A 243,793-nucleotide genomic window follows, 5' to 3' on the forward strand; every position below is an offset into this window, starting at 1 on the left:
AAACCAGAGAATTGGATTTTTATTTTAATATGATTTTTTGTAGAGACAGAGGCTCTGTTGCCCAGGCTGGTCTTGAACTCTTGGCCTGAAAGGGATTCTCCCACTTCAGCCTCCCAAATTGCTGGGATTACAGGCATGAGCCACTAAGCCCAGCCAGAATGGTATTTTTTAAAGGGTAAATGTCACGGTATTTTAAATTTCTTTTCTTTCTCTCTCTCTCTCTTTCTTTCTTTTTCTTCTTCCTTTCTTTCCTTTCTTTCATTCTTTTTTTGAGATGGAATCTCTCCGTCTCCCAAGCTGAAGTGCAGTAACATGATCTTGGCTCACTGCAACCTCTGCCTCCTGGATTCAAGTGATTCTCATGCCTCAGCCTCCTGAGCAGCTGGGATTATAAGCACCCACCACCACTCCCAGCTAGTTTTCGTATTTTTAATAGAGACGGGGTTCACCATGTTGGCCGGGCTGGTTTTGAACTCCTCATCTCATGATTTACCTACCTTGGCCTCCCAAAGTCCTGGGATTACAGGCTTGAGCCACTGCGCCTGGCTTACAAAATTATTATTATTATTATTATTATTATTATTATTATTATTTTTGAGACGGAGTTTCGCTCTTGTTACCCAGGCTGGAGTGCAATGGCGCAATCTCGGCTCACCGCAACCTCCGCCTCCTGGGTTCAGGCAATTCTCCTGCCTCAGCCTCCTGAGTAGCTGGGATTACAGGCATGTGCCACCATGCCCAGCTAATTTTTGTATTTTTAGTAGAGACGGGGTTTCACCATGTTGACCAGGATGGTCTCGATCTCTCGACCTCGTGATCCACCCGCCTCGGCCTCCCAAAGTCCTGGGATTACAGGCGTGAGCCACCGCGCCCGGCACAAAATTATTTTGATGCTGATTACTAACCACTATACAAACAGAAACTCAACCGGACCAAACGGATCTCTTCATCCCCTTTAGAACTTGTTCCCCTGTGTCCTCATCATGGAGAATGGCGCTGCCCCCACCCCATCACCCAGGCTCTGCACCTGGGCAGCATCTTCACAGCCACCCTCCCCATCATGTTCACATTCTTTGGGTCCCTCAGTCCTCCTGTCCTCCCTCGGCTTTCATCTAAGGGCCCAGAAGGGCTCGTGGTGGGAAGGCTGAGATGCTGGAGAAGCTAGAGCAGGTGCGGGGGCAGCTCTGGCGCGGGCTGGGGGGCCCGGCCGGGTGGCTGATGGGACACAGGGTATGACGATGGGCCATAGGCAGGAGTTGACCAGATAGGGCATGAGCTGTCAGACAGCAGTGGCCTCGGCGAGGAGCACGACCAGACGCCAGGCCTGGGAGGACTGCTCAGAACTGAGCCCACCCTGAGGCCCCAACACAACCTACAGACAAGTCCAGGAGCATCTGAGCATTTATTCTCTGACTACAGGATCTTTGTTCTGTTCGCGTCTGTATTTCTAGTGTCCAGAGCAATGCTTGGCACATAGTAGGGGCTCAATGAATACCTGTGTATTGCATGACTAAATGAATGTGGAATTGAATCACAGGCCAACGATTTGTGTTTTTAATTATTTTATTTTTATTTGTTAATTTTATTTTTATTCTTTTTATAAGACAGGGTTTCACCACGTTGGCCAGGCTGGTCTTGAACTCCTGCCCTCAGGTGATCCGCCCGCCTCGGCCTCCCAAAGTGCTGAGATTACAGGTGTGAGCCACCGCACCTGACCATTATTTATTAATTTTTGAGACAAGTGTCACTCCTTCCTCCAGGCTGGAGTGCACTGGTGCAGTCACGGCTCACTGCAGCCTCAACTTCCCGGGCTCAGGTGATCCTCCCACCTGAGCCTCCTGAGAAGCTGGGACTGCAGGCACACTCAGCTAATTTTGTTTTGTTGTATTATTTTGTAGATACAGGGCCTCCCTATGTTGGCCAGGCTGGTCCTGAACTCCTGAGCTCAAGTGATCTGCTCACCTTGGCCTCCCAAAGTGCTGGGATTACAGGCATGTGCCACCAAGCCCAGCTGCTTTTTGTATTTTTAGTAGAGACAGGGTTTCACCATGTTGGTCAGGCTGGTTTTGAACTCCTGACCTCAGGTGATCCACCCACCTTGGCCTCCCAAAGTGCTGGAATTATAGGCGTGAGCCACTGTGCCCAGCCTTATCTGAGACCATCTTAACTAGAAAGAGGGTCAGCTCAACTCAGCCCAGCCTTCTGGTATCGGGCCCACTCACGTCCTCTCTTGCCCAGGATTTCCTGGAAGAGCATGATTAGCAAAGACCACTGCCTCAGTTTCCCTCCTCGGAGTCTGTGTTCTCAGCATCTCAGCCTCTCTGCTGAGCCTCAGTAACTGTCCATCTCTGAGTCTCAGGACCTCCCTCCCTTCGTCTGAGTTGCGCTCCGGTGTTTGGCCCTCTGTCCAGGTCTGTCTCTGAGTCCACCCATCACCGACCCAGGCTGTGCCATCTCTGGGATGCAGGGGCCTGGCTCTTCTCTCAAGCTCCTTTCCATCCCCCGGCAATGCCCACAGGACCGGACATGAAAGCAAAGCCCTCCCCAGGAAACAGCCACATGCTGAGCTGAGTGCACTTTAGGGAGGTCCCCTGCAACCCCTGCCCCAGGGGCCGGTTAGGAAGCTGAGGTCTGAGATGCCAAGACCAAGTCCAGGCTGGGTCAGGGGCTGGGTTTGCAGCTGTGGGTTCCTGGCTGAGAGGTCAGTGCAGTACCAGGCAGTGGCCAGACGAGGGCGCAAGGGACAGCAGGAGCCACAGCCCATGCTTGAGCTGGAAGGCTGGTCTTGGAGCTCTGGGATCGGTGTTGAAGGACCCTGCCTTCCTTCCACCCTCTGCTGTGTGACTCGGGCAGGCCAGTGCCCTCTCTCTGAGGATGTTTCCTTTCCAGAATATAAAGGCTGACTTTGGAGCCCTGCAGGTGGGTGGGTTCAAATCCTGGTTAGCCTCTTACTCAGCTGTGAGATTCTGGCTAAGACCCCTGTGGCCCTGAGCCCCACAGACTCGGAGAAGGGCTACGGCCATCTGGAAGCTGATGAGACAGTCGGGAGGGAAGACGGGCAGGAGGGCGGTAGTGAGGTCCCCATCACTGGAGTTTTAGGTTCCTGGCTGGACGGCAGTTTGGGGCATAGGCTGTGGCTGTGGCTGAAGCTAGAGCAGGTAGGGGGGAGCATGGGGTGGGGGGATGTGGAGGAGTACGGGGTGGGGGTGTGGGGGGAGTACGGGGTGGGGGGCTCCCACGCTGACAGCCTGTAACCCTCACACAGGAGCCCCTCACACCTGCAGATCTGAGAGCAGAGCTAGGGAGCCGCAGATGCAGAGAGAGGACAATCTTCCAGCAAGGGTAGGCTGGGCCTCAGCAGGCAGCCTCTCTCTTCCAGGGAGGGTGAGGAGTGCCGCTAGGTGGACCTGAGGCCCGTGCTGAACCTGGCATCCCGTCATTAGTGCCCGCTAGAAAGGATCCCCAGTGTCTGTGATGTCGAGGAAGGAGCAGACCCTGCAGAGGCCGGGAGTCAGGGTGCGTACGGGGCTCAGCTCCAACCCCGGGTGTGCTGCTGACTCGCTGTGGACCTGGAAGGCCCACTGTGCCTCTCTGGGCCTCAGTTTCCCTCACAAGCTGAAATAGCATCGCAGATGTCAAATTGGTTTCTGAACGAGAGAGAGGAGAGAGGCCAAGGCTGGGGCCTGGCACTGGGTGCACCTGGCCAGCTCTGAGCTTCAGGGACTTGGCGGGGCGGAGGGACGGCTCTTTTGGACGCCATTCATTTCAGGGGGACTGGGACGCTGAGGTCCTTGTTTGGGCCCTGGGTCAGCCTGCCCTGGACTGCATTTAGCAGCTCTGGTTTGCAACCGTGGTAAACATGATGTGGAGACCAGAGTCTCAGAATCACACGGCAGAGTCCGGCAGGGGCTACTGGGCATCCCGAGGCCCCCAGGAGGGACTGAGCCCCCACCAGCGGCCCTGGGGCCTCCAGGAGCCCTCTGCAGAGTCACTGTGAGTGGACAAGATGAACCACACACAGGGGACACACACCAGCCACAGGGCAGACATGGGCACAGCCATATGCACACACAGGGGTCCCCACACGTGGGTAGCCAGCCCCGTGAGCACACATGGCACCGAGTCCATGCACACACCCACGTGTACCAGCCTCTGCCAGGCCAGGCCTGCCTCCCAGGAGCACCGGACTGCAGGAGCGTCCCCCGCTGCCTCTGACTCTGCACTCCCAACCCGGCGGGACAGGTCCAGAGATGCCCAGGAAGAAACTGTCATCCCAGGGAGCAGAACCTCCGATCTCCGGCCTCTGCCTGACATGCCAACGTGAAGGCACCAGGCCTTCAGGCGGCGGCGGCTTCTCTGCTCCAGGGGCCTCAAACCTCCCCGGATGCCCCTCACTTAGGCCGGGAAGGTGACAGCAGAGCCTGTCCCTCTCTGGCCTGTGCATCCGTGGCAGCGTGGTTTGGCAGGCAGTCAGAGGTCGAGGGCTCGGTGGCTGTGGTTGGTGGGCCCTGGCCCTGAACACCACCCCTCAAAGGAACCCCGACACTGAGCCGGTTCCTCAAAACCCTGCAACTCTGCCTCCCATTCACCGAAGGCCCCAGACAGGGCTTCCCCGGGAGGCGCCGGACTCACCCCACGACGTAGACCAGGACCAGCAGCTGGATCAGTCGGAAGACGACGCCCACCTTCTTGTTGCGCACCAGCACCATGCGGGGGGTGTCGTACTCGAAGAAGAAGGCGGCCAGTTCGGCCTGGAACCGCCGCGCCATGGCAGACCGGCGGGGGCTCAGAGCCCACCCCTGCCCGGCCTTCGCTCTCAGGGGGAGCCGGTGCCAACACCCGCGTGGATGGCTGGGCTTCTGGGGGCTGCACGGCCCCTTAGGAAGAGCGGGGCCTTGCAGGTGGGGACAGGGCCAGAGCCAGGGCTCCGCTGGAGGCGTGTGGGTTGGAGAGAGAAGCCTGGGGCGATCAGAGCAGCTCTTGGCCCCTGGAAGGCAGAGACTGCAGGCCTGCCTCGCCCATGGACAAATAAATTCCCAAAGATAGACGGGGCGGGGCCGGTGGGGCCACCCAGGCCCAGCCCCGCTGCCCCTCCTGGCTCTGCCTGGCCCTGCTGGGCCTCCGGAAGCAGGAGTTGTTGGCAGGAAACCACTGGCCACCCGTCACGGGGGCAAAGATAAAGCTCTCCACTGACTCCTCAAGTTACCCCTCCAAAACCTGGCAAGATGGAGCTCTGGCCAGGGCCCGGGGGAAGCTGGGGTGGCCTCGGGTTCAGAAGCCCCCGCCCCTGCACCCCCGTGCCCTCCCCTGCCTGCCAAAATCAGCCGTCCATCCCTGGCCCCAGCCCCATCCACCACCCTCCCCCTACCCCGCCAGGGCTGGCCACTCCGTCCCTGGGGGCCTGTAGCGAGGGGATCGGAGAGGAAAGAGGCTCTGAGTCCAAGCCTGGCCCGGCCCGGCTGACCGCAGCGCTGAGCTGGCATCTCTATACCCCACCCCTCCACTCCACCACCTGCCCTGCCCGGGCCACTGTCGGAGGGAGACAGGTAGCAGGTGCCGGGCGAGGCAGGCACCACGTCTGCCGCACAGGGCCGTCGGGGGCCCGAGGCCAGTGGAGAGCCTGCCCTTGGAGGTCCCTGGCTCTGCCGCTTCTTGGCTGTGGGCGCTGGGTGCCACCTCGCCCGTCTGAGCCGGCTCCCTCATCTCTAAAGTAGGGTGATCAGGGCTGCTCCTCCTGGGTCGAGGCTCCCGGGGGATGGGTCCTAGCAACACGGAACAGAACGGGAGGCCACTGTTGAGTTTGGGGCACAGCACCTCTGCAGCCCCCACCTTCGCTGCCCAACCCCAGCTAGGGCCCGAACACTGGGGTTTGGGGCGGGCATGGGTCCCATGTGAGCGCCTCAGAGCTGGAGGCCTCCCGGCAAGTCTCCCCATCCCTCGACTTGCAGACGAGGAAACGGAAGCTCAGAGAAGAGAAATGAGTTGGCCAAGCTCACCGAGTGCTACTGGAGGTCCCAGTTGGAGGCAGGGCCTCGGAGGCCCGGGAGTCCGAGCTGCCCCACCCCTGAGACTGATAAGGAGTCTTCTTCCTGGCAAGCCGTTAGCTGGAAGTGCTCCGGGCAGGGAGCCAGGCCTGGGGCTGGGAATCCCGGCAGCCTGTCTGAATGGGGGTCGCCCACAGAGGGCTGCCCGCGGCCCCTTCCAGCACCCCGGCCTGTCTCTCTTTGTCAAGTGGACCAGCCTCACCCCTCTCAGAGAGTTTCTGCGAATCCCGTGGGTGTCGTGGGCTTTTCTAAAGAAAATCCAGCGATGCTGGGAACCAGAGCTGTGGCGGCCGTCTCCTGATCTTGACCCCAGACAAAAGGGCCAGTTCCTTTCCCGGCTGCCCCTGTGGCCGCCGAATGGGAGGCGCCAGGACTCAGCTGCTTGTGATGGGGACGGGTGGATGCTGAGACCTCGTGGGCCTTTCTGGGTCCCCTTTCAGCCACTTCTCCCTGTCACGCACACCATGTTCTAGAGAGTGGCTGGCACTGTGGAATGGGAGGGAAAGGAGGGAGGGAGGGAGGGAGGGAGGAAGGAAGGAAGGAAAAGAGGAAGAGAGGGAGGGAGGAGGGAGGGAGGGAGGGAAGAAGGAAGGAGGGATGGGAAGGGAAGGGACGGGAGGGGAGGGAAGGGGAGGGGAGGAAAGGGGAGGGAGGGAAGAGGAGGGAAGGGAAGGGGTTCTTCAGTCTGCTCTATGTCTCCATGTTTTGCTCTAAACCACCATGTTTTCCTCCTCGTCCTCCAGGGAGCCAGGCTTGCTGGAGAGACTGAGGAGAGATTGACTGAGGGACAGATTTGCTTGGAGGACACACGTGTGCGTGTTACAGCCTGCGCCCTGGCGCTGGCCCTCAGAAGGCAGAGTGGCCTGGAGGGGTGTCTCAGGGGAGGGGGTTATCTTAGCCAAAGTGGGGATGTTATCTTATCCAAAGTGCACCCCAGGGACCTGGATTTATTTCCTGCTGCTGCTAACTCCACAAGAGCAAGTCAGCCAGCCGGTGGGGTCAGCACGCCTTTCGCCGGCTCTAAACTGCGTCTTTCTGATCCGAGGGCCGCGCTTCCTCTCCCTTGGGCCCTGCCGCCCGCGTCCTCTGGGACAGACACTTGCCTTTGTTCTGGGCATTTGGGGCTGGGGCGGGCAGGGCACAGGCCAGAGGGCCACACTCGGGGGTTGGGGCAGGGTTTTCCTTCCAGCAGCCCCATGGGGAGACCCCGGAGTCCGCATTTCACGGGTCGGGAAACTGAGGCCCACAGTCACACCAGGAGGAGTTCCCACGTGTGCCGGTGGCTGGAAGGAGGCTCCCCAAAGACTGAGGGCTTTGTCCCGAGCCACCCGAAGACTCCAGCGGGTGAGAGCTGCCAGTCCTGCCTTATAAGCCCAAAGCCCGGGTGGCCGGCTCGGGGACCGGGCCGGGCCTTGTAGGGAGACGGCCTGGCTGCCAAGCACTCACCCCGGACAGCCTCCCGGCGGGGCTAAATTTAGCGGTTCTGTGTAGCGTGGAGGCTGGAGGCCGGCTGGGGCCTCAAGGGAGGGGACACGGCTTCCAACAGGGGCTCCTTAGCCACTCGGGGTTCCGAGGATGTCCAGACGCTGCCTCAGTCCAACCCTGACACCGTCTGGGCTGAGATTCCTGTAATGCCATGCAGCCCCTGAGACGCTGGCTGCAGCAGGGCTCTGGGCCAGCCGGGCAGAGTCTGCCACGGGGATGGGGGAGGGCTGGCAGCTGGGGGGAGGCCTGGGGTACAGCGCTGGCCCCAGGTTTGGCTTCTCCCATTGCCTTGACCTGCACTGCTTCTCAGGCGTCTCCTACCCCACGCTCTGGGCTGAGACCCGGCTGAGGCCCTCCCCACTCCCCCCATGTGTTTAAAGTGTATCACCTCCTGGTCCTTCTCCGTCCGGCTTGTCCCTCTGCCCCACTTCCCTTCATCCCCAGCCTCCCTCCGCCCTGGATTAAGAGAACTCCCGGGAGGCCAGGGACGGCAGCTCACGCCTGTCATCCCAGCACTTTGGGAGGCTGAGGCAGGAGGATTGCTTCAGCCTAGAAGTTTGAGAACACCCTGGGCAACAGAGTGAAATCCTATTTCTACAAAAAAATACGGAAAAAAAAAAAATTGGCGGAGCATGGTGGTACATGCCTATAGTCCCAGCAACTTGGGAGGCTGAGGCGGGCGGACCACTTGAGGTCAGGAGTTTGAGACCAGCCTGGCCAACACGGTGAAACCCTGTCTCTACTACAGATACAAAAATTAGCTGGGCCTGGTGGCGGGCGCCTGTAATCCCAGCTACTCGAGAGGCTCAGGCAGGAGAATCGCTTGATCCTGTGACAGGGAGATTGCGCTGAGCCGAGATTGCGCCACTGCACTCCAGCCTGGTGGATAAAGTGAAACTCAGTCTCCAAAAACAAAACAAAACCAGAAAAAAATTCTCTCAGCATGGTGGTGCATGCCCATAGTCCCAGCTACTTGGGAGGCTGAGGTGGGAGGCTCTCCTGAGCCTGGGAGGCTGCAGCAAGCCGTGATCACGCCACCGCACTCCATCCTGGGTGACACAGCGACACCCTGTCTCAAAACAAACAATTAAATAAAAATAAAGAGGGCTCCTGGGGGCTGGGCTAGGCCCTGCCCCTCAAACACTGAGTGGGGAGCCCTCACGAGGGAGACCCCTCTCCCTGTCAGCTCCTGAGGCTGCTGCCACCTCCACACCAGCATGGCGGCCACATTCACCTCCTCTCTGGCACTTACATCTTTTCTCTTTTTCTTTTCTTTTCTTCTTTTTTTTCTTGTGAGATGGAGTGAGACTCTGTCCAGCCCAGGTTGGAGTGCAGTGGCGCGATCACGGCTCACTGCAACCTCCACCTCCCGATACAAGTGATTCTCCTGCCTCAGCCTCTGGAGTAGCTGGAATTGCAGGCGCCCGCCACCATGCCTGGCTAATTTTTGTATTTGTGGTAGAGATGGGGTTTCACCATGTTGGCCAGGCTGGTCTTGAACTCCTGACCTCGTAATCCACCTGCCTTGGCCTCCCAAAGCGCTGGGATTACAGGTGTGAGCCACCGCACCCGGACTTATTTTGTGTTTTTAGTAGAGATGGGGTTTCACGGTGCTGGCCAGGCTGGTCTTTCAACTCCTGACCTGAAGTGATCCACCTGCCTTGGCCTTTCAAAGTTCTGGGATTACAGGAGTGAGCCACTACAGCCAGCCTTTTTTTTATTCTTTAAATCCAACTGTCTGGAGTGTAATTCACATACAATAAAATGCACCCATTTTAGGCACACGATTTGATGAGTTTTGACAAATGCATATGCACACTCCAAATCCATCAGCCTAGAATGCCCCCGCCTGCCGGTTTGTGGTCCAATTTCTCCAGCCGGCCCCAGGCCTCCTCCGGAACGGCAGGCAGGTGCAGTGACGCAGGAGGAGCTCCGCTCGGGGTCTGGCCGCCTCTGCTCATTGCCGCTGAAGGTGCGGGCTCCGTGTTTTGGTTGTGTGCATTGATGGTTTGCTCCTTTCGGTCGCGTGGATGCACCACAGCTCGCTTATCCTTCACCTGTTCTGGCCATTTGGGGCCTGTGCGGGTAAACCACTGTGGACACTCGGGGGCAGGCCTCTGTGTGTGTGTCTGGCTTCCTTCTCCTCCTGCTCTGATTTTGTGCCTCTGTTTCTCCAAACGAAGCCCCGTTGTGGTCCCTGCCGCCACTGTGAGGCCTGGAGCATGGGGTGTGGGGCTCAAAGACTCCTGGTCTCCAGAGGGGCGGGGTCCCCGTGAGTGTGTGGCAGTTGCCAGTTAGAAGTGTGCCAGGGCTTGCCCTGGAATTCCCTCCTGGGCGAGCAGCTGTGAGGTAAGGAGACCTCTGTTTACCTTGGCCGCCCCGTCCTGGCCTGTTGACTCCATGCTGTGTGCTGCGCAGAGCTGGACTCGGGCCGGCTGGGACGGGGGTGGAGGCAGCAGGCTGGGAAGCCTGGAGCCAACTGCCTTGTACGCAGGACCCCCAGCCCATCTCAGACCCACACCTTGCCTGGGCACCATGGTACAACCTAGATGTTCAGATCGGCAGACGGCCTTGGGCAAGGCACGGCCCGCCCATCCTGCTCCTCATCCGTAAATGGAGTCCTAGCCCTTGCCTGGCCCATCTCCCAGGGCTGGCTGAAGACACAGGGAGATGAAGTGTGTGGAAGGTTCCGTGGTGTGAGGGGTCTTCCAGGCCGACCCCTGGCTCCTGCTATGAGCTAGCAGCCAACTCCCAGCCCCCCGAGGAGGAACCGGGGAGCTCCTGGGTGGCAGGGTGAAGGCGGGGACTGCCTCCTTGTCACGGAGACTCTAAAAGGCTCCATGCTTGGGCTATTTCCCCTCATCCCAGCCTCTCTCTGCCCTGGATCGAGGACTTCTGGGGCCTGGGCTCGGCCCTGCCCCTCAAGCACTGAGCACTCCTCCCCAGGTGCTGAGGATGCTGACACCCACAACACCCAAGTGCCAGCACGTGCCCACCCACCTCTTCTGCAGCTGCTACCTTTTTTTCCCTTCTAAGTCAAACTGTACTGCAGTGTAATTCACAAACAATAAAATGCACCCATTTTAGACACACAGTTTGGTGAATTTTAATGGCCTTTTTTTTTTTTTTTTTTGAAATGGAGTCTCCCTCTGTCGCCCAGACTGTGGCACGGTCTCAGCTCTCTGCAACCTCCGCCTTTCAGGTTCAAGTGATTCTCCTGCCTCAGCCTCCCAAGTAGCTGGGACTACAGGTGCGCATCGCTACCACGCCTGGCTAATTTTGGTATTTTTAGTATAGGTGGGGTTTCACCATGTTGGCCAGGCTAGTCTCAAACTCCTAACCACGAGTCATCTGCCCGCCTTGGCCTCCCAAAGTGCTGGGATTACAGGCGTGAGCCACCGTGCCCGGCCGTAATGTTGACTGTTCTGCTGTTTTTGTAATTCTTGTCATTTTTGATCAAAGGGCTCCAGGTTTTCATTTTGCAACGGGACCTGCAAATGATGTAGACGATCCTTCCTGTGGCCCCGGGGGCAGGGCCTGAGTCTCCTTCCCGGGACAGCTGAGTGGGGGATTAGATACCAAGGCTTCATGATGCATTTCGATGAAATTAGGGCCGTGGTGACTCCCTTCCCAGAGCCCGGCTTCCAGGAAGGCAGGGCCACCGGAGCAAGACGGCTCACCCCAAGCAGACTCGAAGATGCCCTGGGGGCACTGTGGGCTGAGGGAAGCCTGGGGAGGTGGCAGGTGCCAGGTGCATTTGAGCTGGGCTTGGAAGGGCCAGAAGTGGATGGGATCCTGGAGTTCGCGGAGGGAGGGAAATAGAGCAAGAGGGTTGTGGGACCGGCAGAAGAGATAGGGCTGAGGCTCCTCTGTGTGACGCAAGGGGCCCCCGAGGCTCAGGCTCCAGGCCCAGCCCTGCACCAGGCCCAACCAGGGAACACTCCCAGCCTCAGTTTCCTCCGTGGTGACATGTAGATCATAAAATGCATAAAAGGGGCTGGGCACGGTGGCTCACGCCTGTAATCCTGGCACTTTGGGATGTCACAGTGGGCGGATCCCTTGAGGTCAGGAGTTCCAGACCAGCCTGGCCACCGTGACGAAACCCCATCTCTACTAAAAATACAAAAAATGAGCCAGCTGTGGTGGCATGCGCCTTCCTGGCAACTCCAGAGGCGAGGCAGCTACTCGCGAGTCGGAGGTTGCAGTGAGCCGAGATTGCACCACAGCACTCCAGCCTGGGTGACAGAGCAAGACTCTGTCTCAAATACATAAATAACATAAAATAAAAGGCCTTTGAACTCGTGCACAAATTGCCAACTCCGTTCCCTGAGGATCAAGCATCCCGAAGCCGGGAGGGTCTACAGGCGCTGTGCCTGCCACTCGAGTGTGGCTCTCAGAGTCTTGTCTTGGAGGCCAGAGAACAATCCTGGTGACGTGTGAACCCCAGCCCTTCGCTCAGCGTTTGCTGGAGTGGGTGTGGGCAGGTGGTAGGGCATAGGTGGAGCAGGTGGGAATACTCCCCAGGAAACAGACGCTGAGGGTCCTCCATTGCCCCAGACACACAACCTTTATTTCTCTACCAAACAGCACATCAGCAGGTGGGTACAGGGCCCTCCTCTTGCTAGCACCTCCTCACCTCCCCCCAGGAGAAGAGCAGAGAATCTCTGCAGGCACCAGATGCCCTGCCTCCCCCACTGCGTTTCTCTCACTGGCCCCCCAGAACCTGCGAGAGAGAGGAGGGGGGAGGCGTGGGAAGGGGGAGCCACAGAACACGGAGCCCACTGGTCTGCAAGGCAGGCTGGGCAGCTTTGGGGGACTAGGAAAGGGATGTGAGTCTTGATTTACACACACTATCATCACTTTGCACCCTCTCTAGGACAGGCGAGGCTCGGGGCAGTGCCTGACACTGTTTCCTACCACACCTAGCGAGTTTTTGCCTAAGTAGCAAGAGCCGACTTAAGAGAAAAATTCTGTCCATCAAATGGCACCTTCCTGTCATCTGTCCTGACGCGCTACACCAGGAGGGAGGGAGGAAGAGCAAGTACCCGTGGGGAATTAGTCATCCTTAGTGGTATCCTTTCGGCTCAGGGCTGTCGTGGGCAGGGGGCAAGGACTGAGACCAAGCATCCAGGAGAGCCCACCAGGCTCGGAGGCGCCAGCTGTGCAGACGGTGGCCTGGGTGGAAGGGCACCTCTGTCAGGGACTCGAGGCTGTCTGGGGTCTCCGGTGCCAGGGACGTGGGTGGGGAGTTTGACCTCTGCGTGGCACAGCGGGCGACAGTGAGAATCCGAATGCCTTATGTGCTCAGAACAGGGAACCCTGAGTCCGGGAAGCGAGGGGGGCTGAGACAGTCCCTCCAGGCTGCCTCCCAGGAAAAGCATCTTTGCTCCGCCCCCTCCTGGGTCCTTGTGTCTCTGCTGACCCTTCACCCCCTGGGCCCTGCACATATAAACAGAAACAGCCCCAAGCTCTCAGGAGCCGACTTTGTGGAAGCAAAGCCAAGTGGTGGGGACTGCCCACCCTCGCTGTGCACAGCTGGGCCCAGATGGCCCCTCCTGATCCCCCGTGGCTGACCCGGCCCCAGACCAGGCGCAAGGGAGAGGTCAGAGCAGGAAGAAGGACCCCCAGGAGTCCTCGTCAGTGCAGAGGTACCAGTCACTAAGTGAACATCCAGCTTCTAAGTGAGGGGGAGCAAGCTCCAGACGGGCTCGTGATTTGGGGGTGGAGGGACCCCGGATCTCTGGGTCTGCTGCCAGCTCCGGCTTCCTGGCTGCCCCCGCCTCCAGCCTGCAGCTCCTGGGCTACAGCATCAGAGCAGGGAACTTCCCAGGAGAGTCCAAGGGACAGAAATTACAGAGCCTGCAGGGCAGAAGGAAGTGAGGACGGAGACCCCAGGACGGGGCCGGAGATGACCGTTCTGGCCTCAGGCCTGTGGTTTATCCGGTGGGGCCCAGTGGGCAAGTGGGCGAGCGTGGTGGCAGCGGCGGGGGCAGAGGCCAATGCTTGGGTACCATCAGTCTGAGGTGCACCCCGGAGACTCCACTCTGTTCCCAGCACTCACTTCTGGTTCTTTTCTTCTGGAAGAAAAACCCAAGAGCGTGTTAAAATGTATGCGTACCAGGCGCGGTGGCTCACACCTGTAATCCCAGCACTTTGGGAGGCCGAGGCTGGCGGATCACGAGGTCAGGATTTTGAGACCGGCCTGGCCAAGATGATGAAACCCCATCTCTACTAAAAATACAAAAGTTAGCCAGGCATGGTGGTGTGAGCCTGTAATCCCAGCTACTTGGAGGCTGAGGCAGGAGAATCGCTCGAACCCGGGAGGCGGAGATTGCAGTGAGCTGAGATCGCGCCACTGCACTGCAGCCTGGGCGACAGAGCGAGACTCCATCTCAAAAAAAAAAAAAAAAAAAAAGATGTATGTGTAAGGGCACACAGCCAGGCGGGTTCCTTCCGGCCGGCCCCACCCAGCCCCTTCCATCCTCCACCTCTCTAGAACAGCCCCAGGCTCCCATGGCCTCCATCACTCCAGACCCCCTGAGCTGCAGCCAGGATCCTGCTCTGCGGGACACATTCCCCCAACGTCCCCCATGCCTCCTTCACTCCACTGCTCCATGAACACCTCCAAACCCCCAGTAAGCACTCTCCTGGTTTTAAGTCTGGGGAACCGCCACCCGTCATCGCAAGATTCAGAACCAGGGTCGGCCCTGTTTCTCTTGGCCAGCTCTCACACCCAGGCCTGATTCACCCAAAATGCGCCAGCTGATCTCTTCCGCTCCCCACAAGGTCTCAAGGCCTCCCGCTCTGGCCCCAGCCCCAGTCTTTCCATCCCATCATTCCTCTGCACCTAACATCAAGCCAAAGCTGAAATCCAGTCCCAACACCCCATGTCATGGCTCCTCACTGTCCTCAGGGAAAAGTTTAAGCCAGCCTGTAACGGGGACCTCCCAGATCTCCAACCACCCACGCACAGCCCAGCCCCCAGGCCTCCCCTGACAGCTGCTCAGCCACACCTGGGCAGAGCCAGGAGGTGTGCCAGGAGAACCCTGCCCAGCCCCCAGGGCTGACCCAGGAGCCATGACTCTCCCCAGGACACATCCCTTGTAAAGGACATAAATCACGGGGCAGCCACAGCATCAGGCTTTAGAAAAACTTCCCTAAAAGGCCACCCAGCTGGCTTGGGAGCGTCAAGGGTCCCTCTCTCACCCCCGCCCTGTCTGGCTTTAGGAGGCCCCAGGGACCGCAGCCGTGCTGGGCAGGGCCGGCTGGGCTTCCAGCGAGCACATTCCTCGGGGTGCCTCCACTCCACCCCTCAGATGGAGCCGCAGGTACCCAGCCTGTGTCTGTCCTCCAGGATCCAGGCACCACCTTTCCAAGCCAAACTTCACAGGTACCACGGTCAGCCTCTCGGGGAGGCGGAGGTGGGGGTGCTGCCTGGGACAGCTCCCAGGGCCAGAGCTCTGCCTCCTCCCCAGATCCGATAATGCCGCTTGCCCACCTCCTGCTCTTAGTGTCACCCCCTCTTTTCTTTTTTCTTTTTTTTTTTTGAGATGGATTCTCGCACAGTCTGGAGTACACCGCAGCCTCCATCTCCCGGGTTCAAGGTATTCTCCTGCCTCAGCCTCCTCAGTAGCTGGGATTACAAGCATGTGCCACCACACTCGGCTAATTTTTGTATTTTTAGTAGAGAGGGGGTTTCCTCATGTTGGCCAGGCTGGTCTTGAACTCCTGACCTCAGGTGATCCGCCCGCCTTGGCCTCCCAAAGTGCTGGGATTACAGGGGTGAGCCACCGCGCCCGGCCCCGGTTAGTCTCACCCCTTCTTGCCTGCCCTCCATGGATGACACAGTCCCCCCCATGCTTACACCCCTTCCGTGCTCCCCCACTGCCCTGAGGAAAGTGTCCAGGATTTCTACCTTGGCACTGAAGGCCCTTGCCACCCCCAGGCCTCACCCATCTGCCCTGCACTCTGAGCGCATCTGTGCTCACCCAATCCTGTTCCACCAGGTTCAAACCCATTCTTTCCAAACGCTGCTTTAACCTCAAAGCCTGGAGAAACTCCCCCTACCTCCTGGCCCAGCAGGAATCTCTCCCTCCCAGCCCTCCTAGCCTGTCCCACCCAGCCAGGGCCCTCCCCGTCTTCAGGCCCAGGAATCCTCCACCATCCAGCAGCCAACGTGCAAAGAAAGACATCTGAGCCACCGGCTTTTCCCCACTGGCTGAGACCTTTTAGCTATGGGCAGCATTTTCTCACTTTTACATTTTCTCAGGAAAACCTGCCAAGCTCCTAGGTAGTTGTGGCCATCTGGGAAATCTCCCGAGGAAGACACAGGAGCCCCCGGAGCTGCCACGTCCTCAGGACACCTCGCTTTGCAGGTGAGTGCATGTGGCCAATAACGGCTGGAGGATTTCCTGGCAGGCCATCCGGGTGCTCTGGCCAGTGGCCAGCGCTGGGAAGCCTCGGGCCCCCCTGGATGGGCGTTTCCGGGGTCAGGTGTGCTCCCTTCCCCACATCTCCCAAGGGTGCCACAGAACACTGGCCAGAAAGTACCACGCAGGAGGCAGAATGGCCTGGCTCAGCCTCCCGCCACCCTCGAGCTCCAATAGCTGGGTGCCCACCTGCACCCTCGAGTGAGCCCCGCCAGGAGTCTGGCCACTCCCCGGACAGGCCAGCTCCCTTGCTCAGCCCCTAGGGAATGATGGTCAGACGTGTGATCTATTTATAGCCCCCCACTCCCTCCCCTGGGGCACATTTCTGCCAGAGGTGGTCCTCAACGACCCAGCTGCCCCCACGCAGGCCTCAGCCACTGCCCAGCCCAAGCTAGGCCCCTGCTCTGCAGTCCTGCCACATGGCCACTGGCTCTGTGCACGTGCCCAGGAACGGGAGCTCACCCTGGCTTCTGCCCTCCCTAAGCAGCCCTGATGGTGAGACGGAGCCGGGTCCCCGGCCCTTGGAGGTTCAGAATCACCCACTCTTAGAGCCCACCTGGCAGAGGCAGGTGGAGGGACCCCATGTCCCTGCCCACTTCTTCCCACCCCCACACCGGCTACCCTGTCCTCTCCACTCTGGGGTCAGGACAGACCCAGAGCTGTAAGCTCGGAAACAAAGAATGCTCCCCTCGCCCCACCCACAAGGTGACACCAAAGAGGCCAACCCAGTGTGGTCTGGGGTCCAAGAGGTGGTCATGGCTGCCTACTCCAGGCCTGCGAGACTGTCCCCAGAATGCCTGGATAAAGACAGGCCAGTGCAGAGGGGTCAGAGGCCGAGGCCCAGAAGAGGGGCCCTGGCCACGCAGCGGGTGGCAGGTGAAGACAGGTTGTGTGGCCGAGGGGTGCTCCCGTTGTTGGCCCAGTGAGCCCAGGACCCCTGTAGTGCCGGACCCTGCAGACACCTTGGGTCCCAGCCAGCAGAGCCCCTTCACACCCTCCGCTTGGGGATCCAGAAATGCCCTTCCTACCACGTGCAGATGGAGAGGCTCTGCCTGCTGCACCCACAGCGTCCATGGCAGCCCAGGAGTAGAGGCAGGTGCGGGGCAGGCTGGAGGGAAGCGGGCGGCAGGCGGGGCAGGGCCTCTACTCACCGTCCACGTGCTTCCGGGACAGGTACTTGAGCGCCTCGTCCAGCAGGATGACAGGCAACGAGATCTGCAGCACCACCACCCACTGGCGCCCACTCAGTGGTGTCACCTGGAAAACGAGCTGGCGGGGCGGGGAAGGGAGGTTTGGCTGAAGGAAGCACTGTCCCGTTCCCGGGCTGTCCCTTACCCTCTGGGACTCTGATGGACTCCTCGTGAGCATGCCTAAGAACTCCCTGGATGCAGCCCCTAAATCTTCGTCCACCGGGTTTCCTCTGCCTGAAGGCCCCCCGCCCTTGCCTGCTGGGCCAGCCCCCACCCACCCTGTGGGGAGGCGGAAGGATTCTACCCGGCAAAGGTATCATCCTTCCTCCCAGCCCAGCCTTGTATGGTCCCCTCAGCAAGAGGATTTCCCCTCTCTGTCCCCCAAGTCTGGGAGCTCCTGACAGTGAGGCCACATCTGGAGGCGGTGGCTGGCCAGACCCCTCACCACTCTCTCCTCCAGGTGGCTTCCATTGCAGAGGGGCCCGGAGAGGCCCAGCGACCAGCCCAGGTCCTGTGATGTCCGGGGAGCAGGGCAGTGGGGCGGGCGGGGTAACTCACGGGCAGTGGCGGCACGAGCAGGATGAGAAAGTGCAGGGCCATGGACATGGCCACAGCCGCCAGCAGCCAGGGGTTCATCCAGGGCGGCATCCGCAGCAGAGACTGGTTCTCCGAGACGCTGCCAAGGCATGGGGTGCTCTCCTTAGGCCCTGCCGTGGGCACCCACCCCGTGGGAGGAGCCTGGCCACTTCTCCAGCGGCCTGTCACTGCTGCCTGCTCGGCCCACCAGGGCCTGTCAGGAGCTTGGGACCCCTTTCTCCCTCCCTCAGACCTAATCCTGGCCTCTCTATTTCTTCAGACCCTAGTCTCAGCCCTCTTTGTCCTCTAGACCCCAGTCCTGGCCCCCAGGCACTCTCAGAATCCCCCTGGGCCCCTCTGACCCTTATAACCCAATCCCGGTCTCAGGACCTTTGGATCTTAGTCTTGGATGCCCCGACCCCCAGATCCTAATCCTGGACCCTACTTGGGCCCAGACCTCAGTCCTGGACCCCTCTGACTCCGACCTCAGTCATGGACTCCTTGACCCTGGAACCCCAGTCCTGGACCCTTAACCCTCTGATCACAATCCTGAACCCCCCAAACATCAGATCCCAACCAGAACCCCTTGACCCCAGACTCCAATCCTGGGCCTCCCTGAGCCCTAAACCTCAACCCTGGACCCTCTTGACCTCTGGACGCCAATCTTGAACCCCCTTGAACCTCTGACCGCAACCCTGACCACCCCCCAAACATCAGACCCCAACCCGAACCCCTTGACCCCAGACTCCAATCCTGGACCCTGCCCCTCAGACACCAATGCTGGAACCCCCAACCCTCAGCTCCCCACTCCTCAGCCCCAGCTCCAGGCCCTGCGCCCAGCCCACCTGTTGAGGGCATTGCACATTTCAATGGTCACAAGCACGGACAAGGCCATGGTGGTGGGGAAGCGGGACTCGAACACCTCACAGTCGATGCCGGCAAAGAGTGGATTGTCCTCGGAGCACTTCAGGAAGTTCCTCTGAGGGCACCGTGGCGGGTCAGAGAGAGTGGCAAGTCAGGCGTGGGGCTGCTGGGTGGGAGGAGGGAAGCCTCACCCTGCCCTTGGCCCACGCCTGGGCACAACCAGCCCACAAAACGTTGCCATGGAGTGGGCCAGGGATCCCGGAAGGGGCTCAGGGTTGGGGGCGCTGCACCGTGCTAGGGAGAAGGAAGGCACAGAGTGGGAAAGGCAGGCGGTTCTGGAGCAGTGGGGCAGTGATCGGAGGAACATGTGGTGTTAGCCTGGGGAGGCTGGCGGGACCCTGGAGACCATGGAATAAGGAAATGCGTGTGAAAATCAACCAACAAAACCATGCGTGAACGAATTTCACCTGTGTGGGACACAGGCCCTGATCACTGTTACTGAGATTCCATTTACAGCCAGGCTTGGGGGCTCACGCCTGTAATCCCAGCACTTGGGAGATCCAGGCAGGTGGATCACCTGAGGTCAGGAGTTGGAGACCAGCCTGGCCAACATGGTGAAACCCTGTCTCTACTAAATATATAAAAACTAGCCAGGAGTAGTGGCGCACGCCTGTAATCCCAGATACTTGGGAGGCTGAGGCAGGAGAATTCCTTGAACACCGGAAGTGGAGGTTGCCGTGAGCCAAGATCGCGCCATTGCACTCCAGCCTGGGCAACAAGAGCGAAACTCTGTCTCAAAAACAAACAAAAAAGATTCCATTTACACCTCATACCTCACTCCATTTCTGCCACTGAAGGAACTAATGAATGGCAAGGGGAGCCTTGACAGGTATCTTCTCTGTAATTAACAAGAAGCCATTAGGGTCAATAAAGGAAGTTGCTTTTGCCTCTGTAACCCCAGGGTTCGCAGAATCTGCTGAGATAAGAGGCTGAACTGAGGGCATCCGGGGAACGTGTCTGTTCTTTCATATCATGGGGATGAGGGTGAATGTTTCCAACCGTTAACCGGCTTATTCTCCAAAAATACAGACCTGCTCTTGGGAGTCTAATCTGAACACAGAGATCTTTTACATTAGAAACTGGGGCCATGTGCTATGAACATAATCCTCAAAGAAAAACCTGTAAAATGCCCGGCTGTCTGATCTACTCTCGGTCCCGTAAACACGTCTGTCTTCCCACACTGCACAAATGCAGATAAGGCTACTCCGGGTGTCTTTGCTTCTCTCTCGTGCAGGAAGGAAAAGAAGCGTGGCTAGATTTCTTATTTTAACAAAGAGATAAAGAATCTGATAATCTCTTAATAGTGGACATTTCTCCAAAACTCAAGCTCCAGCATTTGGAGCAAGCGCACGTTCTGTTGTTTTTGATTTTTGTTTCTGAGACAGGGTCTGACGTCCGTTGCCCAGGCTGCCGTGCAAGGGCACAATCTCAACTCAACGTAGCCTCGACTTCCTGGGCTCAGGTGATTCTCCCACCTCGGCCTCCCAAGTAGCTGAGACTACAGGCCTGAGCCACTGCACCTGGGTAATTTTTGTATTTTTAGTAGAGACAGGGTTTGGCCATGTTGCCCAGGCTGCTGTGCTCTCAAACTCTTGGGCTCAAGTGATCTACCCACCTCCGCCTCCCGAAGTGCCGGTATTACAGGCGTGAGCCGCCGCGCCCGGCCTCATGTTTATATTTGGTGGTGATCATAGAGAAGAGAAAATGACCTGAACTTTGAACCTGACCCTCCCTACCCAGTGACCAAGAGGACCAAATCCTCCTGCCAACTGTGCCACCGCTGTCGGGTCCCACCCCGCCAGATCACTGTGGCTTATGCATACGTGTGTGCACACACACAGGGACACACACCTCGCACCCGGGCATGCGAATGCTTATACGCTTCCACATCTACACACGGAAGACAATACCAATGGGATTATGTCAGGATGTTTTGGTCAGGCGTGGTGGCTCAAGCCTGTAATCCCAGCAGTTTGGGATTCCGAGGCAGGCGGATCACCTGAGGTCAGGAGTTCAAGACCAGTCCGGCCAACATGGTGAAACCCCATCTCTACTAAAAATCCAAAAGTTAGTTGGCCATGATGGCAGCTGCCTGTAATTCCAACTACTCAGGAGGCTGAGGTGGGAGCATCGCTTTAACCCGGGAGGCGGAGGTTGCGATGAGCCAAGATCGCACCATTGCACTCCAGCCTGGGCGACAAGAGTAAAACTCTGTCTCAAAAAAAAAAAAAAAAGTTTCAATGGGTCTGTTGCCCTTGCCATAAGCCAGCGGTGCAGACCTTCTGGATTTCGCCAGTGAGCACCTGCCATATACATCACAGGTCTCAGCTGCAGCCTCTGGAATTATTCATGAGAAGGTGTGCAGGGCTGGAACTTCGGTCTGGGCTCCAGTGATCCACCCGCCTCGGCACATCAGAAAACCCTGGGGGGCCCCATTTCTACAGGTGAGGCCACTGCTCGGCCCACTCCCCTTCGCCTGCCTAGTTCCTATTCCCTGTATCCTGCAAGGCCCCCCACCTTTTTAACTTTTGTTTTTGAGACTGAGTCTTGCTCTATCGCCTAGGCTGGAGTGCACTGGTTCGATCTCAGCTCACTGCAACCCCCGCCACCCAGGTTCAAGCGATTCTCCCACCTCAGCCTCCCAAGCAGCTGGGATTACAGGCGCCTGCCACCATGCCTGGCTAATTTTTGTATTTTTAGTAGAGACAGGGTTTCACCCTGTTGGCCAGGCTGGTCTCGAACTCCTGACCTCGAGTGATCTACCTGCCTCTGCCTCCCACAGCGCTGAGATTACAGGTGTGAGCCACCGCACCCCGCCTCCTTTGGGTTTTATTAACTTAATTGATATTTACATATGAAAGCTCTTTGCCAAGACTTGGCCTGCTCAGTCACTGCCACGTTCCTAGTAATTTGTGTCAAGCACACAGTCAGTTCTTTTATTATTATTATTACTACTGAGATGGAGTCTCACTCTGTCTCTCAGGCTGGAGTGCAGTGGCGCGATCTCGGCTTACTGCAACCTCCTCCCGGGTTCAAGCGATTCTCCTGCCTCAGCCTCTCGAGTGGCTGGGACTACAGGCACACACCACCATGCCCAGCTAATTTTTGTGTTTTTAGTAGAGACGGTGTTTCCACATGTTGGTCAGGCTGGTCTCAAACTCCTGGCCTCAGGTGATCCACCTGCCTCAGCCTCCCAATGTGCTGGGATTAATTACAGGCACAAGCCACAGTGCTGGCCCTGTGTTCTTTTATTTTTAGAGACAGGGTCTTGCTCTGTCACTGAGGCTGAAGTGCCGTGATGCGATCAAGGCTCAGTTCAGCTGTGAACTCCTGGGCTCAACTGATCCTCCTACCTCAGCCTCCTGGGAGGCTTCAGGCACACATCACCCCACCTGATTCTTACTTTTCTTTTTTTTTTGGTAGAGATGGGGTCTCATTATGTTGCCCAGGCTGGTCTCAAACTCCTGGGCTCAAGTGATCCGCCTACCTTGGCCTCCCAAAGCACTAGGATTACAAGCATGAGCTACAGTGCCCAGCCTCCTCCCCTTCATTCTTTTTTTTTTTCTTTTTTTCTTGAGACGGAGTCTCGCTCAGTCTCCCAGGCTGGAGTGCAGTGATGTGATCTTGGCTCACTTCAACTGCCGCCTCCCACGTGCCTCAGCCTCTTGAGTAGCTAGGACAGAGGCACCTGGACTACGCCCAGCTAATTTTTGTATTTTTAGTAGAGGCAGGGTTTCAGCATGTTGGTCAGGCTGGTCTTGAACTCCTGATCTCAGGTGATCCGCCCGCCTCGGCCTCCCAAAGTGCTGGGATGACAGGCGTGCGCCCCCTCGCCCGGCCCTCCCCTCCATTCTTGATCTCCTCAGTTTGACCCTTTGCCTAAAGTCCCACCATTTAGGGGCCCATTCCTCTGGAGCCTCAACATTTTAGGGTTTCCCTGATAAAGGTAAGACAGGTCTGGCAGTCAGGCCCCTCGCCCCTCCTAACTGACTGGGATGAGCAGCAGCCTGTTGGCTTGGGAGGCTGTGCTGGTGTTTCTGGGTTTCCAGTAGGCTGTGAACGTGACTCCCTGGGTGGGGATGTCCACACGTGCATAGTGAGTGGGGGAGGACGCTGCAGGCCACCCAGGCGCTCTGGAAGTTCAACGGGCTCCCTGGCCGTCCCTTGCTCACCAGCTGGTAGAAGTTGACGTGAGGTCCCTCCGCATCACACAGGAACCACCAGGTGGCGGCAGCCACTGTGGCCAGGCCTACGTACACTGTGGGGATGGGGAGGAGACGGGCTGTAGAGAACGGGGTGGTGTCTGGCATCCGTTTCCCTGACTCCTGATTCCCTGAATTCCCATTGGGAGCCACCCTTTTCCCCCCTCTAAGCCATGTGGTTTGCAGGCATCTACCCTCGAGGCTCGTGCTGGGCCCTCGCTGTTCAATCAGCATTGGCCATACCCTTGGCCACAGTGACTGGAGATTAGCAGGTGACACAAGGTGGCCAATAAGAACAGGCCTGAGGCTTTTTTTCTTTTGAGATGGAGTCTTGCTCTGTTGCCCAGGCTGGAGTGCAATGGCACCATCTCGGCTCACTGCAACTCCATCTCCAGGGTTCAAACAATTCTCCTGCCTCAGCCTCCCGAGCAGCTGGGACTACACGTGCCTGCCATCATGCCTGGCTAATTATTGTATTTTTAGTAGAGCCGGGGTTTCACCATGTTGGCCAGGCTGGTCTCGAACTCCTGACCCCAAGTGATCCACCCACCTCAGCCTCCCAAAGTGGTGTGGTGAGCCACCATACCCAGCCCAGGCCTGAGACTTTCATCACACTACCAGCGAGCAGTATGACAAAAGGCTCTGTTTTCTGCTGAATTTGGGGTTGTAACGGAGTGAGCACAAGGGCAGGAGCTGCAGCAGCCATTCTGCCACCATGAGGGTCACGGGCCTAAGAATGAAGCTGAGGCAGAGCCAGTGACACAGAGACCCAGATCCAGCCATGCCTGAGGTGTGTATGCTCTGGTCTTTTTGGTTGCATAAGCCCATGCAGTTTCTACCGGCCCAGCCAGGCTGAGGCACACTGTCGCAGCTTGCAAGCTTGATACTAGGCTCTCGGGAAGCTTAGGAATTCCACGGAGCGCTCGGCCCACTCACCTCCAATAGCCAGGTACCGGAAGAAGAGCCAGCCGCTGATGAGGGCCTCTCGGGGGTTCCGGGGCAGCTTCTCCATGATGTCCAGGTCTGGTGGGTTGAAGCCCAGTGCCGTGGCAGGCAGGCCGTCTGTCACCAGGTTCACCCAGAGCAGCTGCACAGGGATCAAGGCTTCGGGCAGGCCCAGAATTGCCGTGAGGAAGATGCTGGAACAGAGGCAGAGGCTCTAGCCCCCGGCAGGCCCGGTGCCCGCCAGATGGAGGCTCCAGCTCTTGCTCAGACCCCAGGCTGGGAGCTCACCCACTGCGGCCCCTGCTCCCTCCGCTAGCTCGGATGTGAAGGGCGGCGTGTGTACACGGCTCTGCCTCCGGCCTGGCCAGCCCTGCCTTCCCCAGTCCCAGCTCTGGATCCTGGACATATCTGCTCTTTTTCTTTCTTTCTTTCTTTTTTTTGAGACAGAGTCTTGCTCTGCTGCCCAGGCTGGAGTGCTGTGGTGCCATCTTGGCTCCCTGCAGCCTCTGCCTCCCAGGTTCAAGCGATTCTCCTGCCTCAGCCTCCTGAGTAGCTGGGATTACAGGTGCCTGCCACTGTGCTTGGCTAATTTTTGTATTTTTAGTAGAGACGGGTTTCACCATGTTGGCCAGGATAGTCTCATTCTCTTGACCTCGTGATCTGCCTGCCTCGGCCTCCCAAAGTGCTGGGATGACAGGCTGAGCCACCATGCCTGGCCCCATATCTGCTCTTTAGATCTAGCAGAAGCCAAGTACACACACACACACACACACACACACAGAGGTGCGGGAAAAGGGCACGCCAAAGCATCAAGACGTGCAAAAACCTAGCACATGCCACACAATCCTGCAAACACAAACACCTACACTTCTGCCCTGAGGTGAGTCTACACCTGTCCAGCAGCACACATACTCACCATTCCCCACACGCATCCTCACACGTGAGTACGAGTGTGCACACAGTCACACACAGGCATGAACTCTTCTGCTCGTACTCACGCTCAAAATGCACGAGAGCACACACGCATACATACACATGTCACACACACCTGACTCAGGCACTCACGCCTGTGCACACAAATATACATTCACACACGGACACACACATTGCTGCCTAAAGGGGGGTTTCTCTCATCTTGCTAATCTAAAAGTAGAAGTTCATGGCTGGAGGGCTGAGAGGCAGCTTTGCAGGCTCCTCCTGGGTGCTGGGGTGACCGTGATCCATAGGTCATCAGGGCCTCTGGGGAATGACCAGATGCCCTCTCCTCCCCTGTCCACTCCGAGGTGGGACCCTGGGAGGCCCCAGCCAGGGCAGCACACAGGCCCCTCCATCCCTGCAACCCCGTCCCAGGAATGGGCATTTTCCCGGTCTCGGGCACACCAGACGACCTCGCCAGACGGCCTCACCAGACGACCTCGCCAACGTTGGAGGAGATGAGGTAGCGGATGAACTGCTTCATGTTGCTATAGATGGCCCGGCCCTCCTCCACAGCAGCCACGATGGAGGCAAAGTTGTCATCAGACAGCACCATCTCTGCTGCCGACTTGGCCACGGCCGTGCCCGAGCCCATGGCGATGCCGATCTCTGCCTTCTTCAGGGCTGGAGCGTCGTTCACACCATCACCTGTCTGTGGGCCAGGTCAGGTGGGGCTGTGCCTGAGAAACCTCCCTCCCACCTCCTCCTCTCTTCTCAACTCAGCCCCTCCCCGCTCTCAGGAGATGTCCTGGAGGAAGCAGGCAGCTGGACAGGACACGTGGTGGGTTCTAGAATGAACTTAGAAATCGGGCTGAGGATGGGGCTAAGGGAAGACACGGGGAGCAGACAAGGACAAAGTTGGTGAGAATATCGAGCACGAGGTCAGGGAAGACGATGAGGTGGGGGCGGTTCACGCCTGTGATCCCAGCACTTACGGAGGCGGAGGCGGGCGGACCACGAGGTCAGGAGATTGAGACCAGCCTGGCCAACACGGTGAAATCCCATCTCTACTAAAAATACAAAAATTAGCTGGGTGTGGTGGTGTGAGCCTGTAAGCCCAGCTACTCAGGAGGCTAAGGCAGGAGAATCACTTGAAGTCGGGAGGTGGAGGCTGCAGTGAGCGGAGATGGTGCTACTGCACTCCAGCCTGGTGACAGAGTGAGACTCCATCTCAAAAAAAAAAAAAAGAAAAAAGTTGAAGGTCAGGTCAAAGTCAGAGGCCAAGTCCAGGTCCACATGAGGAGTGATGTCAAGTGCTATTAAGTCTGGAGTTGCATTCAAGGTCAAGACTGAAGGCCAGGTCAAAGTGGAGGTCAACATAAAGTATTACATTGGGGATGGGGTGGCGTCAAGGTCAGTGCTGAGAATTGGGTCTTGGTCCAGGTCAAGACTGAAATCTGTATCAGCGTTAAGGTCAAAGTAAACAGGTCAGGCTGGGTGTGGGGACCCATACTTGCAATCCTAGTACTTTGGGAGGCCAAGGCAGGAGGATTGCTTGAGTCCAGGAGTTCAAGACTAGCCTGAGTAACATAGGGAGACCACATTGCTACAAAAAATTAAAAAATTAGGCAGCGTGGTGGTGCATGTCTATAGCCTCAGCTGCTCAGGAGACTGAGGTAGGAGGATCCCTTGAGCCATGACTGCACCACTGCACTCCAGCCCGGGCAACAGAGTGAGACCTCATCACACATACACACAAATAATTAGACTAAGTTGAGTGTCAACAGCAAGGTCAGGGGCAAAGTCAGCAGAGCGGTCAGAGATAGGATCAAGAACCAGGTCACAGCTGCAGTCTAGGCGGGCGTGCAGATTAAGGCTGGGCCATGGGTCAGGGTTAAGGTCAAGGAAAAGGACTATGTGAGGCTGGAGGTCAGCGTTCCGGGCACCTGGCCCAGAGGAACATTATTTAAATCTCTCTTTGTATTTGATTTTTTTTTGTAATAAGATGTTAGAAGGCCGGGCGCGGTGGCTCATGCCTGTAATACCAGCACTTGGGAGGCTGAGGGGGGTGGATCACAAGGTCAAAAAATTGAGACCAGCCTGGCCAACATGGTGAAACCCCGTCTCTACTAAAAAAAAAAAATTACAAAATTAGCTGGGTGTGATGGCGGGTGCTTGAACCCGGAAGGCAGAGGCTGCAGTGAGCCAAGATCGTGCTACTGCACTCCAGCCTGGGCCACAGAGACTCTGTCTCAATAAATAAACAAATAAGATACTAACAAGGCATTAGGAAAGCGAAGCATGAGGCCGAGGGGAGCGCTGCCCAGCTTGCTCTTTCCGCGCCCCATGGCCCCACTCGTCGGCCTCTCCCCGGCTCCAGGCTGTGCCCTCACCATGGCGGTGATCTCATTAAAGGACTGCAGGTTCTCCACGATGCGGGACTTGTGTGTGGGCTCCACGCGGGCGAAGCAGCAGGCGGTGCGGCAGGCGTGGCGCTGCTGCTCGGGGCTGAGGTCATCAAACTCGCGACCCGTGTAGGCCTTGGCCGCCACATCCTCCGTGTCCCCAAAGATGCCGAGCCTGCGGCAGATGGCCACGGCAGTGCCTTTGTTATCCCCGGTGATCATGACCACGCGGATGCCTGCCCGGCGGCAGCGTGCAATGCAACCAGCCACCTCAGGCCTCGGCGGGTCCAGCATGCCCACGCAGCCCACGAAGGTCAGGTCTGTCTGTAGGGAGGAGACAGATTCACATGGGGCCAGAGCCCATCCCTGACCTGCCACCTGCCCAGCTGCTGCAGGGAGTAGTGGCCCCGCACCCACCTCGTACTGCACAAACTTGCTGCAATCATCCAGCTCCATGTCCTCCTTCCTCGGGGGCACGTCCCGGGTGGCCAGCGCCAGGCAGCGCAGCGTGTCTGAGCCAGAGCCCCAATCCCGGATCTTTGCCAGGATCTGCTCCCTGGAGGTGGCGGTCAGGGGTGCTGTGCGGCTGCCCACTCGGACTGAGCTACAGCGCTCGATCACGCTCTCAGGAGCCCCCTGCGAGGCGGGGAGCGGGAGAGGAGGCAGTACATCAGTCAAGGCCTCTCCCCTCCCTCCTGCCCAAACTCCAGAAACTAGACCGAGATAAGGGGAAAGGCCACCCAGCGCTACACACACAAGGCAGGGACCAGAATCTACTCTTTGAAGATTCAGAGGGCCGGGCGCGGTGGCTTACGCCTGTAATCCCAGCACTTTGGGAGGCCGAGGCGGGCGGATCACAAGGTCAAGAGATCGAGATCATCCTGGCCAACATGGTGAAACCCCGTCTCTACTAAAAATGCAAAAATTAGCTGGGTGTGGTGGTGCACGCCTGTAGTCCCAGATACTCGGGAGGCTGAGGCAGGAGAATTGCTTGAACCCAGGAGGTAGAGGTTGCAGTGAGCCAAGATCACAACACTGCACTCCAGCCTGGCAACAGAGCAAGTTTCAGTCTCAAAAAAGTAAGAAAATAAATAAAGTAAATTCAGCGCGAGAACCAAGAGGGCCCCCCTGTGAGACAATCTAAAGGGAACAGGGGTGGGAAGGATGCTGGGGCGGGTGCAGCCACCAACCAAGGGAAGCCCTCCCCCGCCAGCCCATAGGAGTAGGGGAGGGCTTGGCTTGCTTCGGCTTTGCAGGTGGGGTGGGAATGGCATCCCTGCCGGCCTGGCCTCCCTGGTCGCGCTACTCTGGTTCCAACTGGGTAGGAGCCTCAGCAGCAGGGAGGCGGGCTGAGCCCTGCTGGAGACCAGAAACAGAGCCGCACACAGGGTGTGGCCAGGGACAGTTCTGGGAAGGGGTCTGGGGGTGACAGGCCCCTCAGTGGCCTCAAGTCTCACCCCAGACCTCACCCCGGGCCTAGGAACAGCCTCTCAAGCTCCTTCAGTGGCTTCTTCTGTTCCTGAAAGGTCACCCAGACACCAACTTTTCAAAGTGGCGGAAGCTCCCAGCACAGAAGCCGTTTGATTTCAAAAGGGGCTAACAGCTCCCGGGCAGGGCGAAGCTCAAGCTGTGTGTCCCGCTTCAGGTCTGGGAGCAGCAAGGGGAGATGCCGTAGATGGTGATGTGCATGGGGGCTGATTCCTTTCCCTCCCTGGGACTCGGTTTCCAAAACACGGAACACCAAGGGTATCCCACTGGTTAGAGGCAAAAGGGGCTCCTGAGAGCTTCTAACCCAACCCTGCCATTCGCAGGGAGACGGGCCCACAGAGGAGCTTGGATGGCCAGGTTCCCCTGGGTGTGCAGGGGCGCAGGCCGGACGGGCAGCCCCACCTTCACAAACATCTTGCTGCCCTGGCCGGCAGCGTGGGGGCGGGTGGGCGTGCAGTACACCGACATGGACTTCCGGTCTCGGGAGAACTCCAGGGTGAACTCCTTCCGAACCAGCTGCTTGATGACCTGCGGGTCCAGGCAGGTCAGGGCAGGAAGGACAGAGCCAGCGACCCTCACCTGCTCTCCCACCAACTGCCTGGTCCCCAGAAGGCCTCTTGCCGTCTGTGGGGTAACATCTATACTCCTCTGACTCTGCCATTCAAGGCCCCCACTTTCCTCTCCAGCCCCAGAAATGGCAGTCGGTTGCCATTCCCCAACCACGCTGTGTGCAGCCCAACTCCAAACCCCTGTCCACACTCAGCCTTCTCCCTGCTTTGCTCCCTAGCCAAGTCTTACTAGGGTTTAGACATCCTTCCTCCTCCTAGAAGCCTCCCAAGACTTCACTGTCAGCTGGGCACAGTGGCTCATGCCTGTAATTCCAGCGCTCTGGGAGGCTGAGGTGGGTGGATCACCTGAGGTCAGGAGTTTGAGACCAGCCTAGCTAACAGAGCGAAACCCCATCTCTACTAAAAATACAAAAAATAGCCGGGTATGGTGGCACATGCCTGTAATCCCAGCTACTCGGGAGGCTGAGGCAGGAGAATTGCTTGAACCTGGGAGGCGGAGGCTGCGGTGAGCCGAGATCTCGCCATTGCACTCCAGCCTGGGCAGTAAGAGCAAAACTGCGTCTTTGTTAGTTTTTCCTGTGTAATATATTGTGCATCTATCTTTGCGGGCATAATAAATGCTTTCATTAAAAAAAAAAAAAAAAAAAAAGCCTTCGGTGTCCTCTCTGCCTTCTCCAGATGTCCCAGAAGCCCCACCCCCACTCACCGCATTGCAGGCACCAGCTCGCTCCACCCGGGACAGGGCCTGCAGGTCGGTGTCGAACACGTTCATCTTCTCCACCAGGCAAGTCAGAGCCGTCTCCGTGGCCTCTCCCACCTTCTCGTACACACCCTTGGCCTGGCAAGGATCGGGGGATAGGGAGCGAGGGGCAAGCCGCCTCCAGTCAGCGTCCCCAGCCTCACTCACGCCTTGCCCCGACGCTGCCTTTGCTGGAGTTCTGTGTAACCTCCTGTGCGCAGGCCTGTGAGTCCTTCCCAGCCCTGCCGCCCTGGGGCCGGGGTGGTGTCTGACACCAACATCCAGCCTCCCGCCCCAGCATCAACGGCCACACATCCTCCCTGCCCTCTGCCTGCATCTCTGTCCACTTTCTGCCAGCTTTCTTGAGGTGTCTGCTGTCTGGGCCTGCTCCCGCCCTCCCACCTGCTCTCCCTGCGACCACGTGCCTCCTGCCTCCAGCTCCACGTGCTCATGACTGCCTGCGCACGCCCCGCCAAGATCCCTTGCTGAGCCCCTCACCCACAAGTCCAACCCCTGCCTGCTGAACCTTGTTCTCTGGGGGCCTCTCAAGCCACCTCTCCCACTCCCTGTAGTTGCCACTCCAGTCACAGCCCCAGCCAGGACAGCAACCAGGAGCCACCCTGGCCTCCTCCCTCTCTCTTTCACCTAACCAGTCACCAAGCCCCAGGATTCTCGGCTCCTAAATGTCGCTGACCCATGCCTTCTCCCCTTTCCCTGAGGTTCCAGCCAGGGCTCAGCCGGCATCTCTCTGGCCTAAATGACCACACAGCCCTCCCTGGCTCCGGTCCGGTCTGTCTGTCTGTCCTCCACACAGAAGCCGCGGTGATCTGTAAAGGCACATCTGACCATGTGACTCTACTATTCAAGTGGTGCTCTACTGCCCCCAGCTTGGCCTTGGATCGGACTGGGCCTGGCCAAAGACCTCTCCTTGAGCAGATGCATCCTGCCGTATGCCCCTTTCCACTGCTGCAGCCACGTGAACGGTGGTCAATGCTGAAGTCGCAGAGGCTTTAACTGAATGTAGGCCTTCTGTGGGCTGTGTCTTCTGCTTTAAACACTTTTTTTTTTTTTTTTTTTTTTTTTTGAGACAGAGTCGCATTCTGTTGGCCTGGCTGGAGTGCAGTGGCATGATCTCTGCTCACTGCAACCTTAGCCCCCGGGTTCAAGTGATTCTCCTGCCTCAGAGTCTCTAGTAGCTGGGATTACAGGCGAGCGACAGCACGCCCGACTAACTTTTTTTATTTTTATTTTTAGTAGAGATGGTTTCACCATGTTGGTCAGGCTGGTTTCGAACCGCTGACCTCGTGATCCGACCGCCTCAGCTTCCTAAAGTGCTGGAATCATGGGCACGAGCCAACGCGCTTGGCTGCTTTAAACACTTTCTTGGTCCTGTTCCCCAAATCTCTTCCCCCCACCACGTATCCCCAGCCCTTCAGCTCCTTCCACGGCAGTCCCCAACAGCCCAGGAGCCCCAGAGGGAGGGTTCTGAAGCCCGTCTGAAGAAAGGGAGGGGCAGCAGAGAGGGGTGTGCCGGGGTTACCGGGCTCCCTGGGTGTGGCACTCCCAGGGGGCAAGGGCCGCCAACCCTGGGAGCTTTGAGGCTGGGAAGAGGGTCTGTCCGGGTCGCCGGGATACTAGGAAGGTCACGAAAGGGGGTGGGGCCCACCTCGTTGTAGTCCAGCGCCGAGTCATTGCACAGGGCGCAGATGGTCGCCAGCTCCACCAGCCCATCGAATTGGCTGCAGCGCACCGGTCGCTCCTCCTGCCGCCTGCAGAGCCGGAGGGGTCACCACGAGGACTTGGCCCCGCCACAGGGACGGGCTCTGCCTCTTGGCCCCGCCCCCGGAGCCTCCCACGGACACCTCGGCCCCGCCCCACGAGGCCCCGCCCCCAGGCCGCCCCGCCCACCCGTCCCCTGGCCCCGAACTCACACTTCGCCCTCGGGGGTATATGTGGTACCCGAGATGGTGAACTCGTGCAAAAGGCAGGAGCCCGCTTCGGCCTCGGCTACCACGAACATCTGGGGAGCGCAGGGGTGTGCTCAGGCTGGGGGGGGTCGGCCAGTGTGAATAAAGCCTGACCCCTGGGTGGGGTCCTCCAGGCTCCCTGCCCCACTAAGAGCCGAATTGGCCTGGGCGTCTGTCCCCACCGGGAAGGAAACAGGAGGCAGGGTCCAGGCTCTGGTGGGGATGTCTGCTCTGCCCCAGGTGTGTCCCACTCCAGTTTGTCCAAATGCGCTGGGCTTCTGAGGGATTTATGGCAGATTCTTCCATTCCCTGGGGGCAGCTGCCAGCTTGAGGGAGCCCTGAGCTAGGCAGAAAGCCTGCCCATCTCACTGTGTGACCCCTGGCCAAACAGCTGAGCCCCCGTTTCTCCCCTGGAAACATGGAAATCATCCCTCTTTTGCCTTCAAGGATATGAGTTCCTGGCCTTCGGGGGAGGAAACCCACAGGCTGATCTGAGGCACAGACCCCTCTAGCCCAGAGATGTCAGAGAGTGAGCCCCTGACACAGGCCTGCTGGTCACCCAGCCCCTACCTGTGCACCTCAGGGACAGAGGCTTACTGGGCCCAGGGCGCTATTTCTCTGTCTGTCTGGCCAGTTCTGCTGGGGAGATGGTTCTTGCTTCTGGACATGACCTTGCTGCACATTTTCAAGCAAATGGCCAGTCCAGCGCCCAGGAGATGCATAATCCATGTCCCTTCCTTCCCACTCTTCTCCCTGCTCCTGCGGCAGTCCCCCAGCAAGCACAGCCCAGCATCCAGCACATGAGGCCTCTACAACTTCCCTACACAGCACTTTAAAAATCTTTATTAGGGCTGGGTGCTGTGACTCAGGCCTGTAATGCCTGCACTTTGGGAGGCCAAGGAGTGCAGATCACGAAGTCAAGAGATCGAGACCATCCTCGCCAACATGGTGAAACCCGTCTCTACTAAAAATACGAAAATTAGCTGGGCGTGGTGGCGTGCACCTGTAATCCCAGTTACTCAGAAGGCTGAGGCAGGAGAATCACTTGAACTGGGGAGACAGCAGTTGCAGTGAACCGAGATCATGCCACTGAACTCCAGCCTGATAACAGAGTGAGACTGCCTCAAAAAAAAAAAAAGAAAAAAAATCTTAATTAGGGCTGGGCATGGTAGCTCAGGTCTGTAATCCCTGCACTTTGGGAGGCCATGGTGGGTGGATCACCTGAGGTCAGGAGTTACCGACCAGCCTGGCCAACATGGTGAAACCCTGTCTCTACTAAAACACAAAAATTATCGGGGTGTGGTGGTGCACGCCTGTGGTCCCAGCTACTTGGGAGGCTGAGGCAGGAGAATTGCTTGAACCCAGGAAGCAGAGGTTTACAAAGAGCTCAGATTGTGCCACTGCACTCCAGCCTGGACAACAAAATGAGACGCTGTCTCCAAAAAAAAAAAAAATTGTTACTAGTTAAGAAATACTCTGTTTAAATAAAATCCTACCAGGGCTTTTAGCAGGACGGTAAAGCTCGTTAGTACCCTCCCCTACAGCAGCCTCTGGTGGGCTCCTAGAGAGCCTTAGGGTCTCAGAATACAGAGCCTGAGTTTCCAAGCCCAGTGGGCAGATGTGGAAGCAGGGGTGACAGAGGGGCCATGGGGGACCTGGAAGGGTGGAGAACCCCTAGACTTTTACCATCTCCACACCCACCCACCTGCTGGGTTAGGAGGAGCCTTCTGCCCCATGGGCCTGCTGAAGTCTCAGCAAGAATCCCTTGGCCGTGTGGGCAGCGGGCCCAGGAAGTGGGATCAAGTGCCCAGGAATGAATAATTCCTGCCTGGCCCTTCCCGGGTTACCGGAGCTGGCTTATCTGGTGACAGGTGTAGACTGCACAGAGTCATGATGGGGCAGGATGGAACCCAGGTCTGGGCCAGCATGGCGCCTGCGCCGAGGCTGAGCTTGAGCCTCTTCTGCGTCCTTTATGGTTACCTAGCAGGGCTCACACAGCCAGGCTTCTGATGAGACTGAGGTTCACAGACTGTCAGCAACCTGGCCAGGGCCCCACAGTGACACACAGGCCTCAGTGACACCAGCCATTGTGGCCACCAGCCATTGTTCGTGATGGCCTCCCTGTCATCTCATGAAAACCTGGACCTGCTCTGTGCCAAGGAACAGCCCACAAGTTCTCTCCTCCATCCCTCACCAAAAAGGAGGTCGGGGAGAGACCCAGAGAGGGAGCCCAGCCTGTCAGTCGTGCACAGCAACACCAAGCTGGCCGTCACTCACCCGGCAGACGGACATCTGATTGGTGGTGAGCGTGCCCGTCTTGTCAGAGCAGATGACTGAGGTGCAGCCCAGGGTCTCCACGGATGGCAGGCTTCGCACAATGGCATTCTTTCGTGCCATGCGCCGGGTGCCCAGTGCCAGGCACGTAGTGATAACAGCCGGGAGGCCCTCGGGGATGGCGGCCACGGCCAGGGCCACGGCGATCTTGAAGTAATAGACAGCACCGCGCAGCCAGGAGCCACCGTGGGCAGGGTCAGCAAAGTGGCCGATATTGATGACCCACACGGCCACGCAGATCACGGAGATGGCATGGGACAGCTGCCGCCCAAACTCATCCAGCTTGCGCTGCAGTGGCGTCCGCTCGGGCTCCACCGCCGCCATTTGGCTCCGGATCTTGCCCAGCTCCGTGTGCAGGCCTATGGCCACTGCCACACCCACTGCTTTGCCCGATGCGATATTGGTGCCCTGGGCCACGGGAGAGGCGAGGAAAAAGCTGCTCAGAGGCCAACCATGGGCCCGGGACCCCTGACTCCTTCAGGCCAGAGTAAGCCACTTACCCTTCTGCCTGGCTTGCTTTTTCTGGGTGTCACTAGTGCTTCCAGACTTCCGTAGCTATGTTATGTATAGGGTCACTGCTGCCTTCCCATGATAGTGTCCACTCTAAGAAGGCAGGGATTGGCCGGGCATGGTGGCTCATGCCTGTAGTCCCAGCACTTTGGGAGGCCGAGGCGGGTGAATCACCTGAGGTCAGGAGTTCGAGACCAGCCTGACTAACATGGTGAAACCCCGCTCTACTAAAAATACAGCTACGCGGGAGGCTGAGGTGGGAGAATCACTTGAACCTCGGAGGCGGAGGTTGCAGTGAGCCACGACTGCTCCACTGCACTCCAGCCTGGGTGACAGAGTGAGACTCTGTTTCAAAAAAGAAGCGTTCTGGGTGAGTTTCACTTTCTTGATCCCTCTTCACTTCCAGGAGGTTTTCTATCCCCTTATAGCCTGGTGGCCTGGGCCGTTGTCTCAGTGGCCTGACCCTTCCTGTGGCCCCAAATGCTCCTTGCTGGTCTCAGGCTGTTGCTGGGCAGCCATGAGTATCACTTGCTAACTTTCCCTGAGGCCACAGAGGCAGGTCTCTCCCGCCAAAGCTCAGCCCATCGTGTTCCCTGAGAAGAGCCGGGTCACCTGGACACCATGCCTTGTGGGTCAGTTTTCCTATCTGAGAGGGGACTATTCCCGCCATCTTCCGCCACATTGGCAGACCACTTTCCTCTAGAGGATTTCTGCTGGATGATCTTAGGGAAGTTCTGCCCTTCCAGGAGAAAGCAGGGTCTCCCAGCAGATAAGCTGTAGAGCCAGGATGTTTGCGTTTGCCCCGGCTCTGCCGCTCACTGGCTGTGTGACCTTGGGCAACTTTGCTGGAAAATATAGGCAACAAGGATAACAAGAGTACTTGTTTCAAATATTTGGTGTAAGGATTAAATTAACTAATATGTGTAAAGGGCTTAGAATAGTGCCAGGCACGTAGCCCCCAGTAAACACAAGCTATGATTATTACTATAAACTTGCATGTAGTGTCAAGAATTGATGAGGTCTGTCCTGTAGGACTTTAGCTGATTAATCTTAATGTCGGACTGGGCGTGGTGGCTCACGCCTGTAATCCCAACACTTGGGGGAAGGTGAGGCAGGTGGATCACAAGTTCAGGAGTTTGAGACCAGCCTGACCAACATGGTGAAACCCTGTCTCTACTAAAACTACAAAAATTGGCTGCGCATGGTGGTGCATGCCTGTAATCCCAGCTATTCAGGAGGCTCAGGCAGGAGAATCACTTGAACCCAAGAGGCAGAGGTTGCAGTGAGCCTAGATTGCACCACTGTACTCCAGCCTGGGTGACAAAGCAAGACTCTGTCTTAAAAAAAAAAATTAGCTGTGCGTGATGGCATGCACCTATAGTCCTAGCTATTTGGGAGGCTGAGGTACAAGAGTAGCTTGAACCTGGGAAGCAGGGGTTGCAGTAAGCCAAGACTGTGCCATTGCACTCCAACCTGGGCAACACGGCCAGAAAAAAAAGTAATAATGTTATTTTTCCCATTGTCTGGGCAAAGGCCCCAGACGTTTCAGGAACTTACAGAAAACAGCATGTTCTTCTTGTCCTGGTTTACAGCTCGGGGGTCTGGGATGGCCTCTGTGTGCTTGGTCACCGACACAGATTCACCTGTGTAGAGATGAGAAGCCTCACATGAAGACACGCCCATCCCTTGGTCCAGACCCACGAGGTCCCGGCCTCCGGGGGGCCTCACCCGTCAGGATGGACTGGTCCACTCTCAGCGTGGTAGACTTGATCTCGATGAGGCGGAGGTCAGCGGGCACCTTGTCCCCCACTGTGCACGGAGAATGGCTTGGCTGAGGGTGGCTTTGGGCACCACTGGCTGGGAAAAGCCAGAAGTGTTCCCAGGACTGAAGGCCGGGCCTGGCCGCTGGGTGCCTGAGCTGTGCTGGCTCTGGTGGACCCCTGTCCCTCTGGCCCACAGCCTTATCTGTCCAACGGGGTTTTGGCCAAAGGGCTTTGGAGGGATCTGATGGCCACCCCCTCTGTATAAACAGCCAGAATGATGGAGGCACAGAGACGGATAGGGCTCTCAGGCCCACACAATAAAAGCCCCCCCTATGGGAGGCTGAGGCAGGAGGATTGCTTGAACCCGGGAGGCCGGAGGTTGCAGTCAGTCGAGATCCTGCCACTGCACTCTAGTCTGGGTGACAGATCGGGACTCCATCTCAAAAAAATTAAAAATAAAATAAAATAAAAGGAGAAAGCCCTTAGGGGAGGCTGAGGCAGGAAGATCGCTTGAACATGGGAGGCGGGAGGGTGCACTGAGCCAAGATCGTGCCACTGCACTGCAGTCTGGGCGACAGAGCGGGACTTCGTCTCAAAAATAAAAGAAAATAGAATAAAAGGAGGAGACCCCGGCATACCGGCCACTTCTACGATGTCCCCTGGGACGATGTCGCGGGCGCGGATCCTCTGCACGCCCCTGCGGTCTGAGCGGATCACCTTGCCCATGTCAGGCTCGTACTCCTTCAGGGCTTCGATGGCACTCTCGGCGTTGCGTTCCTGCAGGGCAGAAGGCAGGCGGGCGGTCTGTCCCTGCTGCCCACCCCCTTAGAGTGACTCCCCGGGGCCTGGGATGGAGCCAGAAGCAGAAGGGCCTGCAGTTCTCCGGCACCAGGTGAAGGGCACTCCTAGTGGCTGGGAGACCCCTGGCCCGGTCCCGCCCCCAGCACCTCCCACCTGCCACACGCCCACGATGGCATTGGCCACGAGGATCAGCATGATGACCAGGGGCTCCACGAAGGCGGTCGTGGTCTCCTCGCCCTCCTCGAACCAGGCCAGGACCTGCAGGGTCACAGCGGGTGAGCTCGGGCCCTGCTGTCTGCTCTCCTGCTTTGGGAAGATGCCACTGTGGAGCCTTGGGCTTGGAGAGGGCCACTTCTCTGAGAAGTCCTTGGCATAGGATGCCCACCCCACAGGAGTGACCACCCCACCCGGGTCAACCTTCAAGGGTGTGGGGCAGTTGTAGGGCTGCGCGCCGAGGCCTTACTGTCTGTCTGGAGCACAGGTGCTCAGTGGGGTCCCCAGACCAGCAGCAGCAGCGCCTGAGAACTTGTAAGAAATGTAGTTCTCGGCCGGGCAGGGTGGCTCACGCCTGCCGTCCCGGCACTTGAGAGGCCAAGGCAGGCGGATCACCTGAGGTTGGGAGTTCAAGACTAGCCTGACCAACATGGGGAAACACCGTCTCTACTAAAAATACAAAACTAGCCACGTGTGGTGGTGGGTGCTTGTAATCCCAGCTACTAAGAAGGCAGAGGCAGGAGAATGGCTTGAGCCAGGAGGTGGAGGTTGCAGTGAGCAAAGATTGAGCCACTGCTCTCCAGCCTGGGCAACAAGAGCAAAACTCCGTCTCAAAAAAAAAAAAAAAAAAAAAAGAAAAGAAAAGAAATGAGAAGGTTGGGGCTCATCCCAGATCTTAGTCAGAAATTCTGGGGTGGGGCCAGTCATCTGTGTGTCAACAAGCCTAAAGAGTCTTCTTTTTTTTTTTTTTTTTTTTTTTTTTTTTTTTTTTTTTTTTTTTGGTGGGGGAGACAGAGTCTTGCTCTGTTGCCCAGGCTGGAGTGCAGTGACTCGATCTCGGCTCCCTGCAACCTCCGCCTCCCAGGTTCAAGCAGTTCTCATGCCTCAGCCTCCCAGATAGCTGGGACTACAGGCACACGTCACCACGCCAGTCTAATTTTTTGTATTTTAGTAGAGACAGGGTTTCACCATGTTGCCCAGGCTGGTCTCGATCTCCTGAGCTCAGGCGATCCACTGGCCTCGGCCTTCCAAAGTGCTGGGATTACAGGCGTGAGCCACCGCGCCGGCCAAGCCCAGGTGATTCTGATGCATGTATTCAAAGCACACTGGCCGGGGGAGCATCAGCAGGAATGTGGGAAGAGCAAGAGGAGGCAGCAGCCGGGAGGAGGCAGCCAGAGGTTCAGTCCTCAAAGTCCACCTGGGGGGCACTGGGAGCCACACGAGGGGTTACGGCAGCAGCACTCAGGCAGGGCAATGTGCCCCCCCAGGGACATTTGGCAAATGTCCGAAGACATGTTTATTTTTTGAGACAGGGTCTTGCTTTGTTGCCTAGGCTGGAACGCAGTGGTGTGATCACGGCTCCCTGCAGCTCCGACTTCCCAGGCCCAAGCAGTTCTCCTGCCTCAGCCTCCAGAGGGGCTGCGACCACAGGCCTGCACCACCATGCCCAGTTAATATTTTGTATTTTTTGTGGAGACAGGGTCTCCCTACGTTGCCCAGGCTGGTCCCATACTCCTGGGCTCAAGTGATTTTACTGCCTCGGCATCCCACAGTGCCGAGATTTCAGACATGAGCCATCAGGCTTGGCTGTCTAAGTAGACATTTTTGAGGCTGGGCAGATTGCCTGAGCTCAGTAGTTCGAGACCAGCCTGGGCAACACAGTGAAACCCCGTCTCCACTGAAATACAAAAAAATTTAGCTGGGTGTCGTGGCGGGCACCTGTAATCCCAGTTACTTGGGAGGCTGAGGCAGGAGGATCGCATGAACCTGGGAGGTGGAGGTTGCAGTGGGCTGAGATTGTGCCACTGGACTCCAGCCTGGGCGACAGAACAAGACTCTATCTCCAAAAAACAAGACATTTTTGTGGTCACATTTGAGAGATGCTGCTGGCATCTGGTGGGTAGAGTCCAGGGATGCCACTAAACATCCCACAGTGGAAAGCCCCCTTACCCACCCCAGCAAGAATTATCTGGTCTAAAATATCAGTAGTGCTGAGGCCTAGTCCCCAGCAGGGCAGGGCAGGGGCAGATGTGAGTTGGGGAGCTGGCTGAGAGCCAGAGGGTAAGATGGATCAAGGGGTCAGGTGTGAGCCGGGAGGTTCAGGCAAGGGAGGCTGAAGTCGGAGCAGGGCAGGGCCAGGCAAGGCCGGGGAGCCAGGCAAGGACCCCTACGGTGTGGAGGGCAGGGCTAGGCTCCTGGGTCTCTGAGCACTGCCCAGTCTGGCTCTCCCTCCAGGCTACCCCCGACCATGGGATGGCAAGCAGGGCCGTACTTACAAAGGAGACCAGGGCGGCCAGTAGCAGGATGCGCACCAGGAGGTCCTGAAACTGTTCCAGCACCAGCTCCCACAGGGACTTCCCTGGGAACGGGGAGCACGCATGAGGCTGGGCCCCCACCACTGACCCTTCCCACTCAGAGCTGGGATGGCCTCGGAGACCTCCCGGCCCGTTCTCTCCTGCACTCGGAAGACAGAGAACCCAGGTCACTGAGAGGCACAGGTGGGTGATCCTGGGGCGCTCAGCAAGGCCTCCCTCGCTGGGAGAGGGAGTCACGATCTGACAGTGAACCACCCAGGGACGCTGTCTTGTGGCCTGGTGGCCCACCTTGGTGCCAGCCTCCCTGTGCCAGCCTCCCCGTGCCAGCCTCCCCATGCCAGCCTCACCTTCCTCGGTCGGGAGCTCTGCAGGATCCAGACAGCCACGGTGCCATGAGGAGACAAGAGAGGAGAGTCAGTGGGGACCTTGCGGGAGCCTGGTAGCATCCTCCTGCGGCGCCCACCCAGGTCCCCACAGCAGTCTGGATGTATCCTCAGGCCTCTCTGAGGTCACAGAATGGATAGTTTGATCCCAAATGCCTCCACCCCCCCACCCCCCACCCCACTCAGATTAAGGAAGACGAGCCAAGGGAGTCTTGGCTTGTCTTAAGGTGAGATCAGAGCCAAGAGGGTCCTTCCAGCCCCTCCAGTCCAGCCCCTCCCTGCCTCATTCATGGAGGGGAAACTGAGGTCTAGAAAAGAGGAACTCCCCACCCCTCCCCGCCGTCCTGGTCACACGGAGAGTGGGCTATTCTCATGGCTCACTGCATAGCCCTTCCTCGGAGGGCTGCATGGGTCTGTTCAACAACTCCCACCTCCACAGCAAGGCAGCCCCTCCCTCAAAGGAGAACAGCGGCCCAGGCTCCTTCCGCTCAGCTGGCCTCTGGCATCCCGGCTGCCCTAGGACCAGCTGCACCAGCCTGCTGAACCCCACCGCACAGGGGGCCTTCCCCTGGACAGGACCCCAGCAGCCAGCACCCTGCAGTGAGGATCCCTCCCATGGTGCGGTCCCCCACCCTGGTCCTGCACTCCAGGCAGCTCAGTGAAGACCCCCAGCGCCCCCATACCCAGTCCCAGTCCCACCCAGCACAGGGAAGAACGCTGTTTCCAAACTCCAACAGCACCAGCCCCACTGTAGCTGCTTTTTTGTTTTGAGACAGAGTCTCACTCTGTGCCCAGGCTGGAGTGTGGTGGTGCCATCTCAGCTCACTGCAACCTCCACCTCCTGGGTTCAAGCGATTCTCGTGCCTCAGCCTCCCTAGTAGCTGGGATTACAGGTGCGCACCACCACACCTGGCTATTTTTTTTTTATTTTTAGTAGAGATGGGGTTGCACTATATTGGCCAGGCTGATCTCGATCTCCTGACCTTGTGATCTGCCGGTATCGGCCTCCCGAAGTATTGGGATTACCAGCATGAGCCACCGAGCCCGGCCTAGGTGCTGGTTTTCGTCTCCAACATTTCCTGAAGCAGCTTTTGTATCGGGCAGAGCTGGCTGCCTCGGCCCCTGAAGTCTTGGAATCATTTTTCTTTTCTTTTTTTTTTTTTGAGACGGAGTTTCGCTCTTGTTACCCAGGCTGGAGTGCAATGGCGCGATCTCGGCTCACCGCAACCTCCGCCTCCTGGGTTCAGGCAATTCTCCTGCCTCAGCCTCCTGAGTAGCTGGGATTACAGGCACGCACCACCATGCCCAGCTAATTTTTTTGTATTTTTAGTAGAGATGGGGTTTCACCATGTTGACCAGGATGGTCTCGATCTCTTGACCTCGTGATCCACCCGCCTCGGCCTCCCAAAGTGCTGAGATTACAGGCTTGAGCCACCGCGCCCGGCCATCTTGGAATCATTTCTACAGCCTGCAGGGCAGGCGGTGGGGAGTTCGAGTCCTGCTTCACGGAGTGGAGACACAGCCTGGGCAAAGCTACACGGCTAGAGAGTGGGTCTGTGGGGGGCTGAGGGGGCGGGAGCAGGGCCCCGGAGGGTGGCTTGGAGAGGAGTCCCCTTTCCAGGCTGCTGTCTAACTGAGCCCTGCCTCCTCTTGTCCCTTGCCACTCTAGGGTCAGTCTCCAGACAGGCGGCATCTCCCCAAAGCTTTCTAGCCCTGCGGAGTGCAAGTCCCGCCCCCGGCTGGCCGTCTTCCACCTCGTCCTTCCTGCCCCTGGAAACGGGTCCTCGCCTCTGTCTACCTGTCTCTGCCTGCAGGCATTCTTTCCTAGGGAGCCCTCTCCCCGGACCACCTGTTTGAAGCTTTGGGATCTGCACCTGGCAGCAGAACCCTGGGGAGCATCAAGCAGCCCATCGGACTGCAGGAATCCAGGAGGGAAATACAGAACCTAAAAATACACTTTCTAGCATTTTCTCCAAAGTCCTATTTTAGGCAATGGCTGACATTTTCCGTGGAAAATGTAATCTCCAGTGTCCTGCGTCGAGATTAAAATCAAACAGACTTTTTTCCTTCTGATCTATTTAGCTGAGGCGAACAGGAAAGGCGGGGGGAGAGCCAGGCCTGGTTTTTGGGCCAATTCTCCAATGGAGCAGGGTGTGTTAGAAGCCGCCTCAGCCATGCCCCAGCCTCGAATCAGGATGGCGCTAACCTCCTGGCGCACATGCATGGGCCTGTGCCGTGCCCTACCCGGGAGACTCCTGGAACCCTGACCTTTACTTATTCCGGGAAAGGACGAGGCGTGGGGTGGGGAAGTGTGCCGTGGGGTCCCCGTGCCAGCTCTATTCCCTGTGCTTCGCCACAAAGGCCCCCACGATGCCGCCTGCCTGCCTCGGCTGATCTCTCAAGTTCTCCGTTCTCTTTTTTTATTTTATTTATTTATTTTTTTTTTGAGATGGAGTCTCACTCTGTTGTCCAGGCTGAAATGCAGTGGTGCAATCTTGGCTCACCACAACCTCCATCTCCCAGGTTCTAGCGATTTTCCTGCCTCAGTCTCCCGAGTAGCTGGGATTACAGGCACCCACCACCACGCACAGCTAATTTTTGTATTTTCAGTGGAGACAGGGTTTTGTCATGTTGGCCTGGCTGATCTCGAACTCCTGACTTCAGGTGATCCACCCACCTCGGCCTCCCAGAGTGCTGGGATTACAGGCACGAGCCGCTGCGCCCGGCCCAGTTCGCCTTTCCCTCCCTCTCCATGGGGATGATCTCCCCTCCTGCTCTCTGACCCACCCTAACCCAGGACCCACTCTTGGGTGCTCATTATGCTGTTCCCCAAATATGTCTGTTTCTCCCTACCTCGCACGCACATAGTAGGAAGGCACTTCGTGGCCCCCGGGTGGGTTTGAGAAGAGGGTGGGTACTCATGCCAGGATGGAACACTGACTTTTGGTGGGGACTTCTAGGAGGTCACTGTCCAGTAGAATGTTCTGTGACGGCAGACGTGTCCTCTCTCTGTGCTGGCCAGGACCACTAGCCACATGCAGCTGGTGAGCCCCTGCACTGTGACTAATTTCTAATTTGACTTTGATTTTCATGCATTTAAATGTGAAGAGCCAAGTGGCTGGAGCTCTTCTGACACTCTCTGACAGCAGCCAGCAGCCTGTGAGATGGTGAGGAAGGCACAGAGCCCCTGATGCCCAGCCTGCTGCCAGCACTCAGCAGGAGTGAGAAATGAGCCTCTGGTCGTTCAAGCCTCTGAGATTCGGAGGCGATTGCTGCAGTCACGTAGCTGACCCTGACTGATAGCCCCCTCCACCCAAACCTGGCTCCACCGCAAGGCTCTGCTCTCACCCCGCCCGCCGGGGAGCCCTGACCTGCCCCTGAGTCCTGCCCACACAGCCTGCTCCTGGTGAGGCCTTGAGCTTCGTTTGGGCGGTGGGGTACCCACAGCCACCTTGAAGGGCTGCTGTGGCGACCAGCACCATCATCACTACTAAGAGCCACATTTACTGAGCGCCTGCCAAGCAATGTACCAGGCACCTTCCCACATCATCTCCAGACAATGGGAAGACACCAGGGACCGAGCGCGTGAGGTGCTTAGCAGAGGTAACAGCAGCGGCTGGCAGCGTCCCAGACACCCTGCCAACTCCTTGCGTGCCTTATTCTCACGATCCTCAAACAAGCTGGGAAGGAGGATGCCATTGTCACGCCCATTTTACAGAGCACAGAACAGAGAGGTTGAGTGACTCGTTCAGGGTCACACAGCGGCGGGGAGGCAGGGAAGGGTTTTGGGTGCAGGCCTCCTGGTTCTTGACCCCCTGCTGTGGGCCTGCTGCGCTGACTCTCAGGCGGTCCGGCCTTCCCTCCTCCACTCTCTTTACCACCCACCCAAGGTCATGTGAACACCCGAGGTGTCCCATGTCCTGATTATCAGGCTGGATGCCCTCATCCCATCAATAGGCATGCCCCTCTGTATAGACCCCAGAGCCACAGCCCAAATCCTCCAGTCCGAAAGGCCCTGCTGGCCTCCCCGATGGTGTCTGAGGGGTTCACCAGGCACTGCCTGCCCAGGCCTGGTCTGCTTCAAATGCACCCCCAAAGGACCCAAGTCTCCCCTCACATGAATGAGTCCCAGGGTGACGGACGGAGCCCAGGGCTGGGAGAGCCCCGCCCCGGGAGTTCCTGGAAGACGCTGGCTCCTTCCTTGCTCTCCCCGCAGGCTGCATATTGGGGACTGAGACAGTTCCCCTTGAAATGGTGGCCTTGGGCCTCCAGCAGTGCCAGATGTCCCATCTGTTCCACGGGAGAGTTCCCTGGCTCTGCCCACTCAGTGCCACCCACTGGGCTGCAGGGAGCAGAGGCAGGGCCGGGAGGTGCCACTCCCTCTGAGAGCCACAGTGGGGCCGACCACCATTCTTATCTGAGCCTCTGCCACGGTGGCCCCTGCCCTGGCTCATGTGGCCGGACTGAGAGGGCCTGTGTCAAGGAGGCCCAGCGTGTAGGCCTGGCAGTCAGCCTGCGGTCCTGGGGACAAAAGGCAGGTGATCGGAGAAGCTTTGTGGCTTAAAGAAGGAATCTGGACCAGAGGGCTCAAGTTCGAATCCTGCTCTACCTCACGGTTCTTCCGTGGCCACAGGCAAGTTACCTAATCCTCTGCTTCTCCATCTGCAAAAAAAGAGTGATACTGGTGAGTGCCTCGCAAGGATGCCGGAGGATTCAATGGCACACATAGAGCAGGTGGAAGGCACAGCTCACAGCTCACAAGCTGCAGTCATCACCACTTGCTGAGATATAAGCTCTAGGGCAGCGGACTTGGCTAAGGGCAGTGTCCCCAGCACCCAGAGCGGCTCCTGGTACACGCAGCTGCTCAGTAAATGTATGTGATGAATGCCTGGCCCTGCCTCGGTCCTGCTCATAGAGCTTCTGGGCTGTCCTGGGTCTACAGAATAAACACCACCCTTAGCTCAGCGTTCAGGGCTTTCCTGGACCTCCCGCACCTGCCCTTCCAGGATCACACATGTACCCCAGCGTACATCTGTCCCTCTGGACGCCAAGCCTCAGGGTTGCCACCCTTCTTGCTTATTTATAATTGACAAATCATAATTGCATCTATTTATGGGGTCCAGCATGATGTGTTGATAACCCCGTTTTACAAACCTTCCCCTCCTTATACATATATGTGTGTATATGTATATTACATGTATAAGTATATAAATGTTATGTATGTACATAACATAATATATACATACACACACACACATATATATATATATATATGTATTTTTTTTATTTTTTAGACAGAGTCTCGCTCTGTTGCCCAGGCTGGAGTGCAGTGGTGCAATCTCCGTTCACTGCAACCTCAGCCTCTGGGTTCAAGCGATTCTCCTGCCTCAGCCTCCCAAGTACCTGGGATTACAGGCAGCTGCCACCTCGCCCGGCTAATTTTTTATCTTTATTTTTAGTAGAGACAGGGTTTTACCATGTTGGCCAGTCTGGTCTCAAACTCCTGACTTCAAGTGAGCCACCCGCCTCGGCCTCCCAAAGCTCTGGGATCCCAAAGTGCTAGGCACCGCGGCCAGCCTTCCTCCTCCGGTATTTGGCTTGTGCCATTCCTTTTGTCCACAGCACCGTCCCATCTCGTCATCTCAACCCCTTTCCAGGAAGGCTCCTTTGAAAAGCCCCTCCCCTGCTTGGTCGCTGTGCCCTTCTCTGACCAGCCGTCAGTGCTGGGATCTCCCTCCATGCTGGAGCCCGGCCAGGGCGGGGTGGGGCTGAGTTACCCCCACGTGGATGCTGAGTCCTCACAGTAATTGTTGATTCGGTTGCTTCATGGTGCAGGCCTGGGTCCTGAGCCCACAGTCCAGAGCCAGGGAGAAGCATGTAAGAGATGGCCCTGACCTGCCCCCAGGCTCCACACACCACCTGCTCCCTCATCGTCCCCACTCCTTCCTTCTCGAAACACGGAAAACTGGTATTTCAGCTTCTAAATGTCAGTTCCAGGCTAGCACTCAGCCAGGTCTTCCTCAAAAGTAAATTTGCAGAGCAATTAAATCGTCACTTGCAGAGTCAGGGACAGGCCCTGGCTGGGCACGGCACGCCCAGCCCACCTGGCCCTGCCTGTGTCTCCTGGGTCCACCTAGAGTGGACACCTGACCCAGCGGTGCGGGGGCTGCTGCGGGGCCTTGGGAAGTAGTGCTCCCTCTGCAGAGGGGCCTGCGGCGCACCTGGCTCATCCGGAGCTGCAGATGAAGGGTTTGCTCAGCAGCTAACGCCCCATTACACTGTGGGAAAAACGAGGCCCCGCCTTAGGGTGTCAGAGGGTGAGGGGGACCGGCCGGGCAGGCCTGATGCTGCTCCCGGGGGGCTTTGGCTGCCCAGCAGGGGCCAGTGGGAGTGAAAACTAGGGTGAAGCATGAAAGACCTGGAGCTTCCAAAGGGCTGCAGGCAAAACACACCCTCTCAGATCCTGCAGTGCCTTTAGGGGACCTCAGGGTCCTGTCCCTGCTATCCTGAGGAGCAGCAAGTCCAAGGAGGGGGCCCAAGGCCACCCGGCAAGCAGGGCCACTCACATCACCCCTCCTTCTGACACCCTCCGTTCCTCTTGGCCTGGTTTCCGTGGGCTGCGCATAGGGGCTGCCCGAGTTTCAGTGCCAACTAGGGCCTGGAACTTATTTGAGGGCAGCAAATAAGGCCACAGCCAAGAGGCTGCTGGAAGGAGTCTAAATCCGGACCACCTACCCCACCTGGCAGCCCTGGGGCCAAGACACGCACTGCAGATGGGCAGCATGTGGCCTGGGAAGGCAGGTTCCGTCCAGCCTGCCGGTCCCGGGAGACGTCCCGGGATCTGCCCGACTCCCACGTCGCCCGGCTCTCGGGGCCTTTAGGTACTGTGCAACCCGTCTGGTGGCTCCTTAGCATATGAAAAGATGTGACTTTAAACAGAAGGATGCAAAACAAACCTATGAGGGGACACTTCCGTAGGCACAGATCAAACCGCCTGATCCCACCCTGCAAGACGAGGCGGTGAAGAACGAGCCAGTCAGTCAGCACAACCGCAAAGAACAATTTAGTGACAGCCGACGACGATGCTGAAAACATACACCCACTTGCACCCCACAGCTCCACCCCCAGGAATGCAGCCTTTGGTGATATTGGCAAGTGTGTGACATAATGTGGCAACAATGTTGCGTGTCATAGCAGAGGCTGCGGACAACACAAGCTCCACCAGAAGTCAGGGAAAAGCCACATGCGAAGTCCCCACAGCCACGAGGAAGCCCGCCCAGGCTCCTCCTGGCACCCGCTCCAAGAATGACCGTCAAGGTCAAAGCAGGGGCAAAGGGCGCCCAGCCTCCTCCCGCTTCTGTGTGGGAACAGATCACAGATCTCGGCTCCAGATGTGTGTCTGCACGGACGGTCTCGGGAAGCACACACAAGAAACTGGGAGGATGGGAAACGGGTGGCTGGGGACAGGGTCGGAGGCTTTCTGTGGACCTTTTGTACCCCTTGAATGATGCACTGTGCACATTTTTATTCAAAAAAAATTAAAAAGGGCCAGGCACGGTGGCTCACGCCTGTAATCCCAGCACTTTGGGAGCCCGAGGCAGGTGGATCACGAGGTCAAGAGATCGAGACCATGCTGGCCAACATGGTGAAACCCCGTCTCTACTAAAAATACAAAAAATTAGCTGGGCATGGTGGCGCGTGCCTGTAATCCCAGCTACTCGGGAGGCTGAGGGAAGAGAATCGCTTGAACTTGGGAGGTGGAGGTTGTAGTGAGCCATGATCGCACCACTGCACTCCAGCCTGGGCAAGAGAGTAAGACTCTGTCTCAAAAATAAAAAAAAGAATAAAAATAAATAAATAAGATATAAAAGCCCCCCAAGGCAGCTGCACTCTGAGTACCTCTGTCACCTGCAAAGTGGGCTCACAGAAGGTGCTGGGGCCAGGAGCCTCCCCGCCCTCTCTTCGTTAGGGGTTGGGAGAGGTGGTGTTTTGTGTGTAAGTGGAGGGGGTCCAGGCTAGCATGCTCACCAACCGCTGAGGCTCCCCAGCTCTGAAGTGTCTGCAGTGAGGGAGGAGGGTGGGAGGGTGGGGGTGGGGGTGGGATCGCCAGTCCCTGCCGCCCTTCCTCCCTCCCCCGGCAGATTTGCAAGCTTCAGGACTTAGGCAAATGACTTCCTTGTGGTTTCCAGCACTACCGAGCTTGCAGATGCACAGACTCCCGGGGTGGGGAGAACACAGGTCTCTGGGGTGTCCCTTCTACCCACAGGCCCCGCCCACCCTTTCACCCAGCTTGTGGCCAAGAGCCCGCCCCAGCCTCTTCTGCGATGGGCAAGGATGACTTGATGTCTGTGACCTCACTAAAGACTCACAAACAACGCTGGGAGATGAGTTCTATGGTAGCCTCACTTACGCTGAGGAAACTGAGGCACAGAGCAGCAAAGAGGCCGGGCCAGCATCGCACATCTATGAAGGGGCAGGGCCAGGCTTCAGAGCCTCTTCAGCCCCACCCCAGCAGCTGTGCTAGGACACCTGCGTCTCCTCCTCAAGCCACGGCAAGCGTGAGGCAGGAAGGAACAGCTGGCTCCCCTCTGCTCACCTCATGACTTCTGGAGCCCTGAAAGTCCCCCAGCCACGACTAGTGATCTGAGCAAACCGCCCTCTGGGGACCCCAGGAGCCTGGAGGCAAAGCTGAAATAGCTGCTGCCAGCTGACCCAAACTTCTAGACAGGTGCCGACACCAGGGTTCCGGAGCCTGCAGAACTTGTGACGCTCTTGTACAGATAGGGAAACTGAGGCCTGGAGAGGAGCAGGTACCCAGTGCTAGCTCCACCACCTACTGTGTGACCTCGGGCAAGTGGTTTAACATGTAGGTGCCTCCGTTTCCTCCTGTATAAAATGGGGATGACAACTCTCTTACGGAGTTGTTTTGGGGCAAGAAATGAGATAATAGATGAAAAATGCTGAGAACAGTGCTTGGCACATAGTAAGTGCTCAGTGAACATTAGCTTTTATTATTACTACTATCAAGGCCCAGAGGATCCTGGGGAGCCCAGCAATACCCCTCCCCAACTTTCCCTATCGCACTCAACACACATCCACCCTCTGAGGGCCAACACACCACATCAAGCCCACAGCCTTCCCCATCACCCCACACAGACCTGTCACAGCCAGGGCACCCCAAGGTCTCAGCTAACCAAATAACTGGTGGGGAAGGCTGGGGCTCCTCCCTCTCAGTCGGTTTCTCCTCTGCTGGACCAATGAAGACATGATGTCCGCACAGAGACAGACCTTGCCTGGGGTCCCACAGGAGCAGAATTTGTGCAATCCCAGGGGCAGGTCAAGGGCTGGGAATCAGGATTCCGAAGCAGAGGCTACAGCAGCACAGAAGAGGCAGTAGGACCCCAGATCTGCCTGCCTCAGCCCACCCCAGCCCACCCCAGGGTCAGAGGCAGACCAGGCTGCCCGGCTCCCCTGCAGCAAAGCACAGCCTCCCTGCCAAGTCACTAATGGGGGATATTAAATAATATTTATCTCCCCAGTTCCTCCCACAGCTCAACTAAATATAGCAACTAATTTTTTTGCAAAAGGATTTCTGCTCCAGAAAGATAATATTTACATAAGAGGTGGGTTTCATAAACCAATACAAAACCCAAAAGTCCTTTTCTGACAGCTCTTCCTAATTTCCGGGCTAGCCTAAGTCGTAGGATCCCAGAGCTGGAATACCTTCCCTTCCGGCTGGCTGGGAACCCCGAAAGGGCAAGAATCCAAGTCCCCAAAGGATGCAGACCCCTGCTGCACCCCAGAGATGGTGGGGACATTTCTCCCGGGACTCCTCACGCTCTGCTCCGTACTGAGGGGATGAGCAAAGGGGTGGCAGGTCCTGCCTGCAGGAACGTGGGGAGGGCATCTCTATCTTCTACCCTCATGGGACCTCCAAGGTGCCAGGCCACACCAGGACAGTACCCAGTGGCACTCAATGTGCCTTTTGGCAGAAAAGATCCCCACTCTCCTTTGAAGGAGGTGAGGAAGAAATGATACCCCTCCGCCCGAACAGCAGGGCCCTGAAGGCTCCCTCCCTGCTCAGAGATGGGAAAGGCCTCCCTGGCAGCTCCCCCAGGCCTTGATTCCACCACCTCAGGAAGGTGGGACTCCCGCCTCAGCAGTTCAAAGCCCCCACCGACTCCGCCAGCCACATCCGCTTCGGGTGCAGAAAGAGGAAGACCTGGGGGTGGGGGTGGGGGTGGGGGTGGGGGGTGGGGGCCCCAAGGCCGCTAGCTGAGGAGAGGCACCTTCTCAGGCGTTTTCTGGAGCTCTCGGGGGAGACCCTGGGGCCAGCTGGGAAGCTGAGCCCGAGTCTGCGGCCGTCGGTCGCCGGCCGGGTCAGCGCTGCACCTGCAAGATGCCGGCGGGGGCTGCGCGGCGCGGCGCCGGGGGGGAGTACGATCCAGGATGGGGTGGAAAACGCTTGCAGGGTGGACGGGGCCGGGGTGCAGGTGGGATGTCCGGAAGGTGCCAGGCGCACGGAGCGTCGGGTTTCCCAAGCCCGAACCCGCCCCCAGTCCCCTGCGCCCGCGAAGGTGGCCGCGCAGCCCCGGGCGCCCCGAGAGCATCCGAAGAGGCTTCCGGAGCCCTCGCTTCCTGCCCGCCCGCCTGCCCGCAGGGGCCGAGAGCCGGGTGGGGAGAGGACCGCTCCGCCGCCGCCGCCGGGGACGGAGGGGAAACAGCCTGCGGCGCGCGCGGCCCCGCTCCCCTGCCAGGCCCTCGCGCTCACCGTTGGGGCCGTAGCGCTCCCGCGCCTCGTTCACCTGCTCCGGGCTCAGGCCGCCCTCGGCTGTCACCGAGAAGTGGCTCAGCACGTCGGCGGCCGGGAGCAGGTGCGCCGCCTCCATGCCGCCCGCCCGGCCGTCCGCGCAGTCCGCGCAGTCCGCACCGTCGACGCTGCCTCTCCGCGGGGCTACAGCGCGGAGCGCGGGGGGCTTGGGCGCGGGTGGGCGCCGCGCAAGGCCATGTCTGCGCTGGGACCTTCCCCGACGGCAGTGGCGGCTGCGGCACAGGCCCGCGCCAGGATGCTGCGCCCGGGGCTCCCTCCCCGGGGCGGGGCGGCGCGGGGCCCGCCCCCATCACACCCCTTCCGGCCGCCCTCCCAGCCCGCCGCGCCCCAGGGCGCACCGCCGGGGCCGCCAGCCAGTGCGGCCGAGGGGAAACTGAGGCCGCCGGCCGGACGCGCGGCCCGGGGCAGGGGGGTCCTGGTCCGGATCCGCAGAGCTGCTGGGGGTGGGATCTGGCGAGAGCCGGGGCGGGCGGCGGAGCGCGGGGCTCTGGGCTGCGAGTCGCCTCCTCTGAGCCCTCCCCGGCCGGGGCGTCCGGCTTCCCAGCTAGACCTCTGCGAAGTGGATCCAGAGGGAGCCCAAAAGCCTGTGAGGAAGCGGGGCTCTTCGAGAGGGGAGTGCTGGGTATTTTCCTTATTTGGCGTTTCTTTATTCTTTCTTCTTTTCCAATGCCCACCCAGGAGGGGTTCTTCCCCAGAACCTCTAACAAGGAACCGGCGCAGAAGAAAGTTCAGAAAACCCGGCTGGCTACCCTAGGCTTCCACCGTCACCCCCGCAGGAAATGTGACCAGGGAGCAGGGGTGGGGCTCCCCAGAGGGGCCCGAGGGGTGCTGTGGGGGGCTTTGCCCAGGGCTCCCAGGGGACTGACCCCGGCCCAGGGAGGGCGAGGGATGGAGGGGCGCACTCCAGCGCTCCCCGGCTCCAGCCGCTCCGGGAGTGCCGGGAGAAGCGGCTTCGGGGCAGAGGAGGAAGTCGCAGGAAGGCAGAAACCACGCGCCAGGCCGAAAGGAGGAGCTAAGAAAACAACCTGATCGCCGCTCCCTCCACCTCGAGGGACAGCCTCCGCGCCCCACTCCCCCAGCCTCCGCCTGCCTCCCCCGCGAACTGGGCTCTGTGTCTAAAGCCTCAGCCTCTGCCAGCCAAGGCTGCTTGGGGTCATAGATGCCAGGATAGAGCCCACGCAGCTGGCTGTCAAACCCGAAACCCTTCATGCTCCACAGCCAGGAGCTTTCCGCCGCTGCAACACAGGCCCCCCCACCCCACACCTGAAAGCCTCAACTTCCAGCCTTGCCTGGAGCCGCTGACCCCCACCCAGATCATGCACACCCCAGCTTCTGAGCTCTTCCTCCCGGGACCGGACCGGGATCTTCCTCCTCTCCGCCTCTCACAGCCCCCCTGAGCAAACACGCTCCCTGAGGACCGGCTGGAGGAAAGGTTCTTCGTGGCTTTTGATGGGTGGTCCCGGTGGATACCCGGTATCAGCTGCGCCCCAGCCTGCCGCTGTGGAGCCAGAGGAATGCTGGGTTTCTGTCTGTGGCTCCTCCCGGCCTGTTATTTTATGTACTGTTTCCATTATTATTATTTTTTTCTTTTTTTCGAGGGAGTCTCACTCTGTCACCAGGCTGGAGTGCAGTGTTGACAGCTCGGCTCACTGCAGCCTCCACCTCCCCGGTCCGAGTGATTCTCCTGCCTCAGCTTCCTGAGAAGCTGGGATCACAGGCACCTGCCATCATGCCTGGCTAATTTTTTTTTTTTTTTTAAGAGAAGGGGTTTTGCCACATTGGGAAGGCTTGTCTCAAACTCTCGACCTCAGGTGATCCGCCCACCTCAGCCTCTGGAGTAGCTGGGATTATAGGCATGAGCCACTACCCCCAGCTCATATTATTATTATTATTATTTTGGTAGAGACAGGGTTTCACCATGTTCCCCAGGCTGGTCTCAAACTCCTGGACTCAAGCAATCCACCCGCTTTGGCCTCCCAAAGTGCTGGGATTACAGGTGTAAACCACCATGCCACGCTCAGCCTGGCATTTTAGATCTCAAGTTCGATATTCCCAGAGATTTCCACCCGATCCCTTTCTCCCCCACTGCTGTAGTCCACACAATCCCAACTGTATCCCTAAATTGCCAGGAAAAATGTCAGCCAGGACGTGACTGAACAGAGCCTCGAAGCTCCCGGCTAGACTCCTTTCCCAGTCCCACGAAGCCCTAGGCCTGTGAGCAGCTGGGAAACCCTGGCTCAGCCCTACATGCATCTCGGGGTCCGACTCCTCCTCTGCCAGCCCTGGGGACCTTAACCCCAGCCTCTCCCACTCCACCACACCCTCAGCTGTGAGTTGGCATTTGCTAAAAGGCAGGGCCAGAAGGCCTGGGTGTTTGCTCTGGCGGCCGAGCCGATGTTCCCTTCCTTCAGGTCATCCTACCCTACCTCAAACCACCATGGCAGGACAGACAGCTGCCAGCAACTGGGGCCCTCGCCTGGCAGCTCACACACCTGTCAGCATGCCCACCTGCTCGGCTGGCCCCGTCACAACTTCTGGGCACCCCTCCATGCTCCCGCAGCCTGCTACCTGCCCAGTGGCATGGGGCCCTCCGCATTATGCTGTTTTTGCACCTGGACAAACAGCTGGTGGCCAGGGTGACATGGTCACAGGCAGGCTGTCCAAAGGGCAGGCCTGCCTTTCCCATCTCCCAGCTGCCAGGAACCGGGAGATCCATGCCTGGCACCTAGACACGGCTCTTTCCACTTCCTTTACTGGACAGATGGTGGCAGAACATACCACCTATCTGGCAGAGGCCTGTCTACCCACCTTGCCTGAGGTCACCGGGTGGGCGTGAGGAAAGAGAGGTCTTCCCTGGAATGATTTATTTATTTTTACTTTGAGATGGAGTTTCGCTCTACTGCCCAGGCTAGAGTGCAGTGGCCCGATCTCGGCTCACTGCAACCTCCGCCTCCCAGGTTCAAGCGATTATCCTCCCGAGTAGCTCAGCCTCCCGAGTAGCTGAGATTACAGGCACCTGCCACCACACCCAGCTAATTTTTGGATTTTTAGTAGAGATGGGGTTTCACCATGTTTGCCAGACTGGTCTTGAACTCCTGACTCAGGTGATCCACCCACCTCAGCCTCCCAAAGTGCTGGGATTACAAGTGTGAACCTCCGCACCTGGCTTTGCTGGAATGATTTAGACACATGGAGAAGAGGATGTTGCAAGCAGAAAAAACCAGCCTGAGTTGAAGGTGAGAAATCTCAGCCATATGTCGGGGATGGTGATTCAATCCCTTAGAGTGGCTGGATCACAAGGAGTGGGAGTGCATGGACCAGGAGGGTAGATTAGAGAGACAGGGCTAGGACACTGAGAACCTCAATTGTCTGTATAATGTCCCGGGTTTTGTACTGAAGGCCTTTTAAGCAATGGAGAGATGGCGCCAGGTCTGCCTGCTACAAACGCTCCCTATAGAAGCTGGTATGGAGAAGAGATTACAGGGGAGAGCCGTGGCTGAAAGGACCGTGAAGCGGGAGCCAGCGACATTCACCCGATTTCCCTCAGGCCTCCCCAGGGGAGGAGCCTCCAAGCTGTGGAGGAAATACCTGTGATTATTTGTTTCACACATTACCCGCAATTAATCCTCATAATAACCCTGGAGGAGTGTTTTCTTAGCCCCATTCAGAGCTGGCTTCATGGGCGTGCAATCTGCCTAGGTCACCTGTTGTCAGAAGGACCCTCTGCTCGATTTTTGCTGTTTTCTTAGAGATGGGTCTCACGGTGTTGCCCAGGCTGGATTCCAACTCCAGGACTCAAATGCTCCTCTCGGCCCCGCCTCCTGCGTGGGCAGGACCACGGGAATGCACCACCACACCTGGCCTTCCGTCGGCTTGATTGAACACTCTGCAACTGCCATCTTGAAATTCTTGTTTTTTTGAGACAGAGTCTTGCTCTGTTGCCCAGGCTGGAGTACAGAGGTGTGATCTCAGCTCTCTGCAACCTCCCACTCCCGGATTCAAGAAATTCTCCTGCCTCAGCCTTCTGAGTAACTGGAGGTTACAGGCACCTGCCGCCACCACACCCAGCTACTTTTTTGTATTTTAGTAGAGACAGGGTTTCACTGTGCTAACCCAGGCTGCTTTCGAACTCCTGAGCTCAGGCAATCCACCCACCTCAGCCTCCCAAAGGGCTGGGATTACAGGCGTGAGCCACCTCGACCAGCCTTGAAATTCTTAATACAGTATTTGTGTGTGTGTGTGTGTTGTTACTTTGAGTTTTATTCAGGGCAGTGAAAGGATAGATTTTTTTTAAAATCTGAAGGACCATTCTTACCTCTTCCACCCCAGAATGGCTGCCCTCCCGTAGGGGTACATTCGCTGCTTTGAAGAAATCCAGAAACTGTCCCGCGTCCTGTGTTCTGAGTATGGGGATATACTGTAGGTAACGTGATGCTTGGAGCTGTCAGACCAGAGGGGCTAAGGCAGGAAGCCTGCCAGGAAACAAGGGTCAACTGTGAGGACCTGGGGCTTGGTGGGATGGTCAGTGGGTAAAGGGTCCCAGGTTCCAGTCCCAGGCTCTGTTGGTACAGGCTGCATTGCAGAGGGGGAAGGGAGGCGAGTGTGGCCAGTCATCTGGGCGTTATTCAGGGCAGGAAGAGGCAGCCTCCTGACTCTGCAAGCTCTGGGCAGTGCCCATCTCATTCAGCATCACCACAGAGGAATAGTTGTAATCAAACACCAGCCTCCAGAAGTCTGCCATGGTGTTGGGTAGAGGGCACTGGGCACCCTCTACCCAATACAGTAATTTTCTATTTGAACCTGTGCTTTGCAAGTGAAGCCTGATGGGCAATGGAGCATGCAGTGAGCCCAGGAGGCCCGGCTAGTCCTCCGTCTCTTTCACTCTCGTGCTCACTGTGCTCCGTGAGCACAGAACTCTGGTGGACTCACGATGCGTGGGAGTTCAGTGGACTCGAATCAAGTCTAGGGGGGATGTGTTACTTCTGCAGCTGAGTAAGCGGGGGTGCTGACAGCTGAGAAGCCCTACTTCCCATTTGACCTGGAATTTGCTTCATGCAGAAAGAAGACAGTAGTGTTGGCTGGGCACAGTAGCTCACACCTGTAATCCCAAGACTTTGGGAAGCCGAGGCGGGCGGATCATAAGGTCATGAGTTCAAGACCAACCTGACCAACATGGAGAAACCCTGTGTCTACTAAAAATATAAAAATTGGCTGGGTGTGGTGGCACATGCCTGTAGTCCCAGCTACTCGGGAGGCTGAGGCAGATCACTTGAACCCAGGAGGCGGAGGTTGCGGTGGGCCGAGATCACGCCATTGCACTCCAGCCTGGGCAATAAGAGCGAAACTCTGTCTCAAAAGAAGAAGGAAGAGGAGGAGGAGGAGGTGGTGGTGGAGGACGACAGTCGTGTCCTGAGAAACACGAAAGGTCCGGGATCCCTATCGTATCGTATCATTTCTTACTCACATTACTTCCTTGTATTAAACACCACTCACGTTCAACATGACACAGAAGGAAAGGAAAAGATAAGACAACCCATAGTACCTTTTCCTTTAGCTCTCTACTCATCCGTAAGCAAAGGCAGAGGGCGTTTGGAGAGTGTATTCATATCCACAAGCGAAATGGAAACATTTCGTGTTGTACAGCGTTTTCCTGTTCTGCTCAGCTACCCACTGAGACCTGGTAATTTTAGTGATTACACATATGAGTTAAATGCTCTTCATTTTGCGTCTAAAGCTGGCATTGCACAAAGTAAAGATACGTGATACAATTTCATGCAAATAATTAAAATTTTTAGTTCTTCTTTTCTTAGAAAATTAATTTGTAGGCTGGGCGTGGTGGCTCATGCCTGTAATCCTAGCACTTTGAGAGGCTGAGGCAGACGGATCATTTGAGGTCAGAAGTTTGAGACCAGCCTGGCCAACATAGTGAAACCCCGTCTCTACCAAGCATATAAAAAATTAGCCTGGTATGGTGGCACGCTCCTGTAGTCCCAGCTACTCGGGAGGCTGAGGCAGGAATATTGCCTGAACCCGGGAGATGGAGGTTGCAGTGAGCTGAGGTCATGCCATTGCACTCCAGCCTGGGCAAGAGTGAGAGTCTGTCTCAAAGAAAAGGAAAAAAAAAAAAAAAAAAGAAAATTAAATTGTAGATTTTTCCAAAGCACCATGACACGTTGAGAGACACTGCACAAGAAAGGAACAGTTTTATATTTGAGTGCCTTTCATGACACTTTTCTCCCCGTTTTTAATTTTATTTTGAACATTTTTTTTGAGATGGGGTCTCACTCAGTTGCCCAGCAGGAACACAGTGGTGTGGTCACGGCCCACTGCAGCCTCGAACCGCTGAGCTCACGCCATCCTCTCGCTTCAGCCTCCCTGGTAGCTCGGTCTGCAGGTGCGCACCACTGGCTAATTATTTTTAAAATTCGTTTGTAGAGGCGGGTCTCACTTTGTTGCCCAGGCTGGTCTCCAGCTCCTGGGCTCCCAGGATCCTCCCACTTCAGCCTCTCAAAGTGCTGGGATTGCAGACATAAGCCACCGCATCCGGCCCCTCTGTTTTTTAAAGGAAGTGTCCCCATTTTCATTTTGCACTGGGCTCTGCAAATTATGTAGCCAGTCTTCTTCCCATTTGACAGATAAGAGCCTGAAAGGCTCTGAGGGTGCTCAGCTGGGCTTCAAACCTGATCTGACCCCAGGGCACAGGCTCCTAAGCAACCCCCCGCCTTCCTGTCAGGGTCCCTCCCAAAGCACAAGGTCAGTGCAGCTTTCACTGGGAGAGAAGCATGTCCCATAGGCTCCCTCCCCTTGCTCCTGCCTCTCTATCATGGCCAGAACTCAGGCCTGTCTTCTCTCTCAAGCTGCACCTTTCCAACAGCCTGCTTCCTGGCTTCTCAGCTCACTGCAACCTCCGCCTCCCAGGTTCAAGCGATTCTCCTGCCTCAGCCTCCTGAGTGGCTGGGATTACAGGTGTGTGCCACCACGCCTGGCTAATTTTTGTATTTTTAGCAGAGACGGGGTTTCACCATGTTGGTCAGGCTAGTCTCGAACTCCTGACCTTGTAATCCACCTGCCCCCGCCTCCCAAAGTGCTGGGATTACAGACGTGAGCTGCTGCGCTCGGCCAGGGTCTGTTGTTTTAAGACCTGCCAACAACATTCCTGTCTCCAGACTTACTTCTGGTATAGGAAGATTGCTTCCCCGAGATGATGCTTTCATAACGCATTCCTCCCCTCAAGAACCTTCTTTAGCTCCCTAGTACTGGAAGATAAAGTCCAGGCTCTTCCACATTCACTGCCCCTGCACATTCTAGCTTTACCCCTTTGTTCATGCTGTTCCCCTGGCCTTGATTTCTCTTCCAGCTCTTTTCCCTAAAATCTGGAAACTCGCCGGGCGCAGTGGCTCATGCCTGTATTTCCAGCACTTTGGGCGGCTGAGATGGGCAGGTCAGGAGTTTGAGACCAGCCTGGCCAGCATGGTGAAACTCCGTCTCTACTAAAAATATAAAAAATTAGAAAGGCATGGTGGTGTGTGCCTGTAATCCTAGTTACTTGGGAGGCTGAGGCAGGAGAATTGTTTGAACCTGAGAGGTGGAGGTTGCAGTGAGCCGAGATCGCACCATTGCACTCTAGCCCAGGCGACAGAAGCAAAACTCCATCTCAGAAAAAAAAAAAAAAAAAAAATTATCCGTTGGGCTTGGTGGCTCACACCTGTAATCTCAGCACTTTGGGAGGCTGAGGTGAGAAGATTGTTCGAGCCCAGGAGTTTGAGACCACCCTGGGCCACACAGGAGACCTCCGTCTCTACAAAAAAAAAAAAAAATTAAAAATTAGCCAGGTATGGTAGCCTGTGGTCCCAGCTACTAAGGAGCTGACGTGGGAGGATTGCTTGAGCCCAGGAGGTGAAGGCTGTTAACTGCGACTGTGCCACTGCACTCCACCCTGGGTGACAGAGCAAGACCCTACCTCTAAAAAAAATAAATAAATAACAAATGTTTCCAGGACCTAGCGTGCCCCAGGCACAGCACCAGACCCTGGAGAGATGGTCCTTGTCCTCCCCATGCCTACACCTGAGAAAGCAGCACGTAACCACACTCAGCAACCTATCACAGTGTGGCCAGTGGTGCCTCGAGAAGATGCCAGTCAGAGGAGGTCGGATTTCTCCTAGTCAGGGAGGTTGGGAGGCTTTTCTGGAGGAAGGGATACTTCTGCTGAAATCTGAAGGCACAGGGGAGGGAACAGGTTCCAGGCTGAGGGAACAGAGTCTGCGAGGCCGGCCTGGCTGTGAGGTCTTGGCGGTGCCTGCCCGCCTCTGGGCCTGAGCCCCCTGTCCCACATGTCCATGCTGACAGCGGAAGTGGCGGGGGCAGCGTCTTCCCCCAGAGAGAACAGAAAGCAGTGGCGGGATTGCCCTGCTGCTGCCCCACCTTGGTTTGTAATCAGTTTGAGTCAAAATGTAAACAGCCTTGCAGGCTTGGGAACCTCACCTTCTTCTTGTTCGGGGTCACCTGGGCCTGGGGAGCAGGTGTCCCAGGTGTTCTAGAGACCTGCTGCTGAGCGGCGAGTCACCCGTTTGTTGGTCTTATCTGATGTCGTCTGAGCACTGGGTCTGCTGTTTTACGCCCCCACCCCGCTCCCTATTTGACACCCCCCCAGGGGAGGGGCAGGGGAAGGCCTTGGCTCCCAGCTGTTCAGAGTGGGTGACACTCCCATTACCTTGCCCCCACCCCAAGTTCTTTCGTTGTTGTGTTTTGGGCTTGGGGATCCCTGTGCCAGTCTCTGATGCACCTGTCGGTCTTGCCGCGCCGACTCCCTGGCCTAGAGCCACCTCACGCCTGGCTTCTCCAGCCTCTCCCTGTGCTCTATGATGGTCCCCAGAGCCCTGAGACTCCCACCCACCCACCTCATCAGCTCTGCCCTCAAAGCCCACCGTCCAGCCCTCAAGCTTTCCCCTCCAGATCCTTACCTTGCCCTCACTGTGGGAGCTACACTGAGCCACATTCAGCTCCTGCACATAGTAGGGCCATACTGAGCCACATCCAGCCCCTGCACACAGTAAGGAGGTGCACACTGGGTCACATCCGGCCTCTGCACACAGTAGGGGACTGCACACTGAATCACATCCAGCCTCTGCACACAGTAGGGGGGCCACACTGAGGCACATCCAGCCCCTGCACACAATAGGGAGGTACACACTGAGTCACATCCAGCCCCTGCACACAGTAGGGCCACACTGAGCCACATCCAGTTCCTGCACACAGTAGGGGGGTGCACACTGAGCCACATCCAACCCCTGCACACAGTAGGGCCACACTGAGCCACATCAATCCTGCACACAGTAGAGGGGTGCACATTGAGTCACATCCAGCCCCTGCACCCGGTAGGGCCACACTGAGCCACATCCAGCTCCTGCACACAGTAGGGCCACACTGAGCCACATCAAGCCCCTGCACACAATAGGGTCACACTGAGCCATATCCACCTCCTGCACACAGTAGGGCCACGCTGAGCCATATCCAGCTCCTGCATACAGTAGGGCCACACTGAGCCACATCCAGCCCCTGCACACAGTAGGTGAGTGCACACTGAGCCACATCCAGCCCCTGCACACAGTAGGGGAGTGCACACTGAGTCACATCCAGCCCCTGCACACAGTAGGAAGTTTCTAGCTCTGGGTCTGCCCATGCCTTCTGTCTGCTCGAAACACCTCTCCATCTCTCAGGTCAACAGGGCCCTCTTGTGCTCCCTCCTGTGCCTCCCGCAGCCCCTGCTGTCTGCCCTGTTCCCCTGTCTGGCAGCCACCTCACCTGACTTGCCGCTCCCGAAAGGTGTCAGGGGTGTTTGCTGAATGGCTGGTCAGGTGGGAACATTCTGGAGCCTCTTCCTGGGAGTGGAGCACACTCTCGCCTCCTGGGGCCCGGGGAAGTGGGGACGTGTGGTCAGCAGGGCCCAGCAGGCACCCGGGGCCCCACCCAGCCCAGGACACCTGCACCATTGCATTTTGGCCCACGGGGACCTGCCTCCTGCCCTCTAGCCTCCACCTCTACAGGAACTCCCTGCACAGAGCGGGGCTGGGGCCCCAGGGCCAGGCAGCTCACTCCTCTGCTCCTTGAGGCAACTTCCTGTCCTCTCCCCCTTATCTCCCCAGCCAGACCGAGGAGAGGAAGCCGCCTTCTCCCTCCCAGCGGCAGACAGAGACACTCTCGGACCTCAGGAAGAGGGGGCCAGCCATGTGAGGGTGGGCCTGCTCCGTCGGGCCTGCCTCCTCCCTCTGCTGCCCCCAGGGCCCTCCAGGTAGCCATGCTGCTACCTTCCTGCTCAGGTGCTTTGGGTGACTCCGTCTCCCTAGTTCAGATCGACTCTGCAGCTTGGCTTTAAGCCATCTCGCCAGCCTCACCTCACACCCCTGCTCCCACATCCACCCCTAGCACCTTAGGGTCCATCCATTGACCTGACTTCTCTATACTCCTCCCAACCTTTTCCATGTTTGTGGTTACCTGTCCTCATCTGTACGTGTCTAAACCCTCAGCATTTTCAAAGCTGGTCTTCAGTGCTGCCTTCTCCAAGAAGTCCTCCTTGATTTCTCAGGAGCCAGTGACTCCTGAGCAGCCAGCCCCTTGTGTGTTCCTCACTCTCACCTCCAGCACCCACACTGTGTGTCTGTCCAGAACAGGAGCTACATCGGAGTCGTCACGAGGCCCCCAAGGCCAGCCCAGTGCATGAAGGTCACTGTAAAGTTGCTCTCTAGGTGGGGAACGCCCCGAAGCAGAAGCCGTGGTGTCGGTGGCCCTCACCTCTGCATCTCAGGTCCTAGCACCTGGTCTGGCATTTCTAGCCAATGCAATAAGACAAGAAAAAGAAGCGAGGTGCAAATACCAGAAAGTGAAAGAACAGATGAGCGTATCTACCTCCGTAAGTGTGCGCCGCCCTCCCCATCCAGGAGATACACCAGACAACCCATACTGTATGAACAAGTTTTGTTTTGTTTTGTTTTGTTTTGAGATGGAGTCTCGCTTTGTCACCCAGGCTGGAGTGCAATGGCACAATCTCCACTCACTACAACCTCTGCCTCCCAGGTTTAAGCGATTCTCCTGCCTCAGCCTCCCAAATAGGTGGGATTAGAGATACTGACCACCACACCTGGCTAACTTTTGTGGTTTTAGTAGAGACGGGGTTTCACTGTGTTGGCCAGGCTGGTCTCGAACTCCTGACCTCAGGTGATCCACCTGCCTTGGCCTCTCAAAGTGCTGCGATTACAGGTGCCCACCACCATGCCTGGCTAACTTTTGTATTTTTAGTAGAGACGGGGTTTCACCATGTTGGCCAGGCTGCTCTCGAACTCGTGACCTCAGTGTTCCACCCTCCTCGGCCTCCCAGAGTGCTGGGATTCCAGGCGTACCACCGCACCTGGCCATGCACAGGGTTTGAAATATGAGAGAGGGGCTGGGATTTGCTGACGCCACACAGTGGGTTGGGCTTTCCTGCTTCCCTGACACAGTGTCAGGCACAGATACACAGCGCTGGTCTTGTGCTGCACCCTGGCAGTGAGGCCAGAGGCCCTGCCTGGCAGGGAGGGGGCTCCAGCTGTCCCAGGTCAAGCCCGACCAGCCTGCCACAGTGGCCTCAGCTGGAAGTGGGTTGTTAGGGCGTAAGACACGAAACCCCTATTTGCCTCGTAAATGGTTACACCCACCCAGCCTGTAAACTTTAAGTCACAATTGGAAAAGGTTTTGAGAGCTGGGACTTTGCTCCCTGGTATGGGGAAGAGGCTGTTGGCTTGCGGGCAGCTGAGGGCAAGTGGGCAGGCCCTGAACCTGTGTGCAGGGGTGGGGGCGGGGCAGCTGGTTCACCCCAGAGGGTTCCCCCAGGCCTGGGGCTGGGTGAGGGTGGCTGGGCAGTCCTCAAGCTGGGCACCACCCTGGCTGTGGGAGTCTGGGAACAGCCTTCGCCTCTGAACACAGGGTCGCTGTGAAGTCGGGGTCTGGAGGTTGCCGAGTCCCTGGCCACGGGGATAAAGTGACGGGAGACCGGGGCCTGGCCTTGGCTCTGTTTGTGGGTGCCCGGTTCTCCCTGCACCCTCTGCCTGTGGTCCTGGTTACCATAACAACCCTGGACTGCTGTTGACCCCTGGGGCTCAGCCGTCTGACTTCCCCTCCTCCGTGCCCTTGTGGGACTTCTGGTTGGGCAGTGCCAGGCCTCCGCCCTGGTGTTCCCTGCGTGGGCAGCCTGCCCAGCTCCCTGGGGATATCCTGTCATTGTGGCCCAGAGCCTTAGCCTGGCGTCTGCCAGGTCAGCCACAAGTGCTCTGGGTTCTTTCCAGGTCCCCAGGTGGGGCCCGGGAGCCCAGAGAGTTGGGGGAAGTTGGCAGAGGCACCCAGATCCCCAGCATGGCAGGGCCGGGCACTGTGTCCCAGCCACCTGACAGCCTCTGTGGCAGACGCACAGGCGGGGCTCTAGGATCCGTAGCTGGCCCTGCAGGTGACCTTGGCATGTCCTCTATATCTCTGGGCTGCCTCCCTGAAGCCATAACTCATGGCACACCCGTTGGGGGCCCAGCAGACCCAGAGGCTCTGTAGAACAGGTGTGAGGGGTTATTCCCAGAGTGGCTGGGTGCTGGGAGTCGCTGAGCCTCAGGCTGCCCTCTGGACACGGTAGGGGTGCGGGGTGGCAGGGTGCTTCACCTGGGCTCTGTGCCCTGGCTTCCAACAACCAGATTCCATGAAAATGTTCACATTTGCAAGTTGACTTCCATTTGTCTTGAATTCCCCGGCCTCACACCCCCTCATTTGCATATCCAAATCAGCCCTGGCCCTCCTGGGTCAGCCCACCCCAAAAGGAGCACTTCCAAAGGCAGCTGCTGGGGTGGAGGGAGGGAGGGGCGCCGGAGGGAGTCTGCCCTGGGCCCCCGCAGCCCTCTCCACTGTGAGGGTGTAAAACAGCCGTAGTCAACATGACGCTATCCTGGCTGTCGCAGGCACGGGCCAGTGCATTGCTTTATCCTCAGAAGCCTTGAGAGCGGATGCTGTCACAGCCAGCGAAACAGGGCCACATGACCTGTGCGTGGGAGAGCAGAGGTTTCAGTGCAGGCCACGTGGCCCACAGCCTCTGTGCTGGACAGAAAGAGGCTGGAGTGTCTGTCCCTGGTCCCCAGACAGTGCAAGTTCTGACTCAAAGCCCCCATTTCTGAGCACTGAGTTAGTCATATAGCCCTGAGGATGGGCCTGGGGCCTCTTTGGCACCCAACATGTCCTCAGCACCCTCTCCAAGGACCCCGAGGTACCTATCGGTCACCCTTGGCTAGGTTAAGCACCTCCCCTGAGAGGTCTGTCGGCTTTGGTCTCAGCTCTACTGTGTGACCTTAGGGGAATGACTTCACCTCTCTGAACCTCAGTTTTCTCACTGTGAGATGGACAGCACAGTCGTCACAGTTCTACAGGGTCGTATTATCAGTGCCACCTAAGACGGTAGACACAGGGGCTGGATACCGTGGCTCACACCTGTAATCCCAGCACTTTGGGAGGCCGAGGCAGGTCAGGAGTTCAAAACCAGCCCGGCCAACATGGTGAAATCCCATCTCTATGAAAAATAAAAAAGCGTTAGCCGGCCATGGTGGTGGGTGCCTGTAATCCCAGCTACTCAGGAGGTTGCGGCAGGAGAATCCCTTGACCTGGGAGGTGGAGGTTATAGTGAACTGAGATCGCGCCACTGCACTCCAGCTGGGGTGACAGAGCGAGACTCCGTCACCAAAAACAAAAAAAGAAAGAAAGAAAATGGACACAGAGTGGCCACATGGGCCCGCTGGGCTGCTGATTCTCCATGCCCACCTTTCTCTTGCAGTCACTTCTAGGGATGCAGCTGGGGTTAGGCCTCTGTTCCCCAGGACACTCCCGCTCTGATCAGACTGTGACCTGAGCAGGAAGCTAGCCAGAGGCAATACCCACCCAGATCCTGGAGGCAAGAAGCCAACATGCGGGAACAAAGAATTTTCCGTGGCTCCACTGTTAATGAGGAACTGCTGCTCTTCAGGGCCTCAATTGCTCTTTCACCCTCCTCTCCTTCCCCAAATTTCCATCACTGGTGATGTTTATATTGGAATTATGCCCAGGACTTCAGGAACCCAGCATGGGTAAGTGGAAAACAATACGAAAGAAAAGAGGCGTCTTTTTAAAGGCAGTGTTGACAAGTTTAAACTCTTGGTTTTAAAGCACATTACAAAACAGTGAGCATCAAAACCAAATGGTTTTGTGGTTAAATCAATTCAGCAGGGCTTCTGTCAATTGCAAGTCCCTGCCGAAAAGCAAAGATGAAGACGAAGATGAAGAGAGGGAAGGCCTGTCTTCCCTCCAGAGGCTCAGAGTCTGCGGTGGCGGGTGAGCAGCAGGAAACCTAGACATATGTGCTAGCTGAGAGCACTCTCTACAGGGGCTCAGCCGTCTGACTGCGATGAGATCCTTGCCAGTTACCAGCTCTGTGATCTCGGGCAAGCTACAAAATATCTGCGGGGGTTGGTTTCATCATCTGTAAAATGGAAATAATACTAGGTCCCACCTCAGTGGGGTTTGTGAGTTTGAGAAGATATCTGACGGCGGCACCTGGCAGCGTAACAGACATGACAGCCCTTTTGCTAATGGAAGCCTGAAGGCCCGGTGCATGAATTGTGAGTGAGCTAAGCCGTTGACAGCGATGCCTTTCTCTCTGCTGAATACTGGCTTTCCCAGCTTCCCTGGCAGCTAAGGGTGGCCTCGGAACCCACCTCTGGCCATTGAGTTACAAGAGGAAGTCTGCTGGGTTTCCTGAATAAAATACAGAGGCGGAAGCCTTTGCTTTCCCTACTTCCTGCCTGGGATGAGCTTATGATGCTGGAAGTCCAGCAGCTGTTTTGTGCCCATGAGGCCTCCAGCTTGAGGATGTAAAACCCTCACATGGAAGGTGGCCGAGCAGGGGGATGGGGACATTGCTGAGCTGCAGAATAGCCTGAGATTACTGACTTCCCGACTTCTTGTTCTGAGAGATTATCTTTTTATTATTATTATTCTTTTGAGATAGGGTCTCACTCTGTCTCCCAGGCTGCGGTACCGTGGCACAATCTCGGCTCACTGCAACCTACACCTGCTGGACGCTGCCAGGCCTCCTGTCTGGGCCTCCCAAAGTGCCGTGATTACAGGCATGAGCTTCTGAGCCCGGCAGAGAGATGATCTTAAAAGCCTTTATTTGCTGGGCATGGTGGCTCATGCCTATAATCCTGGCCCGCTGGGAGGCCAAGGCAGGCGGATCACAAGGTCAGAAGTTCGAGACCAGCCTGGCAGACATTGTGAAACCCCATCTCTACAAAAATACAAAAAATTACCAGTCGCGGTGGCTCACACCTGTAATCCCAGCACTTTGGGAGGCCGGGGTGGGCAGATCACGAGGTCAAGAAATCGAGACCATCCTGGTCAACATGGTGAAACCCCATCTCTACTAAAAATACAAAAAATTAGCTGGGCGTGGTGGCAGGTGCCTGTAGTCCCAGCTACTCGGGCGGCTGAGGCAGAAGAATTGCTCGAACCCGCGAGTCAGAGGTTGCAGTGAGCTGTACTCCAGCCTGGCGACAGAGCGAGACTCCATCTCGAAAACACACACACACACACACACACACACACACACACAAACAACAAAAAATTAGCCGGGTGTAGTGGTGTGCACCTGTAATCCCAGCTACTCAGGAGGCTGAGGCAGGAGAATCACTTGAGGTTGCAGTGAGCTGAGATCACACCCCTGCACTCCAGCCTGGGAGAAAGAGTGACACTCCGTCTCAAAAAAAAAAAAAGCCTTTATTATTCAAAGCAATTGGGTTCTGGGTGGTCTGCTCCTTCCAACTGAATGCACCCGAGTGCTATAGGCCCTTAGTACGGCGCTTGGCACTCGGGAAATGCTCACTAAATACCAGCTGTGGCATCACGGAGATGTCACAGCATGGTCGCCTTTATCTCTGTGCTCAGCAGGTAGAGAGGAAGTGAGGAGGGGAGAGTCTGCGGTGTGGGTGACCCCGCCTGCCTTTCCACTCCATGGCTGGGTGTGGTGGAGCCACGGTCCCTCACAGGGCACAGATGGCTTCCGGTGCAGGAGCCACCGAAGAAACCAAACTCCACCGCGCTCAGCGAGGCTGCTGTAACTGACAGGTGCCGGCATCGCGCCCCCACCTCTTCCTGGAGGTTTCAGGGGTAATTCCGCGCACCCCCCGCCCTCATGCTCGGGCTCTGGAATGATGGAAGAAACACAGCGTCGTGTTGTGTTTGAGTCAGAATTGCCAAAGGTGCTCGTTACCCCCGCTGGATGGAGCAGCTGAAGGAGAGCTGACAGGTGGAGGGGCTGGCCCCACGCCAGAGGTTCCTCCCTGAGAACAAAGAGAGACAAAGGGAGAAACTTGGCCTCCGTGATCATTTTAGTCTTGATGTCTGAAGGAATGCCGTATGCCAAAATGGACCCTCCTGTGACTTCATTTCAGTGTTCTGGCCCAGAGTTAACACAGGCTTGGGAGGGAGACGACTTCTCAGGAGCTGGCAGCGTTCACATGAAATGTCAGTGGAGGTTAGGCAGGCCGTGGTGCCTCATGACTGTAATCCCAGCACTTCTGGAGGCCGAGATGGGCGGATCACTTGAGGTCAGGAGTTCGAGACCAGCCTGGCCAACTAAAAATACAAAAGTTAGCCGGGCATGGTGGCAGGTGCCTGTAATCCCAGCTACTCGGGAGGCTGAGGCAGGAGAATTGCTGGAATCCGGGAGGCAGAGGTTGCAGGGAGCCGAGATAGGGCCACTGCACTCCAGCCTGGGTGACAGAGCGAGACTCCATCTTACAGTCAGGGATGGAACCACCAAGAGGAATACATTTGGGGTCTCGGCCCCTAAGGCTTTCTTTTTAGCTTCTCGGGTTGCAAATATTCTGGTTTTGTTTTATTTTGTTTTTCTCAAGGAGGTAGAGCTGTGGAGAGGTGGGAGTTAGGGGCACGGGCCCTGCTCTCCATTTGCCCATCTGAGCAATGGGAATAATGCCTGGCTCCACCTCCCCTGGTGTCACATGGGTCCGCGGGGCGAGCTCAGAGCGCAGAGCCTGTTGGTGAAAATGCATTGCTCCGGGCGTCCTTGGGGCCAGCCATGTAGCTCTGCCCTCATGCAGAGAAGGGCACCTGAGAGCGCAGATGAGGAATGGGAGGGCCTTGAGCCGTCTCGCCCTGTCCGCGCGGTGCTGATGGACCCAGCGTGCAATGCCTCAGACATCTCAGAGACAGAGAGGCAAATCTCCAGTCCTGCACCCTGCAGAGCTGTCAGGAGGCCGACTGGTCTGCACCTCCCCCTGGGAATGGCAAAAGGGTAGACCCCAGGGCGTTTGACCTGGAAAGGGCCTCTGGGTCACCTCTGCCCACCTCCCCCGTGTACAGTGGGAGATGAGGCTGGGGAGGCTGGGGGGGCTTCCCAAGGTGATCGGCGGGGACATGCAGAGAGGAAGAGACTCAGCATTGAAGAAACAAGCAGCACTGTCGGAAGGACGCCGGTGAGGGCAAGTGAAAGCAGTGCACACTTGTGTGCAGACATTTTCTTTTCTTTTCTTTTTTTTGAGATGGAGTTTCGCTCTTGTTACCCAGGCTGGAGTGCAATGGTGCCACCTCGGCTCACTGCAACCTCCGCCTCCTGGGTTCAAGCAATTCTCCTGCCTCAGCCTCCCGAGTAGCTGGGATTACAGACACATGCCACCATGCCCAGCTAACTTTTGTATTTTTAGTAGAGACGGGGTTTCACCATGTTGACCAGGATGGTCTCGATCTCTTGACCTCGTGATCCACCCGCCTCGGCCTCCCAAAGTGCTGGGAAGTAAACACCCAGGGAAAAGCCACAGAGGAGGGCCCACGTGGGCTGGGGCCACTGCTGCGGTGGCCACACTCTTGCTCACCTGCAGTGATGCCAGGACCTGGCCTCAGTTCAACCAGCGCACACAGTGGAGGAGCACCTGGACCCCAGATGCACGGGCCTTGGGCTGTGACTTGGGATAGGAAAGGATCTCCCTCTCAATACAAGAAACGTACAGGCCGGGCACGGTGGCTCACGCCTGCACGCCCAGCACTTTGGGAGGCTGAGGCAGGCGGATCACGTGAGTCCAGTTCTAGACCATCCTGGATAACACAGTGAGACCTCATCTCTACAAAAAAAAAAAAAAGAAAAGAAAAGAAAAATTAGCTTGATGTGCTGGCATGAACCTGTAATCTCAGCTACTCGGGAGGCTGAGGTGGGAGGATCACCTGAGCCTGGGGAGGTTGAGGCTGCAGTGAGCTGTGATGGCACCAGCCAGGGCCACAGAATGAGACCCTATCTCAAAACAAAAACAAAACCAAAACCCAGAAATGTATTAGCTGGGGGTGCCCTTAGCTGCCTGTTGAACTAACAGAAGGTAAATGAATATACTAAAACCCGGAGCTGCAGGGCGGGAAGGAAAGAAGACTGGTCATCTCTTGGACACTCTGGCCCCATGGAACACACTCCACACCCTTCGATCTGGTCTTTCTTGAATTCCTTTTCTTTTTGAGATGGAGTCTCACTCTGTCGCCCAGGCTGGAGTGCAGTGGCAAGACCTCGGCTCACTGCAACCTCTGCTTCCCGGGTTCAAGTGATGCTCCTGCCTCAACCTCCTGAGTAGCTGGGATTACAGGCACCCACCACTACACCCAGCTAATCTTTGTATTTTTAGTGGGGATGGGGTTTCACCATGTTGGTCAGGCTGGTCTCAAAGTCCTGAACTCTAGTGATCTACCCACCTCGGCCTCCTAAAGTGCTGGGATTACAGGTGTGAGCCACCATGCCTGGCTGAGCTGGTCCTTTTCGTTGTTGGGTTTGTTTTTAGTTTTTTTTGAGATTGAGTCTAGCTCTGTCGTCCAGGCTGGAGTGCAGTGAGTGAGTCTCCTGTCTCAGACTCCCGAGTAGCTGGGATTACAGGCACATGCCACCACACCTGGATAATTTTTTGTATTTTTAAACAGGATTTCACCATGTTTGCCAGGCTGATCTCGAACTCCTGACCTCGTGAACCGCCTGCTGCAGCCTCTCAAAGCCTGGGATTACAGGCTCAAACAGCACCCGGTCCTGAGCTGGTCCTTTTAACCTGAGATGGTACCAACTCTCTGCCCCTCCCTTCTTCCTGCTCTTCCCCCCTTCACTCCCCGACCCTAGTCAACGAAGCCAGCGTCTGCTGCCCTGATAGTGTTTGAGTGATCTCCCCAGCTGTGCCCCCAGACCTGGTCTGCTCTGGGGCTCTCCCTCCCACCCAGAGCCTGGCCCAGATCTCAGGAAAGATGCATCACAGAGCCCTGAACGCCAGCCCCAGGGCTGAACAGCAAAGCGCTGACCAGTGGCCAAGGGTGGACACCAGAGCCCTGAGGCCCAGCCTGGCCGGGGCACCAGGAAGCACATGCCCAACGCCCGGCCGGTGGACACGGCCTGCACATCAAGAGGAGAGCCCTGGGTGCTGCTGCTGCCTCCTCACTTAAACTCCGCCAGGGCGTCGTGGAAACCGGAGAAGCCTCAGAGACAGACACCCCTGCCTGGGAACACCTGTCCTGCCCCCTCTGCTAGGGAGAGAGGCTCTGTCTGCCCTCTGGCGGGGGCCCTTTAGGGCTGCAGGAATTCAGGGTGTGGCTGCTCAGGCTTGGGCGGGGGTGGGTGGGTGGTGGGAGAGCCCTGCCCGCAGCTGGAGAAGGTCCCTGGCCTCAACTGTGGCCCTAACCGGGCAGGGACACCTTGGCCCTAAGCAGACAGTCTCTTACCTGTGAACCTCCGGGCATCCACAGTGCAGTCCTCGTGGCGGCTTCCCCTAAATGAGGGCCTCCCCGATCCTCAATCACCTGCTGGGGACGTGGGGCCAGGCCCGCCTAAGGGCTCTGGGCGTGCCCCTCCCCCATCTGCACCGTGGCACCTGGCAAGTCCCGCCCACCTTCAGGCTGTCTGCTTTTGTGAGGCATCTCCTGTTCCAAGGGAACCAGAGGCACCTGCTCTAGGATGTTCAGACCCCCACCCAGCGCTGGGACCAACATGCAGACACGTTGTGATCAGACACAGAAGTGGCCCTGGACGCCCCCTCTAGTCAGCTCCCCCTCACCTCCCAGCTGTCTGCCCTCAAGCCCCAGGCTGGGGAGTGGGTTTCGCCCCGGCTGGCACAAGACTGGCCTGGAAGCCAGGAGAACCGTTCCAGGGTACACCTGGGGCCCCAACCTACTGTGCAAACCCCAGCAAACCCCATCCCCTCTCTGGCCCTCACCTTCCTCTCTTGAATGGAGGCTGGGGGTGGGATGTACGGGGGGGACCAGCTGGCCTGTGAGGCTTTCTCCCTCTGTGGAGGGAGAGAGGTGGTGGTCTGTGGTGGTCCACATTGTCTTAGGGAAAGGCTTTTGCCCAGAGGAAACCTTCCCCAGAGAATCTGGGACTGCTCTGGCCGAAATGGCCACACACAGGGCCTCCCGAGGAGACAGAGCCTACCTGGCCAGCCGCTGAGCCCTGGGGAGTCCTGGCCCTTTCTGCCTCAGTGATCCTGTTAATACAGCCAGGCCTGGACAAGGAGGGTCTCACCAGCCATTTGAGCCCCCCCACTCCAGGAACTCAAAAACCTCCCCGGCTGCACCTCTGGCCTCCTCAAGGGCTGCCGGGACCACCAGAACCCCTGGGACTGCAGCCCGTCCCCTGCTTCCAGCCTCCATGCCTCCACCCAGCCTTTACCCACTGGCCACCAGCAGGTCTCTGGGTTCACCCTTGGCCCTTTCTTTGTGTTTACTGAAGGCAGATGTGAGGAGTGAGTAGGGGAGGCCAGCAGGAAGCCAGCCACAGTCTGGGATCTGCCAGAGAAAAAGAAGCCTCTGCAGGTCCAGCAGAGGCTGAGCTTGACGTGGCAGAGGAGGATGCTCTCTTTCCATTGCAAGGGGCAGAAGCCTGATTCCAATGGGCTGAAGCACAAGGGGAAAATTATTGGGTTATTTCACTGAAAAGTCCAGGGAATGGATGGCTTCAGGAATGGCAGGATCAAGGGCTCTCAGGTGACATCTTTAAGAATTCATAGCCGGGCGCGGTGGCTCAAGCCTGTAATCCCAGCACTTTGGGAGGCCGAGGCAGGTGGATCACGAGGTCGAGAGATCAAGACCACCCTGGTCAACATGGTGAAACCCCGTCTCTACTAAAAATGCAAAAAAATGAGCTGGGCATGGTGGCACGTGCCTGTAATCCCAGCTACTCAGGAGGCTGAGGCAGGAGAATTGTCTGAACCCAGGAGGCGGAGGTTGCGGTGAGCCGAGATTGCGCCGTAACACTCCAGCCTGGGTAACAAGAGCGAAACTCCGTCTCAAAAAAAAAAAAAAAAAAAAAAAAGGAATTTACCTCTCAGCTGGGTGTGGTGGTTCCTGCCTGTAATCCCAGCACTCTGGGAGGCAGAGGTGGGAGGATCGTTTGAGCCCAGGAGTTCGAGACCAGCCTGGGCAATGTAGCAAGGCCACATCTCTACAAAAAAGACAAAAATTAGCCAGGCATGATGGGGCATGCCTGGAGTCCCAGCTACTCGGGAAGCTTGGGTGAAAGGATCACTTGAGCCCAGGAGGTTTAGGCTGCAGTGAGCTGAAACCTATTTCCTCTGTGGTGGCTCAGTTTTCAGCATTCTCTCCTCATGGCAGTAACGTGGCTGCCAGCAGCCACACCCAACATCCCACCTGAGTGACCCACCTCCCAGGAGATTCTCTTTGCCAGTGGTTTCATCAAAAGCCTTTGATTTGAGGCTAGACATGGTGGCTCACGCCTGTAATCCCAGCACTTGGGGAGACCAAGGTGGGTGGGTCACGTGAGGTTGGGAGTTGGAGACCAGCCTGACCAACATGGAGAAATCCCGTCTCACTAAAAATACAAAATTAGCCAGGCGTGGTGGCACATGCCTGTAATCCCAGCTACTGGGGAGGCTGAGGCAGGAGAATCGCTTGAACCCGGGAGGTGGAGGTTGCAGTGAGCCAAGATTGCGCCATGGCACTCCAGCCTGGACGACAGAGCGAGACTCCGTCTCAAAAAAAAAAAAAAAAAAACACCTTTGATTTGATTCTCCTAATGGGCTCTCACGGATATGGGTTCTGAGCCCATCCCTGGACCAGTCCCTCCAATGCTCCAATTGGTTACATGGAGTCAACAGTGCAGGAGGTCGGGGAGGGGGTACCCAAAAGACAGTCAAGGTGCAGACGTTGGAAGAAGGGGTGCTGAGCAGGCAGCAGGAGGACAGCCGCTGCTGCTGGCAGGGATCTCATTCTGTGGGTATCAAGTGGAGCGCTGCTCTGTATGAGCTCCAGTGAGGAGCCAGCCCCAAGCTCCAAGTAGCATCCACAGCCGTGGGGGTGCGCTGAAAGCACAGCAGCCCAGAGACTGAGCCTCTCGGACAACGCAGGGTCTGGCAGTGGGCCTGTGGCCTCAGCAGACAAGTCCCTCCTGGGTGGCTGGGAGATTGTTAAGGGAAATGACATTTGATCCGTATTCTTAGAAACAGGAAGTGGTAGCTTCCTGAGAGCAAACTGACCTCATCCCTGAGCCCTGAGATGGCCCCGGGGTCCAACCACTTCCAAAGGGATGTGGCCACCTCTCACGCGGGGAAGCATTGTGGCCAATCCACATTTATTTACTTATTTATTTTTTTGAGACAGAGTCTTGCTCTGTTGCTCACATTGGAGTGCAGTGGTGCAATCTCGGCTCACTGTAATCTCCACCTCTCGAGATCAAGCGATTTTCCTACCTCAACTTTCCAAATAGCTGGGATTACAGGCATGCGCCACCAGGCCTGGCTAATTTTCTGTACTTTTAGTAGAGACGGGGTTTTGCCATGTTGGCAACACTGGTCTCGAACTCCTGACCTCTGGTAATCCACTCGCCTTGGCCTCCCAAAGTGCTGGGATTACAGGCATGAACCACTGCGCCTGGCCAGTCTGTTTATACTTCTATTCTCAAAGTGAATCATCATCCATTTAAATAAAGGTCCTTGGTAAGGGAGTACTGGCTGTGTGTCATAAGCTTTACCTACCGAATCTTCTGATTCTGATGCCTCCGATGTGCTAACACCACCCATGTGCTAACACCACCCATGTGCTAACACCACCCATATGCTCATCCCTCCCATGCCCTCGTCCCTTCCCTGTGCTCCTGCACTGTGCGCCGGAGTCTTCCAGGAGCAGATACCTTCCCGGGGACTTTGAAGGGCTTTCACTGAATAGCACAGAGCAAAACTTGTAACCACCTCTACCTTCACCTGGATCTTGAAGGCTCCCTGCGTTGCGCTTCGGTCAAGGTCAGTGTCTGGAAGATGAGCGATGGGGGCTGTCCCCAAATCCTCCCCAAAATGATAGTTCACAAAGAAATTCCTGCTGTCTCTCTGCCAGCTTATCTGGCTGGAAGAGCAGGGGGCAGAGGAGCTAGAGCTGGCAGACGGGGGTCTGGGTACAGCCCTTGGCCCTGGCCTGGATGTGCTGTGTGAGTTTGGGGAACTCCTAGGGCTTCAGAACCCCTCAGGGCCCCCTCAGCCCCCTGGCTCCCTGTTGGCAGATTCTTGGCTCCCAGGTGAGCCTGGGTCAAGCCACCGCCTCTCTACCGCAGCCTCTGCCGCCACCTCCACCCAGTGGTTCCCATGGTGGCGGCCCCCAGTTCTCTGTTTACTCAGCATGGCGTGATTTTTCCACAACCGGCCATCGAGAACACAATGCCAGCTTTTCCCCAGGGAGGTGCAGCAGAGCCCACGCCCGCAGCCAAACAGCGGATGTGACTTTGCAGCCGGGACAGACACGGGCACCAGACATCTCAGACTCCCACAGCCCCTCCTGGACCAAGACCTCAGCTTTCTGCAACGGGGTGCTCAGAGCCAGGCCAGCCTGGGGTTCCAGCCTCAGAAACGTGTGTGAAACCCCAAGCAAGTCACTGTCCCTCTGAGAGGACGCTGAGGCTGAAATGGATCACATCCTGCATGCAATTCTAAAAGCCCACACCTTTCTGGGCTCTTCCCAGAGAGGCCGCCCCACAGCCCCTGCCCGGCAGCCCCAGACACAAAGGGTCGGGGACTCGGGCAGCAAACGCTTCCTGCCAGAGCCGGCTCGGAGCCAAGCACAGCCTGGCCATGCCCAGGTCAAGCCAATAGTGTGGCCTTTGCCCCCGGCCTGCAGTCCCGGACAGGGGCAGACCTGGGTTAAAACGGCACTTCGTGGACCCAAAGCTTCCCTGGGTTCTCTACTCCCAAATGGATACAACCCCCGCTGTGAAAAATCCGACTTGGAAAGAGTGAGAAGATAAGCGTCATTCAGCATCTCGGCACCTCCTCCCAGACTTTCCCAGGCACGCGCTGGTCACCGACCCCGGCTTGTCGTTAAGTGCTGGCTCCAGGCTGAGGGTATTGCGTGACTTAAATCGCTTTAGCCTTCCCTGAGGCTTTCCTCCTTTGACTGTCCAGGGGTTCAGAGGCTCAGAGGGCTGAAGCCACTTGCCCAGATCACACACATGTTTGCAGTCGATCCAGGTCTTGAACACTGATGGATAGCTGGATTCCTGAATTCACGAACTTGACCCCGACACTATGTTGCCTGGAAACGCTAACATTGATTGTTTTCAGGTGAGGCACGGGGCCAGTTATTTTCCCAGAGGCTGAGAACTGTTAGCCAGCTACTATAAGCCCTGTGGCCCTCTGAGGGACATTGTCCTTCGGGACCATCCGAGGTAGGGGTGATGAGGGGCTCCAGGCTTCCTCCTGCCTCAGCCTCACCCCAAACCTAGCCTCCAGGCTCTTGGTGGAGCTGGCCCTTCCCCTTCAGCCAGTGGCGGACCCCTCCCCTCCCAGCCAGCCTGCCGTCCCTGGTCCCTGCATTTGCAGTTCCCTCCCGCCTGCCCTAGTTGCTTCCCCTATTGCTTTATCTTTCTGCCCAGGCTCTGCCCCCATGTTATCCCTTCCCAGTCAGCCCCTCCCCATCCTCCCAGACACAAACCATCCATGACCTGGGTCTGGTGTTTAGTGGGTCTATCCCTTTCGGAATGCTGCGAGCGTGTCATCTCACTAGGGTTCTCAGGGGACCTGGGAGGCTCCTACCCAGGGGTCTGGTCAGCTCAGACAACTGAATATCCACATGCAAAAGAACAAGGTGGACTTTGGTCAGGTGTGGTGGCTCACACCTGTAATCCCAGCACTTTGGGAGGCCAAGGCAGGGGGATTACTTGAGGTCAACAGTTCAAGACCAGCCTGGCCAACATGGTAAAACCTGTCTCTCCCCAAAATACAAAAATTAGCTGGGCATAGTGGCATGTGCCTGTAATCCCAGCTACTCGGGAGGCTGAGGCAGGAGAATCACTTGAACCCAGGAGGCAGAGGTTGCAGTGAGCCAAGATCATGCCACTGCACTCCAGCCTGAGTGACAGAGCGAGACTCTGTCTCAAAAAAAAAAAAAAGACCAAGTTGGCTTCTTACCTCACACCATATACAAAAATCACTAAAACTGGATGTAAGAGCTAATACTATCCAACTCTTAGAAGAAAACATGCGGGGATGGGCATGGTGGCTCACACCGGTAATCCCAGCACTTTGGGAGGCCAAGGTGGATGGATCACTTGATGCCAGGAGTTTGAGACAAACATGGCCAACATGGTAAAACCCCATCTCTACCAAAAAAAAACAAAACAAACAAACAAACAAAAAAGATAAGCTGGGCATGGTGGCACACACCCATAGTCCCAGCTACTCAGGTGGCTGAGGCAGGAGAATCACTTGAACCCAGGAGATGAAGGTTGCAGTGAGCCAAGATGATGCCACTGCACTCCAGCCCAGGCAACAGAGTGAGACTCTGTTTCAAAAAAAAGAAGAAGAAGAAGAAAACGTGGGAGTAAATCTTAATAAACTTAAATCTGATAATTTTTTTTTTTTTTTTTTTTTAGAAATAACCCAGAAAGCATGAGCAACGAAAGAAAATATAAACTGGCCTTCCTCAACATTAAAAAGTTTTGTTCAGCAAAGAACACTATTGAGAGTGAGAAGACAGCCACAGGACAGGGAAGAATCCTTGCAGGGCTGCTTTCCAAAAGTCACAGGATAAACGGGGTATTTTATTCAAAGGTTTCTTGGGGGAACTTTTTTTTTGAGACTAGCTCTTGCTGTGTGGCCCAGGCTGGAGTGCAGTGACTATTCACAGGCGCGATCATGGCTCACAGCTACTTTGAACGCCTGGCCTCAAGCAATCCTCCTGCCTCAGCCTCCTGAGTAGGTGGGACTACAGGTGTGTGCCACCACACTAGGCTGAGGAAACATTCTTTACATGTTAAAGCAAAATTTACACAAAATGTAGGTTACAGTGGGAGACATTCTGAAGTTTGGGATCTGAAGCCAAGCTCTTTGGAGGAATTCAAGTTCAACTTTTTGGCATTGTGTCAATGAGGGGGCTTGGGTGGGACGGTTCCCAAAATCTTCAGAGATTCTGTGGATAGCAGGACCCGGAGGGCTGACTTGCTGGGTGGGGCTGCTAGGGAGATCACAGGCAAGGTCACAGGCAGGTCACAGGCAAAGTCACAGACAGGTCACAGACAGTTCACAGGCAGGTCACAGGCAGATCACAGGCAGGTCACAGACAGATCACAGGCAGATCACAGGCAGGTCACAGGCAAAATCACAGAGAGATCACAGGCAAAGTCACAGACAGATCACAGGCAGATCACAGGCAAGGTCACAGGCAGATCACAGGCAGGTCACAGGCAAGGTTAGTCACAAGGAGGAAAGCTGGGGCTTACAGGACTGTGGACGCTGCAAGGCCGAGATTGGCCTGCCAGGTCACCCCTGGATCTCTGGCCGCCCCCAGCACCTGATTCCTAACTCACAGAATCTGTTGGGCCTCTTCTGGTTCTAAGTGACAGAAACGATCTCAGAGTAGTTGAGCAAAAATAGGAAACTCTTGGCTTATGGGATGGAAAGCCCAGGGTAGCCAGCCTCGGCTTGTCTGGGGCAGGGAACACGCGTCAATGCACTTTCCTGTTGCCCTCGACAGGCTGAGGCGCTCTTCTCCCAGCAACCCCAGGAGACAAACTTCTCTTTCTCCACCGTTGTGGCAGACATCCTGAGGTTGCACCTTGCTGGGCTGACTTGGGTCTCATGTGGATCGGGTGCCCACCCATGGGGCAATCACTGCAGCAAGAGAGCGAGAGGCTCGGGGTGGCCAGGCCTGAGTCACCGGCCTGCTCCTCGGAGTGAGCCACAGAGGGAGAAGATGTGTAGGGGACACGTGCAAACAGCAAGAACAACAAGGCTCACACGACAGACTCCTAGAGATGTAGGTAGAGCGAAACACACAGGCCTGGCTGTTCTGCTCGGTGGCCTGGGTGCTCTGCTCAGTAGCCTGGGTGCTCTGCTCGGTGGCCTGGGTGCTCTGCTCGGTAACCTGGCTGCTCTGCTCGGTGGCCTGGGTGCTCTGCTCAGTGTGGAGTGGGTGCTCTGCTCAGTGGCCTGGGTGCTCTGCTCGGTGGCCTGGGTGCTCTGCTCGGTAGCCTGGGTGCTCTGCTCGGTGGCCTGGGTGCTCTGCTCAGTAGCCTGGGTGCTCTGCTCGGTGGCCTGGGTGCTCTGCTCAGTGTGGAGTGGGTGCTCTGCTCAGTGGCCTGGGTGCTCTGCTCGGTGGCCTGGGTGCTCTGCTCAGTAGCCTGGATGCTCTGCTCTGTGGCCTGGGTGCTCTGCTCGGTGTGGAGTGGGTGCTCTGCTCGGTGTGGATTGGGTGCTCTGCTTGGTGGCCTGGGTGCTCTGCTTGGTGTGGAGTGGGCGTGAGGCCTGGCAGAGTCCTCAGCCTGCAGGGCCATGCGGTGTCCCAGGCCCAGTGGGCTACCCCTGGTCAGGGCTCCGTGAGAAGCAGGCAGCTCCTGTTTGTTCCAAACTCCCAGTGCCTCTCAGGCAACCCGGACAAACACAGTTCCCCCAGCAGGAAACCCGCCACATATTCCAGCCTGGAGCCCAGAAAGCCAAGCCCTGTGAAAAATTTAAAAACAAAACTTGAAAATGCCAACTCTCACAATAGAACATTTTTTAAAAAACACTTTGAGGCCGGGGTGGCCGCAGTGGCTCATGCCTGTAATCCCAGCACTTTGGGAGGCCGAGGTGGGCAGATCACCTGAGGTTGGGAGTTCAAGACCAGCCTGACCAACATGGAGAAACCTCATCTCTACTAAAAATACAAAATTTGCTGAGTGTGGTTGTGCACACATGTAGTCCCAGCTACTGGGAAGGCTGATGCAGGAGAATTGCATGAACCTGGGAGGCAGAGGCTGCAGTGAGCCAAGATTGTGCCGCTGCATTCCCGCCTGGGCAACATAGCAAGGTCCTGTCAGAAAGAAAAGAAAAGGAAAGAAAAGAAAAAAGAGAAAGGGGAGGGGAGGGGAGGGGAGGGGAGGGGAAGGAGGAAGACGGGAGGGAGGGAGAAAGTGGAAGAGGAGAAAGAAAAGGAGAAGAAAGGAGTAGGAAGAAGAAGGAAGGAGAAGAAACAGTTGTTCATCTACCAGATTGGCAAGGATGAAAATGAATGAAAAGGCTGAAATGAATGAGAAGGCACGATCTTGGCTCACTGCAACCTCCCCCTCCCGAGCTCAAGCGATTCTCGTGCCTCAGCTTCCTAAGTATCTGGGATTGCAGGTGTGTGCCACCATGCCCCCACCTTTTTTTTATTTTTGGTATTTTTAGTACAGATGATGGGGTTTCACCATGTTGGCCAGGCTGGTCTTGAACTCCTGACCTCAGATAATCTACCTGCCTTGGCCTCCCAAAATGCTGGGATTACAGGAGTGAGCCACTGCACCTGGCCAACATATCCTATGTGTATTCAAAAATAAATATTTATAAATCCATTCGTTCAACTGTCAACCTAAATAACAAACAGGGAGAGGCTGTGTAAAAGGAAGAGCCTGCTGGGCACTGTGGCTCATGCCTGTAATGCCAGCACTTTGGGAGGCTGAGGCAGGCAGACTGCTTGAGCCCAGGCATGTGAGACTAGCCTAGGCAACGGCAAAATCACTGTCTCTACAAAAAAACCACAACACAAATTAGCCAGCCACGGTGGCGTGCACCTGCAGCCGCAGCTACCTGTGAGGCTGAGCTGGGAGAGTCACTTGAGCCCAGGAGGTTGAGGCAGCAGTAAGCTATCATGACGCCACCACCCTCCAGACTGAATGACAGATCTCAACATTGTTTTTTGAGATCGTGTCTCGGAAAAAACAAACAAACAAACAAACAAAAAAAACCCAAACCACCAAAAAAATAAATAAATACATGCATAAAATAAATACAAGTAACAGATATTTATTATCTCCAAGTAACGGACACACAACTAAGATTTGGTAAATGCCCTTAGGATCAGGCTCTGTGCTCTGATTTGGTCACAAAATGATGAACAAAACAGGTATTGTCTCTGCCACCACGGAGCTAACAGGGAGATGCTGATACAAAAATAAATAAATAAATAAATAAATAAATAAATAAAATTCCATGTCAGTCTCTGTACACATGTGATCAGAGCTGGGAAGAGAAAATAACGGCCCCTCCAAGATCCCTGCGATCCCTGCGATCCCTGCGATCCCTGCCTCCTGGAAGTCAAGCCCATGTTTCATACCATCCCCTTGTTGGGGTAGGACTCATTGGCTGGCTGATCACAAACACTAAAGCAGAGGTGATGGAGTGTGGTCTCAGAGATTGGATCATAGAAAGACTGTAGCTGGCCAGGGGTGTGGTGGTGGGCATCTGTAATCCCAGCTACTCAGGAGGCTGAGGCAGGAGAATTGCTTGAATTTGGGAGTTGCAGGTTGCAGTGAGCTGAGATTGCACATTGCACTCCAGCCTGGGAGACAGAGCGACTATCAAGAAAAGAAAAAAAGTCCCACTTCATCATGCTCCAGAATTTACGTGACGTGAATTTGGCTTGCTTGTATTTTGCTGTGTCCATCTGGATTTCACATCCATGTTCATAAGAAACATCGACCTGTAGCTTCCTCTTCTTGGGATGTATTCATCTGGCTTTGGTGTCCGTGGAATAACAGCCCTCATAAAATGGATTGGGAAGTGTTTTCTTCTTTTCTATTTTTTGAACAGTTTGTGAAGACTTGGTATTAATTGTTATTAATTGATTTTGAGATGGAGTCTTGCTCTGTGCTGCCCAGGCTGGAGTACAGTGGTGCCCTCTCGGCTCACTGCAACCACTATCTCCCCAGATCAAGCGATTCTCCTGCCTCAACCTCCCAAGTAGCTGGATTACAGGCACCCACCAGCACGCCCGGCTGATTTTTTGTATTTTTTTGTAGAGACAGAGTTTCACCATGTTGGCCAGGCTGGTCTCAAACTCCTGATCTCAAGTGATCCACCCGCCTCGGCCTCCCAAAGTGCTGAGATTATTTTTTAAATGTTTGTTAGAATTTCCCACTGGAACCACATGGTCCTGAGCTTTTCTTTATGGGTAGTGTTTTGATTATCTCTATTTGTTATAGCTATTCAAATTAGGTTTCTTCTTCAGTGAGTTTTGGTAGTTTACGTCTTTCTATAAATTTGTCCATATCATCTCAGTTATCTATTTTGTTAACATGCAAAAGTTCATAGTATTCTTTTATGATTTTTTAAAATTTCTGTAATGTTGGTAGGAATGCTCCTTCTTTCATATCTGATTCTAGTAACTAAAGTCTTCTCTCTTATTTTCTTGGTCCATCTAGGTTTTCCATTTTGTTCGTCTTTTTATAGAGCCAGCATTTGGTTTCACTCATTTTCTCTATTTTTATATTCTCTATTTCATTGATTTCCACTCTAATCTTCGTTCTGCTTCCCTAGGCTTACTTTGTTCTTCTCTTACCATTGTCTTAAGGTAGAAAGTTAGGTGACTAATTTGAGATCTTTTTTGTTTTTTTTTTTTTTTGAGACGGAGTTTCGCTCTTGTTACCCAGGCTGGAGTGCAATGGCGCGATCTCGGCTCATCGCAACCTCCGCCTCCTGGGTTCAGGCAATTCTCCCGCCTCAGCCTCCTGAGTAGCTGGGATTACAGGCACGCGCCACCACGCCCAGCTAATTTTTTTTTGTATTTTTAGTAGAGACGGGGTTTCACCATGTTGACCAGGATGGTCTCGATCTCTTGACCTCGTGATCCACCCGCCTTGGCCTCCCAAAGTGCTGGGATTACAGGCGTGAGCCACCGCGCCCGGCGAGATCATTATTTTAATGTAGACCTTTACAACTATAAATTTCCCTTCTACTAATAAGTTCTTCCCTAATAAGCACTACTTTAGCTGCATCCTGTAAGTTTTGATATTTTCTGTCTTCATTTTCATTCTCCTCAAATTATTTTCTAACCTCCCTTTTGGTTCCTTCTTTGATGTATTAGTTATTTAGAAATGTGTTGTTTAATTTCTGTATATTTGTGAATCTCTCCAATTTCTTTCAACAGAATAATGACTTCTAATTTCATCCCATTCTGGTTGGAGAACATGCTTTGTGTTATTTCTATATTTTAAAATTTATTGGGCTGGGTGTGGTGGCTCATGCCTATAGTACAGCATTTTGGGAGGCTGAGGTGGGAGTATTGCTTTAGTGGAGGAGTCAAAGACCAGCCTGGGCAATATAGTGAGACCCCAGCTCCATAAAATAAAATGAAATGAAATAAAATAAAGTATACTGAGGTTTGCTATTGCTTAGAATATGGTCTGTTCCGGGCAATATTCCATGAGTACTTGAGAAAATGTATATGCTGCTTTCGTTGGGTAGAGTGTTCTATAGAGATCCATCAAGTCAAATTGGTTTATAGTGTTGTTCAAGTCAATTTTCAGGCTACTTGGGAGACTGAAGTAGGAGGATTGTTTGAAGGATAAATTTTTTTTTTTTTTTTTTTTTGAGATGGAGTTTTTGCTCTTGTTACCCAGGCTGGAGTGCAATGGCGTGATCTCGGCTCACCGCAACCTCCGCCTCCTGGGTTCAGGCAATTCTCCTGCCTCAGCCTCCTGAGTAGCTGGGATTACAGGCACGTGCCACCATGCCCAGCTAAGTTTTTGTATTTTTAGTAGAGACGGGGTTTCCCCATGTTGACCAAGATGGTCTCGATCTCTTGACTTCGTGATCCACCCGCCTCGGCCTCCCAAAGTGCTGGGATTACAGGCTTGAGCCACTGCGCCTGGCCTGTTTTGTTTTAAAGTCTATTTTGTCTGATAATATTACAGCTACTTCAGCTTTCTCGTGATTGCCCTTTGCATGATATATATTTTTTCCATACTTTTGCTTTTCATCTATTTGTGCTTTTAAATCTAAAATGTTTCTCCATGGACAGCATATAATAGAATCTTATTTTTTTTTAATCCAGTGTAATAATCTTTTGATTACATTAATACATTTACATTTAATGTTATTGGTATAGTTGGTATGCCTGCCATTTTACTTTTTTGGCATTTTCTTAATTGTTGATCTAGGGTTTTATATACTTTTTTTTTTTTTTTTTTGAGACAGCATGTCACTCTGTCACCTGGGTTGGAGAATATGGCTCACCACAGGCTTAATGTGCTGGGCTTAAGCAATCCTCCTAATTCAGTCACCTGCGTAGCTGGAACTACAGGCATGTACTGCCATGCCTGGCTAATTTTGTTTTTTGTAGAGATGAGGTCTCACTATGTTTCCCAGGCTGTTCTCCAACTCGAGCTCAAGTTACCCTCTTGCCTTGGGTTTCTAAAGTGTGGCATTACAGGCATGATCCACTTCACCTGGCTATACATTTTAACTTACTAGAATCAGCTTCAGGTTTATTTTTTTATTCTTATTTATTTATTTATTTTGAGATGGAGTCTCACTCTGTTGCTCAGGCTGGAGTGCAGTGGCACAATCTCGGCATACTGCAACCTCTGCCTCCAGGGTTCAAGCAATTCTCCTGTCTCAGGGTCCCCAGTAGCTGGGACTATAGGCATGTACCACCACACCCAGCTAGTTTTTGTATTTTTTAAAGTAGAGATGGGTTTTGCCATGTTGGTCAGGCTGCTCTCAAATCCCTGACCTCAGGTGATCCATCTGCCCCAGCCTCCCAAAGTGCTGGGATTAAAGGCATAAGCCACTGCACCTGGCTTCAGCTTAAGATTTACATTAACTTTAATTTCAGTGAGATGTAGAAACGTGATTCCTATATACCTTTTTTCCCTTTCCCTCCTTTTTGTGGCATTATTGTCACAACTATCACATCACTGTTACAAGCCCAACAATAAATTGTTACAATTATTACTTTATTTTGTCTTTTACAGAAGCTGAGAGAATAAGTATGCATAGCTTTTAGTATATTAATCCTCTTTTTTAAAAAAAAATCATTTCTGGTTCTCTTCATTTCTTCTTGTGGATCTGAGTTACATCTGGAAGTCATTCCCTTAGACCGGTACAGCTTTGCTCCCACCCACCTTTCTTGTCTTGCTTTTGGTAAATATATTACACTTTCTATGTAATAAGTCTAACAATATGTTATATACATATTTATATAGTTGCTTTTTAAATCAGTTAAGAAAAATGAAATGTATACTGTCTTTTATAATTGCCTAATTACATTCACCACTGCTTTTTGTGGATTCAAATTGCCATCTGGGGTAACTTGCTTTTAGCCTGAAGAACTTTCTTTAGCATGTCTAGTAAGGCAAATTTGGTGGGAACACATTTACTCAGCTTTTGTTTATCTGGGAATCTCTTTTGCCTTCATTTTTGAAAGGTGGCTTTGTTTGATACAAGAGTCTTGGTTGACGGATTTTTTTTTACCTTGAGTGCTTTGAATATATTACCCTACTGCCTTCTAATCTCCATCGTTTCTGACAAGTCAGTTGTTAATCTTATTGCAGTTACCCTTAAATGACAAGTCGTTTCTTTTCTTGCCACTTTCAGTATTTTCATTGTTGCTGATCTCTCTGTGCTCATCCTACACGGATTCATTGAACTTCCTAATGTGTAGACTATTTATCCATGAATTTGGGACGTTTTTAGCCATTATGTCCTTAACTGTTTTTTTCCTCCCCCCTCTCTCTCCTTCCATTACTCCCATTTCTCATAGGCTGGTAGGCCTCCTGCTGCCTCACATTTCCTTGAGGCTCCCTTCATTTTTTTTTGAGACCAGAGTCTCGCTCTGCTGCCCAGGCTGGAGTGCAGTGTTACCATCTTGGCTCACTGCAACCTCTGCCTCCCAGGTTTAAGTGATTCTTAAACCAGCCTCAGCCTCCCGAGTAGCTGGGATGACAGGCGCATGCCACCATGCCTGGCTAATTTTTGTATCTTTAGTAGAGACGGGGTTTCACTATGTTAGCCAGGGTCTTCTTGAACTCCTGACCTCAAGTGATCTGCCCACCTCGGCCTCCCATAGCGCTGGGATTACAGGTGTGAGCCACCATGCCTGGTCTTGCCCCATTTGGTTTTGTCTCGAATTATATTGTGTAATGCTGAGTACCTCTGATTTTCTGTTTATATCTGCTTGATAGACTTGTGCTCATTCTTCTGCATTTCACCTTTTGTTTTGTTTTGTGTGAAGAGCAGTTGTTTGAGATGTCTCTCTCTCCACTTCTGTTGCAACTTTCTATACTCGCTAGTGGGTAAGCGGCCCGCCACCTCTGGGGGCACCTTGCCTGGCTGGTAGTTGAGTGGTTGAACTGATGTGTTGACAAGGCTCACAATGGCTGCATGGGGGCTTCCCTCGCCCGGTTTCTGCCCATTGTCATGGATGCCATGTTGCTCAGCAATTCTGAGATGATAACGCAAACTCATGGGTCTCCTAGGTAGCTTTTAAAACAGTAAATTAAATGACAGCTAGAAGATACCAGTCAACAGCTCGGGAAGCCTCATATAAAGAGAGAGTGAGAAGCTCTCTCCACTGGGAAATCAGCAGTGGTGAGTGGCCGGGTGCAAAAGGAGGATAGAACCATCAGCTAGTACTCTCACGTTTGCCCTCACCTTCCTGAAAGCCCAGGGGGAGCAGGGCAGGAGAATGAGCCCAGGAAAAGAGGAGGAAGAGGCAGGATGGAGGGCAGGGAGAGAGGCTGACCTGACATTCTTGAGCCCCTGGAATTTAGCTTTGCCTGGAGTTAGATGCAATCCTTGGGTTCTTCAGTTTTGCAAGTCAATACATTTCCGTCTGGACTTAGTTTGGAGTGACTTTAAGAAAGCTCAACGCATCCTGCAACAGTGCCTCCAGATCAGAAGTCTGGGGCTGGCTGGTCACGAGCAAAGTGACGTATGCAAGAACCCCAAGAGAGAAGAATTCGGCGACGGCTGCAACTGGATGGCATCTGTGGCTTAACTGGATGCTGTGGAGGTCTTTTTATTTGCGGAATTTTTACATTTCCCTTCCATATGCTGTCCATATTAATATGATGAGAGGAGAGCTGTGACATTATTTCAACCTGCTGGAGCCAAATTGCTGCATCAAGTTGGGTCAGAAAAGCTTCCCGCTGAGGTGAGAGGAACCTTGCCATGTTCTCTCTTCCACCTGCCTGGAGATCGGTCGTTCTAGGGCTCAGAGAATGGAATGAACGAGTCAGACTCCTGTCCCTCTGCCCCCACGGACCCGGAACGTTGGCTTCTCAGCCCCCAGCATTTTACCTGATGGCGGCAAGACTGTGTGGGAGGCCAGGCATCTCGTCCGGGCAGAAAGGGAGCACCGAGGAGCAGAGCTCCCTCCCAGAGCCTCTGGAGAATGCAGCCATAGAGCCGCCTTGTTGCCGGAAAGGGGTGCCAATCCAGACCCCAGAGAGGGTTCTTGAATCTCATGCAAGAAAGAATTTGAGGCGAATCCATAAAGTGAATGCAAGTTTATTTGGAAAGCAAAGGAAAAAAGAACGGCGACTCCACAGGCAGCCCGCCCTGGGCGCTGCTCGTTGCCCACTTTTATGGTTCTTTTTATTTATTTTGAGATACAGTCTTACTCTGTCGCCCTGGTGTGATCTTGGCCCACTGCAACCTCCGCCTCTTGGGTTCAAACAATTCTCCTGCCTCAGTCTCCTCCTGAGTAGCTGGAATTATAGGCGGCTGCCACCAGTCCTGGCTAATTTTTGTATTTTTAGTAGAGACGGGGTTTCACCATGTTGGCCAGGCTGGTCTTGAACTCCTGACTTTGTGATCTGTCTGCCTCGGCCTCCCAAAGTGCTGGAATTACGGGCATGAACCACCACCCCTGGCATATTTCTTGATTATATGCTAAACAGGGGTGGGTTATTCATGCTTCCCCTTTTCAGACCATATAGGGTAACTTCCTGACGTTCGCCAGGCCAATTGCAGACTGTCACAGCGCCCGTGGGAGTGCAGCAGTGAGGAAGGCCAGAGGCCACTCTCGTCGCCATCTTGGTTTTGGGTTTTGGCTGCTTCTTGACTTCAGCGTTTCATCAGCAAGGCCTTTAGGGCCCGTGTCTTGTGCTGAGCTCCTATCTCATCCTGTGACTCGGAATGTCTGTCTGGGAACACAGCCCAGCACATCTCAGCCTCATTTTACCCAGCCCCTATTCAGGATGGAGTTGCTCTGGTTCAGGCGTCCCTGACAGCCTCATTGCAAGAAGGGCTGGGACACAGAAGTGAGCTTACCTGGCAGGGGAGAGGGGACTTAATCACGACTTTCCTCAGGAGCTGCCTTTCCTGAGATTAAATTAGCTACAGTCACCACTGGAGAAAACAGGCATTTGTCAGCAGGGAAGGAGGGGATGGCAGGAGAGGGAGCGAGGGGAGCGGGAGGGCCGTGTCTGGACCTGGCTTCCGTCTGAGCGGCTGGGCTGCTCTGGTGGTTCTGCTTGGAGCCCGGCCAGGGTGTGTCGGGGGCGTGTGTGGAGCGGATGGGCGTGCACTGCGCGCCCCTGGGGGCCTGGGCTCCCTACCTGTTTCCGTGTGCTTCCAGGCTGATCTCTCACCGTGTCTCCTTCTTGATGAAATGAGGAGGCTCGGCTGGTGGAACTCCATGTTTCTCTTCAGTTCTAGAAGCCAAGGCTCAACTCGCCATGATTCTCTGTGCCCTTCTTAGTCCACTGGTGCTGGCTCTCAGCAGTGACCTTAGACATGCCAGCCGCCAGCCAGGCAGGGCTCCGATGGACCCACCTGCTTTTCAGAGTGAAGCCCCAGTGTGCTCAGAGACAAGTGAGGCGGGGAGGATGTAAATATTTGCACCAGGCCCTAGAGAGCGCCTCCAGAGTGGCACAGGCCTGGGAGCACTGTCCTGCCGAGTCTCACGCTGAACCCAGTTTCTCTCTGGCCTGAGGGATCGCGAGGGCTGAGGCTGGGTCCAGGCCCTGCTTGGGGCTCCCTAACAGCAGTCTGGGGCTTTGGGGGATGAGTCACACTCTGTCAGACTGGAACAAATGGGCCTCAAAGGCTGGTTAAGTGCAGCCCCGGCAAGAAGGCACTCTAATTTGCCAGACAGTCCTCAGCCCCAGGATGCCTCGGGGAAGGGGACAGGGCAGCGCGTGGCAAACCAGAGACTGGAGGGAGGAAGAAGTGGGAGGCCCAGGGACTGGGAAACCTCAGGCCACACCTGGGTCAGAAGCGGGGTGCAGAGGCTGGCGGGAAGGCGGCCAGTCCCTGGAGGGAGGCAGGCCACTGACTGGGCCCTGCTTTCCTCTCCCTGCTCCGCAGAGTGTCCTGCGGCTACCAGAGCGGGCCAGGGCAGGTGGCGGGCCAGGGCAGGTGGCGGGCCAGGGCGCCTGGCTGGGGAGCAGAGACCCCGAGGGTGCCGTGCGTGTGGAAACCTCCGCGAGGCCACACAGGGGGGTGAACTCAAGCCGTGGGATCTCGGAGGATGGCCTGGAGGAGGGTCTGCGGCAGCGCTCCACTCCTTTCAGGCCCGATTCTCCGCCTCGCAGCAGTTCGGGCGCGGTGGAATCTCCACGCCGGAGCTCCACGAGGTACAGCGGCGCGGAAGGAGAAGGGAGAAACGAGTCCACACACAGGCGTACCTTATTATATAGAATTTGTACAATATATTTCTCTTCATTTGCATATTTTACCCACAACTTATCCTTTTTACAGGCTGAACTTACTCAGCTGATAAAATCAAAATTCTTCCTTTCAACCAAATAAGAAAAATTCAAAATCGTAAACCCGTAAGAAAACAAATTAAAAACGGTGATGAAAATACGTCACTCCTCTCATTAGGAACAGCGGCTGTCTGTGCAATAGGCCTGCTCTGAACGGGGTTTCTTTACAGTGTAGGCACATGGTTCCACCGCCGCTCTGCGGGATTGGCCTCCTCGGGCCGGTGGCTCCGGCTCGGCAGCGCCACCCGGTGGCCTGAGGCAGAGGCGGCCGGGCGTGGTCGGGACAGCAGCGCCGCGAGCGGACTCGGGGAACAGCAGGGCAGTGAGCGGAGGGCAGCTCTGAGGAGCCCAGCGTGTATTTACAGCCGATCTTCAGGGTGACTCCCGCCGCGCCGCCCGCTTGCTGGGGTCGGGGGTGTGGAGGGCTAGTGGCGCTGTCCCCTGGCCTGCCTCCCAGGCTGGCTGAGTCTGAGCACCGAGACCTGTGTCCTGTGAGACCTCTGGGGGTCTGCGGGGCGCAGAATGTGGGGGCTTCTCTAGGGGGGAGTGAGAAGGGTGCAGGCAGCTCCCAAAGCAAGGTCGGTTTGGCAAAGAGCGAAAGCTGGATGAAGGGTTTCCATGGCGTGAGCAGCACCTGCCTCCCCAGGAACCAGGCCAGGCCCGCACACCAGGGCGAGGGCCTCAGGCCACAAGTTTCAGGGCTGTCCCATGCGTTCCTGTCTCCCGTGAATCCCACCCCGTGATGGTTCCACCTGAACTCCTGGGCTTGGCGGATAACCCGAGTCCAGCGCTGTGAAGCCCACTGCACCTGGGTGTCCTGACCCACAAGGCAAAGGTGCTCACAGGAAGATGCTCTCAACCCGAAGACTCAGGCCCTTGCAATCCAGACCCCTGCAGACCCTGAGCAGAGGGGTCTTGGGAGGCCACGGGGCTCACCGGGCCAGGCAATGCCGACCTGGTCAAGCCTGGCCTGGGTGGTGGGGCCCCTTCTCTGGCCCTGGCGCTGTGTGGTGTGACATGCTTCATCCCCGCGGGTCCCCCTGAGGCCGGCATGCGGCCCACACGCCAGGACTGCTTCATGCTCCCAGGCGTGCTCTGGAGGGACAGTCATCATCAGCACTCCAGGGCAAGACTAAAACCACAAAAAGGGAAATGTAAAACAGCACTGACTAGAACTCATGTAGTTATTGCTACAAGTGACAGCTGGACAGCCATGCAGAGTCCCAGAGGTGGGTATGACGGACTCCCATGACCGTCAGGCAGAAATAAAATCGTGTGATGTTTACTCTTAAAATCAGATACCCTCTGATCATCTTCAAGGTACGGAGCTCAAGCATATTCCTCGAGTTTTGCCACTTTCACGATTCGACCTCCTGACTGGTCTGTCTCCAGTCACGCCCTCAAGGCCCCCCAAGGGAGGCCACCGGTGTGGTTCTGCTCTAGAAACATGAGGCGGGCACTGAAATATGTTAAAACACCTGGAAACTGCGGCTGTGCTGACTGGCCCTGAGCGGAAGCACATGGGCACCTGCCGGCTGCTCCCAAGGGCACTTGTTCTCCTCAAGGAGCTCTCTGGGAAGGCGCGGCCGTGCAGGGAGCCAGCGCCACACCGGGCACTGGATGCTTGTGGGTCAGTGATGGCCAGGAGGGGCTCTCGGCAGGTTTGGTTTGGTTTGGACTACCCAGTCAGAAGAAGCAAAAGCGAAGAGGTGGTCCCAGGCCGGGCTACCGCCGCTGGGGGTCTTGCTGGAAAGGTAGATCTGGGTGGACTGTGCCTCCCTCTCAAGGCAAGTACAGGCAGTTCCAGCTCAACAGAAACAAAACCCAGTCCAGAGAGGCTGTGTCCAAGTCTGCCGGGGCCCACAGCTCCTGCAGGGACCGCCCCTGGAGAAGGCTGCTCTCTGGGCCTTCTCAGGGGCCCTTTCTGCAGCACTCTGCACTGCTTACTTATTCTCAGCACACTACAGCGCGTGCTCGTGTCCAGCCTACGCATGGGAGCGCTTGGAGACGGGGCTGCTTGGCGTCCTAATCGGAGTGGAAGTGAGCTCAAGGAGAGCTGGGCACTGTGCGACAGGAATTTTCCTGAATGAGGTTACACGTCTGCTCTAAAATCCCTGTGACAGATTAGCTAGCCCCATGCATGCCATACCGAGGGCTAACACTCCACATTCCAGAGGCGGGTCGCCTTGTTCGGGTAGTTGATGGCCAGGCTGATGGCAGCAATGTTCTGCAGAGCCTGCGGAGGGAAAAAGAGTTGTCGCCAATGTCAAGAGCCACTCCCTCATTCGCTGAGTGCTGATAACAAGCCCTCAGCTGAGTACTGAGGATGCAGGGATGGCCTCAGAGAGGCCCTGAGATGAATCAGATGTGTTCCCCTCCCCCAGAGGCCCGCAGGGTGGAGGGAGAAAATGCTATTAAGACCACGTGAAAGCACCAAATGTAAGGTAGAAATCCTCGCTGCCCAGAGAGGCAGTCCCAGTGCAGGGGCTCAGGAGGCAGTGTGCAGGTGGGAGGGCCCGGCACTCACAGGAAATCAACAGCCAGCGCTGGGGACCAGAGGGAGCGCAGAAACAGGGCCAGGAAGGCACTGGGAATCAGATGGCCTGGAGGTGCGGGCAGGCCAGTTGGGCCTTCACGGTCTGGGCAGCAGGAGAGTGGAGGTGGCCGAGGGAGGAAGCGGGCTGGCAGGGAGAGGTGTCAGGACACTAGTGCAGTACCCTCGACAGGCCGAGGGGAGGGTCATATGCAGCAAGAGAAACCCGCCCACAGGCAAGCCGCCACGCAGAGCTTTGGGGCCAGGACGGTCCCACAGGAAAATTTCGTTACGTGATGTCATAAACCCTGGGGTGGCGGTGGCAATGCTGTAGGCAGCTGCTGAGGGGGAGGGAGTTTTTTCTCTGCCTACAGGTCTCAGGTGGGTTGACACAAACTCCTCCTTGTATGCTGGGGGCATTCCCACTTCCAAGAGTACATGTCAAAGCCTAGGGCTGGAAAGAAGACCCTTTTCCTACAAAAGGGCAGCGTTCTGAGAACATTTCCCAGGGACAGAGTGCCGCGCTGAGGCAGGGATCCTGGCTGGGGGTCCCCCCACAGGTAACCCTGTGAGCCTCGGTCTCGGCAGCTGTCCTCTGGTGGGGGTTGTTGGGCCACAAAATGTAGTCTGGGGCCAGGGAACTCCTGAGACCCTTTCGGGGTCGGCAAGGTTCCTTTTTCACTTTCCATCTGGTGAGCATGTGGTGTAGTGTTCCAGAGCCGGACGTGTGGAACGACTGGCTGCAGAACAGAGGCAGATGTGAGAACACAGCTGTCTGTCAGGCCAGGCACAAGAGGGTCTGCCAGGATGGAACCCCGCGTCACCCTCTGCAGTAATCCTTTGTCCCAGAGCACTCAGCAATTACTTTATTTTCAAAAGTTAGAGTCGTTTTTCACAAGACGTGTTATTCATATGAACATGAAAGGGGTTCACTACTTAAAAAAAAATAAAGGTTTAACCTTGTGCTGATTTGGAAATGGAAAACCTCATTTCTCATGGCACGTGTGGTTACACGTAATACACATCTCCAAAAGCTTTCTGAGCTCCTCCATCAGTGAAAAGCTCAAAGCGTCCTGAGACCAAACAGCTGTCAGGAGTTCCGCTACCAGAGAAGCAACTCACATCTAAAAATATGTGAGCTCTAACTCCACGGAAACTTCCAGAATCAGCCAAACTAAATTTAAGGCACTGGTTGTTTTGGTTTTAAAGACACAAATTCTTCTGACCCCACAGTTTAGATGAACGACTGTGATAAATAGGGCTCGTGCACGCTCTCTGAGCACCGGGAGGAAGCGACTGCACTGGGACGAGCTCTCTGTAAGCTCCGGGTGGATTCTGTCCTAGTCAGACGCAATGCGCAGACTTCTCTGCCCTGGCAATGGGGAGATGGTGGCACCCCACAGGTCAGCTCTGCTGGGGTGGAGACAGTACCTGTGTCGCACAGCGGAGAAGGTGGTCGTCCGTGGTGAGGGCCAGCAGGTAATCCTGCAGCACACCGAGCTCCTGCAGAGAGAGCGGGGGCCGTGAGCGACAGTGCCAGAGGCGCAGTATGGCTCTCCCACACCACCTGGGACACCTGCTCACGAAAGCAGAAGCCTCCCGCGGGTAGACGCTACTCACTCTGCCAGGCCCGCATGGCACTGCCTTGCTCAGAAGCCGGCAGGAACCTGACCGGCAGGAGCCAGGTGCCCAGTGCCAGGCCGGGCCCCTCCTCGGGCCAGCTTCCTCAGGTGAAAGGAGAGGACAGCTAAAGAACTCTGAAAGGCCCCTTCAGCTCCCACATTCAGTAAGTCTATTGTGCTGAGGGAAAAAGCGAGGAAGCAGACAGAAGCCATCCTTTTATTCTCCAAAACTCACTGCCGGCAAGGGCTGCTCCCGGGCGGTTTTCCCCCTTTGGCTCTAGGCCTGACAAAATAAGCCATGTCAGAGCTGACCTGAGGGCCTCAGACTCTCAGCCACGCTTGTCCTGTGTGGCCTGCTGAGACCCCTCAGGCTCAGATGGGGTGGCGAGTTCTGCCCGGGGTGGCAGAGGAAGCAAAAGCCCACGGAGACACGGGGCTCCCTGTGCAGACCTCAGGCCTCACCTGGGCACGGTTCTCGGTGACGAAGAAGAGCTCTGTGAGGGCCCGGTGCAGGGGAAGGAGGATGCCGGGCTGCGTCACGTCCTCAAACAGGCCGTACTCCATGTGGGTAAAGAGCTGCCACAAGGGTTTCAACAGTGCCAGGTCACACAGGTCGCTGCAGGAGGAGCCCCGGAGGTGGTCAGTTTACTGAGGGCCACGCCAAGGTCACACGGCTGACAGCTGGCAGGAGCCGCAGCTCAGCCCCTCCCTCTCCCACCGCTGGTACAAGTGATTACAAAACGGTTTCACCTATGCTCCCCACAAAACAGTCACCAACAGCAGACGAGGAAAGGGGCAGACCCTAAACTTCAAAACCAGGCTCCAAGGGAACAGGAGGCCCGGAAGCACGGGCATGGGAATTACTGTGCACCTTTAAAAATGGATGTTATGGGCTAGACACAGGGCTCGCACCTGTAATTCCAGCACTTTGGGAGGCTGAGGTGGGAGGATCCCTTCAGCTCAAGAGTTGCTCTGGGAAACAGAGCGAGACCCTGTCTCTATAAAAAATTTAAAAAAAAAGAAAACTAGCTAGGCATGATGGCATCCAGCTACTCCAGAGGCTGAGGTAGGAGGATCGCTTGAGCCCAGGACTTGGAGGCTGCAGTGAGCCATGACCACACCACGGTACTCCAGCCTGGGCAACAGAGTGCGAACTTGTCTCTTAAAAAAAAAAAAAAAAAAGTTGGCTAGGGGCAATGGCTCATGCCTGTAATCCCAGGAGGAGGCCAAGGCGGCCAGATTACAAGGTCAAGAGATAGAGACCATCCTGGCCAACATGGCGAAACCCCATCTCTACTAAAAATACAAAAAAATTAGCCAGGTGTGGTGGTGTGCGCCTGTAGTCCCAGCTACTCAGGAGGCTGAGGCAGGAGAATTGCTTGAAACCGGAAAACGCAAGTTGTAGGGAGCTGGGATCGCACCACTGCACCCCAGCCTGGCGATAGAGCGAGACTCTATCTCAAAAAAAAAAAAAAAAGTTTTGCTTTCCAATGACAGTGGGAACTCATTTCAAAATAAATATTAAATGAAAAAAAGCAAGATATAAAACTTTATATACAAAATTCAGAAATAACCTGCATATACAGTATTTTCTCTATGCAAATGAAAAACCACAGGAAACAGACACAGCAAAAGATGTCGCCAGCAGCTGTCCCTCTCGGCCTTCTAGGTTTTCTACAGTGCGCATTGCTTTTATTATTGGAAAAGAACACTTAAAAGACAAGCATGGTGGCTCATATTTGCAGTCCTAGTTACTCAAGGGGCTGAGGTGGAAGGATCACTTGAGCCCAAGAGTTCACGCTGCCGTGAGCTAGGATGATACCACTGCAGTCCAGCCTGGGCCACAGAATAAGACCCCACCTCTAAAAAAAAAACTAAAAAAAAAAAAAAAGATGGCCGGGAGCGGTAGCTCATAGCTACAGTCCCAGCACTCTGGGAGGCCAAGGTAGGGGGACTGCTTGATCCCAGGAATTTGAGACCATTCTGGGCAACATGGTGAAACCCTATCTCCACAAAAATTACAAAAATTAGCTGGGTGTGGTGGCATATGCCTGTAGTCCCAGCTACTCAGGAGGCTGAGGGGAGAGGATCACTTCAAGCTTGGGAGGTGGACGCCGCAGTGAGTTGAGATCGTGCCACTACACGCCAGCCTGGGTGAAAGAGCCAGACTATGTTTCAAAAAAATAAATAAATAAAAGATAACAATGACTACCAGTGTTATGATTTGAGGCTTGGCTTATGAAACACAGAATACGCTTGGAAAGTCGCTCAGGCAGAAATCTTTTCCCTAAGTAAAGCAGAACCCCTGCTGAGAGAATGAACTGAGGTTTTTTTTGTTTTTGTTTTTTTTCTATTTTACTCAGAAGGAGGCTGTGCTTTAATTCCAACTCGATATCCTTTGAAGAAGAAAAATTATCAAATAAATAATATTCTAGAACTTGTTACATGGCCATATATATATACATAATGTTGGATTTTCCTTTTTTTTTTTTAAAGAAATTTGCTTTTTCTGACTTGAAAAATTATTCAGTATATTTAATTGTTATCTCAAAGCCAATCCCTTTCTCCCAGAGGAATAAATCTTCATAAAACAAACGGAAAAATTCCGAGAGCTTTACAGCTGGGCTTTCAGAGAAGCATTAGCAGGTGAAGTAAATGCACCTGTGAGCTGAGAGGGTCCCTCTCCCGAGGGCTGCTCGGCCCCCATGTGGCCTCCGGGTCAAGCCCTGAGGCAGGCCTCTCTCTGACTCTATGAGGAGCAGCATGAAATAGCCTAGGGTGGCAAGGCAAGCTGGGAGTTCCCTCCAGGCTCGGGACAGAGGGTTTGGGAGTGTCGCCACTGGAAAGGTTGCTAACTGACAGGAGAGTGTGCAGGAGCACAGGACTTCCTTCCCGCTGCTGGCAGGGAGGGCCACCAGCCAGGACACCATGGAGAGGTTACATGCTTCATAAGCACTGCTTGACCGGGCTATCCTTACTGGACTCTACGCTCAAGTGAACAGAGCTAAGCCTGTGTGGGGCTAGGTGATCCTGCCTGCCCTTGAGGACATGGGGGTAACAGCAAGCACGCCCAGCTCTCCCCTCTCTCTGCACTGCCTATGCACTGACCACACAAGCCATCAGGTTCTCTCCCCGGACTTTGAGAGTCCTTTATTATTTTAATGAAATCTCCATATTCCATGAGAAGACAACCTGTTACTTCATATATCATCATCGCACTCTGGCTGGCATTCTGTGTGTCTATCTATGTGCCTTAGACATGCAGGAAACAGGAAGAATGAACCCTGGCAGCTAGGGTTCTGAGCAGGGAGGGTGGGGCCAAGTATACAGACAGCATGACTGGCACAGTCACTACCACCTTCCCTCACAGATGAGGAGTAAGGCCCTCACGTCCACAATCCCTGATTCTATTCAACACTGCATGTCCGACCTAGTGCAAAAGGCAAGAACAGTGCCCGGGCTGAGAGAGGAAGAAATCGCACTCACTTATTTACAGATGATGTGACTGTACCCAAATAATCTACATAGGTAAGTCTTTTTTTTTTTTGAGACGGAGTTTCGCTCTGGTTACCCAGGCTGGAGTGCAATTGCCTGATCTTGGCTCACCGCAACCTCCGCCTCCTGGGTTCAGGCAATTCTCCTGCCTTAGCCTCCTGATTAGCTGGGATTACAGGCACGCACCACCATGCCCAGCTAATTTTTTTTTTTGTATTTTCTTTAGTAGAGACGGGGTTTCACCATGTTGACCAGGATGGTCTCGATTTCTTGACCTCGTGATCCATCTACCTCGGCCTCCCAAAGTGCTGGGATTACAGGCTTGAGCCACCGCGCCCGGCCATAGGTAAGTCTTAGAATGAACAAATTTAGTTGCTTTATTAGGCAAAAAGAAAAAACAAATTTCATAAGGTCACTGGATACAAGGGCAATATACAAGAATTAACTGTACATCAGCAAAAACAAAACTAAAATAAAAATTGCCAATTGTAGCATCAAAAACATTAAATACTTAGTAATAAATTTAACAGAATGTTAAGTCCTCTACATAGAAACCTACAAAATATCACGAAGACCTCAATGATAGAGGAACATAAACAGAGGACTATATAATGGTTGTGGATTAGAGGACTCGGTGTTCTAAAGATCTTGATTCTCATCAAATTCATCTATAGTCGCACCAGCCTGGACAGAGCGAGACGTCGTCTTAAAAACAAAAAGAGACTCAAGTGGAGAGCCGTATGGATCGAAACTACCTTGACGCCTACCCCCTTCTATCATACACTAACACGCATTCCACAGGTAGATACCTCTCTAAGTGTGAAAGGAAAGACACGCTTCTAGAAGGTAATACAGGAAATATCTTCATGACCTTCGAAGAAGGCAAACATTTCTTCAACAAGACACCAAGAACACTACCATAAAGGAAATGACTGAAAAAGGGGAAGACATTAAAATCACAAATGTTTTTTCATCAAAGACACCACCAAGAGAATGAAAGGGCCAGTCACAGAGCAGGGTACGTATGCCTGGCAAAGGCCTCACATCCAGGACGTGGGCGGCTTACCTGTGGCTGCAGCACCGTACAATCCTCAGAAGTAAGTGGATGGCTTTTAACCGCTGATGGCCAGTCTGGCGACAGGCCACGCCCACCAGCCATTCCCAAATTTTTGCCAATGGGAGATGAGGCACAACCCTTTCTTCTAACAACATCTGCTTCAAAATCTCGAATCCTGGCCAACACCCAAAACACAGATATATGAACAGAGACATGTAATAAGTAGTAGTATTATATAAAGTATAAAAATTGTGTACATTAAGAATTATACATGTTATAAGCTGCTCAAAATTTTAAAAATAGGATGAAATGACTGCGATCATTTAAATTCTGACTGAAATTAAGGCGTTTGTAAAAATAACACAGAAGCAGTATTTTCAGTTCCTTCTTCTATCAAAATGCCCTGGCAAATCCTAAGAGAACAAGCATCTTTTTCTGGTCCTGACAGAATGCCTTTCAAGCTGGCCATTCATGTTTCAACTAGCCAATGAAATCATACTTAAGAGTGACAGGTGTTGGGTTTGTGACACAAATTTGTGAAAGTGTGAGAGAAAAGTACCTGCTTTGATTTAACCAAGATCAGTGACATCATGGCACCCAGAGCCATGGAGTGTCCCTGGCAGGCAGATGGTGTGAACGCAAAGCCCCGAGCACACACCTGTCTGGAACCGCCCCAGGTGTCCAGCCGTCACGGTGAATTTGTAGCCCCACTCGGTGTTGCTCATGTCGGAGGTGAAGCGGTAATACAGAGTGTCTCCTAGGCACACAAGAATCAGGCAGATGAGGAACTGCAGCAACAGGAATGGCAACAGAGAAGTTTCCGATGGAAGGTACTAAACCCTTTAAACATTCTCCAGTAAGTTCCCTTCTCAATATCAAGTGCAAACGCTGCCTGTGAAGAACCTGTATCATCGAGTATTTGTTTCGCTACCTGGAAGTTCAAAATCTTTCCACTTCTGCTGGGACCCGCTGAAGCTGTGTCGGTCTTGCTGGAAGTCACTACTGCTGGACATGGCTAACTCGTCACAGCCCTCCTCCGTGTTGCACTGCGAGTCGAATTTGATGGAGAGGTAGATGGCACCGGGAATGTGAACTTTATCCTAGAGAGGGAAACGAAGAACACCTCTGTGGATACTGCTCACTAGACATTTACTGCAGCTGCCCCATACCGAGTCCTGTGGCTGGACCCGGGAATGGGAGAATGAGGAAGCCACAGCCCTGGCCTCCAGAAGTGCAGTCCAGCTGGGGCAAGGAGCACGCACAGGCTGCAAGTATGGCGGGGCAGGCGACACGGGCTGCTGTGCCGACTGAAGGGTACGGGAGAACCCTGTCGGAGAGAGCAGGAGTGGGAGGCAAGGTGATGTGAGTGCCTGGGGCGCATTTCAGGCCCGGGAAGAGCACTGGGAACAACACTGGGAAGGCGCAGCACGTCAGGGGATGGGAAGGAGCTTGGCGTGCTTGGAGTTAAGGGTGTCTACGTGGGCACATATGCTTGGGAAGTAGGAAGAGGGATAAGACATGACCCCAGAGGGGTTGGCAGGGGCTGACACTGAAGACCCTGTGCCCTAAAATGAGGCACTCAGGCCCTGGACCACAGGGGAAACCCCACAAAGCTCTGGCGAGGCTCGCACGGTGGTAGTATCACTGACAGCTGGTGTGGCGCAAGGCCAGGCTGAGGCAAAAGGAAGGAAGCAGAAAGTAGCAGCAATAGGAACCCTAGAGAAGAGCAAGGAGTGTCTAGGGTCGGTGGAGAAGACAGGCCTCTTGGGGGTGGAACGCGGTGGCTGGCCACATGTGCCTGTGTGCAAGGGAGTGGAGCGGGAGCCCAGGAACCAGGTGAGAGAAGACGCTTGGAAGGAAGACAGTCAGGAGGTTATACTTCGGAAAAACAAAAGCTCAGCTGGCCAACCACCCGGTTCTAACTTGCTTCCATCCTCCATCATCGCTGCTGTGGGTGCCTTCCACTCAGACGAAGCTGCCTCAGCAACTCCACCATTTCTTTTTCCTCTCCAACATTTTTAAAAGTGCTAAAGGGGGCCAGGTAAGGTGGCTCACGCCCGTAATCCCACCACTCTGGGAGGCCAAGGCAGGAAGATCACCTGAGGTCAGGCGTTTGAGACCAGCCTGGCCAACGTGGTGAAACCCCATCTCTGCTAAAAATACAAAATGTTAGCTGGGGACGGTGGTGGGTGCCTTTCTTCCCGCTACTCTAGAGGCTGAGGCATGAGAATCACTTGAACCTGGGAGGCGGAGGTTGTGGTGAGCCGAGATCACACCACTGCACTCCAGCCTGGGCGACAGAGAGACTCTGTCTCAAAAAAAAAAAAGTGCTAAAGGGATACAGATGGCCTTAAGTCAATGAGAATAATGGAGGCTGCCTCATTCCTGCCTCAACAAAACTCCAACCTCCCTGCCCAGATACAAAGTTAAGGATGGAAAAGAGACTGATTCAGTTCTGGGAGATTTTAACAAGGGGCTGTGGTACCCAAGGTGTGGGCAGGTCATTAGGAGGCAGCTGAAGAGCGAGGGTTCAACCTGGACCACATTCAGACTCCCTGCCTCACTGTGAAGCCGAGGACTCCCTCTCAGGAGCTTGGTGCAGGGAAAGTAACACTCTCTTCCAGGGCCAGGTGGCCCGTTTTCTTGTATTAAAACAAGAAAGGCACGGAGAGAGGAGACTTGCTTGTGCAGAAGCCCTGGCCTCAGGGAGGCAGACCACAGCTTGTTCAAGGAGGCACTTCCCTGGCCAGGTCTGCTGGTCAGGGAGAAAGAGCCCCTGTGGGGCTGGTGAGGTCCCTGCCACTCAGTGGCCCTCATCGGGCCTGCCAACCCTGGATCGTACCTCAAAGTTGGTGTTGTTGTTATACGGGTGTTTCGATTCCCTCACTTGCACCTCCATTCCCGGCTCCTCCATGAACTGGCAGGCAGCCAGGGCCATGGGCCCCAGCATGTCTTCTCGGCAGCCCTGGAGCACTTTCTGCAGGATCTGGTGGGATGCAGGCAGATAAGGTCAGGGCCCGCTAGTGGCATCGGGAAGAAGGGAGAGTTTACTTCAACCCAAGGCCCACCCAAAGGTGCTGCATCACCTTAGACCTAGAAAGAGCCTCTGTGACTCCATCACCCAAAACCAGCTCCACCAGCCACCTCTCACTTGATCAGCCCCTGCTGTCCATCAGGATACTGCAGTCCTTTCAGAACACTACTGCTTAGAAGTGGTCTGACAGAACTAACAGAACCAGTCATAAACGTCCTGGTCCTTGAAGGGGTCCCTGCCAAGCAAGTGGACTGGCCTACGGAGAAATAATGACCACGCAATGTGATCGGGTGCCTAGAGTGAGGTGCAGAGTTGGGAGCTCCAGGTGGCGAGAACCAGGGAGGATGCATCCACGTAGGGGGCGAGTGGCGGCAGGACAGCTCCCTTTGCCCCTTCCCAAAGAGAAATACGCCAGGGCAAGCCTGCCAGCACCTGCAGGGCTGTGAGGCCGGGACAGGACCTCGTGGTCTGGTGGTGAGAGGCCAAATGAGCTTCCTGATGGACTGTGTGTGTGTGTGAAGGTGGGTGAGCGACCGGGTGAAAAAGGAGCTACCAAATGTGCCTCGAGATTTCTGCACTTAGAAACTGGGAAGGTGGCGACAAAGCTTTCTAGTTCAGCAGGAAATCGCGCTCAGGGCCCCTGAGTTCCTCAGCAGCCCAATCCTTGGGAGAGGAGACAGTGGCCCTACCTTTGCTGCATTCACACCTGTGAGGGTAGCCTCGCTCCAGGAAGCACTCACTGGAGGAAGCCTGTGGGGCAGAGGAAGAGCCCAGTGGGTGAGCGAAAGCGGGGTCTGCGTAACTACCTTCTCCCACTCGTGCTTCTCCTCTAGTTGCATGAACATATCCAAAATGTAGGTCATGTGGGCAGGGCCACTGAGCTCCAGGATGTCCTCGCTCACTGGCACGTGACCGGGCCACTCGGCGAGCAGGGATGCAAGCACATGGCGGGCGTACAGGACGGCTGTGGCCTCGTTCACTCGGAAGAGGTAGTCCCGGACAGCCCTCTTACTCTTGCAGTTCAGCTCCTTGTGCAGCAGGGCAGCGCTCTTGCTACGGCGCTGCTTGGCGTAGCTCTGCTGCAGTTCACTCTCTGTGCTGGAGATCAGCTTCTGGGTCACAGGGTTCGATTCGGCAGTGGCTTGGTCACAGCGTGCAGGCCGGGACTGCAAACCCAAGACCACCATTACAGGAGTCCAGCCTTCTTACAGTGGCAGTATGGGGGCAGGGATGGGGATGCAGACACGTTGGGTCCAAGGTAGGGGGACATACCAAGCATGGCAAGATAATCATGTCTGTATCCACGGCTTTGGCGCTCTGCTCTTCCAGCCTCAGACTCTTACTGGGCTGCCACTGCTGAGCCAGGGACCGTATCCGCTCATCTGTGGTGAGCTCATCGCCGTCAAACCTTAAGAAAGGCAGCACAAAGTTGAGGACCAAAAGTGCAGAAAGACAAGCGTTTTCACCTGCACTTGAACTTGCCAGCAATGCTGATCAGAGTGGTTTTTCTGTTAGTGTCAATGACATTGTCACTTACTGTATTTTGCTGACTGGATTCACAGCCTTCAGTTATTCATGGATACAGAATGCATGTAAGCTTTGGGCAGAGGCTGCAAACTCGCTTGAAAAATCCATTCTCCTCTTCCATCTTTTTCATTTTTTAAATTAATTCAAATGTTTTCTTTTCATTAAAAAACATTTTTTTTGAAATTTGTTTTTTTAGATGATTTGGTTTTTTAGAGATGAGCTATGTTGCCCAGGCTGGACTGGAACTCCTGGGCTCAAGCGATCCTCCTGCCTCAGCCTCCCTAGTAGCTGTGATTACAGGCTCACATCACCATGCCTGGATGCCCCTTTTCTCTTTTGTTTTTAAAGAATTTAACAGAGTTTGAGCAAAGAGTGATCCCCGAATTGGGCAGCTCCTGAATCAGAATGAGTTCAGAGTGACTCTGCTGCTGTGGCTGGAGCTTCACGGACAGAAGGCGGCAGATGACACACAGAAAACAGAAGTGAGGTACAGAAACAGCTGGAATGTCACAGCCTGGTGTTTGCCTTATTGCACAGTCTGAACAGTTGGACAACACTGGTAGACACTCGGTGACCCTTCTCTCTCTCTCAAACTCCCCAGAGTTTTAGCAAGAGAGACGGTCACCCAGCTGGAGACATGGTTGGCAGCTAGAGTGGTGATGCCCCTGGGATCTTGGCGGTGGCAGGTGAGAGTGGTGGTGTGCCACCTCTGGAGTCTACACTCCCTTCTCCATCTTCCCCGTTTCCTCTGGGCTAGAACCTAGAGGCAGGGTGGCCAAAGCAAGCTGTCACTCCACAGGTGAGAACGCTGGGATTTCTGGGTCACTCTGTGGAGCAGAGTTGTCACCCACCCCAGACTCTGCCTACCTCTGGACTGTTACGTGAGAGAGAGAAAACAATTCTCTCTCCTACCTTTACATTCTATCCGTCCATTATATAAATTTTATCTGCCTGTCCATTGTATTTCTGGTTTCTTAGTTACGGCAGCTTAGACCGTACCCTAACTGAGCAACGCTGCTTATCTCATAAAGGATTTTAGGCAGTATATAAGAAACACGTACAGTAAAGAGAAATACGAAATACAAAATGAAAGAAAAATTAAAGGAGACTTACCATAAATTAGAATAAGAAGTCAAAATTAGGATATGGGGGATGCAGGAGGAGATGAGATTCCAGATTTGTAAAGTTCTACCCAAATTAAAAAGCTGGGCCCAAGAACTACCTCTGAATTTCCTGGCCAAGAGAAAGGGAATGTTCTTAATTTTAAAAGTCTCTTGAGCTGCACTTCCTGCTCCGTGCTATCTGCTCACTGGGATTATACACGAGACACATCTTGGTGCCTGCGCAATATCTGCGTCTGTGAAATGAGTTTACTCTCCAAGGCTACAAACATAAGTTTTCAAGAGGAACCCACAGTGCACTTGGAAGACGGTCCATGTGGTGTAGCCCAGGTGCCCTTGACATCACTTTACGAAGGACTAACAGCTGCTTCCCCGCCTGCCGGCGCGTCCGTCCTGAGCCCGCTGTCAGGAGGTGCGCCCTCCCACCCGGCCACACTCCGGCGGCACCGAAATGTCCCTTACCTCTTCTGAACCTCCAGGAAGAAAGAGTCGGTCTTTTTCATCTGCAGTTCGTATATGGCCCGGAGAATGTGCAGAGGGGCATTGAGGGCATCGTGAGCCATCTGAAGGCCCAGGGAGGAAGCAGACAAGAACCATATAAAGCACTTCGATACATTACTGGTAAACTGAACTTAAACCTGAGAAGACAATATATCAAAAGCTTCTACAGGTTGTAACTGAAGAACACTGTATGGGTAGTTTAAAAAGCATATAAAACTGTAAGCACTAAGATGTGGACTATAACATCTGCATTACTACTGTAACTTCAAAGGAAATTATAAAACACTAAAACCCAAAAGAAATAGCATATCAACAAAACACAATGCTAATAGTAAATACTCAGTTTACCACATTGCATTCACTGCTAGCATCTCTATGCCGTTTTACACTCTGGTTTGACAACCAGCACATACCTGGGCACTATATTTTCCTTTTTTGACACAGGGTCTCACTTGGTTGCCCAGGCTGGAGTGCAGTGGTGAGATCATAGCCTACTGTAACCTTGAACTCCGGGGCTCAAGTGATCCTCCTGCCTCAGCCTCCTGGGTAGCTAGGACTACAGGGGCATGCCACCATACCTGGCTAGTCTTATTTTTGGTAGAGACAGCATCTTTTTATGTTGCCCAGGCTGGTCTTGAACTCTTGGCCTCAAGAAATCCTCCTGCCTCCACCTCCCAAAGCGCTGGAATTACAGGTGTGAGCCACCGTGCCTGGCTGGGATTTGCTTTTTCTGACATTCTACCTACATTCTGTTTACTCTTCATTTAGTTACACATTTTGAAGTCCAAGCCCCCATCCTTCTCATATTGTTCTGAAGAAGAATAGACTACTTAGAGAAGGTAAGAGTGTATTTCTGAGAAACTGTGAGGAAGGAACTACCACTTAAGAGTTCACGTACAGGCCTTAGGGCTTTAGTGGAAATTCATGCAAAATTTTACATGCATATCTGAATGCGTATTTTATGGGGAGAGAGGAGCTAAAGCTTTTGAGTTTATAACCAAAGATATTAAGAACTATTGCTGGGGGCTTTTCTGTTCTTCTGGATCAATTCTGCAACCACACAGATTGAGTCTTTAGAAAGGGAATTCTCAGGACATCAGATGGAAGCATTTTCATGTTTAGGCTGAAACGTGGCCTGAGCCAAAGAGAAGCCATCCCTCAGAAGCCCCTGTAAAAACCACATGGTGACTCAATAACACACCAAGAAGCATATTCTGGTGGGCTCATCCAGGCCCTCGAGGGGGTCCAGCTTTTTCTGCTCTGGGTCGCCAGGGCTGCTGGCCGGCCGTTCCTCCTCTTCCTCTCGGTCTCCTCGCTCATCTGACTCTAGGTCTCCGTGCTCAGCCAAAGCGCTCATCTCCTTTTTTGAGGAGTACAACATGATGGACAAAATCTACACAGAAAGAAAACCCGCAGAACATGAGCGCTCAGGAGGTGGGAAGATGGCACGGTCCTTTAATCATGAAAATATCTGCCCTAACTTTTTAAGACATCAGACTTTACTTGAAGAATGTGAAATGAGAAAAGAAACACGAACGTATGTTTAATTATACTCTGTAACCGAAGAAACACTAACTGCATACCATGGGGACCTTTGTGTTGATTAACTTTCCCACAGATGGTATAAACCGCCATCATGCTTTTTAGAACTGGTTTTGGCAAAATGTAAACAGCTATGAAAATGCTCATATGCTTTCACCCAGCAACTCATCTGTTATGAATAATGTAAAATATATAAAGTTATTTTTACTGTATGCTCAGTAAAGCACTAATGGCAGAAAAAACCCTGAAAGCCAGCTTCATGTATTATATGTAGCCAGAAAAAATGGTGGTTGTGAAAACTACATCAAAACTTAGAAAGATGGCCATATGCCATCAATTGATTTGAATACTATGCTCGTCACACAGTCTAGAGTTACGCACGTACTGTAGATCCACAGAAACAAAACAAGAGGGAGAAAATACACGGAAGGCTAATGGCAGCTGTGTTTGGGATACACAGTTTGGAGGGGTTTTTTCCTTTACAGTTTTCTAGTATTCTGCAATGTGGTTCTAATAATAAAGATTTTAATTTAATATATTCCCTAAGAATAAAAGTTCAAATACTCTCCAAATTATCCATTCATCTGTTTTAGCATATTTCCCTTAAACCTAACCAAATCCTCTTCTGGCGACTGAGAGCTGTTTCTGCAGGTGCCGGCTCTGCTGGGCTGTGAATGGCCACGCACTCCCTCCTCTGCAGTGGCAGCCTTTCCTGGGCCTAAAGCTGGCTCTGGGCACAGAGAGTCCACAGGGAACCACAGAAATTCCACTAAGAAAACTCCAAGGTCTAAGGCGAACAGCAATAAAAGTGACAAATATCAACTAAAATCCTACATAAAATAAACGTAAGTGAGGGCAAATTTAGAGGCTGACTGTGGCTGAAAGGAACTTTAAAGGGAAATAACAATTCAAGGGTGTACTTTATGACCACGATATAACGCTTAATCACGTGTTTCCATAAAATGCTTCTCTTCCACTGTTTTTTAAATAAACATTAAATTCATTTTCCCTGACAGGGGTAGACAGGTGTCATAATCCCTATTTCCAGAAGGGAACACAGAAGCAAGGAGTTTCAAACACTGTACTAAATGAGTGTGCACAGGGCAGAGGCAGCTGGAACTTGCTGACACGTCTAACTCCTAGGCCAGTACATCTGCACCAGGCAGGAGCAGCAGGAGTCGCTCTGTCTCTTACTTCCAGGTCCCGGAGGAGCCACGTTTTACTAAAGCCAGTCCCTTTGCTGCACTTTTTCACCAGCAACTTCAGTAAATCGGTCTGAAGGAAGGTAGCATGGGTCTCTTCAAAACCGTGGGCCTGCCAAGCAGAAAAAGAATGATTTGTGACTGCCTTGGAGTCAAGAAGGTACAACCTTAGCTATAACTCACTGTCTGTTCATTCACTCTCATTCATTCATTCAACAAATACTTTTGAATGAAGCCTATTGTATGTCGAACTTCCAAAAGCTTTCCAGTGCTCTTTAGGCTAAAATCCAGGCCTCTGATCATGGTTGACAACATCCTACAAGGTCCCTGTCTGGTTCTATATGGAACCAGTATGGAAAGACAGAGAACCTGACTATCAGGAAAATTGTATTTCCTCTTTGAAGTTATCTGTGCAAGGCCCAGGTGTTTCTAAAAATGATGAAGTTCCTATGGTTTACCATCCATCGAAATCAGATGGCATTTCCTCCTAGTTAATCCCCACGCAGATGTCAAATTATAGACAGATCTATTGCCAACTGGAGAAGCTCACCATTACCTTTAATGTTTTATACAATCCTTTGAGGGCCAGAGACAGGACCCAAGTTGCTTCCACTGCCTCGGGACAATGGCTGTCCATGCTGGTTTGCAGAAGGTGACTAGCAATAAAGGCAAAGTGCTGGGAGTACTGGCTCAGCTGGGCCTGAGAGTCACCACACTCTTGTCCTCCTCCCTTCTGGACCAGCTGGTAGTCCTTCACTGAAGGGTGACATCAGGCAGAAAGAGAAAGGCACAGAAAGTACAGTTTATGCTTCCAGCAGCTGTTTCTTCCACAGTAACATGCCTTACTAAAGTAAGGACTGCAGAAACACACATCTTCCGGGCTCTATCTTAGCCAGTAAACCCAGCTTGCAGGTAAACACAAAAATGGTAACGGCTACCTATCCATCAGGAAACCGAGTGGGACAATTTACATTCTTACTATTGTGCATAAGCAGGTCGTCTACAAAGGTGTTAACAAAAGTTCTTAAAAATAGTATACAAGAGCCCGGGCGTGGTGGCTCACGCCTGTAATCCCAGCACTTTGGGAGGCCAAGGCAGGTGGATCACTTCAGGTCAGGAGTTCAAGACTAGCCTGGTCAACATGACAAACCTCTGTCTCTACTAAAAATACACTAATTAGCTGAGCATGGCACACATGCCTGTAATCCCAGCTACTCAGGAGGCTGAGGCCGGAGAATCACTTGAATCCAGGAGGCAGAGGTTGCAGTGAGCTGAGATCGCACCATTGCACTTCAGCCTGGGTGACAGAGCCAGACTCCATCTCAAAAAAAACTATTACTATGCATGAGATTGCCACTTCCAAACAAGACAGAACAAAAGAGACTGGATTTACTCTCCCACCTTAAACAACCAGAACACTGAAAAAACCTGAAACAACAGCTTGCAAACATTGGGCAAAAGGCAGTACACGACTATGATCTCCGAGACAAGAGATATAAACTAGATTAGACCTCCAATGGCAGCAGCTATCTGGAGACGATTTCCAAGCTGCAAAGTGGGGAGCAAACATCCAACCAGAATCCAGCCGTCTCAATGAATTAAAGAAACAGAGACGAGAGTTCAGGGAAGTCAAGGCAGCTACAATGTACAGGGTAGAATATCACAGAGCAGAGGGAGGCACAGAGAGAGGTGTGGGTTGCGGAGAGCTCTCTGGAGATCCACAGAGGGCTCCTCATGAGTCTGTAGCTGCATGCTGACTTGCACATTTCTATGACAGGAAACTACTGGGGCCAGAGAAAGAGCAACACTGGGCAGAATAATTCCTGGAGCTCACAGAGAGCTGGGGATATTTTGGCTTTCCACCAGTGAGAGTGGAAGTGTCCTGGTGGAGATGAGGATGGGGACAGAAAAAATATTTGAATACATAATGGTCAAAAATTTCCAAATCTGATGAAAACTATAAACCTCAGGAGTTCAATAAAGCCCTAAGCAAAAGAAACATAAAGAAAATCATGTCAAGGCACATCACAATCAAATTGACAAAAATATAGCCAGAGGAAAAAGACACATTACAAAAATGTAGCAAAAAGAAGAGTAACAGCAGGTTTCATCTTAGAATCCATACAAGCCAGAAGACAACAGACCAAAATTTTTTTTGTTGTTGTTGAGATGGAGTTTTTGCCCTTGTCGCCCAGACTGGAGTGCAATGGCACAATCTCGGCTCACTGTAGCCTCTGACTCCCAGGTTCAAGCAATTCTCCTGCCTCAGCCACCTGAGTAGCTGGGATTACAGGTGTCCGCACCACACCTGACTAATTTTTGTATTTTTAGTAGAGACTGGGTTTTACCATATTGGCCAGGCCTGTCTCAAACTCCTGACCTCAGGTGATCCACCCGCCTTGGCCTCCCAAAGTGCTGGCATTACAGGCGTGAGCCACCATGCCCAGCCTAGACCAACATCTTTAAAGTATTCAAAGACAAAACTCAGCTTAAAATTTTTTACCCAGCAAAATTATCTTTCAAAGGTGAAATAAAAAAAGGAAAAAAAAAAAAAATCCCTAGGCAAACTGAGAGATTATGTAACATTAGACCTGCACTACAAAAAACATTCAGTGCAGTTTTTCAGGTTCCCCAAAAAACTAAAAAAGGTATCAGATGGAAAATTGAGTCATTAACAATGGAATGAAGAGCACTAGAAATTGTATATATATATATATATATATATATATATATATATACACACACACACACACACACACATATATACATACATATATATGACTAAATATATTATTTTATATATATATATATATATATATATATATATAAAGCTATTGTTTTCTCATTTTAAAATATCTTAAAATATCTGTCTCTCTTGCTTTTTTAAAAAAATTATTTGGTTGAGACAGGGTCTTGCTGTGTTGCCCAGGCTGGCATTGAACTCCTGGCTTCAAGCTTTGTGATCCTCCTGCCTTGGCCTCCCAAAGTGCTGAGATTACAGGTGTAAGCCCTATGCAACCAGTAGTATTTCACTGTTTTTTGTTTTGTTTTGTTTTGTATAAAAGACAAGATCTTGCTAGTGACAGGCTAGAGTGCAGTGGCATGATCATAGCGCACTGCAGCCTTGATCTCCTGAGCTCAAGTGATCATCCTGCCTCCGCTTCCCAAGTAGCTGGGATTATAGGTGCGTGTCACCACATCTGGCTTTTTAAAACATAATTTTCAGTAGAGATGGGGTCTAGCTATGCTGCACAGCCTGGTCCCAAACTCCTGGCCTCAAGTGATCCTCTTTCCTTGGCCTCCAAATTGCTGGGTGGTGTGAACCACCATGCCTGGCCAATACCTCACTTTTTGAAACAAAAAAAAAAAAAAAAAAAAAAAAGTGAGATTTATATCATACAGAAGTAAAATGTATAACAGCACAACAAATGAAGGTGGACAATGTTTTAATGTTTCCACACTATATGTGAAATGGTATAATATTATCTCAAGGTAGACTATAATTTAAAGGTATATACTGTAAACCCTAGAACAACATCTAGAAATTATTTAAAGGTACACTACTGTAAACCCTACAGCAACCACAACAAAACCCAAAAAGATATACTTAAAGAGACAACAGTGGGAATAAAATGAAATCATTAAGGAAAACAAAATAACCCAGCACTCTGGGAGGCCGAGTGAGGTGGGAAGAGTGCTGGTGGATAGGCATTTGAGACTAACTTGGGCAACATAGCAAGATTCCATCTCTACAAAAATAAATAATGACAATAATAATAATAATTAGCTGGGCATAGTGGCACACACCTGTGGTCCTATCTACTTGGGAGGCTGAAGTGGTAGGATCACCTAAGCCCAGAAGCCCAAGGTTACAGCGAGCCATAATTGCACAACTGTCTTCTAGCCTGGGTGACAGAGCACGAGCCTGTCTCTTTAAGAAAAGGAAAAATAGGCCGGGCGTGGTGGCTCAAGCCTGTAATCCCAGCACTTTGGGAGGCCGAGGCGGGTGGATCACGAGGTCGAAAGATCGAGACCATCCTGGTCAACATGGTGAAACCCCGTCTCTACTAAAAATACAAAAAACTAGCTGGGCGTGGTGGTGCATGCCTGTAATCCCAGCTACTTAGGAGGCTGAGGCAGGAGAATTGCCTGAGCCCAGGAGGTGGAAGTTGCGGTGAGCCGAGATCGCGCCATTGCACTCCAGCCTGGGTAACAAGAGTGAAACTCCGTCTCAAAAAAAAAATAAAAATAAAAAAGGCCGGGCACGGTGGCTCAAGCCTGTAATCCCAGCACTTTGGGAGGCTGAGGCGGGTGGATCACGAGGTCGAAAGATCGAGACCATCCTGGTCAACATGGTGAAACCCCGTCTCTACTAAAAATACAAAAAACTAGCTGGGCGTGGTGGTGCATGCCTGTAATCCCAGCTACTTAGGAGGCTGAGGCAGGAGAATTGCCTGAGCCCAGGAGGCGGAGGTTGCGGTGAGCTGAGATCGCGCCATTGCACTCCAGCCTGGGTAACAAGAGCGAAACTCCGTCTCAAAAAAAAAAAAAAAAAAAAAAAGAAAAGGAAAAATAAAAGAAAAATAAAACAAAATACTCAATCCAAAAGAAGGGAGAGTAAGAGAAAAGGGTACGTAGGCCGGGCGCGGTGGCTCAAGCCTGTAATCCCAGCACTTTGGGAGGCCGAGGCGGGTGGATCACGAGGTCGAGAGATCGAGACCATCCCGGTCAACATGGTGAAACCCCGTCTCTACTAAAAATACGAAAAAATTAGCTGGGCATGGTGGTGCGTGCCTGTAATCCCAGCTACTCAGGAGGCTGAGGCAGGAGAATTGCCTGAACCCAGGAGGCGGAGGTTGCGGTGAGCCGAGATCGTGCCATTGCACTCCAGCCCGGGTAACAAGAGCGAAACTCCGTCTCAAAAAAAAAAAAAAAAAAAAAAAAAAAAAAAAAAAAAAAAAAGGGTACGTAATAAATGAGACAAATAGAAAACAAGCAAGAAGAGGGCAGATTTAAATTCAACCATCTTAGGTCAGGCAGGGTGGCTCATGCCTGTAATCCCAGCACTTTGGGCCAAGGCGGGCAGATCACCTGAGGTCAGGTGTAAGAGACCAGCACAGCTAACTTGTCTCTACTAAAAATGCAAAAATTAGCCAGACATAGTGGCAGGCACAGGTAATCCCAGCTGCCTGGGAGGCTGAGACAGGAAAATTGCTTGAATCTGGGAGGTGGAGGTTGCAGTGAGCTGAGATCATGCCACTGCACTCCAGCCTGGGTGACAGAGTGAGACTCTGTCTCACAAACAAACAAACAAACAAACAAGATATTCCTAAATTCAACCATCTTGATAACTGCAGCAAGTGTAAATGGTCTAAACATATCAATTAAAAGGCAGGGATTATCAGATTGGATTTTTTAAAACAAGACAAGAAATCCACTTTAAAGACACAGGCAGGTTAAAGTGAAAAGATGAAAAACATGTGAAACCCATGGATATGAAGGGCCAACAATACTTTTGATTTGAGGTTGGTTGAACCTGTGGATGCAAAACCCACAGATATGGAGGGCCAACTGTAAGGGACTTGAGCAGCCATGAATTTTGCTATCTGTGGGGAGTCCTGGAAGTAACCCTTTGAGAATACTAAGGGATGACTATTTTTAAAAAGGCAAGAGAGGCTATATAAATATTAGATTTCAGAATGAGAAATATCATTAGGGAGAAAAAGGGACATTTCATAATAAAAAGAGAAACATACAATTATAGTTAGAAACTTCTATAGTCCTCTCTCAGTAATTGTTAGAACAAGCAGACAAATCATCAGTAAGGGCACAGAAGACTTGAATAACATTATCCATTGACTCAACCTAAATAACACCTATAGGATACTCCACCAATAGCACAGTACATGCATTCTCTTAAAGTGCACATGGAATCTTCATGAAAACAGACCTAATTTTGGATAATAAAATAAACTGTAATAATCATAATAGGACTGAACTAATTAAAAATATGCTCTCTGACCACAAGTGAATTAAACCTAAAATCAATAACCAAAAGATATCTGGAACATCCCCCAAATATTCAGAAATTAAATATCAAACTTTTAAATAATCCACAGAGCAAAGAAACAAAAATCACAAGATAAATTAGAAAATACTGTGACCTAAATGAAAATAATACATCATATAAAAAATTGTGGGATGTTCCTACTGAATCCAAGGGACACTGGAAAAGAAAAAAATTGTAGATGTGGCTCAGTCATATTTAGAAGGAAATGCAGAGAATTAAAATTCTTCTATTGGCAAGGAAGAAAGGTCTCAAATCAGTGACGACTCCTACCTTAAGAAACCAGTAATCCCAGCACTTTGGGAGGCTGAGGCAGGTGGATGAGGTCAGGAGTTTAGGACTAGCCTGAACAACATGGTAAAACCCTGTCTCTACTACAAAAATTAGCCGGATGTGGTGACATGTGCCTGTAATCTCAGCTGACTCAGGAGGCTGAGGTAGGAGAATCGCTTGAACCCAGGAGGCAGAGGTTGCTGTGAGCTGAGATCACGCCATCACACTCCAGCCTGGGCAACAAGAGTGAAACTCCATCTCAAAAAGAAAGAAACCAGAAAAGACTCATGCCTATAATCCCACCACTTTGGGAGGCTAAGGCAGGAGGATCACTTGAGTCCAGGAGTTTGAGACCAGCCTAGGCAACATGGTGAGACCCTGCCTCTACAAAAAAAAAAAAGAAAAGAAAAGAAAGAAAGAAAGAAACCAGAAAAGCAGTAACAACACATCAAACACAAAGCCAGAAGAAATAAAGCAGTTAATCTGGGCAAAAATCAAAGAAAGAGCAACGAGAAATAAAAGAAAAACAAATGAAACCTAAGTTGGTCCTTTGAGAAAATAAAATAACTTCGTAGCTCTCTGGCTAGGCCATCTAGGAAACAAAAAGAGAAGACATAAATTGCCAAGATTAGAAAACAAGAGAAGACAGCTAATACCCCAATGTGCTGGACCAAGAGAAATTAAAGAAATCTAAACTTATTTTCTAAATAAACTGAGAGATGTACCATGCTCATGGGCCAGGACTCAATATAGACAGTCCCTGACTTATAATGGTTCAATTTAATGATATTTCAGCCTTCATAATGTGTTTATCAGGACATAACCCCATTATAAATTGAGGAGCATCTGTATTGTTAAGGTATCTCCTTAAATGAATCTATACAGTCAATGCAATGCCAATCAAAATTCCAGAAGTCTCTATATTTTTTGAGATAGGGTCTTGCTCTGTTGCCCAGGCTATAGTGGCGATCATGGCTCACTGCAGCCTTGAGCTCCAGGCACAGCGATCCTCCCACATCAGCTTCCCAAGCAGCTGGGACTACAGCATGCCACCACATCTGGCTATTTTATTTTATGTAGCGATAGGGTCTCTGGAAAGTGCTGGGATTACATGTGTGAGCCACTGAGCCTGGCTCCTGCAGGCTCTTTTATAGAAACTCTTCTACAGGAGCTGATTCTAAAATTTACACAGAAAGGCAAAGAAACTAGAAGAGCCAAAACAATTCTGAAAAAGAACAAAGTTAAAAGACCTGATTTCAAAATTTTATACAAATTTAAAATAGTCTGGCTAGGTGTGATGGCTCATGCCTGTAATCCCAGTACTTTGGGAGGCCGAGGTAGGTGGATCACTTGAGGTCAGGAGTCTGAGACCAGCCTGGCCAACATGGTGAAACCCCATCTCTATTAAAAATATAGACATTAGGCCAGGTGTGGTGGCTCACATCTGTAATCCCAGCACTTTGAGAGGCCAAGGTGAACAGATCACCTGAAGTCAGGAGTTCGAGACCAGCCTGGTCAACATGGTGAAACCTTGTCTCTACTAAAAATACAAAAAATTGGCTGGGTACAGTGGCTTATGCCTGTGGTCCCGGCACTTCAGGAGGCCAAGGTGGGCAGATCACCTGAGGTTGGGAGTTTGAGACCAGCCTGACCAACATGGAGAAACCCCAGCTCTACTAACAAAAATTAGCTGGGCATAGCGGCACTTGCCTGTAATCCCAGTTACTTGGGAGGCTGAGGCAGGAGACTCACTTGAATACGGTAGGTGGAGGTTGCAGTGAGCTGAGAATGTGCTACTGCACTCCAGCCTGGGGAACAAGAGCGAAATTCCGTCTCAAAAAAAAAAAAAAAATTGCAAAAAATCAGCTGAGCATGGTGATGTGTGCCTGTAATCTCAGCTACTTGGTAGGCTGAGGCATGAGAATTGCTGGAACCCGGGAGGTGGAGGTTGCAGTGAGCTGAGATCATGCCACTGCATTCCAGCCTGGGTGACAGAGTGAGACTTGGTCTCAAAAACAAATAATAAATAAATTTACAATAGTCAAAAAAGTATAGTATTAAAGTAAAGACATATGGATTAAGGAAACATAATAGATCCATAAATAGACAGACACATGTGTGTCCATTTTCAACAAAGGTGCCAGGATAATTCGATGGAGAAAGGATGATCTGTTCCACAGGTGGTCGTGGATCAAATGGATGTTCACATGCAAAAGAAAAGAAATTAGACATTCACATTCATGAAAACAGCGCAGACACTAATGCTGACGCGGAGTGAAAATGTAGACTGCTTCACCAGAACTGGTAACGTAATAGGTAGATACTACAGACTGCCTGGGGTTTGGCAAACTAAGTCAGAAGGGCATTTGTGATGCAATACTTTTAGTGTTCTACTGATAAAACAAAATGGAAACTTACATGAATGCTAATACAATTATTTTAAGTGTAGCCACCTGACTCCATGTAGTCACCTGACTCTGCAATATGGTTAAATTACTCGCAGAAAACAAATGACACCGGCAAATGGAGAAATGAAATGTTCCAAACCTATGTATCTAGCCAACCAAAAAACACAGAGCCAGATACACAAAAAGACAGCATGGAAAGGGGCTTTCGAAATTGTCCCAATTCAACACATCTTTTCAGAGATGAAGAAAAAGCAGCTCAGGGAGCTATAAGTTGCTCTTGAAAAAAAAAAAAAAATCAAACGCAGGCCAAGAGCCAAGGTAATTTCATTGATTTTAGGGTATGCGGGGATTAGACACTTTTCTTCCATTCTTAGAAAACAATAATTATTCGTGGTACCTGTTTTCCTCTTCCGAGTTTTGACATCAACAATCACAGCCCTGTTCTTCTCAGTAAAGTGCTTCAAGATGATCACATTATGGGGTTCGTTGGCATTATCCACATAAACACAGCGTGTTCCCACACAGAGGACCTAGAACGTGGGAGATGGAGACAAAAGGGCAACTCAAGCATCGCGACCAGAAAGAATACTTAGACACAAGCCCAGCATCCTTTGTGCCTCTGACTTCAACAAGCATGCAGGGATAGAGACCTTCTCATCTCAAAGTCCAAAGAATCTGGCACAGGCCTGGCACAGAACTGGTTTCGGTCCTTGCTGGATGAAGCCCTGTTTTTACAGGCCCCCTTGTCCTAATCAGTTGAGACATGAAGATTAGAAATAAGGTCAAGATGAATGCCAAAATGAAAGACAATTGTTCTTTGAAGTTATTTGTAATTGAATGTATTACAGTTACCTATCACTCAAAGCCAACTATTGGCTCCTAAGTGAGTCAAATGGCTTAACTGTCAAAAATGCAAATTGAATAAATTATCCCATAATCCTGAAAATACGTCAACACTGTGAAAGCAAGGCATACAAGCAAAGGAAAAAGCTTCCGAAGATATCTATCCCTATTTCTACAGATGCCATAGACACTTTGGTGTGCACAGAGAAGACTGGAAGGGGTGACCAGGCCCTCAGGCCTTCAGAGTGTGGTACCTGGGGGAAGCCAACCAGCACGAGCAGGGTGAAGATGTTGGTATGCTTCAGCTGGAACGGGAGCTGCTTGATGCAGTGGTCTGTGAAGGTGGCGATGACATCCCGCCACAGTGGGGCGCTGTCGAGTGAGCGCAGGATCTCTGCCATGGAGCACGCCCAGTCCAAGCCCACCCGGCTGGAAGGCAAGAGCTCCATTAGGGGCAGGACACAGGGCTCCAAACTCATCAGAGCTTTTGCCTTCATCTCTGTTTTCCAAATTTCATGTTGCAGTTATGTTACTTTTATAATGAAAACAGATTTATTTTCTTCAACCTCAAAGCCTACACTTACTGCTCGTAGAAAAAAAAATGAGAATATGCCTCATCAGAGAGCTGAATCAGCAGCCAGTGCTGAGACTGCTCAGCTGTGTTAATGCTGGTGTTAAGCACAGTTTTAATGTGGGTTGACAGCATTGCTCATGAACCCAATTCTATTTCCACAAAACTCTCAGACAACAGAACTGTAGCACACTGAAATTAATCAACAGCCAGACCTTCAACTTAAACAAACACCACGGTGGGTAGAAGGCAGGTGGCTAGAGGAGCGAGAACCCAGGCTACCTGTCCAGACACACAGCTCCCAGGCTAAAGAGCAGGTGGGTGGTTTTCCAGCCATCTGGCACAGTGGAACTGTCCCCTGCAGCAAACAAGTTGTGTTTGGCTGAGAGGACTTTGATGACTGCGGCGTCTACCTCTGCTGGCAAAAGACGGATAATTAACTGGCCGAGAAGACCCAGGGTGAGATGGTAGGTTTCATTCAGGTGGCCGGCATTTGAGATGACAACCTGAAACATGAGTGGAAGGACGTGCTCCAGGTCTATGAGGGGAACTGTGGGGCCCTGTCAAGAGAGGGAGAGAAATCTGTTCAGTACAAAATCCACACAACCAAAGCATCTAAATATTATATCCCCTCCTGCTTTATTTACAACTGGCCTAGTGCTAGAATCATGTCGTGGCTTTCCTAAATGCCATACGTATAATCATTTATAAAATAAACATCCTCAGACCTCATCTTACAATCCTACTTCTAATATTCCTTTACCCTGAAAAACAAACTTAAATATTTGGTTCCCCCTACCTTCCAAAATGTCCACTGTACAATAATTTAAATAATTTGGAAACACGCAAAATCTAAAGCTCCCCTAAATCCCCTCCCTGCAGCCACACCTAGGAGATAGATAGCAACTCTTAAGTTTGATGAACAGCCATTCAATCTTTTTCTATGCATATTTACATGATTGCATACTTACATGATATATGTAAAACAGGCCAGGCATAGTGACTCACGCCTGTAATCCCAGCACTTTTTTTACATGATTTTCTATGCATATTTACATGATATATGTAAAACAGGCCAGGCATAGTGACTCACGCCTGTAATATCAGCACTTTTAGGAGGCCAAGGTGGGAGAATCACTTGAGCCCGGGAGTTCGAGACCAGCCGGGGTAACATAGTGAAACCCGTATCTACAAACATACAAAAATTAGCCAGGTGTGGTGGTGCATGCCTGTACTCCCAGCTACTTGGGAGGCTGAAGTGAGACAACTGCTTGAGCCCAGGAGGTGAAGGCTGCAGTGAGCCGTGGTCATGCCAACTATACTCTAGCCTTGGCGACAGAGCATGACTCCGTCTCACAAAAAACCCAAACACAAAACATACACACACACACACACAAACACAGACACACACACACACGTGTGTGTACGTAAAATAAAAATTTTAAAGTTATTTTTCTTTAAATATTGTCTTGCAACTTATTAACACTTTGTTTTCAATTCTACATTATTATAAAAAATATTCAGCTCAATAGCCTGGTACAAACATTTCTATACTTATGCCATTTGTTATTTTCCAGAGGAAAAAAATAACACAAAAAACTGAAGAAAACTTTCAAAATGTTTGAGTTGTTATCCTCAGAGTGATTCAAGAGGGCACTATATCCATAATATGAATACAAAGCAATCAAAGAACAAAAAGTTCTTGGAAATAAAAAGTGATTCTTAAGAAGGTGTCTCCCTGAAACGGCAGCCTGGTAGGGGTGTCACAGTCCCAGAAGAATTCAGAAGGTACCTAGGCAGGGGCTGGTCTGGTATAGGCCACAGGGTGTCAGAACCCAAGCAGGGTATGGAGTTTCCATGGAGAGGGCTTGGCAGAGGAGTCAGAGCACAGGTGGGGTAAAGGAGTCACCCAAGCCCAGGACTGCCCAGGCCTCTGGAGTTGGAGCTTGGGCTCCGAGTGAGGCGAGGAGGGCATCAACACAGAAGGGCAGCCTGTCCAAACCTAAGAGGAGAGGTGAGGGCATCCGTGTGGGGAGTTCAGCCTGGCACAGGGGCTCAGAGTCCAAACAGCATAAAGAGAGTGTTGCCACTGAGTAGCAGCTTGTTGTGGGTGAGGGTGGTCTCACTGCAAGGGGACAACCTGGATTAGAGAGGTGGACCCAAGTGTTGTGGGGAGGTATCCATATCAAGAGTCTACTGTAATCCCAGCACTTTGGGAGGCTGAGGTAGGTGGATCACCTGAGGTTAGGAGTTCGAGGTCAGCCTGACCAACATGGTGAAACTCCATCTCCATTAAAAACACAAAAATTAACCAAGTGTAGTGGCGGGCACCTGAAACGCCTATAATCCCAGCTACGTGGGAGGCTGAGGCAGGAGAATAGCTCGAATCTGGGAGGCGGAGGTTGCAGTGAGCAGAGATGGTCCCATTGCACTACAGCCTGGGTGACACAGCAATTAACCTATCTAGTGCTCAAACTTCATTTCTAAATACTATCCTCTACCAAAAGGCATGAGGTCACCTTAGAGAAATGGCTGATTCTAGGGCTAGGGGAGGAAGAATTCATGAAGTACCTGAAATGATGGGGATATGTCAAAAGGACATAGAAGTCAGCCTGAATGGGTTCATATGGTCAAAATAAGTAATTAGAATAATGAATTATAGCTCATGAAGTAAAACAGGAAATCGTTAACCCATTCTGATAAAACTAACTAAATAGTCTGATGAGAAACAGGATATTTACATAGTTTCATAGACTCTACCCACTAAATATTTACTAACAACAAAAGGGGAAAGATGATAGTGGAAAAGGCTAACTGACACCACTTAACCCAGTGATCAAAGTAAGCAAGATCAGTAATGAAATACGTGAAAACTGTGTTCTACCTGACAGGCTGCAGTGAGAATGCAGCATCTCGTCTGTGACTTTCCTACCCAAGAAGCAAAACCTGAACCTAATTATGAGGAAACTTCAGACAACTTCAACCCCAAAGAGAAAGATATTCCACAAAACAGGTGGTCTGTAATCTTCAAAAGCATTGTGATCATGAAAGGCAAGACTGGTAACTGTTGAGGACTAGATGTGATTAAAGGACACAACTACAAAATGCTACACATTTTTTCTTTCTTTTTAAGAGACAGAGTCTCACTCTGTTGCCCAGGCTAGAACGTAGAGAGGTGCAGCCTTGGCTCACTACGACTTCAACCTCCTGAGCTCAAGTGATCCTCCTGCCTCAGCCTCCCAAGTAGCTGAGAGTACAGGTGTGTGCCACCATGCTGGATTAATTTTTCTATTTTTTGTAGAGATATGGTCTTCCTATGTTTCCCAGGTTGGTCCAGAAACCCTGGGTTCAAGCAATCCTCCTACCTTGGTCTCTAAATTGCTGGGATAACAGATTCAAAGCACTGTGCCTGGCCTATACATTAATTCTGATCCTCCTGCCATAAAAGACATTTTTTGAGCAACTCGTGAAACTTGAATAGGGACTAAGGATTAGATGGTAGCCATGTACTGATGTTAATTTCTCTGGCTTTGATGACTGCTGTCTGGTTACACAGGAGAATCTCCTTGTTTGTAGAAAACACACACTAACATATTTGGGGAGAATACAGCATGAACTTGGCAACATACTCTCAGGCAACAAATTATTTGAATAATACTCTCAACTTTTATGTAAGTCTGAAATTGTTCCTAAATTTGAGAGGATATGGAGCAAATAAAACTTTCACGTGTCGCTGTGGGAGTGTGAACTGGTACAAACATTACAGAAACTGTATGGCAGACCAAGCGTGGCCTGGATTTGGATGTTCAAAAGCCACATTCGGGTGTGCTCATAGTACTGTCTGCAGGAATTTCCAGTTTGGAAACACTCAGCAATAGTAAACTTTGAAAGTATGGTAAATGGAATTCTAGAAAACAGTGAAAACGAATGAAGGAAACTAACCACAATGACATGGATGCTTCTCACAAACACAATGTTGAGCAGAAGTAGCCAGACACAGGCCAGGCGTGGTGGCTCATGCTTGCAATCCCAGCACTTTGGGAGGCCGAGGTGGGTAGATCGCTGGAGGCCAGGAGTTCGAGACCAGCCTGGCCAACATGGTGAAACCTCATCTCTACTAAAAATGTAAAAATTAGTTGGATGTGATGGTAAGTGCCTGTAGTCCCACGGGAGGCGGAGGCTGCAGTGAGCAGAGACTGCACCACTGTACTCCAGCCTGGGCAACAGAGCAAGACTCTGTCTCAAAAAAAAAAAGAGCCAAACACAAGAGGAATGCACCACCTATGTAAAGTTTCATAACGAGCAAAACTAACCTGGCGATACAGTAACCTATGGTGATAGAGGCCTTTTTATTATTGGGTTGTAAGAGCTCTTTATGTATTCCTTATAGGACTCTATCTAGGCATTTTTACACTAAAATAAAACTAATCACTTCCCCTCCGAAGTGCCTGCTAAGAAAAAAAAGATTATCGGGGAAAATAACCTCAGTGATAATTTTTAAAAGTCAACTTAATGAAATCTCTCAGAACAAGAGATAAACCCATGAAAAATATGACCAAACTGAAGACAAAATGGAGGGTAGATTCAAGGGTCCACCCTGGTCAGGCACAGCAGCTCACACCTGTAATCCCAGCACTTTGGGAGGCGGAGGTGGGCAGAACACTTGAGGTTGGTAATTCAAGATCAGCCTGGCCAACGTGGTGAAACTCTGTTTCTACTTAAAAAAAAAAAAAAAAAAAACACAAAAATCAGCAGGGTGTGGTGGCACACGCCTGTAATTCAAGTTACTCGGGGATCTGAGGCAGGAGAATCGCTTGAACCCGGGAGGCGGAGGATGTAGTTAGCTGAGCAGAGGTCGCACCACTGAACTCTAGCCTGTCAGCCTGGGAGACAGAGTGAGACTCTGCCTCAAAAAAAAAAAAAAAAAAAAAAGAAAAGAAAAGAAAAGAAAAAAAGAGGAATACCCTGCATCCAGGAGATGCAAATGGGGCAGATACAGAACACAGCCAAACAATGGCAGAAGGGCATTTCCTCGGCAGAAGTACAAATGGAGTTTTCATCAGAAAAGCAAATGATGCTGGGAAGGAACATAGAAAGAGAACATCTTTTGAAAAATTATTGTACAAAACCTTTCTCACAGAGAGAATATCTATTTTGACACAGTTTAATGAAACATCTGAGTTCCAATGGTAAAAAGAAAACATTTGGTCAAAAAAATCAGACAGTTTCCACACAGGATATGATGAGGGAAATAAAAGCATCTTGTCAAAGAATAAAAGGTCTCATTTTGTTTGGGAGGAAAGGTAAAACAGTGACACGGTTAATTAAGATAGAAATATAGGCTGAAAAAAGTGGGTAAAAATTTAACTACAACTATGTTTAGGTAAGAAATATGATACAGACTTCATGAATGATTAGAAAAAAAAGTGAAAAGAACTTAGGAAGGGGCGGGGAAAATGTGCACTGGAGCAGGGCTGGGATGGGGACAGCTGGTTGGCACGGAGCAGTTAACCAGCTCATCCCATGAGAAGTAAGCTGGTTGCCTGTAACACAAATGGGTATAACACAGTGGAGACCAAGCCAGGAAAAGGTCATTTACAGTGAAATGGGTAAAATCAACACAAAAGGCTAACAGCCCATTGCAGAAGGGCCCCACCCCAAGAGAGGGTTGCTCAACGCACTGCCCGGTGAGATACGGAAAAGGTGCGGCTCTAATTGACACAGAGGCAACTGAAGTGAGCAGAATCAGTGGTATTAAGAGAGAAGAAAGGCTTGGGCTGATGTGCCTGCTCAGTCTCCAAAGGTTGGGGAGGGAAGGCAAAGACCAGGACAGTGCCTGCGCTGTCCAAGCCTGAGGGTGCTGATTTCAGAGGTGCATTACTAGCTCCCTATACAGATGTGCTGCTGCTGGGTAAGGCCCATTCACCCGGGTGAACAGAAACACATCTTTAAAACATCCTGTTCTCCTCATTCTAGTTCCACGTGCACCATATAACCTTCTGAGCTACAGCGTAGTCTTCTGGAAGGATTTCCATAACAAGAGGGAACCCATATTGATTTTCCTGCCAGACACATACCCCTGTGAATTGTGACTGATTTATAAATCAGCCTCAACTCCCATGTAAAAGTTGATTCTTTCGAGTTTGAGCATCTCCAGGCAAACTGCTAGAAAAAAAGTCCTTGGACTCCAAGATCTGAGCACCAAACCTTGGGTCCTGTGGGAACCTTCTCTTCCCCAAAGCCCTGCCACGTTGAGAAGTCCTGTTTCAGTAGCCTGCTAGCTTTGTGTTTGATTCCTTTCTGTTTACTAGAGAAACTGGGAGACTGCTGTAAAAATTGTCAGCTATTCATAAATTAATAAATAAATTTGCTACCAGCTCAGTGAAAAAGCTAACAGGATCTTTTCTTTAATATGATAAAAATGACACTAGTGTTCATATGGAAAAAATATACATGCAGGAATAGTCTAGAAAATTACTGAAAAGAAAAATGAAGGCATATCTAAACTGTCCAGAGTCTTTAAAATGTCAATGTTTTGAAAGTTTAAAAAAAGGCAAAGGAAGCAGATTAAAGATGACATCTAAATGCAATGGAATTTTTAAGCGGATCCTGATTTTTTTTTTTTAAACCTGTAAAGCACATTTTGAGGATAACTTGGAATATCTGTATTGGGGCTATATGTATAAGATAAAATTATTCTATCCATGCTAAAAGTATTAAGCATGATAATGACATTGTGGTTATGTAGGAGAATGTACTTTTTTTTTAAAGGTGGGGTTTCACCATGTTGGTCAGGCTGGTCTTGAACTCCTGACCTCAGGTGATCTGCCTGCCTTGGCCTCCAAAGTGCCTGGATTACAGGCATGAGCCACCATGCCCGGCCAGGAGAATGTACTTTAAGGAGATACAGGTTGAAGTATTGAGGGTGAAGTGTTAATGATGGCTTCAAGTCATTTTCAAAAGTTAAGGAAAAAAATATAAATAGAGATAAAGCAAAATATTAACAACTGATATTAAACTAGATGAAGATCTAGATATTAATCTAGGTGAAGATCTTCATTCATTGTTCTTTGAAGTTTTCAATGAGTTTAAAACTTCAAAATAAAACAGTAGAAAATATTAGCATTATATACATATAATGTTGTTATACACACACACACACACGCGCACACACACACACATATACACACATATATATTTACAAAATACAGGAAGAGTCAGAAGAAAATAATTCTAACTTACAATCCTACCCTCAAGGATACAGAGATGATTGTCATCATTTGTTTCCGTATATGGCTTCCCAATTTTGTTTCCTATACATATCACCACTCCCTCTTTGAAAAATAAATTGCCCTTACCGACTTTAAGGGAGGTAGCATGGCTGCTAGTAATCCCAAAATCCTCTTCTGGGAACACTCAGCAAACACTTGCTCAGGGCTTGGGGTAACTGCTTTTTCCTCTGTGGGCTTCTGAGATGACGCTTCTGAATCTTCAGCATCTAAGTGGTTAAACAAACTTTCAGAATTTGTCCGGGTCTCTACATGGATGAAGAGGCAAGTAAACCACTACAACTGTCCCCTATGCTGCTATGGAATAAAGCTGGGATTTTATTTATTTATTTTTAATTTGAGATGGAGCCTCGCTCTGTTGCCCAAGCTCGAGTGCAGTGGCGAGATCGCAGCTCACTGCAACCTCCACCTCCCAGGTTCCTGCGATTCTCCTGCCTCAGCCTCTGGAGTAGCTAGGATTACAGACGTCTGCCACCATGCCTGGCTAATTTTTGTATTTTTAGTAGAGATAGGGTTTCACCATGTTGGCCAGGCTGGTCTTGACTCTTGACCTCAAGTGATCTGCCTGCCTCAGCCTCCCAAAGTGCTCGGATTACAGGCGCGAGTCACTGCGCCTGGCCTAATGCTGGGCTTTTAAAAACCTATGGCTGTGCATGTCTGCGCTCAGCTGTCTCCTCCTCCAGGAGGCCTGCCTGAGCCCTGCTTAAGTGACATCCTGCCCTCCCCCAGCTCTCTCACCCCCGCCCTCCCCATTTCCCTGAGCCTGCTCTGCTGTGCTCACAGCATTTCATCTTTTCACATTCCACATAATTTATAATTATTGTTTACTGTTTGCCTTCCTTCAGATGTTTGTTTCTTTCAGTGATGTATCTCAAGCACCTAGAGATGTTTCTGGAGCATGGCAGGTACTTAATACTTGATGAAAGAATAAACTGCCTATGAACCAGGATGCTGATCCTTAGGGGAATCAGACTCCAGTGAATTCTGATGATTTGGATTGAAGTAGAGTGTCAGACTGCTTTCTAGAACTCAGATGAGCGTCAAACAGACAAGGCAGAATGCCAGGTGCTCACTCTGCCATCACAGAGCAGGAAAGTGGGGAAGATCCTGCACCCCCTGGGCCACCATAAGGAGGAGCCTGGGACTTGGCTCCATTCTCTTGAGCCCACAGCATGCTCCTCAATCCTCCTGAACCAGCTCTGACCTTGCTGCTGCTATCCTTTGGCAGGCTGAGGCCTTGAGCAGCATCTCCTTCATCATCCTCCAGGGTTCCACTCCATCCCTACACACCTGCCAGGAGGGGCTTGTCCTCTTTGGGGCCTTTGCTCATGTTGTCCTTTCTTCTCTGAATGCCCATCCCCACTGCAGATCCAGCACATTAAGGGTCCCTGAGATCTCGTCCTCTATAAAGCTTTCTGAGGACACAATCTGTCCCAGAGAGACACCAATTACTGTTACAAACCCCACTTACACCTCAATCCGCCTCCAGCGACAGTTACCTGCCTCTCTGTCTTAAGCCTCCTAGACTGTGAGCTCCAAGAGGGCAGGAACCATGTGTCTGTCTGACTCAGCCCGTTTCATCCCCAAGGTCAAGAACAGTGCTTGGCATACAGAAGGTGCTCAGTAAATACAGGAAATAAGCACGGTAGGAAAGCAGTCAAAGTGAAGAAAGATGACATCTGGAGTGTCATCAGCACCACCTGAACAGAACTGAGAAACCATGCAGCCCTGGCATCTAGCCAGCATCAAGCTGTGTGCCACAGACAGCTCGGGGATGGGTATATGTGCATTTTAAGATGAAAGAGATCAAGATAACGGTCAAGTCATCTTTACCTGGAAGTCCTGTAGGTGTGCTGGCATCTGCAGGTGAATCTGAAATTTGGGTCTGGCATGAAGGATCCTTCATTAATGATACACCTTTATCTGCCTTATCTCTCTGCTTGAAATCTACAGGTCTGACTTCCTCATGAACAGCTCTCCTTCCCTAAAAAAAAAAAAGTGTAAAAGAAAGTTTCTTATAATAAAGTTTGCTCCATCATTATAATAATTTTTTAATGATTAGTCAGTCTTCGAAGACTGAAAACCTTTTGAATGCCCTTAGGAAACACCATTCATTTCTTATGATAAATCTATATTCTAACTAAGACAGTAACCACTGGACTGGACGCAATGGCTCACACCTGTAATCCCAGCACATTGGAAGCCAACACGGGCAGATCACCTGAGGTCAGAAGTTCAAGACCAGCCTGGCCAACATGGAGAAACCCCATCTCTATAAAAATACAAAAAAATACAAAAAATTAGCTGGGCATGGTGGCTTGTGCCTATAGTCCCAGCTACTCAGGAGGCTGAGGTGGGAGAATCACTGGAACTCAGGAGATGGAGGTTGCAGTGAGCCAAGATCACGCCACTGCACTCTAGCATGAGCAAAGAGCAAGACTCCATCTCAAAAAAAGAAAAAATAAAAGACATTAACCATTGCATCGCATCCCCATCTTCCAAATGTCCCTCGTCAGAACCTGCGGTCCCATAAGCAATGGCTCTATTAAAAACCTCTCGTACATTCTATTTAGCTTTCAGAAACCAAGTATGGAAAGTTGTTCCCTGAGGAAAAGGACCAAGCTGTGAAATTCTTTCTTTCTTTTCCTTTTGACCCTGTGAGTATAAAAAATTGTGACTTCTCTTCTAGTACACTCCGGTGACCACCGTTATGTACTTTGTTTTTCTTCGGTATAAAAACCAAATCTTTATATACAGAATAATTAGAAAATTCTTAATATCTAACATTATCTTTAATATTATGAAGATAAGACTACATCGATTTTATAGCCTAGAAATATGACATTGTTTTTCACTGCTATAGATGAAGCTATTTTATTGCTGTAGAAACTGGCATTCTGGGGGCTGTGGGACAGGGCTGTGGGTTCTATCTATTTCCTCTCTTCCTTTTCTATAGAACTTGCCTTTGTTAGTTAACACGGTAGGTGTACATAAGCCAATCACACATCACTTGATCAAACAAAACTGGATGCTGCTCCTAAACCGAATTCCTCATACCCGCTCTAACAGGTTTTAGCATTCTTTCCTAGCTGCCCTTTATTTTAAAAAACAGAATAAGCATACTTTGATGCCCTTTTGAGAATCCTATTTTGGCAACGAAATTTGCTAAAGGGGCCCTCCCTGGAGGGGGGAAGACTTTTCTGGAATCAGAAGTCTAGTGGTAAGCTGCCTGGATGGGCAAGGTGACAGTCTTCAGTTGCATGTCCTGAGAAGTCACTCAGAAGCCCCCAGTGACCCTGTACTCCTGGGACCTCAGGATGCCTTTCCTTATTGTCACACAGGCTTATATGTAAAACTGTGGCTACATGGGGAGTCTTCTGTGCATGGTGGAGGCACCCCAGGTCCACGTCTGAGGAGGCCAAACGTGACTTTCACTCTCTGGGGCCAAAGGTGAAGTGTTATGCAACACCAAACATTCAGGAGGAGGCATGCCGTCTCCCAGGGCACCTAACTTCCCCTCTCCTCTCTGTATACGTAACCTCAACATCAACCCTACCTTCAACCTCTTTCTGAGAAAAAGGTGACTGTAAGACTGTCCTAAGAGAGGAATGAAACTGGAAGAGCTACTTGCTTTGTTAAGTGCACCCTCTGAAAAGATCTGACACCGTATTCCCTGTACCATGTGGCACTTGTGAAGACAAGACAATTCCAAAGTGCTGGCAAATGACCTCATCTTCTTTCCTGTTATCAAAGGACACTGTAGACAGAATCTTCTGGATAATGCTTCTGGCTAAGGCTGGTTTCTCAGTTGTTCAAAACAAAAAGTCACTGAAGGAGAAAGGGTAGATACCCTTAACAGGGACTTGGGGTTGCTTTAGAAGCATGTGAGAGCTGAGAAACAGTGACTTGTCCTAGGGGCCCCAACAGGATATGGTCCTTAAGGTCACTGTAGTGGCAACACTCAGGTCCAGTTGTGGGGACAGTGCTGAAAATTGCTTGTGAGTTTACTAGAAGCCTAAGAGGCTGAGCCAGAGGCAGGAGGTGCCCCTGGCTGCTCGTGGGAAGGCAACCTGAAAGGTGGGAATGGCTCAAGAATAAAAACAATGCCCTAGAACTCTTTGGAGAAAGTCCCATTTCAATCCTGAGGCTGGGAAGGCCTAAAACAAGCCTGAAACATCTTTATCAAAAATTAAAGAAGTGTTCAAAGAATAACAGTAACATATCAAAAGAACACAAAAGCCAGGTAGGAGCAGTTTCCACTGCCCAAACATGGGACCATTTGAGCACCAAAATAAATAATGGGTCAGGCACAGTGGCTCAGGCCTGTAATCCTAGCACTTTGGTTGGCTGAGAAGGGTGGATTGCTTGAGTCCAGGAGTTCGAGACCAGCCGGGCAACATGGCAAAACCCTGTCCCTACAAAAACTACAAAAATGAGCTGGCATGGCAGCATGCACCTGTAGTCCCAGTTACTTGGGAGGCTGAGCTGAGAGCATCATTTGAGCCCTGGAGGCGGTGATTGCTGTAAGTCGAGATCACACCACTGCACTCCAGCCTGGGCGACAGAGTGAGACCCTGTCTCAAAAGAAAAATAATAGTAAAAGTAATAGATTTTAATTCATTGAATTAAAAAAAAAAAAACACAAAAAAACCTGTGAGTCCATTCTGATGTAAATAAAAGGATAAATGGGGAAGCACAGTGCTTACTGGTGGCAAGTTAGTTGTAAGATGCTGAGCGCTCACAAGAAGATACAAATACTCCCAGGCTCAAAAGTGAAGACTACTGATTAGTCCCACTTCTCCCAACAATGTTCTCTTTGTTCCCAACATAATCCACGGGTGATTAAAGTGTTGCCTACAGAAGGGGTTTCATGGTAAAAAGTGTGGACAGCTGAGAGACAGGCTTGAAGATTACGTGGCCTATCTGCTATTGACTCTCCGGCTGAGCAGAAATAATAAAAATGTTCATGTTTCTTCTGGCCAGTTTTGCTTTTGTATTCCTCTACGTGACAGTAGGATCTTCGGGAGCTACAACCCCCAGATGGGGGAATCCCTGAACCAGTAACCTGACAGAGACAGAGGACAGCAACACCAGCGACTCCTGTGGCAGTCAAGGGCATTTTCAGCATAAACTCAAGCTCTGGAGGCAGCATCGCAGAAACAATGGCGTGCTCGTCCATAAACAGTCTTTAGTGCCACTATCACAGGTTACACCTGGATCCAGAAAGGCCTTTCCGTTTATGCAACTGTGTGTAAATTACTGTGTCTACCTGGTAAACAGTAAGCACTCAGTAATACCTAATTATTGACTGAATATTAAAATAGCTACACAGATATAGTGCTCACCATGGGCTAGGAGTTAATTTTTTTTTCTTTTTTTTTTTTTTGAGATGGAGTCTTGCTCTGTTGTGCAGGCTAAGGTGCAATGGCGCAATCTCGGCTCACTGCAACCTCTGCCCCCCAGGTTCAAGCGATCTCCCTGCCTCAGCCTCCTGAGTAGCTGGGAATACAGCTGTGTGCCACCATGCCTGGCTAAATTTTTTTGATATTTTTAGTAGAGATGGGGTTTTATTAGGTTGGCCAGGCTGGTCTTGAACTCCTGAGCTCATGATCTGCCCACCTTGGCCTCCCAAAGTGCTGATTATACAAGTGTGAGCCACCACATCCGGCCAATTAATTTCTTTAGGCGCATAATCTTGTCCAGTTTTTATAAAAACTACTAAGAGACAGGTAATGGGAGTAGTTAACACTGACATGGAACTTACTATTAACTATTCTAAGCACTTTACATACAGTAGCTCAAAGTATGTAATGTATACAACTCCTCACAGTAAGTATACGTTATAGGTATTACTGTCATCCCCATTTTCAGATGAGAAAACAGGGAGGCCGGGTGCAGTGGCTCATGCCTGAAATCCCATCACTTTGGTAGGCCAAGGCCAGCAGATCACTTGAGCCCAGGAGTTCAAGACTGCCCTCGGCAACATGGCGAAGCCCTGTCTCTACAAAAAATACAAAAATTAGCCAGGCATAGTGGCACACGCTTGTGGATACAGGCACTTGACAGGCTGAGGTGGGAGATCGCTTCAGCCTGGGAAGTCAAGGCTATAGTGAGCCGAGGTCACACCACTGCACCCAGCCTGGGCGACAGAGTGAGATCCTGTTTAACACAACAACACAACACAACACAACACAACACAACACAACACAACACAACACAACACAGAAGAGATTATAATAACATGCCCACGGTTTGATGGAGCAGGCATCTGAACCCAGCAGCAGCAGTCTGGGTCAGGAGCTTGTGCTCTTAACCTCTCTGCTATGCTGCACTGAGGGAATGGCTCTCTCGAGTTTAACCTGTGATTCTGTGTACTAAAGAACTGTCATTTACATTGCAGTGCACAGAAGGGCCGGCTTCTGACCGCTCAGCACCCTGGACAGCTTTCTTTTCTAGCTGCTCCTCTGATGCTTGGGTGGGCACAGTGGCTGGTAGGGCCTGATCTTCTGGCAATATTCCAAGCAGAGCTAGAGCTTTAAGACCTATATGAGAAGCAAATAAAAGAATGGTTAGAAGTTTTATAATGAGTTATTTTCAGCAAGTGCCATAAATTACTTTGCCATTATACCAGAAATAGATAAATGAGTTCTGCAGAAACAGAATACTATAGTACTCAACGCAAACATCCCTCACGATTTAAATCTATTCAGCTCTTCATCTCAGAGGGTGAGAGGCTGAATAGTAAGGGATACTTGCACTTTATTAACAACAGAAGATAAAACATATAACCAGATTGTCTGTTTAGAAAATAATCAACATTACACATTTATAGTGGCCCCACACAAGCAGACTGCAAAATTCTCACTGGCAAATGGGTAAGAGAATTGCTCTGGGGCTGGTGTGGCCCATCTTCTGTCTAATAAAGGTCTGCTTCCCTAATGTTGACTAGAACGGGGATTCCATGATCTGAGGGAGTTTAGATGTCTCCAAGATTTAACTTTCAAGCTGTTTTCTTCCTCCCGCCCCTCAGTGAAGTCTGATTCATGTAGATGCATCGCTAAACTATTTTACTCATGAACAGCTCTCATCTAGAATACAGTTGTGTGGAGGCAGATTTATACTGCAGGTTAAAAAGTCTGATCTTTCAGAAAAGTTCGGTAGATTCAAATACTAGATTGCATCCACAGATAGAGTTTTAGTTACTATTTAAAATTAGTTTGAGGTATTAATATTAATTTTGGAGAAACTAAATATTAATTCGATGCTAACATATCTCTAAAATGCACCTGGAAACTTAAAATTAAGTTCCACACCAGGGTAAGCCCCTTTTGTGGTAAACTGGATTTTGTCGCCTGTAAGCTAAGCTTAGTATTTTACATGCGCCAAGGCTTTTTTTCGCCAGCAACAAAGGGCTGGTTTTGGTTTCTGTGCATGGGGAAGTCACCTTTTCCCTGGTGGGCCTTCATCAGACAGTCCCCAACGAGCTGCATGCACTGGCTCCGCAGGGCGGCGGCACTGCTGCGGGTCTGGGGATCCAGCTTCTCCCCATCCACATCTTCTGCACCAGCCAGGTGGGCACTATAGAGAGCCAGGGCGGCGAAGAGCAGCCAGGAGTAGTTGTGAATATACGGCTGGATGAGCCTCTGACGGTCACTGATCCGAATGGTTACCATTGGGTGGGCCGTGATGCTGTGGGTAGGCAAATGGCTGCAAAGGCAAGGCACATTTAAAGCTTACAAGTCTCCAAAAGCTTATGAGGCTCCAAACAGGGGCACCAGGCCTCAGGGGAGCACATGGTCACAACTGGGCATTAGCCACCTCTAGGCTGTGGTTACTGAAAATTTAAAGAAAGGTATGGGCCCTCTCTCCAGAAAAATGAAGAAACACAAACACTAGGCATAGCTTTCAGGGTTTCACCATCCCCAGAGACTGTCTGTGGAAACTGGACTAAGGAAGAATTGCTTATGGTGATTTTGTAAGGTGTGGTAATAGCATTTTGGTAATGCGAAAAAAAAAAAACTCGTAGTTTTTAAAAGTGGGTATGAAGTATGTAGGAAGGAAATAATTTAAAGCATGGAATTTGCTTTATTTATTTATTTTGAGATGGAGTCTCGCTCTGTCACCCAGGCTGGAGTGCAGTGGCACAATCTCAGCCCACTGCAACCTCCACCTCCCAGGTTCAAGCAATTCTTGTGCCTCAGCCTCCAGAGTACCTGGGATTACAGGAGCCCACCACCACACTCAGCTAATTTTTATATTTTTAGTAGAGACGGGGTTTCTCCATGTTGGGCAGGCTGGTCTCGAACTCCTGACCTCAAGTGAGCCACCCGCCTCAGCCTCCCAGGCGTGAGCCACTCTACTGGCCCTGGAATTGGCTTTAAAAAACTTTAACAAAGAAAAAAAGACAAAGGAATAAACTAAGCACACATTACAAAATCTTCCTAACTGATGAATCTGGGTAATGGGTACATGAAGGTCCACTGTGTTAGTCTCTTTATTTTTGGTTATGTTTAAATTTGTAAACAAAAAAATCCTTTTTTTAAAAAAAGAAAGAAGTCCCTCTTCAAGTGAAGGAATGTGTAAAGAAAAGGCTTTGTGGCTATGGTTATCTGAGACATACCCATAGGAATACTTCTTTGCTGCGTAGCATCCGTAGCAAAGATCAAAGTCATCACAAACATTGCAATTCATCCTCCGGCCTATGATCAAACCCTGGCAGTGGTCACAGGTGAACTCCATGTTGACCATTTCATGGTCATCTCCGTGGCCCTCAGGCTTCACTCCACCTAGGGAAAAACACAGCAGTGAGAGGCAGATGAGGCAGAGGGCTCCTAGACGGGCTAGTGTCCAAACCCAAACCAATCCCAGCACCAGGGCCGTTCCCAAGTGGCTGCTCAGGGACGCAGGGCCCACAGGCATTCTCTGGAAATAGGATGCTCTGCCTGGGTGGCTCGAGGCAGAAGAGTGAGATTCTCGGCACACCATTTCTCAGCAATGGTACAGTGAGATCAAGCGTATTATCAGGCCTGCTGTTTGGTGGAAACAGTCCGCATGTCAATTTGTGAGATGTCTCGCATGAGCCCTCCTCTAACAAAGAGTAAGCGTGTGTTATGTATTCCTGATAACGAGCACTGAGGAGTGATCAGGATATCTGCTCTTCCTTTTTCACTCCAGAATCATAGATGAAAACAGAGTTCCAAAAAAAAAAAAAAAAAGGCCAGGCAAGGTGGTTCATGCCTGTAATCTCAGCACTTTGGGAAGCTGAGACAGGTGGATCGATCGCTTGAGTCCAAGAGTTCAAGACAAGCCTGGGCAACATGGTGAAACCCTGTCTCTACTAAAAATACAAAAATCAGCCAGGCGTAGTGGCAGGCACCTATGGTCCCAGCTACTTGGGAAGCTGAAGCAGGAAAATCACTTGAACCTGAGAGGTGGAAGTTGCAGCAAGCCAAGATGGCGCCACTGTGCTCTAGCCTGAGTGATGGAGTGAGAACCTGTCTCAAAAAAAAACAAAAATGGAGAAAAAAAAAAGCCAGACTCAGACTCACTGAGTAAGAGAATAACAGTCATGAAAGAGATGGGCTGCGCTGGTCTCCTTCTCACGCTAAGGCCCTTGGGTCTCCAAGCTCTGTCATGGACCCTGCAGAATGCTCCTAATGCCCGGCCCACTTCCGTTCATTCCCACTGCCACGAACCCAGGCCAGGCTCCCATGCCCTTGGGAATACTGTGACTTATTTCCTAAAGGAGACTCTTACACAGACAGAACCACCTTCCTCTAGCATAGCGCATCATGCTATTAGTAATACCTACTTCAAAATCCTTCCCCACTGCCTCTAGACTATTCAAACTTCCTAGCCCACTATCTTGGGGTCCCACAATTGGGGCCCCCACTTGTCTTAATCCATTACTTAGTTGGGCAAACATTTCAGCACGTCCATCTAAACTCACTATAGACATTCCTCTGTCCCAGGGCTTGCTATGCCCTTTATGGTGACACTGTCCCCAACATTTCCTACACATCATCCAGTTATAACTTCCCTCAAAGACCAATTCTCATTCCACCTCCTTCAAGCCTTCCCTGCAGCCATGCTGCTGCTGCTTCTAAACTTTTCCAGAAAAAATCTGTACCCTCATTTATAAAGCAGCAGACACATTCTTATACTGGAACAGACATTCTGTGGATATGTCCAGTCTTCCTGCTGGACTGTAGATGGTTCCAGGGCAAGTGATATGTCTTTTACCGGTGGGCCATGCACAGAAAGGGCGCTCGCATGTGGATCTGTTTAACCTCAGCACCTACAGGTCAAGTGCATTAGAGGACTGTTGAAGCTTGCGCGTGCACGCGTGCGTGTGTGTGTGTGTGTGTGTGTGTGTATTTTGCTACACATAAGCACTGCATGACGCAGAAGCCAACACCATTTCCCGAAAACTCCGCTGAACATACACACATCGGTCCCAAGTGTTTGTTAAGTGGCGCACCCAGTGTGATAGAAGAAGGAAGGATGACAGATACCAGAGCAGCGGAAGTTTTCATTTACTTGAGGAGATAAGGCTCATGCTTGCCAAGAAGTCAGAGAGTACCACTGGGCAGTACTTTTATTTAGTACAATGACAGTTTTTTTTTTTTTGAGATGGAGTTTCACACTTGTTACCCAGGCTGGAGTGCAATGGCGCGATCTCGGCTCACTGCAACCTCCACCTCCTGGGTTCAAGCAATTCTCCTGCCTCAGCCTCCCGAGTAGCTGGGACTACAGGCATGCGCCACCATGCCCAGCTAATTTTTGTATTTTTAGTAGAGACGGGGTTTCACCATGTTGACCAGAATGGTCTCGATCTCTTGACCTCGTGATCCACCCGCCTCGGCCTCCCAAAGTGCTGGGATTACAGGCGTGAGCCACTGTTCCCGGCCTAATGACAGTTTTTAAAATGGCAAGATCATAGAACTTAGAAGTGATTACTACCTTTGGATATGGCAAACTCAGTTCATGAAATTTACCTAGGAAACAAGTTTTGCAAAGATCCATGTCACTGCACTGCAGACACCGGTAGCGATGCCAGGGGGCAATCTCATCGCATCCATCGCAAGAGATGTCCACGTTTAACAGGTCACAGTAGCGAGCAATAAACATGTGCATCTATAAGGCAAAACAAATACAATTAACTGACAGATCTTCTAAGATGGCCACAATTCACTCATCAATTTCTCCATTTGATAGGTACCTAAGATGTTCCAGGCACCGTACTGGGTGCTGGGCTTGGAAGAATAACAAGCTCTTCAGCGTCTAGTTGGGAATTCCCTCAAGGAGATGATGACCATTTAGTGTGACAAGGGCTTTCACAGGCAAATTCAGGAGGCTCAGAGAACAGAGGACTATGGCTACCAATGAGTATTCAGAAGGTCAAGGAAGCTTTTCCAAAGGAGAAAGTTCCTCAGCTGAGACTCGAGGGACAAACAGATAATACCTGGGCAGGGATAAGGGAGGTGGGCATGTCAGATAGGCATAGCAAATCTGACAGACAGCAAAAACGGGACTAGAGAGGGGTTTATGAAATTGGCATGAATATAGTACAGTGTGCAGAATACAGTACAGAGGGGAATAGTCAGATGAAGTGAGAAAGGTTAAACCCCAAAGGGCCCTGAATGTTAGTCTCAGGAATTACAGATTGTTTTTAAATAGTAATGTGATCAGACTAGAGTGCTCTAACAGTACTTCTGGAAGCCGAGGAAAGAAGGGATCAAAGAGGGCAAGCTGGATTCAGGGAGACCTACCACGACCAAAGCGTTAAAGGAACCCCACAGCACGTCGTAAGGGCTGGGACTGAGTAGAAAGGTGTAGTAAGGGATGGTGAACAGTGCGTGGATTTGAAAGGTGTTGAGGCAGAAGTGAGAAACCTTGGTGACTGCCTGGCTATGGGGAACCGTAAAAGGGAAGGATCAAGAACAACAGGCAAGTTCCTGGCTTGGGCACTTGGCTGAGCAATGGCAGTGCTCCCAGATACGGGAAACGCTGCAAAAGGAGTATTGTCCCTGGCACTTAAAGGCAGACTTTCTGCAGGGAAAGCCTGGGCACTGCTTCATGAGCAAACACATTGCTTTACTGCAAAGTACCTGGAGACTGCAGGATCGTTTATCTTTAGGTGCTGGAAATGAGGGATCTCAATCACTAAGTCACCATACAGTAGTAGACCCGAACAAATATGCCAAGTCACCTTAAGACTACAGAATGGCTCCCAAACGGTATTAACATATGAGAGAAAAAAAGCCACAAGAGCCCATGTGGCAAGCTCCGTCCAAGCACCACAAAGGTGCTCTGTGATCAAAGTGGCTGGCACATAGTAGGCACTCAATACTTAGAAAATGAATGAATCTGAGGCAGCAGATGCTCGGCACATGTGGTAGTGATGGATGTAACAGCTGACGTGGAGACGGACACGGTGGGCTACCTGAGCCTGTGCCTTTGCACACTGCAATCACGTAGCGCTGACATATACATACAGCTGCTCGCATGCTCACCAGGCAGCCTTCTGATGGAAATGTGGCTTCCCAAGCTGCTTGTCTACAGAGGTGTGCCACTCCAAGGACACAAGAGCCCAGGCCCCTCAGCAATGCTATTTCTCACTGTAAATTAGGAAACTGGCACCTCATATTTCACATCAGCTTTAAGAGGCAATTTTCCAGTGAGTCTAGTTCTGTGACAGGGAGCCGCTCTGAGTGTGCTCAAATCAGGGTTACAGCCCCTCAGGTTAAAGGTTAAAGACCAGGCGCTATGGCAGCAGTCCCCCTTTTTTGCACTAGGGACCAGTTTTGCGGAAGACAATTTTTGCACAGGACCAGGTGGAGCATGGTTTCGGGATGAAAACATTCCACCTCAGATCATCAGGCATTAGATTCTCAGGAGCGCACAAACGAGATCCCTGGCATGCGCAGTCTATTGTGGGTTTGCACTCCCGTGAAAATCGAATGCCGCAGCTGATCTGACAGGAGGCCGAACAGCCTCCTTTGCTTGCCCACTGCTCACAGCCTGCTGCGCGGCCTGGCGGCATTCAGTGGCTGGGAACCCCTTCACTAGGGTACTGAATACCACCTGCAACCCCCCCCCCCCCCCCAGGCAAACTCTCCTCTCCAAACTCCTAGCAAATCACTTCAGAGTACTCTAGTTGAGAGGTCTTACTTTCCTCTGCTTCTCTGGATCTTCCTGGGCTATTTTTTCATACCAGGCCTCAAACATGCCATCCTGACACTCATCCATCCATTCTGAATTCTGCTTGGCATCAGCAAGCTCATCTTCTTCACTCCATTGGCTGAAAGAAGGACATAAAGAGAGAAAAGCATGCCTCTCCCAATCACCAAGGAAAGTGCTGGTTAGCAGACTCTGAGTCCTACGGGTCTATTATATTGGGTATTTTTCAACTTCTGAGAGGGAAAGGTCAACTGCTTTTCAAAGCCCCAGGCATTTGTCAAGTATTTGGTGGATATATGCCAAGAAAGAAGCCCTTTCCAGAGTAGACTACCAGGGAGAAGAGTAAGAGTTTGGAAGGTTGTACCACATGGCATAATTCCACTGGATAATCATTTATGGTGAACCTACTATGTGCCAGGCACTAGGGCCAAATATAGTTTTTTTTCTCTTTTTTAAAGTCTGATTTGGACATGCTCAGCACATCCTGTTGAAATCAGTATGAGAAGGGAATCAGGAGACACTGTGACTTCAGCTCTACCACCAGCTGCTGTAAGGCCTTGACATGTGACTCAGCCCTGGTCCTCAGTTTCCCCATTTGACAAGATCGGGCACATTCAGGGTAGTATGGCCATAGACAGTTTCTTCATTTCAACTAAAGAGTTTCAGGTAGATCATCTTATAAGCTCTGCTCAGATGCAAAATTATAAATTTCCATAATTTCAGTTCACAGCTCACTTTAGCAACCAGAAGTTTAACAGAAGATGACTCACTTGATAGCAAATACAAAATATTTACCAAGCAATAAATACAGGTTCATTCATTCACACATTCCATTAAAACGATTTTGGGCCTCCTCATACTTAAGCTGTGGGCTGGGTGTGAGGAGGGCTTACTGTGAAGGGCGTGCTTCCATCCCTCAGGACTGTGAGCAGGCCCACAGCCAAGAACCACATGCTGATGCCCCCTGGGCTGTGTCCCCCGTCTCTGCCAAGGGCGCTCTACCAGCAAGGCAACGGCTGAGGTTCATGAAATAGAGACAGCTCTAATTCTGTCCCTTTTCCCTTGGAACACTCTGCTGAGAGAGTGTAAGTGTCCCAGTGTTGACTCATTCATTTACTGCCTCGCAGGTCTCTCCTCTGGCACAGTCCTTCTTCCCTTCTCCTCTTTCTTCTCTACACATGAACAGCTGCGAACTGGGAAGTGGACTTGAGTAGAGTGGAGAGATACTGGTCAAGTTGGAGGGAAAAAACCTTCAATACACTATATTTTTCTAACGTAGGTCCTTATAATGTGCAAGAGTTAGAGTGGCTAATATCGTATACACATGTAACAAAAATTATGGAAAAGGACTTCCCAATTCAACAAGCTACACTAAGATCTCCGTAATGCAGGGGATTCTCGGCCTCAGAGCTCGTGAGACCACCAATGCACATAGCTCTGCCGCATGCCGGATGCTGTTCTAAATGCTGAAATATATAACTCAGGTATTCTTCACAACAGCCTGGGAGGCCGCACCGTTGTTATCTTCAGCTCTAAAGATGAGGAAACTGAGGCACAGAGGAATTATAGGACTTGCACAAGGCCACTCGGCTAGGCTGTGGCACAGCCAGGCTCTGACAGACAGTCTAGCTCCGGAGACTGTGCTCTCAACACCCCCACTATGATCCTTGCGTTTCACAATCCACATCAGAACTGCAGAGGGCAGGACCATGCTCTTACCTGATCACACTGTCATGGACACTTATATTTTCCTGTGACATTTTCATGAGGAGATCTGGTAACTGAATATCAACGAAGAAGGCGAGATCACTGGGTTCCCAGCCCATATCCAAAAGATGAAGCAGGGCTGTTTGAACACAGGATAAGGCAGGCAGCAAGGACCTAAAGCGGCCATGAAAGTGACAGTTAGCAGCGCTGCCCATCACAACAGTGTCAACAGAAGCATTCAAGTAGGTGACGGGGTTTGTAATTGAAAGCAGAAGGGAACTTCACAGTGCTGGTTTAGGTTCCTGTCAAATTTCTCATACTTCACGCAAACATTCTTCAAAGCTTAAAACTCTGAAAGGTGTAAAGTAAGGTTTCCACCCTGCCAGGATCACCACTGGACTTTCTTTTTTTTTTTTTTTTTTTTTTTTTTTTGAGACGGAGTTTCGTTCTTGTTACCCAGGCTGGAGTGCAATGGCGCGATCTTGGCTCACTGCAACCTCCGCCTCCCGGGTTCAGGCAATTCTCCTGCCTCAGCCTCCTGCGTGGCACCACCACGCCCAGCTGATTTTTTTTGTATTTTTAGTAGAGACGGGGTTTCACCATGTTGACCAGGATGGTCTTGATCTCTTGACCTCGTGATCTACCCGCCTCGGCCTCCCAAAGTGCTGGGATTACAGGCTTGAGCCACCGCACCCGGCCAACACCACTGGAGTATCTTATGGTAAAGAACTGAGAAGTAAAAATCACCTCCGGAAAAACTGCAAGATCAGGGACAGCTCCAAATTAGCCAAGGTTGTGCAGTTTAGATTTACAGAAGAATCATTTGATTTGAAGCTTATGTCTAAACCACTTACTATGATGACTGGGAAATGGCTTCATACTCCAGTTTTAAAACTGCACATCATACATAATATACTGGCTGGGCGAGGTGGCTCACGCCTATGATTCCAGCACTTTGGGAGGCTGAGGAAAGAAGACTGCTTGAGCCCAGGAACTCAAAGCCAGCCTGAGCAACATGGCAAAATCCCATTTCTACAAAACCTAAAGAAAATTAGCAGGGCAAGGTGACATGCACCTGTAGACCCAGCTACTCAGGAGGCTGAGGTGGGTGGATCTATTGGGCCTGGGAGGTCCAGGCTTCAGTGAGCCACGATTGAGTCACTGCACTCTAGCCTGGGTGGCGGCACAAGACCTTGTCTCAAAACAAAACAAAAAAACCCCTAATATACCACAACAGAAAATAACAGGTTAGAAATTCTTAGAAAAACCCAGACTCATCCCCTTAAACAGAAATTATACACACCAGACAGAAAAAGGGCTGGGAGGAAATACTCGAATTAAGTTAACATTAGTGATTAGCTCTCTAGGTGGGAACATTAGAGGCTGTTTTTATTTCATTCTCTGTGCTTTTTGGTATTTTCACAGTGAATATATAGTTCTTTTATAATCAGAAAAAAAAATACATTTCTTTCCCTAGAAATGATAAAGTTATCCAGTACCTGTCATTTATGCTACTGAATCCTTTAACTGCTTTGACCAAAAACAGAACCAGTTGATAGTAAGTGTCTCGAATTTCTTTGTGTAGATTGGCACCACAGCCTTCCAAGTGTCCAAAATAACTAGAAACAGAGGAAATCACGGATTCACTTAATTGCCAGAACATCTTCTACTTAACAATCACGATTTCTTACGTGAAAAAGAGCCAGCGGCAGCAAGCTGAACCAAGTGGCACAGGAGCTGAAGTAAATACGAATGTAATACCTACAGAAAGTCATGCACAAAGCAGCAAGCGAATCCGTTTGACTGGGTCAAGAGAGTTACTCAGAAGTATGGAGATTAGAAGATTTATCTTCTTGGTGAATACAGAAAACCACCCCTCCCACCACGACTTGGGTGCCAGATACTGTGTTAAGTATTTCACAAATTGCCTCATTCGATCCTCTCCACACAAGCATGCTCACCCCCTGCCTCCTTTCATTGGTGACTTCGGCACCAAGCTCGCTGTCTTTTCTACCTTCATCCTGGCCACCCAGGTGACTTCAACATCCATGAGAATGATGTCTCCATTCCTTTTCCCCTCAATTCTCTGCCATGTTCCTCTCTGATTATCTTCTTTTCCGTGCCCTTAGCCATCCCAGTTTGATGGTCATTTCCTGGACCTTGTTATCATGTGATGACATCATCTCTGAAATCCCGACGCCAGAGCACCCTACTCTGACCCCAGCTCTGCTGCTCACCCAGGTGGGACTCCCACAGCATGCCTTTCTTCAATGCCAACGGGCCTTAGCCCAGGACACTGCCTCATGTTCACCATCTACTGCTCCTGCCATGCTTTATCTTTGCTCCCTTCTCAGTTTAGACTCCATGGCCCATAATCACACCTCAGCAAACACTAACTCCCATGCCCCTTCCTTCCTCCATGTACTTGCCTGAGCAATCTTATACCTATATTAAAACAACTGAATGTCGTGGAGGAAACAACACACACCCAAGTCGACTACTATCACTTCAAATTCACAACCATAATCATCAAATAAGCACTCAAAATGGTCAGGTAATTCAGTGGGCTGGGTTTCTCAATTTTCATTCCTATCTAAAACCTTCCTGTAGGCTAGGCAGAGTAGTTCAGGCCTGTAACCCCATCACTTCGGGAAGCTGAGGCGGGCGGGTCAATTGAGGTCAAGAGTTTGAGACCAGTCTGGCCAACATGGGGAAACCTGGTGTCTACCAAAAATATAAAAATCAGCTGGGCATAGTGGAACACACTTACCATCTCAGCCACTCAGGAGGCCAAGTCGAACCTGGGAGGCGAAGGCTGCAGCAAGCTAAAATGGCGCCACTGTACTCCAGCCTGGGTGGTGCAGTGAGACTCTGTCTCAAACACACACACACACACCGACCCCCATTCCTCATCTAAAAACCCCTTCCTGCTTCTCCTTATGCCACCACTACTACTCCTCATTTTTCAGTTCTCTCTGATGACTATCCTTACATTTTTATTTTTTTTGTTTGTTTTTGTTTTTTGTTTTTGTTTTGCGACAGAGTTTCGCTCTTGTTACCCAGGCTGGAGTGCAATGGCGCGATCTCGGCTCACCACAACCTCCGCCTCCTGGGTTCAGGCAACTCTCCTGCCTCAGCCTCCCGAGTAGCTGGGATTACAGGCATGTGCCACCATGCCCAGCTAATTTTTTGTATTTTTAGTAGAGACGGGGTTTCACCATGTTGACCAGGATGGTCTCGATCTCTTGACCTCATGATCCACCCGCCTCGGCCTCCCAAAGTGCTGGGATTACAGGCTTGAGCCACCGCGCCTGGCCTACATTTTATTTTTTAAAAGAGAAACTTAGGTATCTTGAGAAAGAAAAAAAAAGTGACAGTTACATAGGAATTCCCTTACCTTTGCACCACCAAGTATTGACCAGCCAGCTTGTGGACACTGTGTGTCCGGCTTCCCCACTACTAAATAAAGTGCCTCCCTGGTTCACTCTTTTTTTTTTTTTTTGAGACGGAGTTTCGCTCTTGTTACCCAGGCTGGAGTGGAATGGCGCGATCTCGGCTCACCGCAACCTCCGCCTCCTGGGTTCAGGCAATTCTCCTGCCTCAGCCTCCTGAGTAGCTGGGATTACAGGCACGTGCCACCATGCCCAGCTAATTTTTTTTTTTGTATTTTTGGTAGAGACGGGGTTTCACCATGTTGACCAGGATGGTCTCGATCTCTTGACCTCGTGATCCACCCGCCTCGGCCTCCCAAAGTGCTGGGATTACAGGCTTGAGCCACCGCGCCCGGCCTCCCTGGTTCACCCTAAAGCCAATCTCTCTACTTACACAACTGCTATTGCAAATTATCCCCTCTCTTCCTGAACCAAACTTTCCTCGTCACTGATTCATTCCCGCCAGCATACAGAAGTACTCTTACATCTCTTTCAAACCCTCAGTTGATCTTGCATCCCCCTTCAAAAACGTCCCCATTTCTCTGCTCCCTTTGAGGCCACATTTCTTAAACTAAATGTCTGTAGTCCCTCTCTCCATTTTATCATCCTCAGCCTCACGGGCCTTTTGGTCCCATGGCTCCAGTAAGGCTGTTGCCAAATACAGTGTGTTTTTATCTCATTCACTTTTTGTTTTTGTTTTGTTTTGTTTTGTTTTTTGGAGGTGACCTCTGCTCACATTATCTCGTTCACTCTCACATCAGTATTTGACACAACTGACCATTCTTTTTAATTTTTTTCCAGGATGGACACTCACCTGACATTCTTATCTTTTGAGATCCATTCTTCTCTTGGTTTCTGGGACACCAGCATCCCCTGGTTTTTGATCCACCTCACTGGCCACTGCTTCTTGATCGCCCTAACTAACTCTCCTTCCTCTGCTTGACTTCTAAGTAAAAAAGTTCCCCTAAGGCCCCTCGGTCCTGGGCCCCTTCTTGTCCACCTCTGCACTCTTTCTAGCAGCTCTTATAGCCCTAAATGCCATCAACATGCCAACCGCATCCAAATTCTATCCCTAGTCCTGACTTCTTTCCCTAACTTTCTATCTTTACTTGGTATCTTTACAAAAAACCATTTCCAGCTTAACATGGCCAAAACAACACTTTTGATTTTCACCCCAATCTGTTTCTTCCATATTCTTTCCCTCAGTAAAATGCATCACTATCCACCAGCTTCTCACTCATAAATCCTAGGAGTTTCCCATGATTCCTTTCTCATTTACCCTCTCCATTGTATCTACCCGTTAAGTCCTGACAATTCTATCTCTAAAATATATTCTGAATCTCATCCTTTTCCCTCCATCTCCAGTACTTCTCTCTGGGTCAAACCACCATCATCTCTTGCCTGGACTACTGCCCCAGTCTCCTAACTGCTTTTCTATTTCCACCCTTTTTCATTCAGTAGCCAGGGGCATCTTTTATAAATATAAAACAAAGTGTGATCCTCCAGGGCTCAAAAATCTCCAGTGGTTTTTCAACTACAACTCAGTATAAAATCAAAATCCTTTATGGTGATAATGGTCCTGCCTTTCTGACCTTATCCCATCCATCTTCCCCATCACTCGGTCACACTTGTTTTCTTTCTGCTTCTTGGGCTAACTCCCCACTCTAGAGCGTTGACACTCTTCCTTCTGCCCTTAAGCCTCTTCCGTCTGATCTTAACTGGTCATTTATCTCCCAGCTTTCATTTCCTCAGCCTGCCTTCCCTGACCATCCAAACTAGGTCACTGTATTAATCTCCACATAACAATATCACTATCTGGTATTTTTTCATTTATTTATTTTTTACTGTCTCTCTCTCTCTCCTCAATGTAATACAAAATCTGCCTTGTCTACTGCTGCACAAATAATACCCAGAAGACTTCCTAGCTCACGAGACACTCAAAAGGTATTTACTGAGTTAATCTAAAGAACCACCTTATGAGGTACTCAGACTAATATCATTTCTGTAAGCCTTAGATTTAGCTCACAGTTTCCAGGAGCCAAATGATGTATATGAGTATATGAGGAATGCTTTCACCATCTGGTAAAGTTGAGCTCATCGACTCACCAGGGGCAATAAACATGTTCTTGGCAGTTACACACTAAAAGGGAATAACCCATCTTTCCTTGGAATGAAAGAATGAATTAACCAAAAATGTACATTTGTATCCTACATAGAAATGATGCAGTTATTAATGAGAGAAGGCAATCAGGATTTATTCACAATGCTCTTCGTTGTTTTCCGTGTGGACCTGTCATTTGTACTTACTTGGTGAAATCTTTCTGGCAGGTCAGAAGTTCCAACAGGAAAAGTATGAAAGGTGGCTGGAAGCAGTGAGGCTGCCCAAGGGATTCTGCACAGTACTGAGTTATCTTCAGGACCTCCAGGATGCCCTGGGCCTGGGCTTTTCTCAGGGCCAGGACCTTCACAATGCTGGAGACACAACGCAAGTAAGGAATACCTAGAAATCTCTCGAGCTGTGGCAGAAAGAAAATATCCCCCTGCAAAGCCCTGATGCCGTATATTAAGAAGGAAATACTATTGTGAGGCATTAGAAACACCATGGAGGAAGAGTACCCATACCTCTTTACTATTTTTAAGTCTTCACTCAGCAGCACTACAAATCAGTTCATGCCTACTGTCCAGAAGTCCAACAACCCATTATTTAAGTTAATTAATTAAAAATGATCATTGATATTTTCACTTTCCATAGAGACAAAGCTTTAATTCTTAGGACAGGAAAGTCCTCACTAACTTAAACATGCAATACTTCCAGAGATGAAGGCCTATGAACAAATAATTTTGTTGGAAAATATCAAATCCTGTTTGGGCATGGTGGCTCACACCTGTAATCCCAGCTGATGCAGAAAGATCCCTTGAGCCCAGGAGTTCGAGACCAGCCTGGGTAACATAGGGAGACCATGTCTCTAGAAAATGCCAAATTCTAAATTTCTCCCTGGGTTAAAATAAGACAAATTTATAAGTGGCAGCTACCCAAAAAATGCTTCCTTTTAAAATTCTAATGGTACATTCTTGAGATATACTTTGTATACAGTAAAATACATAAATCTTACATGAAAAAGTATCTTTTTTTTTTTTTTGAGACAGAGTCTTGCTCTGTCATTCAGGCTGGACTGAAGTGGATGTAATCTTGGCTTACTGTAGCCTCAACCTACCTGGCTCAAGTGATCCTCCTGCCTCAGCCTCCCAGGTAGCTGGGACTACAGGCATGTGCCACCACACTCAGTTTTTGTTTTCTTTTTTTTTAAACAGCGTCTTGCACTGTTGCCCAGGCTGGAGTACAGTAGCGTGATCTCGGCTCACTGAAACCTCTGCCTTCCAAGTTTGAGAGATTCTCCCACCTCAGCCTCCCAAGTAGCTGGGATTATAGGCGCCCACCCCCACACCTGGCTAAGTTTCGTATTTTTAGTAGAGACAGGGTTTCGCCATGTTGGCCAGACTGGTCTCAAACGCCTGACCTCAGGTGATTTGCCCACCTCAGCCTCCCAAAGTGCTGGGATTACCGGCATGGGCCACTATACCCGGCCTCAGCTACTTTTTTTTTTCTATTTAATGGTAGCTATGAGCTATTTTTTAAAAAACGTTTTTTGTAGATGGGGTCTCACAATGTTGCCCAAGTTGGTCTTGAACTCCTGACCCTAAGTGATCCTCCCAAACTACTGAGATTATAGGCATGAGCCACCATGCCCACCCAAAAATTACTTATTTAAAGAAAAAAAAAAATCAAAAATTTTCCTGAATATTCTAAAACAAATCTTGATCTATCCTCTGACTAGACTGGGTAGCTACAGCTAAAATAGAGAAAGTGCCAGGAAGGCAACGACTGGCTTACCTCCTGTGCGAGAGCGACTGGTCCTTAATGAAGTCCATGACGTCCTTCAGCACAGGGTATTTCTCTTTCACTGTGGGCACCAGTCTGGCCTCCTCCATGGATCGAAAGGAGAGCAGCCGGAGTCGCCCTCGGGTGAAGGGAGGCCGCCGGGTGGGTGTGGAAGGTGACACGGGCTCTTCAGCTGCAGCAGGCGACACGTCTGTGGCAGGAAGGCCACTGCTGGGCAGCAGCCTTGGCTGGGTGTCCAGGCCAGGACTCCGGTCTCCTGTGGCAGGGGGTGCTGCTTCGGTGGGAGATACCGAGGCTTGGAAATGCTCTTCCACCACAGAGCCTGTCCTCTGGCGCTTGTCAAGCGGCTGGAGATGATTGGTTTCATCAGCAGTCACCAGCTTGTCGCAGCTTTCTTGTGAACTCATGCCCGTGGGCAGAAACTTTAGTAATAGAAGACTCTTCTCAATACACTCTTTTGCTAAATGCAAACAAGAATCACAATTGGAAAAAAAAAGTTTAAATGTATTGCCTACTTCTGGAGAGAAAATGATCTATTTAAACGTCACGATTTAGGGCAAGAAACAGCTTCATGAATAAAATGATGCAGGCCTGGTGCAGTGGCTGACACCTGTAATCCCAGCACTTTGGGAGGTCAGGGCCAAGGCGGGAGGATCGCTTGAGCTCCGGAGTTTGAGACCAGTTTGGGTAACATGGTGAAACCCCATCTCTATAGAAAATACAGTAAGTTAGCGGGGCATGGTGGCACACGCCTTTAGTCCCATCTACTTGGGAGGCTGAGGCTGAAGGATTGCTTGAGTCCGCGAAGTTGAAGCTGCAGTGATCCGAGATCATTACTAGGTTTGGGTGACAGAGTGAGACACTGTCTCCAAAAAAAAAAACAACAAAAAAAAACTGATATAGTGATATACATATCTACTGACAGAAGAGAAGAACAGAATCAAATTTTACCTCATTATAGAAATCAAAATCTCACCAGGACCATCAGCACACTTTTAAAAAGAGTTTTATTGTATATGTTTTCAAACATGTATATGGAGAAAATACCATAAGGACCTCTCCATGTACCTGTCACTCAGCTTCAGTAATTATTAACCCAGGGCCAATCCTGTTTCACCCTCATCAACTCCCCACTCCCTAGATTATTTTCATGCATATTCCAGCACCACACTATTTCATCTGTAAAAATTTAATATATTTCTCTTAAAAATATATGAGCTTAAAAAAATACAACCATCACATTTAAGAAATAGTAATAATTCTTTAATTTCACTGAATATTCAGTGTGCGCACACTTTAAAATCATAAGGCTAAGTACAGTGGTTCGTGATAATCCCAGTGCTTTGGGAGGCTGAGGTGGGAGTATCACTTGAGGCCAGGAATTTGAGGTCAGCCTGGGCAATACAGTGAGACCTCCACCTCTAAAAAAAATTTTTTTTAATTGCTTAGGCAAGGGGGATACAAAGAAGAAAAAAATTAATCAGGTATGGTGGCATCTGCCTAAAGTCCCAGCTACCCAGCAGGCTAAGGTGGGAAGATCGCTTGAGCCCAGGAGTGGGAGGCTGTAGTGAGCTATGGCTGCACCACTGCACTCCAGCTTGGGCAACAGAACGAGACCCCATCTCAAGAAACAAAAAAGATGTAGCTCAAAAAGTTCCCGATACCTCCTGAGAGAAGTGATTAGAAGATGCTCCACGTGGAGAAGGTCAATAAAAAATTACTCCTCTCTGGCATTTTCTCTGTTTATGATACATCCTTGGATACTACATTTAGCACCTGATTTACTTTCCTTAGGTCAACACGGCCTCAATTAAGATAATCCAGAAGGTGAGTCATTGGTTTTCCAGGCTCTACAACAAAAGCAGAGGCTCAGGGACAACAGCTGGTGTTAGCACTCACCCAGGCTCTCAGGGTTCACCTCAGTTGCTTCTGAACTGCGTTTTCCTTCTGCCTCGTTCCCCAGGCTCATCAGGGACTTCTGCTTCATCTCTAACTAGGGGAGAATTTGAGCCACATAATTATGCTGTTCAGGCGGGGAAGCAAGGGTAGCCACAGCAGACGACTTCAAAAGCACACAGCACTGAGATCACAGGGTACTTTACAGCCACTGCAGTTGAGGATACAGGACTGAGCTGTTCTTGTCTGTCCTGGAGGTCATCCAGGCTTTGAAGCGGTCTGACAGTATATCAACAAAACTACCTTCCCTTCAACTATGTGTTATTTAGGAGGGGTCTGTAATTCCCATGACCTTATTATTTAAAGGTTTCTAGAACACGGGTGCTGGAGGGGGCTTTTTCTAAAGCCCATCTGGTACTGACAAAGAAGCAGCTGAGATCTAGAGAAATGACGAGTCTTGCTGTAGTCATAAACCCAGCCTGCCGCAGAGTTTTAACCAAAATTTCATCCCTATTCTACTCTGAATGAAGCCACATCTCTACATGATTCTGAGACTTACAGGTAGAGAATGGTGCTTTTAGTACCAGCCCAGGCAATGGTCATAGCATGGGCCACAACACTGACAGCCAGGTAGGGGGCCGTATGTGACATCGGAGAGGCCAAGGTCTTGCAGAGAAGGGTGGCCTCTCATCCAACTGCAGGCAGTCTGCCCTATGCTAAACCAGAAGCATCATCTACAACACACTTTGTCAACTGCCAAATGCTTTTGACTTGAACTGTCTGTGATAGATGACTTTATCAGACACCGTTTTTCTTTAAATGCTACGGTCTTGGTTTGTCTGTCGATATCCTCTTCTGATTCTCCTCCTAGCTTTCTGATAAGGCCCTCTAGTGTCTTTTGCAACACCTGTTCATCTTGGTCTCTGTTTATCCAGTCTATACTGAGTACCAACTATGTTCTAGGTAGTCCCTGTGGATTCTGTCCAAGGCTGTCTGTTCCTGGATACATTCGTATGAAAAACGAACAAACTATTACAAATGACTGGAAGTCATCCCCATCCCTGCCTTGACATTTCAGTGAAGAATCGGCCCTTTAGATTCTTCCATTTACTAAATTCTCCAGCCAGCAGGTTAGTGCAAAAGTAATCCCAGTTTCTGCCATTAAAAGTAATTTTAATGTAATTAAATTTTAATTACTTTTAATGGCAAAAAAGTAATTGCTATTACTTTTAATGGCAAAAACCGTGATCTTTTGCTTAGATATCTCAGATAACTAGATATGTTCTTACTCAACCAGTCCAAAACTGAACTTACCTTCCCATTTCCAGATCCAAGAGCATTTTTCTTTCTTTCTTTCTTTCTTTTTTTTTTTCTGAGACAGAGTCTCGTTCCATTGCCAGGCATCAGGTTGGACTGCAGTGGCGCAATCTCGGCTCACTGCAACCTCTGCCTCCCGGGTTCAAGCAATTCTCCTGCCTCAGCCTCCCAAGTAGCTGGGACTACAGGCATTGCGCCACCACACCCAGCTAATTTTTGTATTTTTAGTAGAGACGGGTTTCACCATGTTGGCCAGGATGGTCTTGATCTCTTGACCTCATGATCCGCCCGCCTCAGCCTCCCAAAGTGCTGGGATTATAGGCATTGAGCCACCGCGCCCAGCCCAAGAGCATTTTTCTTATCCTGGTCAATGTTTCTACCACCCACAAAGTGACCCAAGCCAGGAACCTAAGAACTGTCCTAAATTCCTTCTTCCTGTTCCCCACTCACAGCAGTCACAAAGTCCTGTTGATCATTTCCTCCCCTACACTGCAGAAGCCATCCTCCTATAACTCCTGCAAGCAGCCTTCTGCTTTCAATTTAGTTATCCATCCTCTACCCAGTTATTTACAGATTCTCCCACCCCCATTACTATGTAACATGTAGGATGCAGGTAAATATATAAAGAAGAATACTGGCCAGGCATGGTGGTTCATGCCTGTAATCCTAGCACTTTGAGAAGCCGAAGTGGGCGGATCACCTGAGGTTGAGACTAGCCTGGCTGACGTGGTAAAACCCCATCTCTACTAAAAAAAAAATACAAAAATTAGCTGAGTGTGGTGGTGGGCACCTGTAATCCCAGCTGCTTGGGAGGCTGATGCAGGAGAATCACTTGAACCCAGGAGGCAGAGGCTGCAGTGAGCTGAGATCACGCCACTGAACACCAGCCTGGGCGACAGAGTGAGACTCTGTCTTAAAAAAAAAAAAAAAAAAGAAAAAAGAAAAGAGAATACTACTACTATGTAGGTACTCATCTCTATGCCCAAGAAATACAAACAATTCTTCTGAGTTTCGTGTTTGGTACCACCATGCATCTGTGTAATTTTACTACATATCTATGCACGTATCACATGGATTTGGTTTGTGTAAAATCATACTGATGCGTTCTTCTACAACTTGATTTTTTTATTCATCAAAGTTTGTGAGAGCTGACACATGCAGCTCTATTTCCTTCACTTTTATTGTAATACAAGTGATATAGTACTATACAATGACATACAATTTTCTGTCTGTCCTCCTACCAATGGACACTTGGTTCTTCCAGGTAACCGTTTTTACAAATAATGCTGCAGAATCATTTTTCTAAAATGCAGATCTAAAAGGCCTCTCCTCTACCCAAAGCTGTCCATGGCTACCATATGTAAAGCCATGCTCTTCCTCTAGATTTGTGGAGTTCCATGCAGGGATCGGGGGAGGCTCAACTAAATCCCATTTCCTCTATGTTCAACATCATCCTGACTATGATTTCAAGAGCTGTAAATTATTTTACATCTATTCATGTCACTAAACCTTAGCTTAACAAAAACCCTGAAGTTATATTCTTGAAAAAAGAACAATTCATCTTAAAGATTCCATGATGTCATGGTAGAAAACCTAAAATATATCAAAATCACATGCAAAGGAAAAATCTTACCATCCATATTCGAATCCCATCTGCCAAGGAATAAACCTGTGCAAACTCTTCACTCAGGGCTATTCTGCCTCCACTGTGGACTGGGGAAAGAAGCAGAGATGAAGATTACATTCAGGTCACACAATTCACTACTGCAACATTAACACTAAAGACCTTCTAAATCTGCTGAAGTACAGAAAAACTCCTCCTGACATTCACACATTGGGGGTGGTGAGAGAGGCTTAGGGAAAAAAATAATCAATTAAGCCACAAATACCTGTATGGGTTCCTGTGTCATTTCAAACTAACTTTTCTCAAACTAATAACTTCTAAAATAGAAATTATTTTAAAAGTAAAATATTAAAAGTAAAATGTAAAAAACACTAAAAGTAAAAATTTAAAAATATTAACAGCGAGTAAAAAAGTTAATTATTGATAAAGAAGAAAGTTCATGGTATATTAAGTAAAAAAGCAGTTTATGAAACAGTATAAACAAAATAATCTTGTGTAAAGAGAGTATATATATTTAAAACATGGAGCCCAGTGCAGTAGCTCATGCTTATAAACCCAGCACTGCTTATTTTTATTATTCTTATTTAAAAAAAAATTTTTAAGAGAGTCTTGCTCTGTCACCCAGGCTGGAGTGCAGTGGCACCATCATAGCTTACTGCAGCCTCAAACTCCAATCCCAGTGCTTTGGGAGACTGAGGCAGGTGGATTGCTTGAGGCCAGGAGTTCAAGACCAGCCTGGGCAACATAGCAAGACTCTGCCTCTACAAAAATAAAAAATTGTCCAGGCATGCTGGCATGTACCTGTAGTCCTAGCTACTAGGGAAGATGAGGTAGGAGGATCACTTGAGACAAGGAATTCAAGGTTACAGGGAGCTACAAGTGTGCCCCTGCACTCTAGCCTAGGCAACAGAGCAAGACCCTGTCTCTAAAAACAAACAAGCCAACAAAAATGTATGGAAATATATGAAGGTACATAGAAAAATGTTCATAAAGGTTCTAAGTGGTGAGACTGTAGTTGATAATTATTTTAAGCTTTACTATATTTAAGTTTCTATATAAATAGGTTTTTTTTTAATAATTAGAATAATAACAAAAAATTTTTTTAAAGACGTGGCTGGGCGCGGTGGCTCAAGCCTGTAATCCCAGCACTTTGGGAGGCCGAGGCGGGTAGATCATGAGGTCAAGAGATCGAGGCCATCCTGGTCAACATGGTGAAAACCCCATCTCTACTAAAAATACAAAAAATCAGCTGGGCATGGTGGTGTGTGCCTGTAATCCCAGCTACTCAGGAGGCTGAGGCAGGAGAATTGCCTGAACCCAGGAGGTGGAGGTTGCGGTGAGGCGAGATCGCGCCATTGCACTCCAGCCTGGGTAACCAGAGCGAAACTCCGTCTCAAAAAAAAAAAAAAAAAAAGAAAGATCTATCAGGCTTGCCCCTTATCTTCATCTAAAACCCAAAAGGTAATATACTAGAACAGTGTGATGCTCTCTTTTGCATCTATGTTACAATGCAGTATTTCCTGAAGCCCTAAAATACGCTAGGGTCTATACCAGACACTGGGAATGGTATGCTGAGAAAAACAAAGTTTTTGCCCTCATGAAGCTATATTTAAGTTGAAAAACTCCTCCCTGACCTTTCTACCCAGAAGAGTGACCGATTTTAGACAAAGATGAGCAAATTTGCTAGACAAAGACCATTCTCAAAGTAGTTCGGTCTTAGAGAACTCAGAAATAGTCCTTAGACATACAATATCTGTATCAATGTTGTAAAGCAGAGATAGAAAGAACTAAGACAAGCCTTGCCTCCTTCAAACCAACCATGGCAGGCATTCTAGAAACCACCTGCATACAGACATTTCTAGTTCCCACAGCTGACTATGTGTTTTCTCCTCTGCAAACAGGTATGTGATATTTGAACACACCCTGAACTTTCCCACAGCAGGGTGCCTTCTATTTCTCAGCTCTGAACCCACAAGCTTTTATCCCTCTACTGAAAATTCCCTCAAGTAAAAAGATTATCCAGCTTTCTTACTATAATTTGATTACAAAAATACATATTGACTTCTCCCTGCCCTAACTCACACAGGTTACATCACTCCCTCCATTCCTTAGCAGAGAGAAACTCTTCCATACCACATTTGTTTCCAGAAATCACTCATGTCTCAATGCAGTTTTATTTGAGCAGCTTTTTAAAGGAGATATTAAGATTTGGGGATGTACTCAAGATGTTTTAACAATTAGAAAATAAATTCTGCAACGTGAAATCCAAAGGACTGAGCAATAAAGGTGGTAGGAATAAAAATATCAAAAATAACAAAATGAGGCCAGATGCAGTGGCTCACGCCTGCAATCCCAGCACTACGGGAGGCCAAGGTGGGTGGATCACCTGAGGTCAAGAGTTCGAGAGCAGCCTGGCCAACATGGCGAAACCCTGTCTCTACTAAAAATACAAAAATTAGTTGGGTGTGGTGGCAGGCGCCTGTAATCCAAGCTACTCGGGAGGCTGAGGCAGGAGAATCGCTTGAAACCGGGTGACAGAGGTTGTGGTGAGCTGAGATCGCACCACTGCACTCCAGCCTGGGCGACAGCGTGAGACTCCATCTCAAAAGAAAATAAAATAAAACAAAATCAGCAGCAGTCACTCACTCTAACGGAAGGAAGTTTCGGTTTTGCTTATTTCACCTGCACTGTGTAAAGAACACACACCCTGCCAGGTGCTTAGGAAAACCCAAACCTCATCTCTAGGTAGGGTTTGAAACACTTTGTCCCTGAATAACAATGAGTGCAGAGAGAGACTCTCCCGCCTTGTGGGTCCTGCTAGGCGGCAGGCTACACATAAGGTAAGTACAGAGACGGCATCCCTAGGAGACATGAAGAAAAGAGGTGGGGAGGAGAAGCCGATCAGCAAAGGAAGCCTTGTGGGATGATGCTACCAAGACGCGGCAAGCCAGCTGAAAGTTACAGTTAAAAACTACAGTTTCCTCCTTGGTTATTACTACATTCAAGAACTTAAACATCTGCGGTTTTAACCGGAATTTCTTAGAATGTTTGAGCAAATCAACCCTAAACCAAGTTTACAGATAAAGAAGCTGAGGTGCAGAAAGGCTGTCTGATTCACCTGAAGCTGCACAACTTCTGAGGTTTTGCACTGGGACCATGACCCACGGTAAGGTTTCTTTCCATTAAATTTCTTAGCAGTTTTCCATGAGAATTCTGATAAAGACAAATTGCCTGCTAATTCTGCAGCTCCAGGTTAGGTGCTACACATTATGCTCTGCTAACCATAAATTGGCCAAGAATCTTCTAATAGGTAAAGTAGGACTAACAAGATGATGTTTACAGTTATAGCAATGCGTCTATATTGAAAAATATTTACAAATGTTCACTTAAGATAGGCTTTCTTAAAACTTAGCAATTAGCCTTCAGATCAAAAATATTCCCTGTAATAAAGTTACCATATTTTTGCAGCTTCTCATATAAATCTGGAGTGCGATACACCAGAGCAGCAAAGGTGGCGTTCACAGCTTGATCAATAGTGGAACCAGCAACTATATCTGTCTTTGGGGCCTGTTTTCTACATGCCTGTATAAATCCTTTGAAAAGTTCTGAATATGGCCCACAGAAGTTCTGAGCAGGCTCTGACTGGGCAAATTCAAGAAGAAAATGGCGGCAGGGGTCGTCAGGAATGTTCTTAACCTGGAAACAGAAAATAAGCCCATCACATTTAACACATTCATTCAAAAAATAAAATTTATTGAGCAAACTACTAGGCCAAAGCAGAAGTATAAAACACAGTGAACACTCTCCGGAAGTTTATATCAATTTTTAGGAAGACCAGACAGAGTTTTAAGTTAAAAAAAGATAAACATAAATAAAACAGTAAAAGCAATAAAACTAGCATTCCCATAAAGCAAAAGAGTATCAAGTACCAAATGCCTAGAAGGGATACCCAATGCTGAGAGTTCAAAGGAGAGAGATCCTGGCAGGTTAAAGGAGTTAAGAAAAGCCTCCTGGAGGATATGGACTTTGGTCTGGACCCTGAAGGACTGGCAGATTCGGCCCTGAGGAGCATAACCATTAGCAGAGGTTACGAGTCAGTAGGGAGACTGACCTGGCCTGAAGTCTCAGCTGGGGAGTGATGGGAACTAGAGTCAGATAGGTAAGGTGAAAGGAGACTGCAGAGAGCCTTGACTGTCACATTGAGGAGTTAGACTTCACCCTGTGGGTAATGGGGAGCCATTAATGGTGCTTGGCAGTGGAATGACAAGATAAAGCAGTGGTTATCAAAAAAACTTGGTAGGTACCAATGTCATAAGGCAGGTGCAAATGAGGGCCTGGATAAAGATGCAGACAGAGGAAAGGACAGAGATGAACAGCATGAGGAAGAATCCACAGGACCTGCAAGCTGACTGGATGGAATGGGGAGACAGGTGAGGACAGGGAATGCTGGGGAGCAGTGGTTTCAGGCCTGGGGAGACAATGACAATCACAGAAGTCACCAGTCTTTGGTTTTACACTTCTGAGTGAAGAGGAGTCAGGACACTGAAATGGAAATGCCTCACAGGAAGATGGAAACAGGTACTGGGAGCGGGGAGAAGAACCAGACCTAGATACTGATATCAGGAATTAGTGCCGCAGTGTGACAGGAGAAGACAGTAGGGAGGACGAAGTCTTGGTGGGCTGTGTGTGGGAAGGGAGGAAAGCCTGAATAGAGCCTACCCTTTAGGGAAGGAGAAATACAAGAAGTCAGTGAAGGAGGCAGGTGGGCAGTGAGATGTAAGAGAAGACAGTGGACTAGCATGGATCCAAAGAAGAGAGGGTCTGAAGGAGCCAAGTTGAACAGAGGCAAGCAGAACAGAAGCTGAGCAGGGGCCACTGGATCTGGCACTTAACTACTGAATAACGTGGGGCAGGGCAGGGAGGGAAAGGAAGAAAAGTAGAATAGAGAAATAGAGGGAAGAAGGGGTGAAAAATAGAGACAGGGCAAACTTTGTAGTTTTAAAATATTATACACCTAAATCATGAGCTGTGAGTCTATACTGAACAGAAGGTATAGCACAAATCATTCCTCTAAAGTTGGACTCAGCAGGCACTAGAAGTACGCTCAGTTGTTTGTCTGCTACCTCCATCAACAGAGATTTACTGAGCACCTCTTCCATGTCACCCAAGTCATGCAGTCAGTATTTCTCAACACCTATTGTGCACTGGCCCCTGTGGGTCACAGTGGAATTAAGTTAACAAGGTATAGTTTCTGGCCTCAAGAAGCTAACTGCTTCATGGGGACAGGAAGACAGAATCACAAGTGTTTACAACTTAAAGTCACAAATACTTATAGGCGGTTTCCACTGTAAATAGAAAGAGAATAGAAGAGTAAATACCTCCTTACTGTCCCGGTGTGGGTGAGTGGGCCAGCTTGCTTCTAATTCCAACTCTGGACAAATCTGATGCCTGAAGACAGGTTTCCACAGAGGGGAGTTTAGGACTAATGCCATTTTTGCCTGAGGTACTGCCATGTTACTTCCCAACTCTAGAAAGAGACGACGTAAGAGAGTTCTATTTTTGCCTTAATACACTGAGAATCTTTGAAATGACAAAGAAAAGGTTTTTAAAAATGGGTAGAAAGAAAAGGTTTAAAAAAATCAAAACTTAGAGAAAATTCAGCCACACACCAGAACGTAATTGTGATACTTTGTAAACACATATCACAGATTAAGCTAAACCAGCAAGTCCTGAAATACTGTTGTTCTGTGGAACAACTTCAGCTACGAGGTACCTTTGAAATGACTAATCTGTTTACGGTAAGCTGAAAACAGGATATGAACCATCTCTGGCATATAACATGAGGTCATTCAAGAACATTTAATTATGGAAAAACATCCACAATTTGTAAACTTAATTCTGTAGCAAATAACAAATATCCAGCACTGATGTGTTTAAAATAGGCACAGAGAAAAGGACAGGTGGAAATAAAAATACTGATAGTTATTTCTCTCTTTCTTGGAGAAATATGAAAAGAAAAAAAAATAGTTACTTCTGAGCATCACAATTAAGGATGATTCTATTTTCCTTTGTTTCTTTCCAATACATAATTTTTCTATAATATTTTACTTCTAAAATTGAAAAAATTCAAGAAATGATTAAGAAATAAAATACAGTAGAAAGTTTTATTCTATAATTCTTGCTCCTTGGAATAAATAAATAAATAACTAAATTGAACAATTTTTTTTTCTTTTTCCTTTTTTTCAAGAGATAGAGTCTCTGTTACCCAGACTAGAGTACAGCAGTGTGATCACAGCTCAGTGCAGCCTCCAACTCCTGGGCTCAAGTGATCCTCCTGCCTCAGCCTCCCAAGTAGCTGAGACAAAAGGCATGTGCCACCACACCTAGCTAATTTTTAATTTTTTTTGGTACAGATAGGGGTCTCACTATGCTTGCCCAGGCTGGTTTTGAACACCTGGGATCAAGAAATCCTCCCACCTTGGCCTCCTAAAGTGCTGGGATTCCTAGCATGAGCCACCTCGCTCAGCCCTGAACAAATAACTTTAAAACAAAATCCATATTCACATATCTACATATATTTACATAAATATTCACATTTAAAAGACATGCAATTAACTTATACTACATTCCTGCCTTCTGGATGAACTATACCTGTAACTACTTACAAAAAAAGGAAGATAATGTTGCCAAAAAAACTTGCTATCCTCCATAGACAGAGAACCCATGGCATCTTTTGTGCTATGTTCCAAAGTCTAAGGCAAAAAGCTTCGTGACAATGGTGTCGAGGGGACACTTTGTTCTTCTGGTTTAAGGGAAACTGAAAGGGAATGTTACTGATCCCCTGCCATGAGGCGGAGATGACCTACAAAACTGCAGGCACGCACCTCGAGCTTCACGTGGGCGTAAGAAGGGAAGGAGCAGGGATGCGGACTTACGATGCGCAGACTTGAGTGCCATGCACTGGGACGCCAGGCGTCCCATCAGCCGGGAGACAAGGAGTTGTAAGTCCAGCCCCCAAGACACGGCAACATCGGGCAGGCCATAGGCAGTCACGGTGAACTTGTAGCCCCATTCGTTGTGACTGCTGTCAGAGTGAAAGAGGAACTGCAACCGAGGACCGGCCTTGAAGGTCACTTTCTAGAGACAGACAGAAATCATGTGGTCAAACAGACTAGAGGAGTGTTTCCGAAATAAACATGCTGTTCGTGACTAGAAACATCTTAAGTTTAAAACTGATCTCTAGTACCACATGTCCAAAACTATTAACGGAGAAACGCACAGAGGGATGACGGAAACGGCAAATTCGCAGCCGGACCCCACGAAGGAGGAGAGCTGGCAGAACCCTGCTGCTCGGCTTTCGACACCTTGCGTGACCGTCCGTCCACTACCTGCTCGGCCAGTGGTCACATTTCCACGCCTCTGCTCCCACCAACAGTCTGAGGCAGCACTGACCTCCGGCCCAAAAGCTCAAGCAGATCCACCTGGGAGGCGGACTCTCGGCTGTCACCACATGGCCTGGGCGACCCCCTAGACCCACCAGCCCTTCCTGCTAAGGATGAAAGCTCTCGCTTACTCTAGACACTGTCTGCTGCAACTACTCCACTCTGCCACTGCAGTGCCAAACAAAGCAGCTACAAACAAGACATAAACAGGCAAAGCTGTGTGCCCAAAAATTCATGCAGAACAAGTGACAGATTCTGATATAAATCCTTCATTTCCCAGAAGGGTCACATAAACGCCTCCCTTCAAAGACCATGCCTCTACTGCCCCCTGAAGGCTGACAAAAGGAAAAGCCTTGGTGCAGCAGCAGGTCCCTCTTTGCGGGACTCACTCACCTTGGGCCATTTATCAGTGCCAACTTTTGTGTCGTAGCGTGTTTTCCGACCTCTAGCGTCGGTAAATTCCAGATAATCATACCTGTGAGAGCATAATCTCTATTACCTTCCTTCTCACATTTTTGACCTATTATTTCTTAGGGGAGAAAGAACGTGTAGGTCTTACCTTTTTTCAGTTTCACACCTCTCATCAAATTCCACCTCAAAATAGGTTGCTCCTGGGCTAACAAAGACAGATACCTCATGGCAATTATTTTCATAATTGTGGGCAGATTCCTTAGTCCACGTATGTAACACCACAGGCTGCTCCTGTTGCCAGGTCTCAACATCCAGCTACGAAAACAGACGAGCCGGGAGAAAAAAAGGTTCTCATCACTCTACACGCAGCCACACGCAGCAGACTGTTTCTCTCTTAGGGCTCCAGGCAGAGGGGCTTTGCCAGCCCTGCACAAACCATCATGCAGGCTTGAAGACGTACCTGACATGCCCATTTTCACCGACAGATCCACACACATCTATCATTCAGCAGAGCAGAAGTACTTTTACTAGACTACCTTTGACTATGACAGAACTACTTCTTACAAATCATTACCGGTGTGAATTTCCAGTGGAGTTTAGAAACCTCACATTCCTACTTGGGACACTGGCAAATCTGGACCCACTCTCCCTTCCTCTCCATGCTTTTTTCTGTTTTTTTACCGATTAAATATCAATATCTTTTCTACTATCACAGAGTTGTTGTGAAACTCATACAAGACAGTGATTAAACATTACATATGCAAAATTAAGTAAAGGAGAAATTTCTTCTAAAGATAAAACCTTCTAATTTGCCTTTCAAGATACATTTTCTCTTTTAGACTTCAATTTGGTCATTCACTTACGTGGTATTTATGTAACTTCATAAACTACAAAACGACGAGATTCATCTCTACAGCTTTTTCTCTGTGTCTCCTTTCTAATGCTGACCATGCCAAATCAACCCGGACTGGCATTACTCTTGCTGGCAGGACCGCTGGTAAAATACAGGCAGCCTTCTAGAGGCCGCTCAGCTGTGTCTGTGTGCAGTCAGCAGTCAGAGAGAATGCAGGACAGGTTCAAGTCCTGACTCCAGTTACCTTAGTCAGTCCTCCTTCGGGGTCACCACAGAGCTTCTTCAACAGTCCTGTGAGGGCGCTGAACTCTCTCAAGAGCGTGCAGTGTGAGATGTCTAAAGTGCAGAAGTCCAGCAGGAAGATAACCTACCAGAAGATGGATGAAGCACTTAGTGTCCACCTCAGGCTGTGCCTGGGGACGCAGATCCCCAGCCCCCTTCAGGCTCGTTACAAATAGCTGCCACTTTTTCTTACCAGTTGACGAGCTGCCATTGAAAACACAGAATTACATAATCTTTCTACTATGGTTTTTCCACTATATTGTGACAAAAGGGATTCCAAGATCACTCTCATGCTTGCCAGAAACTGTCCCACATCTACCAAAACAAAGAAATTAATTAATATTTTACATAGCAGAAATATCACATGCTTAGCTATCACCACGGACAAAGACACAGAGGACTACAGAAGCTGTGGAGGAGACACCACAGCAAAGACCGCAGGCCACTAAGTGTCACCCTGATGCATTCCTCTGGGAGGAGGGAGCAGTGCAAATTTCAGAAAAAGACTGCTCTGAATGGGATGTTGCGTTTTCGTCTCTTTTGGTGAAGTGGAGAGGCACTTCTGGAAATGCAGTTTCATGGCTGATGAACGCAGCTGTCAGCCTCTCCCTTTCCTTCTGTTTACAAGGGGCGGTGCGTGAGGTCTACCAGTCTAACAGGCCAAGCTCTAGGTGGCAGGACCCAACATAAGTGTTTCCCTCACAGCTGCTGAGACCAAGTTTGATGGTACTGAATTTTCCACATACAATCTGTCGGTACCTGTTGGGTTTCATATCATTTTCTGTGCATTTACAGAACACGAATCTAATTATTCCCAGTAATTAGCCAAGGTCACAGGAATGTTCATACACCTTAGACTTTTAAAATTCAAGACATGCATTTTTAGATGATTCAAACAGGCATAGACTCTCCTGAGGAGTGAGACATCATGTAAAAGTGCCGTACGATTGCAGAAGCCATGTTTAGGCTGTGAAATGACCTGATTCTGCAATAAAAATACTTCGGCATACCACCACATTCAGACAGGAAACTCTGGACAAAAAGTCATGCTGTAGAATTCTATTTTAATTAGACCACCCAGTCCAAGAATGTGAATTGTAATAGAGAAAGCCATATGTGCAGTCAATGCATGTTACTACAGAAGAGAACATACTCAGAGTCAAAACCCAAACGCCCATCTGTTTTCATGCTGAAACTCACATTTTTCAATAAGGTCCACGGCAGTATCTTTGGCTCCAGAGTCCGTGCTCTTCAGCTGCAGGTAGCACCAGGATAGCAGGCTGCCCTGGACGGACCAGAACAGGGAGAAGAGCACAGAGCCAGCCTCCCCTGGGGCCCCACTGAGCATTAACAGCTCACACTACAAGGGAGGAGACAAATAGAAAGTGTCCATGACAAGGCCATTCACAGAGCATAGCCAAGGGCATTCTCTAAAGCAGCAGCTGCCACCAGCAAAAACATTCTATAGTTATGGGGAACAGTCACGAAACAGCTTGCAACCCAGCAGTGACCGAGAAAGATGGTATTATGAAAATGCCCCTCTTTCTCTCCAGCTTTCTAGAACCTTTACCAATGTTTTTACTCCACATGGCATCTCCTTTTGCCACCTCAGGAACCTTGCCCCACTGGGTAGCTCTTCGGGCAGCTCTCCTTTCTCTTACATCTTAAAATCCCCTTTCTCTGGCTCCTTCCCTCAAGCCTTCAGTCAAATCTCTCCCATCTTAAAAAAAACAATTATTCGTGTCTCTATGGCTTTCTAACCATCATCTTTGTTGACAAAGTTTCTTTGAAGAGTTATCTGGCCTCCAGAGATAAACTCTTGCACATAAGAACAACAAAGTGTAAAGAAACGAAAATAAATAAAAAAGAACCACAAGGTCTGCTCCTATCAGCTGGACCTCAACAATCCCTCCAAAGTAAGGTGGATACATAAACTGTGCAATGCTCATAAAGGGAATATTGCGCACCAGTAAAAACAAACAGCAGCAACAAACCAACAGGGAAGAAGCTCAAAAACGAGTGAAAAAACATCACGGGTACAGGTCAAAGCCAGGCAATACAGATGTGCCTTGTAGGAATAACCAGAGAGAAGAATAAGGAAACGGTGAACACAAACTTCAGAATGATGATTCCGTCTGGCAGGAAAGGGAGGGAGCAAGCCATGACAGGGCAAGTGGATGGAGGGGACTGGACAGCAAAGATACTGGTAATAGCTAGTCCTTGTAAGAGACAGATGTTTCTTTCAGCTGTCCATTCACACATACCCTTTAAAAAGTTTCCAGCACCTGGTCTGGTTGTGCTTTTCCTCTTCCTTCCTCTACTGCTTCTTGTGAAACTACTCTTCAAAGGCATCAGTTACCACCTAGAGGACAAAGCCCCTCCACTTGACCTTGGAGACTGCTGACCACTGTCCCTCTTTAAACTCTCCCCCCTCAGGTCTGTGTCCCCTGAATTTTTTCCTGCCACTCCTTACTCTCCTGGCTGCCCCTTCTCTGTAGATGTCTCTCAAGATGCCCGTGGACGATGTGATGCCATCGACAGTTATGGCTTCACTTAGAAGTTGCTTGTCACTCACTGCAGAGTCTCCAGCACTGACTCATCTCCTGGGGCACAACCAGATCTCATCACCTGCAGCCCTACCAGAACCATGCGCTGGCATGCTCAGAGTCTCTCCATCAGCATTCTCCTCTTCAGATACCTGTTCCTCCCCATCTCATCACCGGCCTTCTGCACATGCCGCTGCCTCCACCTGCAATGCCTCCATCCTCTTCTCTTCTTGGTTAAATCCTATTCATGGTCTTGAACTGAGCTCCAGCACCACCTTCTCCAGAAAGCCTTTCCCCAGCTCCACTCCCCACCTCCACCAGACAGGGTCAGGTACGCACTTTCGTGTCCCTCGATCCCGGGCTCACTTCTTTGATGGCGCTTGCTGCTTTGTTTCAACTGCCTGATTATGTATTGGCTCCACAAGACTGTACTTGGTTATCACTGTATCCCCTGTGGCCTAGCACAGGGCCTAGCACACATCAGGCATTCAGTGGGTCTTTGCTGAATTTAACAGATTCGTGAGAAGAATTTCAGACTAGGTACATTTCTGACCACCTTTAAATTTTTTTTCCTAATTGAACCCTAACTCTTTGGTACAACCATCAATGTCTTTTACTGAAAGAGAATTCAGGGAAACACATTAATAGCTGCATCTCTAGCAAGAAGGTTCTATGACACCTATAGCTTTTGTACCACAGGTAAGTGAAAGAGAAGAAAAGACACATGTCTGATCTCCAAATGGTCTACGATTATGGGAAATTCTCTTGGGCAAATGCTATCTCATTACTCCATATACATCTTAAAGTAAGTCTGGCCTACCTTACCTAGTGGAGATAGGACAAGACTCTGAGCCGAACAGCCCCGGTTTCAGCCCTGGCTCTACCACCTACCCGCTCCGCACAGGCGGGCAGAATTGACGCCTATGAGAACCAGGTGAGAAGGCTCAAGTTTTCTGCCCGATGGCACTGATGATGTAACCACAGAAGACAGACTGGTGAGGAAATAACTTAGTTCAGGCTTCAGGGACCTGAGAAACAGGCAGAATGCAGATGAGCTCCAGAAGAAAGGGAAAGTATGGGAAACTGCAGAAATAAGGACGGAGATCAGAATGAGCCACGCCTAACTGGGCCGAGAACACCTACTGATGAGCAGTAGACTGAACCGAGTTTTTAAAGGAAGACTCAGAGATGGGCAGAAGAGTCTGGAAATAAGCCAGAAAGTGGAAAGCAAGAGAAAATTAATCTGACAGCAAAAAATAAAGCAAAGTTTTTGATCAAAAACAAAGTTGAGGCTTATAAAGTCAATGTTACCCTGGATCTAAATCAATACTAGGTCTAAACAGTGGTCAGCCTAAGAGCAACCTTGGCAAATGAGAACCTAGGCAACCTGCTGAGGTCCCTACCAGTGAATTGGGGGATACCTGCTGATGGCCTATCACTCCAGGCAGCTGGGGATGAATGAAATCATGGCTCTAACAGCAACTCAAAAATAGTAAGGCACCCGCAAAAATGTAAGAGATTTAAAGACACTAAGTTCAGTCAAAAGATACAAGATAAGTTATCAGCCACAAAATAAGAGATACGTTATCTTGAAGTCCACATCATTAGATACCTGAAGGCTGTGGTTTGGATTAGTCTACCACAAAATCTCCTCTAACTCTCTGGTTCCCACATGTAGTCCAAAGAGGTAATTCCTGGTCTCCTAGTACCGGGTGCCATCACTTCAGAATCTCTCAGTGTGCTTAGAAAAATGTGGGTTCTTATGCCCTATTCCTAGGGATTCTGAATCAGTAACTTAGGGTGGGACAAAGAAATCTTAATTTCTGTCAAATATCCCAAGTGACTGATCCATTTGGAGCAGAAACTACATTTAAGAAAGAAAAATCCCTTATATTTCAAAAAAAGGCAAATTAAAAAAAATTAACACAAAAAAGATAACATAATTTCAAATTTGATTAGTCCACAAAACTGCTAAGAAATCTGAATTTTTTTTTTTTTTTTTTTTTAAGATGGAGTTTTGCTCCTGTTGCCCAGGCTGGAGTGCAATGGAGCGACCTTGGCTCACTGTAACCTCCACCTCTCAGGTTCAAGCGATTCTCTTGCTTCAGACTCCCAAGTAGCTGGGATTACAGGCATATGCCACCATGCCTGGCTCATTTTGCATTTTTAGTAGAGGCGGGGTTTCTCCATGTTGGTCAGGCTGGTCTCGAACTCCCAAACTCAGGTGATCCACCTGCCTTGGCCTCCCAAAGTGCCAGGATTACAGGCGTGAGGCACTGCGCCCAGCCCTGAATGTCTTTTTTTAAATTTTTCTTTTTCAGAGACGGGGGGCTCTCTCTCTGTTGCCCAGGTTGGAGTGCAGTGGCTATTCATAGGCGCGATCCCACTACGGACCAGCATGGGAGTTTTGACCTGCTCCGTTTCCGACCTGAGCTGGTTCACCCCTCCTTAGGCAACCTGGTGGTCTCCCGCTCCCAGGAGGTCACCATATTGATGCCGAACTTAGTGTGGACACCCGATTGGCATAGTGCACTACAGCACAGATCTCCTGGGGTCAAGAGATCCTCCAGCCTCAGCCACCCCAGTAGCTGGGACTACAGGCACACGCCACCGCACCCTGCTGAATTTCTTCTTTACAGTCAAAGTAGTGTTCCTGAAAATTCACACCACTAACACACAACTACGTGTTGGGCTCACTGACAATCACTATGAGGGACACAAGGGGACCTGATACAAATCCACTCCTCTTTTTCCACAGAAAGTGTTACCATGCACTTCTGTGTTTTATTGTTTGCTCACTACCAAGAAAGTAAGTGTGACCTCACTCATTTGCAAGGACTGGCCGGGGAAACTTTTTGATCATTTGTAAGGATCAATAACAAACTACATTCATGCCAGGCACAGTGTCTTATATCTGTAATTCCAGTACTTTGGGAGGCCAAAGTGGGAGGATTTCTTGAACCTAGGAGTCCAAGACCAGCCTGAGCAACATAGAGAGACCCCGCCTCTACAAATAATTTAAAAATTAGCTGGGCATGGTGCCTGTGGTCCCATCTACTTGAGAGACTGAGGTGGGAGGACTGCTTGAGCCTGGGAAGCGGAAGGGGCAGTGAGCTGTGATTGTGCTGCTGCACCCCAGCCTGGGTGACAGAGCAAGACCCTGTCTCAGAAAAAAAAAATAATAATAATAGTAACAGAAAAAAACACAGCAAAGTACATTCATATGGCAGAGGCAAAGAGGGGCATAAGAGGCTGCCGCATCACGTGCTCCCAGAAGCGTGAGGCAGGGAAAACAGGGGGGTAGCCATCAGATACCTCTCGAGCAGCAACAGAAAGGAGAGTGTTCATGACTGCCAGAACTTCACTGATGTTCATGTTGGCCAGGTCGTTCTTCTCAGGTAAAAGCAGAAGGCCGCCTGGATCCTTGTCACTGAAAGGATACAAACTATCATGACACCTGGCTTCAGGAGAAAGATTTCATACTGTCTTACAAGATTCCAAAAAAGAACACAGAAAGATTTCAATGTCAGTTCCACCGGATGGGAGGAAGCTGGGTCAGGAATACATGCTGTGGAGCCAGCTGGGACTGTGCCTCTGTCTGTGCACATGTCCTTCATTAGCACAGACTCACAAACCCTCCAGTCCTGGAAGAGATTCTGAGGTATAAAGCTGATGAATAAATCACCTTGGCCACTGAAGTGAAATACACCTAATCTCAGGACTGCTAGCTTGAAAGTCCTGGCTAAACGTTCCTTGTGTCTTCAAATGTTCTCACGGGACAGCCCCAGACCCTTTCAGCATCCTTGCTACTGGATTCTGAGCCCTCTAAGCCTGGCAGCCACACCAGGTAGAGTCTGACCTACAGGCAGCTGCTCAGGATATTAGCTCCCTTCCTTCAAGAGTCTATCCCCTCTAGTAATGACGCCTACATGCCCATTTAGCTTCTCTGGTACTTAAAACATGCACAAACCTCCCTCCCAGCACACTTCCCTCTGCAAACTATCATTCTGTGCCTCTGCAGCTGGCTTTAATGTAGACACAAATACAGGACTCTAAATTCCTTTGGCTTTAGTTTTAGTTGTTAAACATCACTTGGAAACTGAAGTATTCAAAAAGACCCTCAACAGCTCGATTTTAAACTGTCTCAAAATGGATGGAACTGGATCGGGCTGTCAACAAGATTATTACTTCACCACTATTTGGGTCCCTTCTACCACTATTTGGCCCAGCTTTCTAGCTGAGCAGAAGGAATTACTACTCCAACAGCACATGGAAGGAAGGGCGAGCTCAAGAAAACAACTTTGTCAAGATTTTGGTTAATTGACGACGAAAAACTATCAACTTACCTAAAATACGTGCACAGTGAACGGAAAGTGAGCTGCAGGGACTGCTTGTGCTCCTGCTCGGTGACATTCTTCTAGAAAACCAGAAACTGTACATTCAGAAAATCTATTCCATGACATTCCAGAGACCTAGAGCAGCAATGAAATATCACCACCTGGCTGAGCGTGGTGGCTCATGCCTGAAATCCCAGTTCTTGGGGAGGCCAAAACAGGTGGATCCTGAGGTCAGGAAATCAAGACCATCCTGGCCAGCGTGGCAAAAACCCTGTCTCTACTTAAAATATAAAAATGAGCTGGGGGGTGGTGACGTGCACCTGTAGCCCCAGCTACTCAAGGGGCTGAGGCAGGAAAATCGCTTGAACTAGAGAGGCAGAGGTCGCAGTGAGCTAAGATCGCGCCACTGCACTACAGCCTCAGTGACAAGAGACTCCATCTCAAAAAAAAAAAGTATCACCACCCGCTGTTTCCAAGAATGAGGAAAGCTAGGGTCAGGAGACTACCTCACAGCACCCAACTAAAACCTGGTCAAGTGCTAAGAGGAAGCCATCTAAACACAAGGTGGCAGGTTCACTTTGTTCACTGCCAAAGTCAACACAAGGTTCAGGTTTCCTGCTTAGGAAAATGACCTCAAAAAGATACACCTTTTTTTTTTTTTTTTGAGACAGAGTCTTGCTCTGTCACCCAGGCTGGAGTGCAGTGGCATGATCTCGGCTCACTGCAACCTCCCCTTCCCCGGTTCTTGCAATTCTACTGCCTCAGCCTCCAGAGTAGCTGGGACCATGGGTGCATGCCGCCATGCCTGGCTAATTTTATGTATTTTAGTAGACAGGGGTTTCACCATGTTGCCCAGGCTAGTCTCGAACTCCTGAGCTCAGGCAATCTGCACTCCTCAGCCTCCCAAAGTGCTGGGATTACAGGTGTGAGCCACCGCGCCCGGCTGACACATGCTGATATACGCTTTTTACCATTGGACATGCCATCCCTGGAGTAATAGTATCTCCCGAGGGTATGGTATCAGAAGACATTGAGGAGGTACCTGATGGAGAGAGAATCGCTTAGCACTATATAAAAGGTTGGCAGTGCTATTTAACTTCTCAGCATGAGAAGACACCAATGTCATTCAACAAGTCATATGTCCTGTTTCTATTTTCTGTGTAGGAAACGTGCTAGGAAAATCATCATTTGCTCAGCTACCTGGTAAACGCTTGCATCAAACAAGCAGGATAGAGACCCACCCACACACCAGTGATGCTGTCAAAGGTTATATAACTCACAATGTGAGAAGTGATTCATCAAGCTGATATGCAAATTTTATATGTAGCTGGAATATTATACAAACAAATATCCTTCCTCTTCTCTGAAACCTTCCTCAATCTCTTAGCCTCAATATGATTTTCCTCTTGCATATGGAAGCAGTTTTTCCTTTTGGCAGGTGTCCCCAATTAGACTGCAGCCTTTTGCCATCAGGGACCACATTTTCCGCTTCTTTCATCCCCCCCTTATTTATACATCCCACGGTCTGCATCCCACAGACCACTTTCCTTATGTTTGCTCATTGGTTGTTGCATTAGAAATGCCTTTTTAAAATGCTGTATCTGGTTTTCTTTGTCAAATTCTTTTAAATAATTCTATTAGTTGCTTGACTACACAGACATTAAAAATAATCTATAATCATCTCCAAAGAAATATTTGTTTTATTCTTTCCAATTATTATTATTATTATTATTATTATTTTGGAGACGGAGTTTCGCTCTTGTTACCCAGGCTGGAGTGCAATGGCGCGATCTCAGCTCACCGCAACCTATGCCTCCTACGTTCAGGCAATTCTCCTGTCTCAGCCTCCTGAGTAGCTGGGATTACAGGCATGCGCCACTATGCCCAGATAATTTTTTGTATTTTTAGTAGAGACGGAGTTTCACCATGTTGACCAGGATGGTCTCGATCTCTTGAACTCATGATCCACCCGTCTTGGCCTCCCAAAGTGCTGGGATTACAGGCTTGAGCCACCGCGCCCGGCTTCCGATTATTATTTTTAACACTTCTTTTTCAAGTCCTACAGCACTAGCTAGGCCCTCCAACGCAACATCAAAGAGAAGCAATGACAGTGGGCACCCTTGTCTTAGTCCCCATTTTGAAAGGAATCCTTCCAGTAACCTAACATCAAATACACGGCTTACTGTAGGTTCTGGATACATGCCCTTCACCAGATTAAAGGAGTTTCCTTCTATTTTCAGTTTGCTAAGAAACCATATTGTTTCATTGTTTTAATCATTAGAGTTTCATATTATTAAATTTTTTTCTGCAGTTAGTGATAGTTTCTTTTCCTCTCTGATTTCATTTACAGATTTTCTACTGCTGAACCTTCACTGAATTTCCAGAGTAAATCCAACTTGGCCATAATTTTGTTTGTATGTTGCTGGACTGGTACATTCATTAGGGTTCTTCTATGTTCATAAGCAAGACTGGCCTATAATTTTGCTTTCTTGTACACATTTCTCTAATTTATCCACTTGGTATACACATGTTCCCTGTATTTTACCATCATGGTAACACAGCAACCTCTAAAGTTCCTCTACCTAGGTGTTTTTGATGTGGCCTAGAGAGAAAAATTGTTTTGTTTTATATTATCATTAATATTTTTTCATGTATCGTATTCATTTTCATATAGAAACACTTCCTTCAGAATTAAAAACCTGGATCTTTGTATAGGATATTGCATTTGGTAACACAATGCTTATAAATGCCAAAAGCATTTTTCAGCCCCAGTACTACGGTCTGAATTAACACGAAGAAGTGATCTAGAAGAAGAACCATTTAGGACTAAAACTTGGTGACAATGGCCAGGTGAGTGGCTCACACCTGCAGTCCCAGCTCTTCGAGAAGCCAGAGTGGGTGGATCATTTGAGCCTTGGGCTTTAAGACCAGCCTGGGCAATATGGCAAAACCCACCTCCACAAAAACTACAAAAATTAGCTATGCAGCGCCTGTAGACCCAGCTACTTGGGAGGCTGAGGTGGGAGAACTGCTTGAGCCCGGGAGGTGAAGAACCCAGTAAGCTGTGATGGTACCACTGCATTCCAGCCTGGGCAACAGAGCAAGAACCTATCTCAAAAAAAAAAAAAAAAAGAACTTGGTATTATTTTTACAGATATATACTAAAATATTTATGAATAAAATGTCAGGAATTTGCTTTGAACTCATAATGGGGAGGGGGAAAGGAGGAAAGCAGGAGTGAGGTACGTTGTAGATAAAACAAGGTTATCCTGAGTTTGTAACTGTTGAAGCTAGGTGACAGGTGCATTTGGGGGACAAGGGCATTCACTGTACTATTTAGTTGGCTTTGGTATTTGTTTTGAATTTCTCTATAATAAAAAGTTAAAATGTTAAAAGGAAAGTACGACTGCAGGCAAGTCATAAAGATGAAGAAGACTACACTGTCACTTTGTGAGACATCAGATTATGAAACACAGATTGGGAATATCTGTCATCCCACTTTGAGTAGAGCACCATGTCCTTAGAAATCTGTCCCACACAAAGCTCTGCATATAATATTAATAAACATAATGGAAGTTGCAACAGACAATATATTCAGAGACAACAAAGCCTAACAAATTTCATCCTCACAGACTTCAGAAACTGAATCCAGACTGTTAGTTAATAATTACCATCATGGTGAAGAGATGGTTCCGTCGGGTCTGCCGATTTGGAAAGAAGATGGCAGCCCCGTTGAGAAGGGTATTCCTGACTTCTTCTTTTAATATCTCCATGGGCACAGAGTCTCCATCCACCCTGTCTACCACTGATAAAACAAACAATGGAATCAGCTTTCATACATTCCATCGATTCACGTATACAGCTGCTGGAACAAGCCTATAAATTCACTACTCTCCATTTTGTACTTAATAACAGAGCAAAGAAATATTTCTTTACAGGCCAGGCAGTATTAAAAATTACTATTTTTTGCTTATATTTAACTAAAACGAAAACAGTATGTAGCAGTCTTTATGTCATTACTTCCCCATCCTTTTGAGACGTAATTTGGCAAAGCCTTAAATACAACTTCAGATGGCCACGAGTTTCATCCTCAACTTATCGTTACGATCTCTCCCCCTATCTATCAGCCTCATCTCAGTAACTCAGTGGAAGTTAAGGCTCCATATAGGGCAAGAGTAATGACTCTCAACATAACACAGCTATAGATCTGAAACCAGGAGGAAGAGAAGTCAGTTGAGGAAGGACTAGATCTTGAACTCAAACTAGTAACTCCAAAGAGCATCAGAAGAAACACTCGTTTCTGGCTCACATCATCATAGGACACCCTTCTTCTCTATAGCAAGAGGCCCCCGGGCTACCTACGCAGGTTTGTATTGAAGAAAAAACCCAAATCCCTACCATCACACAAGTGTGTGTACAGCTCCTTGGCAGCCTCTACTCCTTTAGGGCTCTGGGTTGGAGCCTTTTCCTTCTCAGAAGCAGCCAGTACATCTCCCTGCAGCACGGAGAAGCAGCTCTGGAGGAGCTGCAGAAGCAGGGTTTGGGCAGAGATGCATTCTTCCCTCGGGCTACAGAAAGACAAAAAATATCAGAGAACAAAAGGTCAAGTTGCATTTACTCTCCAAAGCCATACAGCTGTCTACAAAGGACTTTCCTCTAGGCATCAGGCTTGGTGAAAATAATGCCAACGGAGAGGAAGAAGGGTGGACCAGAAAAAACACGGTACTAGAAGTCTGGAAACAGACCCTACTGATTCTGTCCACTGTGGGGAAGGAGGTTCATGTCTGATCCTGTTTCTTCATCTGTAAAATGAGGATAGTACTGTAACATTTGACCTGCTTACTACTGCCTAAATAGACTATTTTATAGAAATCCGAGGCGTTCTTTTCAATAATAACCAAATCTTTCAAATCACAACCATAAACACTGGTAGGAAGTAAAGAAAAAATTCGGAAAAAAAATCATCCTCTAATAGTAAAACTCAGTGTTTTCAGTTTATATGATTATCACCTTGTAACAAATTCTGACTTACTTTTGCTTTAATTTACTGTAAAAATTCCAGAAGATCTGCAAATCAAGACCCGCGAAGTCCAGAAAAGATTTATATTTTAAGCCACTTTCCTTCTGCTGCACCTAAAAAATTATAAAGATCAGAAAAAAGAAAATTGAAAAATGCATTTAGAGAAATACTATGTCTCATTTACTTCTCATTGTAAAGGGATGAGATGTCTCTACATGAGTGGGATTTTCATATTACTGATGCTTACTCTTAACTACAAAAAAGTTTGCTAACAACTATTTTTGGTTTGAAACTTTCTGAAATATATGTGTGTGTTATATGTACATATGTACATATGTGAGTGTATAAACACACAAATATGCACACACATGAACGCTACTGACTTCCTAACACAGCACATAAGCCAGTCCTTCCTGGATGATCACTGTCCAGGACTTACGACAATGCATTGAACCCTTCCCCACATGTGGGCTGAAAGGAATCAATTCTACTGCAAGCATGCCTGCTATTTCCAGGCATCTCCTAACTTGCTCTTTCCTACTGTGATAGAAGGTCTGAATAACAAAGACAAAACAAACCTTATATAAATGAGTCACTGGCCTCTGAATGTGTCCTGAAGCAGAATGAGGATCAAGAGCTTGAACATGACATGTGAGAGGGCTCCACTCAACTCCTGAGGCTACGGTGATGGCTCTAAGAACCTTCCTTTGGGTGAGCTGTCACTGTGTTTTATTTATTTTTGAAAGTCAGTTTCAAAAAAGTCAGAAATCAAAAAATCACTTTTGATTTCAAATCCTGACATTACTTTAGTATTTTCAATAAATAATGAGAATTCACCTAGACTTCAGCCATAATTCTTCTAGGACTTAAAGAAAATGCAAATCCCATGAACTTGTTTGTTTCCCTGTGGCATCGACGGCCAGGGATCTTGAGGCTGTGTCTACAGGTCTACTCCGGGAGCAGTCAGAGCAACGGCCACAGCCACTTGGTCCCTCACTGACCGATGCCAAGGATCCCCAACATCTCACTTCCCCCAGCTTCTGAGTGTCCGTGCAGCAGCACAATGCCTGTCCGACTGGCTCCAGCAGGGGCAGGTTTTATCAGCGGGTGCTCATGTCTCTTAATATTGTCATTCGTTTTTCCTAAAGGAATGCAGTCTAACAACTGAGGAAGCCCTACCAGGTCATGGGCGAGCTGCTGGATAAACTGAAGGGTCTTGAGGAGCAGCGTGGCCCCACACACACTCTCCTCTGTGTCCTTTCTGCAGTGCACACAGGTGACGCTCTGTTCTGCTTCTGCTCTTGCAGGCCGGAGGTACCCACTGATGCTCAAGCCTTGCACTCCCAAGCGCTCTGCTGACTCCTGACGGGTACAGAGGAACTTCACCATCAAATACTGGAAAAGACAAGACAGACTTCAAGAGAAGAACTCAGACTCCCTGAATACTGATCAAAGAGGGAAAAAGGCCTTTCTGGGAAGGTCTTCCTATGACTTTCATAATTTATGAGGGAACACTATGCTCAGAACTAGGGACACAAAATTTAAGTCCAGCATTTACAGTAACAGAAAAAAAGACAATACGAATGCTGAATCAAGTTGGGTTTGGGTCAAGATCACAGTAGGGGAAGTAGCATCATTACTCCCTCTTTGAGGCAAAGACAGGAAAAGAGAGTATGAATAAAAGTATGTTTGCTCTGTGGCAATCATTTTGAAAAAAAAAAAAAATAGATATATGATGAAAACAGACAATGGCCTACACCTCAAAGCCCCCAAATGATATGTGAACCCCATGCTAGAAACCCAGGGAAACAGTCCTGTCTACTCAACTCTAAGCCCATTTTCCAAACCCGACTTCCATGCAAACTACCTGCTTCTTACAGTAAAAGTTCTCTGAAGCACCTTTCAGAACACACTACTCAACTGCATATTTACCAAGCACCTACTATTACATGGCCTTAAGAGAGTTCCTAAGTCTATTTAAGCCTGAGATTGACATCCAAGGTTTAGGAAAAAAATAAGTAGTCAAATAATGGCTGGTCCTTTCTATGGAAACATCTCTCTGTCGAGTTTATGTCTGTGTTCTCACTCTTCCCTCGGCCCGAGAGGCCCTCCTCCACACACTGTAGCCTGGCTAGATGACTCAGTCGATCTCCAGCATTTGGTATCACACTACCTTTCCTGAGAGGCTTTCAAGTTAAATCTTTTTCCCCTGAGTGCCAACAGCCCTCTGTTTCTCCCTTTTTCATAGCTCACATCACACTGTCTTACACATCTGGCCCTCCTACAGGGTATGAACTCCCTGAAGGTCGATGTGCCGCTGGGGTTCCAGCGTTCACCACTCAATAAACACAGAACAAGAGGAGCGGAGTGGGCAAAGAACTCACGGATGCTTACTTTAGCAACTCTGCACTGTTGCAGCTTGACATCTGCTTCGTCCCATTCTTCCTCCAGTTCAAACCAGCCAATAGGATCGTCCTCTCCAAGGTCATCAGATGAGCAACCAATCCTGTAAAGACGAGAGTATTCACAAAACATTTTCTCATTTCAAAACTTCTCAAGGGTCTAACAAATACAGTACCATCTAAGTGGCATGGAGCTTGTATCTGTAGCCTGTCAATTAATAGTCGAGAGCTGGGTGTGGCACCTGGTACCCTGTGAACACATGAAACGGTAGTATTGCCTTTCCATTGCTCAGTCTCCTTCTCCATGAACTGGGAACTACATCAACCCCAAACCTTAGTTCCCAAATCTAGGAACTAAGGAGAAAGTCTGCTTCTCTCGATAACTGGCTCATCTGAAGAACGAGATAGGAAGTCGGGCATCTTTGATGAGATGCTCAGGAGTAAGGTACAATGTAACAGCTGGCATGTGCTTCTGGAAGGTATCAGAAAAGAGGCAGGCTTGTTTTTCTTTCCCTAGCTCTGGCTAACATCTTTATGAACAGCCTGAGGTTTGGGTCACTTGCCATAGCTGATGGGTAAAAGTCTGAGGGCTTCCAGATCCTGGAGTTCCAAAAAACAAAAACCTCAGCCCTCACAGGCCTCAGTATTTGTGTCTGTTTCTTAAGAAGTCCTTTCAGAAAAACATTACAGCCTTGAGGCTGAAGATAACACCACTGTATGCCATTTCTTTTTAGAAGCCGGATACTTACATGCTACTCTCTCAGGAATTAATAAGAAGCGCCAGGCACGATGGCTCATGCCTGTAATCCCAGTACTTTGGGAGGTTGAGGAGGGTGGATCACTGAGGTCACAAGTTTGAGACCAGCCTGGCTAACATGGTGAACCTCGTTTCTACTAAGCATACAAAAGGTTAGCTGGGCATGGTGGTGCACACCTGTAATCCCAGCTACTCGGGAGGCCGAGGTGGGGAAACCACTTGAACCCAGGAGGCAGAAGTTGCAGTGAGCCAAGATCACGCCATTGCACTCCAGCCTGGGTGACAAAGCGAGACTACATCTCAAAAAAAAAACTAAAAATAAATAAATATACAAATAAATAAGGAGAAAAAGAGCAGTTTTTTCAAATAGTATTCCTAAAACTTTACACTATTCTGTCTGTGATACAGCCACCAAGCTGGCAACACATCAGTATTCTGTACTGGTGAAACCACCAAAAAGAGGAAATTATGGCAAGAAAACAATCCAGAGGAAGTTCTGTAACAGAGAAGAAAAATGTCCCTTTTTTTTTTTTTTTTTTTTTTTTTTGAGACGGAGTCTTGCTCTGTCACCCAGGCTAGAGTGCAGTGGCGCAATCTCGGCTCACCGCAATCTCCACCTTCAGAGTTCAAGCAACTCTCCTGCCTCAGCTTCCCAAGTAGCTGGGGTTAGAGGCGCCTGCTACCATGCCAGGCTAATTTATTTGTATTTTCAGTAGAGACAGGGTTTCACCATGTTGGCGAGGCTGGTTTCGAACTCCTGACCTCAAGTGATCCGCCCGCCTTGGCCTGCCAAAGTGCTGGGATTACAGGTGTGAGCCACTGTGCCTGGCAAAATGTCCCTTTTTCATGTAAGTCTTTCTTGGCATAAACCTTTCATGATATAGTTAACCCTAATGGGAAATGGTATTTTCTTAATCCAAAACCATGTCAATGAGTTTCATCAATAGCATGAGCTTGAAGATTTTTTAATCTACTCTTTGGGAGTGGTCAAGAACATCTTGGAGACAGGAGCTGGCAGGATGTCAGAGAGTGGAGAGAAGCAGTCTTCTTCCCTATACCGTACTGCATGCTGGGCAAGATGCAGGAGAATGGAATACCAGTCCTCTTACATAAGCACAGCACCAAACTGCTGACCGTGGAGCGTGCTGACTGACCAACGCCTGACCAGGAACACACGACCAGAAAAAAGGCAAAAAGAAAGGGCATGCACATTAACATTCGGGTTTCCACACTAGAGAGGGACTGGGAAATATGCAGGCCAACTAAATCAGGATTTGAGTCATCAGGCTGGAATCAGGAGCTAAAATCATTAAGGGAGTAGTGAATAGGCCTGTATGTAGGTTAAAAAAAAATCATCCTGTATAAGATGTAAAAGACCGTGTTTCACGGTAGGTTTAGGGCAAACAACCTATTTTAGTCTGTCCCAAGAGTAGGACATGGCTGCTTAAAACTCAGTGTCACCTCTAGCTATTATTTAAAAAGAAAAGAAGCACTTAAAAATGCATGCATGTGTTATGGAAGGGAGATTTTAGAGTGAAGGACATTGTTTCAATTCATTAGAGGGCTGAAATGAAGACCACCAAAGAGAAATTAAAAATGTGCATTTCTTTTTTTTTTTAAGACAGGGTTTCACCACGTTGGTCAGGCTGGTCTTCAACTCCCGACCTCAGGTGATCCGCCCACCTTGGCCTCCAAAGTGCTTGGATTACAGACGTGAGCCACCACACCCAGCCAAAAAAAAAATGTGCATTTCAACTGAACAAATTTGGATTACTGAAGTGTCTGATATTCGGTTGAGTTTTCCAACCAAGAGTATTGCAGAGAGGCTCATCAAACCTTTGCCAGGAATGCTTCTAAAGGAACTGCAGCAAAAAAGAGTGAATCCTCATGATTTCAAGTGTGATCCACAGACAGGTAGCATTAGCATCACCAGAGAGCCTGTTAGAAATCAAGGCCTCAGGCCCCACTCAGAATTCCTGAATCAGAATCTGCATTTTCACAAATTCCCTAGCTGATGTGCATGCACACTGAAGCTCAAGCAGTAGGGCAACAGATGCCATTAAAAGGCTTCTATTAACACCAGCAACCCATTATCCCTGACATAACGGAGTGTTAATAACGGGCACGTTCAGAGTGTCAGCTCCTTGAGTTTTTTGTTGTTGTTTCTTTGGTTTTTTTCTTGCCTAAGCTCAAGTTTTAACTCACTAGTAGCAATAAGGGACGCAACCTTCTCCAAGGGGGGCACCAGTGACTCATGTGGCCACATTCGACAGATCCACTTTTAGACTTTATCTTCTGAATTCTGGGTCACATCTGACACCACTGCCCGTTCCCTACCTCCTCAAACATTCTTTCCCCTTAGGACACAGCTTTCCTTCATGAGGCCCTGGCTTTCCTGCTGCTTTTCTGGCTGAGTTTTCCTCATTGCCTCTTAAAGCCTGGTGTGTCTCATGCTGACCTAAGTTCTGTTCTCTTCCCATTCACATACTCTTGCAGAATAACCTCTTCTATTTCTACGTTTTATTTAATTAATTAATTATTTATATTTGAGACAGGATCTCACTCTGTCACCAGGCAGGAATGCAGTGGCATGAAGATAGCTCATGGCAGCCTCAACGTCCAGGGCTCAAGGGATCCTCCCACCTCAGCCTTCCAAGTAGCTGGGATTACAAACACATGCTACTGTGCCCAGCTAATTTTTATATTTTTTAGAGACAGGGGTCTCACTATGTTGCCCAGGCTAGTCTCGACCCCCTGGGCTCAAAATCCACCTACCCTGGCCTACCAAAATGCTGGGATTACATGCACGAGCCACTGCACTTGGCCTATTTTCTACATTTCAAATTATCGTTGAAATGTCTCTCAGCAGCACAAACTTCTCTTCCAGGATCCTGACCTGTTTATCCAGTTGGCTGCTCAACCTCAAACGTTTCTCAGAACTTCAAATTCATCAGAATGAAATCTGAGCTCATCCTCTTCCCCACAGTCGTGTTTTCCCCCAGCATAAGAAAGGCACTACCAATTTCCCCACCTGCTAAAGCAAAAGCCAGGACTCGCTGCCGATGATGCTTTTTTCCGTCACCTGCTCTACGTTCAGTCAGTCACCAGGTCCTGCCGCTTCTCCCTTCTAGTGGTCTCCTGGTCCGCATCTCTCCATTGCTGCTGCTGCTCTAGCAGAGGCCACGCACACCTCTGGCTCCCTAGGCGGTGAGTGACAACCTCCTCCCAGCCCAGCTGCCTCCAGACTTGCTCTTCTGCAGTCCATATACACACTACGTGATCCTAAGTGTGCTTCTACAGCACACATTTGAGCTCCTCGCTTTTCTGGAAATGCCTCAGCACATCCCTCACACGATGCTTTATAAGGATAAAGTCTAAACCCTGAAACACAGACAAAAGCCCTTAATACCCTGCCCTTTCCCAGCTTTCCAGCTGCATCTCTCATCACCCTCCACCTCCAAGCATTCTCAGCATCGCGGGACCTGCCAGCTCCTTGAATGTGCCATGCTTCACCTCTGGGCCCATGAAGCTGCCCTCTCTGCTTAGAACATTCTCCTTCTGCCTCTTCCAGTGGCCGATCAACTCCAACTCATCCTTCATAAACAGCATAACACCACTTGCTCCAGAAAGCTGTCTCTGATCAGAGGAGCTGCTCTGCCTTTTCTACCCTACAGAGCATTCATAACATTGTTGATACTGTAAGTTTTCCTATCTGTCTTCTGAGCTCAACAGTAAGCAACATAAAGCAAGAACTGTGCCAATTTCCTCATTACGGTATCCTGAGCATCTAGCATCAGGCCTGGCATACAGAAGGTACTTAATATTTTTAAGCAGGAATGGAGAAGGGGAGCTGGGGCAATGGCTGAAGACTGCAGGCTGTCTACAATTCAGGCATGGATCATTACCCAGCCATTGTGAAGATGTGTGCCTCTGGTCACAAAAGGGACTGAGTAACAGGCTATGAACAAATTAACATACACATCTTCATATATGCTGCTAGAAAGCAATGAACGCTCACGGCCACTGAGATGATCAGTGGCACTTTTCTATGAAGACAAGAAAGGACAGTTCACCGATAAGAGCATGAATACCTTCTGATTAACTACAAAGATTTCTGTTCTGCTTCTTACCTGCTTTTTACGAACTGCCTAAGCTCCTGAAGCTTCCACTTGTCGTATTTTGCAAACCTTTTGAAGTGTTCTTCTGCATAAAATTTATCAGAAGATGAGTTATAGGCAAATACCAACCCACACTGGGCACCAATGCCACCACGTCGAACCTGGAAACGGAGATTAGGATGAAGTCTATCAAAGGGGTAAAAGCACTGGGGCCGTTTTGTTTCCAGCATGGTTAAATTCAAACAGGTTAAAGCAAAACCAAAACCAGACCAATGAGTAATACTTCATACATTAAGCCATGAAAAAATAAAAAAGCTGTTTCCCAAGAAATGCTCCTTAACTTTCTCAATCCTCACATTCTCACCATTTCAAAGATTTACCAGCTATCCATCTTTGTGTCCCTGCCCTCTGCTACAGGCTCGACAAAGAGTCAAGAATCACTAAATGTTCAATGAGAAACCCGTGACATGGGCAGCTATACATCTGACTTGACTTAAAAAAAAAAAAAAAAAAAAAAGGCACCAGGCGTGGCGGCTTATGCCTGTAATCCCAGCACTCTGGGAGGTCGAGGTGGGTGGATCACTTGAGGTCAGGAGTTCGAGACCAGCCTGGCCAACATGGTGAAACCCCATCTTTAAAAACAAAAATAAATAAAATTAAAAAATGAAAAAAAAAAGGCAAACACCAATGACATGGCCTTCTGAAATGTAATACTATTATTTAAAAAGGTAACATTCAATAATAACTTAATCGTACAAGTAAAAATAACTAAAAGAGTGTAACTGGATTGTTTATAACACAAAGACTAAATGGCTGAGGGAATGGATAGCTCATCCCCATTCTCCATGATCATTTCACATTACATGCCTGTATCAAAACATCTCATGCACCCCACAAATATATGCACCTACTAATACCCACAAAAATTAAAACAAAAAAAATTAAAAACAATACAAAAGAAGGAACATTGCTTAAAGAAGGCAGTATGAGAATTACCATAATTCTTATCTGTGTAACTTGGAAGGCAGATTCAGTTCCTGTAGAAAAAATAGTGCTTGCTCTGGTTTTTCCAGTCTCTGTAAGAAAACCTGAAAAACGGAAAAACTCTAGTTAGGTAACTAACTGATTTTTATAGCCCTAAGAACTAAGATCAACAAAAACAAACCATATCCTTTGAGGCAGGGGGTAACTGGTCTATCTGATATCTTCACAAAAATTAGAGAAAAATTTCCTCTTTGGACAGAGGCAACCCCAATGACAAATGCTTAGGTAAGCAGAAAACTGACCAGGTATTAGTTCCTCAGGGCACAATCTCCTGCACCTCACAGGTAGCCCTGCTCTGCGGTAACAATAAGAAAATAAATGTTTATAAAACAAGCCAAAGAGACACAAGACTGGACAATCATCTTCTTAAGCCACACCTACAACCATGGCTGACAGCTGACTGGGCTGATGAAGCCTAATGGCTTAGAGCCTAAGAAAGGGATTAGTTAGCTTCTACAACACTTTGTCAGTAAAGTTTATGAAAGGCTTTGAAATGTGCAAAAGAAAAGGATCACTAGGCCGGGCGTGGTGGCTCAGCCTGTAATCCCAGCACTTTGGGAGGCCGAGGCGGGTGGATCATGAGGTCGAGAGATCGAGACCATCCTGGTCAACATGGTGAAACCCCGTCTCTACTAAAAATACAAAAAATTAGCTGGGCACGGTGGCGTGTGCCTGTAATCCCAGCTACTCAGGAGGCTGAGGCAGGAGAATTGCCTGAACCCAGGAGGTGGAGGTTGCAGTGAGCCGAGATCGCGCCATTGCACTCCAGCCTGGGTAACAAGAGCGAAACTCCGTCTCAAAAAAAAAAAAAAAAAAGAAAAAAAAGAAAAGGATCACTGGGTGTCCTGCCCCGTCACACTCTTTGGGTCATCTCTACCTTTTGTGGTCTCTAAGCTATTGCACAGTTCTGTAAGCTATAGAACACTGGTAGTGATGCACATGATTCTTGTTCACAGAAATAAACACTGTGTTCTGTGGAAATGTTGCTGATCGTTTCCTATGGATACTGACCAATATCATACCTATGTGCAGATTCATTTTAGCATCCCTAGTAGTCTGTATATATTTTATGGATTCTCCTTACAACGGTTTGTAACATCTTACTGGTTCCCTCTAATGAGGGAACAAAAAAAACAAAAATTAATGAGCTAAATAAAAAGTCTGGGCCAGGCACTGTGGCTCATGCCTGTAATCCTAGCACTCTGGGAGGCTGAGGCCGGTGGATCGCTTGAGCCTGGGAGTTCAAAACTAGCCTGGGCTGCATGGTGAGACCCCATTTCTAACAACAATAACAACAAAAAAATCAAGCCAGGTGTGGTGGCTCACGCCTGTAATTTCAGCACGTTGGGAAGCAGAGGCCGGTAGATCACTTGAGGTCAGGAGTTCGAGACCAACCTGGCTAATATGGGTAGAGAAAACAGGTGTGTGCCACCTGTTTCTGTGTTTAGTAGAGATCTCTACTAAAAACACAAAATTCGCTGGGTGTGGTGGCACACACCTGTAATCCCAGCTACTCAGGAGGACGAGACAGGAGAATCGCTTGAACCCGGGAGGCGGAGGTTGCAGTGAGCCAAGATCGCACCATTGCACTCTGACCAGCCTGGGTGGCAGTTAAAGACTCCATCTCAGGAAAAAAATCAGCCAAGCATGGTAGTGCACACCTGCAGTCCCAGCTACTTGGGATGCCGAGATGGGAGACTCACTTGAGCCTGGGAGGTGAAGGTTGCGGGGAGCTATCATCACACCACTACACTCCAGCCTGGGCGCTAACACTACCTCCTCCCAGCCCCACCCACTTTGGATGGCAGATGCATCACAGCCGGCCATGGCCTTCAGTGTGGCTGCAGATGGGCGCAGTGAAGAAAACGTTTCTGCAGAGGCTGAGCTGCTCAGGGAAGACCACAGGGAAACAATCCTGTTTAAGCATCTATGGCTGAAGAGGAGCACAGAGGAGAGGAGGTGCAGCTGGGAAAAGCGTGTTCTCCCAGGGTCTGGACTCCACGAGTGCTGAGAATGGATACAGGAAACAGGACAGAGAAGAGGCAACCACTGAGAGTATGTGAGGACCCGGTGCTGGGAGGAAAGCTGAAGAGAACCAGTCACGAAGCAGCAAGGCCAGTCCCTTCAATGTCTGATCATTGCTGGAAGATTCTACCTCCTCTAGCGAATCAGCAAGATTCAAAGCAGTCCAGTGAGAAGAAAAAGGACACAGCAGGACAGTAATGGGGCGGCCACCAAGATGGATGAGAAAGAGACTCACAGACACCCACAAGATACCAGAGCCTCCAGCAAAGTTGAAAAGCACATCAGCAATTATTATGTGGACATTAGCCTGCCTCCAGACACTCAAATACTAGATCAGCTGTATCTGGTAATATCCTTCTTTGTTTTGTTCTTTTGAAACAGAGTCTCGCTCTGTCACCCAGGCTGGAGGGCAGGGGTGCAATCTCAGCTCACTGCAACCTCCACCTCCTGGGTTCAAGCTATTCTCATGCCTCAGCCTCCCAAGCAGCTGGGATTACAGGTGCCAGCCACCACAACCGGCTAACTTGTAGCTTTTTACTGGAGATGGGGTTTCACCATGTTGACCAGGCTGGTCTTAAACTCCTAAATGCTGTGATTAGAGGCATGAGCCATCGCGCCCGGTCTGGAGACACCCTTCTTAAATGATGTTTTCAGTAGTAGAGTGCTATTGATCCGCTGAGTTTCCTACTACCTGAAGATAACACAATGGAAAGACAACTGGAACTGAAAAAAAAAAATGATTAAAAAAATAACAGTAACTTTTTATATTCCAAGAGAAAGAATCCTTGCTTTTCAAAACTTCAGGCTCTCAAATACTTCTAAGTTGTTATAGGTCATTGACACCTAGGCAGATTACAACTAAACCACACAAGCTCTTCCAGAACCATGGCCAACTGAAAAACAACCTAAAGTTGAAGACTGTACACCTCGAACATTTCAAAGCCCAGTGTGCTTTCACACAGCTGACTACTGTCTACCGAGCTCACTCGAAACAGACCCCCCCACTCACCATCCCTAGTCCACGGCTCAACAAGGAGGTTTTCAGGTCCAGACTTCTCTTCTTTTCCTTTGACATCACATGCCTGAAGAGTCAACTGGAGAGGTTTACCTGATCAAAGAAAAGAAAGAGCGAGCCTTAAGCGAACACGTGAAGAACTGAAAACTAGCAGGCCTATCTGTGGAAATAGTCCTGTGGCTACCAGGACTGCTAACTAAAAATCTCCCTGTGTAAAAGCTGAAACAGAGCAGTCATATTAGACAAAAGCTGACGCTCACCCTCTGTGCTTTCCTGAAAGAGACAAAGTACAGCTTATGTCCCTGAGAGATTCCAAGGACAGCTTTCTAAAACAGCCATTGTTCTGGAAAAAGGACATCACAAGATACAGGTTGATAACACAGATTAAACACATTGGGGCGGGGAGCATTCCTAAAATACTGTTTTGGAGTCAATAATTAACTTTGTTGCAATTGCATATGTGTGTGTATGTATATATATATATATATATATATATATATATGTCTTGTTTATTTAAATCATCTCTTCAAGCAAAATTTCTATTTGAAGAATTAGAAAAAACTTTTTCAGAACACTTGGCTTTGGCAAAAAATTACATCTGTTTATATATATATAAATCATCTTTTGCTATGATGATCTGAAAATGTTTTCCTTTTGTTTTAGTAATATAATGAATACCCGTTCACCTCTGATATGACCTAGAACTAGAACATGACCCCTAGACATACCTTCCTATCATCCACTGCTCCTTGCCTGAATAACCATTCATCTGAATTCCATTCAGCTTCCAGACACTACCTGCTATCCCTCCCATCCAGCCATGCCTGCTCTGGACTGTTCACTAGCACCAGCCCCCACCACCCAAAAAAAAGATCTTTCAAAATTTAGGGGAGAAACTAGATTTACAGGACATTAATTGTCTAACTTTAAAATTTAAAGAGGCAAAAGAAAAAAAATTAAACAGGCTGGGCATTGTGGCTCATGCCTATAATCCCAGCATTTTGGGAGGCTGAGGTGGGAGAACTGCTTGAGTCCAGGAGTTTGAGAGCACCCTAGCCAACACATGGAGGGCTCATTTCCACAAATTTTTTTTTTTTTAATTAGCTAGGCGTGGTGGCATATGCCTATAGTCCCAGCTACTCAGGAGGCCGAGGCGAGAGGATCACTTGAACCTGGAAGGTGGAGGTTGCAGTGGGCTGAGATTATGCGACTGCAATCCAACCTGGGTGACAGAGTGGGACCCTGTCTCAAACAAACAAACAAAAATAAAAACTTAAGTCATTAAGTCATTCATATTAAGACAATGGTACAAACGTCATGGCAGAGGCCAGGTGTGGTGGCTCACACCTGTAGTCCCAGCATTTTAAGAGGCCACGGTGGGAGGATTGCTTCAGCCTAGGAGTTCAAGACCAGCCTGGGCAACATAATGAGACCCCATCTCTACAAAAAAATGTTAAAAATTAATCAGCTATGGCCGGGCGAGGTGGCTCAAGCCTGTAATCCCAGCACTCAGGGAGGCCAAGGCGGGTGGATCACAAGGTCAAGAGATCGAGACTACATGGTGAAACCCCGTCTCTACTAAAAATACAAAAAATTAGCTGGGCATGGTGGCGCATGCCTGTAATCCCAGCTACTCAGGAGGCTGAGGCAGGAGAATTGCCTGAACCCAGGAGGCAGAGGTTGCGGTGAGCCAAGATCGCGCCATTGCACTCCAGCCTGGGTAACAAGAGTGAAACTCCGTCTCAAAAAACAAACAAACAAACAAACAAAAAAACAAAAAAAAAATTAACCAGCTATGGTGGCATGCACCTGTAGTCCAAGTACTTGGGAGAATGATGCAGGAGAATCGCTGGAACCTGGGAAGTCAAGGCTGCAGTGAGCTGTGATCATGCCACTGCACTCTGGTCTGTGCAATGGTGCAAGACTCTCTCAAAAAAAAAAAAAAAAAAAAAAAGGCAGAAATATCACAGTAATATTGTACAAAGATGAGACCTAATACCATACATTGTGGAGTCCAGGAAGGTTGTGCTTGCAGGAGGAAGTGTTGCACTACAGTCCTCTCGGAGTAACTTTATGGGCTCCTGTGTGGAGGAGGATTACAAGGCCCCATTCTGGCTTAGCAGAAAAGTGCTCATATGAATTACTGCTAGGCCCAGGAGGGGAAAGCAGTGGCAGACATGTGTGCAAATCCTTCCAAGCAGCTATGATGGGAGTGCAGAGGGATGCATCTAAGACAAAGATCCCTTTGCACCCTAGCATGGCCACCTTTCTCCCTCTGACAGGTAAGAACTACTCCAACCCTGCTGGCCTACACAATGAGATACTTTGGTACTTCACCAAAGATGGCTGTGTTCAAATGGCCACCAGACCCGAATAATTTTGCAAGCAGACGGTGGAGTACAGCCCTGTGGACACTCAAGCGCCCTCTTCTGGTGATACTGTCATAACATAAATGAACCCAAATGCCCCTCCTCCCTGCCGATCCTAGTAAGGTCCAATACTCAGAGGATATGTTCATCCAGGAATCATGGTATAACTACAACAACCCAAGGAGATGAGAAGATACCAGGAGGTCACATGGTGAAGAACGGCTTTACGATGTGTCTACTGTTGGCACTTCCGTCACCCCCATGTTTTACCATATTTACCGTATTTGAGGAGCAGGTTCTGTCTGACTGAAGCCATGGACAAGAGGAGGGATGAGGCATCGTATTGTGTGTCCAGATGGTCAGTGATGGTGCACAGAGAGCTCATCACTTTGGCAACACTTCCTCTTGCGAGTGCAAAAGCCAGAAGAGTCAGTTCTACCTCTGGGGTAGAACAGCAGCTATAAAGAAGCAGCAACAATGTTTCACTTCTTAACAACATGAAAAAATCCAGGTAGCTCAAACCCCATGTAAAAAGTGATCACCACAAGTAACATTAACCTGCCATATGCCTTCTACAGGTTTATCAGAAATATTTTTCAAAATCCTTAAGATAACCTAAGGAAAAATTAAATCAATCCAGAGAACCAGGGAGTGAAAGCCTTACTTCTGTAACTTTTAATCTTTAAATATTACATAATACTAATAAGCAAAAAATAAATGAGCTACTATAAGCCTCTGCTGTTAAGAAGCTGTGGGTAATGAGTTGGTTTGGCCAGAGAGCTGAGGGTTTATGTCTGAAGCACCAAAAATTTATTTTAGATCTACTCTGAATCACACTTCTCTGCCTTTTCATTTCAACATATTACACTGAAACGTTAAAAATTGTCTAGACGGCTCAGGGACTGGTTTGTCGTCTAATACAGCAATGTCCTCAGGGCTCACTGAGGTAGAAGTGTCCCCACACAAACTGGTCCCTACTATCAAGCTATCCAGGCACCCTTTCTCAGTTCTGTAGGTAACCAGGCTCCCTGGACCTGTGTGTAAAGGTCAGCAGGTTCTGAGTGAGGACCACAGGCTAGACACAGCAGTAAAATGCGAGACTATGCCACTTGGACTTTGAGACATCTGTCCTGTCAGAATCAAAGGACTACTCCCCCTGGGCCCTGCAACACCACCCCCGGCCCCAATTCTTTAGGTCAGGTCATACTGCTAAATAACAGACTTTGGATGAGCAAACTATTATGTCACTTTCTCTTTAGAGAAAAAGCAACCATTTTTAGTGGCGATCTTTAAAAGATTAACATATATATATATATATTTGTTATTGTCATTAGAAAAACTCGGCAAAGGCCGGGCGTGGTGGCTCAAGCCTGTAATCCCAGCATTTTGGGAGGCCGAGGCGGGCGGATCACAAGGTCAAGAGATCGAGACCATCCTGGCCAACATGGTGAAACCCTGTCTCTACTAAAAATACAAAAATTAGCTGGACATGGTGGCGTGCACCTGTAGTCTCAGCTATTCGGGAGGCTGAGGCAGGAGAATTGCTTGAACCCAGGAGGTGGAGGTTGCAGTGAGCCAAGATTGTGCCACTGCACTCCAGCCTAGTGCCTGGCGACAGAATGAGACTCTGTCTCCAAAAAAAAAAAAAAAAAAAAAAAAAAGAGAGAGACTCGGCAAAATGAAATTCCTGTTTATTGTTGGACAATACTGTTTCACATACGCATCAAACAGGCCAAAAAAAATAAATAAATAAACAGCAACTTCACAGACAAAAAAGGAAAAAAAGGAAACATTTTCATCTTTGGCCTTTTCAACCATCTCATCCAAACCAACTACAGTACAGCTAAGTACATACACAAAAAAGGTACTGGAATGCTCGGAATACGATTGTTTTTCTGTTGCCGTTTTCACTTTTCTTTGCAAGGTTTTTTTCTCCTTTGAGATTATAATGAAATGGTCATAGCACAAGTAAAGTCAGAAGTAGGACACAAAACGCTCCGAAGGCTGGTTTGGTCATCTGAGATCATTACAAATGGCTGACCCTGGCCGGGCGCGGTGGCTCAAGCCTGTAATCCCAGCACTTTGGGAGGCCGAGGCGGGTGGATCACGAGGTCGAGAGATCGAGACCATCCTGGTCAACATGGTGAAACCCCGTCTCTACTAAAGGTGCAAAAAACTAGCCGGGCATGGTGGTGCATGCCTGTAATCCCAGCTACTCAGGAGGCTGAGGCAGGAGAATTGCCTGAACCCAGGAGGCGGAGGTTGCGGTGAGCCGAGATCGTGCCATTGCACTCCAGCCTGGGTAACGAGAGCGAAACTCCGTCTAAAAAAAAAAAATGTAAATTAAAAAATACAAACTGATTTCTGTTTTCAAGTACTTTTAAGAAAAAAAGCAGGGCCCTGGAAGCTTTGGTTCTTTCTTCCTCCTCTGCTGCACATTCTCATGGTTTGGGTTGGGTAGTGGAGAGCGCATCGGGTCATCTGCGGGTGGCGCTGCCCGTGGTGGGCGGGCCTCTCTACTTGAAGGCGACCACGTTTAGATTCTGAGATGGGAAGTCAGGGTGAAGAGGTCACGGCAGCTTTTTTTTTTTTGGTTTAAGTTTTCCTTTTTTGCTGCGTAGTCATCGTCGTCGGTCTTCTGCTTCTCGGCATCCACATCGTCGTCTTCATCATCGGCAGCTGCCCGCTTGCCCGTAGCAGACTCAGCCCCCCATCTTCATCTCCATCCTCCTCCTCACCATCACCTTCTTCCTCCTCCTCCTCTGCCTCCCCACCTTCCTCTTCATCTACCTCATTGTCAGGCTCCCGCTCCCCATTTTCCTCATTCGCATTCCCGTTAGCAGGGGCGTCTCTTCCATTTTCCGCCTCTTCCACAACTTCCTTCTTCTCCTTCAAGTCCTTGGTGGTGATTTTGGAGCTGGTGTCTACGGCTGCGTCTGACATGGTGGGGCGCGCCGGTGATCAATGCACAGGATTAAAAAGAAGGCGAGAGTTGGGGACTCTGGCAATAAAGCTGCCGGAGTCCGCGGCGGCCAAGGGCCTGGCTGAGGTGGCTGCGGTGAGCAAGGAGCCGGACGAGGAACAATGCAAAGATGGCTTTTCAGAGCAGCCAGTCAACATTTATTTTTTAAAGACTTAACAAGCACATATGCCCTCCATTCCTCACAGTTTACCCTCATCAACCTTGCTTTTACCTAGTAATCCTTATGAGGAAACTGTCCACTTCTTCCAGCACATTAGGTGACAGGAAGGTTGAGAAATCTGCAGATCCTGGTGAGAGAGAAAGTGGAGGCATGTGCTGCAGTGCCTTCCTGGAAGAGCAAAATGTAAAATCAGACAAAACCAGAATAATAGACAGGAAATAAGCAGTTACAAGCTTGTTTTGACTAATCTCTGATAAACAGACAGTGTTCCCAAAGAGAAGCTGGCACACGATATAAACTAGGCCTCCTTTTTTATTTGAGACGGCGTCTTGCTCTGTTATCCAGGCTGGAGTGCAATGGTGCGATCTCGGCTCACTGCAATCTCCACCTCCTGGGTTCAAGCAATTCTCCTGCCTCAGCCTCCCAAGTAGCTGGGATTACAGGCGCTCGCCACCATGCCCAGCTAATTATTTTGTATTTTCAGCAGAGATAGGGTTTCATCATCTTGGCTAGGCTGGTCTTAAACTCCTGGCCTCGTGATCCACCCGCCTCAGCCTCCCAAAGTGGTGAATTACAGGCATGAGCCACCGCACCCAGCCTGAAGTAGCCCTTTTTAACCAGAGTCACAGTGCTAAGTAGTCTAATAGGGTTTTGTCTTTCTCTTTCTCTTTCTCTCCCTCTCTCTCTCTTTACACCCTCTCTCTCTCTTTATCTATCTTTCTGGTTTTCTTTCTTTTTGGAAGTTCTGCTTCCCTCTGTTGAATAAAGCTTATTCAACTCTCTGGAATCCAGCCTTGACGTTAAGTATTGTTAAAAAAAACTGACCCAAGAGGCAGAGCAACTTGTGGATCTGTAGAAAATTTATTTTATAATTTGTTTAGCAGCAATAGGGAAAAAAAAGAAAAGAACATTTTCTACCTGCAATCGTAAGATCTATGAGATCTACGTATCTAAAGATGGATCACGAATTTCGTTTTCTCCTGACAGATCAGCATGCCACCGTCTCCACTCCTGCATGTTTCTTGGCCTTTCCGCCTTAACGTCTGTTTCAATGTTTCTATTTTCTTGTCTTTGCTTACGTTTATCTCTCTGAATCCCCCAATAGCTTTATCTCCTCTAGATTAGCAGTCATCAAAAATGTATGCAACACATGATTTCTGAGTCCTACTGTGTGCCAGCAACTGTGTAGGTAAGTGAGTGTGCCATGACAATTTCACGGTATTCTGTGAATGTATCAAAATAACTCAAAATTCTACAACTCACAGTTGCTTCATGATAATGGTAACGAAAAACCCTGAAACAATTTCATTTCTACATTTTAAAATGGAGACAATACAGCAAAACTAACACAGTGTCCGCTCATACTCTGCCCTAGTTTCTGTTCCTGTCTACATAATGAGTCATTTTTGGGTTGCACACACATGGCAGCTACATGTAGATGCAGCTGCTCAGTGAGGTCTAATGCACACAAGTAGCATGCAATCATTTCCTGAATTTATTTCCCCTGCCACAGGCAAACACTTCTGTCCCAAAATATTCTTTCCTTACCTATTTTTTCTCATTGATATTTTTTCCAATAAATCTTTAATTTTAAAATAGATTTAGATCACTGATCTTAAAAAGGCAGGAGTGCATGAAAATATCATTGCAGATAAACTAATAAAACTGATCAGGATCATAAACTTTAAAATATGTCCATTCTTCCAGCCGGGCATGGTGGCTCACACCTGTATCTCAGCACTTTGGGAGGCCGAGGTGGGCAGATCACGAGGTCAGAGTTCAAGACCAGCCCGGCCAATATGGTAAAACGCCATCTCTACTAAAAATACAAAAATTAAAGGCCAGGCGCAGTGGCTCAAGCCTGTAATCCCAGCACTTTGGGAGGCCGAGGCGGGTGGATCACGAGGTCAAGAGATCGAGACCATCCTGGTCAACATGGTGAAACCCCATCTCTACTAAAAATGCAAAAAATTAGCTGGGCAGGGTGGCCCGTGCCTGTGATCCCAGCTACTCAGGAGGCTGAGGCAGGAGAATTGCCTGAACCCAGGAGGCGGAGGTTGCGGTGAGCCAAGATTGCACCATTGCACTCCAGCCTGGGTAACAAGAGTGAAACTCTGTCTCAAAAAAAAAAAAATTAGCCAGTGTGGTGGCGTGCACATGTAGTCCCAGCTACTTGGGAGGCTGAGGCAGAAGAATCACTTTAACCTGGGAGGCAGAGGTTGCAGTGAGCCAAGATCACTCCACTGCACTCCAGCCTGGGTGACAGAGTGAGACTCTGTCTCAAAAAAAAAAGTGTCCATTCTTTAACCACTTGGCACATCTACCAAAAAATAATGTAGAAACCTCTTCCTTTTCCTGAAATCCAGTCCATAAGATGGGGCTGTGCAACACAGGGATTTGTATGTGTTGGGGAGAAAGGGGAGGAGTCATGGTGGCCTACAGTGAGGTTTCAGAGCCTCAGCCGGATGAGAAAGTTATCTTCACAAAGGTACAGCCTGGCATGCAATGCAAGCACCAAGTGGGGCAAGAAGGGTGGCCTGGCACAGGGTACAGTACTCAGGAAAGATAAGAAAGGCATGGATGCAAGGGTAGCCACAGCAGTAGCCCTGCAAAAGATGCTGGAGCAGGAATGGGACAGGGAGGGTGTCCACGCAAGGGCAAGGGCAATGGGACACTGGTTGCTAGAGGTGGACTGCCTAAGTACGGAAATATATCAAGTATGATGGGAAGCAAGTTTCTTAAAATCAGAGAAGGGACTCACAAATACACAAATAGGCTGGGCATGGTGGCCCACGCCTATAATCTCAGCACTTTGGGAGGTCGAGGCAGGTGGGTCTCCACCTAAAGAGCCCCTGATTCGGAAAAATGGCTGATTCCAGGACTAATGCCGGGAACATTCAAGATAAGCCTGGAATATTCTGTGTCAGAACGTATGGAAGTATTCCAAGAATGAGACATGTCAAAAGAACACACAAGCCAGACTGAAGGGTTTGCCACCAGCCAACTCCAGGATAATATAAGCACCAAAACTGTGGCTGATTATAATCTACATATAAAATAGGAATCCACTAATACAAAGCTTTGATGAGGAATGAGATATTTACATAGTCTCAAAGTACCTCCTTCAATGCATTTATTAATTACGAAGTGAAAAATAATTATTTCACAATGGAAAAGTCTGGCAAAAACCATGTTAATCAAGTGATCAAGGTTGACATGACTGCACTAGAATTCGGATGATCTGAAGCTGGGTGCCACCCGATGGGATGCAATGAGAGCAAAGCATCACATCTAGGATATTCCTGCTAGAGATACATACAAAACCTAAATCTGATCACAATGAAACATCAAATAAACCAGAACTGAAGGACACTCTTCAAAATAACTGATCTGTCATTTTCAAAAGTATCAGGGTCATGAAAGTCAAGGAAATACTAAGGAATTGTTCCAGAATGAAGGACACTAAAGAGATATGACAGTGAAATGCAGAGTATTTCGTTGGATACTTTGGCTGTAAGGGGTGTGACTGGGACAACCTGCAAAACTTAAAGGGAGTCTGAAGATGGTAGCAACCGACACCAAGGTTGATTTCCTGATTTCGATGGTTGTCAGTGAATGTTCTTGTTTATAGATAAAACACACTAAAGCATGCAGGGACATGGGGTGCAGGCTGGCAAATTACTCTCAAATGACTGAGGAAGAAATAAAAATTCTTTGTTAAATGTATACTTGCAATGTTTCTCTAAGCATGAAATAATTTAGTGAGAAATTAACCATGTTAAAAGAGGAAGAAAGAATGAGGTATGGGCAACTATTACCCTTCAGAACTAGCATTGCAGCCATGTTATTTGCTAAACAGTTTTACTCAATAGTGCTAACAAATCTCAAAAGATGTCTAGAGAGCAAAATACTAGCAATCTCTTTTTGGCTGATACTCTCACAGCCTACACTGTAGGTGCCTATTATCAGTTACTGAATCTGCACGGCACAATACTAGTATTTCAGTGCTGCTATACCTGGTTGTATGTGTCTTAGATGTTAGTACTTGGTCTTTTTGCCCTAATTTTTTTTTTTTTTTTTTGAGACAGAGTCTTTGAGAGACAGTTCTGTCACCCAGGCTGGAATGCAACGGTGCAATCTCGGCTTACTGCAACCTCCACCTCTTGGCTTCAAGTGATTCTCATCATGCCTCAGCCTCTCAAGTAGCTGGGATTACAGGTGAGTGCCATCATGTCCCGCTAATTTTTGTATCTTTTAACAGATGGGTTTTCACCATGTTGGCCAGGCTGGTCTTGAACTCCTAGCCTCAAGTGATCTGCCTATCTCGGCTTCCCAAAGTACAGAGATTACAGGTATGAACCACCATGCCTGGCCTCTACATCATTTTATAAAAGAAAAATTTCAGAAGTATTCTACATTTCAAAATAAATTATTTTAGTACCCCTGAAAAGATTTCACTCACTAGCAGAGAGAGCCCTCAACTTGGATATCCAAAGACCAAGATTCAAACTCATCCATTATTGCCTGGTCATGTGACTTTAGGAAAGGTCACAACATCTGCATCTATAAAATGGTAATTTTCACAGGTACATTTCAGTGTCAGTAGGTAATATAATAGATAGTATCTGAAAGTTTTTTATCCAACATCGAATCCTATATAAACATGGGCAATTATTTCCCAATGGACAAGGAAGAGGGACAGCATAAATGACCTTCTCACAAGACTGGCCCACTTAGAGAGCGGAAGAAGAACACTGTAGAACTGTATGAGGAGGAGCAGGAAGGTGGAATGGGCACTTTTTTAGTCTGCAAAGTGAGAACGTCAATCAAAGAGAGAAGCAGTGAGGAGCCGAGAGGCACGAACAGGAAACACTAGGGCGCCTGAGGCCGAGCTGACTGAGCCACAATGGTCAATGATGGAAGGCTGCTCAGTGATAAGCCCTAAAGGATGAGGGGAGAATGACAGCATGCCATGTTGAGGGGCTGGAAAACAGAGAGAATGACTTACTGAGTATTGTGCAGCACTGTCTGGACAAAGGCGGGATTTGTCTCCATAGAAGCCGTCACCAGAGATGTCAGCAGAGACCAATACCATATTGCAGAAGCATCTGAGACTGAGACCCCAGACTTCTTAACTCTCTGAAAGCCAACAGCCCTGAGACCATGAATTCTAGTGTCGCAGCCATCGCTAAGACAACGCTTTATGTTAATCTGGACATCTGTTGAGCACAAACAAAAAATTCAGTATTGGATTAACTTCTTTAGTTAGGCAAATGCTAGGCTCCCAACTAATAGCAAAATAGTAACAGACATTTTGAAAAGAAAATGCTGAAGATGTATTTTGATGACAGAAATAAATAGCACGTGCAATGGAACTAGTATATAATAAATTTGGCAAAGATTATTGGCAAATCTAAGAAATCATAAGAATAATGTGTAAAATTAAGGGTGGCTTAAGTCTTTACAACAAAACTTCTTAGGAATTTAGGAGTCTTGAAAATTACACAAAGAATACTTTAAAACAAGCCTGACTGAATACATGGTAAAAACATTTCTAGAATTCTTTCTAGGGTTCTGAAATTTGGATTAAATTACAGAACAGTAGATGGCTTATAAGCAACTGTGAGAATTTTTTTTTTTTTTTGAGATGGAGTTTCGCTCTCGTTACCCAGGCTGGAGTGCAATGGCACGATCTCGGCTCACCACAACCTCCGCTTCCTGGGTTCAGGCAATTCTCCTGCCTCAGCCTCCGGAGTAGCTGGGTTACAGGCACGTGCCACCACGTCCAGCTAATTTTTTGCACCTTTAGTAGAGACGGGGTTTCACCATGTTGACCAGGATGGTCTTGATCTCTTGACCTTGTGATCCACCCGCCTCGGCCTCCCAAAGTGCTGGGATTACAGGCTTGAGCCACCGCACCCGGCCGAGAATTTATTTTTAATAATCAAATCCAAATAGATGATATAGACATGACTCGGTTTTAAGAGATGTCACAATTTCTTATTTGGGTCGGAGGAGAAAAGGTAAGAAGTTAAAAAGGACACAACTTAGAGAAAAGATCACAATATAAGACAGGAAGCATCTAATCCACAAACTTAACTACTTATTTGCCTAGGGGTGAGACACAAAGACTCTTCCTCCCTAGGCCTCAGTTCCTTTGAGCAAAGATACTTCTTTTGGCCCAGGAAAGCATTAGAAGAAATGAGATAAAACATGAAGCATTCTGGTTCCCTAAATGAAATAAGCCTGGAAAGAAATCACAGACTTGTGATTATTTCCAAAATGCTATGTGTAAAGCAAGGTTATAATGGTATAAAATTGGAAACAACCTAAATGTCCAAGAATAAGGGGTGGGTTCAAATTATGGCTTTTTTTTTTTTAAGGTTGAGATTACAAGTGTGAGCCGCTATATCTGGCCAATTACAGCAGTTTTGTTTTGTTTTGTTTTGCTTTTTTGAGACAAAGGCTTGCTCTCACTCTGTCACCCAGGCTGGAGTACAGTGGCATGATCTTGGCTTACTGCAACTCCGCCTCCCAGGTTCAAGCAATTCTCTTGCCTCAGCTTCCCGAGTAGCTGGGACTACAGGTGCACACCGCCATGCCTGGCTAATTTTTTGTACTTTAGCAGAGATGGGGTTTCACCATGTTGCCCAGGTTGTTCGGAAACTCCTGAGCTCAGGCAATCCGCCCTCCTCAACCTCCCAAAGTCCTGGGATTACAGGTGCGAGAAAGTGCGCCCAGCTAATTACCGCATATTTTTACAACACTAAATAAGGGTGCTCATGAATATAACACATTCTAAAAAATTAGAGAACAGGCACAGACTATTAACATTTTTGTAAAAAGATATGTATAGATATATGTGAACAGATACATAAAACTCTTTTTTAGGATAAAAGGTGTGTAAATATGTCTGCGTGTGTGTGTGCATGTAAACCATGCACACACTTACACAAATACACAAACACAAGGAAAGGTCTGCAAGGATTCACAACAAGGCAGTCACAGTAACACTCCCTGGGTAGTATAAGTTGAGTATTTTTGTTTATATTTTTCTAATTTTCTGATAAGAAAATGGGAATATTGAGTCAAAGAGGATCATTTTGGACCTTTAATTTTAAAAAATGGGAATAAAATATTTTAATGAAAAAAGCTATTTCACTGCTCTTCTATAATTATAATCTTTCTTTCTTTCTTTCTTTCCTTTTTTTTTTTTTTTGAGGTAGAGTCTTGCTCTGTCATCCAGGCTGGAATGCAGTGGTGCAATCTTGGCTCACTGCAGCCTCGGCCTCCCAGGTTCAAGTGATTCTCCTGCCTCAGCACCCCCAAGTGGCTGGAATTATAGGTATATACTGCCATGCCTGGCTAATTCTTGTACTTTTAGTAGAGACGTGGTTTCACCATGTTGGCCAGGCTGGTTTTGAACTCCTGACCTGAAGTGATCCGCCTGCCTCGGCTTCCCGAAGTGCTGGGATGACAGCCGTGGGCCAGCATGCCCGGCCGCGAATCTGTAATTTCTACAACACTTAATGGATGAAATAATAACCACTTTAGTGTACGTCCTAAGAAGCGAATCAAATCTCAAAAACTAACAGCCTCTCCACTTCAAAGGGCCTTCTGCTAGAAAATATTACTTCCTTGCCTCTTCCCATCCCCTCAGTTCTGTTGAACTTACAGAGCTGACTGATGTTGGCATTTTCCAGCAGCGTCACATAGCCGGTGACATTGCTGGGGATGTGCACATCTCGGACTTCCTGAAGATCGCTGGCACTCCTCCCCACAGCCACCGTCACCTGCTGTGGCATGTAGCTCTGGTCAGTGGCAGCCACTGCAATGGACAGGTGCCTAAGCACAACATCCGGCTTCATTTTTAAACTAGAAAACACAGAGAGCCGAAACCAGAAATGTTTATGTGAACCAAGAACTGACAGGATCCAGAAGTCTCATCTCAAAGATCCTACATGTGATACACCCAAAGGTTGATTCTCCCAACAGCAACTAACTTGAAATGCTGGCTAGGAGTTTCAAAGTCCTTATGACCTTCCTACATCTCTAAAAGACGTTTCGGTTCCAGATTAATCTTATGATTCCTTTTAAGCTATTTGTACAGGAAGGAAAGAACAATATGAACATTCTAACAAAATCCCTTTACCTGGCAAAAAGCAAATTTTAAACCATGTACAAAGAATTGAGTAGATTTCCTCATCTATAAATTAAACGTCTAAAGGTCAAATGTGCCCTCTAGGAGAAAACAATATAATTACTTCTGGCACTTACTTCTACCAACTGGAATTAGCCTGTTTTCTGAGGGGACAGGTGAAAATTTCAGTAGCAGCTTCCGAACTTCCAGAAATACCACAGTTTGTTATCATCAGCTCCACTCTAGGATTCCTGACCATACCATTCCTTCTTCTAAAGTGACCAACTCACTTGCATACAGTGAATTTCAAAAATGTATAGAAATGGGCTGGATGCTGTGGCTCACGCCTGTAATCCCAGCACTTTGGAAGGCTAAGGCGGGTGGATCACCTAAAGTCTGGAGTTGGAGACCAGCCTGGCCAACATGGTGAAACTCTGCCTCTACTAAAAATATAAATATTAGCTGGGTGTGTGGTGGGCACCTGTAATCCCAGCTAATTGGGAGGCTGAGGCAGAACTACTTGAACCTGAGAGGCAGAAGTTGCAGTGAGCACAGATCGCGCACTGCATTTCAGCCTGGGCATCAGAGCAAGACTACATTTCAAAAAAAAAAGTATAGAAACGAACCGGGTACAGGGACTCGCGCCTGTAATTCCAACACTTTGGAGGTCAAGGTAGAAGGATTAAGGCCAGGAGTCTGAGCCCAGCCTGGGCAACGTGATGAGGCCCCGTTTCTTTTTCTTTTCTTTTCTTTTTTTTTTAAATAGAGACAGGGTTTCACCATGTTGGCCAGGCTGGTCTCAAACTCTTGACCTCAGGTGATCCACCCACCTTGGCGTCCCAGAGTGCTGAGATTACAGGCATGAGCCACCGCGCCCGGCCTGTGAGACCCCGTTTCTACAAAAAAGTGCAAAGAAACTAGTGAGGCATGGGGGGTACATGCCTAAATCCCAGCTATTGAAACTGAGGCAGGAAGACTGCTTGAACCCAGGAGTCCGAGGTTACAGTGAGCCATGACTGCACCACTGCACTCCTGCCTGGGTGACAAAAAGACATCCTGTCTTAAAGAAACAAAAAGGAGAGAAAGGATATTTCAACATACAATCACATATAAGTACTTGTTCTCTGTGATGAGAAACTAGTGAAAAAAGATATAAAATCAGTACTAATCTGAAATTAATCAAATGTTATTTCCTCCTTAAAAATATCAGGGAAATTTTCTGTTTATGAATATCTAATCCAGGTTACATGATTTCACATGACTCCTTTTGCTTGATTCTTTAAGCACCTTCACAGATAGCCACTTAAAAAATGAAAGCAGTTAAGAAGAAAACGTTCCAAAATTAAAAAAAATTAAAAAGTCTGATACACCACCCACCGAATCCAGTGCGAACAGGCACTGCCATCTGACTGCCAGTAGGAAGAGGTTTCTCCGTTGGTCATCTTGTCAATGTCGGCAGAGTTGGAGGATGTTTCTATATAAGCATAGCACTTTGCTACTGACTTGAGTTTATCCATCTCTGGGCTTCTAGTCAGATCTCCAGGGCTTTCTGCAGGGGAAACCAGAGTTTATTATATGACATCTCTTTTGCAAGGGGAAAAAAAGAGTCACTCTAAATATCTAACAGAAATACATTTGGTACTTTGGCCCCAGAAACACAAATCTCCCTTACAATCTCCTTCCAGATCCTTTTGTAGTCAGTGTCATGAGTGGGTTTTCATGCACATACCTGTCTAATGTGAAAATCATGTCTCCTTCCAAAGAACCCACTGGCCAAGGATTACCCCGTCATCTCATATTAGTGCGATTCTTTAATCACTGATACATTTGCAAGACTATGCCGAGAAGAAAATGGTGAATTACAGTTTGAATTTATATTTTAAAATAATGAGTGACACTTTTTAAGCTGCTTGCTTCTGAGTACAGTCTAGTCCTGCCCTCTTCCATTTTCTTCTGGGTCAATTCAAATATTTTCTATACATTATCAAATGCATATATAAACATATATACATAACAGCTAACATTGGAGTGTTTACTAGGAGCCAAGCACTTTTTTGTTGAGATTTTTTTGAGAGGGTCTCACTCTGTTGCTCAGGCTGGAGTGCAGTGATATGATCACAGCTCACTGCAGCCTCAATCTCCTAAGCTCAAGTTGATCCTCCTGCCTCAGCCCCCCAAGTAGCCGGGAATACAGGCATGTGACACCACACCTGGCTAATTTTTAAAAATTCTTTTTACAGAGATGGGGGTCACCCCTGTGTTGCCCAGGCTGCTGTCAAATTCCTGGCCTCAAGTGATCTTCCTACTTTGGCCTCTCAGTGTACTGGGATTATAGGAATTAGCCACCATGCCTAGCCATGTGCTTTTTATACATTCTTTATGTATTAATTCATTTCAAAAATAAAGAAACTGGCTGGCCTCAGTGGCTCACACTGTAATTCCCCTACTTTAGGAGGCCAAGGCAGGCAGATCACTTCAGGTCAGGAGTTCAAGACCAGGCTGGCCAACACAGTGAAACCCCATCTCTACTAAAAATAAAACAATTAGCCAGGAATGGTGGCACATGCCTGTAGTCCAAGCTGAGGCTGAAGCTTGAGAATTGCTTGAACCTGGGAGGTGGAGGTTACAGTGAACCAAGATCATACCACTGCACAGCAGCCTGGGAGACAGAGTGAGACTCCATCTCAAAAAAATTAAACAAATAAAATAAGGAAACTGAGGAACACAGAGTAACATAATTGCCCAAGGGTAGAGTTAATAAAAAATTTAGTCAGTCAATTGTGTCTTTAACATGTTACAAAATGTATTTTTGTTACCTAGAATGCCATTTGTTTTTGACTCTGCCTATGATACCTTTTGCTGTGAGGAAGGTTGAATTTTCATACAGACTAATTTATTAATCTTTTCTTTCACAGATTCTGGGTTTCATGTATTGCTTAGAAAGGCTGTTCCGGCTGGACAAGGTGGCTCACGCCTATAATCCCAGCACTTTGGGAGGCCGAGCCAGGAGGATCACCTGAGGTCAGGAGTTCCGAGACCAGCCAGGCCAACATGGTGAAACCCCGTCTCTACTAAAAACACAAAAATTAGCTGGACATCGTGGCACACACCTGTAATCCCAGCTACCTGGGAGGCTGAAGCAGGAGAACTGCTTGAACTCAGGAGGCAAAGGCTGTAGTAAGCCAAGATCGCACCACTGCACTCCAGCCTGGGCATCAGAGCAAGACTTCCTCTCAGGAAAAAAAAAAAAAAAGAAAGAAAGAAAGAAAGAAAGAAAGAAAGAAGGAAAGAAAAGAAAGAAAGGCTGTTTGGTATTTTACAAAGTGGAACTATTTTCTTCCAATATTTTTAGCATTTTATTTTTAGTTGAACTTTTTGATCATCTGAAGTTTATTTTAGTGAATGGAATGTATTAAGAATCTAGTTTCAGCTAGGTGCTGAGGCTCACGCCTGTAATCCCAGCACTTTGGGAGGCCAAGGTGGGTGGATCATCTGAGGTCAGGAATTTCAGATCAGCCTGACCAACATGGTGAAACCCCATCTCTACTAAAAATAGCTGGGCTTGGTGGTGCATGCTTGTAATCCCAGCTACCAGGGATGCTGAGGTAGAATCACTTGAACCTGGGAGGCGGAGGTTCTGGAGATCACGCCACTGCACTTCAGCCTGGGCAACAAGAGTGAAACTCACTCTCAAAAAAAAAAAAAAAAAAAAAAAACAATTTAGTTTTATTTTTTCTTCAAATGGCTAATGAGGTGCCCTAATTCCATCTGTTGACAGTTTGCCTTTCCATCCTGATTTATAACACTGACTTTATCCGGTACCATATTCTTACATATTTATGTCTGGACTCTGTTATGTTCCACAGACCTATCTACACACGTCATGAACTTCTGTTGCCAGCTCTGAGTGAGTCTGTGCTGGGTTCCCTCATTTATCCACCAAATACTCATTGAGTACCTACGATGCAACAGGCCCAGTGCAGGAATATGGAAACACACAACACAGACGACATACAAGTGAATCAACAGTGCTACAACTTCAGATAACAGTAAGAACTACTTCGACCATGGCCGGGCGCGGTGGCTCAAGCCTGTAATCCCAGCACTTTGGGAGGCCGAGGCGGGTGGATCACGAGGTCGAGAGATCGAGACCATCCTGGTCAACATGGTGAAATCCCGTCTCTACTAAAAATACAAAAAAGTAGCTGGGCATGGTGGTGCGTGCCTGTAATCCCAGCTACTCAGGAGGCTGAGGCAGGAGAATTGCCTGAACCCAGGAGGCGGAGGTTGCGGTGAGCCGAGATGGCGCCATTGCACTCCAGCCTGGGTAACAAGAGCGAAACTCCGTCTCAAAAAAAAAAAAAAAAAAAAAAAAAAGAACTACTTCGACCATGAAACCTGCAAAGGTGATCCTGACCAGAAGCTGGGGAGTGGGAGTGGTGTTAATCAAATCAACAGAAAAGGCATCCCTGAAGTCACATCTGAGCAGGGAAGTGAATGATGAGAAACCAGCTATGTTAGGAAGGAAGAAAGGGAATGAGGATCACATTTTTATGCTACAAACTCATTACTCTGTATTTTCAGAAATAAAGGTAGGGAAAAGGATTGGCTCATTTTATCAATACTACATTTAGAAGAAACGATGAGAATTTTCAAGAGAATCCTCCATACACATACCCTTTTCTTTTTGTACCAGCTGATCCAGAGACTCCTTGAGAACGGAAGACCTCATGGTGCACATGTTATTGCAGTGCTCCAACATCGGGTAGGGCATCACTGCACTGGAGAGACGATTGCGGTGCAGGAAGCGCAGTATCATTGACGAGTGAACACCAAGGGCCTCCTTTGACTCTGAGAATATGTCTACGAAACCTAAATAGACAAAATCCACTTTTGGCATTTTGGGGAAGTCACAGCAGTTTCCACATCCCCTGCCTGGTGTCTATCTGAGCTGGCTAAATTAAAAGCAGTCATTAACAACTTTCACTGGCATTTTCAGTTTGAATCATTTAAAAATCTAAGTAAGTTTTAAAGAAATGAATCAGTAGCATTCTGAACTTAAGAATTAATTTAGGCCACATGTGGTGGCTCATGCCTGTAATCCTAGCACTTTGGGAGGCCAAGGTGGGCAGACCACCTGAGGTCAGGAGTTCAAAACCAGCCTGGCTAACATAGTGAAACCCTGTCTCTACCAAAAATATTTAAAAAATTAGCTGGGCGTGATGGTGGGTGCCTATAATCCCAGCTACTTGGGAGGCTGAGGCAGGAGAATCCCTCGAACTCGGGAGGCAGAGGTTGCAGTGAGCTGAGATCACGCTATTGTACTCCATCCTGGGGAACAAGAGCAAAACTCTGCCTCAAAAAAAAAAAAAAAAAAAAGAATTAATTTTAGTTGAACAGAGTTTCAGAAGTCCTAGAACAATGATTATTTGTTTCAATCCAAACTTCAAAAATATATAAGCACTTAAACACTAAGTTTTTAATGAAGTCTTGCATATAGAATACGGGGTAGAAATAAAGTTCAGTGCATTAAGAGTAAAAGCATAACTGCTTCTATACCAAGATACTAAGACAATGATAATGACAATAAAATCACTGCCATTACCACAATTTCCGATGGCATTTTACAACCAGTAAGGTGTTTCAACGTACATCATATCATTCCATCCCCACAATAAGGTGAAGGGGAGGCACAGAAGGTACAGGTAGCCTTTTTAACCACTAAGGAAAACGAGGCTCAGGTGATACACCAAGATGTCAACTGATTAAATAGAGAACCCCCCCATGAGGCCATTGGTGCACGCTGGGAGAGAGAAAGCAGGGTGGCAGGAATGGGGACCATGGGCATTTGAGCCACTGCCTCATGTAACTTACCTGTGCCTTCAGGACCTGCCCAAGCCCAATCACAAATATACCACTTCCATCTGATGATGGAAAGCTGCTGTGCATGACTCACTCCATGGCCGGATGGGTCAGAAAGCTCCCAGTTCATGAAAGGCAGTTCAGGTCACAAGGTAACTTGGTGACCCATAGTCAAATGTTCAGTTTTGACCAAGGCCCAGTCACAGGCCAGGAGCTGTCTCTCAAAAGGAGAGCAGTTATCTGCAGAATATGGTAGGGCCTTGCTCCAAAATCCTAATGGCCTTCGCTGTGATTCACCTATAGGGTCGGCCGAAGGCTCCAGACAGCAGCTCTGTCTGCACTGACCCCCAAGCACCACTGGATCTGCTGAATCATTACGACCCAAGAGGCAGAGGAGCTTGTACAGCAGCCTGGGCCTGCTTGCAGAGCCTTCTCCTGTTCTGGACCCCACTTAAAACTGGCAGCCTTTCGGGTCACTCGATAAACAGTCCAGAGTAACATATCCAAATGAGAAATGCGTTGCCTCCAAATCCACATCGGTCCACTAGGTGTTGTGCCTCTTTCTTTGTTGTAGGAAGGGCCAAATCCAGCAACTTACCCTTTACCTTAGAAGGAATGTTTCCACAGGCCCCACACCACTGGACCCCTAAAAACTTGACTGAGGTAGAAGGTCCCTGCATTTATTTCAGATGTATTTACCGCCCCCCTGGCACACAAAGGTCTCACGAACAAGTCCAGTGTGTTTGCTATGTCTCCATCACTGAGTCCAGTCAGCATAATGTCATCAATGTAATGGACCAGCATGATATCTGGTGGAGAGGAAAAGTGACAAAGATCTCTGCAAACAAGACTGTGACACAAAGCCGGAGAGCTGATAGACCCCTGGGGTAAGAAAGTGAAGGTATACTGCTGGCCTTGTCAGCTGAAGGCAAATTGTTTCTGGTGGGCCTTATGGACAGAAATGGAGAAAAAGGCATTTGCCAAATCAATGGCTGCATACCAGGTACCAGGAGGTGTATCAATTTGCTCAAGCAATGAAACCACATCTGGTACAGTAGCTGCACTTGGAGTCACCGCTTGGCTAACCTTAAGATAATCCACCGTCACTCTCCAAGATTCATCTGTCTTCTGCACAGGCCAAACAGGAGAGCTGAATGGGAACGTGGTGGGAATCACCATCCTTGCACCTTTCAAGTTCTTGATGGTGGCACCAGTCTCTGCAGTCCCTCCAGGAGTGTAATATTGTTTTTGATTTATTATTTTTCTAGGTAGAGCCAGCTCTAATGGCTTCCATTTGGCCTTTCCCACCATAACAGCTCTTATCCTACTGGTCAGGGAGCCAATGTGTGAGTTCTGCCAGCTGCCAAGTATGTCTATTCCAACTATGCATTGGGTCCCATTCTTTCCCAATCAATGCCCTCATTTTAACAGTAGATACCTACTGAGGCTGAGCATGCAGCTTTAACTACAGGTCAGTCACTCAAATGCTATGAGCTTATGTCTGATTTTCCAGAATTTCAGCACTTTGTTTAAAGGAGGTAAGACTCTCACCTAGGGCAATTTTGGAAGATGTGAGGCTAAGGTATGCATTTCTGGAGATAAAATCCCTGAGCTCATCCTTTCCTTTCATCACTTTGTCCAGCAAACTTAGGAGCACCAACCAATTAAATGGCTAACTCCAAAAACTCCAAAACCAACTAAAGAAATCCATCCTTAAAATTCTCTTCCTCTAGAACCCTTTCTGGTATCAAAATCTCTATTAGTCAGGGTCCTCCAGAGGGACAAAAATAATAGAAATGTGTATATATATATAAGGGAGTTTATAAAGGAGAACGAGCTCACACAATCACAAGGCAAAGTCCCATGATAGGCCGTTTGCAAGCTGAAGAAGAAAGAAGCCCATAGTGGTTCAATCTTTTTTTCTGCTGACTCCACAGTAACACCGAGTTTCATATTTATGATACTGCTGATACTGCAGTGATTTGCTCAAAACCCATGTGAAAAGACAGATCTGGTGCAGTTGCTCACGCCTGTATCCCAATGTTTCAGGAGCCGAGACAGGTGGACTGTCTGAGCTCAAGAGTTCAAGACCAGACTGGGCAACATGGCACAACCCTATTTTTAAAAAAAGACTTAAAAAAAAAAAAAAAAGACTTCATATGCTGAAATATTTGGTATATTAATTTAGTCTTCAGTAAATGAATTCCAAGCCTCATGAATTAGGAAAAGGTACTGTCTCTTTTTTAAATGCTTAAGCACCAACACCATGAGATACAAAAGGAGCCAGTTTTGGTGTAGACAAAGGTTCGACACTAAAACATCCCACCACCAAAGCAACTTCGGCTTACAAAGGTGCATTCCAAGACTGATAAATTGAGTGCTGATGAAAACTTTTGAGTAGAAGTCCTAAGTCACAAGCCTGCTATGTAAGTGCCGTGAGATTTGGACCCTGAAGTTTTCTCAGTCTAATCCCCCATTTTACCACAGTTGCCCAGCACAACAAACAGTACACTACGAATTATCTGTTGGTAGAATCCCAGGTCTCAACCCCTTTGCTTTCCTGCCTAAAACTGTCTGAGGTGTCCAAATAAAGCTCCTCCTGCTATTCACATGCTGGTAATGCAAAAGTGGAGTAATATGTAAATGCTAAAATATAGGCTAGCTAAAGATAATCCAGGCCGGGCATGGTGGCTCACGCCTGTAATCCCAACACTTTGGGAGGCCAGGACGGGTGGATCACTTGAGGTCAGGAGTTCAAGACCAGCCTGGCAAACATGGTTAAACCCCATCTCTACTAAAAATATAAAAATTAGCCAGGCGTGGTGGTGGGTTTCTGTATTCCTGGCTACTTGGAAGGCTGGGGCAGAAGTATCTCATGAACCCGGGAGGTGGAGGCTGCAGTGAACAGAGATCCCCTTGCACTCCAGCCTGGGTGACAGAGCGAGACTCTATCTCAAAAATAATAATAATGATAATAATTTTAATTGCCATGAGACTAGGGAAAAAAGTTAACATGTATAAAAATTATATAATTAAAGACAACCTGAAGGAGAATGGAAATGCACATTTTTTTTTGAGATGGTCTCGTTCTATCACCAAGGTTGAAGTGCAGTGGCGCCATCATGGCTCACTACAGCCTCAACCTCCTGGGCTCAAGCAATCCTCCTGCCTCAGCATCCTGAGTAGCTAGAACCAACAGTGCACACTACCATGCCCTGGTAACGTTTTTAAGAGATGGAGGTCTCACTATGTTGCCCTGGCTGGTCTCAAATTCCTGGCTGCAAGCAATCCTTTTTGGCCTCCCAAAGTGCTGAGATTACAGGCATAAGCCACCATGTCTGGCAAAAAGTATATATTCTTCATTAATATATGGACACTATCCTTCCCTAGCTGAATAAATCACTCAGCAGTAAGTAAGCCAGAAAGTCGAGGACAACCAGATTTACACTTACGTTCTATGAAATCTATTTTGCCTCCATTGCTGCCCTAAGTATTATGACGCCAAGCACACAGAGCAGGAAGAGTTCTGAGATAAACTAAACCAAGACTAAAAGGAAAATGTACAAGGTGTTTTTCTCTTTCAAACACAACTGTCTTCTCACTGGAAAAAAAAAATGTTAATTTTATTATGATACTGTCTTTACATAAGTGTCAGCTCCCAAAAGAAACCATAAAACACAGGCCATGTCTTTTCATATGCACCATGTAGAAGCTCATTGTTTAATTTTAAGCTATTTTTATTGTTAAATTTCTGAATATAGTAGTCAACCCTTATCCACAATTTAGTTGAATATGGTACAAACAGATATTGTGAGAGAGACAGAGAGAGAGAAAAAAAAAAGAGGGGCCACATTCTTGTAGTTTTTATTATAGTGCATTGTTATAATTATTCTATTATCAGCTATTGTTATTGACCTCTTATTATGCCTATTTTTTACACTGAAGTTTATCCTAAGTATATATATATCAGAGAAACACGTAGTATACATAGGGTTGGGCTATCCTTGGTTTCAGGCATCCGCTGGGGGTCTTGGAACATCTCCCGCATGGACAAGGAGGCACTACTGCAATAGCTTTCTAAGAAAACCACTAAGTGCTTAGCACACGCCAAAAAAAAAAAAAAAAAAAAGTGCCAAATGTGAGGACACAGCAGAAGTAAGACAGAAGGTCCCTGGCCTCGTGGAACTACCGTATAGGAGTGAAGAAACACTTCACCAATAATTGAATAATGAATTGATCAATTACGATGGTAATATGTTGCCAAAAAGAAATGCAGGATCCTAAGGGAATCAACAGTGGCGGCCAAAGGCGGCTTCTGCAGAGAGTGAAATAAAGAGATGTATAAGGTAGGCAGCCTCGGACCAGGGTTCATCAAGTGGTAGAAGCGCTGACACCACCGTACCGGGGAACAAAGATGACTCTACTGAATGCCAATTCAGATCGCATGCCTAACAAATACTGTTGGGGGAGATCACTGCATGTGGCCACAATTTTGCCTCATTTCAATCAGCAGTATGGCAAAGTTCATTTGGGTTCTAAGAGAGCGCTCAGATGAAAGCCTCACCTGGAACAAGAGAACAGGCCTGGAGTTGTCTGATGATGTGGCTCAGCTCCCCCTGAAGATTAGCTCCACTGGAATTCTTGAGGGCCTCCAGCATGTTCTCAGCATCAACTGTCCCATCACCCTCGGCGTCAAACTGGGCAAAGGCCTACAAGATAAGAGATGCAAGATAATCAGGGCTGTTCCAAGTAACTTTTTCTTTTATTTACAATTCTCAAGACCAGTGGTTTATTTATTTTTGGTTGCAGGGGGAAGAGTCCATATATATCAATCAAAGATAAATTTAGAATAGGAACTCACTGTGCTTTGTAGGATGTATGTATACAAGTACACAAAGAATATACGTGTGTGTACACAATTTAATCTTATTGCTATTCCAATCTATATTCCAAGAGAGTAACCATTTAGTTATCCAAGAGAGTTAATTATTCAGTAAGCCTCCTCCCCACTAAATAACTTCAGAAGGAAGCAGCCAGTGTAAAACTTTTCAACTGGTTGCAAAGTGCCAAAATATAAAGAATTGGCTTAGAATACCACCTCAAGTTTAGTTGGACTTTTTCTTTTGAGATGGGGTTTTGTGCTTGTCACCCAGGCAGGAGTGCAATGGCACGACCTTGGCTCAATGCAACCTCTGCCTCCCGGGTTCAAGCAATTTTTCTGCCTCAGCCTCCCGAGTAGCTGGGATTACAGGTGCCCACCAGAAAGCCTGACTAATTTTTTTTGTATTTTTAGCAGAAATAGGGTTTCACCATGTTGGCCAGGCTGTTCTTGAACTCCAGACCTCAAGTGATCTGCCCACCCCAGCCTCCCAAAGTGCTGGGATTACAGGTGTGAGCCACCGAGTCCAGCCAGGCCTTTTCTTTTAAACACTCTTTTGGACACAACAGCTAACTTGGTTTATCTGTTTCACAGCCCTGTTTTCACTAACCTTTAAGCGTAATCGAACTAGCCCCTTGCCCATGTTGGGCCATCTGGGGAACCTGGTACAGTAGAAATCTGGTTTAAATCTGCTCTATCACTACTCTGCTATGCAGCAACAGCTTCTTGATCTGAAATATCGAGCAAATATTGTCAAACTCACAGGCTGCTGCCTGGATTAAGTAACATCTGAACAGAACCCAATAAAACAGAACTCCCCTTCTCCTTTCTAACCTTACCATCTCGTGTCCCTGACCCCTTTCCTTCACATCCTGCAAGACTTACCTCACTTAGCAACTGCCCCCTCTCTCCAGATTTCAATCCCTTCCTCAACAATGCCTTCTGTCCTCCTGCTGATACACTCACTCACACATCCCCCTCACCATGGAATACTTCAGGAGCCTTCCAGCCTCCTTTCCAAGTAACCCTCTCTCTTCTTAAAACTCCTGCTTTTTATTTCTCTCCTCCATGAAACAGGAAAACATCCCACTGAAGGTTCATGACTAACACATATACCCCCATTTCCATCACAGACCCCTGAACAATGCAGTGTTTAAGAGGAACAAATGCAAATTCCTGTACTTGAGTCCAAAAATCATGGGCAAAAATGCAGTATGGGGAGCAGTGAGCTTAGAAGCAACATGAAAGAGATCATAGCATTCTTTTTGCCTCTGTTCAACCTGGCAAGATTATCCAAAAAGTTATAGGATCAAAGACTACACTAATCAAGGTATAACATTCAAAAGAAAAGGAGATACTATCTTGTTCTACTCTGACTAGACCTAATCAACAAAGGTGAGTTTGGTTTTGAAGCGACACACTAAGAAGAAATGAATAGAAGAGATCAGAGGACAGAAACCACGTTAGAGAGAAAGACCAGAAACTGTGCCCTGCGGGGGAATTTTAAGTGTGGAAAAAAGAGGCCTGGGAGTAACACAGTCCTGATGGGATGTAATGGGAAGGAGGGAAGTAGCAATTAAAATTAAAGTCATTGGATAGAAGATAGAGGGAAATGTTCATCATAAAGGTGGACCTGTCTGTTGTCATGGGGTATAAAGATGGATTAAAAGGCCAGCCATGGTGGCTCACGTCTGTAACTCCAGCACTTTGGGAGGCCAAGGCAGGTGGATCATGAAGTCAGGAGTTCAAGACCAGCCTGGCCAAGATGGTGAAACCCCGTCTCTACTAAAAATACAAAAAATTAGCCAGGTGTGGTGACAGGCACCTGTAATCCCAGCTACCTGGGAGGCTGAGGCAGAGAACCGCTTGAAACTGGGAGATGGAGGTTGCAGTGAGCCAAGATCGTGCCACTGCACACCAGCCTGGACGACAGAGTGAGACTCCATCTCAAAAAAAAAAAAAAAAAAAAAGATGGGTTAGGAGGCTCTGGGAAGAAATGCCTACCCTATCCCTCAAGGCTTCAGAGCAGTATCTGGATAACCAGCCGTCAAGAGTGTTCACAGTTCAAAAAAGTCATACTAAACAAATGTATTTACCTCTGTTCCCTCCAAAACCCATTAAGACAATATTACAAAGAGATCTGCGGTATATGTATATGTTTTCAGCACACAAACGAAGAATACAAGACACAATAGCTACCAAATTTTGGAAGCTCAGAAACAGGGGGATAAGTAGTACCTGGTTGGTTGATCCAAGAAGGTGGAATTCTAATCTAATCTCAGGCAAGGCTGAGAAGCAAACTGCCCCATGCTGCAGGCCCAAAAAGACTTAGGAGCTGGTAGCAACAGGTGCTGTGGAAAGGGGATGTAAGTGGTAAAAAGGCTATTTTAAAAAGCAGAACTGGGCCAGGTGTGGTGGCTCATGCCTGTCATCCCAGCACTTTGGGAGGCCAAAGTGCCTCCCAAAAGGGTAGATCACTTGAGGCCAGTCTCTACTAAAAATACAAAAAAATGAGCCAGGCACGGTGGTAGGCACCTGTAATCCCAGCTACTTGAGAGGCTGACGCAGAGAACCGCTTGAAACCGGGAGGAGGTGGTTGCAGTGAGCCAAGATCGTGCCACTACAATCCAGCCTGGGTGCTAGAGCGAGATGCTGTTTCGCAGAACTGATTGGATAAACACTCATTTTTTTTCTTTGAGACGGAGTTTCGCTCATCACCAGGCTGGAACGCAGTGGTGCGATCTTGGCTCACTGTAACCTCCGCAATTCTGCCTCAGCCTCCTGAGTAGCTGCCACTACGCCTCCCTCATTTTTTGGTAGAGACAGAGTTTCGCCATGTTGGGCAGGCTGGTCTGGAACTCCTGACCTCAGGTGATCTGCCTGCCTCGGCCTCCCAAAGTGCTGGGATTACAGGCCTGAGCCAACGCCCCCAACCTTTTTTTTTTTGAAACAATCTCGCTCTGTCGCCAAGTTTGGAATGCAGCAGTGCTATCAGCTCACTGTAACCTCAAACTCCTGGGCTCAAGAGATGCTCCTGCCTCAGCTTCTCAAGTAGATGGGACTACAGGCATGTGTCACCACACCTGGCTGATTCTTTCATTTTTATGTAGAGAACGGGTCTCACACTTTGCTGCCTACGCTGGTCTCAAACTCCTGCCTTCAAGCAATTCTCCCACCTCAGCCTCCCAAAGTGTTGAGATTCTAGGCAAGAGTTGCCACGCCTGGCTCTAAATGATCTTAAGGAGAAACTGGACTTTTTGTTTCGCTTTGAGGAGAAAAGGGTGATAGTAGTGTTGCATGTCTTTTTTAAAGTGCTATTTTGTAGAAATACATAATGAAATATTACATATTAAATGATCCGATGTCAAGATTCACTTCAAAATAATTTGGATAGGGAAAAGAAAAAGTAGGTGAGGTTTAGATCAAATCAGATTGGCCTCAAGCTGGTAATTGTTGAAACCAGCTAACTTTACTCTTATTTTTACTTTCTTATGTTTAAAATTTTCCAATTAAAAAAAGGCAGATTCCCCTTTCCAGTCTTGGCAGGAATCTGGGGGTGTATTCCCTCGAGAGCAGTAGGTGTGTGGACTGGAAAATACCAGGCACAGCTGAAAGTGAGAATACCACACTGAGAACAGGGGCACTGATGTTTACTCGCCACATGCGCAAGACTCAATCTTCCCCCAGGTTTCCCAGAATGCTGGCAGCTAGCCTCACAGCCTATGAGCAGAACACTGGAAAAGTATTACCTGGGGAACCCTATAAGCTCAGGAAACGTACCTATAGCCACCAACACTGGAGATCTCCCAACGAAAGGGCCAGCCAGTTCATCTTACTGTGACGCGGCCAGTTGACAAGCGAGAAACAAAGAGCATCCAGCTTTTTAGTCCCCCATTCTTTAATGAGTGGACAGCCCAGGACACCTGGACATTTGAGTAAAGCCTTAGTATGAAACACAGAAAAAGCAACTAGGAGAGGCTGGGTGCAGTGGCTCACGTCTGTAATCCCAGCACTTTGGGAGGCTGAGGCCGGCAGATAGATCACTTGAGGCCAGAACTTCAAGACCAGCCTGGCCAACATGGTGAAACCATGACCCTACTAAAAATACAAAAAAAATTTGCTGGGTGTGGTGACAAATGCCTGTAATCCCAGCTACTCGGGAGGCTGATTGCTGTGGCACAAGAATCGCTTGAACCCAGGAGGTTGCAGTGAGCTGAGATCGTGACACTGCACTCCAGCCTGGGCCACAAAGCCAGACTCTGTCTCAAAATAAAACCAAAAACAAAACAAAAAGGCAACCAGGAAAAAAGACAGACTATGCAGAGAAAAGAAAACTTCAAAAGGATGATTAATAGCTTCAGAGAAATATTTTTCTCAAAAAAACTCTTTTTGAGATATAGTCTAGTTCTGTCACCCCAGCTGGAGTGTAATGGCAAAATCTCAGCTCAACGCAACCTCTGCCTCCTGGGTTCAAGTGATTCTCCTGCCTCAGCCTCCTGCGTGTCAGGCCTCCAAGTGCAAGCCCGGATCCAGAAAGTCTAAAGTCCTGCCTGCCTCGGCTAATTATTCCCCACCCCCAGCCTTTGTTCGCCATTATCCCTGATCGCCCAGCTTCCCCCCACCTTGCCATCTTAACTGTTACTATGATAATGTGAATACTCTTTACCCCACCCTGCCATCTTAACCGTTTTTATAATAATGTGAATACTCCTCACCCCACCCTGCCATCTTAACTACTCTTAACCCACCGCCACTGTAACTGATCTTATGGTAATGAGATCCTTGCCAGTACCCCCACCACTGTAACTGATCTTACTCCGTAACACCCCTGCTCCCTCCCCCCAAAATTTGCCCCAACCTATAAAACCAACTACTATCCCCCTGCCCTTCCCTAACGCCCTTTTCGGCCTTAACCCACCTGCACCCAGGTAAATAAACAGCCATGTTGCTTACACAAAGCCTGTTTGGGAAGGTCTCTTCATTCAAAGCGTGCATTTTAACACTGGGTAGCTGGGACTACAGGCATGCATCACCACACCCAGCTAATTCTTTGTATTTTTTGGTTGAGACGGAGGAGTTTCATCATGCTGGCCAGGCTGGTCTTGGACTCCTAGCCTCAAGTGATCCGCCCACCTCAGCCTCCCAAAGTGCTGGGATTACAGGTGTGAGCTACCGCACCTGGCCAAAAAACATTTTTAATACCAGCTTTACTAAGGTATATAATTCACACACTATAAAGTTCATCCTTTTAAAATGTATAACTCAGTAGGTCTTAGCATACTCAGAGTTGTGCAACCACCACTATCTGATATTGGAAGCGTGAAAGAATAGGATACTACTAGTAAAAACAGGATATTGAGAAAATGTTTAAAAGTTCTTGAAGGGAGTATAAATTAGTTTAACCACCGTGGAAAGCAACATGGTGATTCCTCAAAGAGGTAAAAACAGAACTACCATTTGACCCAGCAATCCTATTACTGAGTATACACCCAGAAGAACAGATACCATTTTGCCATAAAGACACATGCACACAAATGTTCGCTGCAGCACTATTCACAATAGCAAAGACACACAGTCAACCTAAATGTCCATCAGTGACAGACAGATGAAGAAAATGGGTAGTCCTTCAACAGAAGTAAGGTAAAAAGACAAAAAAAGAGGGCCAGGCGCGGTGGCTCACGCCTGTAATCCCAGCACTTTGGGAGGCTGAGGCAGGTGGATCACAAGGCCAGGAGTTTGAGACCAGCCTGGCTAACACAGTGAAACCCCGTCTCTACTAAAAATACAAAAATTAGCCGGGCGTGGTGGCAGGTGACTATAGTCCCAGCTACTTGGGAGGCTGAGGCAGGAGAATTGCTTGAACTGGGAGGTGGAGGTTGCAGTGAGCTGAGATCCGCCACTGCCCTCCAGCCTGGGTGACAGAGCAAGACTTCATTTAAAAAAAAAAAAACAATAAAAAGAAACTATGGTAGTACATATATACCATGGAATACTATGCAGCCATAGAAAGAATAAGATCATGTCTTTTGTGGGAACATGGAGTTGAAGGCCATTATCCTTAGCAAACTAATGCAGGAACAGAAAACCAAAGACTGCATGTTCTCACTTATAAGTGGGAGCTGAATGATGAGAACACATGAACACAAAGAAGGGAACAACAGATCCTGGGCCTACCTGAGCAAGGAGGGTCAGAGGAAGGAGACAAGCAGAAAAAATAACTATTAGGTACTAGGCTTAGTAGCTGGGTGACAAAATAATGTGTAAAACAAACCCCAGTGACACGAGTTTACCTATATAACAAAACTGCACAAGTACCCCCGAACCTAAAATAAAAGTTTTAAAAAAAATTAAAACTCACAAGGCCAGGAGTTTGAGACCAGCAAAAATTAAGGAGAATAAAAGTACCTATTCTTGAAAATTAAAATATCACAACAAAACAAAGATCTCAAAGGAAAGGTCGGAAGGTGAAGTTGACCAAAGTGTCCACAAAGTACAGCAAAAAGACCAGACTACGGAAACTAGGAGAGAAAAGCGAAGGAAAATCAGGGACTAGTCTAGGAGATCCAACAACCAAATAACACGAGTTCCAGAAAGATGTAACACAGAAAACGTACGGGAGGAAATTACTATCATTATGATTCAGGATAAGTTCCCCAAACTGAAGGCCATGAGTTCTGTGACTGCAGGGACTGATCACCATATTCAGTGGTGCATCACAGTGAAATTGTGTAAGACTGAGGGAAGAGGCAAGTCCTACTTCCAGGGAGAAGAAACAGTTTGTATGTAAAAGGTCAAGAATCCGAATGGGGCTCAATCAGCAGCCACACAGAAGCCAGCCAGCCGGCAACGAATGCAGTGACTTCATTCTGGGGGGTGCTCTAATCCAGAAGTCAATACTCAGCCAAAATCCCATCAACTGTGAGAGAGCAGAATAAAATCATTCTTAGACATGCAAGGTCCTCATAAAACGAACTGCTTAATCCTCCCTTTTTCAGAAAGCTACTAGAGGATGTAGCCACCAGAATGAAGAAATATGCCAAGACAGGACAAGAATGGGGTCCAAACAAGAGAGAAAATGAATCCCCAGGATGATGGAGCTTCTCAGATGACACCCACACAGCAGACCTAGAGAATAACAAATCTAGGTTAGAGCAGGTCAGAGAGCTTCGGGAAATACTTCCTTGAGAAGATGAAATTGACAGAATGCCCATGTGTTTAAACATATTGAATGTTTGTGTTAAGAGATTTAGACAACCGACAGAGAATCTAGGACTAAATTAATGATAAAAGACCAAAAATTAAGGAGAATAAAAGTACCTATTCAATTGTTAACTACTAAGAAAATTTAAAAAAAAAATGTATAAGAAAAGAAAAGCAGGCCATGCCTCATGCCTGTAATCCCAGCACTGTGGGAGGCTGAGGTAACCATCTCAGCCGCAGGCATCCAGGAGTTCAAGACCAGCATGGGTGACGTGGCAAAACTCCTCTCTACAAAAATATACAAAAATTAGCCAGGCATGGTGGCACGCGCCTGTAATCCCAGCTAGTCAGGAGGTTAACGTGGAGGGATCACTTGAGCCTGGGAAGTCGAGGCTGCTGTGAACCAAGATTGTACCACTTGTCCAGCCTGGGTGACAGAGCAAGACCCTGTCAAACGCAAACCAAAAACAAAAACATGGTATTATACGGAACAGCAATGTAAAGAACTTAAGCAATCATAATAATGTAAACATCAAAGGGTGATCTAAACAAAATGGACAGAATTGTAGCGGGGGGACAGGAGACGTGCCTACATGGGCAAGGAAGGGAAGGGGAAAGACAACTCAAGCCTCATGGCTGATGCTGGAAACAGACAAAGCCTAATCCTGGAAAAAAATCACAAAGAACGTAAACACATTACTTGGTAATACAGAGTTAAATACTCAAGAACCAGCTTGAAAAGTTATTGCTCTTGGGGAATGAGACACGGGCAGGACAGCAGGAAACCATCATTTCTTGTTCGAGTCTTGTCGACTATATACTACACACACGTACAACTGATACAAGTAAAAGCCAAAATTTTGTCCTTTTTTTTTGAGTCACCAGGTTGGAGTGTAGTGGTACGGTCCTCAGGAGGCTGAGGCATGAGAATCCCTGGAACCGGGGAGGCGGAGGTTGCGTGAGCTGAGATCGCACCACTGCACTCCAGCCTGAGCGACAGAGACTCCATCTCCAAAAAAAAAAAAAAAAAAAAAAAAGATGTTAACAGTAGTAATAAAATGTTTTGTATTTTCTTATTCTTGCTTATCTGTATTTTTTATTTTCTTAAAATCTACATATATTGCTTTAACAAAGGAGAATTTTTAAACATTAAGAAATTTTAAGTACAACTCAAATACAAAAAGCGAAGCCAGTGGGGGAAGAATAAGGTGGCGCAGAGCGCAGCTTCTATCTGCCCTGCAGCCCGCGTTGTGAATACTATAGTACCAGGTAATAGCTACTTCCCAACTTGTTCACATTACAGCATACTGAGAAAATAATGACATTTGTAGGACTCAAGGTCTGAGGAGATTAGCACAGCTCTAATTCATTTGGTTGGGAATGACACACAGACTGGGAAGCTCTGAATCAATATTTGGGCACTCGTTAAATGCCAGGCACTGAGCAGAGCATTTTATATGCTATAATATCATTTATTCCTCATAACAGTAACAGTAGTATCAACCTCCCCATCTTATAGTTGTAGAGAGGTCAGGTAACTTGCCTGAGGTCACACGGCTAGTGTTTGCATCTAAGGCTGCAGAGTTCATGTTCTTCACCACAACTCCATTCTGCTTTTTGACTAGATAACCCCTGGAGTTCATTATAGTCTGGAGACCAAAGGCTTAAAACCTCTTAGCTCCATTTCTTTCCTCCATCTATAAAATTTGCTTTCAGCACCTTTTGTCTGGATTAACTCCGATCAACTCTAGAAGTGAGACTCACTCCCTCCGAATCTCAAGGAGGCACTCAAATCCTACTTCCACAAATCAAGCACTCCCTGCACCTCCAACTTCCCACACAACTCCTACTGTATATTGCTAATAAAACTTTGATATAAGGCCGGGCTCGGTGGCTCATGCCTGTAATCCCAGCACTTTGGGAGGCCGAGGCAGGTGGATCACGAGGTCAAGAGATCGAGACCATCCCGGTTAACATGGTGAAACCCCGTCTCTACTAAAAATACAAAAAATTAGCTGGGCATGGTGGCGCGTGCCTGTAATCCCAGCTACTCAGGTGGCTGAGGCAGAATTGCTTGAACCCAGGAGGCGGAGGTTGCGGTGAGCTGAGATCGCGCCATTGCACTCCAGCCTGGGTAACAAGAGCGAAACTGTCTCAAAAAAAAAAAAAAAAACTTCGATATAAGCAAGGCTATAAAAATAGCAACATTTTTGCTATCTTTTTTTTTTTTTTTTTTTGAGATGGGTCTCCATCTACTACCCAGGCTGGAGTGCAGTGGTGTGATCATGGCTCACTGTAGCCTTGACCTCCTGGGTTCAAGCGGTCTTCCCACCTCAGCTTCCTGAGTGACTGAGACTACAGTGGCTGGGACACGCTCAGCTAAATTTTTATGTTTTTGTAGAAACAAGGTCTCGCTGTGCTACCCAGGCTGGTCTCGAACTCCTGGACTCAAGCAATCCTCTTGCCTCGGCCTCCCAGACCGCTGGGTTTATAGGCATGAGCCACTGTGCCAGGCCATTTTTGCTTTTTTTTTTTTTTGAGACAGAGTCTCACTCTGTTGCCAGGCTGGAGTGCAGTGGCACAATCTGGGCTCACTGCAACCTCCACTTCCCGGGTTCAAGTGATTCCCCTGCCTCAGCCTCCCAAGTAGCTGAGACTACAGGTGCGCACCACCATGCCAGGCTAATTTTTTGTATTTTAGTGGAGATGGGGTTTCACCATGTTGACCAGGATGGTCTCTCGATCTCCTGACCTCGTGATCCACCTGCCTCGGACTCCCAAAGTGCTGGGATTACAGGCATGAACCACCATGCCCAGCCTCATTTTTGCAATTTTTTTTTTAAGACGAGGTTTCACCATGTTGGTCAGGCTGGTCTTGAACTCCCGATCTCAGGTGATCCGCCCGCCTTGGCCTTCAAAGTGCTTGGATTACAGGTGTGAGCCACCACGCCCGGCCCATTTTTGATATTTTTAATAGATTTTATGGATCTGTCAATAGTTAATGAAGACGATAAAAGGGATTTTTGAACAAAATAAAAACAAATACATTTTGACTAAGAAAAAAATTACCATAGCTTTGTGAACAGCTTCACCAAATAATTACGCAATTTCCTAACACTCACAAACTGACTGTCCTAAAGAAAAGAAACGTTCAGGTTTGCTACCCAGGAGTCTGAGGGGGGAGATTAATGAAGCCTGGGAGTTGAAGGCTGCAGTAAGCTGTGATCATACCACTGTACTCCAGCCTGGGTGACACAGAAACTGTTTTTTTTTTTTTTTTTGAAGTATGTTTATATAGTCTCATATGAAACCTGTTTCCTCATTAAGCTTGGGTTTTCGAAACTGTAAAATGGACTTAGATGCGAAACAGGGTTTAGTGAGGATTAAGCAGGATAATAACATAAACAAATTCAATAAATTAAGGAGTACCATATGTTACCTATTGCCATCGGTTTTGAACTTTAAATGTATTTTCAGAATCCTGGCCAAAAGACTTCACAGAAGCCCATTTACTCATACACTCATTCAGCCCTATCTGATAAGCTGTTATTATATGCATATATACACACACACGTACATTTATACCTGATCCTGTGCTTGGCTCTGTGGATACAAAGATGAATAAAACGTACGTAGTCCTTACCCTTCAAAACCCTGACAGCTTAGAAGACCGACCTGTAAACCAACAGCAGCAATGTAATAGGTGTGATAATTACGATACGCGGAGTATAACCTTCTTACAACAGCCAATATTAGCGAGCACCAGGCAGAGTTCTAAGCACTTGACATGGATTAACTCATAGTTTCCGTAACTCCAAAGGTAGGTACTACCTTTTTGCAGGCGAGGAACAGAGAGGTTAAGTATTTTGTTTAAGGCATATGGTTAGTACATGATAGAGCTTGAATCTGAATCCCGGACTGACTCCAGATGCCACAATTAACCACTAAACCTGAGCCAACAGACACTCTGAGGATGAGAAGTCCAGGAGGGGGAGGGGTATTTGGGGCAAATGGCCCAGAAAACAACAACCCTTGAACTTCGCTTTAATGGATAACTAGGAGTTTGAAAGTATATAGCGAGGGAGAGGCAATTTCAGGTCGGGCGGCAGAGTGTGGGCATACATAAAGACTGCATGGCAGAGAACTATAACCTGCCTGGTGTGGCTAGAAAAGAACAGGGCAGGTGATAAAGAAAGAGACAGAGGTCAGAATAAAAAGAGCCTGGCAGACCCAGGATGAAGAGCTCAGTTATTACAGCAAGGGCACCACGGGGCCACGGGAGACTATTAAGGGTGGAGGCTGCTGATCACCTCAGTACTAACTATATAAGCTCTCTTATTGGAAGGGACCTACAGATCTCTTAAAATATGTTCTTTGTGGCCGGGCGCGGTGGCTCAAGCCTGTAATCCCAGCACTTTGGGAGGCCGAGGCGGGTGGATCACGAGGTCGAGAGATTGAGACCATCCTGGTCAACATGGTGAAACCCCGTCTCTACTAAAAATACAAAAAATCAGCTGGGCATGGTGGCTCATGCCTGTAATCCCAGCTACTCAGGAGGCTGTGGCAGGAGAATTGCCTGAACCCAAGAGGCGGAGGTTGTGGTGAGCCGAGATCGCACCATTGCACTCCAGCCTGGGTAATAAGAGCGAAACTCTGTCTCAAAAAAAAAAAAAAAAAAAAAAAAAAAAAAAAAAAATGTTCTTTGTGCCAGGCACAGTGGCTCACACCTATAATCCCAGCACTTTGGGAGGCCAAAGCAGGTGGATTGCTTGAGCCCAGGAGTTCAAGACCAGCCTAGGTAACATGAAGAAACCCATCTCTATCTACTAAAAACACAAAAATTAGCCTGGTGTGGTGGTGGGCGCCTGAAATCCCAGCTACTTAGGAGGCTGAGGCAGGAGAATCGCTTGAATCCAGGAAGCAGAGATTGCAGTGAGCCAAGGTCAAGACATTGCACTCCAGCCTGGGCGACGAGAGCAAAATTCCATTTCCAAAAAAAAAGGCCAGGTGCAGTGGCTCAAGCCTGTAATCCCAGCACTTTGGGAGGCCGAGGCAGGCGGATCATGAGGTCAAGAGATCAAGACCATCCTGGCTAACACAGTGAAACCCTGTCTCTACTAAAAAAATACAAAAAATTAGCCAGGCGTGGTGGCACATGCCTATAGTCTTAGCTACTTAGGAGGCTCAGGAAGGAGAATAGATTGAACCCGGGAGGCGGAGGTTGCAGTGAGCCAAGATCGCACCACTGCACTCCAGCCTGGGCAACAGGGTGAGACTCCGTCTCAAAAAAACAAAAACAAAACAAAAAAACAGTTATTACAATTGAGGTAGAAAGCCATATTGATCCACCTTGCAGATAAGAGACAGAAAAGTGGGCTGGCTGACTACAGACTTCCATTGATTTGCCTTAGCCTGAGGACAGCACGAGGCAGGCTCAGACTCTCAGCCATCTCTGTTTAGCCTCCTTTACATTACAACATGTAAATGGTTACCAAAAGCATCACAGACCAGGCCAGGAGCAGTGGATCATGCCTGTAATACCAGCACTTTGGGAGGTCAAAGCAGGAGGAATGCTTTGAGCTCAAGAGTTCGAGACCAGCCTGGGCAACATGGTGAAACCTCATCTCTACAAAAAAACATAAAAATTAGCTGGGTGTCTGGTGGCGTGCACATGTAGTCCCACTACTCAGGAGGCTGAGGCTGGAGAATCACTTGAGGCCAGGAAGTGGAGGTTGCAATGAGCTGAGATAGCATCACTGCACTCCAGCCTGGGTGACAAAAAGAGACTCCATCTCAAAAAAAACAAAAAAAAAAAAATCACAGACCAGAATTGTGAGCAAATCACAGACCAGAATTGTGAGCTCAGACTGCAATGCACTGGCTTAAATAGGAAAGCTGCATGGTGGTTACACTCACACTCCATCAGTCAAAAAATCTGGATCTGATCTTACTTCTGCCACTAACTGACTGGGTGGGTCACCTATCCACCTATCCAAGGCCTCAGGTTATTCGTCTGTAATCATGTCGTTGTCTACCCAGCACTTTGGGAGGCTGAGGCAGGTGGATCACTTGAAGCCAGTAGTTTGAGATCAGCCTGGTCAACATTGCAAAACCCCAGCTCTGCCAAAAATGCAAACAAACAAACAAACAAAAATTAGCCAGGTGTGGTGCCTGTGGTCCCAGCTACTCAGCAAGATGAGGCAAGAGAATGGCTTGAACCTGGGAGGCAGAGGTTGCAGTGAGCCGAGACTGTACCACTGCACTCCAGTCTGGGTGACAGAGCAAGAGTCTGTGTCACCAAAAAAGAAAAAAGAAAAAAAAAAAAAAGAAAGAAAAAGAAAAGAATGTCCTTGTGTAAAATAAAGTATTTAAAGAGCTGTTACACAGAGGCTGGAATAAACATCCTGGAACTGAACCACAACCACAGAAAACAGTAACACTACCAATTCTAACCCTTACTAAGCATTGAGCTTGTTCTATGGGTGAGGCAACTGAGACACAGTGTTCAAGTAAGCTGACCAGTCACCTGGCTGGTGAATGCTGGAACTAGAATTTGCTCACAAGCAGGTTGGCTTGAGGCCCAATTCTCAAGCTCAGTCTAAAGAACAGCAGAATGAGCAGACTCCTAACGCAGCAACCCCACTGATGCCATTACAGGCTAACTACACATCCGCCCAGGATGTTATGAAAGGGATCCCTTTTTGGAGGAGGGGAGGGCAGGCTGCAGGCGATGAGTACTAAAGTCCCAGGCAGTCAGACTCTAGACCAGGTGCTAAAGTATCATTCCCCAAATTTTCCATGCCCTCTCACTTCTGCATATTTGCACATGCTGTGCCTTTCAAATGGAATAGCCCTTTCTTCCTCTGCCAGGCAAATTCTTCAGCCTCTCAAGCCTTGTTTTGGTGAAGCCTTTCTCAGACTCCATGCTACTGGTAAGTGCTTTTCTGTGGTCCTTGAAATTGGAGTAGGCTTAGGATGGAGCAAAGAGCAGACAGGAGGAGGAGGAGAGCAAAGGACAAAATTGCCACATATGTGGGAAATGGCAGAATAAAGGGGCTGCTTAAAGAGCACTGCAAGACAAGGGTAGAAGGTGTAAGAGCCTAAAGGCTGCTCTACTCTTCAGATACGGCTCTGAAGGCAATAGGGAGCCACTGATGTTTCTAAAGCAAGACAGTACCATGGTGAGATGGGATTTTGGAAATCAGGGAGAGGCAAAGAGTGGTGGCCTTTCCTCCATAGCTCTCCTAGATCATGAATTTCTCCAGAGACGCCAATACCATTAACTTCCCCACAGCAAAGCCAAAGTCAGCGAAAATAATCTGCAATCACCAAGGGTCTTTCTTGCACTGCCTCGTCACCATCAACAGCCATCCATCCCTTACCAAAGACCTCCTGTGTGCGATGGCTGGACAGGCAGGTGGCTGGCGGCCTCACAACCTGGCTGCAGAGCAAGGCCCGACAGTATGCTGTAAGTGCCAGATGACCTGTGCAGAACGAGCCTTGGGCGCAGGGCTGAGAACACCATTACGGAGACACCATCTGAATCATAGTGCTGACCAGGGGATGGTGCCAAGGTGGGGAATCCTCAAGGACTGATGGCAGGGTCCATACATATGACCAAGCAGGCGTCCCATAGAGAGCATAGGGCTCATGCGTGCGATTGTGGGGGTGGCAGGGGGCGAAGGGGGAAGGTAAGTGAGGTAATGAGTACTTGGTCCCCTGGGTAGTGGAGAGCCGAGGGCAAGAAACACTGGCAGTCCACTGTAGCTTTCTGGTGCACACACAGCTCTCATTGTCTACTGTCTTAAAAGGGCAGATAATCACATCTGCATATTCCTACAGGGACAATTCCTGGGCTCAAAACTATTCTAAATGAGTTGATTAGTACTTTTCACATAATAATATGAAGATGGGCATAGGGCTTTTCTCTAAACTTCCTGTAAACCCAAAAGTGACTAAGAACCTTTTAAAGTTTTCACAAAAACTCTATTTAACTACATCAAGAAATATTTTATGATTAAGAGGTTATAGACTGAATACAAAATCTGAGGTTTGAGTGTGTGCGGACTACAACTTAGTCTCCTAAATCACACTGAGCACCGGCAACCACCCAGCACTGTGCTAAGAGAATGAACAGAAATGAATCAAAAAGGCCCTTCCCTTAGAGCTTCCAACCCCATGAATTTCACAAAGTTGGCACCAAAGCTAATGTGGCAAATTCATATAATAGGAGCTATTCATATGAAATTTTACTTTAAGGCCATCTGCTATCATCCTGTGCTCAGCATGTTTTTTTCTGCCATTGATTTTCTAGAAGTGTACTCTTAGAGTATTAAATATCTAATCTCCAATCTCTGCTGTGAATTAAGAACTTAATTTTAATTCTACTTTCCCCTCTACATGGGAGTAAATTAAATACTGCTCCCTGTCAGCTGACTACAGAGTCCCTTCTCCCTGGACCACGCCTACGATGAGAAAAGGTGTGTTGTACTATAAAACGATAATGTTCCAGACTTTGGTCCATGATCCAACTCCAAGAATTTTTTTTTTTTTAAAGATGGGGTTTCACCATATTGGTCAGGCTGGTCTTGAACTCCTGACCTCAGGCGATCTGCCCGCCTTGGCCTCCAAAGTGCTTGGCATGAGCCACCACGCCCGGCCAGAACTTCCTTATAACACCTCCTAAGAAATGAGTTCACAGGAACGTGAAAGCAAGACAGCTGTGTGAATGCGAACGGCAGTGCAAGTTAGGAAGCAAAAGAACAAACACGCAACACTCGGAAACTCTGTTTATCACGTTAGTTCTTATAAAAATGAACGAAGGAAACAACTTCTCATTTTAGTTGCTACTATAAAGACATTTAATTATTTCATAAACCCTTCATCTTGTATTAAAATATAGCAATCTAAGCCAGGTGTGCTGGCTCCTGCCTGTAATCCCAGCACTTTGGGAGGCTGAGGTGGGCGGATCACAAAGTCAAGAGAGCAAGACCAGCCTGGCCAACATGGTGAAACCCTAACTCTACTAAAAATACAAAAATTAGCCAGGCATGGTGGTGCACCTGTAATCCCAGTTACTTAGGAGGCTGAGGCAGAATTGCTTGAACCTGGGAGTCAGAGGCTGCAGTGAGCCGAGATAACAACACTGCACTCCAGCCTGGTGACAGAGTGACATTCTATCTCAAAAAAACAAAACAAAACAAAAATCACTGGTGTATTAGGTTTTCTGTCCCTTGAAATAGTTTTGTCTATCCCTGATCAACCATACCAGACTTCTTCCAGATTCTATGAACTTTGGACTTCTGTGGATACAATTTCCTCTGCCTGAAACACTGTTACTACCTCCTGTTCCTTGTCTGCTTTCACCATTCACCTGTGGGCTGAAATGTTACTTTCTCAGGTAAGTCTTGGTTGAGCCCTAGCTGAGGTTAAATACACTTGCTATTTATTCTTATGCCCTCCCTCAGTTAACACTCACCACATCTTATAATTACTGGGTTAATACCTGTCTCTTCCACCACACTACATACTCTTTAAGAGCAAGTATCTGATTTGTCCACTGTCATCGAAGTGAGCGGCACTCAATATACACCCAATAAACATTTGCTCAGTGAACAATAATGCCACAACCCTTTAGTGTTCTGGACCACACCTCGAGTATGTCTTGACCTTGTATGAAGTGACTCCTATGAACTCCACAACAAGTTCTACTTCTGACAGATACTCTCACAGTGTAAATTGTGTTTCTCTCCCTTTTGCCTTTGCACAAACCTGCAAAGCGCCAACTTCTTGAACAAATCTGCGTAGTTCTTTCCACTACCACTTCATGTTCTCATAATACACATAGATACTAGAGAGGTGCTATGTGTATTCTCGGAAACTTTTTTAAAAAGTAGATCTTTCACTAATATGACTTTTTTTTTTTAATGGAGTCTTGCTTTGTCGCCCAGGCTGGAGTGCAATAGCACAATCTTGGCTCACTACAACCTCTGCCTACCAGGTTCAAGAGATTCTCCTGCCTCAGCCTCCTGAGTAGCTGGGATTACAGGCATGCACCACCAAGCCCAGCTAACTGGTTTTTTTTTTTTTCTTTTTTTTTGAGATGCAGTTTTGCTCTGTCACCAAGCTAGAGTGCAGTGGCGCCATCTCAGCTCACTGCAACCTCAGCCTCCCAGGTTCAAGCAATTCCCCTGCCTAAGCCTCCCAAATAGCTGGGACTAAAGGTGCACCCAGCTAATTTTTTGTATTTTAGTAGAGATGGGGTTTCACCATGTTAGCCAGGATGGTTTCAATCTCCTGACCTTGTAATCCACCCACCTCAGCTTCCCAAAGTGCTGGGATTATAGGTGTGAGCCACCATGCCGGTCTAATTTTTATATTTTTAGTAGAGGCAGGATTTCACCACGCTGGTCAGGCTGGTCACAAACTCCTGACCTCATAATCCTCCCACCTCGGCCTCCCAGTCCCGGGATTACAGGCATGAGCCGCTGGGCCCGGCCTACCTTTTTTTGAGACAGAGTCTTGTTCTGTCGCTAGGCTGGAGTACAATGGCACAATCTCGGCTCACTGCAGCCTCTGCCTCCCAGGTTCAAACCATTCTTCTGTCTCAGTCTTCCAAGTAGCTGGGATTACAGGCACCTACCACCATGTCCAGCTAATGTTTGCATTTTTAGTAGAGATGGGGTTTCACCACACTGGCCAGGCTGGTCTCGAACTCCTGACTTCAGATGATCTGCTTGCCTTGGCCTCCCAAAGTGCTGGGATTATAGGTGTGAGCCACCATGTCTGGCCATGACTATTATTTTTCAGGGCTGGGACGCCTTAAAGGTACTTTTTTTTTTTAAGGAAACCATAAGAAACACACAAACTACATTATCTGAATTCTGGCCATGTACAGGAAGACATTCTTAAAATATTTTAAAAGCCCCTGATTTTAAAGTGAACACAACCTTTTAAAGGCATTACAAGCCGGGTGTGGTGGCTCCCGCCTGTAATCCCAGCACTTTGGGAGGCCAAGGTGGGCAGATCACCTGAGGTCAGGAGTTCAAGACCGGCCTGACCAATATGGTGAAACCCCGTCTCTGCTAAAAAAATAAAAAAAATAAAAAAAAATTAGCCGGGTGTGGTGGCATACGCCTGTAGTCTCAGCTACTCTAAAGGCTGAGGCAGGAGAATCGCTTGACCTCAGGAGATGGAGATTACAGTGAGTGGAGATCGCACCACTGCACTCGAACCTAGGCAAGAGAGACTGTGTCTCAAAAATAAATAAATAAATAAATAAATAAAAGGCATTACAAGTTCCTGCTGATTTACTGCTCTCTGTCCTCATCCTTCATAGCCACTGAAGGTTCTACATGCCTAACTCATTTTCACAAATACAGCACTTTTGTCATATTGTGGAGTTAAAAGAAATGGGATCCCCAGAAGGAGGTAGTGAGATATTATAAACAAGAAATAGGGCAGGGGTGAGGGAAGAGAGAGCATCAGGAAGAAGAGCTAAGGGATGCTGGGCTTAATACCTGGGTGATGGGGTGACCTGTGCAGTAAACGACCATGACACACATTTCCCTATGTAACATATATGCAAATCCAAATACTGCACATGTACGCCTGAGTTTAAGATAAAAGCTCAATGAAAGAAAAAAAAAAAAAAAAGCAAGAGCTCTAGGTGATAGTCTCAGTTTTACTGATTCACTGGGTAATCTTGGATCAGTCTTATTGACTCTTAAGTGCCCAGTAGAGGTAATTCCCAAGACGCCTTCCAAATAAACTATTTTGCTACCAAATCAATTTGCTTTCTTTTTTTTTTTTTTTAAGGTGGGGTTTCACCATGATGGCCAGGCTGGTCTTGAACTCCTGACCTCAGGTGATCCACCCACCTCGGCCTCCCAAAGCGCTAGGATTACAGGCGTGAGCCACAGCGCCCGGCACAATTTGCTTTCTTAATGATTTAGCAGACATGATCTTGGTGAGTATATGAAAAACTATATAATTACAAGTATTCACAGGATATCTGGTATTTGCCTATCAGTTTCAGATCCTACGAAAGTTTAAATGAGTCTAATACATGGTTCTTTAAAGATCTACAAACCAATGTGTATTTTGGAAAAGCTAGTTATTGCGTGAGGAGGATGGGTTTTAGAAGGTGAGCCTTTCCTGTATGTACTGTCTTTCACATTTTATTCGGTGCCCGCAATGAATTCGGAAGATGCTGTGTAAAAACCCAGACAGGCCAATATGACAAGATGGTTTTCACCGCCACTCCTCCTATCCTTACATCTCTTTTCAAACTGTTCTAGAACCGGATAAAAGATCTCCAGAGAGCAGCGTCAGTCAGCTGCACAAATGCCTGTGTATTACAACATACACAGACATATCTGGGTTTGTCCAGCTCTTCCGAGCAAGGACGGCCTAATCCGGGCTTTCCACACCTCTAACAGGCTCGAGACCAACCAAACGCCCGCGGAAAGGCTGGAAGCACCTCGTAAGGGTCCCCGCCTGGCCTCTCCAAAGCAGACGCCCACCTCTTCCTTCAGTCCCCTGGGGGCGACCGCCCTGCCCCGCCCCCGCCGTCGCGGGCCCGCCCTGACCTCCTCGAACTGCTCGCCAGAGCCGCCGGCTCCGCGAGCCTCCAGCAGCTCCCGGAACTGCTCCAGAGTGACAGACTCTTCGCCGCGCCCCAGCCGCTCTTCCAGCCAGCGAAACAACGCGCCGCGGTGCCTCGACACCAGCGACTCGCAGGGGGGTGTGGGCAGCAACGCGGCGGCAGCCTCCCGCAGCCTGGCCGGCTCCAGCAGCGCCGCGGCGGGTGGTAGCGCCGGAGCCGCGAGGCCCGGGCCGGGGGTCGTGCCCGAGACCGTGGCCCAGTCCTGGTGGGGGCCCCAGCCCTCTCCCCCGGCGGCCGCCGCTTCGTCTTCACTGCTGTGACTCGGAGCGTTCCCCATGGGGTCTCCGTCTTGGGCGCCCGGCTCTGCAGCCGCTGCCGCCTCCCCGCCTCGACCTGTCAACCTCCGACAGCAGCCGGCGGGCGGGGACTGGCAGGAGACCGCGGCTGCGGCTGCGGCTGCGGCTTCCGGCTTCCTGGCCGTCGAGCGAGGACCGTTGTCGCAAAGATGCCGTCACGTAGGTAGGCAGTCTTTAGCAGCTCGCGACAGCTAGGCGGCAGCAAAGAGTGCAACCTGCATTTCGCAGAGGACGAGTCTGTCTCAACGTTCACGTCATTCCGCAGCCTCCGCTGCCGCCATCTTTGTTTCGGCAGACAGCCTGCAAGCCGGGAAGTACGAGAAGGGCCGGGCGCTGTGGCTCACACCTGTAATCCCAGCCCTTTGGGAGGCGGGTGGGTCACCAGAGGTCGGGAGTTCCAGACCAGCCTGACCAACGTGGTAAAACCCTGTCTCCACTAAATACAGAAAACTAGGCGGGCGTGGTGGCGGGTGCCTGCAATCCCAGCAGGAGAATCGCTTGAACCCAGGAGGCGGAGGTGGCAGTAAGCCGCGATTGGGCCACTGTACTCTAGCCTGGGCGACAAAAGCGAAGATTCTGTTTTTTTTTAAAAAAAAAAAAAAAAAAAAAACGAGGAAAAAGTCGGAGTCTGACTTTTCGCCAGAGACACAGGAATACAGAGAGACCGAGAGACAGGGCGCGGGCCGATGACGTCACGGTCGGCGTCGCCGCCATCTTAGTTTTGGACCGGGAGGCGGCAACTTCGGAAGTGCGCTGCGGCTGCGGTGGTTGAGATGCTGAGGCTCGGAGGCCGCAGGGTTTTGCTGGCCCTGGCCGTAGCCGCGGCAGCGGTGATGGCAGCACGGCTGACGGGCTGGTGGGGTCCCCGAGCTGGCCTTCGCCTTTTCGTACCGGAGGAGCTGTCCCGCTACCGCGGCGGCCCTGGGGACCCGGGCCTCTACTTGGCGTTGCTCGGCCGTGTCTACGATGTGTCCTCCGGCCGGAGGCACTACGAGCCTGGGTCCCACTACAGCGGCTTCGCAGGTATCGGCGACGCTGCTCAGGCCTTTCCCTCCGCCGGCGCGAGCCAGTAGCCACCTGCGCGTCGTTCGTTCGTTCGTTATTCGTGTATCTTGTCCGCCACCCGCATCCCTCGAACCCGCGCGGGGGGCGGGACTGAGCTGCACCATCCTTCTGGTCTCGGTGGCCAGCTCTGTCATTCACCACCGCCCTGCGTTACTGTTGGATTAACGTGTCTTCTGTCTCTTGTTACCCATTACCCACCGTCGGAAGCCCGAGGATACGGGCTTTGTCCCAGACTTCTGTGGGTGCTCTCAGGGCACAGATAAATGAGATTCCGCCCCACCCTCACCGTTGCCTTACTGATTCCACCCATCTCTTCCTTATGCCCGGATCCAAAGCCATCTTTCTTACTCCAACCCCTTAGCATAGTGTTTTCACGGTTCATCCGTGGTTTGTCAGCATGTCTCTACTTAATTCCTTTATGGCCCGTCATGCAGTACATTTGGTCTGAGTCATTCTTGCTTCTAGTACAGATGTACCTGTTTGTCTTTCTTAGAAAAGACTGAGGTTACGGCACAGGTAAGGGCTCCAGTCACCTTTACAGTCCTTCATACGTGGAACAAAGCTGTGCATATGTTAGACCTCAAAGTACGTTTGTCAAAGTAAGTTTGTGCTGGTGTCCCTGTTGTACAGCCGAGGTGATTAAAGGGTGTGATTTGCCTAAGGCCCTCACCCCTGAGAACTGACAGAATTTGGACTCGGACCAAATTCTGTCAGCTATTACAGCTATTACTTTGCCCGCCAGGGGGACTGACTCCCTCCCAAATTTAAAAAGGAAAAAAAAATAAAAATGCAGAGCAAGCCCAAGATCAACTGCTAGGCTGATATTAAATATTTTCCCCTTCTCATTATCTTAGGGGAATTGGGAAGCTTCCTCTAACACTGAAATACAAGCCACTTCCCTCTTTCTAGGGAATGCTTCAGAAATAGAAGGGTTGACAGAAAAGGAATGAAGTCCAGTTGGTCTCGCTAAGCCCCTGAAATAGTCCAGCTGGGGAAGGGACCTACCCAGGGCTACACAGTGAGTTAGAAGCAGAGCTGGGACTGGAATCAAGGTGTTTTGCAGCTGCCAGTTGAAGGTACTCCTTGTTGCACTGCGTTGGATGTATGCACAAGTGTGGGCATAAAACCTTCGGTTTCTGGAGTGCTTTTTATTTTTCACTGTTCTCTGCTGTCTGCTGAGTTTCTGTGCTCCTGGTATTCATTCCTCATCTTTATTTACTGCTGCCTACCTTGTGTCAGGGGCTGTGCAATCCAAGATGTCTGTAACATGCTTCCCACTGCCCACACAGGCTAGCTGGGAAATAGTTACTTTCACTTATTCATTCATTCATTCAATATTTTGTTTTTCATTGAGATGCAATTCACATGATGTAAAGCCCTTTTAAAGTATACAATTCAGTGGGGTTTGTTGTCATTGTTTTTGTTTTGAGACAGGGTCTGCCTCTGTTGTCCGGGCTGGTGTGCACTGGCATGACTTCTGCCTCCCAGGTGGAATGATACTCCTACTTCAGCCTCCCAAGTAGCTGGGACCATAGGTGCATACCACCACGTCCAGCTCATTTTTGTGTTTGTAGAGATGGCTTTGCACCATGTTGGCCAGGCTGGTCTTGAACTCCTGAGCTGAAGTGATCCACCCACCTGGACCTCCCAAAGTGTTGGGATTACAGGTGTGAGCCACTGCACCCAACCTTTTTTTTTTTTTTTTTTTTTTTTGAGATGGAGTCTTGCTCTACTGCTCAGGCTGGAGTGCAATAGCGCTATCTTGGCTCACTGCAAACTCTGCCTACCAGGTTCAGGCAGGAGTAGGTGATTCTCCTGCCTCAGCCTCCGAAATAACTGAGATTACAGCCACCACGTCTGGGTAATTTTTGTATTTTTAGTAGAGACAGGGTTTTGCCATGTTGGCCAGGCTGGTCTCGAACTCCTGACCTAAGGTAATCTGCCCACCTTGGCCTCCCAAAGTGCTGGGAAGTGGTGGGATTAGAGGCATGAGTGACCACACCCAGCCCCTACCCCTTTTTTTTTTTTTTTTTTTTTTTTTTAAAGAGAGATGGGGTCTCATCTCGTCACCCAGGCTGAAGTGCAGTGGCATGGTCATAGCTCAAAGCCCTGTGCTTAAGCAGTCTTTCTTACTCAGCCTCTTGAGAGGCTGGGATTATGAACATGAGCCTCCATGCCCAGAGTGTGAACATTGTGAATTTGTGATGTCTGTGACACGAGTAATGTTGGATATACAGGTGTGGGCCTTGTGAGACATCTGAGCTAAACATGCAGATGTGGCTATCTTTGCCTGTAGGAGGGCTTTGAAACCACAAGTGTGGATAAGATTGTCAGGTGAGAGGTTGTGGACGGTAATGGACTGCTAAGGCTGGTAGCCACTGAGAGGCTGGAGAGATAGGAGGAAAATCAGATGTGTCGTGGAAGCCAGGGGAGTTGGTCAGCTGTGTTAAATATTGCTGAAGGTAAATAAATGTGACCAATGCCGAAGAGATGTGTGTCCAAGGTCCAGGAGCATCTGCCACAGAGGAGGGAGTGGGGGCCCCCTTTCCCTGGGGGTAGGGAGTCGGGGTTGTCAAGAGATGTTCCTCAGAAAACATTCTGGCTGGGTGCAGTGGCTCATACCTGTAATCCCAGCACTTTGGGAGGCCAAGCTGGGCGGATTGCCTGAGTTCAGGAACAGCCTGGCCACCATGGTGAAACCCTGTCTCTACTGAAAAAAAAAAACAAAAAAAAAAAAACAGAAAACAAGGCCAGGCACAGTGGCTCACGCCTGTAATCCCAGCACTTTGGGAGTAAAGGCAGGGGGATCACGAAGTCAGGAGTTCAAGACCAGCTAGGCCAAAATGGTGAAACCCTGTCTTTACTAAAAATAGGAAAACTAGCCGGACGTGGTGGCAGCGCCTGTAATCCCAGCTACTCGGAGGCTGAGGCAGAGAATTGCTTGAACTCGGGAGGCAGAAATTGCAGTGAGCCAAGATTGTGACACTGCATGACAGAGTGAGAGTCCATCTCAAAAAAAAAAATTAGCTGGGTACAGTGGCAGGTGCTTGTAATCCCAGCTACTGGGGAGTCTGAGGCAGGAGAATCGCTTGAACCCAGGAGGCCAAGGTCGCAGTGAGCCAAGATTGTGCCACTGCACTCCAGCCTGGGTGACAGAGTGAGACACTGTCTCAAAAAAAAAGAAAAAAACCAGATTCTTGAGTTTGTATAGTGTCAGTCATTTACAACTGGATCTGATGGAAAGTTCTCTCCTACAGGCCGAGATGCATCCAGAGCATTTGTGACCGGGGACTACTCTGAAGCAGGCCTTGTGGATGATGTATCTGACTTGTCATTCTCTGAGATGCTGACACTTCAAAGTTGGCTTTCATTCTATGAGAAGAATTACATATGTGTTGGTAAGTAGTCCACAGTTCATACGTGTCATGTGATTGTCTTGGAATGTTTTCAGGGGCCTGAGATTTTTTAGGGATTGGGCTCAAGATTAAAATCTGGAAAACAGCCATGGATTTTTTTTTACTTTAAATTCAGTTTGTTAGCACAGGGCTGAGCCATCCAGAAGGAGATGCACGGGCACCTGTTTCCTCCGCTCCTGGCTGTGGGAGAGGGTTGCTGAGCTGTGTGCTTTGGCCTGGCTGCACTGCGGCCAGTGGCTGCTTGCACCATCCATCAGCAACCAGCTCCGGAAGGGCAGCTTACCTGACTCACTGTGCTGTGTGCAGCTGGCTTCAGCACGCAGGCAGGAAGGCGTGAAGCCTAAGTGTATGTTTCTGCAAGTCCCCTTTTATTTGGTCCTCTGGGAGGAGAGCAGCTTCCTGAGTAAGCTGTTTCCCAGGTGGGAAGTATGCTCATTAGACTTCTGTGGAGGGTACTGTACTTGCTACTTACTGCAGGTACATGAGGGACTCACTTCTCCAGTAGGAAGACACTGAACTGTGTCCTAAACCAGAGGGTTAAAGACACTGGCACTAGGCCCTGTGTGGTGGCTCATACCTGAATCCCAGCACTTGGGGAGGCCGAGGCAGGTGGATCACTTGAGGTCAGGAGTTCGAGACCAGCCTGGCCAACATGGTGACACCCCGTCTCTACTAAAAATACAAAAATTAACTGGGTATGGTAGTGTGCGCCTGTAATCCTAGCTACTCAGGAGTCTGAGGCAGGAGAATCACTTGAACCCAGGAGGCAGGCAGAGGTTGCAGTGAGCTGAGATGGCACCATTGCACTCCAGCCTGGGCGACAGAGCAAGACTCTGTCTCAAAAAAAGAAAAGGAAACCAACAAGGAAAGACACTGAACACTAGATTGCTTCACAAGGACCCGCAGCTGGGATGTTTGCCCCCCTTCTCCCATCGGTCTGCAGCCCTCACCTCTCACTGGAGTCCTACTTGGACATGACTGACTTCCTGAGGAAAGACCATCGTCACTTCATCAAACTACGTCTGGCTTGGAATAATTCTTTCCTTAATGCCTCTGAATTTCTGCTTCTGTCATTACCCCTTGAGTTGCCTTTTCTTAGAACCTTGGCGTTTTTATTCACACCTCTGCTCCCTCACATCCAGTTAGTCGAGGCTTCTTCGTAACATCCAAAGCCTGTGTCCATCCATTGCGGGCCTCTGCCTTTCTTCGTTTTCTCTCAGTCGGCCCAAGAGCATTCGTGAGACCACAGCCCTGCCTGCCATCAAAGGCACTAGCCTCTGCTCACCTGCGCTTCAGAGGGCTCAGTTCTTACCTTTCCCAATGAAGTTGCCAAACCAAGGTTGAAACATTACTGGGTCAATAAAAGAAAACCCAACAGAGAAGAATAAGAGCTGGTTGCAGTGGCTCCCGCCTGTAATCCTAACACTTCGGGAGGCCAAGGCAGGTGGATCACTTGATGCCAGGATTTCCAGACCAGCCTGGCCAACATGGTGAAACCCTGTCTCTACTAAAAATACAAAAATTAGCTGGGCATGATGGTGGACGCCTGTAATCCCAGCTACTATGGAGGCTGAAATAGGAGAATCACTTGAACCCGGGAGGCAGAGGTTGCAATGAGCCAAGATCATGTCACTGCACTCCAGCCTGGGCAGCTGAGCGAAACTCTGTCTCAAAAAAAAAAAGAAGAATGGAGTCCAGGCCAGGCGTGATGGTTCACACCTGTAATCCCAGCACTTTGGGAGGCTGAGGTGGTTGGATCACTTGAGGTCAGGAGTTTAAGACCAGCATGGCCAGCGTGGCAAAACCATGTCTCTACTAAAAATAAAAAAAATTAGCTGAGTGTGGCGGCACACACCTGTAGTCCCAGCTACTTGGGAGGCTGAAGCACAGGAATCACTTGAACCCAGAAGGCAGAGGTAGCAGCAAGCTGAGATTACATCACTGCACTCGAGCCTGAGTGACGGACTGAGACCTTGTCTCAAAAAGAATAAAGTCTTGTAGATGGGCAAAGAATGCCAGGCCAAATACTTGATCTGAGATTTGGGAGCACACTTGAAGGTTCCTGGTATGCTTGGTGTGACAGGTGAACTGGTCTTGTTGTGATGATGTGTCACGCATGAGGATGGGGTGGGGCATGTGGTGGGAAATGCCTCCGGATTTTCATTGATGTTGGGATCTTATTGAATACCTGCTATTCAGAAGTTACGGTTTCCATTCTCGGGGGGGGACCAGGGATGAGTTGAGTACAGTTCCTGCCCCTGTTAGCTGATTCTGTAGGATAGGGGCCATGTTAGGCTCTTTGAGGTCACCAGAAGCCCTCAGGGGATGAAGCTTTATTGTAAAGGCACATGGTGAAGTGAGGACAGCCAGGAAGCCATCTTGGCAGCCACGTGGCCAAGCCCCAAGGGAAAGCAAGATGGCCTTGGTTCTGCTGTGGACACGGGATTGGCTCGGAGACACAGCCAGGGGTGATTGCCGTTCTCATGACACAGCTTCTAGAACTCCTCTTTTCCTCTGCTACTGCTGTCCTGGTGTTGGGTCTCATGTGGAAAACTCACCAAGACAGGCTTGTCACCATGTAACACAGACATCCTAACCCCTGTGATGGGAAGTTCTGCGCCAGGACAACTCAGACTGGAGGCCTGTGACTCGGGCCCTGATCCCTTCCTTTATTCATCTAACAAGTATTTAAAATGAATGTTCTGCGCTAAGCTGTTTTGTTTATATATAAATGTAAGTAAAAGTGCAATGGTGTGATCTCAGCTCACTGCAGCCTCTGCCTCCCAGGTTCAGGTGATCCTGCCTCAGCCTCCCGAGTGGCTGGGACTACAGGCATGCACCACCACGCCCGGCTCATTTTTTGTGTTTTTAGTAGGGGGTTTCATTACGTTGGCCAGGATGGTCTTGATCTCTCGACCTCACGATCCACCTGTCTCGGCCTCTCAAAGTGCTGGGATTACAAGTGTGAGCCACCACGCCCGAACTGTATTTATATATTTTTTGAGATGGAGTCTTGCTCAGTCACCCAGCCTGGAGTGCAGTGGCACGGTCTCAGCTCACTGTAACCTCCACCTCCTGGATTCAAGCAATTTTCCTGCCTCAGCCTCCTGGGTAGCTGGGGTTATAGGCATGCACCACCACGCCCAGCTGATTTTTACATTTTTAGTAGTGACGGGTTTCACCATGTTGACCAGGTCTCGAACTGACCTTAAGTGATTCACCCGCCTCAGCTTCCCAAAGTGCTGGGGTTACAGTTGTGAGCCACTGCACCTGGCACTCGGCTGTTTTGAGTACTGGGCCTCATTAGTAGAAAGAGGCATATCATAAACAGGTAAACAGATTGAACAGCTCCAGGTAGGACCATGCATGAAACCAATTGACATGGTGCATGTCTGGGAGTTCAGCACCACTAGAGCCGATGCTCAGGAGTGGCTTCTGGAGAGGACGACCGTGAAGCTGAGACCAGGCAGGTGAGCAGGAGGCAGCATACGGGGCTGGACAAGAGAGTTCCAGCTCAGGGAAGAGCAGTGCCGAAGGTGAGGAGGGGGGAAGCATGGCCAAGAAATAGACAGGAAGCCGTGAGCTGGAGCCCACAGTGAACGAGGGAGGAAGTGGCTTGGTAAGAGGCTGAAGAAGCAAGTAAGTGAAATGGGTACAGGACCTTAGAGGCCTTGGTAAGAAACTTGCATTTTGTCTGTATGCTTGAAGAAGCCAATGGAGGGTTTTAATCAGACATCGGAGTGACGTGTATGATTCACTACTACTCTCCTGTCTGTGGGACATGCTTGATTCATGTCTTTTTGGGGCTTTATTAATCTCACTCTTGTTGCCCAGGCTGGAGTGCAGTGGCACGATCTCAGCTCACTGCAACCTCCACTTCTCGAGTACAAGTGATCCTCCTGCCTCAGCATCCTGAGTAACTGGGATTACAGACGTGCGTCGCCATGCCTGGCTAATTTTTGTATTTTTAGTAGAGATGGGGTTTCTCCATGTTGGCCAGGCAGCTCTCGAACTCTTGACAACCTTGTGATCTGCCCACCTCAGCCCCCTCAAAGTGCTGAGATTACAGGCGTGAGCCACCGCACCCAGCTCTGATTCATGTTTTTAAAAGATTCCCTAGTTGTTTTATGGACAAAGAGCTCTAGGAGGGCATGAGCTGAGGCAGAGAGAGCAGCTGGGAGGCCACTGCCACCGTCCGTGGTTTGGAGGAGGGTGGTGGCGGTGGAAATGGAAAGGAGTGAACGGAATCAGGATCTGTTCAGAGGAAGGACCGACAGGATTCTCTGATGGGTCGGATGGCAAGGAAGGGAGTGTGCGTGTGGATGCCGAGGAGGAGGAGTCGGCGCCAAGGCTCCTAACCCCAGAAGCAGGCTAGAGGCGACATGGATTTGGGAAGGTCAGGGAGGCCGTTGGAATTGAGAGCATGTGCTGAATCTCGCGTATGCTGAACATACGTGCCACTAGAATCGAAGTTGCAGCTAGTCCTTAGGGGCTGGAAGTGAGACAGATCGGTTGATTTCCATACTAAAGGACTCCACAGCTAGAACAGGGCTGCTGTTGCTTGCGGCCTTATAGGATGTTAAGAGGCGGGTATGCCAGGCACCAGAAATCCCTGCAGTGTAAGTTCCTAATAAATGCGCACCTGCAGGCCTGAAGCTGGAAACCCTGGGAACGTGTGCTTTCCCAGCCTGCGGCAGCAGCTGAATATCTGTTCACGCCTCACTCTCACTGTTACTCTGATGTCTGCCTTGCTGTCTTCACAGGAAGGGTGGTAGGACGGTTCTACGGAGAGGATGGGCTGCCTACCCCGGCACTGACCCACGCGGAAGCCGTGATCAGCAAAGGCTTGAAGGCAAACCAGCAGGAGCTGGAAGAGAAGCAGACATTCCCGCCGTGCAATGCAGAGTGGAGCTCAGCCAGGGGCAGCAGGCTCTGGTGTTCCCAGAATAGGTAAGCATGCTCCCCTTCTGTTCTTTCTGCCTCTGTCTCAAACCCACCTTCTGGGTCATCCTGTTTACATTACTCAGTGAATTCAGGAACTGGATGGTTAACCCGTGGAACTTTTTCAAAATTCTGTTAAGCATTCCCAACTTCAGCTGCGTAGGAGATCTGGGGAACGGCAGAAATGACAGCTGGTCAGACCTCACTTCAGTCAACAGAGTGAGAATATTAGGGTCGAGACTTGGACCTGAGGCCTGGGCATTTTTATGTTTTCCAAATTCTCCAGAGATCCTGCTGACACCACCTCCGCCCAGGAATGAGGAGGCACGGGCCCAATTTCTTGCTTTCTCTGCTCCGTTCAGCCGTCCCTGGGTTTGGTTTCCTATTTGACAGCACAAATCCTGGCTGTCTGCAGGAGAGACGGGCAAGGAGGTGGGGACAGCACGCTCAGGGATGGCTTCTGCCACTGTCTACAAAACAAGGTGAGCTGGCGTGGTGGCACACCTCTGGTCCTGGCTACTTGGGAGACCGAGGCAGGCAGGTCGCTTGAGTTCAGGAGTTGGGAGTCCAGCCTGGGCAACATAACAAAAAAATAGTCACAACAGCAGCAACAAAAACACTGCAGATTTGGACTTCTCAGCCTTAAGTGAGGGGAGCAAGGGCAAAGGTAGCAGGGAGGAAAGGCCTTCTTTCCTGGCCACTAGCTTTGAAGAGACAGCTTCTCCAACGTCATCATCTCAAGAAAGAGGGGAGGGACTGAGATCCTGGCCTGCTCACTTCACGGAGAGAAGCTAAGATACCGGGGGTCCTTCCTGTGACCCAGGCCTGAGTGCAGGTGGCCCAGAGAGCACTGGTCCTCCAGAGGAGCCTCCAGGAGGCCTGTGTGCGTTCAGATGCTCAACTCTGCATGTCTGGGGCCTGCCTCCTTTTCCCTCCCCGCTGTCTGCTGAAGCCCTTCTCGCTTTCATGACTGAGAAGTTCTGGCTCTGCCTTCCCACAGAACCCTCCAGAGCCGCCCTGGGGAGTGGAGGGCCCATCCCTGTGCCTCAGCTCAGCTTGTTGCTTTCTGTTCACTCACGTGTGTCCCCCATCAGACTGGGAGGAACAAGCGCCAAAGGCAGGGGCCAGGCTTGGAGTCAGGCCACCCAGGATGGCATGGAGGCTGGGTGGAAGGGGGGACATTTTGGTGACGGCCTTACTCTTGGTAAGCTAGAAGTCAGGTGTTTCTCACTGGCTGGCAGTTTCTCTGACAGCAGTCGGTCTGCTTGCAGGCACTGGAACCTGTATGAGGCATCAATTCTAAGAACCTCATTTTCCTTTTTCAAGGCCTGTGAGTCCATGAGAGACTGAACCCAGGACCCTGAGATGAGCTGGGTCCCTCTGCCTGAGGTAGGAGGTTGCTCAGGTGACGCTGGGCCAGAGCTGAGTCCTCCATGTCTGAAGCCTGGCGTCATCAAGGACTGGACCTGTCGGGGACAGGCCAGCTTGCAGCTACACCCTGTGCCAAGGGCTTCCCAGAGAAGGCCGACTCAGGTGGCCAGGGCACAGCAGCCAGTTGCCTACCCCCACCCAAGTGCCCCAGAGAAGAACGTGAAGACACTGGCCAGTGCTGGGTTGTAGAGGGGAAGGAGGAAGTCACACCCAGACCCTGCTTCTGAGAAGCTCGCTGGCCAGCAGGGAACTTTTCTCAGCTGCTAGCAGCAGTGCAGGCACGTGGTGCCGCCTCCTAGGACGGGCGGGGTAGGGCTGGGGAGCAGCAAAAGGAGCCGCCGTGGACTCTGCCCATGGCCTGCGCAGGCTGGAGGAAGTTAGGAGAGAGCATGAAGGCTCGGGCTGAGCGCCGTGACCTGCTAGCTTGGGAGACACTCTCCTGTGGGCTTCTGCTTTTCACACGGCCCGGCTTACAGCTTCCTGCTCTCCTCTGCCCAGAGACTCATGAGTTCTCACATTTAAGAAGTCCTCTTTCCATCTGTCCATAGCGGAGGTGTGAGCAGAGACTGGACTGGTGTCCCCAGGAAGCTGTATAAGCCAGGTGCTAAGGAGCCCCGCTGCGTGTGTGTGAGAACCACTGGCCCCCCTAGTGACCAGATGCCGGACAGCCCAACACACGGAAATCGTGGGGACTTGGACCACCCACACTTGGCGGAATACACGGGCTGCCCACCTCTCGCTGTCACGTGCTCCTTCCCGCTCTAAGCGGAGCCTTTCATGTGGCTGACACACAGAGCTCTGCTGAGAACCTGAGCGGGCCCTTGACACACGTGTGGCCTGGGATGGCCCCTGGCCTGAAACAGGAGGGTCTGGAAAGACTCTGGCTATATTCTGCAAATGTGACTCTTGCCCCTCTCCTTGGCTTAGTGCCGTGGGACCCGAGGGACAGCTCAGCCACCTGCCTAGTACTGGTCGGCGGCTCACCACTACATCCCTCGACCCACTGGTCATCTTCCTCAGAGCCCGCAGATGTCAGTGAGCATGTCTATTATCAACTGAATTTCAACTTGAATTTATACCCGAAAGCCTGCTGAGCTGATCACAGCTGGGCCAATACAGTAAGAGGCAATAATCACTTAGGATGGTTGATTCTGGAACTGGAAAAGCTTTTGCTTACATGGATACAGCAAATCCAGATGTCTTTGAGCAAAGCAACAATTTAAAACAGGCATTTTCTCTCCTTTAAGGACTTAAAATCAGATGTGGTGTGTTTTCAAAGGCAGAGGTCTGCATTTTGAGCAACAGGTGGTTTCCTAGCTCTGACAAGGTGACTGGTTAGCATGACATTACTTTGGGCAAGGCTGCAGACTTCAGGTGGCTGGGCTTCTGCTCATGCAGCGTGTGTGTGTGTCCAGGGTCATCTGCAATGCCCTACACTTGACAGGCGTCACACCTGTTACCTCTCGAGTCCCTGCTAAGGTAGATGGGGGCAGGGCGTGTTCCCACTCACAGACAAGTAGAGGCTGGCACCACCGCCGCGCCATGGCCTCTGCTCCTCACGCTCAGATCTTCGCCTGACTCCCCGCTCGCCGTCTCACCCTAGACATCCTCCTCTCTCCACTGCCTCCCTTCTCCCCATCATTCATTTCACCAAATCACTTCCAGATTCACAGACTAGAAAAGAGAGGCTGCCCCTCCCCTTCACCAAAGACCTGCGGCTCACTGCCCTTACGGTCACAGCTGTTCCTTGCACTTGGGCTCTGGTTCATGGCTCCTGTCGTCTGCCCCCTCCCCACCCCCATCTTCCTCGCCTGCCCCCTCCCCACCCCCATCTTCCTCGCCTGCCCCCTCCCCACCCCCATCTTCCTCGCCTGCCCCCTCCCCACCCCCATCTTCCTCGCCTGCCCCCTCCCCACCCCCATCTTCCTCGCCTGCCCCTCTTGTACGTTTCCCCTCTCCCCGCCTCCTAGATCTTCCCCAAGTACGCAGGAAACCGCTCACTCCTCCCATGTCATAAACAAACACTCCCTCACCCCCACGGTTTGGGCTTTTACTTACTAGCTTTGCTTTTCAGCCCCAGTTGCTCTAACAATCAGAACAGATTCTGCGTTGGCACATTCCACGGTCACATCCAGCTCCTACCTAAGCTTTGTCCTCCACGAAACCCTCGTTGGCCTTTGTCCTGCTCCCTTTGTCCCTCCACCCACTCCTTCCTTAGTGGCCTTGAGAACCTTGTTTTACCTCCACAAACCCCTTCCCATTGGCTTCTCTCACTCCAAATCCAGCATCAAACCTGCATCTCTGCTCCAGATAGATTTCCAGAGTATTCCATCTGCCCTCCCATGCTGCTGCTAGTTCTCAGAGTGAGGGGTACGAGCAGCCACACTCAGTCACACTAAGAATCCTAGCAGCCGCCCTCCTCCTGGCCCGCCTGCAGGTCCTGGCGGCTGTGCCTGCCTGGTTCTCTCCTCTCCCTTCCCTCTTACCTGTCCCCAGTATTCCTCCTCTGGCTTAGGCTGTCAATTCTCAGTCGGATTACTGAGGAGCCTGACTGCTCCCTCCCTTCAGTTCCTCCTTCTCACTGCTGTGAGACGTCCTTTTTTTTTTTCTTTTTTCTTTTTCTTTTTCTTTTGAGATGGAGTTTCACTCTTTTCCCCAGCCTGGAGTGCAGTGGCATCAGCTCACTGCAACCTCCGCCTCCCAGGTTCGAGCCATTCTGCCTCAACCTCCCGAGTAGCTGGAATTACAGGTGTGCGCCATCACACCTAGTTTTTTGTATTTTTAGTAGAGATGGGGTTTCACTATGTTAGCCAGGCTGGTCTCAAACTCCTGACCTCGTGATCTGCCTGCCTCGGCCTCCCACAGTGCTGGGATGACAGGCGTGAGCCCCCGCACGAGGCCCAGGGCCGTCTTTCTTTTTCTTTTTCTTTTTTTTTTTTTTTTAATTTGAGACGGAGTTTCGCTCTTGTTACCCAGGCTGGAGTGCAATGGCGCGATCTCGGCTCACCGCAACCTCCGCCTGCTGGGCTCAGGCAATTCTCCTGCCTCAGCCTCCTAAGTAGCTGGGATTACAGGCACGCGCCACAACGCCCAGCTAGTTTTTTTTTTGTATTTTTAGTAGAGACGGGGTTTCACCATGTTGACCAGGATGGTCTCCACCTCTCGACCTCGTGATCCACCCGCCTCGGCCTCCCAAAGTGCTGGGATTACAGGCTTGAGCCACCGCGCCCAGCCGGGCCGTCTTTCTTAGTGACGATCAGGGCGTCCCGCATTTGCCCTCCTCAGGGGCTCCCCTCTATAAGGACTCACTGCCACTCCTCTGCTGCGGGGCACAGGAGGCCCTTCTGTGGCCTCTCCTCTTAGGCCTGTACCTTTCCTGTCTCCTCCGCGTGCACCTCCTCTCCAGCCTCCCGCTCACTGCGTTATGCCTGCAGTGTCTTCACACAAGCTGTTTCTTTTGCCTGGAACGACATATCTTCCTCCGTTGAATTAATCCATCCTGTATTTCTTCAATATTCAGTTCATTGAGGCCCCTCTTGGGAGCCTTCATTAACTGTTGGCCTGCCACAGAGGCACTTTCCTTGGCTCCTGTGGCACTATGCTCATACGACAGTGGGCTCTTACGATGCACTTCCTGCCAGCCTCTTGCACTGGACCTCAGATACTCTTGAGGACAGAGCCCCAATGTGACTCAGCGCTGTACCCCTATATCCACTTTACTCAGCACCATATCCTGTATCCCTGTGACTCAGCTCCATACCCCATAGCAACGTGACTCAGCGCCGTACCCCTATATCCGTGTGACTCAGCACTGTACCCCTATTATCAATGTGACTCAGCACCTTACCTCTCTACATCCACGTGTCTCCGCTCCATACCCCTGTATCCGTGTGATTCGGCTCAGTAGCCTATATCCACGCCTCTGCAACGTATCCCTATATCAACGTAACTCAGTGTCGTACCCCTATGTCAACGTGACTCAGCACCATACCCCTATATATCCACTGCACCTAGCATGTGGAAAGTGTGTGCAGTTTTTTTTCTTTCTTTTTTTTTTTTTTGAGACAGGGTCTCATTCTGTTGCCCAGGCTAGAGTGCAGTGGCGTGATCATAGCTCATGTGGCCTCAACCTCCCGGGCTCAAAAAGGTTTTCCAACTTCAGCCTCCTGAGTAGCTGGGACTCTGGGCATGTGGTAACATGCCTAGTGTTTTATTTTTGCAGAGATGGAGCTTCACCATGTTCTCAGGCTGGTCTTGAACTCCTGGGCTCAGTCTGCCCACCTCAGCCTCCCAAAGTGCTGGGATGACAGGTGTGAGCCAAGGAGCGTTTTGGAGATAAGGCAACAAAGGCACATAGAACTGAAGGTCACTGAGCAGGGAGCTGAGCCCAGAACTCCAAGCTCTTGGCACCTAATTTGGTGCCATTTTCACTCCTCCATATTTCTGTATGTCTCTGCAGAACAGAGGAGCTGAAATTAGGATTTTCTTCTGAGTTCTAGGCAGTCCCTGAGCTCAGTGCTGAGACTTCTCTGTTAGCCAAAATAGCCCCCAACTCTGGGCTAACTGGAAACTTCTCTGCCCGACTTAGTACTCGTTAGTTATTCTGCAGGTAACTTACTAAGCACCTACTATGTGCCAGGCATCATGTTTAGGTTGGGGGGTTGGAGAAGCAAGGGTCCTGACCTCAGCGGGGAGTATAGTCTGGTGGAATCAACCCGATTAGAGCTGCCACAGGCTGTTCTTGCGGTAGGAATGCAGGGATAGTGAGGGCCCAGCCCCGAGAAGTTCTGATCCTTAAACGAACTAAGCAAAGGAGCATGAGTCATTCCAGCCAGGTGCACTCTGGCCGTGCCTGGAGGGTACCTACCTCTGATGCAAGACCCCAAGGGCAGGCTCCAGGACAAACGTGGCCGGCTTCAGGGGCCTGCTCAGTGCCTTGCTCAGTGAGAA

At 49.5% G+C, this 243,793-nt stretch overlaps 4 protein-coding genes across 12 annotated transcripts in view; 1 reads left to right on the plus strand and 3 right to left on the minus strand.

Moving 5' to 3' along the window:
• Positions 1 to 5,019, minus strand: part of P2RX1 (purinergic receptor P2X 1) — a 20,053-nt gene extending 15,034 nt beyond the window's left edge. The window contains exon 1 of the mRNA XM_003933057.4: positions 4,633 to 5,019. Coding sequence (XP_003933106.1) covers positions 4,633 to 4,769 — 137 coding nt within the window. The 5' untranslated portion in view covers positions 4,770 to 5,019. The remainder of the gene's footprint in view (positions 1 to 4,632) is intronic.
• Positions 5,020 to 12,077: 7,058 nt separating this feature from the next.
• ATP2A3 (ATPase sarcoplasmic/endoplasmic reticulum Ca2+ transporting 3) lies at positions 12,078 to 51,270 on the minus strand. 6 transcript variants are annotated; one of them, XM_039476467.1, is made up of 21 exons: positions 50,969 to 51,270; positions 40,162 to 40,179; positions 39,776 to 39,858; positions 37,440 to 37,544; positions 37,124 to 37,262; positions 36,451 to 36,531; positions 36,280 to 36,365; positions 34,156 to 34,620; positions 31,843 to 31,931; positions 31,578 to 31,680; positions 29,879 to 30,010; positions 29,006 to 29,131; positions 27,533 to 27,751; positions 27,104 to 27,439; positions 25,202 to 25,422; positions 23,787 to 23,989; positions 22,821 to 22,906; positions 18,570 to 18,703; positions 17,707 to 17,824; positions 17,110 to 17,227; positions 12,078 to 13,603 (listed from the first exon to the last, which is right to left on the minus strand). In XM_039476467.1, the coding sequence occupies exons 1-21, from the start codon at positions 51,084 to 51,086 to the stop codon at positions 13,587 to 13,589; spliced, it is 2,997 nt and encodes a 998-aa protein (XP_039332401.1). In that variant the 5' UTR covers positions 51,087 to 51,270; the 3' UTR covers positions 12,078 to 13,586. The 6 variants fall into 6 exon arrangements, with proteins under 6 accessions (XP_039332401.1, XP_039332400.1, XP_074244474.1 ...); XM_039476466.1 differs by having other exon boundaries at positions 12,078 to 13,606; XM_074388373.1 differs by having other exon boundaries at positions 36,451 to 36,579.
• A 37,685-nt stretch (positions 51,271 to 88,955) lies between these two features.
• ZZEF1 (zinc finger ZZ-type and EF-hand domain containing 1) lies at positions 88,956 to 228,054 on the minus strand. 2 transcript variants are annotated; one of them, XM_074388376.1, is made up of 55 exons: positions 227,618 to 228,054; positions 207,513 to 207,657; positions 201,764 to 201,958; positions 198,464 to 198,635; positions 196,622 to 196,821; positions 193,955 to 194,165; positions 188,998 to 189,114; positions 186,083 to 186,261; positions 183,429 to 183,527; positions 180,347 to 180,438; positions 179,363 to 179,511; positions 174,468 to 174,579; positions 173,253 to 173,468; positions 172,086 to 172,186; positions 171,452 to 171,621; positions 170,725 to 170,858; positions 167,063 to 167,130; positions 166,032 to 166,146; positions 161,371 to 161,530; positions 160,364 to 160,485; positions 160,133 to 160,255; positions 159,184 to 159,350; positions 159,018 to 159,099; positions 158,118 to 158,319; positions 156,561 to 156,709; positions 154,638 to 154,878; positions 151,192 to 151,271; positions 148,245 to 148,338; positions 146,337 to 146,805; positions 144,752 to 144,916; positions 140,513 to 140,632; positions 139,026 to 139,187; positions 137,298 to 137,427; positions 135,122 to 135,260; positions 132,745 to 132,910; positions 131,569 to 131,831; positions 130,518 to 130,666; positions 125,958 to 126,108; positions 124,194 to 124,333; positions 117,118 to 117,395; positions 116,519 to 116,693; positions 115,819 to 115,951; positions 107,230 to 107,429; positions 106,666 to 106,785; positions 105,131 to 105,322; positions 103,891 to 103,991; positions 102,053 to 102,188; positions 101,587 to 101,946; positions 100,589 to 100,732; positions 98,678 to 98,846; positions 98,405 to 98,503; positions 97,756 to 97,921; positions 93,657 to 93,810; positions 93,004 to 93,075; positions 88,956 to 91,275 (listed from the first exon to the last, which is right to left on the minus strand). In XM_074388376.1, the coding sequence occupies exons 1-55, from the start codon at positions 227,969 to 227,971 to the stop codon at positions 91,195 to 91,197; spliced, it is 8,883 nt and encodes a 2,960-aa protein (XP_074244477.1). In that variant the 5' UTR covers positions 227,972 to 228,054; the 3' UTR covers positions 88,956 to 91,194. The 2 variants fall into 2 exon arrangements, with proteins under 2 accessions (XP_074244477.1, XP_010342004.2); XM_010343702.3 differs by having other exon boundaries at positions 167,063 to 167,133.
• A 24-nt stretch (positions 228,055 to 228,078) lies between these two features.
• On the plus strand, positions 228,079 to 240,220 carry CYB5D2 (cytochrome b5 domain containing 2). 3 transcript variants are annotated; one of them, XM_003933055.4, is made up of 4 exons: positions 228,079 to 229,013; positions 232,313 to 232,453; positions 237,235 to 237,421; positions 239,392 to 240,220. In XM_003933055.4, exons 1-4 carry the CDS (start codon positions 228,764 to 228,766, stop codon positions 239,606 to 239,608), a joined length of 795 nt encoding a protein of 264 aa, XP_003933104.1. In that variant the 5' UTR covers positions 228,079 to 228,763; the 3' UTR covers positions 239,609 to 240,220. The 3 variants fall into 3 exon arrangements, with proteins under 3 accessions (XP_003933104.1, XP_010341949.1, XP_010341948.1); XM_010343647.3 differs by having other exon boundaries at positions 228,079 to 228,409; XM_010343646.3 differs by having other exon boundaries at positions 228,079 to 228,304.
• The last annotated feature ends 3,573 nt before the right edge of the window (positions 240,221 to 243,793 follow it).

Source organism: Saimiri boliviensis, chromosome 17 (assembly GCF_048565385.1).
Source record: "Saimiri boliviensis isolate mSaiBol1 chromosome 17, mSaiBol1.pri, whole genome shotgun sequence".
Lineage (NCBI taxonomy): Eukaryota > Metazoa > Chordata > Mammalia > Primates > Cebidae > Saimiri > Saimiri boliviensis.

Bases quoted from the DNA above. Each gene is read 5' to 3' on its own strand.
- ATP2A3 (XM_074388372.1), bottom strand. From the start codon at position 51,086: ATGGAGGCGGCGCACCTGCTCCCGGCCGCCGACGTGCTGAGCCACTTC. The intron at 31,932-34,155 runs GTGAGTGACGGC...TGCGCTCCCCAG, and splicing joins ATCAGATGTCCGTCTGCCGG to ATGTTCGTGGTAGCCGAGGC. The intron at 31,681-31,842 runs GTGAGTTCGGGG...CCGGCTCTGCAG, and splicing joins TATACCCCCGAGGGCGAAGT to GCGGCAGGAGGAGCGACCGG.
- ZZEF1 (XM_010343702.3), bottom strand. From the start codon at position 227,971: ATGGGGAACGCTCCGAGTCACAGCAGTGAAGACGAAGCGGCGGCCGCC. The intron at 171,622-172,085 runs GTAAGTCAGAAT...GTCTTTCTGTAG, and splicing joins TACAGTAAATTAAAGCAAAA to CCCGAGGGAAGAATGCATCT. The intron at 160,486-161,370 runs GTGAGTTTCAGC...TTGTTTTGGTAG, and splicing joins CGTGGACCTTATTGAAAAAT to ATGTGGGACAGTTTCTGGCA.
- CYB5D2 (XM_003933055.4), top strand. From the start codon at position 228,764: ATGCTGAGGCTCGGAGGCCGCAGGGTTTTGCTGGCCCTGGCCGTAGCC. The intron at 229,014-232,312 runs GTATCGGCGACG...TCTCTCCTACAG, and splicing joins CCACTACAGCGGCTTCGCAG to GCCGAGATGCATCCAGAGCA. The intron at 232,454-237,234 runs GTAAGTAGTCCA...CTGTCTTCACAG, and splicing joins GAAGAATTACATATGTGTTG to GAAGGGTGGTAGGACGGTTC.